This window comes from Argopecten irradians, chromosome 1 (genome assembly GCF_041381155.1).
Source record: "Argopecten irradians isolate NY chromosome 1, Ai_NY, whole genome shotgun sequence".
NCBI classification, from domain to species: domain Eukaryota; kingdom Metazoa; phylum Mollusca; class Bivalvia; order Pectinida; family Pectinidae; genus Argopecten; species Argopecten irradians.
In genome coordinates, this window is record NC_091134.1 from 40246722 (window position 1) to 40500718 (window position 253997).

Sequence of the window (253997 nt, forward strand, 5' to 3'; positions counted from 1 at the left end):
TATACTGCTCCAATGTGTCTTTGATTACAACCCTTACTCACCGTAACAACTATACTGCTCCAATGTGTCTTTGATTTACAACCCTTACTCACCGTAACAACTATACTGCTCAATGTGTCTTTGATTATACAACCCTTACTCACCGTAACAACTATACTGCTCCAATGTGTCTTTGATTACAACCCTTACTCACCGTAACAACTATACTGCTCCAATGTGTCTTTGATTTACAACCCTTACTCACCGTAACAACTATACTGCTCCAATGTGTCTTTGATTACAACCCTTACTCACCGTAACAACTATACTGCTCCAATGTGTCTTTGATTACAACCCTTACTCACCGTAACAACTATACTGCTCCAATGTGTCTTTGATTATACAACCCCTTACTCACCGTAAACAACTATACTGCTCCAATGTGTCTTTGATATTACAACCCTTACTCACCGTAACAACTATACTGCTCCATGTGTCTTTGATTACAACCCTTACTCACCGTAACAACTATACTGCTCCAATGTGTCTTTGATTACAACCCTTACTCACCGTAACAACTATACTGCTCCAATGTGTCTTTGATTTACAACCCTTACTCACCGTAACAACTATACTGCTCCAATGTGTCTTTGATTACAACCCTTACTCACCGTAACAACTATACTGCTCCAATGTGTCTTTGATTACAACCCTTACTCACCGTAACAACTATACTGCTCCAATGTGTCTTTGATTACAACCCTTACTCACCGTAACAACTATACTGCTCCATTGTGTCTTTGATTACAACCCTTACTCACCGTAACAACTATACTGCTCCAATGTGTCTTTGATTACAACCCTTACTCACCGTAACAACTATACTGCTCCATTGTGTCTTTGATTACAACCCTTACTCACCGTAACAACTATACTGCTCCAATGTGTCTTTGACGTTACAACCCTTACTCACCGTAACAACCTATACTGCTCCAATGTGTCTTTGATTACAACCCTTACTCACCGTAACAACTATACTGCTCCAATGTGTCTTTGATTACAACCCTTATTCACCGTAACAACTATACTGCTCCATTACGTCTTTGATTATACAACCCTTACTCACCGTAACAACTATACTGCTCCATTACGTCTTTGATTATACAACCCTTACTCGCCGTAACAACTATACTGCTCCATTACGTCTTTGATTATACAACCCTTACTCGCCGTAACAACTATACTGCTCCAATGTGTCTTTGATTACAACCCTTACTCACCGTAACAACTATACTGCTCCATTACGTCTTTGATTATACAACCCTTACTCACCGTAACAACTATACTGCTCCAATGTGTCTTTGATTACAACCCTTACTCACCGTAACAACTATACTGCTCTCTAATGTGTCTTTGATTATACAACCCTTACTCACCGTAACAACTATACTGCTCCAATGTGTCTTTGATTACAACCCTTACTCACCGTAACAACTATACTGCTCCAATGTGTCTTTGATTTACAACCCTTACTCACCGTAACAACTATACTGCTCCAATGTGTCTTTGATTACAACCCTTACTCACCGTAAACAACTATACCTCTCGAATGTGTCTTTGATTACAACCCTTACTCACCGTAACAACTATACTGCTCCAATGTGTCTTTGATTACAACCCTTACTCACCGTAACAACATATACTGCTCGAATGTGTCTTTGATTACAACCCTTACTCACCGTAACAACTATACTGCTCCAATGTGTCTTTGATTACAACCCTTACCTCACCGTAACAACTATACTGCTCCAATGTGTCTTTGATTACAACCCTTACTCACCGTAACAACTATACTGCTCCAATCGTCTTTGATTACAACCCTTACTCACCGTAACAACTATACTGCTCCAATGTGTCTTTGATTACAACCCTTACTCACCGTAACAACTATACTGCTCCAATGTGTCTTTGATTACAACCCTTACTCACCGTAACAACTATACTGCTCCAATGTGTCTTTGATTACAACCCTTACTCACCGTAACAACTATACTGCTCCAATGTGTCTTTGATTTACAACCCTTTACTCACCGTAACAACTATACTGCTCCATTACGTCTTTGATTATACAACCCTTACTCGCCGTAACAACTATACCTCTCTAATGTGTCTTTGATTACAACCCTTACTCGCCGTAACAACTATACCTCTCTAATGTGTCTTTGATTACAACCCTTACTCACCGTAACAACTATACTGCTCCAATGTGTCTTTGATTATACAACCCTTACTCACCGTAACAACTATACTGCTCCATTACGTCTTTGATTACAACCCTTACTCACCGTAACAACTATACTGCTCCATTGTGTCTTTGATTACAACCCTTACTCATGTAACAACTATACTGCTCCAATGTGTCTTTGATTACAACCCTTACTCACCGTAACAACTATACTGCTCCATTACGTCTTTGATTATACAACCCTTACTCACCGTAACAACTATACTGCTCCATTACGTCTTTGATTATACAACCCTTACTCGCCGTAACAACTATACTGCTCCATTACGTCTTTGATTATACAACCCTTACTCGCCGTAACAACTATACTGCTCCAATGTGTCTTTGATTACAACCCTTACTCACCGTAACAACTATACTGCTCCATTACGTCTTTGATTACAACCCTTACTCGCCGTAACAACTATACCTCTCTAATGTGTCTTTGATTATACAACCCTTACTCGCCGTAACAACTATACCTCTCTAATGTGTCTTTGATTACAACCCTTACTCGCCGTAACAACTATACTGCTCCATTGTGTCTTTGATTACAACCCTTACTCGCCGTAACAACTATACCTCTCTAACGTGTCTTTGATTACAACCCTTACTCGCCGTAACAACTATACCTCTCTAACGTGTCTTTGATTACAACCCTTACTCGCCGTAACAACTATACCTCTCTAATGTGTCTTTGATTATACAACCCTTACTCGCCGTAACAACTATACTGCTCAAATGTGTCTTTGATTACAACCCTTACTCACCGTAACAACTATACTGCTCCAATGTGTCTTTGATTACAACCCTTACTCACCGTAACAACTATACTGCTCCAATGTGTCTTTGATTACAACCCTTACTCACCGTAACAACTATACTGCTCCAATGTGTCTTTGATTACAACCCTTACTCGCCGTAACAACTATACCTCTCTAATGTGTCTTTGATTACAACCCTTACTCGCCGTAACAACTATACTGCTCCAATGTGTCTTTGATTACAACCCTTACTCGCCGTAACAACTATACTGCTCCAATGTGTCTTTGATTACAACCCTTACTCACCGTAACAACTATACTGCTCCATTACGTCTTTGATTATACAACCCTTACTCGCCGTAACAACTATACTGCTCCATTACGTCTTTGATTATACAACCCTTACTCGCCGTAACAACTATACCTCTCTAATGTGTCTTTGATTACAACCCTTACTCGCCGTAACAACTATACTGCTCCATTACGTCTTTGATTATACAACCCTTACTCACCGTAACAACTATACTGCTCCATTACGTCTTTGATATACAACCCTTTACTCACCGTAACAACTATACTGCTCAAATGTGTCTTTGATACTCACAACTATACCTCCAATGTGTCTTTGATTCATTACTCACCGTAACAACTATACTGCTCAAATGTGTCTTTGATTAACAACCCTTTCAATTACTCATCGTAACAACTATACTGCTCCAATGTGTCTTTGATTACAAACCCTTCGTCACCGTAACAACTATACTGCTCGAATGTGTCTTTGGTTACAACCCTTACTTATCGTAACAACTATACTGCTCGAATGTGTCTTTGGTTACAACCCTTCCTCACCGTAACAACTATACTGCTCGAATGTGTCTTTGATTACAACCCTTACTTATCGTAACAACTATACTGCTCGAATGTGTCTTTGATTACAACCCTTACTCGCCGTAACAACTATACCTCTCTAATGTGTCTTTGATTACAACCCTTTACTCGCCGTAACAACTATACTGCTCCAATGTGTCTTTGATTACAAACCCTTACTCACCGTAACAACTATACTGCTCGAATGTGTCTTTGGTTACAACCCTTCCTCACCGTAACAACTATACTGCTCGAATGTGTCTTTGATTACAACCCTTACTTATCGTAACAACTATACTGCTCGAATGTGTCTTTGGTTACAACCCTTCCTCACCGTAACAACTATACTGCTCGAATGTGTCTTTGATTACAACCCTTACTTATCGTAACAACTATACTGCTCCATTACGTCTTTGATTATACAACCCTTACTCGCCGTAACAACTATACCTCTCGAATGTGTCTTTGATTACAACCCTTACTCGCCGTAACAACTATACCTCTCTAATGTGTCTTTGATTACAACCCTTACTCGCCGTAACAACTATACTGCTCCAATGTGTCTTTGATTACAACCCTTACTCATGTAACAACTATACTGCTCCAATGTGTCTTTGGTTACAACCCTTACCTCGCCGTAACAACTATACCTCTCTAATGTGTCTTTGATTACAACCCTTACTCGCCGTAACAACTATACTGCTCCAATGTGTCTTTGATTACAACCCTTACTCACCGTAACAACTATACTGCTCCATTACGTCTTTGATTATACAACCCTTACTCGCCGTAACAACTATACTGCTCCAATGTGTCTTTGATTACAACCCCTTACTCCGTAACAACTACTATACTATACTGCTCCATTGTGTCTTTGATTACAACCCTTACTCATGTAACAACTATACTGCTCCAATGTGTCTTTGATTACAACCCTTACTCACCGTAACAACTATACTGCTCCATTACGTCTTTGATTATACAACCCTTACTCGCCGTAACAACTATACTGCTCCAATGTGTCTTTGATTACAACCCTTACTCACCGTAACAACTATACTGCTCCATTGTGTCTTTGATTACAACCCTTACTCATGTAACAACTATACTGCTCCAATGTGTCTTTGATTACAACCCTTACTCACCGTAACAACTATACTGCTCCAATGTGTCTTTGATTACAACCCTTACTCGCCGTAACAACTATACTGCTCCAATGTGTCTTTGATTACAACCCTTACTCACCGTAACAACTATACTGCTCCATTACGTCTTTGATTATACAACCCTTACTCGCCGTAACAACTATACCTCTCTAATGTGTCTTTGATTACAACCCTTACTCGCCGTAACAACTATACTGCTCCAATGTGTCTTTGATTACAACCCTTACTCACCGTAACAACTATACTGCTCCATTGTGTCTTTGATTACAACCCTTACTCATGTAACAACTATACTGCTCCAATGTGTCTTTGATTACAACCCTTACTCGCCGTAACAACTATACCTCTCTAATGTGTCTTTGATTACAACCCTTACTCGCCGTAACAACTATACTGCTCCATTACGTCTTTGATTATACAACCCTTACTCGCCGTAACAACTATACTGCTCCATTACGTCTTTGATTATACAACCCTTACTCGCCGTAACAACTATACTGCTCCAATGTGTCTTTGATTACAACCCTTACTCACCGTAACAACTATACCTCTCTAACGTGTCTTTGATTACAACCCTTACTCATGTAACAACTATACTGCTCCATTACGTCTTTGATTATACAACCCTTACTCGCCGTAACAACTATACTGCTCCAATGTGTCTTTGATTACAACCCTTACTCGCCGTAACAACTATACTGCTCCAATGTGTCTTTGATTACAACCCTTACTCACCGTAACAACTATACTGCTCCATTACGTCTTTGATTATACAACCCTTACTCGCCGTAACAACTATACTGCTCCATTACGTCTTTGATTATACAACCCTTACTCGCCGTAACAACTATACTGCTCCAATGTGTCTTTGATTACAACCCTTACTCACCGTAACAACTATACTGCTCCAGTCTTTGATTACAATCTTTACTCATGTAACAACTATACAAGCTCCAATGTGTCTTTGATTACAAATGTTACGTTCATAATCATTACTCATTGTAACATCAAGCGCATGCTTCTACTTGTTTACTGCAGGCTTTTTCCCCAGTAAATTCCGTAAAAACATAACTTGTGTTCTGTTTTTCTTCATCTAATTAATTTTGAAAGAGCTTTTGCTAAATTGGCAATACAATTTCCTTTTGCTTTCTTGTTGATTACATCAGAATCCCTTGTGATTTTTGTGGATTTTCTAACAAAAGGCCCAAGGGGCCTTAACAGTCATCTGACAACATAAGCAACAAGTCTTATAGAAAATAAAATAGACATGGTGTCATGGTAGCCATCTTGGATTTTGGAACAATCAAAAAAAGAACAACACTTGGTCAGGGCCATATCTAGATCGTTTCAGGCAATTTTCAGCCAAATCGCAACAGTAAAACTTGAGAGGTTTAAAATGTGTTTTCAAGATGGCAGCTGTGGCAGCCATCTTGGATTTCGGATTGACCCAAAAAATAACAACACTTGGTTGTGACCATGTCAGGATCATTTTAGGCAAGTTTCAGCTAAATAGCACTGTTAAAACTTGAGAAGAAGTTCAAAATGTGGTCAAGATGGCAACTGTGGCGGCCACCTTGGATTTCAGATCATCCCAGAAAATAACAACACTGGGTCGGGACCATATCAGAATAATTTGATGCAAGTTTCAGCTAAATCGCACTGGTAGAACTTGAGAAGTTCAAAATGTGTTTTCAAGATGGTGGCTATGGCGGCCATCCTGGATTTTGGTTTGACCCTAAAAATGACCTGAAAACAAGAGATCCCAGAGGGATCTTGTCACCAACCAAAGAATGATCTAAGTCTGACAATGGAAAAAGGGATCTTAGGAACAGACGGACGACGGACCACAGACGAAAGGTGATTTGAATTACCCACCATTTGATGATTGTGGGCTAAATAACAACACTTTGTTGGGACCATGTCAGGATCATTTCATGCAAGTTTCAGCTAAATTGCATTGGTAACAAGAGGCCCAGAGGGCCTGTATCGCTCACCTGGTTTGTAATGCCAAGTAATGTTCTGAATACAGGTTCATTGTTTCTTTTCTGAAGGAATTTTAATATTAACCTCTAAATCCCCTATTGGGCCCCACCCCTCCCGCCCCCAGGGGGTCAGAGCCAAAATTTATACAAGTTCTGTTCCCCTTCCCCCAAGGATGTTTATGGCCAAATTTGGTCACAATCCAAGCAAAACTCTAGGACAAGAAGCGATTTATAGGATTTACCTCTATTTCCCCTATTGGGCCCCACCCCTCCTGCCCTCGGGGGGCCAGAGTCAAAATTTATACAAGTTCTGTTCCCCTTCCCCCAAAGGATGTTTGTGGCCAAATTTGGTTACAATCCATGCAGAACTCTATGACTAGTAGCAATTTAAAGGATTTACCTCTATTTCCCCTATTGGGCCCCGCCCCTCCTGCCCCCGGGAAACCAGAGTCAAAATTTACACAAGTTCTGTTCCCCTTCCCCCAAGGATGTTTGTGGCCAAATTTGGTTACAATTCATGTAGAGCTCTAGGACAAGTAGAGATTTAAAGGATTTACCTCTATTTCCCCTATTGGGCCCCGCCCCTCCTGCCCCCGGGAAACCAGAGTCAAAATTTACACAAGTTCTGTTCCCCTTCCCCCAAGAATGTTTGTGGCCGAATTTGGTTACAATTCATGTAGAACTCTATTACAAGTAGCGATATAAAGGATTTACCTCTATTTCCCCTATTGGGCCCCGCCCCTCCTGCCCCCGGGGGACCAGAGCCAAAATTTAAACAAGTTCTGTTCCCCTTCCCCCAAGGATGTTTGTGGCAAAATTTGGTTACATTCCATTCAGAACTCTAGGACAAGTAGCGATTTATAGGATTTACCTCTATTTCCCCTATTGGGCCCCGCCCCTCCTGCCCCCGGGGGGTCAGAGCCAAAATTTATACAAGTTCTGTTCCCCTTCCCCCAAGGATGTTTGTGGCCAAATTTAGTTACATTCCATTCAGAACTCTATGACAAGTAGCGATTTAAAGGATTTACCTCTATTTCCCCTATTGGGCCCCGCACCCCTCCTGACCCCGGGGGATCAGAGCCAAAATTTATACAAGTTCTGTTCCCCTTCCCCCAAGGATGTTTGTGGCCAAATTTAGTTACATTCCATTCAGAACTCTATGACTAGTAGCGATTTAAAGGATTTACCTCTATTTCCCCTATTGGCCCCCGCCCCTCCTGCCCCCGGGGGACCAGAGCCAAATTTTATACAAGTTCTGTTCCCCTTCCCCCAAGGATGTTTGTGGCCAAATTTGGTTACAATTCATGTAGAACTCTATGACTAGTAGCGATTTAAAGGATTTACCTCTATTTCCCCTATTGGGCCCCGCCCCTTCTGCCCCCCGGGGGACCAGAGCCAAATTTTATAAAAATTCTGTTCCCCTTCCCCCAAGGATGTTTGTGGCCAAATTTAGTTACATTCCATTCAGAACTCTATGACTAATAGCGATTTAAAGGATTTACCTCTATTTCCCCTATTGGGCCCCGCCCCTCCTGCCCCCGGGGGACCAGAGCCAAATTTTATACAAGTTCTGTTCCCCTTCCCCCAAGGATGTTTGTGGCCAAATTTGGTTACAATTCATGTAGAACTCTATGACTAGTAGCGATTTAAAGGATTTACCTCTATTTCCCCTATTGGGCCCCGCCCCTTCTGCCCCCCGGGGGACCAGAGCCAAATTTTATAAAAATTCTGTTCCCCTTCCCCCAAGGATGTTTCTGGCCAAATTTGGTTACATTCCATTCAGAACTCTATGACTAGTAGCGATTTAAAGGATTTACCTCTGTTTCCCCTATTGGGCCCATCCCCTCCTGCCCCGGGGGATCAGAGCCAAAATTTATACAAGTTCTGTTCCCCTTCCCCCAAGGATGTTTGTGGCTAATTTTGGTTACAATCCATGCAGAACTCCAGGACAAGTAGCGATTTAAAGGATTTACCTCTATTACCCCTATTGGGCCCCGCCCCTCCTGCCCCTGGGGGACCAGAGCCAAAATTTATACAAGTTCTCTTTCCCCTCCCCCAAGGATGTTTGTGGTCAAATTTGGTTACAATCCATGCAGAACTCTAGGACAAGTAGCGATTTATAGGATTTACCTCTATTTCCCCTATTGGGCCCCGCCCCTCCTGCCCCGGGGGGGACAGAGCCAAAATTTATACAAGTTCTGTTCCCCCTCCCCCAAGGATGTTTGTGGCCAAATTTGGTTACAATCCATGCAGAACTCTATGACTAGTAGCGATTTAAAGGAAATGTTGACGGACGGACGGACGGACGGACGGACGGACGGACGGACGGACGGACGACGGACGCCGCACCATGACATAAGCTCACCAGCCCTTCGGGCCAGGTGAGCTAAAAATTGAGAATAAGTTCAAAATGTGAAAAGCTAATGCACGGCGGACAACAACTAATGAAACTTGACAACTAGAGGTCATCCTAACCCTTCATTAGATGACCTAATAAAATTTACCCAGTTTGTGGGCCTATCCTTCATATTACAATGTAAAGGCATGACATTGATTTAATCAACAATATCAAAGACATTATGGTGTTTAATTATATTTTAATTGGTAAATCACAATTATTTCATTTGTATACTTGAGGGGAAAATAAAAGAAATCCATTTCTACTTTATTTCAATATTTATACGTGTAAGTCGGTATTTTAGCAAATGTCAATAAAATCATTGTACCTCAAAAGTAACTTTTCAGTTTGACCACAGTGTAAAAATACCAGGTATTCTCATTTCCATCATCTGGCCAACCTAATTATAAAAGAGATAACATTTAAGGATACTCCACCGCCGACAGACCATAAATGATACTCATCATTTGAACAACAATTGGTGTTTATTAATCGTGTATATGTATGTCTAATTAACACAAAAAAATATAAAATAATTTATTTTACTTTTGGTGTATGCGCAGTCAGAACTTCATTCTATATAGAACATTGTGCCACAGAATTTTTTCGGGATGCAATTAATTATTTCTAATATTTTTATCTCGAAGTAAATTTAGAAGCTTAAACTTTCCAATGGTTGTAATGGTGTAAAGAAAGTAACTTTTGTAACTGAAGAAAAATACCAATTTGTCTTATCCTGTTTTTGATAGTGAACAAAAAACCGTTTGTCAGCGGTGGAGCATCTTTAGGGAAAGATGTTAATTACAAGGAATGCACAATAGTTTTGTCTTATATACAAAACTTAGTCCTAAAATGGTTTAATAGAATCAAAAGAAGAAGCAAGATCGATTTTAACACAATGACAATAAAAATAAATACATATAGTTTTGAAATTTGCTATGAGAAGGAAATATGATTATTACAAATACTTTTATTAAAGAAAATCATACCTGGCCTTTGAGTACATTACGACAAGGGTTTTTGAAAAATCTTGTATCTGCCACTTTCTATGAAATACTTTAATATTTCTTGTACATATTTGCCAGTAACTTATTTGAGAACCAGGCCAACTTATAAATTAACACTCAAATTTAACTGTTTTAACTTTCAGTCAAATTTTCTTACTCTCTCAATGCCCATAACAATGATGAGCACATCATCCATTGAACAATTTATATGGTTTTGTATAACAGCCATCATATTTCACCCTTAGTCCACTCAACACGAACTAACCAGTAATTTGAGCAAGTCTTCTGTTATTCTTTATAAGAATACAGCTATCTGGATAGTTATTGTCACTTGTGTTGGTATTTACATTAACAGCTGCTAGATCATACAGAGAGGATTGTTCACATCATCATCATCATCATCATATCTGAGAAACCCTTTAAAATGAACTTTAATACACAACTTGAATATCTTCACTTGGTTATTTCATACATATTACAGCAGGGCATTGCAGATTATACTAATATGTACCCAAGCACCATACAACTATGATCATAAATGTGTGGTGTCTTGAAATTAAAACAAACAGATCAGTTTAAGTAAATTTCGCAAGTATGAAGGAGTTATCTCCCTTTACAAAACAATATCAATATTCGTTAATGCTCGAAAAATTTTCACACCATTGCATATATTCCTTAATTATTTGTTGTTGCAGTTTGAACACTCAAATTCCATGAATTATTGTGAATACAGAGCCCTATATAGGATATGACCTTTGAACTGTAAATTAGTTTCCATGCCAACAGCACCATTCACTTGGCATAGAGACAGTGATCCACAACAGGGGAGATAATCACTAACAGTAACAACAATTAAAACAAAGGTATAATAAATAAACCATTATTTACATCATCAGCAAATATTGTAAAATAATATCATCAACAAAAATATAAATGAATAGTAATATATTCAATAACAGCACTTTTCATAATACATCTTTGGCGAATAAACTGTCTTCATATTGACTACTTTATACATACATATGGTAGGTAATTTTTGACTGTAATAAAACAAACATTGCTTTCCAGGAAAGAATCTTAGGTATATATGCTGTACATACCAAATTTCATCAGATCCTCTTTAACATCGCAGCAACACTCGTATAATTAAAATCTGCAAAATTTATTAAATCACACATACATTAACATTCTTACACAAAAATAGTAGCAAAATTATTAAAATTAAACTCATCTGTCAGTAAAATTATAGCAGATAGGGCCCCCACAATATCTTTTTTGAAATGTAGGTCAGGTAGGTCAGTATGACCTACTTTTGGAATCGGCCCTGGCAAATATTTCTTTTGATGTAGGTCAAAACTGGGTCACACTAACCTTACATTTGGAGCATACATGAATCTTTCAAAACACTTATCCCCATAACAAACACTTTTCATCAAACACACCAAGCTCCACACACACATAACAAAATCACAGACCTTACATACGTTCCTGATCACATTCAGGAGCCTATACAGGAAGCCAGGTATGTGAACTATCATCCGACATCTCAATTATCTAGTACACTGTACATAAATATGAACACACACTTTGAGCAACTACATACTCTTACCAAATCTATAGGAATAACTAATTCTGAACAATTATTATTGAGATCAAAAATAGTTTCAATACTTAAGCGTTAATTGTTTTGTTTGCATTGTAATAATTAGAAGATATTCGTACATCATTACAAAGAAGATGTGTGATGCAAATGAAATAATAAATGCGAATTCAAATGATGTTAAATATGAACACAATATATCAACTCCTTCACCATTTCAACTATTGGGATTAATTTACCCTTTTACAAAAAAAATTATGTAACAAAACATTTACAAGTTTTTATTTCTATCTTGAATCACTAATTTTGTAATAAATGTGGTATCTAAAAAAACTTTCTGATGTACTGCTATTTGACCCAAATTTAAATTTTGATGATGCAATAGGTCTTGATACATTTTAATTTCGAGCAATGGTTTTGGTTTTTAAATTCATTTGCCAAAGGCATTGTTGCTTCTTGAAAATTGAGCATAACATCAACAAAAATGGCCTTATACAGATACTTTAGGTTGGATTTGGTAGAAAACACATGGCAACTGGGAAGAATTTAAAACTTGCGTCATGACCATGGTGTTTACAAACGACTAGCTGGGAAGAATTTAAAACTTGTGTGGTGACCATGGTTTAGATGACTAGCTGTCCAAACACCTTTAACCACTTGGCCGTTGTAGCCTCTTGTTGCTGTTTCCTTCCTTCTTCAATATCCTGTTAAGATTTTTTCCACAATGGTGTTGCCATCTCCTGTACAACTCTTTCCACAGTAATCTGTGCGTCATAGTTGTCAGCAGCCTTGTAGTGGACCAGGAGTTCCTGTATAGCCTGCTCCTCCATCTGACAACACAAATAAATATGTGTAAGATTGTAATGTATGCCTAATAACTTGTTCTATCGAGTATTAGTTAAGTATTCAATCCAATTATCCTCTATTCATCCTATATCATATCATGCTTTTAACGTAGACAGCTGCCACTGATTTTTGCTATCTAGCTTGCCAAGACTACTTAAAAGCCCATTTCTCTTCATTACTAGTTCTGATGTTGCCAAATCAAAAGTAACTTAGCATAAACCAATATTTGTTTTCAGTAAATTTTAGAGAAAGATGTTTTTCAATGGAATGATCATGCATTCTCACAGTCAGAAAACTTTTTCAAAGAATAAAACTGATGGTCTGGTAGCATCTTTTTGCCTAATTTTCCTTACAATTCATTAATAAATGCAATTTAAGAATGACAAGGACATAGTCATTCAGATCCCCCACCAATGGAGATATCAAAACTGAAGTAAGTTTGATTGTGGAGACTTATGTGTATGAAAAACAAGAGGCCCATGGGCCTTAACGGTCATCTGACTCATGGCACAAAACAACAAAGTCACCGTATAAAGTATTGGTTAACGATTAATAAAAACAATACAAGGAACTCCTTAGTTGAATATGTAAGTTTCTGAAAAAGGTAAATGTCATTTGTTGAACAAACTTGGTAGCCCTTCATCCAAATATGGTCGAAACCCATTCAAGGATTAATATAAGGAGGAGTCAGATTTTAAAGCAAAATTTCAGCAAAGCTCCCATTTTGGACCTCGGTCATACCATCCCCATGGGTCCTACCTCGGTCCTTTATAAAATATGATTGTCCTTACCTAAAGTTCCCCCTTCTGAATCAATTAAAACCACTATAGACCAATTTTCATTGAATCGGAGACTGAAACCTTAAAACAGGAAGTGGGCCAACGGCCATCTTGGAATACCAAAATCTTTACTAAACTGTTTGCATGTTGTTCGGCATCAATTAAAACCCCTATAGACAAATTTTCATTGAGATCAGAGAGTGAAACCTTAAAACAGGAAGTGGGCCATCGGCCATCTTGGAATATCAAAATCTTTACGAAAATGTTTGCATGTTATTCGGCATCAATTAAAACCATTATAGACCAATTTTCAATGTTTGCATAGACTGAAACCTTAAAACAGGAAGTGGGCCAGCGGCCATCTTGGAATACCAAAATCTTTACAAAAATGTTTGCATGTTGTTCGGCATCAATTAAAACCCCTACAGACCAATTTTCATTGAAATTTTTCCTTAAAACAGGAAGTGGGCCAGAAGTGGGCCAGCTAAAATTAAGAAAATTTGCCCTTTTGGGGCCCCACCCCTCAGTTCCTAGGGTTCAGACCTGACTCATTTATAAAAAATATAATTGTGTTTCCCCAATGATGTTTCACACCAAATATGGATAAAATTCATCCAAGGATGGAGGAGGAGTAGGATTTTAAAGCTAAAATTAAGAAAATTTCCCCATTTGGGGCCCCACCCCTCAGCCCCTAGGGGTCGGACCAGGCTCATTTATAATATGATTGTCCTTCCCCAATGATGTTTCACACCAAATATGGATGAAATCCATCCAAGGATGAAGGAAGAGAAGGTTTTAAAGCTAAAATTAAGAAAATTTCCCCATTTGGAGCCCCACCTCCCAGCCCCTAGGGGTCGGACCAGGCTCATTTATATTAAATATGATTGTCCGTCCCCAATGACGTTTCACATCAAATATGGATGAAATCCATCCAAGGATGAAGGAGGAGAAGGATTTTAAAGCTAAAATTAAGAAAATTTCCCCATTTGGAGCCCCACCTCCCAGCCCCTAGGGGTCGGACCAGGCTCATTTATATTAAATATGATTGTTCGTCCCCAATGACGTTTCACATCAAATATGGATGAAATCCATCCAAGGATGAAGGAGGAGTAGGATTTTAAAGCTAAAATTAAGAAAATTTCCCCATTTGGAGCCCCACCTCCCAGCCCCTAGGGGTCGGACCAGGCTCATTTATATTAAATATGATTGTTCGTCCCCAATGACGTTTCACATCAAATATGGATGAAATCCATCCAAGGATGAAGGAGGAGTAGGATTTTAAAGCTAAAATTAAGAAAATTTGCCCTTTGGGGGCCCCACCTCTCAGCCCCTAGGGGTTGGACCACGCTCATTTATAAAAAATATGATTGTCCGTCCCTAATGATGTTTCACACCAAATATGGATGAAATCCATCCAAGGATGAAGGAGGAGTAGGATTTTAAAGCTAAAATTAAGAAAATTTGCCTTTTTGGGGCCCCACCCCTCAGCCCCTAGGGGTCGGACCAGGCTCATTTATATAAAATATTATTGTCCGTCCCAAATGATGTTTCACACCAAATATGGATGAAATCCATCCAAGGATGAAGGAGGAGTAGGTTTTTAAAGCTAAAATTAAGAAAATTTGCCCTTTTGGGGCCCCACCCCTCAGCCCCTAGGGGTTTGACCAGACCAAGCTCATTTATATAAAATGTGATTGTCCTTCTCCAATAATGTTTTACACCACATATGGATGAAATCCATCCAAGGATGAAGGAGGAGTAGGATTTTAAAGCTTAAAATAAGAAAATTCGCCCTTTTGGGGCCCCACCCCTCAGCCCCTAGGGGTCGGACCAAGCTCATTTATATAAAATATGATTGTCCTTCCCCAATAATGTTTCACACCAAATATGGATGACATCCGCTTAGCGGTTAAGGAGGAGTAGCGTTTTAAAGGAACAAGTTTACGCACGACGGACGTTGGACGACGATGGACAAATCATGATGACTATAGGTCATCCTGACCCTTCAGATGACCTAAAAAAAACAGGAAAAGGAAGTTGAGCTAAAGAAAGATGGAGTATAATTCAAGTAGAGCGGGGCTGCAAATGTTGAATCAGGTATACAGCCTTGACATTTATATTAGACTATATATACAAAGATGGGTGGAGTTTTGCAAAGTAACATTTACCATTTACCATGATATTTTCAGCAATGTTTCCATGGTAACGGAAAAAGTGCAAAAAATGAAAACCTAAAAATAGCAAAAGGTACTACTAGACCATAAAAAGAATGTGTCTATGAAGTTTCGTGGAAATATCTTTTGCTGGTTTTAGAGTTATGCTCCGGAAATGAACCTGCTACAAAAATATGATATCTTCAGCAATGTTTCTATGGTTACAGAAAAAACCACAAAAAGTGAAAACCTCAAAATAGCAAAAGGTACAACTAGACCATAAAAAGAATGTGTCTATAAAGTTTCGTGGAAATATCTTTTGCTGGTTTTAGAGTTGTGCTCCGGAAACGATTCTTACAAAAAAATCTGCAATTTTCAGCAATGTTTCCATGGTTACAGAAAAAAGTACAAAAAGTGAAAACCTTAAAATAGCAAAAGGCACTACTAGACCATATGACTAATGTGCCTATGGAGTTCGGTGCACATATCTCAACCAGTTTTCCAGTTATGCTGCGGAAACGAACCTGGTTGGTACAAAAATATGATATTTTCAGCAATGTTTCCATGGTTACAGAAAAAGTGCAAAAAATGAAAAACTAAAAATAGCATAAGGCACTACTAGACCATAAGAACAATGTGTCTTTGAAGTTTTGTGGAAATATCTCTGCTGGTTTTTAGAGTTGTGCTCCGGAAACGGTTCTTACACAAAAATCTGCCATTTTCAGCAATATTTCCATGGTTACAGAAAAAAGTACAAAAAGTGAAAACAATAAAATAGCAAAAGGCACTACTAGACCATAAGACCAATGTGTGTATGAAGTTTCATGGAAACATCTCTACTGGTTTTAGAGTTATGCTCCGGAAACGAACCTGGTACAAAAATATGATATTTTCAGCAATGTTTCCATGGTTACAGAAAAAATGCAAAAAATGAAAACCTTAAAATAGCAAAAGGCACTACTAGACCATAAGACCAATGTGTGTATGAAGTTTCGTGGAAACATCTCTACTGGTTTTAGAGTTATGCTCCGGAAACCATTCGTACGGACGGACGGACGGACGGACCCCATTTGTATATCCCCCGCCAACTTCGTTGGGCGGGGGATAAAAATGAAATATCACCAATACCATACTTATTCTGCTGATCGAAACACTATCATATTTCTAAAGTTTCTTACCTGAATCAAACTGAGGGGCTTCTTGGCTGCCCTTGCCAGAGTCTCTGTTCTCTGTTGTTCATCCCTGACAATATCTGTAAAACTGACAGAATCCTTCGGGGAGGGACTAGGCAGAACCCTTTTTGTCCAGGGGTTTTCCAGACTCTTAGGGCTAGACAGTTCATCACCAGTCGGCTCGTTTAGTGAACCCTCATCTCGAACATGACTGGTAGGTATTCCCCAACTGTAAGATTTAATAATAATTGATGGTTTCACTTTTGATTTCCCCATCATACTTTTATAATCATATTTCATATGATTCACTTTCTCAGTTTTTCTTGGGAATTTTGTTAACAACATCACATAAATAGTTTATCTTGAATAAAATTTCTAGATTCATCAAAATTTTAGTTAATAAGGGGAGATAACTTGATACATTACCCAACCAAAAGAGTTTATTTGACATCAAAAGTGATTTTTGGCTACTATATAAATTACGTTTTAGTGATAGCTTTAGATACAAATTATTCTAGATACATGTATATCATTTCAGATTTCAGATTTTTCCCTTATTATAACTTGAACGAAGGCGAAAGAAATTTCTGTAAGACATAAATGCTCATCCTTTGCTTGAAATGCCATTGCAGAGGCAGAATTATCAAAACAGAAACTAAATACTGTCCCTTGGCCCAGTTTCATGAACATTCCTTAACTTATAGGAATTCCTTGACTTAAAATTCTCCATAGGAAAGCATTACAAAAGTTACAGAAAAATCTTAAGTTAAGGAGCCTTCCTTAAAATACATAATGCTTTCCTATGGAGAATTTGCTTTCCTATGGAGAATTTGAAGTTAAGGCATCCATAAATTTAAGGAATGCTCATGAAACTGGGCCCTGACTGTTTAATCCAGCCTGTCCTTACCTGACTGTGGGTTTGGGTTTGGATCCTTTCTGGGCTGTATGAACATTCTGTTTCGCCCCAGATGGTCGTTTAACAGTATAACTACTGTCCTCTGACATCAACTCTCTAAAGGATTTCACAGTGGTATTTACATCACCCCTACAAATACAAAATGTTCACAGTGGTATTTGCATCACCCCTATAAATACAATTTCACAGTGGTATTTACATCACCCCTACAAATACAAAATGTTCACAGTGGTATTTACATCACCCCTATAAATACAATTTCACAGTGGTATTTACATCACCCCTACAAATACAATTTCACAGTGGTATTTACATCACCCCTATAAATACAATTTCACAGTGGTATTTACATCACCCCTATAAATACAATTTCACAGTGGTATTTACATCACTACAAATACAATTTCACAGTGGTATTTACATCACCCCTACAAATACAATTTTACAGTGGTATTTACATCATCCATACAAATACCATTTCACAGTGGTATTTACAGTGGTATCTACATCACCCATACAAATACATTTTTTAGTACATTTTACACAAGCTTTACAAAAAACAAATGTTCACAATTACTACACTACAAGCCAATATTTAACATAAATATGACAAACATGTATTTAGTTCTTATTCTGTAAAGAAAATAAATAATATTTCACAATTGGATATAAAGCAGGTTTGATATAGGTTTTTTGGGGGAATAAATAGTCGGAAAATCAAACAAATTCTGTTTAATCCATTTAAATAAAGATTTGATCTGAGTGTCACCAATGATAACTTACCAGGGACATGCTGGCTTGTTTGGTGTTGTAGGAGTTATGGGCCCTGTTGAATTACCTCCCTTAGTTGACTGGCTACTACTTCCAGCTGCTGCAGCTTTTTGTTGTTTCTTGGCTTCTTTCCAAGAAAACTTGGAGCTAGTCTTCATTGGACTTTTGATCCTGTTGAATTACATACAAAAGTAACATGTCAAGTAAACATCATTTGGTCATGAATATCTGGAGTATTCAAAGTTGGAGTTAAAGTATATTTCAGAATTGAAAGTCAATTTCAAAGTTATTATATATAAAGTAGTGTTTTGAGTTCATACAATTCAATACAAAAAGGTTTACAGCAAAGAAACATTTACCTAGTATGGTATCTTTTCAATGCAAAATCAAATTCACCAAAACCTTTCATGCATATGCCTGTTACACTATTATGCCATTGTGACCATCTGATAAATACAGGGGTTTTCGAGATCCCAAAACAACGTGGGTAAGTACAATTTACCATTGATTAGTCCCGCCTTTCCGTGATTGTGGCGTCACATTTTGACGTGAATTTTGTAATGTCACAATCACAGGAAGGTGGGATTAGTTGATGATAAATTGTACTTTACACGCGTCCTTTTGTACTCTTGAAACTCCCGTATTGACCTCACAATGCCCCGATCAAATTATGAAATTTTCAGAGTCTGGCATTTTATCTAATCAGCAACATTTACATACAGTTGCTCGTTATTGGCAACATAAACCATAAATTTTTTAAACACACCAACACCATATTAATCTTTCAGCCTTCTCGTTATTCAAGTTTGGAGAATGGACAATACATTTATGCTTTATCTAGAAACAGTTACTATACGTATCCAGAAGGAAAGTGTTTTTCTGACCTTCTGTTTTCTTCCTCCATTATTTCCCGTAAACTGAGAGATGAACTTGAGACCCTAGGGCCTGTTATGTCCATAGTTGATGCGGATGGTACACCAGGGTAGCTTGATTTCTGTGGAACAGCAGATTTCAGTGGTGAAGGAGATTTCTGCCATGCAGCTGTTACTGGATGTTCTACTACTGGGGGAGTCGGAGATTTTGTAGAGGTCAAAGGTGAAGGGTCATGTGACCTTGAGGTCAGACTAATGGTGAGTGGTTTATGGGTAGTTTTCAATTTAGATTTATTCTTCTGTGGCGACACATCATCACTTGGCAATATCTTCTCATACACCTGTTTGTCAGATTGGCACTCCACTATTGGACTCTGAAATATTATGTCCAAAGAAATGTTACTTCCTGAAATAAACCTGTCAATTTCTATTTGTTACGAATATGAAATGTTAAAATGTTAACTTTTTCAGTAAAACTGTCCTAATAATATATATTTATATATAGTAATAAGCGTTCTACCAACAATACAGATCTGTGTTCGACTTCTTGATATTTTTTTTTCTCTCTTCTTCCCCCCCCCCCCCCCCCAACTGTAAGGGTAAAAAAAATCTCTATCCTCCACTTCCCCCCCCCCCCCCCTGTAAAGGGCCACAGTGATCGAGTGGTTAAGATGTCTTGACATATTACCACAAGGCCTTCACCTCTTGGTCGCGAGTTCGAATCCCATGTGGGGTGGGGTAGTTGCCAGGTACTGGCCACTGGTCACCGAACAAACCTGGCACGTCCTTACATGACTCTGACTGTAATAGAACTTTAAACTAACAAACCCAAACCCCTCTGTAATTTTATTTAATTCACAAGAATATCAATGACATGCTTCTGAAGTTTAGTATTAACAACATTAGAGACTTATAACTTTGGACAAAGATGGTTTAATTTGGAGTTAGTTCGATTTTGTTTAGTATTACCTTCACTTTCAAATACAAAACATCGGACATTTTTAATTGAGACATCATCAAGATTATCAAAGGAAGAGAAACCATATTAAAGTAAAAATTTAAACACCTTCCATTATCATAAAATTGTAATGGAGAAGCAGGTAATGACTTGTGTCATGTGTGTAGGACATATTATATAGTTACCTGTTGGGTTTCAGCATTACCAGGACTGGTTGCCAGTAAATCCAGAATACTGTCTAAACTTTCTTCCTCTGACTTTACACTGATGTCTGAACTAACAGAAATCTGTCGGTCTCGTTTCTGTAACCTTATCTGTGCCGACTTTTCAAAATCCTCACTCAAGCTTTTCTGACGACTTCGCCTCTTTTTGGACTTGTTTTTCTTTTGACTGCCCTCACTTGCCAGGGTGGGGCCCTCCCGGTCCATTTCAGCAGCCAAGGATTCCAGAAAATCCTTGCTTGGGCCATCAAAGTATGGTGTGATGATTCGCCGTGACATGGCCTTAGTCTTGTTGTGATAGTAACTGGTTAGATCAGCCAGGACTTCATCACTCAGCACATCCAGATACCTGGTCAGTTCATAAAAATATTTTCCAATTTTACAACTAAAACTTAAGACACATGTTAATGTAGATGGTTATATGTTTAAACTTAAAAGCACCTTCTCAATTTTTTTTTTTCAAATCTAAAAGTGACTTGTAAAATAATATCAGACAGGTAAAATGTTTGATGTCAGATTACACACCTGCCCTCAAACATGGCCGCAAGGTTGATGACGATGAACTCCTGACAGACTGATTTCAGCTGCTGAGCATTGTACACACAGGAAAACTCCAGGATCTTTGCCACATTCTTCAGATTAACTAAGAGAAAGTCAAGATTTCATATCAATAGCTGTCTTGGCATCTCAATATAAATATGCCATTACACTTACATTTACAGATTTGTAGCAATGAAATAATTTAGTTTTACAAACTATAATTAGAAATGATATAAATTTTTTCGATTTCTATTTTTTTCCCTTTTCAAATAATATTTTTCAGTCAGGACTATTTTTCATTGATGAAAATTTTATTTATTCATTTTCATAAATGACATCATATTTTCACACAAAACCAAAGGGAAAGGAATCAAACTTACTGAGAGTAGCAATAGACACTTCACACATCTCCTTCAGCCTAGTTATCAACAGCTGGTCGGCACACACCAGGATATTACACAGGAACTCAGCATTGGTACACTCTGAAAATCAAAAGTAATATCATCTCATCTGATATCAAGTTCTACAATAATGTCAAAACAAGAATAATGGACAAGTTCAACATTACCAAAGACTCGGTAAATATCTGTCAATTCAACTTTGCAAAATTTGGTGATTAAAAATTTGTTAGATGGTGCTGTAAATGTGTAAGTTTGTGTGTGATATTTTTGACCAACCTTCCACTATGGGAGACGAGTCTGTGTACAGGAAGTCTATCAGTATCTCTAATATATCCCCAGGCACAGGCAGAGACAACGGTGAAGTGTTGGACGTCTGTAAGAATAATACCTCAAAGTCTGAACATCATAGCTCAATGATAGAACTACATGCATACAAATGTAACGAAAACATATTAAAAACGTTAGAGGGATGAGGAAACTTGAAAATAGTGGAATTCTAACAAAATTCCATAAAACCAAAAATGTCTGTAAAACTTTATCCTCCATTATAGGATTTTTCAAATATTTAGGTTCATTATTGACCTAAGCCATAATTTAGTTTGAAGGTATGACCAACATAAATGTCATTTAACCTTTTCAAATCAAGGATCTGATAATTCTAAAATAAGCTGACTGACGAGCTTGTTTGTATGGATATAAAACAACTACTTACCTCCACCCAGCCACTGGCGAGCATGCTGTGGAAATACTCGAGGCGGGCCACCAATACACATTTATGACAGCTGACCACGGTGTTGTTGTCTGACTGAATCCTAACATCGTACAGATCACAACTGTAGAGAAATCAACACATTTAATAGGTATGGTTCTAGTAGTCTACAGTGTCATTGCATTTAAGACTATTCTAGTAAGTTTGCATATTACATGTATTTAGGATACACAGCAGCTTGATTTCACCTTTCATGTCCAATAACTTAGTGTTTCATGTGGACAAATCCATACTGTATATGGATTTATGTACACTACTGTACTGAACATAAGTTTTATACTGTAACTGAACTTACAGCTTGTGTCTGTCAAATTTCGTCCTTGGTAAAGTGGAATGTTTCTTGGCTAGCTCGATTCCTCCATTTACATACTTCACTGTCTCCAGTCTAAGTGTGGAAGGTTATCAGTTAGTATTATGGATACATGAATGTCAACAAAATCCTTTATTTTCATTATTTCTTTTTCAGTCTCCAGCCTAAGCCTAAAAGTTTAGAAATATCCATGATTATGCGTGAAATATATAAACATCCAAAAACCAAATTCCAAAATCCTTTTGATAAATAATTTTGAACTCTAATATTTTTTTTCAGCACATTTCTAATTTTTCATTTTGTTTAGTTTTCATATGGTACACATTCTTCACTGAAAATTCTGAGTTTTTTTATTATTATTATTTACCTTTTCCCTAATCCTTTGACTCCAAATTTCTTGGCAGCATCCATCAACATTTTGATTGGGTTTTTAGTTTTGGCTTTGTTGCCATTATCTTTATTCTCCTTGCTGGTACTTTTTCTCTTTTGATGGACTGCAAATGCGGACATCTCCTTCTCTGATTTGGAAAAGAAAATATCCGGACTCTCCCTGTTTTCCATTTCGTTCCTGTCAATGCTATCCCCTTGTCCCTGAAGTGGGGCTGTCCATGGACTCAAGTCAAACTTCGTACCAGGGATAAGCAGGCTGCAAGTGTCCGTATAAAGGAAGTTTAGTAATTGCTCAAATATTTCAGGGTGCACATCATTGATCTGAATAATCTGATGATCCGTCAGCGAATCTTTTTTCTTAGACTCTGCCATTAATTTGTTGAAGTAATCGCTCCGGCTTAGTAGGATGTACTTATGGGCTGGCCAGGTGTGACCACCAGCCTGTAAATAAAAAAGAAACCCAACTTAACACTTATGAAACAATAAACCTTACATATACACCAGATTCTGACACACTTCACTTGGTCCATAACAAAGAATTAGACGTCATAATGGCAGAAATGAAAATTTATCCAGGTGTTTTGCGTCGTGTCAAAATTTTATTTACAAAAATAGATCTGTATATTTCTTGGATGTTTAAGAGTAATTATATGAGGTTCAGTCCATTACCGTATATCTCACATTTAAGACATATAAGAAAGTTAACCATTGATAACTTTTTTTGAAATTTAAGCAATTTAGTTGTCGTTGAAAGAAAGGTGGTTTACAGTACGAAGGTAAAATGAAGGTTTACAATGATTGGGCAACTTTGAGTTTAACAAGTTTTGTTTGTATTATACAATATTTATCATTTTACATGTATGCCAGCTTTGAAATATATGGTGATATACCTGTATAATAATGTCATGAATCACATCATATTCATCTGCTTCCTCCAGGAGCTGAGAGAAATCCTCTGTGAGTGTTGAGGTACTAACACAAGGGACATCAGTGATACTGAAATTCAGGAGTAAAAACTGTTAAATAATGATTGGATTTATTTTGTCTCAGGTCTATTACCACCAGGGTAATTATAACAAGAGGCCCAGAGGGCCTGTATCGCTCACCTGGTTTTTTGTTAGTAATTATCACAAGACTCTGACAATTAGAAAAATAAGCGAAATTGACTCCCAAAGTTTAATTTTGAATCACAACCATACAATGATGCTATTGATACCATACAAATATGCTATCCAATACATAGGTTCAGAGACAAAGTAATTTATATGAAAGTAGTAGCCTAATTGACCTTTTTGACCTCGCATCTATTGCCGTCTAAGGCCACTGGGGTCAGCCCTATCATTTGTACAATTTCATCAGCCCGTCGCCCACATTTGCAATTTGAATCCCACCCTATAAGGATGCTACCATTGCATTATGGGTGCTATACCATGCTTAGTTTCAGAGAAGAAGTCGTTTATATGGAAATAGCCAAATTGGCCCCTTTGGACCCCGCCCCTTAGGCCCCCGGGAGGTCAGCCCCATCATTTGTACAATTTTGAATCCCCACCCTATAAGGATGCTACCATTGCATTATGGGTGCTATCCCATGCTTGGTTTCAGAGAAAAGAAGTCGTTTATATGGATATAGCAAATTGACCCCATTTGAATCCACTATAAGATGCTACCATGCTTAGGTGCTTCCAGCTTTTGACCCAATGACCCCCCCGCCCTCAGGCCCCCCGGGGGTCAGCTCCATCATTTGTACAATTTTGAATCCCCACCCTATAACGATACTACCATTGCATTATGAGTGCTATCTCTTGCTTAGTTTCAGAGAAGAAGTCGTTTTTATGGAAATAGCCAAATTGACCCCATTTGACCCCGCCCCTCAGGCCCCCGGGGGGTCAGCCCCATCATTTGTACAATTTTGAATCCCCACCCTATAAGGATGCTACCATTGCATTATGGGTGCTATCCCATGCTTGGTTTCAGAGAAGAAGTCGTTTATATGGAAATAGCCAAATTGACCCCTTTTGGCCCCGCCCCTCAGGCCCCCGGGGGATCAGCCCCATCATTTGTACAATTTTCAGTTAGTAGCCCATAAGGATGCTACCAGTCAAATTTTGTTGAAATCCGACCAGCGGTTATGGAGAAGAAGTCGATTGTTGACGGACGCCGGACGCCGGATGTCGGATGCCGGACGCTGCGGTATCCCATAAGCTCACCTCGGTCCTTTGGACCAGGTGAGCTAAAAACACTAACGTACAATATGACAGTTTCAGAACTACTTCATTTGGGTTGTGAACTCCCAATTAAATAATTTATTCAAGTAGAATGTTAGAATACCTCATCCCTAACCACTTATATAAACTTTTTATGAGCTGCTGAAAAAGTAATACCATAGATTAACTTGTGCCTGCTGTACTGCGTAGTTACGTCCCTTGGTGTCGCTGTGGATGCTGAGACCACGATGAACATGTGGAATCTGATGGACCTGAACCTCTTCATCTCCATCCTTTAGCATCAGATCCAGCAGGCTCATGCCGAACTCATCAGGTCGATGGTCACCATGGCCACGACCCCTCTCACCTACACATCAAATGTATTATAATAATTATGTTGGATTTTTTGTGTGTGGTAAATATCAATTATTTAATAAGAATCATTTATAATTTCACATAGCACACAGGTACAGATAGCTTACTTTTGGTTTTTGACTGCTGTTGGCTGGAGTCCTTTGAAGTGTTAGGTTTTACCGGTGTGATGTTTCCTAGGTAACCCTCGCCTTTCTCGGTGATAATCCCAACGGTCGACCGACTAAGACTCATGTCCCTGATGATCAACTGACGCCGTATACGCCATTGACATTGTCGCAACTTTGGGAGTGATGCTCTCCAAATCAACACCTTCAAATATAACAAACAAGATTTGTGTTTCCACCATACACGACACAAAACAATCCCAGAAACCCTACCAGATGCTTACCATGAATTTTATGTATCTGCCAGTATCTGGGTTATCAAATGATTGAATTAAGATCATTCCTGTGTGAAATTGTGTATATCATTACCAAATAGCTTAATTCTTCAGATTGATTTTATGATAATTAGAAATCTGTATACATGTATATATCTATTGTAAATGAAGGACTTACAGAGCCAGACTCTATAAGTAGAAGCACCATTAGTTCTGACCCTCCTTTCTCTCGGATAATGTCCAAATCAGTATTGTGGTCAAGGTTTCCTCCCGACACCACTAGCTTTGTGACTTCCTGTAACCTGTCAATACAAACACATTGAATATAGATCTTCAATCTTTCAACATATAGTTGATACCAGCATTAAAGTGTTTCCTATAAATACCAAATTAATGATATTTACAATGGTTCCAAAATATAAAAGCACAATCTTACAACTGTTTTAGCATAAATCTCCATACTAATTCCATGTCAATTTGTATACAGACGTGTGCAATAAATCAATACACAATGATAACATGATGTAATTGTATATGAAGTCCCATTAGACTATTGTATTCAAACATTTTCTCGGTTAGTAGACTTACTTTGATGCTATTTTCCTACACTGGTACTCGTGTAGGACATACAGGTCCCCTTTACCGGTCAGAACAACAATAGCAGCGTCCGAACTAGCTGCCAGATTTATCACCATGTCAGTGTGGTTGAGGGCAGACACTTGTCTGGGCTGGCTTTGCTTCTCTGTACCTTTGGAATGACCTTCAAATGAATGTGTCAAAGGTTATTCTTATTGTTTCATAAGTAGTTTAAGTTAAAGGATTACAATCAAGAGTAAAAATGTGCTCACGTAACTTGAGGAATTATAGAAAGTAGACAAAACACGAGAACAAACAAAACAAACTCACATTTTGATACAGGGTCTATTTTTTTTGAAAGTCATTTTGGAAATTTATTTGCAATACTTGTTATACATACCTAGTTGTCCAGCATTAAGTCCAAATGTGAAGACAGAATCTGAGGTGAACAGCGCGGTGTGGAAACGACCAGCACAAACACTCATAACTCTCTTACCCTTGAGGTTTTTGGTGGTGACCTGTGAAGAAATGATTTACTGAAATACTGTAACTAGTTGGTAAGCTAAAGTATATAGATCTATAAAGATATCTTTCTGTATTATTCTTTCAAGTAGTTCACGATAAAAATATTATCTTAATGAGAATAGAATGATGTGCTGTATCGGAATTTTACTTAAATTGTATATGAAAGAAGTTCTGTTTTAAAAACTAACACGTACCTGCTTTGGAATCAGACTTTTTGCTGAAGGCGGCATTGGGAACTGTCCTAACTGGTGGTTGTCATTCATTCCACAAGTGTACACAACACCACTGTAACATAAAGTGAATCAGATACTCAACATGATGCTCTCATTATTTCCTAAAATTTCTGCCAAATAATCATATACCGGTACATTATTTTCATGCTCTTGATTTATGAAGTCTTTCTATTGGTGGGCCACAGTGGTCGAGTAGCTAAGATGTCGCAACATATTACAACAAGCTCTCCACCTCTGGGTCACGGGTTTGAATCTCATGTGGGGCAGTTACCAGATACCGACTGCTGGTTAGCTTTTTTCTTTTTATACACTGGCTTTCCTCCGCTATCTAAACATGGCATGTCCTTAAATAACTGGCTGTTAATGGGACTTTAAATTAATCAAACCAAACCTTTACTCTTTTGCTAATTGAAAAATAGTTGTAAAGTCTGAACCTTTGCATCAAGAAGACACTGTGGTCTTGGCCTGCAGCTATTTGTTCACAAACTTCATCCTTGATTGTATCCACAAGTTTTGGTACCTGAAACATAAGGGAACAGCTAGTTTATCATATTTCATATAACCTGATATTGAATGTAGTTTAAATGGCAAGATTGGTCTTTGTATTTAGCACTATAATAACTGATATAATTGTCAGATTTATTTGGATGCCACCTATGATATCGAAAGAAATCCACCTACATATGGTCACTTTTTTGAGACAGCTTTTGATAACTGCCCAATATAAACCTTAAAATTGTTGCCCAGAGACAGGTGTCTATTTCTGAAATATCAAACACCATAACCACTCATTCACAGTGGAATTCTTGTACAGATCATATAGACTACTCATTTGAACTCTTACAGTATATAATTATTCACCACAGTAACCATTCCTGAATCTTTGACAAAAATAAGACTTAGTAAAGGTAATAATATAACAGCATATGTTGTCTGCCGTAGAAATCCTTAAACCATGACAAAATACTTGCACTGTATTTTATAATGATAAGGAAAGGACTTACAACACAAGTTTCTTCATCACCATGGCCAAGACGTCCTCCTTGGCCGTGACCACAAGTATACACTAGACCCATCGACGTCAGGAATACAGTGTGGTACTTACAGAGAACCACCTGTAAAATATACAACATCAGCAAATATGAGTTTCTATGATCTTGTATATAACTGGTAAAACTTCAATACAGCTATAACAATTTGCTTTCTCTTGTTTTTTTTCACCACTTTGGAATCCTATTGCACTTGAACTTCCATGTTAAGAATTGGCTGAAATTCATTCTTTGAGAATATGAAAGGAATTTTTGCACTGAGTCATATTGTGTTACATTATATTATGACATAACATATTCATCATAGTCATACAAAAGAGAAAGTATACAATAGTATTACTCACTAATACTCAGTTAAAGTTCAATTTTATACAGAAGCAACAGAGCTCAAGATCTAGTGATTTTTTTTTCAGATGAATTTCAGCGATCATATCATACAATGCATTAAATCTATGGTATTCTATTCTAAATATTACATTTTTAATAGTAATATTTTGCTTCCTGAAAACTTCCACAGCCTCTGGGTAAGATCGACGATTTTCACTAGAATGTCCTAGGGTTATGTTCGAGTTGTCTCCCCATGTAAAAGTTTCAGTTGGATCTGCAAAAGATGATTTTAAGGTATTGATTCATGCATATGGTGCTGTTATATTGATTAACCACAAAATGCAAATTTTAGGATACAGTCACCTTAGAATACCCTAACAAATTTTTAATCACCATTTTTCATTGATGAATATAATGTTAATATAGATACATATACTGAGCAATTTAAAAACTTCAGAGATAAAATCAAACCTGTCTTTAAAGATCTCGGAAAGTTCATAGAATAAAGGATCTTCATATCTATGGCAAAGTGTTCTTTATCCACAGGTCAAATTGTTTAATTTGACCATTTATGACTCCAATAAAGTGGACTTATTAAGGGCTATTGGACGACACTATCGCCATTTTGGAGGTTGTGAAACATAATTTGTCAAACAAGCTATCAACTGCACGGAATGCTCTAATATTTTCCTCACTTCGTTTAAAATACATACAAAAACGTTGAAACTCGACATTTATGAAAAAAAATAACTTTGTAACAATAAAAATCTAACTTTTGTCGTTATTAAGAACTGTTTGAAATTCATCATAATAATGCATATTTGTAAACAAAAACACTTCCATACATGTTCAGTGTTATTGTGGTTACATGTATTTACCGAGTTTTGTTTACATGTTCGTCTGTGCAAGCTACACGCTAGTTCGACTATTGGACACATTTGCCGTACACACAAGCAATGTGGGACGGAACACGTGGCTGGAAGTAAAAACCTAATACAACAGAAACTATGCCAATCTCGAACAAATTCTTTGCCATATCAAAGGATGACATTTTCCCGATAACAAATAACGTAAATACCTTGCAATCAACGCATGACGGCATCCACAATTACGTGTCTGTCGTCGGCATGCTTTTTACTTTCACTTTCTTCTCGCCATCTTGCCGTATATGTCATTAAAAATACTAAGCCACGGCGGAGTCTTCGAAGTACAATATCCAGTGAAACGTCTAATCACAGCAACATGTTTATTTGCCATGTTTAATTTAATCATACTAAACATTATTTTAGCGTCAAATGTCAACCCAATATGAGTTTATCGTTAATACATTATCTTATTTTTGCGATGACATATTGTGCAGCCATTTCCGGTTTATGTACTTTCGGTTTTAATTTTTTTTTTACAAATTGCGTTTTTTGGTCTAACAGATTTAAATGGCAAGACATAATGTAACATGACAATTGACTTATAAGTATATGTTTGCCATGCATATATTAAGCAAACAATCACATGCCATATTTCCCAACATTCAGCAAAAAAATTTAAGCTCATCATCAAATTGACAGAAATGTGACAGGTGCGTTGTTGACATTTCCAAGGGTGTACCACAGGTTATGATCGTGTGTTGAAAATGTAGAGAGCGGTATTATCGTGTTTCACAATATATTAACCCAATAAATATATCAATACCATCACCGCTACTAATTTAGGAAGTAGGATTATTGTTATTTGTTATAATCTCTTCACGCACTTTACCCTAAATGGCCCCATACAAACTATTCTTATGGAAACAACATGTCTGCCTCGTGAAGCCATTTTTGACAGATATTCGGCTCAAGTTTAGGTCTGTTATTTTAGTATATGGTGTTATCATTAAATTCTAAAAGTAAATACGCATAGATTGAAGAGATGACAGGATAGTTATTGACATTTTAGACCATAACATATAGTGGTGTCTTAGAATTTCGTACAATTCTGGAATTTGATTATAATTAAGTTTAAAATTAAATTGGAACATATATTTATTTTTTGACAACACCATTGTGTTCTTTACTTGATTTTAGACACATGGTGTACTAATAATTGGAATTCTGAAGTTAAAAGTCTCATTTCAGGTATTCTGCATACACCTGTATACAAATGACATTGTCAAGTCCAATAGCCCTTAAACGGGCGGGCTTTAAACAGAGGTGTTACTCGGTTACACTTGCTTAGACAGATGAACAGAATTTTTTTCTTTATCATAATAGATACCTGTTGATGAAAAGGAAACATAATCAGGTCGATCTTTGGACAGCAAGTCGAGAGGCCCAAGTCCTTCATTGTCTCTGGTATACAGGTCACTGTTGTACTGTTGCATAAATAAAATATAATCTATAAGACATCATATCAAATCTAAAATACTTCAAAATTATAATTATTTTGTGTTTCAAATGATAATTTACTTTTATTCTAGGTTGAATATTAGATCCTTTTACCTTTCTACCATTCTAAATCAGCTGATGTCTATATTACAAAACAAACTCTTATTTAACTTTAGAAAATTGTATTGGTTATAAATATTTGAAACATACACAACTTTTTAGTGTATTTGTGAAGGATTAGTAATATTTTCACAAGACTTCCCATATGTTTGAATCATTTCATTGAAATTTTTCAACAATCTAAGGTGTTCACCTGAATAAGAAGTCGAATGGTGGCAAGATGACCATAAAACGCAGCTCTATGTAAAGCTGTCCAGCTCGACTCCATATCCTTAGATGTGAGATCTCCATTCTTTTCATTTAATAACCATTCCACAATGTCTATCTTACCACAGGCTGCAGCAACATGAAGAGGCCATCGTCCATAACTGTCGCTGAACTGAGTGGCAGAGTAACACAATTTACTATAGGCCTGTACCTCCTGTAGACTTCCTTTTGTAATAGCACAGAGGAACTCCAGAGCATGCTGGCGCGACCGGCATTTCGGGCCACATTCTGGTTCATATCCAGGCATTCTGTAGTTGTCTTCATAAAATCTTTAAATTTCAAGTAATTTACATAGAACAAATGTCTCAATTAGCATAGGTTGAATAAAAGATGGCAAATTGTCTGGTTATATTTAACGTTGCACTAGATTTTTCACAACTGCCTTTTCCATTCTTCCAAGGTTTTTTCTCCCTTATGCTGACATACCCTGCATGAAGCTGCCCCGATATATGGCTGGATACCAGCCAAACTAATGGATGCCCATTATAGGGCAGCCATCACGATAGGTCTTTTCAAACAGCCATAATTGCATTCATAGCACCTGAAAAAATCAGAAAAACCAAATTAATGTATAATACAATGGTTAGGTTATTTTTCAATCATATACAGAAGTTTAAACATAAATTATTGCATAATTTGACAAACATTCTGATAAGCATATAGCATATCTGATATAACAGGGGGAAAGTAGTGCAACGCCAGCCGGGCTCGAACCCGCAACCCCGGACTTACTGGTCCGCCGCACTACCGAGCTAAACGGAAATTCCCCCTGGCGCAAAGGTAGAAGGCTGTCGTATCACTATAGTAGTACTATGTTCAGTTAAATCCTGCGACACTTACAGTATATTTATAAATTGCATGTACATGTATATTTTGAACTCCCTTTCCAGGTAAAATAATTTTAAAAAGTCCAAAAAATATTATGCAAATAAAAGCAGTAGTTCTTGTAAGCCTATCAGGAGATATTCCCCGATGTTGAACTATGGATTTTTCCGATCAGGTTCGATTGCATAACGTTCAGCAACCGATCACAAATCTGTTAGCACGACTGAATCATGATCAGCTGTTTTATTTGTAAAAAAATGAATACACAACAATCAGAATTACACACGTTTATTTGAATAAAATGTATTTCAATTATTCAAAATAATAAAGAATCTGACATTAGCCTACAAATGATGAAGTTTACATAACTGGTCCTGAGTGGAGAAATCGGACTGGGACACCTGGAAAAAGCTGCATCATCAAAAACCCCTATTTAGTAAACAATAACGAAATGTATCCATTTATCTTGGGAATCTACCTGCATTAACTTTCAAATACGTAGACAATGGAGCAAGCATATTTTCCTATGATTGTAAAAACTTTAGTAGACATCCTAAATCGTCAATAAGAGGCGATATGTCCTATTTTCAGATTTTTCTGCCACACGATTAACTTTGTAGTCTCTAAACAAAAACAAAATGGAAATAATCGTTCGTGCTTGAATTAAAGTTTTACCGATTTAAATACGACTGCAGTTTTCGAATTATTGATTTCGATTACATTGTAACATTTAAGATAATGATATTACATGGAAACGATAAAATTGTAGATATAAAATATTGTTTAGAGAGTCGAAAATAATGAGCGTGAATCAAATTGGAAAGTCGTAAAGACAAATCCGGAAATGGATGTAATCGCTGTACTTAATTTTATAAATCCTGTGAAAACATATTTGATATTTTTTAATTAATTCGTTATAATAAAGAAATGTTATAAAATATAACCATAGGTGACTCCCATGAAAAATTTATGGCAATATTTTTAATATCTGAAACACAATCCGGATGAAATGGTCCTGTTTGGGTTTCTTTATTTTTTTTACATTCTACTTTCATTTTCAATGAATCGCGCGCAATCAAAGCGAAAAGTTGCATTGGAGGGAACAATTTGGTAAAAATGCAGGATTACATCGGCAATAATATTCATTACTGCTATTACAGAAGTTTCAACGGTAGTTACTCACACATTTACTAAACGACGCATGACCATACAATGCCAGTTGCAATTTGTGCTGTATTGTAAATTTGCAATACAGTATGGTAATGTTAGCGTGTAAACACGTGGTGAATATCCCAAAATTGGGGAAAAAAAGTTTGGATTAATTCTGTTTTCAACAGTTCGCATAAAAATAAATTTAAATATAAGTCTGTGATTTGTTTTCTCGTCAGTACTACATATATTTATAAATCGAGATTTGAAGCATGCTTGGTCCAACTGTTTCACTCACAGGCACCTGGCACGATTTTTTAAAGATGCTCCACCGCTGACAAATGGTATGTTTTTCACTATAAAAAACAGGAGCAGAGATTTAGTATTTTTCTCCAGTTACAAAAGTTACTTACTTTACACCATTACCGTCATTGAAAAGTTTGAGCTTCTAATTTTATTTTAAATTGAAAATATAAAAAATAATTAATTGCATCCCGAAAAAATTCCGTGGCACTATATCCTATATGGAATGAAGTACTGATTGCGCATGCACCAAAGGCGAAATAAATTATTTTATATTATTTTTTGTGTTAATTAGGCATATATATACACGATTAAACACCAATTATTGTTCAAATGATTAACATCATTTATGCTCTGTCGGCGGTGGAGCATCTTTAACTAGCAGTATACATATATATATTATAGTATCATATGATATATATATATGTATACTGTTGGTTAATTTTTTTGTGCCAGGTCCCTGTGTTTTCACAGACACTTACGGTAAATAGGTTAAAGTAACCAAAATGGAACACTTCCTAAATGTATCCCAATCATCAATGTTTTGATTTTGTTTTGAGGGTTGTTGCATTATTGTTGTTTCCTTGATTTATATTTACAATTTAATTATTTTCATGTTTGAAAAGAGATAATAAACCATATGGAAAAAAATGAAATAAAATTGTCACAGCTAGTTTACTATTTGGCACCTTACTTTTTGTTGTTCAGAACAGTTATTGTCAACTGAAATTTCTGTATGACATATTTTAAAGTGTTTCATGTTGGATAGCATTCCAATTTAGGTAATGTCATGTTAGGTTTTATTCAAAGAATGATTAACTTTGTTCCACTCATGAGTCATTACATTTGGAACAAATATACAAATAAACATATGTACAGTTGTGAGTCTAGTATGAAGGAGTCTTCTGATTTAGTCTAATGAGATGTTAGCATATATATTCCCCATTAAATATTTATGGCAATATATTTCAAAACCCTTAAAAATATTTTCATTTACTTTTCATGTGAAAATGTGCTTATTATTGAAATAGTTGTATATACCTTTATAAAAGCTAGCCTTAACCATTTTCAAATTTTCTTTTTCCAGGTGTGGTGATGTAAGATAACAATAATAAAAACACGAATATATAATTGATGTGATAAAGGAATTACTATGTTGGAGCTGAGGAGATTAGAGAAGGTAGGGACACAATTATTATGTAATACCAGGATAATATGTCACCAGTTACTTTCTGAGGGCAGGAGTGATTCATAATGTTCAAAATAGAATAGATGATGATTTCTAATTCCTGTTTTGGAGAATTACCTGTTATACATGCATGTCTTAAAGGGTTTGTGCCACAAAAACCTTTTTATCAACTTTCTGACAGTTTGACCCCATCAATGTTGGCTGACATACATTTCACAGCACTCCGCAAAGCCGTTTATCTACTTTAAGGGCAGTAAGGGTAAATTGCTGCGGCTGAGAAAACTTTAATGAGCTAGCCAGTCACGTGGTACCATCCGTTTCACCATGCTCTGCTGTCTGCTGTAGATACTATACATTTATAGAGAAAAACTACAGAGTCTTCCAGTATTTTTTTAAAAAATATCTGCTGTGGAAAACAATGACAGTGATATCCCTGCTTTGGGATTTGTTCTGGACATTATCCCATACCAGTTTGACCCTTTGATACACACTGATAATTATCTTTCTACGGAGAAGGGGGTAACATCCCCAGATGTTTCAGATGCTGATCAAGAAAACCAAGAAGGTAATCAAGAGGATTGGTTGACAAACACAGCATGGTTTGTAATACACCTATTATTATTTTAACTTATTGCCATTAAATATAGATGTGGATGCCTTCATGGGTATTCATCAGATGATATTCATCAGATAATTTCTGTTTAATAAGTGAATATAATCTGTAATATATCTTACATAATAATTTTTTTACATTAAAATCATCCATTGAGAACAATTAATTTCTCCTTTTATTACTTTATACATGCATTAACCTAAATGCATTTGTATGATTGATAACAGTGACTTACGACTTATATAATTATTACACTAATTTTACATACCAAATATACATGTATCTCAAGAAAATCTTTTTTTTTGATTAACATCAATGACAACAATGTGTAATACACTTCATTACTATGTCAATTAACAATTGGAGAATTCAGTAAATGAGGATTGTATTCTTAACGACAGAGGAATGTATAATAATGACATTGGTTACTACTGTGAGACAAAGTTAATTACATGGTTTAATTACCAAAAGCAAATTTTTCCATTTTATGTTGTGGATACATATTTAGTTATGCCGGTGTTTTTAATTCTCAACAGGTGTTCATGTGGTTTCTGTGATCCAATGGTTACGGACTCGGAATATACGTTCTGCTGTCGTGAGATAAATGAAATCAATTCCATAGTTTTCAATAAAAAATCCCATCTCTGTAAATTGTTTATATTGTTATTAATTTTACCTATTGATATATTTATTATTAAAGAAATGTTACTTTTGTTGCAATATTTATATACATTACATCAATCCTCTTATCGATATAATGTATTTATACGACTATACAGCCAAATACTATTACTGATATTATGCAATTACCAATTTAATAATGTGTACTGTAGCAATTCGTATGAGTAATTAAGTAGCAGGCAATGGTGATGATAAATTGTCCTTCAGTTGTTACAAGCAAAAACACATTTGAAAAAACACATTTGAAAAAACACAAACACACATGTATAATGTTTACTAACAAACAGGGCTGAGGAATTATAACATAAATGTACAATAAATACCATTATCAGGTCAGAGATAATAGGTCACCTTTTCAAACATGAATTAAATTGACCCTGAAGTAATTTAATGCCTCAATATAAAACCCCATTCACGCAAATGATGATTTTCTGTCAGCTCAAACTTAAATTTGACACTTATGTAATGCAACCATGTATTTTGAATACCCTTCTTCTTTAGAAAGCGAAATAACTTGTTTTAAAAAACTTATTTTATTTTAACTTATTTTATTTCTGTGATTGTTATAGTAGCCATAAGCAGCACATTGCACCACACTGAATTTATAATGACAGCCTGTAATTATTTCATGTGAAACACAAGATAATATAACTGTAAGTTTAGGTGTTAAGTTCTATTCGTGTCTGTCTCATCAGCAGCGGTGAGCCAGTTGGTGAACCAGTGACGTGTGCTGGCTGACAGCCTCGTTATCGCAATAATTTTTTGCATATCGGTCAGCTGCCCAGATGGCCCTATGTATAGCCTGGTATCTCAGTGTGTGTATTTGCCATCCCCGTGGAGTGGGTTATTTCGGTGAACTTAAAGGAGGACCAATCTATAGACAACTTATCACTTTTTGTGTCACAAACCCTTTAAACATCATGTGAACGATAATTCATGTTTAATCATGTATAGCTATATATGTCTTAATTAACCCAAAAATAGTATAGAATAATTTATTTTACTTTGGTGCATGCACAATCAGTACTTCAATCCATATAGGATATAGTGCCACAGATTTTTTTTGGGATGCAATTAGTTATTTCAATATTTTTATCTTGAAGTAAAATTAGAAGCTCACACTTTCCAATGATGGTAATGCCGGTGTAAAGTAAGTAACTTTTGTAACTGAAGAAAAAAACTAAATTGTCCGCTCCTATTTTTGATACATGTGAGGCCGTCCTTACATGACCATAGCTGTTAATAGAACGTTAATTAATCAAACAAACAAACAAACAAACAAACTAGTTAGTCAAATTAATGCTAAAGACAACTAGAATACCTTGTAAGTTTCGCTATTCAAAAATGTATCGGTGAGTTACCCTATTCACGATGTTGCAGTTACCCTAATCATGGCAAAATTGACATTTTGAGTTACCCTAATCATACACAACTTTACGTGCGTGATTCTGACGTCTGTGGATCTCTGTGCATATGGCTTACGCTTCAAATTTTGCTAATATTGTTAAAAGTAGTGGTGTTCCGATTAATCAAGTTCATCGAGTATCGTTGATTTGAGGTGTTTGATCAATTAATCAAGTAAGAAATCTATTTCGAGTTTCATCGGAATTTTCCAACACAATGATAAACCAAAGTATAACGTTAGCTGATCAGTAAAACATGCAAAAAAGTCATAGCCAACTTGTTAAAATCATTCCCTTGTGCATGGTTGTCACTTAGTATTTCAAATTTCAAGCATCTAGACGAATTGAAGAGTGTGTAAGCAATATGTAGTAATGTAAACGTTCAGATGAGCATGATTTGTGAAGAAAATAAGCGACATGAAAACATGACAGCACAGAGAGGCTTCGCTAGCGCTATCGTAAGCCTTTGAAAGGAATTTTATATGTGACTTGTTTATACATTAAGGAAAAAATAATCGATCACTGATTGTTTAAACAAAACTGATGTCAAATGATCGACCATGAAATTTCCCAACACTATTTAAAAGACACAATTTACCGCGGTTATGCAAGAAAAATACTCGTCTATTCTGTGAAGACAGTATGATTTTCTTGTATTTTTTGTACCATCGCCATGTTGAATATGTGTAACTGCAGTTACCCTAATCTGGTTCCCCCATGTGATCTTTACTAGAAGGGTTCGAAGAGTAGTATTGTTCAGTAATACAAACCAAAATATCTCAACAACAAAAATAGAGTGCAAAAGTCTTAAACATAGCATAATGATATTTATCAAAATTATAAAAAAAAATAATCTTCAGCATTTGTTATTAAAAACAATTATTGCAAACTGATTTTTACACCTTGTTTCTTTCAAAGCTCCATTACCAGTATACAATGCTGATGATAGAGGCATCCCATGTTGTAAAACATTATTAAATCTATGGAATAGGGGTGCTTATACAACTTAACTTTTCTCCAGAAAAGGGGAGTGGCGCTTATATATGGGCCCCGGGGAGGCTCATTAATTACGACAAATATGGTATGTTGATTAATTTTGATATTATTATCTTAAAAATAATATTGTGTAGGTATTATAAACTTTTCTTTTTGATTTGACTGCAGGTTTTTCTCCTGCATGGTAATTGTTATGTCTGTGAGAAGCCATAGGAGTTTGATGCAAGAGAGACAGTGAGAGTTGTCAGTATTGATCCCGCGGAAACAACTGGATGCTGTGATTTAAGTACGACAGAGGAGATAGTGTGATGTGAAGGAACCTTTTATCTTTTTGATGGACCATTCATTTACATGTATAACATAAGGGAAAAGCCATTTCTTGATTGTCAGTTTTGTCAATTTGTCATAAGTGTGTTTGAAGATATGAATTGTCATAGCAACATGGAAAAAAACCGGGCGAGATTAATTGATTCAATTATACTAATCTGAGTATTTTATTCAATGAAAGTATTGATCTTGATTCAGGTCTAAATATAGCTGATAGAAGAACAGCTTCCATCAACAGTAATATTAGTTCTATGGGGCTAGTTTTCCGACCCTGGTTTTGACAGAGGATATGACAATTGTCAGATAAAATTCTATAACTTACAGAATATGCGATTTTATATGAAGTATAATGCCACTATATGTGTGTATTATATGTTGTGCCAAAATCATGACAAAGAATAAAAGCCAGGGAAATTGCATGATATTATTTCATTATCATTTATCTGTGTAACATGAATATCATTATCATGTAAAAAATGATTTAAACCTTATTGAATGTGATGTTAATAAAAAATGTTGTATGGTGCATTTTATTAATTAATAACATGTGGAATATGAAATAACATGTAACTAATAATAAAAAAAAAATACTGTTTAATTTATGTGCAGTTGTAAATTGGATAGATCTAGATTATATAAAAGTGCATTGTGATAAGATAAACTTGATATGGTTGAAATAATGTGTTGAAAACAAGTTATACAATTAGTTTACTGTCGGGTGATTTTTACAGAAAAAACTAGCTTAAATATAAAATGAAATAAATCACAATCTTATGGTGAGGATTGAATGACAGAAAAAAATGAAATAGGACAGAGTGGACCGCATAATTCGGTGTAAATTTCCCTATGGTGATTTGGTGTTAATTAAAGAGCAAATATATAAAGATCAAATACAAAGCATTGAATAATGCATCACTGAGGCCTAGATCACAGGTTTTTTATTATTGAAAATTCAATGTTACCTTAAAGATGCCCCACCTCAAACAGAGCATAAATGATACCCTTTATTTGAACAATGACTGATGTTTAATTGTGTATAAGTGTCTAATTAACACAAAAATACATATAAGATAATTTATTTTGCTTTCGATACATGCACAAGCAATACTTCATTCCATATAGGACGTATACAGTGCTGTGGACTTTTTCGAGACGCAATTAGTTATTTTTAATATTTTCATCTTTAAGTAAAATAATTTGACTCTGATTTAGAACTGATTAGTGCGAAAATTGATATGTAGAGCTATTCAAATATATTTAGTATCATTTGGTTAAAGATGCTCCACCGCCGTCAGAGCATAGATGTTATTCATTATTTGAACAATAATTGGTGTTTAAAAGTATATATATATATACCTAATTAACAAAAAAAAAATAACATAACATAATTTATTTCGCCTTGGGTGCATGCGCAATCATTACTTAATTCCATATAGGATATAGTGCAAAGGATTTTTTTCGGGATGCAATTAATTATTTTTCATATTTTTAACTTGAAGTAAAATTAGAAGCTCAAACTTTTCAATGGTGGTAATGGTGTAAAGTAAGTAACTTTTGTAACTGAAGAAAAAAACTAAATCGTCTGCTCCTGTTTTTTATGGTAAAAAATACCATTTGTCAGCTGTGGAGCATCTTTAATGTTAAATCCTTCAGTGAAAATGTTAAGATCTTAAAATTATACCTTTGACTTGATTTTGTGTTTTACCCATAATGACTTTTTCACAACAATTTAATTTTGCGATCGAGACCTCTTTGATTTTACTTTATCTGTATTTTAAACATTTTTTTCTACCATTTATTTTTGCATATTCTGATTATTATGCAAAGTTGGATTAGCTTATTATGAATATATTTAAATTAATCTTGAAACAAAGCACTAGAAATATATAGATTTTGTGTATTGATCATGAAAATAAAAAACCACGAAAAATTGAAGAAAAAAAAATGAAAGTATTCTTTAATATCTAACATAACTGTTCTATCAGAAATACTATTTAAAGCTCATCCTGTAAGATTTCAAAGATCTTTAGTAAGATACTATCATTAAAAACACCTTGAAATATTATCTAAAGAGAAGAGACACCACTGATTAAGAAGTGACACTTTAGCTGGGGTTGTGTTTTGAGGTTTTAGATTGGAATGGAGCTAATTGCTAGTGTGTTAGTCCTTGTGGAGGACCAGGAGTAGGGAAATCAATAGAGACTGGCGAGATGGATGTCACTGTGTCAACGACTGTTATAGGCACATGGATGCCACAGAGAAACACTGACAGTCTCGCTGTAATTCTAGCCATTTCACAATTCTTTTTTTTTTCGTTATAATATTTTTAACCTTGGGTTTTGAAATTCTGTGTATTGTATGAAGTGCCTGGTGGTTAATTGCAGTTGTGTTTCTGAGGAATGAGATTAGAGATTCACTGATAGTTTGTGTGGTGCTATATGGCTTCAATGGCTGGGATCTTGGTGCAGTAAGAGATGCCAGCTCTGCAATTCTGAAAAGGTAAGCAAGATGGCAGGGTAAGGCAGACCAACAAATTACATTTACAGATGGTTCAGCTTTATTCATATGGCATCTTCAAAGAAGTATTTATAGTCTAATCTTTTATTCATGAAAAAACTGTCAAGATCTGCCATATAAATTACATTTTTAACATTATGAGGCTCGTACATAGAGAGCGTAAAAATCCTATAGGTATGTACCTTTCAAGAGAACTGTCTTGTAGAAATGGCACATACTTGTGTGAGGCAAGAACATCAGAAGGATTGTCATGTGCCTGTGTAAGACTCGAACACCATTAGGACTGTCATGTACCTGTGTAAGACAAGAACACCATTAAGACTGTCATGTACCTGTGTAAGACTAGAACACCATTAGGACTGTCATGTACCTGTGTAAGACTAGAACACCATTAGGACTGTCATGTACCTGTGTAAGACTAGAACACCATTAGGACTGTCATGTACCTGTGTAAGACTAGAACACCATTAGGACTGTCATGTACCTGTGTAAGACTAAGGAACATAATTAGGACTGTCATGTATCTGTGTAAGACTAGAACACCATTAGGACTGTCATGTACCTGTGTAAGACTAGAACACCATTAGGACTGTCATGTACCTGTGTAAGACTAGAACACCATTAGGACTGTCATGTACCTGTGTAAGACTAGAACACCATTAGGACTGTCATGTACTGTGTAAGACTAGAACATACATTAGGACTGTCATGTTCTCTGTGTAAGACTAGAACAGCATTAGGACTGTCATGTACCTGTGTAAGACTAGAACAGCATTAGGACTGTCATGTACTGTGTAAGACTAGAACAGCATTAGGACTGTCATGTACCTGTGTAAGACTAGAACAGCATTAGGACTGTCATGTACCTGTGTAAGACTAGAACACCATTAGGACTGTCATGTACCTGTGTAAGACTAGAACACCATTAGGACTGTCATGTACCTGTGTAAGACTAGAACACCATTAGGACTGTCATGTACCTGTGTAAGACTAGAACAGCATTAGGACTGTCATGTACCTGTGTAAGACTAGAACAGCATTAGGACTGTCATGTACTTGTGTAAGAACACATTAGGACAGCTTGTAGAACTAGAACAGCATTAGGACTGTCATGTACCTGTGTAAGACTAGAACAGCATTAGGACTGTCATGTACCTGTGTAAGACTAGAACACCATTAGGACTGTCATGTACCTGTGTAAGACTAGAACACCATTAGGACTGTCATGTACCTGTGTAAGACTAGAACACCATTAGGACTGTCATGTACTTGTGTAAGACTAGAACAGCATTAGGACTGTCATGTACTGTACCATTGTGTAACACTAGAACATAACCATTAGGACTGTCATGTACCTGTGTAAGACTAGAACACCATTAGGACTGTCATGTACCTGTGTAAGACTAGAACACCATTAGGACTGTCATGTACCTGTGTAAGACTAGAACAGCATTAGGACTGTCATGTACCTGTGTAAGACTAGAACACCATTAGGACTGTCATGTACCTGTGTAAGACTAGAACAGCATTAGGACTGTCATGTACTGTGTAAGACTAGAACAGCATTAGGACTGTCATGTACCTGTGTAAGACTAGAACACATTAGGACTGTCATGTACCTGTGTAAGACTAGAACACATTAGGACTGTCATGTACCTGTGTAAGACTAGAACAGCATTAGGACTGTCATGTACCTGTGTAAGACTAGAACACCATTAGGACTGTCATGTACCTGTGTAAGACTAGAACACATTAGGACTGTCATGTACCTGTGTAAGACTAGAACAGCATTAGGACTGTCATGTACCTGTGTAAGACTAGAACACCATTAGGACTGTCATGTACCTGTGTAAGACTAGAACAGCATTAGGACTGTCATGTACTTGTGTAAGACTAGAACAGCATTAGGACTGTCATGTACTTGTGTAAGACTAGAACACCATTAGGACTGTCATGTACCTGTGTAAGACTAGAACACCATTAGGACTGTCATGTACCTGTGTAAGACTAGAACACCATTAGGACTGTCATGTACCTGTGTAAGACTAGAACAGCATTAGGACTGTCATGTACTTGTGTAAGACTAGAACACATTAGGACTGTCATGTACTGTGTAAGACTAGAACACATTAGGACTGTCATGTACCTGTGTAAGACTAGAACACATTAGGACTGTCATGTACCTGTGTAAGACTAGAACACATAGGACTGTCATGTACCTGTGTAAGACTAGAACTAATTAGGACTGTCATGTACCTGTGTAAGACTAGAACATATTAGGACTGTCATGTACCTGTGTAAGACTAGAACAATTAGGACTGTCATGTACCTGTGTAAGACTAGAACATTAGGACTGTCATGTACCTGTGTAAGACTAGAACATAATTAGGACTCATGTACCTGTGTAAGACTAGAACATAATTAGGACTCATGTACCTGTGTAAGACTAGAACACCATTAGGACTGTCATGTACCTGTGTAAGACTAGAACAGCATTAGGACTGTCATGTACTTGTGTAAGACTAGAACAGCATTAGGACTGTCATGTACCTGTGTAAGACTAGAACAGCATTAGGACTGTCATGTACTTGTGTAAGACTAGAACACCATTAGGACTGTCATGTACCTGTGTAAGACTAGAACACCATTAGGACTGTCATGTACCTGTGTAAGACTAGAACACCATTAGGACTGTCATGTACCTGTGTAAGACTAGAACACCATTAGGACTGTCATGTACCTGTGTAAGACTACACCATTAGGACTTTTATTAAATTTATTAAGGTCAATGACCAAGTTTGTCCAAATGAATGATCTTGACTTCAAGAAAATGATGATTGATACATACTATTTTTTGGTGCAAAGAATATAAGACTCTTTCATATATGGATTTGATGGATAGGGATATTCTACCCTCGGGATCACAAAATGTTGCAAACCCTCGGCCTTTCTTTCATACCTCGACGTTTTATTGCAATTTCACAACTATAATATCCCGCCATTTTGAAATGAATTCGAAGAAATTCACGACTGGAAGTCAATTTTCCATACATGAAAAATTACGTTATATTTTCAATTCAAATTCCGTTACTTGCATCTTTTATAGTAAAACCAGTCAATTTTGTGAAAAAAATGTTCAAATTTTACCGAGGAAATAGAGATTTTGTTGACGCTGTGTTGTCACGAGGCTTTATTGCATGGGTATAGCCATGCAATACTGCCTCAGGTGACATGAGTGTATTGCCCTAGACCAGCCAGTATTACACGTGGAGGTATGACAGAAAGACTGTTATTATTGAAAGGTTAACATAACGTAAAGTTAAAATACTGCTAAAATATTTAAAGACCCGTTTTTAAATATACAAATTGTTTGTAACAAAAAAAAAAAAAAACACACAAAAAAAAACCCCTCAAAACAATAGACATGATTAACAGCTTGTAGAATGCTGGTATTGAAAAGTAGTGTCCGTGTGATCAGGCGTACTATGGTCAGTAGAATGTCAGAGTAGAATGTCAGAGTAGAATGTCAGAGTAGAAGGTCAGAGTAGAAGGTCAGAGTAGAAGGTCAGAGTAGAATGTCAGAGTAGAATGTAAGAGTAGAATGTCAGAGTAGAAGGTCAGAGTAGAAGGTCAGAGTAGAATGTCAGAGTAGAATGTCAGAGTAGAAGGTCAGAGTAGAAGGTCAGAGTAGACGGTCAGAGTAGAATGTCAGAGTAAAATGTCAGAGTAGAATGTCAGAGATCATGTAGATTATGCTTAGAAAATAGATGTAATCTAATCCTTGGAAGCTGAGTGTGTGTGAAACACTAGACCTTTTGGGATCTTATCTGGTAATATTGATACAGTAATCATTCTACAATCATTTATTGACATCAAATTAAAATCTGTTTTATTATATGGTTTGAAATTAGTTTCATTGCTATGTTCAATTATTCACCTATGTCTTAATTAATATTTTCTGTCAATTGACATAAAGGGACTTGTGATTGATGACTTTGTGAACTTGCTTTTACCCAAACCTCCAAGAATTGATTGCCCTTACATAGTATATTTGCTGATAGGCTGCACCAGTTGTTTGTCTATGACGTCAAAAACGGTCCCAGAATAGCACACTACAACTTTGTACCAAAATAGATGACATTTATGAGACTGTTCTCCAGTTCCGTCGTCATTTTAACCTTTAATTGTTTTTTACTTCACATTATCATATGGAGTACTGTTTTCTGCTTGCATAGTCCTGTTTTTTCTAGGCCTCAGTTTTATCATCAATTGATGAACTGATGAGCAGTTCCAAAAATAAAACCTGTCTCGCAGTGTTCTGAGGCGTGAAATGACGCAATATTCATGTGAATTTTTAAGATTCAAGATTTAATGACTTCCAGTGCAAGTTGTTATGATCTGAATTTTAGGCTTTGACAGTGGTTTTTGATTTAATATATTTGTTGGAATTATGTACCGTATGTATTACTGCATGGAATGTTACTTATAAATCTGTGAAAGAAGCAGATTGCTGATGATCGGCCATCTCCATTTTAGTATCCATGACTCCTTCAACCCTATAAAGGAACATTTTAATTCTTCTAAGTCCTTATAAGCCTAAGATTGGACTAGTTCATTGTGAATTTAGGGGTAAATACATGGGAGATTGATTTAAGAAAGCTAAACCACTGAAAGCCAAATGTATTCTATATATTGATGGCATCTACAGACTCAATGGCAGGACTCAGATCTATAGGGATTTATTATCAAGGAGGCTGGAATCTGGAGAAATATTTCTAACTTTGAAAAAACTAACTTTTTTTGTTTTCATTTCATCGTAGATTCTGAACAGGAAGAGCTCTGCCTTGTTATTGGTATTCTCTAGCTCCAAAGTGCTGTTATCTCATTAACGATTTCTGAAACAACAGTCTTGTGTGGTTTTACTGTGATGTCAGCCAGCAGATGTCAAGTTTGTTTCTTTGTCGTAATAGAGGTGACAAAGTAGCAAGAATCACTGTCTCAACAACATTGTGTTTTAATCTAATACATGTGTGTATATCAAATTATCTTCTTTTCCCTTCAAAGTGAAACCTACACGGTTCCTTTTGAGTGTTACTAATTAAATTTTGGCTATAATATCAAGACAGTGGAACAGTATCCTGCAAGGAATTAGATTTGCTTTGCTTGACTTTATTTTTACTCAGATAGAGAGACAAAGGACGATCTGCATTGGTTACAAACATTTTAATGATAATTATTCTGGAGGCAATCCTGGTTACCGACAATTTGGTTTTTCACGAATGCATTTCGCCATTCTTACAAAAAATGCATGGAGCCACAATTGGATGAGTGCAGGTTCAAGGTGTATGACATTTAAGCTGCCAGTCAAACAATATAGTCATGATAAGCTGAGGTTTTTCTCTGGGTACTCTGGCTTTCCCCTACCATCAAAAGCTGCAGCATGACCATACTTTTAAATAGTGCCACTGTCATTAATGTTGTGATGGTTGTATCATTATAACATGAAATGGTCATTATAAGGATATGAACAGCCATTACTTTTCATTAAATAGTTAAGCTAATGAAGAAGTGACAGCTGATTTTCTTTTCAGATCTTTGTTGTAACTGAAATGTTCAGTAGCACTTATCGAGACACATATAGATTTTCTGGTTAGGGCTTCGGGTTGTCACTGCTTCATCAAGGAATAGTTATTTGAAGGCTGATGCTGTTGAGATGTGCTGTAGTGTGTAATTAATGGTGGAGATAATATCGTCAGGTCATTGGTGACCAAAAAGGGTAAAAAGGGAGAGCTCTGAACTGCTTGTATTGTCTATAATATCACTGGTGAACGGAGTAAAACATGTTATTGTAAAAGTCGGTATGGAGAACATGTCGGTGTGAAATGTAACAGGGACTAGACAACAGTGATGATCTATATGTGGTAATAGGGGGCTCTGGTGTCAGGAATGACAAAATGGCCGCTTGAATTGTGTCGGTGAGAAAGAGGCTGGCATGAATGAGAGGCATCCTGGGACGATGTTTTAGGGACGAGGTGTTATTCTGACGCGTTAGTCTCATCATGTGTATTCCCTTTTGTTGGCCAAATCTGTTAATTGATTCAGCCAGAATTGGTTACCGATTCACCGGTCTTAAATATTTAGTACAGTGACGTAGAAATGTGTCCGTCAGACTCATTGACTCACGCTTTAGAATCTGATTAGGCTGTAGATTGATAGGACTGGGATGCATAAATGGAATATATCGGGTTTGTAGTCATCAGGTTGTGTCTTAAATACTGGAAAATTCATGTGGTTTGCACTGTATTGGCTAAAATTGTTGAAAAATCTGTTAGTTGGCATAAACATCAAGAAGATTGCAAAAAATGCAGGGAATATCCACAAATCGATGAATGAAAGTGCACTCTGTCGGCTGTGTTTAATCATGCTTACCATGCAGGCTTTATAACCTGTTTACCCCTGTAATTCCATAATGAGCCACTCCAGCCTTTGACTTAGAAGAGATCCAATCTAGTGTTTAGGGGGGGAACATGTTCTTTAGATGAATACAAATCTTAGTTTACAATTAGAGAGATCTCACAGAGATTTCTAACCATTCTTTTATTAAAGTTCTATTAAATAGTTATAGAACTCTACAATCAAGAGAGGTTTACAGAGAATTTAATCCATCCTTTTAAAGCTTTTTGGAATAGAAAACTCTGAGATTGTAATTAGAGATTTTAACAAATTCCTTTATGTTAGCTTGGTAGAATAATTATAGAAATATGGTATTGTAATCAGAGAGATTTATAGAGATTTTGACCACTCTTTAATGATAGATTATAGAATGACTATGGAAATAAAGGTTACATTCAGAGAGATTTATAGAGAATTTGACCCATCTTATGATCATAGCTTGCAGATCTTCATTGTAGGTTTTATGAAATAATTATAGAGATCTATTCTAGGATTATCATCAGAGATTTATAGAGATTTTGACACCCATCCTTTAATATCTACTGTAGACTCTATAAAATAATTATAGAAATCTATTCTAGGATTATAATCAAAGAGATTTATAGAGATTTTGACCCATTCCATACATTTAGCTTTATATATCTCCCTACTTAATTTCTCTGGGGAAATAAAACAATACATATTTACACTACAGTAGATATGTTTATGACACTGAGAACAAAAATGATTCTATATCCTATTGATTTGTTCCAAATTAATGGAATACACTGGTCTGTTTTGCGATGGTTTTGTTGTAGAATTCTTTAGGAAGTGAGATATTTATGATTACAGTAAGTGTGACAGTTATATGTGAGCTATGGGAAAAATGCTTCTGTATGAAGGTTAATCAGTGCAGCATATCTTTGTTTATACAGTCAAACTTATCTATAGAGACCACCCAGTTTATACAGTCAAACTTGTCTATAGAGACCACCCAGGGGACATAGCGACACCATTTAAATTATGAGACATGCATGAAAATCCCTGACTGCATCAGATGCATTTATGTACAGTGCATGGTAATGTTGCTTGTTATATTATTATTATAGGAGTTGTCTCCCTTTGAACTGTTTATAAGGCCCGACACCTTCAGTATCTCTCTTTATAACTGAGCTGTTTTTCTCACTGTTACACTGTGTGGAAACAATTTGCTTCGAGCAATATTCAAATGATTTTCTATCAATATTTAATCAACATATCAAAAGCGAAAGGTTGTTAATAATGTTGAAAAACATTGGTGGCAGTGAGTCACCTTTTTGTTTGTTTCAGTGCTGTCCAGATTTTTTTTTTTTTTTTTTTTTTGTATAATGATGAGATCATTGGTTTTACAAATTGTCTTTAGACATCCAGTCTCAGTATGCATTCATCATGTCAATAAGTTTTGATTTCTTTAGTGCAGGAAGAGCATTGGATACAGAACCCATTTTTTTTCTTTGTATGTCTAGTTTTGTAACATGTTAAGGTTTTTAACAAAGCACAAATGAGTGACCTTGACCTTATAATTATCCCAAATCAAAAGAATTAAACACACTATTTTTTTTTTTTTTTTTTTTTAAATTAGTCCTTTTCAATAACGAAGATATTCTGCCTTAAACATGTTGAATATGAAAGCCAGTCTGTATATTTGTCTACCAAGTTGAATGACTGACCCTCATTCAGGATGAAAGTATTTGAAAAATCATAACAATTTCTTTTCAGTCATCAAAAGCCCACGTAGACAAGATTCAGGCATATTGGTTACACGTTTTAATAGATCACGTTAAACCTAAGGCAACGTTGACTTTGATGTATTGTAATTCATTGTATTCTACAAAACGCTTTGATAGAAGCTAGTATAAATGAAAAATGTTTTTATAGTGTATAAATTGAATTATACAAAATATTAATGTGTGTATTCATACAGAATTGAGCAATGTAGGTAACTGCAATCATTTCAATGGATTCCTTTAGTTTAATAGAATCTAGTTGTCAAGCATTACTAGGGCAGCGAGAGGACATGTATACCTGCAGATTTTATGAATATTAGAAATGTGTTTTATCGTTTGATGCGTCACGGTATGAATATCTAAATACTGGCTGGCTAGATAGATATCTATAATAATCACCTGTACAGCATAAGGAGATAGGCATTTCATTTCCATATTGTTAAGTTTAAATGATGCATATTAGTCAGAATTTGATCGCTTCTAGAATTAGAGGTGATTGTTATTTCTCAAGGTTGTAGTAATCAAAGGACTGTTTCACGCTTATTGGTTTGAGTAAGGCGTTCTTTCATGATTTCAATTTCTATCAGACAGGAAGGTAAGTTACTCTAAGTTACTCATCAATTGAACTAGACTGGCCACCAATCTTTAGAATATGGGAAAAAAATCACTAAAATTTGGCTTGATTATATTTGTCTCTGCTACATGTCTGATACTAAGTTTCAAACTAGGGGGAGATCATCTCTTGTAAAGAAGTCTACTGAGAAAGTCTTATCAGCAACTTAGGGACTGGTGACCAGTCTACAATTGAACCAAAGTACTACATATATGGAAAACTGTAATATTGTAATTCACTCACAGAAGTAAAAGATTTATGAATGAAGTATTACAAGGCTGTATAACATAACAAAAAAAGGATGTTCAACGGATGAGTTTAGTTCTTGAGGAAGTTCTTGAATAATAATGATCTTAAAGAAGAATGAATGGAATTATAGTTGAGATAAAGATTAAAAGAAGGACATATGTTGTTAAGTTGTACAGAGAAGCAAATTAATTATGCTGGCTTTTACCCCATATCGATTTGTATTATAAATACCAGTTAAAGTTTTACCATGGTGTCAAGATGTTTTTTTTAAATTATTGATTTTCAAGTTTCTTCATTCAACAGTATTGCAAGCTAGAAATGTATTTTTATAATATTCTTGACTGAACATGTTTTGCATTATTGAATGTTCTATAATTTAATTTGAATAATATTCAACAGAAAGTAATTATGCAGTTTCCAATTTATTGCAATTTTATGGTTCACTTGTTCAATGTATGATATTTTTATGATTTTATTGATGGCTGTAATATTGGGCGATATCTCTGTTCATCTCTATGTGATTGCCTTCAAGTTTTTGTGTAATATAACTGTATTGTAACAAAAATTTTGAGCATGCATGACTACATATCCTATAAAATTTAACCAAGTACATGTGCTGTTTAATTTCAACGATACATGTACATAAATTGCTATTTTGTCTATCATTTATATGACAGATATTGTGTAAATTCAGTATTTAAATTGTGGTCCCTCTTGAGTTCTGTAGTTCCTTTGTTAAAAAACCTGTCCCTGTTACCCTGTGAGTTCACTGAGGATGTTTAATATTGATACAACAGAAATATCAAACACCTACTTAATTTTGGTGTTAAGTTGAGCGCTCGCCCAGTGAGGATTTCTGCTCCTCTCAGCCATAGAATAAAGGGAGTGGGACCACTGTTAACCGTTGTCGTCTTATAATGTGGCTAGATGGGGTGTGCTGTTCAATGTCTTTGGCAGCATGCTTCAGCGGTTAGCACTATTAAAAAAAACCAAGAGTTCCACTAGCACAAGACACTACTCAAATAAATTACAGCCAAAACACACTATCACAAGGGGACAAAAATATACTACAGCCTTCCAAAACACACTATCACAAGGGGACACAAATATACTACAGCCTTCCAAAATGCACTATCACAAGGGGACACAACAGCCTTCCAAAACACACTATAACAAGGGGACACAAATATACTACAGCCTTCCAAAACACACTATCACAAGGGGACACAAATATACTACAGCCTTCCAAAACGCACTATCACAAGGGGACACAACAGCCTTCCAAAACACACTATAACAAGGGGACACAAATATACTACAGCCTTCCAAAACACACTATCACAAGGGGACACAACAGCCCTCCAAAACACACTATCACAAAGGGACAAAAATATACTATAGCCTTCCAAATCACACTATCACAAGGGGACACAAATATACTACAGCCTTCCAAAACACACTATCACAAGGGGACACAAACATACTACAGCCTTCCAAATCACACTATCACAAGGGGACACAAATATACTACAGCCTTCCAAAACACACTATCACAAGGGGACACAAATATACTACAGCTTTCCAAAATATACAGACATTCATACCCCCAACACATGCATTGCACTCCCCAAGGGGAGGCCATTAAGAACATCCTGAAATGACCCTAACTATTATTAGGATGTTAATATATAAGCCTATTGCAAACCAATTTTATAATACCTAGTAAAGAGGAAGTTGAATACTGATGCAACAGACATATTCTCTATGTTATGCAGCTATAGGTACAGAGGACAGTGACCGTATTCTTTGTCACTGTTGTTCTTGGCCGTAGGTGTTATGTACGTCACCAGGGACAAGAGTTAAACAGAATTAGATTGTGTTTGAAGGCTTCCTACTGTGTACAGGCTGGTGCAAGAGAGTTGATTCACAAAAATACATTTTATTTTAGTCTCATTGATTGATAAATAAACAGATTTCTGGTGTGGTGTTAACTCAGGCTGTCCACATTTAGACATGTGAAATCAAACACATGCTATTTTTTTTTATTATTGGGTGAAGAATGGTAAATAAATCGGGTCTTATTCAGATTTAGCCTCAAGCAAAACTAGGTTTTAGGACTAAACAATATTTGATAAATGTTTTTTCCTTTAAGATTTAAATTTTGGCCATATAGAGTCAAATTTTGTCAGATAATGCTTCCATCATTAGTCAAAAATGGCCTATATATTTCTATTCCTTGAAGTCTCTGGTTTATAGCTGAAAGTCTCCGACTTGTTCCTGGCAGGATTTTTCTTGGCAAATGTGATAATTGAATTTGTTGTAAGCTGTTACCATGTGTGGGAGCACAGACACATGTGATGCAGGTCTGAGACTGTATGGAGTAAAAAAAAGTCTGATTGTAATGTAGTGAAGGCTTATAAGTAAAAAAAGGTAGATTATGTACATGGTAAAGGCTGCAAATACTGGTACACACTTCGGGGAACAGGATCTCATAATGAATTATAGATAGATTTTTTTATTCCAAATGTAGACAAAGTGCTCAATAGCAGTTAAAACACCCACCTAAATATTTCAGGATCCTTTTCTCAGAAAATGTTATGAATGAAATGTTCAGTGTTTGTAAAATATCTTGAAGTATATTATTTATGTCAAACGTTTATTTTTCTACTGATTTTAACAATGGATGTTTGCTGTCTTTCCTTTCATTTGAACTGGTTTGATTTGATTTTTGATGTCCTATCATCAAATAGATTGGTAATCTATGGTCAGTACCTGGCAACTGCCCCACATGGGATTCAAACTCACAGCCTAGAGTGTTAACATGATGGTACACCTTCACCGGCACCATGACCCCTATTATTTATCCATGGCAACATATACCAAATGTGAAATAAGTATATTTGATTGTTAAGGAGACATTCTTTATAATTTTGCATGTGTCTCTGGGTAATATGACTTTAAACATTGTTGCACATTTGCACTGATTTATTCACTTTTCATGATGGATCCAGCAGTTTTTGATGAGTGGTCATATAAAAACTATTGGAAACTTCATTTCAAAACATTTTTTTTCAATGATGCAGAGCTGTTAGTCATATGTAGCATGAATTTTATATTTCTGAATGCTTTGTTCTGTAGATTCAGGATAGAGTTACAGCAAAGGAAACTTCCATGATATAATATTCCTTGTCCCTGGTGACACAGTGTTCTGTCACTTGTATTTTGATCAGTGATTGATTGTTATTCGCTGGATTGGTTTCTTCTGTCAGACGTTCAACATCATGCAGAAATTTGCACAGCAGTATTTTTTTCCCACCGCATTCCTTTCTAAACTGTGATTTCAGAGGTGTTGGAAGCTCTGTTGTGTACGGATGATCATGAGGGTCTCTCTCGCCGGTGTTGTAGCAGATTACCAAGTCTTGCTGAAATTGATCAATTTTGTAATTGAGTTAGGAGTCCATCGGGATGTGTGTAACGCTATCAACAGCCAATTGGGATTTGTACACCAAATACTACAGACCAAACACCCTGTAAAAAAAATCATTGCTCATTGATGAAAACTCCACAATTGAAACTACAACAGATAACAGATGAAAAACTACAGGATTTTGAAATACATTATAGAATGATAGAATAATTTTTGCTCTCTCTCCAAATTATTGTAATTTAATTTCAATAGCTTAAATTGCTTTATGTTCACCAAGATGATAAGACTGCCGTTTTTTTAGGTGCAGAGCACCTGTTGGTAAAATCATTAATAGAATTTCTGAAAATGAGGTCATGGTCACGTGTCTAGAATGTTGTTTACCTTACCAAAATGACCTTGTCCCCACAGAAGGTTTGGTATATTCCATCATGTGTCTAGAATGTTGTTGTTTACTTTACCAAAGTGACCTTGTCCCCACAGAAGGTTTGGTATATTCCATCATGTGTCTAGAATGTTGTTGTTTACCTTACCAAAGTGACCTTGTCCCCACAGAAGGTTTGGTATATTCCATCATGTGTCTAGAATGTTGTTGTTTACCTTACCAAAGTGACCTTGTCCCCACAGAAGGTTTGGTATATTCCATCATGTGTCTAGAATGTTGTTGTTTACTTTACCAAAGTGACTTTGTCCCCACAGAAGGTTTGGTATATTCCATCATGTGTCTAGAATGTTGTTGTTTACTTTACCAAAGTGACCTTGTCGCCACAGAAGGTTAATTATTGGTATAAACCATCATATGTCTAGAACATTGTTGTTTACTTTACCAAAGTGACCTTGTCCCTACAGAAGGTTTGGTATATTCCATCATGTGTCTAGAATGTTGTTGTTTACCTTACCAAAGTGACCTTGTCCCCACAGAAGGTTTGGTATATTCCATCATGTGTCTAGAATGTTGTTGTTTACCTTACCAAAGTGACCTTGTCCCTACAGAAGGTTTGGTATATTCCATCATGTGTCTAGAATGTTGTTGTTTACCTTACCAAAGTGACCTTGTCCCCACAGAAGGTTTGGTATATTCCATCATGTGTCTAGAACGTTGTTGTTTACTTTACCAAAGTGACCTTGTCCCCACAAAAGACAGAGAAATGATATTGTTTACTTAGACTTTAACTAAAGTGACCACAGTCTCCACAGAAATTAACATACATGACATATGAGGAAAGCACATCCTTGAATGAATATAAGCAACCAGCTGTGCTTTATCATAAACAATTTTCAGTTTACCTTGGCTGTGGATGTTACTTTTGCACCAATGATCATTTGACAATGATACCATATTGTCTCCATGTCACCCCTTCCAAATGATTCAGGTTGATATACTTGACACCCTTCTCCATGTGACCCTAGCCATCACCATCACTTAATATCAATCCCTATGTGACCCTGGCTGTTGCCATCCCTTTACACCCTTCCCAATGTGTCCCTGGTTATTGTCATCCATTGACACCCTTCCACATGTGATATTGGCTGTTGCCATCCTTTGACACCAGTTCCCATGTGACCCTGGTTGTTGCCATCCCTGAACAACCTTCTCCATGTGATCCTGGCTGTTGACATTCCTTGACACCAGTCGCTGGTTGACATTCCTTGACACAAGTCGCTGGTTGTTGCCATTTCTTGACATCCGTTCCCAAATGACCATGGTTGTTGCCATCCCTTGATGTCATTCCCCATTTGACCCTGGATGTTGCCATCCCTTGAAAACAATCCCTGGGCTGTTGCCATCCCTTGACAACAGTCCATGGGCTGTTCATTGGCTGTTGCCTTCCCTTGACAACAGTCCCTGGACTGTTGCCATCCCTTAACAATCTTCCCCATATGACCCTTGTTGCTATCCTTTGACGTTGATCCCCATGTGACCCTGGTTGTTGCCATCCCTTGACAACAGTCCCTGGGCTGTTGCCTTGACACTCTCTCCCATGTGAATCTTGCTGTTGGTGTTGCCTTGACAGTCCCTGCCTGATGTGACCCTGGCTCTTTTGTCTTGTCCCATATCCTCATTTGTCTCAGATTTGGCTTTACTCAATCAAAATAGTTTACAAGCTTAAAGCTGTCAATAACGGCAATAATTTTTGATGGGACACTTCCAAAATTTGGTTAATGGCTGTCGGACAATGGTAAGAAATAAAAGAAAGTACATCCAAAATATGTCTGGAGACTAATGGAAATGATCAAACTGTTGCTTACCTATGTAAATGAAATAGTTACATGTAAATTTTGTGGCCAACAAGAAGTAATATTACCATGCACTTCCTTATCCAATGTAATAAGTCATTTGGAAAGAGAAATCATCTATTTGACAATGTCATTAATATGTTACGAATAAAGAATTATTTGACGTTTTTGGAACTGGATAACACCGATAAAGCTGTCTGGGAACAGTTCGTCATTTTGAACAGAGACAGCATCGCTGTGATGTTACAACTTTTATATAAAAGCATATATTAAGTACAAATTTCAATGATCATATGATCAATAATTTAATACACTGATGTCTTGTATATAGTTCACTTTTCTGTAGCTCTTAATCTGAAATGTTTGTATTGTTTTAAAACAATCTTCATATTTTGGAGGAAATAAAGACTATGTTCCTGAGTCAGATATGGACTAGTATCCGTACCAACCAAGTATCCTACAACTAGACCACTTTTAAAATGTTTCTGTACCTTATATCTGTTATGGGTGTGACCTATTTTCTATGCGGTATTTGATTAAAGTTCATGTATTTTAGCAGTTTTGCATGACCAGGTGTCACAAAGTCCCACACTCTTGCTCATAATATGAAAGTGATTTCAGATTTATTTTATCTAAAATCTTGGGATATATGTACTGCTTTTATTTATGTGGCCATTTGGCTTATGATATCCAAAGCATAGAGATGGTCACGATCATACGGATCGTACAGCGTCTGTGATAGACCAGGGCGAACAGTTCGGTAATAAACACTGGAATAAACCTTGTCTTGCATGGCTTGGCTCAGAGTGAAACGAGGCAGGTCAATCAACTCTATATCCTCAACACTAATGTTTTTAGGCACTTTATGCTGAAGCAAATGGTCATTGTACCCGTACTCAAACAGCCTCATATCTCATATTGTACTTTAATGGCCAGGGATATGTCACCCTTCAAACACTAATTTTGTTCTATCACAGAGAAACATATTGGAAGAGAATGTAGGTCATTCTGTCTCCAGGAATGGACAGACATCAGTATCAGACAGCTATCCATCAGACAGCCAAACACAGACTGTCATTGTGGGGAGGGGTGCAGGCAGGGCAGCAGACAGTCAAACACAGACTGTCATTGTGGGGAGGGGTGCAGGCAGGGCAGCAGACAGCCAAACACAGACTGTCATTGTGGGGAGGGGTGCAGGCAGGGCAGCAGACAGCCAAACACAGACTGTCATGGTGGGGAGGGGGGTAGGCAGGGCAACAGACAGCCAAACACGGACTGTTATTGTGGGAAGGGGTGCAGGCAGGGCAGCAGTCAGCCAAACACAGACTGTCATTGTGGGGAGGGGTGCAGGCAGGGCAGCAGACAGCCAAACACAGACTGTCATTGTGGGGAGGGGACAGGCAGGGCAACAGACAGCCAAACACAGACTGTCATTGTGGGGAGGGGTGCAGGCAGGGCAGCAGACAGCCAAACACAGACTGTCATTGTGGGGAGGGGGGTAGGCAGGGCAACAGACAGCCAAACACGGACTGTCATTGTGGAGAGGGGTGCAGGCAGGGCAGCAGACAGCCAAACACAGACTTTCATTGTGGGGAGGGGTGCAGGCAGGGGCAAGATTTCTCTAATGGGAAAGTGGATTAAAATGGAGTTTCAGAGACAATCTGAACAACCATAGCTTTGGTAGATTGAGGGAACTGTACTTTTGAAACAACAATGTCATCTTATGTTAATTGAGATTCTGGTTTTTCCAACAGACCAAGGTGAGCTTAATTGCGATGCCAGGCTGACAGCTGTGTCCATCCGTCTGTCAACAATCAACTTCTTGTCCTTAACAGTTGGTTGAATTATTTAACAAAGACTGGTTTTTGTATCCTATTAGTTTGGTGACTCGAAAATGCATTGGTAGCATCATTATAGGATGGGGATTCAAAATTGTACAAATGTCACGGCCTGAGAGACAGAGCCTTTAAGGGGTCAATTTAGCCATTTCCATATCCTTGCCTACGAGGTGGAGATTCAAATTATTGGTTCAAAACCTCCTAGGTGCCCCACCTCACCCCAGCTCCACCCAGAATGCACTTCGCACCTTTTGTCACCACCTTCCATGGCAAAAACAATGGTATAATTATATGTGTAATGTATTACATAAAACTGACATAGAGAACTGATAATAGATAAAGAAGGTATTTCAGTTGAGGAGCCATAGCTCTGACAGAGGGGATGCCTCGCGGGCAATGAATGGGCAAATCAATTTGGAAGTTTCGGTCTCCAATGGTAAACCTATTGATTCTGTGTAGTACGGTTGGAAGCTGGTAGATTTAGGACCACAACCGGCCATGCATTCCGCATTGAAACAGACCGGGATACCAGCTGAAGGGACAGCAAAGTTATGACTTAAAGAAGGAATGGTCCATTGATTAAGTCGTCAGCACTTTTAGTTTGTAATTTCAGTCTCTTTCGGTTTTTGAGAAAATTTGCTAATTACACATTTACTTTAACAAAAGCATTTCCTTCAGATTACTATTGTCCTCCATGACATTGTGTTCTCTTTCTGTTTTTACTAATCTTATCTCAAGGTCATTCTTGCTCTTTGTGTGACAGTCTACATGATTCAGCGTGATCAATTGGTTCAGATATACTGACATTCTACTACTAGACATTCACCTTTGGAGTTTCATGGGTTACTTGGATTTGCTAGTCTCATACTGTAGGTTGATGGCTTTTCTTAAGGAACTCCAGCAATTCTCCATGTTCAAAACAAGCTGTTATTAACATCTAATTAAAACAGACAAATTGTTTTTCCTACTATCTAAAGGTCATTTTGATTTACCTTTGCATTCAGAACTCAATTGTATATTTTCTGTTACCACCATAACAATGTTACCAAATGGTTTCCTTGGTTCCCAGTTGTCCATTATTGTGCTTCCTGTCCATGTAATTCTGTTTATACATTACGTTTAGCCTTGAACACTACTATCTGACGAACTGTCATCACGACACAGGCACATTACATCAACAGGAAGAGAAACTAGGAACATTTGTAGAGTTGACGACCATCTAATCTGTTTTACTCCCAGAATTATGTCACCATTGTATCCATTATAAGCTGATGTCTTGCAGGACAGATGGTTATTTGTTCACCTATTTCCCCAACATTTACTGAAAACTATAAAGTAAGCTATCATTTTAGAATTGTTTGGTCAGATACATTCTCTTTTCGATAATGATGTCTGCATACCTATACAGATTATTAAAAGAGATTGAGACTGCAATGCATAAAGGGTTTTGACCTTGAAAAAAAAATCCTTGGCTATGACCATCTGATGCTGGTTATTAAAGACCCAATGACTATGACTGTATCAAATTGAAGGTAATTCAAACGGTTTTTACATTAAATGGTGGAAAGAAAGATATTGTATACAAATGGTGCATTTCAAGGAATAGTATAGCTTATTGCATTTAACATATTACCAAATAACAAACTTCTAGAAAATTGAAGCCTTGAACTCCCCATAATCTAATTTGGGCTTTAGAGAAAACCTTGAATCTAGATCTGCTATCAATGAAAAGTTCACTAGTGTAACATTTAGGCTTCTATATCTAGCTAATGGTAAGAAATAGGAAAGTATCATACGATTGAAATTAGGACAGTCTCCTAGAATAGCATGACTCTATTCCAGGAGGTCTATTTAGCTGTAGTAAAAGTTCAAATGTACATTTGTATTTGGTGCTTAGCAGGTAAAGGAAAATTGTAAACATGTGTACTGAAATCAGAAAAAAAATGAAATTATGGTGCAGTTAGAGTGTCCCAAATACTGCTAATGTAAGACAAATTTTATCCTGTCTGAAAAGGTCTGCAGTAATTGAAGGTCAGTCTGATATTCTCTCGCTTGTCCTTGACCTCTGAGGCACAAGGTCAAGACTGACAGACAGCTAGTTTATGTAGGTTGATTAGTTTTCTCTGGAATCTCCAGCTTTCTGAGAACATGTACTCTCTAATAATCCAAGCTTTTAGAGAATGATAAAGACAAAATTAAACAATGTAAAACTTACGTAACTTTGATATTAGCATAAAAAAGTCTGCTTTAAATTCAAAGAGATCTTTTAAATCTAAAAAAGAGCTTTAAATGTTAGAAAATGTATGGACATTTCAGCAATCTCTGAGGAGTATGTAATAATAGCAGCTGGGTATGTTGCTTCGGGATACTGGTATGTATGATATATAGAAACCAATGTCTGTAGTGTAACTTGTCCATACTGAGTAGGCTGTATATGATCTGTGTTATGTCATTTGTAAGTGAAACCTTTAATGTGTTACCGTCAATACTTCAGCCTGGTGTCTCGTTAGCCCCTTGTCTCCAACAGAATGGACTTCATGCATTATCAATAGAAGCATTTATCTTTCAATAACTGGTTTTAACACAATAGTGGACATCATGGCTACGACAAATTGTGTGGCATTTTCTGGCCGCTCTTTGGCTCGGTCAACAAGACTACTTCAACGATTACTAGTAAAAGCCCTAATAATTCTCTAATGTAATAACAGAGAGGATTTACTAGACAAGATAAACTTAATGGTTTCTTGGTAATCATAGAATTTAATTAAAGGGTCATCATTGGTCAGATCAGTCTCATTCTGGTTTAGTGTATGTAGGATTGATTACTTATACATCATTTGTATATCTGTCTATAATATCTTCATGGAAAACGATGTCATGATTTTGTTAGCGAAATTCACATCGTTTTCTCTGCAAAGTATGATATTATGCTCGCAAACACATGACGTCACAATCAATACCTACCTGCAAGGGCAGATAACTCTGTTATATGCAAATACGGAATACTTGGTACCTTAACCACTTGACAACCGCGGGGAATAAGCTGACTGTCCTATTCAAAATACTGGTACCAGTGGTGCGGAAATATACTATAATTTTGAATTATTAACTGAATGTCTAGTTGATGGTCTTAGACAAGCATTGAAATAATTTTTGTGTACTTTGTCTTATAGTGATATAAGAGTAATTGTCCTCTGTTGGCCCTATTGGATCATACACAAGCCAATAATTATGTTACAAATGGATAGTTTGTCTACACGGATCGTGTGCAGCCGCGTCTCAGAATATCTGTAATGATATAATGACAGAGCATGTCTAGGCTTGCCATTAGCTGTGGATGTATTGGCATAAACAGGTGACCTTGAGAATTTCTCATTTTGACCTTTGGTTCAGTCGCACTATGATTAGTTGACCCTCCTTACTTATGTATTGTCTGTATAAGATGTGTTGTCTTATTGACAGGCAAGAATATTATGTTATCTATATTAGTACTTTTACTTTCCTCTTAAAACCTCAACTCCATTTAAAGCCTGTATTTGAGTAATAATGATTGTAAAATATAAAGCTCAATATCTGAATTATTATCTGAGAATTAAAATGACTTTGTACTCTTAACTACAAGTTATTTTATACCTACGTGTTGTACTAAAATATGCAGCTTTATTTCCTATTAGAAATGATGTCATGATGACGTTATAATATGTCATGTGATTGACATTTTAATTCTTAAATTTGAACATGTGTAGTAGAATTGGACTGGGTGATCACCTGAGTGACCAGGTAAGCTCAGTCGGTAGAGCATTCAGCTAGTGTTTGGAGGTCCCTATGGCAAAATTGGTGAGCTTGCCAGCCTCTGATGCAAGCATTAGGAGTATGTTTAGCTGGGGAAATGCAAACTTGTGAGCTGATGTATCATCGGGGGCAAAGACTTAGAGAAAGGAGGGAGGAATGTAGCAGAATTGGACTGGGTCGATCATCAGTGACCAGGTAGCTCGTTTGGAAGAACGTTTGGCTTGTGTTCGGAGGTCCTGGGTTCGAACCCTGGTCTGGTCGCTACATTTTTTCTGTAGATATTTGAACTATGCATGCATTATGGGTAGCAAATTAATAAGGCATTCTATATGTGACCATTACAATTCTAAGCTTGAACCAATTCAAGTTTAACTAGTTAGCTACGATAAAGTTTATTTAAGCTAAAACAGTATACAAGTAAAAATTATTTTTAATACAAGCTTTCAAGTTTAAGCCAATCAGAATATAGCAGGAATGCATATTGTATCAAAAGAGTCAGTTTTCAATTGGATGAATTTTTGATAGCATCTTCAGTGCTCAAAGACCATGAACAATCTTAAATGATAACCTTTGGCAATCAAAACTGAAATCATTAGGATCAACTGCAAACAAATATGTAACTAAAACAGCCTCCATTTGCACTCAATTCAGAAAATTCACAAAAAAACTTTCACAAAACATTGCAATTCGGGTTGTATGCTACACTTGATGCAAATTGAAATGAAAAAAAACCCCAACCAAAATGAAGTTAAAGATAATTTTATCCGATCTGAAGCGAGACAACATGGTGTGATGCATGTATTTTTCATTCATTTCAGGCAGGATTTTCGTTGAATCTCTGCTGGAATCATGTGACTTGTCAATACCCCATATGAGCAGACGGACGCTGATGGGAAGATCCTCAGCCTAATTGATCAGCAGCTCAATGGTAAGTTTTTAAATTAGGATATTTATCTCCGATCTATTGCCTCTGGAAGTGTCTTCAGCAGAGGACTACACCCAGGATAGCAATCAGAGTGGCAGCTACTACAATGCATTGTTAAAATTTACAATTCAGCATGTTTAGTTGTTCTAAATATACATATGTATGGGCGTGGATGACATCACGATCTGCGCCCCGGCCGGTGTGATTAGCGCTAGTCTACGACAATCAGATATTGACTGCTATGTCAGACATCGACCCACGTAAAGGTAGATCTGCAGGGTGTTATAAAATAGGCAAAATGGTACTTGTAACGGTAAAATGTCTGCTAGCCATTCATAAACTCAGAAAACTGATGCACAGAACATCCACTGGATAAGTATTTCTTAGACCCATAAGTGCCCAGGGCGTTTAAAAAATTGTGAAAAGGTGCTAATAAGACAAAATTATTTCAAATCTATACAGTTTTGTGTAGTTTTGGTCTTTATTTCTATGCCTGGGAAATTGAAATTGAGGTCTCACAAAAGGGGGAGGGGCACTTATTGGTTTGAAAACCGTACATGAACACTTTGTTGTTAAACATGGACATGTGATAGACATAGATAAGGTTACAAATGATACTTCATAGGCAAGTGCAATAGGTGTAGACATTTGAATATGGGGGAGATTACTCTGTAATCTAGGGATATCTTGATCTAGAGGAGTTTTACATCCAAGGAGTTCCATTTGGTTCCCTAAGAGATACTGGTACTTGGATCCAGGGAAGAATACTCTGTGGTTAATTTGAGATACTCCTGACTTGAGGCATACAGTGATACAATTAAAAATGCATTTGATTAAAAGACTCATGAAGAAGATATTCTCAACTCTTGTTTAATCTATTTCTTCTATAGACAGTGTATAGATATGTTGCTGAAGTGGTTATGTTCATACTGAAAAGATATATCATGAGTCAAAATTTGTTAACTTCCTAATGGAAGTCTGTAGAAAGTAAAAAAAAATGCCTGGGCATAATTCAAACATTTATCTAAATATTTCATATGTTGATAGAGATGGTATTCAACCAGTTATCTCAAACAGTCATTGTTATATCGAGGTAACCTTGGAAACCAAGTGGTTAATATTCACAGCAAGCAAACCAATCATGGCAAATAATGACTGAGGAGGTCGTGATCGCAATTATAAAGTTGTACTGGAGAGATTGTAACAGACCTTTGTGGCAATAATCCTTAGACTGCATATAGATGTGTGTAATGTATATATTGGAACAATTAAGATACATTCATGTTTTTCAGAGTTATGAGTTATGCCCCTTATTTACAAAATGTAGTGAGGGTTGGATGTAAAAATTGACCTGGAAAACAGTTCTAGCAGTTATACCTAGTAAAATATTTGTTTGCTTGTTTTAATAATATTTTTGATGATTTTTGCTGCAAGACTATCATTTATTACATATATCAGTTTGGTTAATGAACTTACATTTGAACTGTATTCTCTTTAGACAAATAAACTTATTGTCAGCTTTAAAATTAGATGGGTGTCCTTGGCATGATTTTGGGCCCCTAAATTCCTGCCAAGGGCCTCATTTTCATTCGTACAGAGACTGGTGTTTTTTTCCCCAAAAAGTTAATGTCTGAGGTTGAAGATGACAACATGTTCTGTCTGACAGAGAGATTGTAGTGGTGAAGTGATTAGGTGTCAAACAGATTATCACTTATCTTCTACGTCTGGATAATTATAATCAAATTCAAAATCTAGTTGGGTTCTGACCATAGGTTGGTGGTTTTTCTCTGAGTACTCCGCTTTACTTTTTAAACCTGACACATTATTATAAGTGAGTCTAGCTGTTAAAAAGACATCAAACAACAATCAAACCATCTGTGTGTTGGGAGAAATAAGATAAAATGTTCTGGTCTTGTAATTTGGATTGTAGACAGGAGAGAGACTATTTCCTGGAGAATCACAAGGTAACTGTAACACTATATACAAGGTAGGACTCCAAGTGAAATTCAGTAACAAATATTGATTACGGTGCGACAGATCTTGGACAGAAAAATATTAAAAGGATAAACCTTGCCATTAACTACAGCGACGAAATGTGTTTTTTGTGATAGTACCAATTTGTTTTCATAACAGTAATCTGATTATTGGTATTTAAACTGTATTGTCAAGTTGTCATAGGCTATTTTTGCTAATATCTTTATTACTGCATGAGGGTCACACTGGATAAAATGTTCTGGTCTTGTAATTTGGATTGTAGACAGGAGAGGGACTATTTCCTGGAGAATCACAAGGTAACTGTAACACTATATGCAAGGTAGGACTCCAAGTGAAATTCAGTAACAAATATTGATTACGGTGCGACAGATCTTGGACAGAAAAATATTAAAAGGATAAACCTTGCCATTAACTGCAGCGACGAAATGTGTTTTTTGTGATAGTACCAATTTGTTTTCATAACAGTAATCTGATTATTGGTATTTAAACTGTATTGTCAAGTTGTCATAGGCTATTTTTGCTAATATCTTTATTACTGCATGAGGGTCACACTGGAAAATATTCTCACTTTCTGAAAGACCTAATGAAAAATAAATTAGATTAAAGTATAATTTTGATAATTACAGAAATTACTCTCAAATTGATTATTAAAAGCATTATAGTAATAATGAATACTGTTAAACCTGTCTATAAAGCCATCAAAGGAACCAAGAGATTATATGACTCTTTCATATGTACATATGTAGGATAGAGCTATTCCACCCGAGGGTACAGAATTTTGGGGTCAGAACCGAGGCTTGCCGAGGTTTCTGACCCAAAATTCTGTACCCTCGGGTGGAATAGTTCTATCCTACATATGTACATATGAAAGAGTTATTTTCTCACATTGCTTGTCGAGTTACTTGCACGAAAGGTGAGGCAGCCATTTTGATTGATCGATTTTAAAAATAAGAACGCCATTCGAAAGAGCTCATCAAAGTTTAGTTTATATTAATAAATATAAACAAGAAATCTTAGGTAAAACGGTTTGAAATGCAAATTAAACAAATGAAATGGTAAATAAATCCGGCAAATCAATCGAAATAGAAGAAAAATGACGTCAACTTTGGCTGATATGACGTCATCTGATTGTTTGGCAATTGTGACGTCACAGCTATGTAAGATAGATTTATCTTACATAGCTGTCTTTCATGGGACAACTCTATCTTACATGGCTAGCTATGTGAGAAAAATCAGTCTTAATGGCCAGGTGGTCTATATACACAGGTAAAATAGTGTTGAAATTGACCTTTAAGGACCCTGAGAAAATGGTCTTATTAAGCAGGTCGTCTTAATGCAGAGGTGGTCGCTAATGCAGGTTTGACTGAACACCTGAATTAAGCTGTTTGTCAATGTTATAAATGGTTCTCCACTTTACCTGCAAATATACCCATAGAATGTCTTAATAGAAAAATGTTTTGCTTGAGTGATATAACTCCAGCATCAACATGCATAGGTGTATATTTAGAAACTTAAATATATTAGGGAGTTTTAAAAATCTATAGAAGACCTGCACCCTGTAACTGAATTTCAAACAAAGTCAATATTCAAATTCACCAACAAATGGAAGTGAAAATTCAAAATAAGCAAAAAAATTTCTCATTACCCCTAGCTGAATAAGTGAGGGCCGTGTGCATGTGCTCGGGTTTATATAGTACTAGTAATCAATATGGAACGGCAAACTGGTCTGTGTCGGCTCACTAGTACGCAGTGTTTAACGAAAATGACATAAAACCAAATACACACTTTGTTGGGTTTTTTATACGCTGGATGTTTTGCTGCAAAATTTTACCTTCAGACCTGAGAAACTTCTGCTGTGACATGCGAGAGTCTAAAACTGGCAAATATCAAGTTGAGGAAACAGCTCATGGTACTCAATGGCTCTAATAGCTTCAGCCAACAGAACGTACCAGTGCTCCGTATGATATCAAGCTGCATGGTCTGTAGACAAGGATATTGTCACTTTCTGATTATAGAGAGATTCTGTGGAAGCCAAGATGAAGATGTGATTTGTTATGTGTGGCGAGTGTTTGTTAGTTTGATCGTCATTACAGATCAGTGGACCCTGTTACATGTGTTGCGGCAGCTTCGGAGTGCTGCTCTCCTTCACTGCGAACAGATCTTCACAGGTAAGCTTAGTACGCTGTCGTTGTTGCTGACACTCAAGCATTCTCACACATTGCACCGGTATCAATATTGGCATTGTCAAGTACCGTTGGGTAGTTTACTACATAATCAGGCATTTTCTGAGTGTTTAACGGTGATCGTTATTGACAGTTTGATCCTCTGTACGTGTGCACTTGTTGTTGCTGAAGTAGGTACTTATTGTTGTCTTTGTTTACGTTAATTAAGAATTGTAAAAAGGTATGTCCTAATTCAAAAAAGACTATCAGAGATATCTTATACTATTTGAAATACCTCATGTTGCTTCTGTATGTATTTTCATGCTGCATAGCTGATTCATTAAAATTCAGAATTTGATGTTCTGAATAATATTTAGGTTAAAGCTTCAATGTGGTCTTTCAACTCTATATGACGTAGTTGAGTGTGTTGTCGCAATGGAGTGTAAAAGGTCAAGGTAACTGTCGTGCCCTCACTATTATAGAAATCTGACCTTTGTAGAGAAAGTTTGATTTTGGTAACCTTTAAATATCAGGTAGACTGTTTCAATAGTTCAGATTGCTGTCAGGGTCAGTCACTTTGTCTTAGGTCTGAGAAACTCTTCCTCTGTTTATTTAAAGGCATCGGTAAGTGCATTTCTATTTGAAGTATGATTTATTTGTTTGTTTTTGTTTAAGTCCTATAAACAGAAGGATATGTGCCAGGTTGAGGTCAGATGGAGGAAAGTCAAAGTAACTGTTGAAAAGCCAGCAACCTACATCAGTCAGTACTTGGCTACTGCAGCCTAGCTTGGGACACTTGAACTCAAAACCCAAAGGTGAAAGGCTAGATACATGTATGATAATTATATTGGAGCACCTTAAACCATGGTGGAGATTTACTCTGTAATTCTGTCAAGTTATTGTTGGTAATTGGATTTTCCATTGTGGAATTTGCTGGGGAAAAAATTAATAAGTCTAAACTCATATTAGATTATATCACATTAACATCATTTGCCAAAACCTCACATTTGAATTTATTTTGATACCTGTTATAAAAGATTCAGTCAATTCAAGTGGAATATCTGTCTGTATTTGTTTTGAAATCTTGGTCAGTTTAGGATCAGTTCAAGGTCAAGATTTATGATATAGAAGCTGGAGCAGGCGATAACTGATACAGATATATTGTACTTCTGTTGACCTTGGAGGGAAATGTGATCAGTCTCATGATAAAAACACAAGCCTGTTTATTTTAAATGTAGATCCTGATCTACCCCACTTCATGTTTGTGTATCTACAATAGTATAATGGAGTTGCACCAGTCATTAATGCAGTGCCGTGCGTGCTTTTACTATAAACATGACTTATGATATAACATTGTGCATAAGCTTTTTATAAATTGTTGCATCCAAAAACTGCCTATCTGTATTATTGGTTTTCCAGTATAAGGAGCTCTATAGCCTGTCAAATTTAATTTCTGTACTCTTCCAAAAACCTGGGGCCCTGTCTATCATTCTGTCGAACACCACAATACATCCAACAAGCATCCTTGCTACTGGTTACAGAGATTTACGATAGGCTAAAGATCAACTTCTGATAATGTAATGTACATTGTGGTTACTTACAGTTTTACTGTAGGCCAAAGATCAACATGTATTATATTTACTATATTGTAGGAACTTTCTGCATTGTTGTCAAGTTTTACTACCGGCCAAAAACCAACTTGTGGTATCTTTATACTGTAGGCCAAAGACCAACTTGTGGTATCTTTATACTGTAGGCCAAAGACCAGCTTGTGGTACCTTTACTGTATTGTAGCACCTTTCTGTATTGTTATATAGTTTTAATTAAGGCCAAAGACCAACTGGTGGGATCTTTACTATATTGTAGCACTTTTCTGTATTGTTATATAGTTTTAATTAAGGCCAAAGACCAACTGATGGGATCTTTACTGTATTGTTAAACCTTTCATAATAGAGAAAATTATAAAAGCAAGAGTTCATCAATGAAAAGCATCACCCTACAGCTAGCCCTGCAGCCATGGGCACTAGTGGGGGTATGACAGTTTCCAATGATGGAGGAAAGTCAACTTCCTAGGGATAAAATTACTGCTATACAGCCAGTGTTGACCGCGATGGACATGCCACGTGCTCGCAAACGCATGTGTACCTATGCAATGTTGGAACAAATGCTGTAGCAATACACAATACAAAATGTAATGTGCAGTTCCTGGACAGTTTGATAAACAACTGGCAATCTGTCAATTTGGCAAAACCTAAAGTTCCAATTTAGAGCTTTAGGATTATAGTATAATGTCAGAAACCTTCGCCATAAATCTCTCGTGATATCATTGAAGGCCGAAATTTTCATTCAGAATGACCAAATCTATACAGCTTACTGAATGGCACACTTATTGTACAATATAGGAGTGCCCCTTCATCTCATTGCCAAATGAGCCAGTAAAATGTTGGATCGGTCTTGTACCTTGTAGTCCCTTAGTGAATATTACATACTGGACATATGGCCTGACATAAAGTCCAGTTATGGCTACTGTTACTGAAATCCAATAGTACTCTTATAACAGGGGTCATACCCAAATAATACAGACAATGTTATACAACTGGGATAAGTTGGTGTTAGGCATCTGATTCTTCTTAATTCAACGCATTTAAATCTTTTTTGAAAAATAATGATACCTAACACACTTGATTGCTACAATTTGAACTTGGTTCTTCTGTTGTTAATGAACTTATGTTATGAATCATTGTCATTATTAAAGCAAAAGTTTTAACTGATAGCTGATTATTAATATACCTAGCTGTCACATCAGGCTGACTCCATTTGAAGTATGGCGTAAGTTTGCAAACAATTTTTTTTTATATTATAGATAGAATTAATCATAAACAATATCATATATGGTATTTATTAGGTCATCTGACTTGAAGGGACATCATGTTTCGTCCGTCGTTGTCAATGTGCACCTTGCACCATCTGTCGTTGAGCTTCTTATCAAGTTCTACCAATACGAATTATAGCTGAGACTTGAATGAAATGTCCCAACAAACTGTTGTTATTTCTTCAATTTGATCCTTAATTAAAGATGTCTGCCACAGCCGCCATCTTGAAAACACATTTTGAACTTCTTCTCTTGTTCTGGCGGTGCGATTTGGGTGAAACTTGCATGAAATGATCCTTGCATGGTCCCAACAAAGTGTTGTTAATTTTCGGGTTGAACCGAAATCTAAGATTGCCACCACAGCTGCCATCTTGAAAACACATTTTGAACTTCTTTTTAAGTTCTACCATTGCGATTTGGCGGAAACTTGCATGAAATGATCCTGACATGGTCCAGTCCAAGTGTTATTATTTTTCGGGTTGATCCATAATCCAAGATGGCAGCCAGAGCCGCCATCTTGAAAACAGATTTTGAACTTCTGAAGTTCTAGCAGTGCAATTATGCTGAGACTTGCCTGAAATGATCCTGATATGGTCTTGACCAAGTGTTGTTATTTTTTGGGTTGTTCCCTATTCCAATGTCCACAATATCTAATGAATTTTCTACTGTTACTTAGGTTGTCAGATGACTGTTAAGGCCCTTTCGTTGGGCCTCTTGTTTTTAGCTCATCAGGCCCAGAGGGCCGGTGAGCTTATGTCATGGCACGGCGTCCATCGTCTGTCCGTCCTTTCGTCAACATTTCCTTTAAAACGCTACTAGTCATAGAGTTCCGCATGGATTCTTACCAAATTTGGCCCGAAACATCCTTTGGGGAAGAGGAACAGAGTTTGTATAAATTTTGGCTCTTACCCCCCGGGGGCAGGAGGGGCGTGGCCCAATAGGAGAAACAGAGGTAAATTCTTTAAATCGCTACTAGTCATAGATTTCTGCATTGATTCTAACCAAATTTGGCCAGATACATCCTTGGGGGAAGGGAAACAGATTTTGTAGAAATTTTGCCTCTGACCCCCAGGGGACAGGAGGGGCGGGGCCCAATAGGGGAAACAGAGGTAAATCCTTTAAATCGCTATTAGTCATAGAGTTCAACATGGATTGTAACCAAATTTGGCCACAAATATCCTTGGGGGAAGGGGAACAGAGGATGTATAACCTTTCGCTCCGACCCCCTAGGGGCAGGAGGGGCGGGGCCCAATAGGGGAAATAGAGGTAAATCCTTTAAATCGCTACTAGTCAGAGAGTTCTACATGGATTATAACCAAATTCGGCCAGATACATCCATAGGGGAAGGAACAAAGTTTGTATAAATTTTGGCTCTGACCCCCTGGAGGCAGGAGGGGCGGGGTCCAATAGGGAAAATAGAGGTAAATCCTTTAAATTGGTACTGGTCATAGAGTTTTGCATGGATTACAACCAAATTTGGCCACAAACATCCTTGGGGGAAGGGGAATAGAGGATGTATAACTTTTGGCTCTGACCCCCTGGAGACAGGAGGGGTGGGGCCCAATAGGGAAAATAGAGGTAAATCCTTTAAATTGGTACTGGTCATAGAGTTTTGCATGGATTACAACCAAATTTGGCCACAAACATCTTTGGGGGAAGGGGTGTATAACTTTTTGCTCCAACCCCCTGGGGGCAGGAGGGGCGGGGCCCAATAGGGGAAATAGAGGTAAATTCTTCAAATCGCTACTAGTCATAGATTTCTGCATTGATTCTAACCAAATTTGGCCAGATACATCCTTGGGGGAAGGGGAACAGATTTTGTAGAAATTTTGCCTCTGACCCCCAGGGGACAGGAGGGGCGGGGCCCAATAGGGGAAACAGAGGTAAATCCTTTAAATCGCTATTAGTCATAGAGTTCAACATGGATTTTAACCAAATTTGGCCACAAATATCCTTGGGGGAAGGGGAACAGAGGATGTATAACCTTTTGCTCCGACCCCCTAGGGGCAGGAGGGGCGGGGCCCAATAGGGGAAATAGAGGTAAATCCTTTAAATCGCTACTAGTCAGAGAGTTCTACATGGATTATAACCAAATTCGGCCAGATACATCCATAGGGGAAGGAACAAAGTTTGTATAAATTTTGGCTCTGACCCCCTGGAGGCAGGAGGGGCGGGGTCCAATAGGGAAAATAGAGGTAAATCCTTTAAATTGGTACTGGTCATAGAGTTTTGCATGGATTACAACCAAATTTGGCCACAAACATCCTTGGGGGAAGGGGAACAGAGGATGTATAACTTTTGGCTCTGACCCCCTGGAGACAGGAGGGGTGGGGCCCAATAGGGGAAATAGAGGTAAATCCTTTAAATTGGTACTGGTCATAGAGTTTTGCATGGATTACAACCAAATTTGGCCACAAACATCTTTGGGGGAAGGGGTGTATAACTTTTTGCTCCAACCCCCTGGGGGCAGGAGGGGCGGGGCCTAATAGGGGAAATAGAGGTAAATCCTTTAAATCGCTACTAGTCAGAGAGTTCTACATAGATTATAACCAAATTTGGCCAAATACATCCATGGGGGAAGGAACAAAGTTTGTATAAATTTTGGCTCTGACCCCCTGGATGCAGGAGGGGGCGGGGTCCAATAGGGAAAATAGAAGTAAATCCTTTAAATTGGTAACGGTCATAGAGTTTTGCATAGGTTACAACCAAATTTGGCCACAAACATCCTCTGGGGAAGGGGAACAGATTTTGTATTTAATTAGCATTACAAACCAGGTGAGCGATATAGGCCCTATGGGCCTCTTGTTTGTACAAAGTTGTGATAAAATTAAAGAATAAATAAATTACAAGGCACTTTAATGTAACTTATTCTGTAATTTTATTACATTGCCTTATCATATCATTGCATTGAATCAGTAAAATGGTTGATGTGTCTTCAATGTACCATAAACAACCAATTTTACTGGCTTGGCCTTCTATATCGATCTATGCAATAGAAAACAAATGAAAACAATGTTCCCTGAAGATTGACTACATCATATGAACCACTTGATAATATGGCTTGGCCTCGTCTGTCACTGACAGAAATCCAACACGGTATCGATGGTGAACAACAATGCAAAACCCAGGAGTATATCCAAGACTTTCAGAAAGTTTGTCCAAAATGAGAGCTGATAGCTTTTCAATTAACTGTTTCATCACGCCAACTGTTTCTGTTACGGTAGGTCTAGTAGACAGAGAACAACTCATTTACCACAATAATAGATATCGACTCTGCCCTCTCATTTCTCAACAATGAGATGCTCCTTCATTTGATATGGGTTGTTCTATTAGGAATATAAGGGGTGACAGCTCTGATTCTATTATGGAAAGTTCTGTAACCAGAAGATATATCGAGAAACCTATATATTGTTAAGATGTGCAATGTAGATATTGAATTATTCTGGTGACATATATATATCTTTTACCATTCAGAACATTTAAAACAAGGTTGGGGGTAGGTCAAGGTTGATAACTAATTGATAGAGTCTTTGAATTATTATCTATGATTGCCACTTGTTGTAACTTATCATTAATATTATAATATTTTGAAATTTTACTGTCACCTTGCTCTTAAAGATGGCGAAATGTTAATTGTTGAAAGAGAAATGAATTTGGATACATTGTTGTTACATCTGGATCAAAAATTAACTTTGGACATATTTTGTTTATAGTTACTTTAAAGATGCTCCACCGCTGACAGAGCAAAAATGATATTCATCATTTGAACAATAATTGGCGTTTAATTGTGTGTAGATATGCCTAATTAGCACAAAAAATAACATAAAATAATTTAGTTCGCCTTTGGTGCATGCGCAATCATTACTTCATTTCATATAGGATATAGTGCCACAGAATTTTTTCGGGATGCAATTAATTATTTTTCATATTTTTAAGTTAAAGTAAAATAAGAAGCTCAAATTTTGGTCCTTAGAAAGATAGCCTCACGTAAATTCTTCAACAATATGATGATGTTGATGATGATGATGATCAATGAAAATCTGAAAAAGAGCAAGGTTTAAGTTTCCAAATGTTAATCTTTACATGGAAAGGTTTAACTATCATAATCAATAATTCAATATTAGCCCGCTCATGTTGTAATGTGAATTGTTTGTCTGATTCGGTTGTAGCTATAACCTTTGAAAATCCTGGTGGAGGAAATTAGATTATAATTAGGGCAATTTAGTAAAATTTTATTGTCTCTTATAGAGTTTCAAACATTAGAGGATTGATCACAGCTTATTGACCATACCATGTAAAATTGGCAATATTTGTGAGACAATTTGCTGCGCATAGTTATGAAGATCCCCTATTAGTTATCTCCAATAAAAGTTGTCAATAAAAACAATAGCCGATACCACAATGATCAGGGAAGATTATAAGGAAAGACCTTCAGTTTCTAGATGTGATGCGCCATGTTACTAACTTATTACCAGTAATAAAATGTTTATCAACTGATATAAATATATTATCTATTTTGAATTGTTAAAGTATTTTTACAATAATATGTGTTATTGGAATTACAGTAGAAATACATGGTAACCAGTGAAAACTGGATCGTGTCTAATTTGGATCCTTGTCTATTCTGAATTCATTGATTGTTTGTCATTTTCTTTCTGGATTTAATAGTACGGTAATTGAAATCTCTATAATCCAGAAACCTACCTATATCAGCCAGAGATGTACAGCAATGGTTTGAAAAAAAAAATCCTGAAAAAGATGGTCTCTGTGCATCCAGAAGGTGTCAAAATTCAATAATTGTCTGATTTCAATGACATTGGTATATACCAGGGTTCTTGATGACAATAGATGCCATAGTTATTGTTATATGAAATAGAGTTGGATATACATCATCCGGTCACATCTTGCCCTGTCTAAAGTCAAACTTTCTCACTCCCCACCCCCCCTCCCCCACACACACTTTGTGAGTCCTATCCCATCTTATCTTGATCTTGATTTCATCTGCAGATTTATTGATGTTGTCTCACAGACATTTCTTTATTGAATTAACTGATTCTATTGGTTGACATAATTATATTTGATAATAATTTGAAATATTAACAGACATTAAAGTTGCAAATGAATTACTCATGGTGCATGGCCTAGTTGCAGTGGAAACCTTGCACCAGCGTTGTTTCTTGAACAACATATTTTGCTGCATTTGTGGAAGTTAATTCAGTTTCATAATTGAATATATACGAAAGGTCAATAGATGAAATGTTTTATGTCACTAAGAGTACTAAACGGCAGCTCCAACTGTATGCTACACAGTGAGTTGATATAGACAATGGTTATATATAATGTGGTGTAAGATCCACTGAAATTACCATGGATAATAAGTTGCTTTTCACTGTCATTGAGAACTACTATGAGATAATACCATATGTTAAGTTGGTAATACAGTCTATGATGCCCAAATTATTATTCATAATCAATTGCCATAAAAGTGAATCTGCCATCACTTTAGACTATTCATTGTAGATCGTCTACACAGGAAGTGCAGACATTGTACAAGCATGTATCCTGGGATATTTGGTTGCCATGGTGACCAGACATTTCATGGAGAAAAGGATTACGGCAGAACAATAGAATAATGTATATATATCTAGGAGCTCCAATGTTTATAGTAAATTGTATTCTGGAGTGAACTCAGATTGATCACCAATCTTGAGTAATAATCTGTATGAGATGTGATTTAGCACCCGATCTTGAAATTTTCTTTATTTCTTAAGTTGTTGTAGATTGTTTTTGGACTATGGCTGCCATTCTTTTAGTAACATTCTACTACTGAGTGCAACACCTGAGTCTCCACGAGGGATATAATGACTGTAGGTTTGAACATCTTTTTTCTCCAGAAGTTTGATTTTCAATTGTCGCCAAATAAAGAGTTCGAAAAGGACAAAGCAATATTGTACAGATGTTCAGCAGGAAAAACCATTATTTTAAACCAAAGAAAATTAAAGCTTTAAACTCATTTTACTCCTTACTCTCAAATTCCATTCACAATGATTTTAATATGATCATTATTGGTGATTGGAAGACTCTGTAACTGTTATGTTTATGTAAGTTGTAACATTAAAACTGTGACAGATACACCTGTTTATAAAAATAGCATTAAGAAATTTTAAACAACCACTTTCTTATAAACTTCGAATTCCCTCAGTTTAATAATATCCAAAGTCAGGTGTGACTTCAAATTACAATATGATATTGATTCTGTGTGTATTACTGTGTTATACTTTTCTCTGTCTCAGTCCATCCGCCAAACATTGTCTTGGTCTAGTTTCTTCCTTTCACTTTGTGCCCTTTGAACTTCATACTGAATCCAAAAGTTCATCTAGGCTAAAATTGGAGTCAAATATACCACCCTGACACATTAGCGTATTTAACACTTAATGACCATTGCAGGACAATTGTTGTCCAACAGTCAAACTTAAAAAAATCGCTCATTCATCCCTGAAAATTCATAATGGATTGTTCCAGCCTTTGGAGCAGAAGGGCTCAAATGTGTCTTCAGGCTAGAGGTGAATGAATAATTTGAAGGAAGCATCTTAAAACAGCTAGATCATGATGTGTAATTTGTCCTATTAACAGAAAATCTTCAGTGGTATCTTCAGTGTTATCTTCAATGTTATCTTCAGTGTTATCTTCAGTGGTATCTTCAGTGGTATCATCAGTGGTATCTTCAGTGGTATCGTCAGTGGTATCTTCAGTGTTATCTTCAATGTTATCGTCAGTGGTATCTTCAGTGGTATCTTCAGTGGTATTTCCAGTGGTATCTTCAGTGGTATCTTCAGTGGTATTTCCAGTGGTATCGTCAGTGGTATCTTCAGTGGTATCTTCAGTGTTATCGTCAGTGTTATCGTCAGTGGTATCTTCAGTGGTATCTTCAGTGGTATCTTCAGTGGTATTTCCAGTGGTATCTTCAGTGGTATCTTCAGTGGTATTTCCAGTGGTATCGTCAGTGGTATCTTCAATGGTATCTTCAGTGGTATATTCAGTGGTATCGTTAGTGTTATCTTCAGTGGTATCTTCAGTGGTATCATCAGTGCTATCGTCAGTGTTATCTTCAGTGGTATCTTCAGTGTTATCTTCAGTGGTATCTTCAGTGTTATCTTCAGTGGTATCTTTAGTGATATCGTCAGTGGTATCTTCAGTGGTTTCTTCATTGGTATCTTCAGTGTTATCTTCAGTGTTATCTTAAGTGTTATCTTCAGTGGTATCTTCAGTGGTATCTTCAGTGGTATCTTCAGCGGTATCTTCAGAGGTATCTTCAGTGGTATCTTCAGTGGTATCTTCAGTGGTATCTTCAGTGTTATCTTCAGTGGTATCTTCAGTGGTATCTTCAGCGGTATCTTCAGCGGTATCTTCAGAGGTATCTTCAGTGGTATCTTCAGTGGTATCTTCAGTGTTATCTTTAGTGGTATCTACAGTGGTATCTTTAGTGGTATCTTTAGTGGTATCTTCAGTGGTATCTTCAGTGGTATCTTCAGTGTTATCTTCAGTGGTATCTTCAGTGGTATCTTCAGTGTTTTCTTCAGTGGTATCTATCTTCAGTGGTATCTTCAATGGTATCGTCAGTGTTATCGTCAGTGGTATCTTCAGTGGTATCTTCAGTGGTATCTTCAGTGTTATCTTCAGTGGTATCTTCAGTGGTATCTTCAGTGGTATCTTCAGTGGTATCTTCAGTGGTATCTTCAGTGGTATCTTCAGTGTTATCTTTAGTGGTATCTTCAGTGGTATATTCAGTGGTATTTTCAGTGGTATCTTCAGTGGTATCTTCAGTGGTATCTTCAGTGTTATCTTCAGCGGTATCTTCAGCGGTATCTTCAGAGGTATCTTCAGTGGTATCTTCAGTGTTATCTTCAGCGGTATCTTCAGCGGTATCTTCAGCGGTATCTTCAGAGGTATCTTCAGTGGTATCTTCAGTGGTATCTTCAGTGTTATCTTCAGTGTTATCTTCAGTGGTATCTTCAGTGGTATCTTCAGTGTTATCTTCAGTGGTATCTTTAGTGGTACTTCAGTGTTATCTTCAGTGTTATCTTCAGTGGTATCTTCAGTGGTATCTTCAGTGGTATCTTCAGTGGTATCTTCAGTGGGATCTTCAGTGTTATCTTCAGTGTTATCTTCAGTGTTATCTTCAGTGTTATCTTCAGTGGTATCTTCAGTGTTATCTTCAGTGGTATCTTCAGTGGGATTGTCAGTGGGATCTTCATTGGGATCTTCAGTGGTATTGTCAGTGGTATTTTCAGTGGTATCTTCAGTGGTATCTTCAGTGTAAAATAGTTTGATTATGAAAATAAGTTAATTGCCTGTCTTAGATTAGTTTTCATTTTGCAAAATGGATTTTGCCATAATAAAGGAAAAGTTTGATGAATTCCATCAATATTACTTCACACTGTCCTTCATAGTGATTGGACTGAACCATGCACTTGGATGTGATTCAGGCCTAATTGTCTTGTAGAAGATTACTTGGCTATTGTATGAATGTTTTATTGGCTTAGCAATGACTCAATTATGTCTTTTTACAAATTCTAATCATGACGTACCTAAGGAATGAATCTCAAACTGCGAATTTGGGTTCAATTTCTACATATGAATGTATTAGATATGCTAGCTTAGTTTAAATGATGCAGTTTGATGGTAATTACACCTATGGCCCCCTTTGGGGATGATTATGATGGAATAGCATTTAATCAAAAGTAAACGATTTGTCTGCCCCTGTTATGAATATGAGGGAATGGGGTTAGGCTTTGCTCTTATCTTTTGTTTTTTCCATTACTATATTTTTTTATCATGCGTCGTCTGTTGTCTTGCACTGTGTGCCATGCGCCGTACGTAAACTTTTCATTCAAACTACAATCGAAAGGCCCAGGGTACTGACATATTGGGCCTACAGCATGCTGGTATGAAGGGCTACCAAGTTGTTCAAATGAATGACCTTGATCTTCATTCAAGGTCAAAGGGGTCGTAAAGGCTAAAACCTTTAAACAATTTCTTGTGAATAACTAAGAGGCCTAGAGACCTGATATTGGGCCTGAGACATGCTGGGATGAATTTGGGCTACAAAGGTTGTTCAAATGAATGACCTTTACTTTCATTCAAGGTCAAAGGGGTCAAAAAGGCTAAAATATCTAAACAAATTCTTCTCAAGAACCAAAAGGCCCTAGTGTACTCATATTGGGCCTATACACCATGCTGGGATAAAGGGCTACCAAGTTTGTTCAAATGAATGACTTGATCTTCTTTCAAGGTGAAAGGGGTCAAATAGGCAAAAACGTTTTAACTAGTTTTTGCAAATAACTAAGAGGCTCAGAGACCTGATATTTAGCCTGTGATATGGTGGGATGAAGGGCTACTAAGTTTGTTAAAAAATGACCTTGATCTTCATTCAAGGTCACAGGAGTCAAAAAGGCTAAAAATTTTAAACAACTTTTTGTAAATAACTAAGAAGCCTAGAGACTGGATATTGAACTTGTAGCAACAGTAGTGACCTAGGGACCTTCATTCATTGTCTAATTCATCAAATATATCAGAACCTGAACTTCTTCTATTAAAAGAGTTCTTTTGTGTTGCCTTAATTGTTTGCCACTACTATATTCTTTGAGGTGTTGTATTGTGCCAATAGTCAGATGACCATTAAAGCCCATGGGCCTCTTGTTTTCTCACTGATGACTGGTTGATGAAATTCATGTAATATGATGGGCATTGATGGCATTGTCCAGGAAGAACAATAGAGATAATGATGTCCTTCCTGATGGTATAATATGATGCAGTGAAAGTCAGTATTATGTTATATTTGTGACATAGAAAAGTCAGGCTTTTTGTGAAAGATGGAAAGGTTGTACGTGGTGGCCAAGTGATTTATTAAAGATGTCTCAACATATTACCACAAGTCCTCCACCTCTGGGTCGCAAGATCAAATCCTGTGTAAGGGCAGTTGCCAGGCTATAAGCGTTGGTCAATGTTTTTTCTCCAGGTATTCCCGCTTTCCTCCACCTGGCACATCCTTTAATTACCCTGATTGTTTAATAGGATGCTAAACCAATCAAACCAACCGAAAGAAGGAAATGACATTTAATATAAACCTGACTATATAACAAAGATGTCGGGGTCTCAGTAATGCACCAAGCTTCAGGGTTATCAGATTAAATGTGTGCCCTGAGTGCAGTGTATTGTATAATGTAGGTCTGTAAAACTCATGTCTGGAACTGTGGGAGATTCTATAAACATGAAATGTCACTGTTATCCTTGAACTGGGAGGGAAACTGTGTGTTAACCCTCAATTGATCTGATACATAAGCTTGGCTAGACAATGTCCAGTCTTCCATGTTAGGGTGTGTGTCTGTCTCACGTGGAACCAAGGAACATATTTTATTTCTTATGTTCTTTCATCTGGTTTAAAGAAACTGGGTTAAGCATAACATGTCCACATTGGATTTTAAATTTTTGAGCTTTGTCAAATACAAATGAATTCTGAAGTCTGTAAATTATTGTGACAAAATTGGATGGAAATATAAAGGCACTTAAGCAAATATGAACAATTGTGACAAAACCTAAATGAACTTAAGACAGGTTTACTCTAATAAGCGAGTCAATTGGAGGAAGGTTTAAAAAGCAAACTCTGAGTGAACATAGTTGAGATGATACAACTCTGAGTGAACATAGTTGAGATGATACAACTCTGAGTGAACATAGTTGGTATGATACAAACTTAGCAGGGACAAAATCTTAATGAACTTAACACAAACTATAACAAAATGTAAATACACTGTATAATATATATATTATATGTAGATGTGTAAAGTGTATAATATATCTAATATATGTAGATGTGTAAAGGAACCTGGAAGTCCTGAAGCAGGCCAATGACATTACAAAATTAAATATGGCTAACCTTGCTACCCCTACTTTTAGTGTACTCCCAATGCTTGAAACAGGGGTTGTCAAGCTGTTTTGAAATAGGAGTAGAGAAAATGTAACGGCCAGATCAGGGGTCGAACCTGGGTCTTTCAGACATTAGCCTAATGCTCTACTTTGTGAGCTACCTGGTCACTGATGATAGACTGTCAGTCTACTACATAGCTGAACTAGGTCTAGCTATCGTTGATGAAATGAGCAATGACAAAACAAGGTTAATACATGAAGGGACCTAGAACACATAAAATAGGTCAATTACTAATAAAATCAGGTCAGAATATTTAGTAATTATACCATACATTATAAAATATACCAGGTGAAACCTTTGACTTGGATAAAAAGTGTTGACAGGTGTCAGTGTAGGATTTCGTATAGTACACGTGTGTCTGACACGATGGAAAACTGGACAGATAGCTACAGGTGGCTCCGAGTCAAGTAGACGTTTGGACAGTGTATGTTAAACAGCTGTATGTGGGTACTTCTATTGGCGAGACAGACTTACGACCCAGGTAACGAACATCTCAACCCAGCAACATGTGGTCGCACAATGATAAGTGGCCTCATCTGTTTACTAAATTGTTTCTGCATGCTTTAACCAATATATTTCCGAAAATGCTTGCCATGTGTAAGTCAACTGTTTGGGTGTGAAAGATAAAAGGAACACATCATTACAAAGTCGAGGAATTCCTCGGAATTGTTTAAGGTATTCCTCTTAAGAAAATAGAGTTAATTGGTACTTTTTATCAGATAATTAGGAAAAACAATGTCTATTTGTTGTTTTCTTAACCTTACAAACAATGTCTATTGAAATTGGTGTTCTTGCTCAATAAACAATGATCGAGTTCAATTAACGCTGATATCCCAATTTTTGTTCTTTTCCTAATTCCAAGCTATAATCTAAATTTGTCATATTGACTTCATATATATCGTGCTCAAGGACAATCAAGGTTAGTTTTATAAGGGCAAACAAGGTCAGGCTGCGGTCATCTTGCTCAAGGCCACAACAAGGTCAAGTAATGTTCATTTGATCAAGACAATGGAAAGCAAGGTCAAATTAAGTTTATTCAAACCAAAGAAACTCCATGTCAAACTTTAAATATTCATTTTGATTAAGAACAATTATGATAGTGGATTTGGTCTGTATGTCATTTTATGAAATATGATGTTCAGTTGTGGTTAGATCCAATCTTATAAAAAAAAGATTGGCATTGAACAACATCATGATAAAACCAAGTGTGTTCATTAGAGGAGTCACCACATTCCTATTGTATTGCACACAGTGCCATTATTCTGCTAACCCTTCAAGGGTATTGATAAACGAATAAGATTTACTATGGATTGAGCTGTATGTTGAGAAGGTCCCAGCCAGGCAGATGTCTCCAGGCTTATCACAGAGCAGACGATGTTCATACAGGCAGAGATGTGGTGATAAGTCTGCTTTAACCAAGGTCATTAACGAAATGTCAAGGTCAACATATCTTGATTCTGCACCTAATGAAAACAAATGTATTCCATTATATTTTGCAGAGATTTAAAATCAATAATGTAATCTTGTTAGAAGTAATCTTTTGACGGGGCCCGGAATTTCCTGAAATTTAAATAAAAAATGTTGACAAAGATTATACATACTCAAGATATCAATATGGCATTTTGATATCAATGAAGCGACACGCAGTAATGCATATGTCAAACTGCATATGTCAAACTTTAAATTCATCTGACAGTATGAACAATCAAATATGAGTCTGATCTCGGATTATATTCCAACTTGGCGACTCTAAGCAGTGTTTGCCTTACAGAAACATAAATTTAACCTTTATTTACATATCCGTAAAAAAAAAGTTGAATTTGAATAGCAATTGATTTGATTAGTGTTATAGTAGGGAGTTGACGGGAGAAGGGATTGATTTCTTGGATTTAGTGCTGTGATTCGTTACTCTGGGGATTCGATAGTTGTTGGAGAAAACCCTAATGGAGCTTATTGATTTTTTATTTCCATGACAACGCAGTTTTAGTTTGACAGTTTTTTGTATATTTTCAAAGCAGCGTTACCATAAATCTTGGCATTCCTGTATCCAGGTTTACAGTGTAGAAATTCCAAAAGATGCAAAATAGCTACATAAAATGGAATTGTCTTTAAAACATGGAACATGTTCTTTCTGTTAGGATGTTTCTATTTTTAAATCGATAGCTTTAGACCTGAAGTGAGGTAAGCCAGATCGAAAGTTAGATTTGAAATATGCTTCCTGTGCAGATCGTGTTACACTGTGAATTTATAAGAATTAGTACATCTATATAGTACTATCCACACAGAGTAGAAATACTACAGCTAAATTTAAAAGACAAAAGTTACAAGACCAATTTTAATAATAACATGCAATTATGAGCATTTGGCTTAGAGGTCAATACTTGCAAGATTTAGCATTACCTCAGACAAAAATATTAACTAAGGATGTGTTCAAAGTCAATATTCCGAATTTGCATATTACAGAGTTATCTGCACTTGCGGGTACAGGGCTCGAATTTTACATTTTTTGCCACTTGGTAAAAATAGCAAGTGCCATAAATTTGTACTTGCTAAAATATATTTTTTACTTATAATTTATATCCGTTTTCAAATTACAGTTATGTTATATATAAAATCCTTTATTTTTGCATGATGATGTGAGGTGTATAAGTACATTTTGTACATAATAAATATCAACAAAATTACTGTAAGAACTGGGCCCCCATATTTTCCATTACAACAATTTTTCACAATCATTATGCCATTTTTACAGTTGTCCCTGATAAAAACCACTTGCTAAAATAAGCAAGTGCATATTTTTTTCACTTGCTATTCTGGTATATCTACTTGCAAAAAGCAAGTAAAACAGCCTGAAATTCAAGCCCTGGGTTAGGTATTGATTGTGACGTCATGTGTTTGCGAGCGTAACATCATACGTTTCGGAGAAAACAGTGTGAATTGCGCTCACAAAATAATGACGTAACAATTGATACCTACCCGCAAGGGAACTAACTCTGTGATATGCAAAGACGGAATACCAGCATGTGACCCATTTCTTACCAATCAGAAAGAGATATATACCTCCATTTTAAATGATAATATTCTTTATCAGATTCTAATAATAAATTATATTTCACAATAGAAGAGTTATAGTGAAAAGCCTGAAGTCTTGGATAAGTTGAAATTTGCAAGCAATTACTGAAACTTTTGTGATAAGTAAAATCATGAGATTGTTTCAGACTTTAACTTGTTAACTTACCCCTGAAATTTCATAATGGACTGGTCTTGTCTTTGATTTATAAAAAAATAAATGTGGCTTTAGGGGTGAATGAGTTGCTATTCTAGGTGATGACAACAGAAGGTTAAAGGTTAAGAAATGACATGATGCTCCTGAATGGCCATGTGCTTTTTAGGAAAATGAATTTGTCGTTAATTCCAGAGATTGTCTGTACTTTCACTCCATTTAGCAGTGGCAGGGCTAGCGAAGGACATGAATAAATTGACAAGATTATTTAATCATAACTCCGTAAGTTACATTTCAACTGTCACCTTGTCAGTTAATTGTTCCTGTTTTCTTTCTCATCAAAGGTCACTTGAACCTCATGAAGTGTTATCAGATTACAATATCAATAGCTCACCCGATAGCTTAAAACAAATCACAGAGAGCACATTACAATACTGGCAAGACATTTTAAATGTTCTTGTGTGCAAGCTTTTAAGGTCTGGAACTTCAAATTATTTTCTATGGTACAAACTTAACTGAGTATATTAAAACCTGTCTTTAAAGACCACAAACGGCATAGAAACAAGTTTGATAGCAACAAGAGGTCTTTATATAGGTCAAATTGTATTGAAATTGGCTTTATTAATTAGCAAATGGTTGTTATACAAAGGTGGTTGCTAAGGAAGGTTTTTAAACTGTAACTGCATACAGGAAAAGCAGATATGATTCGATCTACCTTGACAGTAACCATGGAAAGTTAGTTTGTTGCACTCAGATTTCTTTGCACCCTGACCAAGGTCAACATGTGATCTTGAATGACTTCAATGGATTTATAAGTATCCTGGGGTGAAGGATTAGAGAGTTCTTTCTAATAGTTTGTATACCTTTGCCTTCATTAATGACACAGCTGAATATTCCTCATTCGTAAAACAATTCATCTGTTGCCAAGAATTCAGACTATAGAAAAGCATTCTAGCAATTAATTAAGTAACCTGGTCTCTTTTCTTTTGTAAAGCTTTATTTATGAAGAAGGAAAAAGAAACTAATTAAGACATTTTGTAAGCATCCAGAGATATTTGATCTTTTTTTCCAAATGCAATTAGTATGGTAGACCAATAATTATAAGACTGTGTGGTACCAGCAATTATTTTTTATCAGTAAAGCTATAGCTACTGCTCTTTAGTGTGTTCAGTCAGAAAAACTACACCTCTTGTGCTTGTAATTTCAGCTCGGCTATTCATAGCCAAAGTGTAATTCAACAATCATGTACACTGCATTCTTTAACTACTATTTCATTTCAATGGAGTTCCATTCTCCTTTGTCCACCAGGGCGTATGAACCTTTATCATGTGATCAGAAGGGAAGTCCCCACAGATCCTGGGACACAAACAACATCCTGTTGCTATGGATCCTTGGTTACCATGGTTACCACGGAGACCAGTCTCTGTCTGCTGTGACCTTTCATGTCACTGCCAAGCTTGTTTATCTTCACCCTTCACTTCCTGTATCACAAAAACAAACTTATATCCAAAGGTAAATAGTTCTGGCAAATTCTCCCCAATTTTCTCCTTCCTCAGACATCAAAAACTGAAATGTTTTCAGAAAGATGGTTAGGCTCTCTAACAAGTACACTAGACATTATATCCGTGGTGCAGTTTATCTCAGAACTCATTCATGTCTTGACGAGCGCCACTAAGACTTATGTACAACCCGTGTTCACTGCTAATTGAACTAATTGCTGTTGCTATATATATGACAAGTTCAGAAGCTGTCAGTGTGCCTCACAATATATGGTGAGATATTAAAGGTCCTGGAATCTAGGGCATCTGATGGTGATATAATCTGGACACAAGGCGGTAGACTGATACATACCTTTCTATCACACAACTTGACATTATCAAAGCCTTATGTACTCAACTCTGCCTCCTGATCTATATCACTAGTCTAGATTTAGATAATGCTACTCCACTATCAATAAATCTTTTTCTTTAAATCGCTATTTGAAATCAGAAGACAATTTATTTTTGGAAATAAAGGACGGAGATCAATTATAAAGTTTAGATTTAAGGACTGCATTGAGAAGTGTGAACACTGAATAAGAGCAACAGTTAATAACAAAACAAGCTGAAACATTTTCAACAGTTTATGAATTTCTGTACTTAATTAATTGAGCAGGAGAATGCTTTATGATTTTTGATGGAGACAAATTAAGGCATTGTCAGATCATCAGTTGCTTCTAGTTCTTTATGAAGTGAATTATATTTGACCCAAGTGGGCTGTAGCTTGAGTGAGATGTTTGTTTGATAAATGGAATCATTGATTATAAATCAGCGGAGATGAGACTAGATGGTCTCTGGGGGTAGAGCTGTAAACTGCTGTTTACCAGTTCTTAGATTGTCCTTATATAGGCTTGGTCGCTGTAGGCCACAGTGGCAGATGTTGTTGGGGGGGAAGGGATTGGCCTCCATGAGAACCAGGTTTAGAACACATAATGCTTCACTGTTGTATTTGATGCTGCATTTGAAAATATATCTGAAATAAATAGCTTTATATCATAGTAAGAAATATGTATATAAACTTTTGTAATTGAAATCAGTTGAAAATTGCTTGGTTTTGAGCAAACAATGCTTCAAAATTGCATATGAAGCTACAGTTGAAACATATCTGTTTGAAAAAGATTTATACCATAGAAATGGGAAATAAATATGTTATCTTTTGTATTTGAAATCAGTTGAAAATAGCTTATAAGAACTTTCAATTTATTGCATAGGCTTAAATGCATGATTAGGAATTTTTCCAAACAAAGGTATAATAATAGATGAATGAGAACTTTCTGACCTTTTAATCTTTGTTACGGTATGTGTTAATTGAGAAATGTTTTTGGGGGTAACTTTTCTTTCCATTGGCCTCAAAACATGTATACATATGTTTGGTAAAGGTCAAATACGGGCTATAGAACATGTCCAATCTAATACTGAGTAGAGACAGTATGTATTAGGGAAGAAATAGAGGTCCAGAATGAATAAGATAAGTGTTTATCAAATTAGTCGGTGAAATGAAGCCATCATTGAATATAATTCAGGCCAACTTCGGGTTGCCATGGAAACCATAGCCCTTATGATAGGTTGCTAGGTACCATGTTGTCATGGTAGCTAATTTAGAGAGATTTTGTGAAGACATAAAACATAATTATATAAGCCATGAAGTTGATGGTTAGTTTTCCCCCTAATTTGGTCCATTGGTCGTTGTGATAGTGCCGAATGTGATTGGCGGGACATTTTATAAACAGAGGAAGGATTTGGATATAATCGAAACCTGGTCCCTATATAGTTGTGGCAGGTCTATATATGTCACATTGCTATCAGTCAGTATGACTCTCTCGGGACATCTCAGATCTCTTCCCTCTGAAATCTTGGGTATTTATTGACAAGGGACATCCCTATTGACTTTTGGAATAAATGGTAACCCAGATCTATTGAAATTGTGGTATTCATTGGGAATTTAGACATCACTGTATTGAATTTTGAAACATCTCATACCCTGCTCTAGAAAAACTGATATTTATTGAGGGACATCCCTATTGACTTTGAAAGTTTGGATATATATTGGTGAGGGGTATCTCTTCGACTTTAGTAACATCTCATATGCTGCTCTATGAAACCTTGTGTATTTGTTGATGATGAACATATTTGGTATTGACTTTTGGGACACCTCATACGCCTGTCCTATAAGAGCTTTAGTATTTATAGGTGAAGAGCATTGGTATTGACTCTTGGGATACTGTGAAGTACTGTGAATGGTGTAGGAAAAGCTTGTGTTGAGAAATATTACATCCAATGGAGAAATCTCTGATGTTATTTTGATTGAACCTAAAATCAAAATATCTCGGGCTAATTCGAGCTTCAGGGAAATAAAGTCAAGGTCATTTATTTATTGTTACATGTTTCACTATGATTTTTAGGTATTGAATATAATAATATTTAACTGCCATATACATTATATTAATTAATTCTTTAGAAAACTATAATTGGTAACATTTTATTAACTATATTCTGTTGACATATCAGATATTCATGTCACAATTTTCATTAATTCATAAATTCCTGAGATTGCACTGAAGATTCAGATGTCAGTAAAAATCAATAGCAAATGCTGTTCTGAGAGTTATAAATTGTATTTACATAATAGACATTTTGCATGACCATAATTTTTGTCATGTGATGTAAAGGCCATATCAGCAGTACTTGTCTTATTTGATGGCTATATACCTGCAGTGGTATATGGTCATTGACCTTTGTGTATATGTATACATATACAATTGAATATGGATTGTTGTAGAGAGAAAGAATAGAGTACTTAGGTCGTGATAGATTGGAAGTCTCTTACAGCTACAATAAAACAGAACTATATAGTGTTTTGGCTGTAATGTACATGCATATCTGCACTCTCCAATTGATTTGGGAACCCTCCCAAACACATTGAAGTAAATACCATACTTTATTCATTAACCTTTGTCAGAGACTATAGGATGTTGATGGAAAGGCTGGATCTGTCTTTTCTGGAGTAGCACATTTAAACATATTTCTAGGAAATTATCCTGGTAAAACTGAATGGATGATGGTATTGATTTTTCTGATATCTAATTTTACAGGAAGACAATTGTCTACGGTACACACATCTATTTAATGTAACCTCCAGCTGTATACCAGCTAAAATATAATGATTTTTTAAATGTTTCATTTCTTGTTGGGGGAAAAAAAAAAATCAGAAAAGCAAATATTCCAGTCTACAGACAAAAATCGTAATAGTATTAGTTCTGCTGATAATTTTGATGGGAATTATCTTAGAGTGCCAGCTCAGTCAAATAATTTTGGGTAATCAAATACCAAGCTGCCATCTCTGTGACAAAATAGAAAATATCCTGTCTATTGACAATTGTCTAGGAAGGCAGGTGATCAAATCTAGTGACGCCATGATATCGCTGTCACATCACCATGACAATTTACGTGTCTGTATTTACACAATCGTGGAGGGTTGATGTTTATTGGAGCTGAGTTGGTGGTTTATGATGTGTGTGGTGCAATCGTACCACTGACCTATATCTACACCTGTTAGCTCCCTGTCCTATATCTATAATCCATTCATAAAACAAAACCCTGACCTACATTTACATCAACCGGTGACATCATTGGCCTATATTTATAATAACCAGTCACTTCTCCAACTTATATTTACACTCACCATCTCCCTCACCTGTATTTACACCCACCTTCTCCCTGACCTATATTTACACCTACCATCCACCTGACCGTTATTTACATTCACCATTTTCTTGACCTATATTTATACCCACTATCTCCCTGACCTATATTTACACCCACCATTCCCAGACCTATATTTACCTCTACTATGACACCCATCATCTCCCTGACCTATTTTTAAACTCACCATCTCCCTGACCTATACTTACACTCACCATCTCCTTGACCTATATTTACACCCACTATCTCCCTGACCTCTATTTACACCCACTATCTCCCTGACCTCTATTTACACCCACTATCTCCCTGACCTATACTTACACTCACCATCTCCCTGACCTATATTTACACTCACCACTCACCCTGACCTCTATTTATACCCACCATCTCTCTGACCTATATTCATACTCACAATTTCCTTGACCTATATTTATACCCACTATCTCCCTGACCTCTATTTACACCCACTATCTCCCTGACCTATATTTACACTCACCATCTTCCTGACCTATATTTACACTCACCTTTTCCCTGAGCTATATTTTACACCTATCATCACCCTAACCTATATTTACACCCACCATCTCCCTGACCTATACTTACACTCACCATCTCCTTGACCTATACTTACACTCACCATCTCCCTGACCTATATTTACACTCACCACTCACCCTGACCTCTATTTATACCCACCATCTCTCTGACCTATATTCATACTCACAATTTCCTTGACCTATATTTATACCCACTATCTCCCTGACCTCTATTTACACCCACTATCTCCCTGACCTCTATTTACACCCACTATCTCCCTGACCTCTATTTACACCCACTATCTCCCTGACCTCTATTTACACCCACTATCTCCCTGACCTCTATTTACAACCACTATTTCCCTGACCTCTATTTACAACCACTATCTCCCTTACCTATATTTACACTCACCATCTTCTTGACCTCTATTTACACTCACCATCTTCCTGACCTATATTTACACTCACCTTTTCCCTGAGCTATATTTTACACCTATCATCACCCTAACCTATATTTACACCCACCATCTCCCTGACCTATATTTACACTCACCATCTTCCTGACCTATATTTACACTCACTAACTCCCTGACCTAATTTTGCACCCACAATCTTCCTGACCTATATTAATAACCACAATTTCCCTTACCTATATTTACAACCACCATTTCCCTGAAATATATTTACACCAATCACTCATTTGACCTATATTTCCATTCTTCCTTTCAATCCTTTGACACATATTTCAACCAATCTAATTTTTCACCTGTCACCATTCACCCAGACCTATTTAAACCAATTAGTTCTCTGACCTACATTATCACCTGCTGTCTCATACACTTACCAGATATATTCTTTATGTCCACCTTTTGTTCTGGTATATATCCATACATTGTGATTTTCTAAATGGTTAAATTTTTGGTTGCACAATGTAAATTTTATTTCAAAAATAAAAAATTTCAATTTTTTTTTATTTTTGTGAGACAAAATTTGCCTGATGTAGAATCGTTTTGGATCCTCTGTGATATTTATATGCAACACTTGAGTTGTTATCATTAAGTGTGTAACATCAATCTCTTTATGTGAAGGTATTTAAGTCGAAGATTGCCCAACTTGAATGATGGTTGTCTGTTCTCGCTGTTGTTGTGCTTTTCTCCTTGATTGCCACTTAAGTTCGGAACTTTTGTCTTTGTTGGATCTAAAGGAACTGTGTGTTTGTAACTGAAGGTTTTGTGTAGTTTTTATGGTGTTTTTGTTAATCTTATAAAACAAATGCCAAGACTATTTTCTTTAGTAATGTGGAGGTTTAGTGTGGGTGAAATAGATCCTCCCACTTATTTTGGTACAAAACACTAGATGATCTACCATTACATAGTCTGGACTTAGGGGGGATTACAAAGGTCATTCACAGCTGATGTAAGGCACGGGGAGTTTGAAACTTGACACACAAGTCAGTATAAATCTAAAATAAATATTTTGGTTGTTAATTAGACCCAGATGTGTATTGTGTATTGAATGTGTGATTTGTGAAGTCTGAGTAGGTTTGTCTGGAGGTCTTGTAGAGGTGTGGGCTGGCTGCCACTCCATCCTAAAAGTACTGCTGTGTTTGGGATTGGAACAGCTTTGTAACAAATATACACATTTATTGTTGTACCACTCAATATGTAGGGTCTGGTCGTGTTTGATGGAATTCTTACCATTACAAGGAGTGCCAAGATGATCTTTGATTCCCCAATCAGTGTTTCACAAAACATCCAACAACAACAAAATTTATGGTAAGTGAATGCATGAGTGTGTACACGTGTTAAAATAGCCGTAAGGAAATGGTGTTTTTAGAATCATAAACTTTGCCAACAGATTCTTTGACAAGCTGCACCTTACTTTCATCTAATTATCTGCAGACTGCTAACAAATTACTTCCAGTTGGAATGCACATTAGAACATTGAAGCAAGAGATCTCTATTAAATTGAAACTTATTATTTTATTAAATGTTTGATGATACAGTTCCCACCTGCTCATTTCAATTTTTTTCCTTATGCCTCCAGCATCCCCCCTCCCCCCCCCCCCATGTAATAAAGGGGAGTGGATAAATTATTATAATGTTGTGTCATTTGTAATATATTCCTTCAAACATACCAATTCCTGTAGAATATATAATGTTTTTTTTCATATTTTTTTCCGTTAACTATATATAGATTTAAAAGTTATTATTATTTGATTATTTGCCACATGTTTTGCTGAAGGTGAAATTGCGTTTTATGGACATTTCAAGATCAGATTGTAAACATTGTCGTTACTCAAATAGCTAGATCATTGTTTTTATTTGCTTAATAGCATATTGAACAACATAGGAGTTGAACATTGGTTTCTTTGACACATCAAGTTAAGAAACTATAAGGTAAACCTGTCAAAAAGACCACATATTAGGGACAAAGAATGAATGGTCTTTATAGCCATATGGCTTTATACACACTGGGTTGGATTTTGAAACAAACTTAAGTGAAAAAAATGACTTAAGTCACAATTGTTCATATACATTATATAAGGAGAAAAACTGAAGTTTTGACTTAAATCTTCTCTTTTGAGAAATCTGAGCCAGGTCAATTTGTGTTGAAATTAGCCTTTAAAAAACTAGATAAATTAAGACAAGTTATTTACAATGTCTTCAGCTAGTACTAGAGGTAATAGTTTAAAACTCTTTAAGAAACAGAGCAGGACTAAAGTCACACAAAGTATATTTAGTCGGCGAGTGGTAGATTCGTAGAACTGGACCCTTTCAAACTTTGTAGTAGAAGCCCCTACTATACTCTAAACTAATTTAAAAACCAACTGAACACTCACTGGAAATCAGTACCATGCAAGTTTTATACCAGTTTTTATATGGCACAACCGGACAACAACAACCTAGTAATTGAACAAAACGCGCCACAACTAGCTGGAACAAGCTAACTACGGTGTCTAAGAAGAGATAACAGGTAACAGGTTTTAGGACATTTTGTTTTCAGACAGCATTCAAATGACTCTTTAAGAACTGTGAAACATGTTTATATATTTAATTTAGTATCAGTAGAATTTTAAAAGTGAGAATAATAAGTTTGAGCAATCTTTATGCTTGTAACCTTTAAAGTCAAATGTAATGCAACACGATAAGAAACAAGATGGTTATTCAAGTGTTTCATACAGACGAAGCACAATCTGCAGCATATAACCTGTTTTTATTTAGATCTATATAGCCTTGACATAGACCAAACCAACATTGTACAGAGACATTCGAGTGGAAAATCTGGTAATCTTTTTTATTTGGACATGCATGTGTGGTATTGATTCAATCAAATTAAAAAAAAAAAAGAAAAAGAGATGCCGCATTTTTATGCCCTCAACATGGATGAGAATGAGGGAGAGGAGTGTTGACCATGTCTATATCCCTTTCCATGTATTATGATGTCCAGTTCCATTTATCCTAACCCTGTTCAGATTTCTCATGAAAACGTGGATATTAATAAGTCTTTAGTATTAATTACATCATAAAGGCATATTGGATTTTCTACAGACCCCTAGCTTCCTGTTGGAGCGATCGCCCTGAGTATTTCTCTGAGTGACAGTCTTTTCCTCTTCCCTGTCTGCCACCTTGACAGACAAGATTTCCTCATCACCAGTATTAATCCTTGTGAGAAATGCTATCTTGCATGTTAATTACTATAAACCCCTTAAGGTCAATGTTAAACTGTTTTAGGCTTTGATCCAGATGATTCTAATGTCACTGGCTGGAATGTTAAAGAGGATCCTTCTGTGACAAATGATTTTTAAACCACCTTCAGTTTCAAATTAAACTGTTCTGATCTTTGATCCTGATCATTCTAATGTCACTTTAGGGAATGATAGGAGTAAATTTTTCTGTGATTAATTCTTGACACAATCCTGGTTAATTACTGATCCAAATCTCCAAATAAGATATTTCAAAAGTTTTAATTCTACACAAAATCCTTGTTAATTACTGATCCAAATCTCAAAATTAGATATATCAAAAATTTTATTTGTACTAATGTATATGTGGAATGCACTCAGACATTGAAATCGTTCAAAAAGTGGAGAGTAGTGTTTTTAATTTGACATTTTTTGTAAATGTCTGAATCAGATTAAAGTGAACAGTTGGGCAAGGATGACTTAAGTCGGTAAAAATGGTGTGAATGTATCCAGTAAAATTTCTTATAAAATGGAAAAATAAAATCTCTCGTCAAAATCTGTCTGCGTACGAAGAAATTAATTTAAAGTATGAGAATTCTAAAACGTCCTCCCGGCTCACTATGTCCGTGGTTACATTTCCACGCAGCCTCGCTTTCAATGCTTTCAACTTTTCTTTACTTTAATGGTCAGAACTGGGAAACTAAGCAGAACTTGACCATCGTATTAATATGTGAGAACTTTTGGAAGGCCAATGAACGCATTAAGACTGGTTTTCTTTGCCCGACTATTCACTTTAAGATCAGATCAGATTAAACCAGATCAAGATGCGACATAGTCATTACAACTGATTACAAATGTGACCTTTTTAATGCTAAAAGATGTTTTACACTACAGAAATTATTTTGATGACCAAATTTCAGTACTTGAAGGACCATTTTACCCCGACTCATTACCCTCTAGTTTTAAATCGTGTAGGAGAGATATTTTTTGACCTCTATTATCACTCATGAACTTATATGGACATGTAACAAATTTTCATTTTCACCAAGTATGGAGTACAGATTTATAGATAATCGCCTGGTGAACTTCCTTAAATCCCAAACTGTGAGCTCTGTCAGCTGAGTGACATGGAGACATTCTCCAGTGTAGTACTAGGCTTGGCTATAGACATGGCTGTTAATTAGTTTGACACTCAAGATCTTTACAAAGCATTTACAAATGACATAAGGATTCAAATGTCTTACACTTCTCTGATATCAAGTAGACATCCAATGCTAATCCACGGTGTCTGCTGATTACCGTTGTCATGGCGATTTCCCGAGAACTCTGAAGCCAATAGTCTAGGTTTGGTTGCTAAGGACAACTGATGAGAAATCTCTGTTACAATTATTGGCGGTGGTGTAACATTGCAGTTTATGTTAGTTATTTGTCCTGGAATCTCAAATTTCAATAAAGCTGAATTAGTTTCAGTTTCTGTCAAAATTGTGAAACATCATGGCCAAAACTTCCGGTAAAACAACTGACACATTGATGTGATTTGTATCATGTCCTGGTAGAAATTGAATTGGAAATCACATGATACATTGCTGATACCTCTCAGAAAAGCAATCCATCTCTCATGGACCAGACATATAACAATTAAATCAGACTGTTATTACCAGCCTTTACAGTATGTGCCTTAAACATTGATGGACTAACACAATGTTGAAATTTTAGATTTATTTGTCATGTCAACCTAGAGGTGAAGGACTTGAGGTAGAATATCAGACTCTTTTATAGAACCACCTGCCACTATGGCCCTTTGTCATGCCAATCTAACCAACTGCTACTCTGCTCTCTTGTCATGGCAACCTAACCACCTGCCACTCTGGCCCCTAGTCATGGCAACCCAGAGGTAGAATATTAGACTCTTTTATAGAACCCCCTGCCACTTAGGCCCCTTGTCATGGCAACCTAGAGGTGAAGGGCTAGAGGTAGAATGTTTAACTAACTCTTTTATAGAGCCCCCTGCCACTCTGGCCCCTTGTCATGGCAACCTAGAGGTGAAGGGCTAGAGATAGAATGTTCGACTCTTTTATAGAACCCCCTGCCACTCTGGCCCCTTGTCATGGCAACCTAGAGGTGAATTAAGGGCTAGAAGTAGAATGTTTAACTCTTTTATAGAGCCCCCTGCCACTCTGGCCTCTTGTCATGGCAACCCAGAGGTTAAGGGCTAGAGCTAGAATGTTTGGTTTAACTCTTTTATAGAACCCCCTGCCACTCTGGCCCCTTGTCATGGCAACCTAGAGGTGAAGGGCTAGAGGTAGAATGTTTAACTCTTTTATAGAACCCCCTGCCACTCTGGCCCCTTGTCATGGCAACCTAGAGGTGAAGGGCTAGAGGTAGAATGTTTAACTCTTTTATAGAACCCCCTGCCACTCTGGCCCCTTGTCATGGCAACCTAGAGGTGAAGGGCTAGAGGTAGAATGTTTAACTCTTTTATAGAACTACCTGTCACTCTAACCCCTTATCATGGCAACCTTACTAACAAACCACTTGCCTCAATCTCTGGCCCCTTGTCATTGTGGCAACCTAGAGGTGTAATGACTAAAGGTGGAATGTTAGACTCTTTAAGAACTTTGCCAATCTACCCCCTAGAGGTGGGGAGCTAGTATTAGAGAATTGTTATATATAGAACCTTTAACAACTTCAGGGTCACCCTGCATGGGTCTTCATTTAAAAATTCATTTAAATGGAATATCAAAGACCTTTTTTCATTTCAGTAATATGTTACCATAACTTTAGTATGCATATCTTCCACAATTGGCCCAAACCTAAAAACAAAAATGAGCTCAATATTATGCCACATTAAGCTTACTGCTGGGTGTGGCTAACTGGAGATAATTAACTCTAATGACTTCTCACAAGAATTTTATGTAATATGTTCCAAGAGTCTCACATTTCACATCACATCTGATAAAACAGACAATAAAGGATGAGCAAACCTTGTTAGCGGTGCAGCACCATTAGAAAGAATGGCACATATTCAACACAATAGATCAGTTTTTATAAAAGCATTTATAGCGTTCTAGGCAAACATCATTCCATGTGTATCAGTATTGGCATGCTGTGTTTTTGATCTATATAGAGCTTACAGAAACTTATACTGGTTTATCCAAGTACATCCAGATTTATTGAGACCTGTTGCTGTGACTGTCCTCTGTAGCTGGATCTGATTGGCTGCTGTAGCTGATCTTTCTGCCGTGGGAATCCAGGTCAGTCATTAGGGACACTTTAGAGTCCAGGGAACTTTCTAACTTTATCTGTTTGGCACTGCCACCCTGCACCTCTCCATCTTATTTGGCTCGAAGTGCTCTAGATGGCTGGCCGTTCCCACACCACGACATGTAACATGGTTCCTATTGCCAGCGGTGCTTCCTCTTTTATTCAATTTCTTTGGCAATGTTGCATATTTCGTTCAGTTCCGTTGCACAGGGCCACATTTGGTAGTCTGTCAGAGACAATGATGCCTCATTTTGTTTCTTTTGATTTACTTTAAAGCTATTGCATTCACTATTTTCATGTTTTATTGAGAGAAGTTCAGGTGGATTGACTTCTAGACATTGGCTTTTGAAGAGAGCATGCAATTGGATTGTTATTGGTGAACAAGATTAATTATTGAACTGTTATTGAGTTTGTCTAAGTCTGTTTTAAAGAGACAGTCAACATCTAGTATCCTTTAAGGTAAGTAAAGTACAATGATATATGTAATAATTAAACTTCAATTGTGAATGAAAACATGAAAACTGAATTCTGAGTTTTGGTTGGTGCTAAAAGATAATATTATAAAATCAGTGAATACAACAGCTGAATTTTCATTGGCATAATGGTAATTTATCCCAGAGATTAACCACCAAGCTCCAGCAGACACCAATGACTACAATTGGGCCTTGAAGTCTGGCACCCTAGGTGGTTGGGAAGTCTTATAGTTGTCCTACACATTAATATATGTTATTGGCCACTATTTTACATGCTTTTCCATATATTTTAGACTAAGAGCTAGCTGGTGGTAGGTTATCTGAACTTTATCATACGGTATTTGCCTTCTGTCAAATGTCGTTTATGACATCTGTAAATATTTTACATCATTTGATGAAAGAGTTTAGATTAAGATTTCCATGGTTATGATTCTTCAAACTAAAAGCTGACGTGGAGACACAAAATCTTATTGTTTGATATCATGCCATCTTTAATTTCCCCTTGTTGCCCTTTGGTAGATTCTACTTTTTTGGCAATTTTTTACAAAGTTTATGACTTACATCAATATGTATCCATGCATGTATTAAAATTCTTATTATCTTGTATCAAAAGTAGCCTGAGTCGTGATCAGATTGAATAAAAACTCAGTAATAGATATTAAAATGTAATCTTAATTTAAATCTAAATCTTGCCATATATTATTACCTCTATACTGGTGCAATTTTATGTTTATATATCCCAATGAAATTTTTATTTTAACTCCTTTACTGCATTCCTGGAATATTTTACTGAACATCTTAACAGATACTTGATTGAGCTAATTAAAGTTTTATTAACATTTACCTCCCTCCCCATGTAAGTTTTACTCATTGGTTATGTAATTTTGGCAAAATGACAGAAAATATGATACGATCCATGTCAGAAATAGATTTTCTAACATTGAATTCAGAAGTTTCTTTATGTTGAAATAATAATGGTAGGAAAATTTAATAAGTGATTCTTAGGATACTTCCAATGCAATATCTTATAATTAAGTGTTAACTAAATTTAGAAGAAAAAAAAATGTTTTCGAAAATTTTTAAATCCTGTTTTGAAAAATAAAAAACATGTTTCCTAAACACAGGATATTAAGATAATTTCAATTACAAGGAAATTAAGTTCTTGTGTATAGAGTCAAAATAATAGTTTTGTCATAGTTTGTATATATTTAAGCTATAGTGCCATAATTATGATGTCAAATTAAACTTGTACAAATGTGTTAGTTAAGTCTATATGGCACTCACCATTTCAACATCTTGTTGAATTTACCGATAAGTGAAGAAATTGGTTTTTCCCATATCCATAGGCACAGGAAAGACAGAAAAAGTCAGCCAGTAAAAGTTATTTGAATGTGAAACACAGACTACATGCAGGCATGTTGTGGGCTTATTAAATGTCAGAACGACCGGAACATTTCGTAATTACTTGGCCACTCGCGACTAAGGGAAGTGAAAAGCACCAAAGATGAAACAAATATGGAGAGAAAAAAACTTAGTGCGTCTACTCGAGAGAAGCTATTTGTGTAATGCTTGGAATTTGCATAGCAAAATAATCTTTATATCAATTTGACATAATCTATCGCACATTAAATTACATGTAAAATTTGGCCTTGCCTCATATTAAGATGGTATTTCTCACATGTTTAAAGTTTGTTGGACAGATGTTTTCTGAGGCGGACATGGCCTATCTATTGGCACATGTTGTATGCTCACCACACCAGTGAGAGATGTAATAGAGCGTGGCTGTTCTATCAGGAAAACGCTCAGCATTGCTGTCAATATTCCAGTCCTTTACTTTGTAATGGTTGGACATGATAGGATGTGTATTCCTGGAAGTGACCTCTGATTTATTTAAGTAATTAACTAAGGTACACATTTTAATTTTCTGGTATCCTTTGGATGTAGACAATTTGGTCTGGATCAGTTCAGGTGAGAATTTGTTCTTTTGAGGGGATATTGTGTATCTGTTTTGAAGAATTTGTGATGATAAGGAACTTGAATCTATACCATTGTTGAACTTTTGTATTTCTACCAGTTAATTTGTCTTGTGATTGACCAATTGTCATTTCATTGCACTTAAGATGGAATAACTTTAAGGAAATTATTTTAATGAATCAATATGTTCATAAAGTAGTTACCTTCTGTTCCAAGAATGGATTTATGTAAATTCAATTTATTTTGAAATAAGAAATACATTTATAATCATATCTTTGAACATTTCTTATTTAAGTTTATTAACATGTAAATAGTGACTGATCATTACTAAAATATCAAGGCTGCATTGGCAAACAATGGATATTCTATATAGGACATTTTAGAACTCTTGAGTTATAGCCATTATGGGTATATAAGCATATCTATGAATGATACATTTTAGGGTGTGTATGACATAATAGACTTCATCTTTTTACAAAGGGAGATAACTCAGCACCAAAAGTCACTGACTATAAGTTAATTGAAATTGTGATTTTATTTTCTTTTTTTTTTCTTTATTTATTTATTTTTTTTCAATATATATATATTCCTAATTACTTTACTATTGTACAGAAGTTCATTAGTTAAAACAAAATCAAAAGAATTCGGAGAAGAATATTTTATTTCATAATCTTCTTATTCAATCACTTAATTATACAAATATTTTGTCATTACAGGTAACTGGTAATTCAAATGGAATGAAGCTGTATTATAAAGGATTAATTATTCTGTGAGGATTTATATTAATTTATATTGGATTAATTCTTAAACGATTAATACAATGTTGAGGAGAAGGACAACATGTTTCTGGTAAGTCTTTTTACCTTAATTTTAAATTTCTAAAATTGTGTGTTTCTATGAAAACCAACTTTACATACCATTCATATTACCCCCCACCCCACCACTGTCCCTTCCCTTCCCCATCTAAAACAATTGGCCAACATAATCATAGATTGGCTTTGGTTCTTATGCAATATCTTCCTTCCCAAATAGTCTTGAAAACATTTAGCATTGTGGAAGACAATGCTATATATCACAGAATGTCTGAAGATTACATGATGCAATGACTTGTTTTAGATGTTAGTTAACTTTAGAAGCTCCTGTAATGTCATAGCACTGCACATAGTGGAAGTGTGTTATTTATAGAAACAATTACAGCAATAAGTTTTCTTCAAAGATCCTAATGACAACATTGTACTAGAACGCACCTTCTGACAACGGATATGATATGGTTGTTCGCTGACATTTGAAGGTTTTTCATGTGATTGAGAAGCTCAGAAAACTACATAATATTATTCCTGCGGTGTGTAAGTTATGAAAGCAGGGAGTCCATTGAGTTACATTGTGTGTATCCTGTGTAATTATGATAGCGAGATCTATATTGAGTTACATTGTGTGTATCGTGTGTAATTATGATAGCGAGATATCTATTGAGTTACATTGTGTGTATCATGTGTAATTATGATAGCGAGATATCTATTGAGTTACATTGTGTGTATAGTGTGTAATTATGATAGCGAGATATCTATTGAGTTACATTGTGTGTATCGTGTGTAATTATGATAGCGAGATATCTATTGAGTTACATTGTGTGTATCATGTGTAATTATGATAGCGAGATATCTATTGAGTTACATTGTGTGTATAGTGTGTAATTTATGATAGCGAGATATCTATTGAGTTACATTGTGTGTATCGTGTGTAATTATGATAGCGAGATATCTATTGAGTTACATTGTGTGTATCGTGTGTAATTATGATAGCGAGATATCTATTGAGTTACATTGTGTGTATCATGTGTAATTATGATAGCGAGATATCTATTGAGTTACATTGTGTGTATCATGTGTAATTATGATAGCGTGATATCTATTGAGTTACATTGTGTGTATAGTGTGTAATTATGATAGCGAGATATCTATTGAGTTACATTGTGTGTATCGTGTGTAATTATGATAGCGAGATATCTATTGAGTTACATTGTGTGTATCGTGTGTAATTATGATAGCGAGATATCTATTGAGTTACATTGTGTGTATCATGTGTAATTATGATAGCGAGATATCTATTGAGTTACATTGTGTGTATCGTGTGTAATTATGATAGCGAGATATCTATTGAGTTACATTGTGTGTATCGTGTGTAATTATGATAGCGAGATATCTATTGAGTTACATTGTGTGTATCGTGTGTAATTATGATAGCGAGATATCTATTGAGTTACATTGTGTGTATCGTGTGTAATTATGATAGCGAGATATCTATTGAGTTACATTGTGTGTATCATGTGTAATTATGATAGCGAGATATCTATTGAGTTACATTGTGTGTATCATGTGTATTATGATAGCGATATCTATTGAGTTACATGTGTGTATTGTGTAATTATGATAGCGAGATATCTATTGAGTTACATTGTGTGTATCGTGTGTAATTATGATAGCGAGATATCTATTGAGTTACATTGTGTGTATCGTGTGTAATTATGATAGCGAGATATCTATTGAGTTACATTGTGTGTATCGTGTGTAATTATGATAGCGAGATATCTATTGAGTTACATTGTGTGTATCGTGTGTAATTATGATAGCGAGATATCTATTGAGTTACATTGTGTGTATCGTGTGTAATTATGATAGCGAGATATCTATTGAGTTACATTTGTGTGTATCGTGTGTAATTATGATAGCGAGATATCTATTGAGTTACATTGTGTGTATCATGTGTAATTATGATAGCGAGATATCTATTGAGTTACATTGTGTGTATGTGTGTAATTATGATAGCGAGATATCTATTGAGTTACATTGTGTGTATCATGTGTAATTATGATAGCGAGATATCTATTGGAGTTACATTTGTGTGTATCATGTGTAATTATGATAGCGAGATATCTATTGAGTTACATTGTGTGTATCATGTGTGTAATTATGATAGCGAGATATCTATTGAGTTACATTGTGTGTATCGTGTGTAATTATGATAGCGAGATATCTATTGAGTTACATTGTGTGTATAGTGTGTAATTATGATAGCGAGATATCTATTGAGTTACATTGTGTGTATAGTGTGTAATTATGATAGCGAGATATCTATTGAGTTACATTGTGTGTATAGTGTGTAATTATGATAGCGAGATATCTATTGAGTTACATTGTGTGTATAGTGTGTAATTATGATAGCGAGATATCTATTGAGTTACATTGTGTGTATCGTGTGTAATTATGATAGCGTGATATCTATTGAGTTACATTGTGTGTATCGTGTGTAATTATGATAGCGAGATATCTATTGAGTTACATTGTGTGTATCGTGTGTAATTATGATAGCGAGATATCTATTGAGTTACATTGTGTGTATCATGTGTAATTATGATAGCGAGATATCTATTGAGTTACATTGTGTGTATCATGTGTAATTATGATAGCGAGATATCTATTGAGTTACATTGTGTGTATCGTGTGTAATTATGATAGCGAGATATCTATTGAGTTACATTGTGTGTATCGTGTGTAATTATGATAGCGAGATATCTATTGAGTTACATTGTGTGTATCGTGTGTAATTATGATAGCGAGATATCTATTGAGTTACATTGTGTGTATCATGTGTAATTATGATAGCGAGATATCTATTGAGTTACATTGTGTGTATCGTGTGTAATTATGATAGCGAGATATCTATTGAGTTACATTGTGTGTATCGTGTGTAATTATGATAGCGAGATATCTATTGAGTTACATTGTGTGTATCGTGTGTAATTATGATAGCGAGATATCTATTGAGTTACATTGTGTGTATCGTGTGTAATTATGATAGCGAGATATCTATTGAGTTACATTGTGTGTATCTGTGTAATTATGATAGCGAGATATCTATTGAGTTACATTGTGTGTATCATGTGTAATTATGATAGCGAGATATCTATTGAGTTACATTGTGTGTATCGTGTGTAATTATGATAGCGAGATATCTATTGAGTTACATTGTGTGTATCGTGTGTGTAATTATGATAGCGAGATATCTATTGAGTTACATTGTGTGTATCATGTGTAATTATGATAGCGATGATATCTATTGAGTTACATTGTGTGTATCGTGTGTAATTATGATAGCGAGATATCTATTGAGTTACATTGTGTGTATCGTGTGTAATTATGATAGCGAGATATCTATTGAGTTACATTGTGTGTATCGTGTGTAATTATGATAGCGAGATATCTATTGAGTTACATTGTGTGTATCGTGTGTAATTATGATAGCGAGATATCTATTGAGTTACATTGTGTGTATCGTGTGTAATTATGATAGCGAGATATCTATTGAGTTACATTGTGTGTTATAGTGTGTAATTATGATAGCGAGATATCTATTGAGTTACATTGTGTGTATCATGTGTAATTATGATAGCGAGATATCTATTGAGTTACATTGTGTGTATCGTGTGTAATTATGATAGCGAGATATCTATTGAGTTACATTGTGTGTATCTGTGTAATTATGATAGCGAGATATCTATTGAGTTACATTGTGTGTATCATGTGTAATTATGATAGCGTGATATCTATTGAGTTACATTGTGTGTATCGTGTGTAATTATGATAGCGAGATATCTATTGAGTTACATTGTGTGTATCGTGTGTAATTATGATAGCGAGATATCTATTGAGTTACATTGTGTGTAAGTGTGTAATTATGATAGCGAGATATCTATTGAGTTACATTGTGTGTATCGTGTGTAATTATGATAGCGAGATATCTATTGAGTTACATTGTGTGTATCATGTGTAATTATGATAGCGAGATATCTATTGAGTTACATTGTGTGTATAGTGTGTAATTATGATAGCGAGATATCTATTGAGTTACATTGTGTGTATATGTGTAATTATGATAGCGAGATATCTATTGAGTTACATTGTGTGTATCATGTGTATTTATGATAGCGAGATATCTATTGAGTTACATTGTGTGTATCATGTGTAATTATGATAGCGAGAATCTATTGAGTTACATTGTGTGTATGTGTGTAATTATGATAGCGAGTATCTATGAGTTACATTGTGTGTATAGTGTGTAATTATGATAGCGAGATATCTATTGAGTTACATTGTGTGTATAGTGTGTAATTATGATAGCGAGATATCTATTGAGTTACATTGTGTGTATAGTGTGTAATTATGATAGCGAGATATCTATTGAGTTACATTGTGTGTATAGTGTGTAATTATGATAGCGAGATATCTATTGAGTTACATTGTGTGTATAGTGTGTAATTATGATAGCGAGATATCTATTGAGTTACATTGTGTGTATCATGTGTAATTATGATAGCGAGATATCTATTGAGTTACATTGTGTGTATCGTGTGTAATTATGATAGCGAGATATCTATTGAGTTACATTGTGTGTACGTGTATATGATAGCGAGATATCTATTGAGTTACATTGTGTGTATCGTGTGTAATTATGATAGCGAGATATCTATTGAGTTACATTGTGTGTATCGTGTGTAATTATGATAGCGAGATATCTATTGAGTTACATTGTGTGTATCGTGTGTAATTATGATAGCGAGATATCTATTGAGTTACATTGTGTGTATCGTGTGTAATTATGATAGCGAGATATCTATTGAGTTACATTGTGTGTATCGTGTGTAATTATGATAGCGAGATATCTATTGAGTTACATTGTGTGTATCGTGTGTAATTATGATAGCGAGATATCTATTGAGTTACATTGTGTGTATCGTGTGTAATTATGATAGCGAGATATCTATTGAGTTACATTGTGTGTATCGTGTGTAATTATGATAGCGAGATATCTATTGAGTTACATTGTGTGTATAGTGTGTAATTATGATAGCGAGATATCTATTGAGTTACATTGTGTGTATCATGTGTAATTATGATAGCGATGATATCTATTGAGTGAGTTACATTGTGATGTATACATGTGTAATTATGATAGCGAGATATCTATTGAGTTACATTGTGTGTATTGTGTGATATACATTGTGTGTGTGTAATTATGATAGCAAGATATCTATTGAGTTACATTGTGTGTATATTCTATTTTTTTTTGCCAGGCTTGATTTTGTTATTGTAACATATGTCACAATTTTTTTTAGATCATAATCAAGCCAAGAGAATCAGTGTTGATAATAAAAATAAACAAAGAAAAGAGAATTTTCATGGTAACAAAATGGTCCTGTTCTGATGGGAATCTCAACAGCCTGATTTAGACATTGTTCTGTTCTGAAGGGAATCCCAACTGTTTGGTCTAGATATTGTCTTGTTTTGAAGGGAATCCCAACAATTTGGTTTAGACATTTTTTGTTCTGAAGGGAATCCCAACAGTTTGGTCTAGACATTGTCTATTCTCTAGGGAATCCCAACAGTTTGGTCTAGACATTGCACTGTTCTGTAGGGAATCCCAACCGGTTTGATCTAGACATTGCACTGTTCTGTAGGGAATCCCAACAGTTTGATTTAGACATTGTTCTGTTCTGAAGGGAATCCCAACTGTTTGGTCTAGATATTGTCTTGTTTTGAAGGGAATCCCAACAATTTGGTTTAGACATTTTTTGTTCTGAAGGAAATCCCAACAGTTTGGTCTAGACATTGTCCTATTCTCTAGGGAATCCCAACAGTTTGGTCTAGACATTGCACTGTTCTGTAGGGAATCCCAACAGTTTGATCTAGACATTGCACTGTTCTGTAGGGAATCCCAACAGTTTGATATAGACATTGCACTATTCTGAAAAAAATCCCAACAGTTTGGTCTAGACATTATCCTATTCTTTAGGGAATCCCAACAGTTTGGTCTAGACATTGCACTGTTCTGTAGGGAATCCCAACAGTTTGATCTAGACATTGCACTGTTCTGTAGGGAATCCCAACAGTTTGATCTCGACATATGCACTATTCTGTTAGGGAATCCCAACAGTTTGATCTAGACATTGCACTGTTCTCTAGGGAATCCCAACAGTTTGATCTAGACATTGCACTATTCTGAAAGAAATCCCAACACTTCGGTCTAGACATTGTCCTATTCTCTAGGGAATCCCAACAGTTTGGTCTAGACATTGCACTGTTCTGTAGGGAATCCCAACAGTTTGATCTAGACATTGCACTGTTCTGTAGGGAATCCCAACAGTTTGATCTAGACATTGCACTATTCTGAAAGAAATCCCAACAGTTTGGTCTAGACATTGTCCTATTCTCTAGGGAATCCCAACAGTTTGGTCTAGACATTGCACTGTTCTGTAGGGAATCCCAACAGTTTGGTCTAGACATTGCACTGTTCTGTAGGGAATCCCAACAGTTTGATCTAGACATTGCACCATTCTGAAAGAAATCCCAACAGTTTGGTCTAGACATTGTCTTGCTCTGAGGGAATCCCAACAGCCTGATCTAAACATTGTTCTGCTCTGAAGGGAATCCCAACAGTTTGATCTAGACATTGCACTGTTCTGTAGGGAATCCCAACAGATTGATCTAGACATTGCACTATTCTGAAAGAAATCCCAACAGTTTTGTCTAGACATTGTCCTATTCTCTAGGGAATCCCAGAACAGTTTGGTCTAGACATTGCACTGTTCTGTAGGGAATCCCAACAGTTTGATCTAGACATTGCACTGTTCTGTAGGGAATCCCAACAGTTTGATCTAGACATTGCACTATTCTGAAAGAAATCCCAACAGTTTGGTCTAAACATTGTCCTATTCTCTAGGGGATCCCAACAGTTTGGTCTAGACATTGCACTATTATGTAGGGAATCCCAACAGTTTGATCTAGACATTGCACTGTTCTGTAGGGAATCCCAACAGATTGATCTAGACATTGCACTATTCTGAAAGAAATCCCAACAGTTTTGTCTAGACATTGTCCTATTCTCTAGGGAATCCCAACAGTTTGGTCTAGACATTGCACTGTTCTGTAGGGAATCCCAACAGTTTGATCTAGACATTGCACTGTTCTGTAGGGAATCCCAACAGTTTGATCTAGACATTGCACTATTCTGAAAGAAATCCCAACATTGGTCTAGACATTGTCCTATTCTCTAGGGAATCCCAACAGTTTGGTCTAGACATTGCACTTTCTCTAGGAATCCCAACAGTTTGGTCTAGACATTGCACTGTTCTGTAGGGAATCCCAACAGTTTGGTCTAGACATTGCACTGTTCTGTAGGGAATCCCAACAGTTTGATCTAGACACTGCACTATTCTGAAAGAAATCCCAACAGTTTGGTCTAGACATTGTCTTGCTCTGAAGGGAATCCCAACAGCCTGATCTAAACATTGTTCTGCTCTGAAGGGAATCCCAACACTTCGGTCTAGACATTGTCTTGTTCTGTAGGGAATCCCAACAGTTTGGTCTAGACATTGTCCTGTTCTGTAGGGAATCCCAACAGTTTGGTCTAGACATTGTCCTGTTCTAAAGGGAATCCCAACAGTTTGGTCTAGACATTGTCCTGTTCTGAAGGGAATCCCAACAGTTTGGTCTAGACATTGTCTTGTTCGGAAGGGAATCCTAACATTTTGATCTAGACATTGTTTTGTTCTGAAGGGAATCCCAACAGTTTGGTCTAGACATTGTCCTGTTCTGAAGAAAATCCCTAACAGTTTGGTCTAGACATTGTCTCTGTTCTGAAGGGAATCCCAACAGTTTGGTCTGGACATTGTCCTGTTCTGAAGGGAATCCCAACAGTTTGGTCTGGACATTGTACTGTTCTGAAGGGAATCCCAACAGTTTGGTCTGGACTTTGTACTGTTCTGAAGGGAATCCCAACAGCCTGATCTAAACATTGTTCTGTTCTGAAGGGAATCCCAACAGTTTGGTCTAGACATTGTCCTATTCTGAAGGGAATCCCAACAGTTTGGTCTAGACATTGTTCTGTTCTGAAGGGAATCCCAACAGTTTGGTCTAGACATTGTCCTGTTCTGATGGGAATCCCAACAGTTTGGTCTAGACATTGTCTTGTTCGGAAGGGAATCCTAACATTTTGATCTAGACATTGTTTTTGTTCTGAAGGGAATCCCAACAGTTTGGTCTAGACATTGTCCTGTTCTGAAGAAAATCCTAACAGTTTGGTCTAGATATTGTTCTGATCTGAAGGGAATCCCAACAGTTTGGTCTGGACATTGTCTTGCTCTGAAGGTAATCCTTAAAGTTTGGTCTAGACATTGTACTGTTTTGAAGGGAATCCCAACAGCCTGATCTAAACATTGTTCTGCTCTGAAGGGAATCCCAACAGTTTGGTCTAGACATTGTCTTGTTCTGTAGGGAATCCCAACAGTTTGGTCTAGACATTGTCTTGTTCTGTAGGGAATCCCAACAGTTTGGTCTAGACATTGTCTTGTTCTGAAAGGAATCCCAACAGTTTGGTCTAGACATTGTCCTGTGTTCTGAAGGAAATCCCAACAGTTTGGTCTAGACATTGTCCTGTGTTCTGAAGGAAATCCCAACAGTTTGGTCTAGACATTGTCTTGTTCTGAAGGGAATCCCAACAGTTTGGTCTAGACATTGTCCTGTGTTCTGAAGGAAATCCCAACAGTTTGGTCTAGACATTGCATTGTTCTGTAGGGAATCCTAATAGTTTGGTCTAGATATTGTTCTGTTCTGAAGGGAATCCCAACAGTTTGGTCTGGACATTGTCCTGTTCTGAAGGGAATCCTAATAGTTTGATCTAGACATTGTCTTGTTCTGAAGGGAATCCCAACAGTTTGGTCTGGACATTGTCTTGTTCTGAAGGGAATCCTAATAGTTTTGTCTGTACATTGTTCTTTTATGATTGGAATCCCAACAGCTTTATCTAGACATTGCACTGTTCTGAAGGGAATCCCAACAGTTTGGTTTAGACGTTGTCCTGTTCTGTAGGGAATCCCAGCAGTTTTGTCTAGATATTGTCCTGTTCTCCAAGGAATCCCAACAGTTTGGTCTAGATATTGTTCTGTTCTGAAGGGAATCCCAACATTTTGGTCTGGACTTTGTAATGTTCTGAAGGGAATCCCAACAGTTTGGTCTAGACATTGTTTTGTTCTGAAGAGAATCCCAACAGTTTGGTCTAGACATTGTCCTATTCTGAAAGCAATCCCAATAGTTTGATATAGACATTGTCTTGCTCAGAAGGGAATCCCTAAAGTTTTGTCTAGATATTGTCCTGTTCTGAAGGGAATCCTAACAGTTTTGTTTGGACATTGTCTTGTTCTGACGGGAACCCTTATAGTTTTGTTTTGACATTGTCTTGTTCTGACGGGAACCCTTATAGTTTTGTTTAGACATTGTCTTGTTCTGACGGGAATCCTTATAGTTTTGTTTTGACATTGTCATAGAAGGAATCCCTATAATATGATCTGTTAGTTAGCATGGTTACTAAATTCTGCTCTGTGTGAATAATTTGGACCAGGTTTAGTGTAGGTATCATGAATGTCCATTCAAGATTGTGCCAGAAACATGCCAGCTGGTCATCAATATTGAGAATGTTTTATTTACATTCTTGGGTGTAACTATATGTTAACAGAAATGTGGAAATATTAATCCAAACTTGATAACTAGAGATGGAAGTTTATATCTGTAGACTTGATATAGAAAATGTGTTCAGAATAATCATGCTAGTAAATTCAAAGGAGATTAATTCTGCTATGGCCATTAAAACAACATCTCAAAACCTCACACAGATTCCATGGGCCAATCTGAATTTTAAAAGAAGAGGAAGCTGTGATTTGTTGAAAAAATCAATGTTCTTTGTTGTCAAGTTAATAAATGTTCATGGAGATATGTGGGAGGATTAAGGGAGAATTATAGCAGCCCTCTCAGACTATTACAGATGTTCTGACTGGAACTCTAGATCACTGTAAGTGTACACCATGATATTAATACCATCATCGATTTTCTCTCCGGAACACCAAATTTGATTGGAAGGAACTTTTCAATAACTATTAAAGAGAAATTATTTTTCAATTTTATATAGTATATGAAATATGAGAAAGTTAAGCAAAAAACTTAAGCCAAATTATATGTTGTACTTTAGATCACTATATATAAGATAGTATTTTGACATTGGAAATGAAATGTTTCGAACAGTGGATGGTTAGAGTAATTACGGGATAGTGTTGATGTGCAGAGGAATCGCTGGCTCATGTAACTTATTGATCGCTGTCTGTCTGGCCTCAGTTACACTACCAGACTCTACTAAACTATTTGTGGTACCTGGATATATGGGACTATGACCGTTTTCTGCTACCAATTTCTTAAATTATATAGTTGTGGTTGTTCTCTTGTGGCTTTCAAGCACATCATACTATAGATGTTTATCATTTTCATATTAAATTCAAACCAATGAATTCATAGATTCAATCATGTCATTTGCTCTGTTTTACAATAATTTTCTTTCATTAGATCATGTATCATGAAAACATCAACTATGAGAACAAAGATGTTGCTTTTAAGAAATGGAAAAATGTATAAAAAAACCCTCACAAAAACAAAGTTGAATTTGAATTACTAAAATGACAGCTGACAGGTTTTGAGTGTTAATAGTATAGATATTTAAATAAAATAGTGTCCATCTAACATTGCAATGGCAGAATTTCAGTCATTTGTTAGAACATTGGACAAGATACTCAAAGACTGGCTGATGACACATACTCTTTCTCTGGCTAAGCATGTTCTATACTGAGTTATAATGTAAGCAATTGCTGTTTGTTTTGCTTAGTAAAGGCTTAATTATGTGTTAAACCTCTACTTGTAAAAAAAAGTTTTCATGGGGTGTGAAAACCTGTGTCAGGTGTATCTAAGACCTTCAAATGATAGCCCTATGCTTCACCAAATTGAGCTACTTGGTCACTGGCATACAATAGGCCCCATGCATATCCAGATAGGCCCCATGACCAGAACCGTAACCAGAAAATCATTGACAGAACACGATGAAGCAATAGCATCAATTTACAATTAATACCAACCCAAGCACTGCTCAGAGCTGTAGGAATTATTATTAAGATTCTTGTAGAATGTGACTTGTCAGTCTGGCGTTATGAATAGCACTAAGTCCTTACCATCACTTGACAATGTCCAGCTGAAGGTATAATGTTGTGGCTGGACAGCTCTGACCACTCTCTGACCACTCACTGACCAGTCCTACCCTCATTTTGTTTGTAATGAGCCTAATCAGATGTCTAGGTTTGTGTTACACAAGGTCTGTGTGGGTTATACATATAGTGGGTATAGGTTGGTTAGATTATGTAGTAGCCTTTAGTGCAGAGACTTAGGCCAGGGACTCACTTTTGCCATATACTCCATGTAACAGATAGAAACCTGGCCTTGGGGTAAGTTATCTGATGTTATTGATTTTATGCCACTTTGTTAAAGAGGTTGAGGGGTATCCTGTTCAATTTCATAAGGAGTCAGTTGGTATTTCTCTTTATTGACAATATTACCCCTCCATCTGCTACCAAAATCCTTGGGTTAAAGGGTGGTGAGGGCAATACTAAAAGGGAGGGATAGGGTAGGATGGAGAGTATGTGTGGGATAGGAGGGGGTGGGGAGTGTGTGTGAGATGGGATGGAGTGGGAGGGGGTGGTGAGTATGTGAAGGTGGGAGGGGGTGGTGAGTATGTGGGAGGGGGTGGTGAATAGGTTGGGATGGGGGGGGGGGGGGTGGCTGTCGTTTGTGGGGTGGGAGGGGTTAGCTAGCATATGTGTGGTGGGAGGGGGCAGGAAAAATAAATCTTTGTGTCCTGCATCTGTCCTGCCTAGTTTTATCACAGGAACTACAAATATTGAATACTTGTTCTTGGATAAAATTCTGAGATCAAAGATGTAAGTTGACCCATGGTATATGATTACCTGATGAACTAGAAGTCATACTCAATAATATATATAAATTACTCTTTTCTAATAGGATTACTTTTAACACCACGACTTCCTTGCAATATTAACGTTTTTGTTATGTTGACATTTTCTTAGCGTTGATTTTCTCCAATAAATTCATATGTGCTTCACTGATAACAGTTAATGCATTGCTGTTTTTTTCTGCAAACAGTTGAATTATAATGATCCTCACTATTTTCTCTGTATGTGGTTTTATGATAATTCCATGTATGCACTTTCATGTATTGGACATTTGTATCTAAATGAAGTTTAGAGATTGAGTGAAGCTTTCAGACACTGTGTAAAGACTTATTAGATATATTAGAACCTAAATTTAGTTTCTTTCCAGTTTCCTGAAATTGCTGTATCAAATTGGCTTCATAGGTCTTGATCTTGTTCTTCAAATATTTGTCTTATTTGAATTCTAGACTGTTTCCTGACTTCTGCTGTGAACACAGGAGAATTGATTAGGAATGGTATACCCTAAAAAAAGATGCACTTTTCCATTTGTAATCGAAATAAACTTGATACCTATTTATCTGATACTGGCATTTCTTTAAATAAAATTCCTTGTTCAATTGCCAAGTTAATTTAAAATAACCTACAAGGGGATTTGATACCATCAAAATGCAACTGTATATATATGAGTTTCTCTTAGGTTTCTATGTGCTTTTGGATCGATCATGTTTCTTGATTATATACAATCGGTAATATCATTTTGGGGAGAATTTATGGTCTAAGATTCTGCATTCTAATACTATACTGAATTCAGTGAATAGTATCTTTTACTTTGATGACGACACGAAGCCTAGACCGCATTGTGCTCTAAACTTAGATTTGTGTTTCCATTTTAATACCTCACCATGAAGCAGGAAAGAATCAGCTATACATCGATACCAAGGTAGCGAATGTCTGACCTGTGGTCAGGCCCCATTCATATTTTATATGCAGACAACTGAGGCAATTTATGTTTTACAAATAGTTTTACCTGTACTTGCAAAGTTCATAAATCAAATTTGGAATATTTCAAAAATATTTTTAAAATGAGGTCATGAGGAGGGGGGGGGGAGGATGTTGATGTCTGATATTAGAATACAAACCAACCAAGACCTATTACTCCTATTACTTCAGACCACAACTTCAATCTCTTAAGTCTCATATTTTATCTCATATTCCTCCCTATCTTTAGTACTCCTCCCCATCCAGGTGGGGGCTAACTCGACTAACTTAAACATCTTTCAATCTCCCCCCCCCCACCAACATCTATCTACCTCACCCCCATTTTCTCCCATCTGTAATACCCTCCCCCATTATATCCAAGCTTTGTGAACTCTCCATCCTCTTTGACTTTGAGACTTTACTAATTATCAGAATTATCCTCCGCTCTTGCCAACCAAACGAAGGCTATGGTATGTCCTAGATCAGATCCCTAAATGATGGTATGCAACCTTTGATACATTTATGATAAAATTAGGCAATACTCTTTGTCTGCTCCTCGACCAGAATCTAATTGTATATGATTAATTAAGAGCTAAACTTTCGACTGATCTATGGCTATCAAACCACAATAGTTATCTTCCTTAGCTCTTAATGACATAGTTGGTGGCAAAAACTACTAATTATCTCCCTTTATTCTTCATTGACCGTGTGTTTTATTAATGTTTTTAAAATGTAACTGCTTTAGCTTTTACTGTAGAAACAATCATTGGTGTAACCAGTACTCACTCTATAGCCATGTAATCATGTTGTTACATTATTTGCTGTAATTGTTTAGGCACAGTGATTACAGCAAATACTGAAACAACAGCACTTAGAGGTACAGGGGCACTGATTACAGCAAAAACTGTAACAACAATACTTACAGGTACAGGGGGCACATTACAGGGGCACACAATTACAACAAATATTGTTACAACAGTGCAATTACACAATTACAGACAGGGGATGATTACAGTCTTAGTACTATATCACATTACAACAATATGACAATACACGGTACAGGGCGCCTGTAAGGTTACACAGCTAGTACTATAACAACAGCACTTACAGGTATAGGGGCACTAATTACTAGTCAGCAAGTACTGTAACAACAGTACTTAAAGGTATACAGGGGCACTTATTACAGCAAATACTGTAACAACAGCATTTACAGGTACAGGGGCACTAATTACAGCAAACACTGTAACAACAGCACTTACAGGTACAGGGGCACTGATCATTAGGGCACTTTTGATATTTTTTAAATAGAATAACTGAAGTACCTAATATCAAGCTTAATTCTATACTTCTACTTTTTATGCAATATATATATATTCCTCAATCAGCTAGGCTGGTGAATTAAGATACAGTGATTTGGCACCTTTGACTTGAGCTTAGATGAGGTTGAGTGGGTGAAGATACGGCCTTCATCAGACAAGGCTGTGCCACACAGAGTGAGGTCTTCTAGTGGTGATGAGGGATGTCTGTACTCTTTTGTCTTACAGCAGGCAGTATAGTGTGTGATAAACACAGAACCTGTTCATGTTCAGAAAAACAAAATGTTTATTCTTCTTCTTCACTTGTCAGATGCTAATCAAATAAAAAAATCTTGGTATTGGTTTATTTATTTTTACGTTGTTTACTCAGCTGTCAAGAGTTGCTTGGACAAGACGTGGATTGGATACAATTTCTGTTTTGATAGATATCTTGATTTCTCTGCCTTATAATGTAACATATATAGCTAGCTTCAGAGTAAAAGTCTATGATATGTGAGTATATTTAATCGTATCTATTTTTCATCCTTGTCTTTCATTTGGTGTCACCATAATTAAGGAAGAATATTTGAAAGTACATATATGCACTATATCAGCTATTTGTAATTGATACACACTTACCTCTATATATATATACTTCACAGGAAAATGTGGATATATGAAACATAAAGTGATAGCATAGGAAATGGTTTTATGAATGAACAAGATGTTATATTGACATTTAGATTTGGTAGTATGTCAACATTGTCAATGTTTTCCTTTAAAAATAATTGCATTGGCGGGGGGGGGGGGACCGGTTCATTATTTTGTTGAGTTTATGGGAAAATTAATTACGATATATCTTGAGAAGCATTCTATTATGATTCAAAAATGCATTTTGGTATGAAAGGGACTTAAATGAATAGTTTTTAGCTTTATGAGAAATACATTGTGTCATGACCCTGTGCTAGCTATTAGTCAGAGTGTGCATGTTGTCCATGTGTACTCCTAAATTGTATCAAGTACCTGTGTATGGGATAATACAACTTGGGATTTAATTTGGGGTCAAAAGGTCAACTACAAAGGTCACTGTTACTATAAATAGTTTGTAAAATAAAAATTAGTTTCCAGGTGATAATTTGAAAACACAACAATGGAATTTGGTCAAACTTCACACAATCGTAGCATATGGCATAATACATAGATTAGTAAATGTAATAGACGACAGGGGACGTGTGTTGCTTGCAACACTGTTGTTTTAAGTGTGTTAGTTATAATTGTGCTTTACTGTATGTTGAGACTACTGCATTACAACCAGTTATTTGTTTTAAGTGTGTTAGTTATAAATGTGCTTTACTGTATGTTGAGACTACTGCATTACAAGCAGTTATTTGTTTTAAGTGTGTTAGTTATAAATGTGCTTTACTGTATGTTGAGACTACTGCATTACAACCAGTTATTTGTTTTACATTACAACCAGTTATTTGTTTTACATTACAACCAGTTATTTGTTTTACATTACAACCAGTTATTTGTTTTACATTACAACCAGTTATTTGTTTTAAGTGTGTTAGTTATAATTGTGCTTTACTGTATGTTGAGACTACTGCATTACAACCAGTTATTTGTTTTAAGTGTGTTAGTTATAAATGTGCTTTACTGTATGTTGAGACTACTGCATTACAAGCAGTTATTTGTTTTAAGTGTGTTAGTTATAAATGTGCTTTACTGTATGTTGAGACTACTGCATTACAACCAGTTATTTGTTTTACATTACAACCAGTTATTTGTTTTACATTACAACCAGTTATTTGTTTTACATTACAACCAGTTATTTGTTTTACATTACAACCAGTTATTTGTTTTAAGTGTGTTAGTTATAATTGTGCTTTACTGTATGTTGAGACTACTGCATTACAACCAGTTATTTGTTTTAAGTGTGTTAGTTATAAATGTGCTTTACTGTATGTTGAGACTACTGCATTACAAGCAGTTATTTGTTTTAAGTGTGTTAGTTATAAATGTGCTTTACTGTATGTTGAGACTACTGCATTACAACCAGTTATTTGTTTTACATTACAACCAGTTATTTGTTTTACATTACAACCAGTTATTTGATTTACATTACAACCAGTTATTTGTTTTACATTACAACCAGTTATTTGTTTTAAGTGTGTTAGTTATAATTGTGCTTTACTGTATGTTGAGACTACTGCATTACAACCAGTTATTTGTTTTAAGTGTGTTAGTTATAAATGTGCTTTACTGTATGTTGAGACTACTGCATTACAAGCAGTTATTTGTTTTAAGTGTGTTAGTTATAAATGTGCTTTACTGTATGTTGAGACTACTGCATTACAACCAGTTATTTGTTTTAAGTGTGTTAGTTATAATTGTGCTTTACTGTATGTTGAGACTACTGCATTACAACCAGTTATTTGTTTTAAGTGTGTTTGTTATAAATGTGTGTTTGCTGTTTATACAAATAAGTGTTAGAAAAATGTGTCAAGACCATTATAAATTACAGTAAAATGTGTCAGGCATTTTCTTGTACAGATATTACAGTACGAAATGTTTGTGCTGACACTCTTCATTCCAAGAGTATTAAAGTGATTATTTCCTCTCTCCTCCACTCGATTACTTCTGATTACATTTTAATTGGTAACACCATATCTCAGTGGTTTTGGGATGATTTCCTTCATGTATCGTCCCTTCAGGTAAACTCTTGATTATTCCTGTCAGAACTCGGCTGTCTGTGGTACGGGACCTCTGTGGATCAAAGATTTGATTGGTCCCAGCATGATACTTCTCCCTTCATTAACCATACAACGTCAAATTATCCAAACGTTCAAAACGAGGCTCATGTCATGTTCTCTAGGGTACATTAAGTGCCGAGTTTTAACAGGTAGTTGTAACATTTCTGTTAAGAAGCTGTACATTTTTGTAGATTTGTAGTGAGGGTGATGACCTCTGTATGTCTGCTGATGCTGTAGCTCTATATAGCTCCTGCCATATCTAATGTTTATTCAGAAGCTAGGTCAAAAACACCATTCCCTTTAGAATCGATGGAAACAGAAAACTGACATTAAAAACACTTGACTTGCAAAGACTTTTGGCACAACCAATTTTCTGCTTAAAACTTAAGGAGAAGATGTTGCCTGCGTTTTTCACATTTGTAATAAGTTGAATAATTTTGGCAAAGACCTATGCAACCGCTGTTTTCATTTCAACCATTTCATGTAGAGCTATTTGTGAAGACTCATTTTCTCACCTTGCCTGCAGAATTGTTACCTCATTACAACTCCCAACCCATGGACTGGTTAACTCTAAAACTGTGCCGATGTAATAATCCACCAGCATGCTTCCTTAGGCATAGAGTGAATGTGAATGGCATTTTTGTGGCGAGAATTGTCAGCATACTGCTGTAGTTGTACATTAGTTAGCTTCTCATTGACTTGCACCAACAAAGAAACACTGCGCTTGTGTTTTATTGCTGTTTTACGCCAGCAAACATCCCGGTAACAATTCGGTGTAACTGTCAGTACCAGTACTAAAGAACTAACAGTGTAGTAGTCGAGGTGTCACTTCCTGTTTCCTCTCCGTCTGTAAAACACATTCCTGTCAGTTCCTGTCGCCATGGAGGCGACCACAGGTGTGTTAGGTAGCGGAGACTGGACACTGACATCACTTCCTGTGTAGTGTCTCTCCTGACTCAACAGTTGTGTATTGGAACTACGGTATCGGTATCGTAGACGGGACTATGACATCACTTCCTATACGTTGTAGCTTGATCACCCACTCAATTCAAGTATTGGAATTATCCTTTCTGAGACTAGAAGATGACCCAAGTTCCTGTATAGTAATGTTCCCACTCAGATTTTCACACAATTCTTCATTTGAATCTGTGAATGGTAAATAGAGTGCTAATGAGTGATATGGATGCTTTACTGCAATGCTTATAGAGCATGGGCTGTCAACCCACAGGAGATAAATGGGTAATGTTTTTAACTAATATTAATTTATATAAATGTATATGTATATATCCTGCACAACATATTTTAAATGTCTAGATCTAAAGTTACACAAACAGGTTTTATATTGTCACCATAAGTTATAACTGTTGGACTGTATAGCATGTAACTTATCATTGTTTTTAAGGTGACTATGAAACCAATCACAAATACGAAAAAAATAGTTTCTTGTGTATTATATAATATTGTAATCCTTGGATATACCCATTTTTGCCTATGAAAGGAATTGAAAGCATGAAACCAAGAAAGTAGAATCAAGATGATATTTAATGACAAACTCTTAAATTTTGTCTTATACACTAAAAATTGTGTTGCGCTATATAGATCTATACAATATTAAATAATTCTTTTCTTATCTTTCTGGAATATTCACAATATTATGCTGTCATGATACTCACATAGCCACTTACTATCAATGTTTTAAACTTAATTTATGTCATTGATGCACTTAAATGGTGTCAAGGTCATTTTAGCAATCACCTGCTGTCAATGTAATATTCATAAGGTCATGCACATATGCTGCCAATATTATTCACATAGTCTCATGGTTTTAAGGTCATTCACATAGCTAGTCTCATGGTGTCAAGGTCATTCACATATATAGTATAATGGTGTCCAAGTCAAACACATAGTCTCATGGTGTTAAGGTCATTTACATTGTCACATGCTTCCAAGGTCATTTACATAGCTAGTCTCATGGTGTCAAGGTCATTCACATATATAGTACAATGGTGTCCAAGTCAAACACATAGTCTCATGGTGTTAAGGTCATTTACACAGTCACATGCTTCCAAGGTCATTCACATAGCTAGTCTCATGGTATCAAGGTCATTCACATATATAGTCCAATGGTGTCAAGGTCAATCACATAACCACATGGTGTTAAGGTCATTTACATGGTCACATGCTGCTAAGGTCATTTACATAGTCTAATGGTGTCAAAAGTCATTCACATAGTCAAATGGTGTTAAGGTCAATCACATAGCCTCATCAAGTGTCAAGGTCAATTCTGTGTGTAATTCAAGGTTTATATTTACTAATTGTGTTTCCAATGACTGCCAACATATTACAAATTAATACATGTGCACAGAGAAAGATAAAAATAATTCTTATTTTTCAATCAAGAACTATTTTGTCGAGATTTAATATTCCAAATGGGGAAATAATGACTGTAATGTGACCGTCTGCCACTGGAGACGACAATTACACCACATTGACGTCTGCTCGTTTTCTGCCCACACCTGACGGTTTCCAGTGATTGGTTGACTTTGTCACTGAGATCTCTGGTTGTCATGGTTTTGGCTATTGCAGTGACATTACTTGGGCATTGTTTTAACTGCTGTACAGCTGAACGTGTAGTTTTGCACTCCCACGTAGAAGTTAAATTGATTGTAATGAAGCAGTTGGCAGTGTTGTTACGTAGGTTTATTTGTACTTTTGCTGTGATTTTATGGTGATTTCATGCCAGTTAACAGTTTGGTAGTGGAATACATTTCAATATTTTATATTTCATTTGATTTCAATTTTATACATTTCATTTCATTTCAATATTTTTTATTTCGTTACATTTTAGCATTTACTTTTTTTATTCCTTTTCAATATTTTTTGTTTCATTCAAATATATATATTAGCTAATTAATTTTAGATTGGTATTCGGAAATCAATTTTTTCTATTGAAAAAGGAATTAATAGAGGTGCAATAAATTTTGTCATAGTTATCGTTATCTTAGATTTTTTAAGAAATCTTCTTAAAGGTAGGTTTCTCCCAACCAAATAAATATTTTTTTGTGAAATGCGATAAGCGGAAGAAAAGATGAAAAATACATATAAAATATCTCAATTTAATTTCTTTATGTGTTTGAGATTGAACAAATGTGTCTTGAATACAAAATTGAAGGAAATCCTTGATTTATTACGGTGTCCGTCAGACAAAATAATATGCAAATGAAGCTGCGATGGATTGTGTTGTCGAAGTTTGGCGCATGCGCTTGTCACGCACTAAAAGTAAACAAAATGGCTGAACAAAAGTGTGTGCGATGAAAAAAATATATCTGAATCGGCAACAAAGTGGAGGAAATTATAATGGATTAGGTAGCACCCTAGGATATCTATAGGGAATTAAATTCAGAGATGGCATGTAGCAATAGAAGAAACAGAAGCCACATCTCAAGCGGAACTTGCCGGGATCTGTTGGGACTCGTGTAACGGCACTTGTGTAACGGCATTGCACGTGGTGAGTTAAATTTCAACACATATGCCAGCGCACAAACAGCCGCAGACTAACTACGTGTATATTTGGTGTACAAAGTTAGCGAGCGTATGATATATGTATAACAGTCCCTCGCACTTCGATTTGTTGTTGTTGTTTTTTAACTAAACATGCCGTGGCGAGACTGTCACTTCTATCTGACATTTTGTTGCACGCTTCCGTTTGTTGCTGCGGCCTCGTTTTGGAAAAAAATACGTCATGTTCTATGTAAAGCTTGACTTCGCTCTATTTTTAGAGAAGTATTTTCCTGGTCAAGCTAGGCAACTGACCACCCATATTGTTCGCTGTATGCATTGAAAATGAACTGAAGATTATATCTATGTATAGGATAAATTTCAATTTCGTAGTCTTTATATTTCATTGGGCGAAACCTACCTTTAATCAATGTAAAATGTTCTTAAAGCAGAAGTGAATGTTGACTATGAAATTTAACATAAAAGTTACACATTTTCAAAGCTAATGTAATACAAAAAAGACCTTGATGACCTGACCTTAATTAACACTTAAAATGTTGCAGTACTTAGTCAATTTTTTACAGAACACTTTTTACCATTAGGTTTTCTCATGTATACTTGAAATATTTTCTGAAAAGCAGCTAGTCAATATTATGGTGTAGAGAAATTACACATCCTTATGACCTAAAGGTGAAGACGTTTTGCTATGGTGTTGGAGGTTTCCCAGCGCCTCTTCAGGCATCAAGATCTGCACTCAATGTTTTAACTCGGAGAATGTTATAATAAGGCTACAAGAAAAACAAGTGGCACCAGTATATATACAACACTTCTGAGATGTTTTGCCATCATAATGTTGTGTGGGTGCAGGGCTGATAATCAAAGTCTAACAGAAAAATCTGACAGACCAATTGTATGTTTCTTTGGCCAGACATTTTGTTATGTCATATGTACAGTGAAACTTGAGCCTAACTGACCACCTTTGTATGCAGAACACCTGCTAATTAAGACCAATTTCTCAGGGTCCCAAATGGTCCATTCATAATAACACAATTTGACCTGTCTATAACGACCACCTGACTACTAGAGATCACTTTTCCCTTGTCCCTTGGGGGATCTTTTAGACAGGTTTAACATTTAACAGAGGCTTTCTGTGCCATTGTAACTGTCTAAATTTCATATGTTTTTTTAACACTAAAACAATTGATAGTTGGGGGGGGGGATATAAAGTGTTATATATCATATTGTCATGTATAGTCCAATCAAATGTTCGATATTGGAGACTTTAATGTTATAGGTTAAATTTTCATGTTTTCCCCATTATTCCATGAAACTAGTAAACAGATGTACAGTATGTTTATATTTCGTATTCCATAAAATGGCAATGATTTAAAATGTATGATATATATTGAACAATTCAAATTATTTTGAGAAGCACTGCAGTGATTTTCTTGTCAAAACTTAGATCTTTAATTTTAAAACAAACTTTTTAATTGTAGTATTTCACACCAGATTATCATTTACAGAACAATCAAATAACTTTCAATTATTGGTGCAATCTTGCTTCACATTATTCTATTGATTTGCCATTTTTTGTAAAAACAAAACTTTCACAACATGAAATGGATGCTGGCTGCAGTCATCACATGCACAAGTGAATTTCCAGCAGCCTGCTATCAAGGGAATGCTATGAGCGTGTTTGATTAGTGATACACATAGTGAGCTGTATGTTTTATCTCATTATTAATGGAATTATAGTGAGAAAATGATCCAGGAATCTGAGAAAACTATCATGTAGATCACTTAGCACATATGGTGCATGTCCTAAAGGTCTTCAGTTTTATCAGGTTGATAATAAATCCAGAAATGTCAACTTCACAGAGTGATCATCATCAGCAGTACATGTAATAGGAAATTATGGCATGTGGTGTTGGGTGTAGATCAATTTGACCTTGCAGAAGATTTGACCTTGAGATTGACCTTTGTCTATGACCTCTTTTTCTTTTAACCTTGAGATTGACCTTTGTTTGTGACCTCTTTTTTTCTTCTTCTTCTGTTGAATTGTCAGAGCTCTAAGGAAAGAGTTCATATGAAAAATAGTAAAAATCAGTAAAAATATGTATGATGAAAACAATGACCTTGATGTGACCTTGATTTTAACCTTATTTAACTGGGTTACCATTATGTCTTTATGTAAATTGTAGATAACACTTATATAAAAACACCTAAAAAATATAAGGACTTGTAATTGTCTTTTCAGAGTTATGTCCTCTGCTCCAGGCATGATCTCAAAGTGATAGAATTGACTACGGCTCACAACAGCTTTACAAACATCCAATATAGATAAGAGTGTTATATCGGGATTCATATGTCTATTAAATACAGCTAAAACCATCAATTTAGATAACCATGACTGATGCTACACTGCACCCTCTTACTTTTAACTCTACATCTCTGTCTGCCACAGACCGGGTCTGTTACACACTTGTTATATAGTAATTAGGGTGACCGGCCTCAGCGTTTAGATATACAACATCTGTGGAATTGGATTCAGTTTAACATTTTTCTTCAAATTAAAATTCAATTAATTTTATATGGATATATTATGCTGATTTATGAATTATTATACAGCATGTTCCAATTTGTATTTGTCGTTAAATTATGTGTTAAATCTAGTTCATTTGTACAATTACCAGACTATACTACTGTATATAAATGATCATCTCCTATATTCAAAATGAAAGAGAGTTTTTATCATCTCAAAATGTCATATAGATAGCTGGCAGTCATTTGTGTGTATCAAAAACTTCATTAAATTGAAAAATTAGATTCAACTATCAATTTGCTCAAAATTTTTATTTCATGTGTTTAAATTTGCTCCATGAGGAAGAATTATAAATTCATTTATCTGGTTGACACATTTTGATAAGGATTTTAGCTCACCTGGCCCGAAGGGCCGATTAGCTTATGTCATGGCCCAGCGTCCGTCGTCCGTCTGTCCGTCGTCCGTCAACATTTAATTTAAATCGATACTAGTCATAGAGTTCCGCATGGATTGTGACCAAATTTGGCCACAAACATACTTGGGGGAAGGGGAACAGAACTTGTATAAATTTTGGCTCTGACCCCCCCACGGGCAGGAGGGGCCGGGGCCCAATAGGGGTAATAGAAGTAAATCCTATAAATCGCTACTTGTCCTAGAGTTCCACATGGATTGTAACCAAATTTGGCCACAAACATCCTTGGGGGTAGGGGAACAGAACTTGTATAAATTTTGGCTCTGACCCCCCCGGGGCTGGAGAGGTGGGGCCCAATAGGGGAAATAGAGGTAAATCCTATAAACCGCTACTTGTCCTAGAGTTCTGCATGGATTGTAACCAAATTTGGCCACAAACATCCCTTGGGGAAGGGGAACAGAACTTGTATACATTTTGGCTCTGACCCCCCAGGGGCAGGAGGGGCGGGGTCCAATAGGGGTAATAGAGGTAAATCCTATAAATCGCTACTTGTCCTAGAGTTCTGCATGGATTGTAACCAAATTTGGCCACAAACATCCTTTGGGGAAGGAGAACAGAACTTGTATAAATTTTGGCTCTGAACCCCCAGGGGCAGGAGGGGCAGGGTCCAATAGGGGAAATAGAGGTAAATCCTATAAATCGCTACTTGTCCTAGAGTTCTGCATGGATTGTAACCAAATTTGGCCACAAACATCCTTGGGGGAAGGGGAACAGAACTTGTATAAATTTTGGCTCTGACCCCCCAGGGGCAGGAGGGGCAGGGTCCAATAGGGGAAATAGAGGTAAATCCTATAAATCGCTACTTGTCCTAGAGTTCTGCATGGATTGTAACCAAATGTAGCCACCAAAATCCTTGGGGGAAGGGGAACAGAACTTGTATAAATTTTGGCTCTGATGCCCCGGGGGCAGCAGATGCGGGGCCTAATAGGGGTAATAGAGGTAAATCCTATAAATCGCTACTTGTCCTAGAGTTCTACATGGATTGTAACCAAATTTGGCCACAAATATCCTTTGGGGAAGGGGAACAGAACTTGTATAAATTTTGGCTCTGAACCCCCAGGGGCAGGAGGGGCAGGGTCCAATAGGGGAAATAGAGGTAAATCCTATAAATCGCTACTTGTCCTAGAGTTCTGCATGGATTGTAACCAAATTTAGCCACCAAAATCCTTGGGGGAAGGGGAAAAGAACTTGTATAAATTTTGGCTCTGATGCCCCGGGGGCAGCAGATGTGGGGCCTAATAGGGGTAATAGAGGTAAATCCTATAAATCGCTACTTGTCCTAGAGTTCTACATGGATTGTAACCAAATTTGGCCACAAATATCCTTTGGGGAAGGGGAACAGAACTTGTATAAATTTTGGCTCTGACCTCCAGGGGCAGGGCCCAATAGGGAAATGAGAGGTAAATATTCAAATTCCTTCAGAAAAGAAACAATGAACCTGTATTCAGAACATGACTTGACATTACAAACCAGGTGAGCGATACAGGCCCTCTGGGCCTCTTGTTTTAACCTGCTGAAATAAAACGAAACTTAACTCCTCATAACTCTGGGTACGCAGCCATGTTGACTAGAAAATAAAGAGATGACAGACTTGATGACAGTATACACACAGCTGTTCTGTTCTGTCAATAATCCATAATTCAAATTGTACAACTGTCGATATGGCTGTGAGAACACTTGTGAATCTGTTTTATCATCTGGTAAGATCGGGTAGGGTGTATAGTTACAGCCCCCCCCCCCCCCCCCCCCCCCAAACACACCAGATGTGATAGTAATGGAGGGAGTGACCTTTTACTTATGCAAAAATTATCCTACACCATAGCATATTTTATTTAATTATTTCAAAAGTTGTATATCACCAAGGAGTTTATGTCTAATGTGTAAATTGTTTTTAAGCAGTGGAGTGGCTATATGTAACACACTTGGATGTTATTGATATTCTAACGTTGTCTCTGGAGTTTATTGGATGTTATTTATGTTCTTTGGAAGTTTCTGGATGTATAGTTAATCTTACAGGGGTAAGTAAAATTGATATTTATTGGGTGTATGTGATATAATTGTTCTGCTAACAGCTACAGGATCATGTAAGAATGTGCTAAGTTTATAGGTAGAGAGCCTGAGGCAAATCAACTACCTACAGTGAGCATCTCAGGAAACTGTCCCAATATGGGTTTCAAACTCATATCCCAGAGTAGGAGGGCTGATTATAAAGGAAATGTACACTTTTGAGCCCACATTTGACATTGAAGGAGCTAGAGGACAAATGCAAGCAAACCACATCAGTGATCAGGCCTGATGCTCGATCTACAGTTTTGGTCAGCTACAATGTACACAAATAGAAAAGAAAGCAGCTACCTGTCTGGTCACCATTCCAGCAGTGCTGCAGATACATATCCTATGTGGAATACTTATTTTATATGACACTGGTATCTGTGTGTATTTTATGAAACTTTGTAATATGCAAAGCATAATATTAGGAAAGGTGATTTATTGAAAAAATGGAAGCATTCAGGCCCCGACAACATAGACGTCTAATTTGAACTTCTAGAACCATTTTCATCTCTTAGCATTATTTGATCTATACAGTTTCACTCAGTATATATAGGGTATAATGCATTGTTTTGAAGTTTATACCTACATGTAAATCATAATTAATGCAATGAAAGGATATAGTAAGTATGTAAATCACATTCACAACTACATATTATTCAAAACTCCTAGTTATTATGGTGTAGCAGAACTTGAAAAGGCTTTTCATGTTCAACTGGTAAATCATCCAACTAATGAACGGAAGTCCTGGGTTCGAACCCTGGTCAGACTGCTACATTTTCTCCTCTCTTCTTACAATGCTACAATAAGGCAGCTAGCCTAGTGAAATACTTGTGGTTTGGGGACATTTAGTAGCTAGGATGAATTTAGGATGTGCAAATAATTGCATTGGTAATGTGGGGAAAGCAAAGTTCCTGAAGTAAAACCCACACACCATGCCTGTGGTCAACAATAGTCTGAAGTACATGATTGGCGGGCGGACATGTCAACCACATGGATGTATAAAGCATGTCATTCAGTACACAGTTAAGACAATGGTCAGACTGTTTTCAAATTTTCTTATTTCAAGTATCTAATACAGTAGCAGTATCTTCTGTCATGGACACTTCATTTTTACATTAATTAAGTCTAGCTTTGATCATTGCCAAGCAGTAAGTGAAATCTTTCATTTTTTGTTATCATTTATGCTGGAACATAAAACGGAAATTTTGTTGTTTATTAAGGATGATGAATGTTGTCAAATATTTGATGATCTAAAGGGGATGTTATACTTATCAACAATTGATATAAAAGCTACTGACTTAGAAAACTAGTAGCAGGAATAATATATAAACCTTATAACCTATAGTTATGTAAATATGTACATTTGCGTAAATTGAATACTTTAAATTACATCAAATCTGTAAAGGTAGCATGTAAATAGGTTTATAAAGTTTCGTTAACCTCTGTAATTTTATTTGAATAAATATTTGTCTAGATGTTCGATATATGAAGCTTTGTTTGTTGTACCAGGTCAGCTACAAGTAAATGTAGGAAGGTTGCAAGAGTTATTTCCCTTTAATCCTCATTAACTCGCAATGTATCGTAAATGTTGTCATGCAAAATAGAACCAAATCAATATTTAAGTTTTTGTAATTGTTTCTGAAATAGAATCTAGCAAAAATTTCAAATATGACAATTATAAATGAATTTGGTATGTTCTAAAATGAAAATAGCAAAATTCTTTGATTTAGTAGAAAACTTAAACAAAAATAAAAATATAATCTGGTATAATTTTTGTAATTTTGATTTTGGTAGTGAGGAATTTCATCTTTATATAATATTTTGGGATGCTGAGAAAGTGGTTCTTTAAAGCAGGTGATCTAGTAATTAAGCTTACACAGAGGTCCCGTTGCTATGGCAGGTTTGACTGTATTCTATAGTTCGCAATATAATTACAATAATAATTCTGATGTGATTTTCCTCTGTGTTTACAGTTATGGGTGTAAGTGCTAAGCCATGAGCCATGGGAAACAAGCTTTGTGGACCCCTTCTGAAGAAGGCATACAGACATGAGGATTATCCTTGGCACATACGCAAAGACTCTCACCTGCTCAGGTAAGTAATTACAAAGTTTCTTCATATCATCAATAGACACAGGTGTATCTAAGATATACACAATTTCATCTAAACCCTTTACCTTCCAGGTACACTGAATCTATAACCCTTAAATCATATACATTTAAGTGTAATAAACTCTAAATCCTGTATATTTCAGGTACACCAAATCTATAACTCTTAAATCCTATACATTTAAGGTTAATAAACTCTAAATCCTATACATTTCAGGTACACAAAATCTATAGTTACAAACATATATTTTTCAAGTGTGTTGAATGCTCAGATTCCCATACATTTAAGGTACCAAGCTATTTCTATAGCTATATATGTAAACCTTTATACATCTGATACCTTTCAGGTACACTTTGATGTGAATACTGAATCGTAAACTTTTGAGATACACACACAAAAAAAGATTTTATATACTGCTGTATGAGTACTATGAATTTTAAGGATCTGAATCCTAACTGCATCATCCTGGCGACAGCTAGATCATCATATATCATACTGATTCTGAGATTTTGATGTATTTGTATTTAGACATATCTGTCAGACAAGATGATCCAACAACAGAATTATAACAGTGACAATCTTGTGATGATTTGAGTGAGACATAAGAGTTCAATTCTCTGGCCAGATGACCACATGCATTATCCACGTCTCCAGCTAAGATTGGCTCTGACATAAGCCACCCCCTTAGGGACACGGCTAACTGACCCTCCCGTGAAGGTGCTCAGAATATTTTCTTATTTCATTACTGAAGTTGTCAGTATAAAATTTGGCATCACTTTGACCTTGACATCACTTTGACCTTAAGACATATCAGCAACAGTCACCTGATCATCCAATATACAGATTATTATGATACTAACTTGTATGGGGCCATGTTTGTTTCATATGAGTTGCATAAAATAATTTTTTTTAAATTTGTTTTTATTTTTGCATACGCTGAGCACTTTACCATGAAAACAACACCAATGCAAAAAGTTATACACATGCAAATTGCAAAAATAAACATTTGCAAAAGTATCTATGTTTACTATAATCAAAATGAAGAATTTTTGATTGCAGCATAATTAGATACCAAATGACATATGATGTTTAGGATAAGACCTCATGATAATGCAGAGTTTATTTTATCATGAAACAAGAACAACAGATATTTTTACATGTTCCATTAAATCGTATCACAATTAAGTATCATATTTTAAATATCAAACAATCAACAAAGGATATCTTAGGTCAAGGATGATGTAGAATAATGATATGAGCTGTAGGAATGATGGAAGTGAACTTCCTCTGTAAAATATAGCTAGCTTCTAGTCCCTATAGAGTGATTATGCCCCTATCCCACACACACAAATTTTATCGCCAATCTTTAAAACATTAAACATGCCACATTGTAATCGGCTGGAAGATTTTTACTTGATTAGTTAGAAACACTTGTTCTGTTAGTCCCTGATCAGATTATTTTTAAAGGATTATCAAAGTTACGGGGTGTGAATTTTCATATTCTATGTTTTGTTTTGGTGAGCGGTTAAAAACTATATATATTGATAAGCTATTCCCTGAGTTTATTTATCTTTTATTGAAGTTTAAAAAAAAATGTGTGTGGAAATACATTGTGATGGTAATCATCAGCTAACAGCCTGGAATGATTGAGTTTGTATGGAGCGATTTTAAAGGATATTTCCTATATTGTGGTGATCTAATCTACATTGTAGGTGTTATTGAATCGGAGCCATACCCTGTTAACACGGCTGTACTGTAGATTTATGTTGGTGTATTGTGTAAACCTAGATGCTATCAGAGGTGTCAATTTTACATTAACTGCTCCGTTAGAGGGTTAATTCAATACTAAAACATGTCTTACCAATTACTGCCACCTTTTCGTGGAGTAAAATAAAATCAGCTGAAAATAAAGATTTAAAAACAATATACAGAATCTGGTGGCTAGGGTAGCAGCTGTGTGTAAAGGGAGACTACTCCTATACAGAAATCAATCTTGCTGTAATCTGGACTATGGTGATAGCTGGAGTCGACTTTCAGTATAAACTACAATGTGCACCTGCATCCTGATAATGAAAAATGGGGTGTAGGCCAAACGTTGATCGTAACATATTGCACTTAAAGTTCTATATATAAGTACTTATAAGCTTCCATGAAGCTTAATATCTGTTAAAGATTTTAACTATCAAAAACAGGAGCAGACGATTTAGTATTTTTCTTCAGTTACAAAAGTTACTTACTTTACACCATTACCACCATTGAACAGTTTGTGAGCTTCTAATTTGATTTCAAGTTAAAAACATGAAATATAATTAATTGCATCCCGAAAAAAATCCGTGTTACTATATCACTGATTGTGCATGCACCAAAGGCGAAATGAATTATTCTATATTATTGTTTGTGTTAATTAGACATATATATACACGATTAAACACCAATTATTGTACGAATGGTGAATATCATTTATGCTCTGTCGGCGGTGGAGCATCTTTAATTTTCAATATGTCTGCTTTTAAAATCTTTTAGAATTGTAAAAATATTTGTTTAAGTGTAATGTTTCATCAAAAATAATTTCTTTACTAAAGATAAAGAGATTCTGAGCTTTGATTGGAGATATTTCTCATCATGAGATATTTATCAGTGCATTTTACCTTTGAATTTTATGAAAATATTACGTAAATGAACTTTTGATCAAACATGATACCCATGGCTGTGTCAGACTGGCTTGTAACATGTTACAGTAACCTGGCTCGTTTACAGACTGGCCTGTAACATGTTACAGTAACCTGGCTCGTTTACATCACAGTCATTTCACCACTATACCCATTAGTAACCCTAAAATAAACTCAACATCAAGCCTCTGACTTCTCTAGATATACTAATCCTGGGGGGATCAAAATATTGTTAACACTTCAGTTTTGTCTAAATTTTAACCTCCTGTAAAATCTGCTTTGCAACATTTTATGTAGATGCATGATTCTGATTTTAATCAGAATTCCATAATTTTCAACTTGAAGCTTGGTTTATCAATTTATGTTAAACTGGACATTAGTTTCTAGAATGTGTTTTATATTTATTTAATTCAACTTTATAGTGTAGATCTTGATCAATCAACAATATCACTTAATCAGTTCAATTTTAATGCAGGCGGAGATAATGTTGATTTCAGTTTTAATGCAGGCAGAAATAATCCGATTTCAGTTTTAAAGCAGGGGCAGATTAACTTTATCTAGAATTCAGCTAAATGATGAACAAAACTTAGGGCCTGATAACAGGTGTTAATTAATCCAAATAAGATGAGCAGGTACGTTTCTGACAGCAAGAAGATAATCTGACGACAGGTGTTCATCTATAAAAGATAAACAGGTTTCTAAAAGCTTAAAGACAGTCTAGCTGATAAAGCATAAAACTTTAGGTCAATAGATTTCTAGGAGGCTACAGAATACTCGTCTGTAGTCTTTAAAATATTAAAACAATCACTAGAACTTCTTGGCAATATGTCTGTTTCAAGAGTATTTTGAAGTTTTAAACTAGGGGAGATAATCTAGAATTAGAACTATATAATGCTGAGAAATTCTTATCAACATCTGCACCAAGAGATCTATGTTTGAGGTGTGTATCCACAGACTTATGTTAAAATGCTCTCTCAGATATCTTCTGCTCTCCTATGGTCAGTTATGTTTATAAGGATGAAACATAATGCCTTTAAGTGTATATCTAATTATAATTCGCACAGTTCTATTGATATCAAGTATTGATTCATCTTTTATCAAACTAAATTGTGTTTCAACATGGGATCAATATTCCTTTTGACAGCCTCAAATCCACAAAAACGCCTTATACAAAGGATATTCGGGCTGCAGTCAATATATACCATACATATAATCAAGGTCGTGGAAACCAGATGGTACTCTGTATGAATAATATTGAAGTTTGTTGACTCTGATGTTATGATACTTAAGAGTCTACAACATAGATAAAGCCCTTACATATGGCTATTGCATGGACTGATGGTGTGTATTTAGTTAGGTCGAGAAAACAGTTACAGTCAGCAGAGGGTTTGGGGGATTAGCTCTTATTATCAAATGTTCAAAATGTTTGCTAGGGCTTTGTGAAATAATAACATCATGTTGGTATAACTGGAGATCATACATTCGTTTGTACATGTTTATTACAGATATATAAACGAGGAAGTTGTAGGGTTATATATAAACTTAAGTGTAAGGCTTCCAGCAGCTGAAGCAAAAATGAATTATCTCATCAGAAAAAAATGAAGTCAGCTATGAAAAAACAATTTACTTTAGATTTAGGTATTTTTATTCAGTAAATGAAGAAAATAGGACATTCTAATTTGTCACTTTATCTTGTTTCTACTACATGATATATGTTATCACAGTGATCATTCATTCTTGATTATTTGATATGCGGGTCCTTATAGTGTTTATCTAGTTACACCACATGTTTTCTGACCTTTTTTCTTATTAATTGTTCTTATTACTTTGCTTTATCCACCAGAATCGGCTCAAGATCCATTGGTAATTGTCATGTGGAAAGTAATTTTCTGTTTAATGAAAGCATGAAGTGCTCGGATGAGAATGTCCCGATTGAAATGGTAGAACATTATCAGCAGATATTGTGATGAAGCCTAAGAGCTGAAGATGTGATAAGATAGGCCACTGGTGTTACTAATTTCTAGCCAATCATCAGATGATAAGGTTTTCTTTTAGGTAGTGGTTTACCATTTGCTTTCTACCATATCAAGTCACTATAACAAGGGATGTATTTTGTCTGTACATGTCCATGTTCTCAGAAATTCACGATTTTGTCTGTACATGTCCATGTTCTCAGAAATTCACCAAAGTATCATTCACACAAAAATTAGCCCTTGTATGTACAACAGAAGCCTTTATGATCAATTGATACTTTTATTTGTGGTTAAAGTAATAGACTAAAATCCCTGATAATGTGATGGATGTAGTGAGAGAACTATCACTGACAGGGATGTTTGTGATACATCACTCGACTTATTGATAAACAATAACAATGTCCTGACACATACACACCAGCTTTTATCAGTCAGGGCACAACCCTGGCCTTCATCTGACAGCTGGAATGTCCAGTCTGCACTGGACAGTGGTCAGAGTCTCACAGAGATAAGGAGCAAGCTGACATGTTTATTTTGTCTGGTCAAAGTTATCAAAACTTCCTGCTTCTTGTTACATATAACAGCTGGGCTAGAGTATCTCATGTTCTTCTTTCTTTGTGTTTTTAAATGACCCATCAAAATTTCAAAAGTTCATTAATTTATTTTCTCTGTTAGAATGCTAAATATTTCTATTGATGGTATTGCAATGTTCTAAGGTTGTAGAGTTTCAGCATTTTAAAGTAATGTTTCAATTAATCTACACCCATCTGAAGTCATGATTAGTTTTAGTAGAGACCATATAGGGTTATAGTTAGGTGTAATACATTAATTATCTTGCATCAATTTCTGCCTTTCGCCATGGCTCCAAGACCTAAACAATATGAAAATGCTAAGTTAACTGGTCATTTGTTCCAGCATTTCTGATTTTTTTCCATTTTAAGAGACCAGAGTTTTAATTGTTTTTTTAAGAACATGGAGATAGTATTGTGATGATCATAATGATGTGATGCTATCGCAATATCCCACAAAGGAGTGCTTAGGCCTTCTTCATATATTGAATTAAGTATCAAAATTCCAAACCTTTTAAAATGATTAATCAGTAAGGATATGTACCAACTTTGTAGAATTTTAAATACTAACCTGAACTAAAGGTCATTTTTTTAATCTACCAGGTTCATATTATGCCATTTTAACCTGAAGAAAGGTTTATAATTGATAATATCCTTACATGTTCAGTTTTTGTATAGAAATAATCATGTATTTTGTTAGGGACATGTCCACACTTTGATGTTAGAATGGTATCTAACATTTAGACACCTCTGTTGGACTGTTTCCAGTGGTTCCATACACATCCTTAATGCATATTTTAATTGTGTAAAAACCTTATCCTGCATGTGCTGAAATCCAGATTCCCAACATATGTGTCTATAAACCTGTAAAATGTGAAAAACAGACATGTTTTTGAATGATTTTAAAGTTGGTTTCAAGACAGATTTTCTTTGTGGTTTTTGGTTTCAACAGAGTCTAGTACTACAGTTGTTCTCATAACATTACCCTTAAATCGGATGTGATAAATTACTTTCGGATTGTCTGGTTGATCCAAATATCTTATTTTTATTCCAGACAGGATTTAGACTTCTGAAAACAAAACAACATTATGGAGTGTAGTATACTTACTGTGTAGGCCTATTGTTATTGACTGAAAGCGGTAAAACTTCTCGACACCTGACCCAGACACTTATGTTTTATCAAGATGACGAGGGACTCTCAAGTTTTTATCAATGTGATGAGGGGCCCAATGTCAGTCACTGTATACCAGTACAAATATTCACCGTGACTACTGTTTGGATAAGCTTTCATCTTATTTCAAAATGGCATGTTGCATTTGCCAGATGGCCATGTTTTACTATGCAGAAACAATGAATTCATACATCGAAATACTTTAATTGGGCCTTCTGTGCGGTAAATCGAATGTCTTCCTTAACTTTCTCTCAATCAAGTTTTATTCACACAAACTTTCCTTTCAGACTGTTATCAATTTGGTTACTGAATTACAAAACAAAAAATAACAAGAAAAGACAGTTCTGTATGCTCTTGGGTTTTAACGTTTTGGTTCTCATCCAAGTCATCAGTTTTACCGTCTCCCCCTTCTCCCCCACCCTTCCCCTCCGTTGCCCCCTCCACATAGATGTTCAGGGAGGAGTCCCCAGTTCTAACCACAGACACTTACCCTGTAAAGCTATCAGTGAAACTGTTCTAAAGTGTTGTATAGGTGTGCAGTTTGCATCAGATGCTTCAGGAATGTAACACATATTAGACATTTCTTCAGATGTTGACCTGTGATTGCGACCTTTGACCTTGGGGTTGACCTTTCAATCCCATGATTGGAATAACAACATATGTTTTACTGATCCTAGCCTTACTTATGATGGTTTTAGATTTAAACTTGAAATGACTAAAAGACTTTGAAGTGTCACGAAACCGCCAGTGTGCATATTAATTCTGGCCAGTCCAAATTAGCTGTAAGCAGGTTTGTGGTTTTTATTGTGTAATTTACAGAGAGAGAAAAACTGACAATACATTTGGGAGTCTCTAACAAGTTTATGAGGTGCAAATAAAGATTTGAATTAAGACTAATTCTGAAACTGCCTCTTTGAAATATGATATGTGTATAATCTGTGTATTTACCATGGTGTTGAAGACTGATACATACACTGAGTGATATAGTGTGATGGACAGTCCATAAACAGTCCAAGTGTGCTAAGACCTTAAAACTGACCAAGGAATCATTACAACACTCAACTTTTGTCTACAGAGAAGTAAGTTGTCAGAAGAGCCATAAACACCACATTGGTCTCTATCTACTAGGTCCTGCTGTCAGGGATTGGCTGTCAGGAATATGGCCACTGGCTAACCAGAGGTCATCTGCTCTAACTTTTTTACCTTGTGTAAGATTGTGTATCTGTATATCTACATACCTGTGTGATTGAGACATACCTGAGAGCTGTAGACATACCTGCAGGATGTTCTAGGCCCCCATGGTGCTGAGTTAGGTATGCGACCCCCAGATGCTGAGGGGGAGGTCTAGGATGGGGAGAGATGATGAGGAGATCTTCACCCAGATAAATACCTACACTGTACACTTTTATCATATTTTCTTGCCTTTGGATTACTGACAGACATACTATCTCTGTGAAATTCTCCTGTGTGGATCATATATACAACTGGACAAATACATTTCTTGAAAGCTTTCCAACATGATAGACATGAAAAGTGCTATTCCTAGAAGGAAAAAAGGCAGACAAAAATTGTAAGTATATAAATGCAACTATACTTTTTATAAGTTACCTGATGAAAAACAACAGATTTGAAACATGCCATGGTTATATATATCTACAGAAGGTCAAAGGCTACCAGAAACTGGAGGAGAATCGGAACAGCAAACCAATGCAATATATAAATTTTCTCACTGATTTATTTGATTTTCCAATGAATGAAAAGCCTGAAAGTGTACCCCCATGGCATCAATGGAAATATGTGTTCTCAAAAAAGTGAATTCAGAATTATGTAACCACTTGTGTAAATATTGTCATAAGAAGACATTAATGCTGTCAGTAGATACTGGTGAATGAAAAGCATAATGGCCTTCTTCAGATGTGAATAAGGTTCATAATAGACAGGTGTCTTTTTATGTAGGGGAATGACTTTGGCAGCATTTAGATGGTATGTTCTTTATGTACAGGTGACATTCACCTGTGACAATGTTTGTCACAATAAACAGGTAACTTTCTATACTATACAGGTACAATGTATAAGTTGGTAGCTAGGCCACAATAGATAGAATTGCTTTTCTTTGCATCCCAAGCAAATTTAACTATGATCAGGTGTACAGTATTAATTTCCTTATTCCACATTTACCATATAAGTAAAAATTGTTAATTAATTATAATAATAACTTATTTTATATAGATAGGTATGAATTTTGTTAGTTAAATTGTAAGAAATATATACTGTATTAACCTATATCAGTTTGGAGGTTAGAGAGTGTTGAGGACAGTGGTACTACAGAGATTCCATGGACAAGATAACAGTTATGTTTCTACCCTGAGGTGTCTAGTTAGCCAGGAAATCACATAATAACTAGGCGATGACGGGCACACGTTTATTGTGATTTAATGATCGACTCCGTCTGCCCTGTATAGGTATGTCAGAAAAATGCCCCTGGTGGCTGTTCTGGACCACAGCCTTATTTTACAGAGATAAAACAAACAGTAGTGATACTACCACATAATCCTCGCATATTTTAAGGTGTGACGATAGACACGTATCGTCTGTAGAGTCGCACAGTTTACGAGAGTTACATATCATATTTATATTCTAGTGTGCCAATAGCGCTGTTGTTTTACACGTGGAGTGATTAATTTCTATGCCATTAATATAAGAGGGGAGTGGGGGCATACATTGAACCAAATTATTCTTGCAATGACTTAATTTCGCTTTTTTATGTTTACTGAAACTTTTTCACAGTGATTTTATTTTGCGATTTATGCCTATATATGGTTCTACTTTATCTTTACTTGTTGCGGCTACTCATTTTCGCAATTTCGTAATGCTAACAATGCAAAATTTGATTGCACACTAAAATAAATGATAACTAAGAGAATTGTGTAGAAGCTACAATTTTGGAATATCTCAACCATTTACTTAAGGGGATTGTTAATGTTAGCTTGTAAAACAATTTGAAAAATGTCAAGATGTAACTTGATGTTTTCATTCAAAATGTCAGATCCAGAGAGAAAATAGTATGATAGCAAGAAATGATATTAAGCATTATACCATGTATACTTAGTGGTACAATTGTGTACATAAAATAGTCAGATTGCTATTGTTCATTCTTTAATGAGTTTGAAAACATTTAATAGAGAGAGATTCACATCCAAATATCCAATTCTACGCAAACAAATAAAGGTCTTGGCTTCAGATGTAAGGTGGGTGTTGATTTATTTGTTAGATTCATATGCAGGTAGTAAATGTTTTTATTCTTTATGAATATTAATGATTCTGATCATAGTTTTCAGTAAAACATGTTAAAAGTACACCTTTAAGTTGTTCTCAACATCATAATAAGTAACCCTGATGATGGTGACAAAAGGGCGATTCAAAGTAAAGAAATGGACGTATATATTTGTCTTCCTATTTTCAGTACTTTCTGTCTTTATCAAACATATAAGAATATTTTGCAAACTCAGGAGTTTTAGAAGTCTCATGACTAATATAATAAGATATGATGTCATATGATGTTATGAGTTCAAATCCTACATGGGGCATTTACCAGGTACAGAAAGCATGAGGTCGGTGATATTTCTACAGGTACTCTGGTTTTCCAGCACTTCCTAAACATGGCATGTCTTTAATGACCCTGGATGTTAGTAGGATGTTTAACCAAACAAAACAAACCAAAATCAGAGTTTCAGAGTGTAATCTGTTCCTCATTGGTTATAGGGATTGTACATTACCTGTCCTATATGGTCTACACCCCTCAATCACCCTCCACTATATTTAGATATCATATACATCATCTGTTGATTTTTTTTCTTGCCAAACTCAATAACAGCATTATGTCTTTTACCTGGGATGTTTTTATCCTGGATTCCTTTTGTTTCTTGTGTTTGATTGATTATGTCACTGACCTTACCTTGTGTCCAGAGAAAACTCATAAATAACAACTGGACATCAAGGTCAAGGTTAAAACTTTCGGATGACTATCATGTTTAATATATATATGACCAGAAAGGACATATTTTGTTGATCTGTATACCAAGCAATACTCTTGAGGATGTTGCTATATTTTTATGTAACATTTTAGTATTAAGTTTAAGTAATTTCTGGATTCTAGAACTGTTGTTTTTTTTATTTTACATCCCATCATCTGCTTAAATTTATGGTCATCTAAGAGCATGCCAGCTTAATTAAAGACTTCATTGGTGCATGGAGAAAAATTGAGAACTCCAAGAGAATAATCCAAATGCAGATCAGTCGATGTCACACAAGTATAATGTACCTCTCGATTTAAACTTCAATCCAAAGGTGGAAAGCCTGAGTAAAAGGAAACAACACTTCCACTTTACCTATACCGTATTTGTCTATTTAGTGCTCATCCTATAAGCACCCCCCCCCCCCCCAGTCCCCACTTCTGCTAATTACAGTGAATATTGTATTTATCGTCAGATCCTGCAGGCTCCCTTTCTTTGCAGTTCTTAATGTAAATCAAACCAAAATATTTTTGAAACGTATGTTCCTTAAAACAAATAAAACACATCTATAACGTTGACCCTAAAATTTACTTTAGATCAGGGGAGGTAATCTAATAATCTAATGAGTTATCAGTAAAAATTATCTACCAGTAAATTATATTTGAAAACTTTGGTACCTTTAAATGAATTATATATTAAAATTCTGTATTATACCCTGCTAGGAATTAACCTGTTTTTACACTGATGGTATGCTAAGTATTTTCTTTTGAAATCTGAAGATGTTTATTAAATACTTATCACCTGTCAGAAAAAGAAGCAGCTAGCTTAATGTAGACTCACTTTATCAGATAATCAGTACCAGTTACCAAGTACTTGTAGTAGTATGGTCAGGTTGATCGCAAAATGGCTGCTACACAAACAGTCGTAAAAATATGAGTTTGAATGTTCACAGAAAAAAATACTATCAAATCAACTGACTATGCAAGTGTTTTTTATTTGTATTAACAGGTATGTGTTGATTGACAATAAATGAATGTTTGTAGTACATAAATTGTTCAGGACAAGCTAACAAGGCTCGACCAGTGGATGCTGGAATGGACATTAATTGCCTTGGTGTACTGGACATGGTCAACTTAAAAGCTGACTGATGGCTATGTAAACATTTTACTGGAAAAGTTTTTATTGATGACTTGTTTGACTCCTGAGAGAGGATGTCCAGATCTCTATTTATCTCTCTAGAACTCCTGAAGAATCTCTGTAACTATATCTCTGAATCTCTCTATGGGTTCATGCCACATCTGATCCCAAAGTGTTGCCGATTTTAAAGTGTTCCTTAATGCTGTTTTTATCATGTAAGATTAATGTTGTAATTCTCCAGGCTCCAGAGTAGTACCAGAGTTTTAAAAAAAGGTTCCTTATGTACTAAGAGAAGTGTACTTGAATGTTTCAGCAAAAATATTTATTTCAATTAAGATCTACGTTTTTGTCCTATGGCTGGTACTTCTGTAAGGTACATTTGATCACGAGTTCATGCAATACCTCTAATGATTTTACACCGAAGCTTTTTATAGAAAAAACAAAAATAAAGATAAAATCAGAAAATGTTCTGTGATTACAAGTTGTTGTTTTGCAATGAGTTGATAATGTTTTGAATCTTAGAGATATTCCACAAAGGTATTTAAAGCATGAAAAGTGTAATATAATGATAAAGACATTTGTATATTATGTTTCAGAATTCTGTTGTTGAGTTATACAGGTATCTTGGTTTGGTTCATTTGTAATACCAGTTACCGTCATTTAAGAATGTGATTGGTTAATTTTGATAAAAATGATTGGTTATTTTTGATAAAAATAACTTAAAACAGTAAGTACCCAGACAAAAGCCACCAACCAACCAGTTGCACCAACACATGAAGTACTTTTGATCATGAGAGTCTCAAACTCTTATCTTGAGATGGAGTTTTAGAATATGTCAAACACCCGAAACCAATTTGCCACCATACAATCTAGAGGTAGAGAGCTAGTTGTAGAATGTCAGACACCTTAACCACTTAGCCACCTTGACCTAGAAATGGAGACCTAGTTGTAGACTGTCAGACACCTTAACCACTTAGCCACCATGACCTAGAGGTAGAGAGCTAGTTGTAGAATGTCAGACACCTTAACCACTTAGCCACCTTGACCTAGAAATGGAGAGCTAGTTGTAGAATGTCAGACACCTTAACCACTTAGCCACAATGACCTAGAGGTAGAGAGCTAGTTGTAGAATGTCAGACACCTTAACCACTTAGCCACCTTGACCTAGGAATGGTGAGCTAGTTGTAGAATGTCAGATACCTTAACCACTTAGCCACCTTGACCTAGAGATGGAGAACCATTAGTAGAATACCATTTTGACCATTAACACACTGTGACCCCATGCATAGTGGAGACTTAATTCGCACTCCCAAATAATTAAAGGCATCTTTGATATTAGGTGTCCATAATTCTCAAAATAGCAGGGTCATAAGAGCTATCTATGAAAGAATTTGATGTCAATTGTCTGAACTGATTAAGTTGAAGTTGGTACCAGCTGACAGTTAAGTTATTACCTTGTTTTATCATATCTATAGCCTACCTATAATTCTCGTTTCTCTTTAGAATGCTGACAGGATGGCCGAGATCTTCAAAAGAAAGCACAGTGACACTAATTAGAATAGATTGGACTTCCAGAAAAGAATAAAAAAAAAGCAAGGCTGAGATATTTATACTCCATCATTCTACCCCCACATAAGCGTTTATTTTTAGCTAACATTTGATAATCCATGGAGATGCCGATCCCAGAACATGGTCACATTCACTGTTGATCAAACCTCTCCATCTCAATCGCTCAGCCATTGATTTCTGTGCATGTCACATGATAACTAGATTTTTCATCCCCAGTGCAGATATTGCGATGAATGCAGGTCCCTTTCTGAAATTGTATTTGTTTCCTTGCCGTAGGCATTTTGGTTTTACAATTGCACAAAGTGCATTGTTCTTTTCCATGGTTAAATTGCATGTTTTGTAGCGTTCTACATGCCTAGGACTTCTACTTGGTGAAAGACCAATCTGATTTATGAATGAATGCTAGGTTATATGTGATATTCATTTCACTGATCTACTAGATCTCAATTGAGACAAAGTCTTAGTTAACATATTGCAAATACCTTTTGTCTGGCATATTGTCCATGGTCCTTTAGCTGTGCTATGTATAACAATGCTGGAATGAAATTTAAGTATTCCCTGTTCGGTCAAATGAATGACCTTGAATTAACTGTAATCAAAGTCAAAGATGATATGAACAATTCTGATTCCAGTAAGTCTTTACAGAGATTTGAAATCAGATGTGTACTGATTGATCTAAAATTTCTTTATGTATAAATATATGTTCAGTAAATAGTCGATTTGGAATCGAATTATCTTCCAATTCCAACATTTAGAACAGAATATTCCTATATGTCACCTGGTTAGGCTATTAAGAACTAATTTGAGGGGAGATTTTACACCTCTTGTGACATTACCTATTTACTTATGATAAACTTTAACAAGTAACCTTATCATAATTCAAGTTTATCATTCCATTGTTAAAGGATCATTGTCCCAGGTAAAAATTAGCATTGAACCTGTAGGGCTAGCTGTTATTGCCAATGGTCGACCTATGACCTGTAGAGGAACATTATTGTTGATATCCTGACCTGTAAATAGAGGGGCGGGCCCTGTTGATTACAGAGCACATGTATAACAGGAGTAGACCTAAGTGGGATAAAGTTGTCACTGTCAGCCATGAGGAGATCTGACATGGATCACACTTACAGTAAGGGCTGTTAACCCTCCTATAGATAAGGTGTATTCCCACTGCTCCAATAATAGACTTCCTACATCGGGATTGGCACAGAGAGGACAATGTTTTCATTCATTATTTCCTTCATATGGGCTATTTCGGCATGGGTGGGGTGCATTAGCATGTATATAAACATCCATAAGCATTAATAGATTACCCCTTTTTATCTTATTTTTAATACCATATCTTTTAATTGGTATAAAAAGTTTCACTGATAACACCTTCAACAGTTCTAAAAGCCTGGTAGCCTAATGCTTGACTTCTTGCTGATAAAAAAGAGACTCAGCATGCCTTTTATTAACTTGATGTATTTCTAGCAAAACACTAGGAATGAAACAGCATTTGGATTTCCTGTTGATTAACTTTTTTTTTTATTTTCCAACTGATCACATGTAAACCTAATGTTTCCATGTAAAAAGAAATATTTTTTATAACTTTCTGTCTGTACTTGCCATGGTGATCAGAAGACAACATCTATGTATTATATAGTCTGGACTGACTGATGTGGATCACCATCAATGTAGATTAGACGATATCACAGAATAAAGTGTCACTGAATCAAAGAATGAATTGTTCTGAATCAGACATAATTAAAATCAGCTTTCATCTTCCTTTTCCCCTTGGGTACTTTAGGATGATATATGTGGTGCTTTGGACTGATAACCTCTTTGAGATCTATCAATTCTGTGTACAGTGTATTGTCTATAGGCCTACTGAGGTAAGTTGCTGCAGACTTTAATGGTGGACATTTTCTACCATTGAAAGTGTTTCACTTGATCGAAGGGATGGATTTAAATCTAAATCAGGTTATCTTTTTTTGCCTTAAGACTTAAGTGATTATCTACATATATATATATGTATATAGTCTGGGGTAGAGCACATGTGATTGACTTGATCTAGAACACATGTACTTGGTCACATATATGTATGTATATAGTCTGGGGTAGAGCACATGTGACTGACTTGATCTAGAACACATGTACTTGGTCACATATATATATGTATATAGTCTGGGGTAGAGCACATGTGACTGACTTGATCTAGAACACATGTACTTGGTCACATATATGTATGTATATAGTCTGGGGTAGAGCACATGTGACGTGACTGACTTGATCTAGAACACATGTACTTGGTCAATTGTTTTGGTTAGTGTCCTAGCAGACAATTACAACTATTCTGGTACAACATGTCAATGAATCAAGGGAAGACAATGTATTTAAGAGATACAAGTATAGTATGTCAGTGTTCCTATACTTACTTCCTCTTCAAGATGACAACCTTCAGCAAAGAATTAAGTTTTTTTTGGAAAATGGCTGACTCAAATGTACTGCAAATATAGATTATTAGTGTGTGATCATAATCAAAGTGATAATTACTATTTCTTTGGGATTTACAGTCTACTAGCAATGTTTTAGTATCATGCATATGTTTATTGTCTAGCTAAGAGAATTTATTTCAACTTCACTCAAACAAATAAGTATTTTGGCTTACCCGTATTTTTAAGAAGATTACACATCGTTCACAATCTCCACATCACTACACAGAGATCTTTTTTATTTAGTTAGGATTTTGTAATCAAATGGTCAGAGACCAGAAAAATTACATAAAACTGCCATTAATGATACCAGAGAGACTTAACTAACCCAGAATTGTTACCGGGGATAATGTTAGGCTTCGAATTCTAGGATTATCAAAAATGACAAAGGTTGGCGAAACTTCAGGTCTGCAATAATCTTCCCTATAAATAAATTCTTCTAAAGGCTTGAACTATATAATTACCTGGAAAAATTGCTTAATAATCTAAAAATTAAAATTGGTGTTCAACTTTAAAGGTTTCTCAATTTTGAGAGGATTTTATGATGAAAATCTTGTCCTGTTTTTACTTGAAAGGATTTCTCTAATTTTAACAGGAGTCTTGATCAAAAACAATTTTATCAATTTTACAGTTAACAGAAAAGTTCATGTGAGATTATAGTTTGATTACGTCCAAAGTCAAACTAATACTTTATGAGTATGAATTAAGCCATATATCTTCATTGGATGAAGGCTTTGACCTTCCCTAAGGGACAAAATGGCATTGATCGTTTCCTAAAAATTGCAAATAAGTGCAGAAATATACATGTCTTCATGCACAAATGTCAAGGTTCTCCCTATGGAGATGATACATTGACTTTGAACACCTTAAAAGGTTTCGCCTAATGCTGATGGAGTATTTCATCCTATAAAAGGATCGCGGCAAATGTCACCAAATCAAAAAAACAGAATTGGCAAAAATAGAAATTACAGAACTATTTGTAGGATCTAATGGAATCTTATAGATTATTTAACCGTTTTGGGTGTCACTGATTGGGGGATATTGGATAGGTGATTGGAATATATGTTTTTCAGCATGGCATCAGGGTGTGGTAACAATTTATAACTGGTGATCTGTACACATGGAGTGATTGCTGTGTAGACATGTTTATTGACTATCACCAGCTGTCAATCAAATTATCCTGGTACACTGCAAGTGATTTGAGCATTTTGCATTGTATGCAATGACATTTGCAACAACATTAAATAGGTACATGTGTGTTCTCAAGCACGATGATGCATGTACAATTGTCACATGGTTGTTTAAAACTGAAGACTATAAATCTCCAGAAGCTATGACTGACATATAGTTCTGGTACTGATCATGTGATGGATTCCATCAAGTCTATCCAGAGTTCATTCAGAGGTCCGAACTTTGAGTACAGCGCCTTCTCCATGTCTTTTGCTCTCAAATTGCATATTAATGATCACTGTAAGCCCTAGGAGGCTGTATGACAAGGTGTAGATCACCTAATTACACTGACTCTACTTACCTTTTTTCTGTAAAACAGCTAAAGAACTGTTTGAGTGACATGTCTATATATGTACTTCCTGTGCTCCGGGTACAGTTATGGAGTGGTAATGTGTCTGACATTCTGCTTTTATCATCTCCTCAACTTAGTATTAAAACTTCAAATCTCAAATTAGTACTTGCTTTTTTGGTTGGTGGAATTTTTTATCCCAGGTATTCAGGCTATTCCACTGCCATAAACCCTGACAAGTCCTTATGGAGAATAATAGGATGCAGTGAAGTCTTCAAATCCTAATGTATTGTAGAAAGTTAAAAGTTATAGATAGGAATGGAGCCATTCTACCAGATCATAAAATGTTTGGTAATGTTTTGTTGATGAATGGACACCTACAATACGGGTAATACTGAATGCCTTCAGAGATATTGTATTTTTATTTGATATGTATAGATACTTACCCACATTGGCTGAATGTTTCATTGTTTCAGTTTGTGTTCATAACCAGCTGCACCTAAATTACCCAGGGTTTTATAGATATTATAGTCTATATTGTTTATGTGACAGACGGACAGGGCAAACAGTACAATTGTCCCTCGATCTGTCGACACATTTGATATCGCATGGAATGAATGCTTATAAAAATGCTACATCGACCGATAGCTTGATGCCTGCTTACACCTGTAAAAAGCATAAACCAAAACAGAAGTTAGACAGAAATTTGTAAAGGTGGCTGTGCATGTTTTTTACTTGACTTGGCTATGTAGATGATGGTATTGAATTGTGAAACCTGCTGCAGTTTTAATCAGCCCAGAACAACGGCCAATATTGATTTGTGAATTCATGTTTGTAATGCAATGTCAAATCTATAAGATTTATTGTGACAATTCTATGGTATCATTCATATTGGTGCATACATGCATGCATACTGAAATAAAGGACAAAAAACCGAACATTGACATCCAGTTTGAGTGCAGAACATAGCTGCAAAAAACTGTACATTTATAGCTGAAGTGAAAATATACGAAAACTTAGACTGAATATAAAAGTACACTTTATACGTACATATTCAGTAACAGTTCTGGCTGCTGGGTTGATTGCCAGCAACCAGATAGCTCAGTCAGTGCATAGTGTTGGGAGGTTCCAAGTTCAAACTCAGTCTGCATAGTTCCTGTAGATTAAAGGCAAAATGAAGGTAAACTCATCTTGAATGGCATTTTGTGAAGTTAATTCTCCTGGGACTCCATCTCTCTTTTTCTTTCCTAATCTCTATAAGCACCTCTTCAATCGACAGTATTCATTGTTTACATTGGATGGCAGACACAACACAGTTGCTTCAAATATTGAGACCACCACAAATGCTGTTAAGTACATCATCACCAAATGATATCCTGATAAGAAACCCTCCAATTGTTACTGTTTTCTGTGCTATATTGGACCTAATACGGTATTTCTATTTGAAGGCAATGGAGAACTTTTTATTTGAGAATAAAGACATGAATATCCTGCTCCGGCTATCCAATATGTATTGACTCCCTAGACTTGTATAGTACACAAAATCTTTAGTATTGATCAGGTTACATGTGTATTTTGCAGGCTCTGGGCGGAGATATTCCGGGTACACGGAGATGGGGAAGGCATGCGATGGAAGCGGGTATCCGAGGACGTGGTGCCGATTAATATCTCCTGTGTAGAGGACAATCCGGACACTGTGTTCCAGGTGACTGCCTACAACCGACACGTGGAGAAGATCTTTGATGTCAAGATTGTACAGCCAGGTAAGTGTTACCTGCGACAGGTGAATGGTTTACCTGTAATTTATACTGATTAGAGTTACGTATGTGTAGGTAATGATGCCTGGCATTGTCCAGGGAAATCACCTGTGCTTAGTATTTATTTTACCTGTAACTGCTTATCCGGTCCACCTGCCTGTTGACAAAGTCTTAAAATTGCATGTAACACAATACCACAGTTCGCATGTTACACACATTTCCACTTAACTCTACGAAATGATTACCTATAAGTTTCTTTTTAATTTAACCAAACAAAGCCTACAGCTATTTAAACTGCATGCAAGCATAATTTTCTCATTTCAATCCTCACTTCCTATATTACTAATTATGACAGTATTGTCCTAGAGAAATAGTTTGCTTTTGAAAAAAAAATTTTGCCTCATGTTCTCTGGAGCGTTGAGACATGAGATTGCCTTGTGTATAGTTAAATAGATTATACAAATCAAGGTTATTTTAACATTGAGGTGATGAATAGTGGTAATCCAAGCTGGCCGAAAACTCTTCCCGGTGTAATAAAACACATTTCCGAACTGGTATTATTTAAACAGACTTTTCATACAACCAGTCAGTTTTAACGATTTTATTTCAAATTTTTAAATTATCCCTCAGAGAGTGTTGAAGTGTTTGTTACCGTTATCAGCAAATAAGTGCTACGACTATCGGACACAATTTACGGAGGGAAATACCGATCAATACAGATATATACAGGTATTCGCTGATCATGGTTAATGAAGATGTTGACCAGTTTTACGTCTGCTAGTTGTTACCTGTGCGGAGGAGAACTATGCCAAGGACGGACCATTGCGTGTAAGGTAGTTATTATATGTGGACCATCAATATTATTACCACACGTTAGTCGATTTAGTCAGCTGTATTTAAATGTGTGACATTTCTGTTAAAACTGATGAAAGTTTTGGTGGTAACTGAACGGCTCGAGCAGCCATGTTACATCATGGGTTATAACCTTACAATTGTATCTCAATATTTTGAGTGTTATAGATAAATCTACTTCATATCACTTACTTCTATGATATTTCTTTCAATAATTCTATATCGTCAGTACTGCATGAAGTACTCTTCAATGAGTTTTAAAAGTTAATTAATACATTTTTTCAATCAATCCTTTTTGCCGATTTGCTTTATAAAGTTGTTCAAATAGCCTATATAAAGCAGCTAGACCCTGGTTTTCGCTACGACGATGTAAATGTTTAATACATAGCAGTTTGTTACGATGACGATGTATGTCGTCATTTGTCCTTGGTAAAGGTGATAATGGTCCATATTTCTTTGACCTTCAAATGGATGTTCCTGTCGGCCGCCACCGAGGACGGGGTAGCCTGGGTATACATCTCAATTCTATCTCTACGATCTCACCTCTAACACTGACGCTGTGTCAGGTTTTCATGTTTTTATGATGATAATTTAAATAGCTGCATAGAAAATTTGTTGCTATGTGAGAATTGGAGACCCGAGATGGAGGTTTATGGTTCCATAGGTACATGGTCCTCCTAATGGGTCACCGTGTTCAGGCTAGATGTTTCTGATAGTTCAAAGGATTCCATGGAAAATTAGGTGAGTTCTTATGTTTTTTCAGTGTTAATGAACACAATTTACTTTTTAAAAGATTATATATATAACTCAAGTTGAAAAATGTGGCTCATTTGTTAGGAGGGGTCGCAGTGGCTGAGTGTTTGTTCAAAATCCATATAGGACAGTTTTCAAGTAGGTACAGCATGGGCTATAGTAGTCAATTTTTAGTTCACCATCATCAGATGCTGGGCTATTCAAATCTGTCCTTCTGACCATCCTTGGAATTGTAGGTTGTATCAATAGCTCTGATATAAATATTGACATGTAATCTTCAAGGGAAATTAGCTACAGTAAACAAACTTTCTCTGCTGCTTAATTTCACGATTTCCATTTCAAAACAAGTTCGCGAAGATCAACATTTGCAGATTTTAAAAAATGACCTGAAATTCCTATCAGTATCATATACAATGATGTAGACATTAGTTCGCAGAGATAAACTTTCGCGAATTTATTTTGATCTTAAAATTCATGAAAGTAAATCTCACACGAAAGTGGATAGCACCTTTAGGTCAGTGAGTCTTGTTTTCTGTGTCAAGCCTTCGATATAATTCATGGCCGAGAATTAAGTCATCTCTATAGCTTTAATCATCAGAACATATAAGCATGCAGATATATTCTGTATGAATAACAAAATCTTTATGTGTAGATTTTGGATGAATGATAATGAAGTTGATAGCCTGATACATTCAATATCATGCCCAACCTCATCAATATTTCTGGAAACTTCTAATTATTCTCTATCATGTAAATCCAATGCATGCCAAATGTTCTTCACTATCTAAAATGGTCTGTCTAGTACTTTATATCTGAAGATAATCTTCTCTTATCCTTTTTTCCATATCTGCCTCAGATTTCTCAAAGACGCTCCTTATTTTTGATATTGGTTTACATTAATGTAATGTTTTGTCTGTATCAGATCAATTATTATCAAATTTATACCATTTGTGGATTGCTTTTGATTTGTATTTTGATTTTTTTCCATCCTCTTTTTCAATTTTTTAGCAAATGTATTTTATTTACTCTTTGGCTATATCTCCAAACGCATTTGCATGTTTTCTTATCTTGAATACAACCAAGAATTCTATGTGATGGGTCTGGTCTGGGTTTTTGTACAGATATGTGAGGTATATAGACATAGGATTTATGATGGTTGTAGAGCTATAGAGATATGGACAATGATAAGGTAGATGTCTAGATAGAGGACTCTGGGCTTTCTCATCTCTCTACAGTAATATAGGCTCCATTGAGACATTTTCTGAGTTCGGATATTATGTGAGGCAAGAAATAACCAGGAATACATAAAAATTGTCAGATATTCTTGTGTTTTTGGATGTCGTTTTATGAGGTAAGATTTATTTCAGCAATTGGTAGACTTTTTTAATTTCTAAGTTCAATTTAAGTTGTAAGTATCCTATTGAAATGATTTTATTTGGTGATTTCATTTCCAACCTAACCGAGGGAGATATTAATTTTGGTTTGTATGTCTCTCCATGTTCAGCTCTATTTGCCAGAAGGACCACTCGGGGAACTTTTATATATGGCATTTCCAACTCTTTGTCCAGTCAGTCTAGTGTCTGACTTTCCGTCAATAACTTTTCCAATTCCAAAGCAACTAAGAGCTTTTCAAGAATCAAAAAGCTTGATATTACACCTGTAGCATGCAGGGATAAAGGACAATAAATTTTCTTCAAATGATTGACTGACTTTGACCTTCGTTCAAGGTCACAGTAGTCAGATATTGAATTATCTTTAAATAACTACTTGTAATGATTTTAATGGTATATGTGTATGAAGTTTTGCAATACAAAGACATGAAAAACAAAAAGGCAGACATTTCATGTCTCAGCTTGCAAAGGCTTGATTTTAAAATTTATCCCAGTTTTATGATAATTGGCAGAACTTTCAAATGGAAGGAGTAGCAGAGGGTATTTATGTTTTCCAAACATTTCTATTTTTCTGAATTGATGGATATTATCAGGAATTTTGAAGTTCCTGGCCAATTTAATCTAGATAAAATAGACAATCAAGTAAAAACGATTTATTCAATTACTGTTAGAAATGTCATATCTGTACTACCGTCATAACATTAATGATGGCATTTATGGTTTAATGGAATTAACTAACCTGCTGTCTGAAATATTGAAAGTGACATGTATATCATTAATTTTCCTTGGAATCTTAGATTTCAGTCATTGTCATACATTTCGTTTCTTGGAACAAGTGACTGCAGATTTAGGTTATCATTACATTATACTCTGTGATACCTGAAAAATCTTGTAATCTACATGTATATGATAATTATTAACAATTATATTCCATTTTCGCATATCACAGAGTTAGCTCCCTTGCGGGTAGGTATCAATGGTTACGTCATTATTTTGTGAGCGCAATTTACGTCATTTTCTCCAAAAAGTATGACGTTACGCTCGCAAACACATGACTTCACAATCAAAACCTACCTGCAAGGACAGATAACTTTGTAACAAGCAAATACAGAATAATCTATAGGGGTATACAAATTGGATACAAGTTCCGTTACAGGTACAAATTACAGGTGAATACCTAAATTATTAACAAAAATTTTTATCTATGAGGAATTATGCTTGCATGGTGTCCCACACTATCCGTACTGAATTAATTAGACTAATCTCTAATTACTAAAGAGTTCAATATCAAAAAATCAATCATGTTTCATTATATTGAAGAAAAAAATGCTAAAAATAGTATTTTTCTTTTCCCTTGTGCAATGTTTATGATAAAAATGTGTTTGGGGCTGTAAGTTGTGGCAGATTAGTTTTATGAGATATATTGACATGTTACCACAAGCCCTCCAACTTTGCAAGTTCAAATCCCAATGTTGGGCAGTTAGTACTGACCATAGAGACATGTGTTTTTTCTTCAGGTACTCTGGTTTCCTCTTCCTCCTAAACCTGGAATGCCCTCAAATGACGGTGTGGCTGTTAATAGGATGTTAAATCAATCCAATTCAGTTTCTGTATGCATGTACACCAGTATGTAGCCATGGAAACCCTAGGATAGTAAAGGTTTGAGAACAAACAAGTGTACTAAACCTCTAACCACCTAATTTACGGAGAAATCATTTCTCTGATGAAAAACTTGCTTTTTATGATGAAATGAATGGATACTTGAGGGACTGGGTACAATTGCTGGAAATGTCTTCATTGAAATGCTACTTGCTAGTTAAAGTACCTCGAGTGTAGCTGCATGCCCTCATCTGTTCTCTGTCAATAAATAACTATGGAGGAATTTTTAATTCTCTTTAATTGTGCAATGAAAACGGAATGCAGATCAACAAAGCAAAATTGTCTGAACTCAAGAAGACACCAGGGACTGTTGTCATATCTTACAGCCATGTTCAGATAAAATTTTGAACAGGAATGCTTCAAGCTTCCACAAAATTAGCTGTAAAGTTTAACAGCTGAGGTGATTGTGAAAATCATCTCACAAGAGGTATTAAAACATAATAAAATTAACTGCATTGCCATGGCAACATCCTCATGTTGATTAATTAAATTTGAGTGAGCAGGATTAAAAATAGTTTGGATAACTGGGCTGTTAAGTAGAGGAGGGAGACTTGGTGCATTATAGTACTTTTGGTTCTGCAATGGATTTTTATCAAACCTTACTATGGTTACTATGACCTTGACATAAAGGTCAAAGGTGAAATAGGTGCAATTGCCTTGTTACCTCAATTTGCATTTTGATGACAGTTTTGTTTTTCATTTGAATTGCACATTGCAAAGTTAGATATTGATTTTAAGATTTTAGCATTGGTTATAACTGAATGGAAGGTTTTATTACTTCACAAAAGCAACTGAAAATCTAAAAGTTTTAGTATTAAATAATGCACCAAAAAGTTCAACATGTTAAACTAAAACAGAAACAAGCCTAAACTGTCAAAGTCGAATCAGTCTAAAAGACATATGGACTTCTTTGAAATTTAAATGTGAAAAGATTTCTATTCGGGCAACATTCAGAAATGCTAAGCTGGTGTTTAAACTCATTTGCTGATAAAAATAATGTGAATAAATGGTTACAATTTGTAATTCACTGAATATTCATTAGGTTGATTTGTAGATGTAATAACCCGTTCAGAGAATAAAGGATGGGATTGATAGACATTCAGGTTTCTATGGGAGTTGTATGTGTCAAGAAATCTAACGTCTTCATCCTGCTGTAGTCATTTATCTCTTAGACTTCTGACTTTAAATATCACAACTAATTTCTTAGGTTAGTGCCATATATGTATAATATTCCAACTTGATCTTTTAGTTTTAATTCATTAGCTAATATTTTTAATAAACCAATTTAAAAATTGCAGTAATTTGTTCATTGAACCAATAAAAAAATTATTCCTGTCATTTAAGACATAGTAGAAATGTGATCACCGTGCCTATCTAAGCCTCTTATAAGATAATTAGACAAATTTAAGTTACAGTTGCTAATTAACAATCCAATGATATAATTCCAGGTTATGTTTGGGTTATATAACAGCTGGACTTTGACACCACTTTTGATGCCAAAGTGTAGGAAACTTATACTCCTTTATTTTTTCTGTATGGAATTTCTTTACAGATAATTAGTAGATAGATGTTCATTTCAAATTGCTTCATTTGATCACATATTTGATTTTGAATGAGGGAGCTCCTGGGCTATTGGCATAGAAACCCTTAGCACTCCCGATAGATAGATACCAAATTAGGTTTTACTTGCATGATCATAAATCAACCTCCCTGTAAAATATATAAGTTTGAGTGGTTTACAATTCCATATATATTGAAAAATCTTGATAAAAAAGCATCATTATTCACACAGGAGATTGACTTTGGGGCCTTAGACTGCCCTCCTCATAAAAGATGAATACTCTATTGTTGAGTGACTTTGGACAATGACACTTGGTTTTTACATAGTCTACAATAATGTTTGATCTTCACTTGAAAGAAAATATACCTTAACTATAAATCACAAATAAGAAATTCAGCTTAATGCAGTTTCTTATGTTACATTTTAATAAATAGTGGCCTTGTATGTTTGAGGCAGCTGTTCACGGGGAATTAAGTCGCATACCAAAGCGGATTTATCAGGTTCGGCATATCTTGACTTGTTCATTTCAATAAAAACAGGATTTTTTACATTGCTGTTATCTAAAGGAATGACAAAGGTTTTATAATTTATATCGGATTATACAGAAGACAAAGTGTTAAGTCAGATAGTTGATATTTTCCAAGGAGGCCTTGAGACACCCAACAAACATAATCCAAAATAAATTTTAATTTGACAAAAAACAAGATGGTGAGTTAATTAGGATCTGACTTAAGTCTATACAATGTACATCTTTTGTTTTGTGAAATTAGGGTTAGATCTGATCAATATCATGTCTGTAAGTAAAATTTTCCTTTATATAATAGACAATACTAGATGAAATGTCTTCGATGGTGGTGCAGATTACAAAAGTAATTATGGCGTCAGACATTTACTTATAACCTTCTACCTCAGTCCAAACTTTGAGACTCGAATCAGGGTTGATGCTTTTATTTCTGAAACTCTGCTTTTGAAACCTCGGGCATATGTCCTTCTATGACCTTAGTTGTAAAAAAAACATTAAAAAGAATAAAAAAAAATGTGAGGATTTTAACATAATCTCCACTACACATACAGTGCACAGGTCCCTGTGATACAGTGTGTATATTTGATTTCCCTGTACTGGAAATTTAAAATGACAAGATAGTATGTATTCGTTAGATGTTCATAGTGTTTTGATGTATTTCTGAAAGACACTTGAAAACAAGGGTAGGTCAGTGATCATGTCAATTAAATAGCTCATTTAACTAAATTTGAATAATTCAAAACATTTAAATGCATGGTGACGATTAACTGTAGAATTTCCAAGTGTTTGTTGTTTATCCAGCTTTAAGGTTAAAGGGATCTTACTTTGATTTCCATACAAAGCATACAGTAAATTACATCATGTTTTCATTGACTGATCTTGATCCCAGTTAAACTTAATTTATTACAGATCAGGGAATATATTGAAAGCACTGTCAGCTTGATGAGATGTAAATCAATTTTATCTTTTAAACTATATTCCCTTAGATTCTTCCAGTCAAATATGCAAGGTTTTTAACTGATTACTAGAACTCTTCAAAATATATTTTCAAATTTTTTTGGTAAGCAAACATTGTTTTTTCTTTAAAAGCAAAGTTAATTGCATGCCATAGACTCTTTGGCCTCTTTTTATCTCATCTTGTTTTCATTTTTTTTTTAATTAAACATTTGCTTGCATGTAAAACAGATAGAAATCTCATTAAATATAAACACGATAGGATTTGCATGGCATGAATTATTCATCACTCCATACAAAAGCATGCACAGTCTTTGTTCCTTTCTTTGCTTCATAGAATTATCCCAACAACATTCAATTATATAAAAGGGAGGGATAATATATTTTATCCCGAGGGGTTTATATGAAGGCGTTCGGTGCCGGTGTGCTGGTATGAAGGCTAGGTATTCGTCTCGGAACGTGGAGGGAATTTTCGAATGCATTGAGTTAAAAATACTTTTAATGAAATTTGAATTCAAATATGATTACGTTTAAAGTCTCTTGTAACTGAAGGTTATATCAGGTATGAATGGGACACTACTTCTCGACTTTGTGAGAGACCGTAGTAACTCAGGTAGTTTATGACGTTGACCCTTTAACTCTTACATGAGCTATGAACGGTGACACTAGTAAGATATGATTATGACAAATGCCCTATTCGGACAGGTAACTCGTAAATTCTAGTGTACACAACGTTATTTAAACTTCCTGTGAGTGAACGGATGACTCCAGTTTTAAGTTCGTTAAAGTGCTGTCGGACACAGGTATGTGTGACATTTATGATGGAATGTGCATTAGACATGGTATTTACAAGACGTTTTTGTTCCAAACTGAGCCTCGGCCTATAGTGTGTGGGCCTAACAATGACATGTGCTCTGACTGTTGTCACAATGGATTCCAATACTAAAGCTAGCAATTTTACACCCCAACTCCTGTTTTAGAGGGAAATGTTTGTCGGAAACAGCTGGCTAAAATCAATAGGCCACAGTGGATTGTGTACGGTTGGCTGACCGGGGATCGATCTAACGTGTACACACATTCAAGACGAATGGTAACATATATTACACAACTCATATAGAGCAACTTGAGTCAAAATCAAACAACAGATAATTTTGTTGTGCGTTATCCGTCTGTGTGTGTTAAAGGGATAAGGTCCTTTGTGTAGTGGTCAGTCCTCATTGATCTGCACTATCTTTACAGGAACTATCATATGTCCAGCCACCGAAAGCTTTGTCCACTGGCGTGACTCTGCGGCCAAAGTCGAGTGGGGCCTCAATTTCACCACCCCGTCTGATGCCAAGCGTTTCAGGGACTGCTGCACAGTAAGTTCTATATTATGTCATTTCTGTAATAGATTCAAAATACCTGCATAATGTCTTTCTAGCTATTTAATCTTGTTATAGAAATGCAGAGGAAATTTCATTATCGAAAATTCCATTTTAGTAAAAGAAAATTTTAAGCCATGCAAACCATGTTAAACTTATTAAATCAGCAAGATCATCATGTAATATTTTGAATAATCAAAGCATTCAAGTAAAGTTTAGCCAGACAAACAAAACTCTTGGAGTCCAAAAAGATCTTTGAGTTAGGTGAGTAAATGAGTTTACTAGGTTTGAATGTTATTTTTAAGATCTTATTCTTAGATATTTTAAAATCACTTCTTATTAGTATAGTTATCCTGTAAAAAGTAGATGACCATTATTTATCATTTCAAAGAGCCATATCACTATAAAAGATCAGATGACATTGCTTACAATATAATGATAATCCTAATATCCTAGCTGTCTGCTGGAATGCAAAATGATAACTGGAATAAAGACACTAAATCAGGCTTGGTATGTCCCACGGGAGACAACACAGCTCCCATTGTGTAATGGAGTAACGACTCTAGCTCTAGTACAGAAGAGTAACATTCCCATAAGAGGACTATAGGCACCATATTTAACCTGTCTAACACAGACAGGGCTACTGTTTACCATCCAAATAGTCCCCCATATCAATTAATAATGTAACGTTAGCTGTAATTGTCACAACAAATTATCATGATCTTGCATATTTACATAGCTAATCCGCTGAATAATGCTTTAAATATAGGCAGGGGATTGTAACGGTATATTAAACTGTTATGATACATTTATATATATAGAAAGGGCACATGTCAAGTTTAGATGTCTACAGGGCTGTATGTGTATTGGCTAAAGTTATAGGCTTTGGAATTCTGGAGTATAGGGTGGGTTCTACTGATCTCTCTGATAGGTTCGATCTTATTGACATACTTACCTGTGACGATGTTTAAGATTTATATTTACAACACCTGTTAGGTGTCGAGTCCCACACACCAGTTCTCACCTGTAGAATGGTGGGTTGTAGGTTACGAGGTACGAAACCCCTACAGGTATGTGCGGATTACATCTTCTCTTCCTGTGTCTGTTCCTCCCCCTCCTTCCTCTCGTTTTCATACCTGTAATTCTCACGACATGTACCTGTACATGCACTTTACATAATCAAAAGTCAGCCCCAGGGTTATTCCCAGTGGATGAAAGATGTCACGGCTGTAGTATTTAGGAGTATACTATACGTCAGTGGTAAATCTTAAGTTTTATTGAAAGTCCTAAGTTAGATGTGTACATTTGATTATGGATCTATATAGATTTATCATTTTCAGAAGAAAGGTGAGTAAGTTTAAAGAGTTTGGTCTTGCTTTAATTATAATTTAATTACATTCAAACATGGATATAGACGTAAACTTTTTGGTCAGTTAGACGCTGTACTAAAGTACAGGTGGTTAAGATTAATTTGGTCAGTTACATTTTGTGTGGTGTAAATCAACGCGGTCAGTTACATGTTGTTTGAGTGCGGGTAGTCAGAGATTGGGCAGGTGTCCCGTTATTGTACAGCGGCCTTAAGTCAGCTGTTCACTCGTCTTAACACACCTGTCCATTGTTTTGCGTCTGTCTATACACCCTACCTGTCATTTAGGTACTAATGTTATCATGGCACCCTGACCCACACACATTTTGTCTGTAGATATATACCTCTACACTCTGAGGTCAGGAGTATTATCATAATGGCTACCTATTCAGTTAACTACATTCGTAATTGGTTTAACGGTGAAATTTTGTGAAATTCTTTTTAACGGATATACAAACCATTCTGGCATGAATTTAAATCACTTGATTTCACCATTTAAAATCCATCAGATTTTGTATAATGTCAGAATAATATTAATCTCCTCTCAATTAATGATCACATTTCACTGAAATTATCTTCTGATGCAAATATGCTGTACTCATTCAATTATGACATACAAGGTCATATCTTTTTTCTAATTCAAAACATAATATTTCCTGCTATGAGATTTAGCAGTTTCTTATTCCCAAATGGATATGAAGGGCCACATATGAAAGGTCATCATGGTGATGGAATGTTTAGAGTGTCCCGCTATAAAAGAATGTTGTCCATCAATGAAATGTCATGGTGACCCTGTGTTTAGGGAATTTTTATTGGTCTTTTACAAAAGAAGGGATCCTTCCTGTGTTTTAAGGTGTCTGTGTATGAAAGTTCATGCATACATAAAAAAATATTTCAAAGTCCTTTTGCAATTATGATAGACCAGTGTTTTGAAATGCTATAGTAATTAAGTCTAGCTATAAAAGGTCAAAATGACTTAAAATTAATATCTTGGGTACTTTTAGATATCTGTGAAGTGTCAAAGAGTGTTTTTGGTCCTCTGTTTATCTATGAAAGGCCAGAGTTAGGCCTTCATTACCAACCCTGGTACTTTGCATTATAAAGTGCTCTTGTACTAGTCCAGAGGCTGCTGTACAAGTGGCCTGTAGTTGGTTTGACTGAGATAGCTGTATACTTGGAACATTTTAGAGCTCTGAGGATGAGAGCGTTCTAATGATGGAGCCTAAAACAACACTTGTTTGTTGGGTTTAACTCTGAAGGAACCACTATCTGCAGCACTTGATTGAGAAGGGGGGATTTGATATATGGGTGAAATTTATCTTGGCTACTGTTTTTTTTGTCTGTTTCCATCTTTAAATAAATTGGCACCCACACTAAACATGTGTAGGAGGTTTCTGAGTGTAAGACTTTGTAAGTCATTTCAAGGTCGCAGTGTCCTCTGCCACACTGATAACTGCTGAACTGGAATCAAATTGCACTTCTGAAATTTATTCTGTCGTTTAAGAAACACTCTGAAATTAGATTTCAAAACTAGACTAGGAAATGGGGCACCTGGTGAAATCGTGTCAGTTTACTGATAAGCATGTCAGAATAAAACTTCAATTAAAAATAATTAGTTCACAGCCTGTTGGTAAACAACAACTTGACCCAACGTCTGCTGATGGCTCTCTAGATCTTGCCCTACTTTCCGGGATCTGTCTCCCAGTTTGTAGCTAATTTGTCTAAATTGATAAAGGAATCGTGCCATTTCGAGCTCTTCATTGCCGTCTTGGCCAGAGCCCCTCGGCTAGCTGATTGATTAGGGGCTTATTCTGCTGCCCCAATGTTTGCCTAAATTGATACCAACTCTCTGAAAATTAAATAACATTTAATCAAGTCGTCAGAACCAAGTAGGATGATATAACAGCTGTTGGCAGTGTCCTGGCAGATGAAGAAATAAAGTTGAATTACTTATAGATTTTTCTTCTCTGTCACCCAATGTGAATAACATATAGATTGTTCTTCTATGTTGCATAACTTAAATGGCTTATAGATTTTCCTTCTGTGATGCTGCATCCCGATGGTATACCAACAAAACTTTCTGCAATATAAGGTTGCGTCTGCTTATTTGACACAGTAGACATTAGTATATTGGAAAATAATACTTCAGGACTCAAGTACAGCTGGGAACACCACCGACTCTAAGACGACTTTCCCTCTCCTATGTATATTTGTATGCCTATCATTTGCCTGAAGATTTGTCGAGCAATAGACATTTTTCATCATTTCACTAACTGCATTGTCTGGCAAATTCCATGTTCCAGTTGAAATGGTGTTGACTACGGATGTTTCTGTCAATATTTACTCCTGTTTGTTCATTAGATCACTAAATACAGCGGGTTACAGATGGCCATGGGTTTTCCAACAATGGCCATCACAAATACACCCAGGGGTGTACTAGGTACAGAACAGATGCAAATTCTCCACATACACCCAAAACCTCTATTCTCTCTAACTATTCTGACTTATTGTTTTACTAGATCTGATCACAATTGGTCATGTGAACGTAAAAATATACTTATAGTGTGTAGGTTTTGTGTAGCTGTACATTGTCTACACAGGGTTCAAAGGAAACGGATCATGTAACCTGTCATTATGGCTCAAATTGTAAGATCTTTTAAAGATAATACCTTCTTAAGATACGTAGGCCTTTCATTGCAGGTTTATGTTAGTAAATAATATACTAGCATAAGTGATTTAAGAGAGAGAACTTTAAAATGATACATTTTTAATGAATTTACATGTAAACTGCTATCAAATCTCATCGTATGGTATCAAAGTAATTTCGTTATAGGTAATGTCAAAGATCTCTTCTCATTAGTTTTTTAAAACAAAAAAATCACTTGTTATTACAGAAATTAGATATTATGAAACAAATCATACGATATATGCTATATGGATTCCATGCTGACTTCATCTGGACTAGAAGTGGTCATCATGATCAAATCTGTTTAGTATAGGCCGATATGTATCTGGATCAACCTATGTTGTTTTTATTTTGTTGTAGAATCCTGCTCAGAAATTTTCTAGAAAAGCATCATCAGCGAGTTCTTTGCGACTGAGCCCTCCAAAGGTAAGAAATGTAAGAAAAAAATTCTGACATTTATACTGGTATCGTAAATCTGTTGTAGTTTTGTTGCATATTATAGAATGTTGTCTGTATGTTTTGTATATTATATGTGGTATATTGTACATTTTGTGAAACTTCATGTGTTCACCCCTCTTTATTTTCTAGCCGTGCTGCAGTATTTTAAATCTGTAGTTAATCTACTTGTCTACAAGTAGCTTCCCTCTGAAACGTTTTTGTTTGTAGAACTCTAAGCTATAAACATATACCAAGTATATATTACATGACAGTAAGCATATTGGGTAAATTAGTTTTCTCTAACTTAATCTCAAAAACAAATAGAGATGATTATTTTCAATTCAAACAACCAGTATTGTAGACTGTAGATTTAAATCTACCCTGATGGCTATCCTAGTCACAAACTCCGTAATATATACCCAGTATACCAAACTCTTGTCATTATTCTATACAAATAAAAATGTTGAGTAATTAGTTTGTGTACAACGTTCTAAAGATTTCTTATAAATGAGAAAAGTGTACTTTTCAAATGTGCTTATGCAGATTTTTCTGTCGTTTCTATGGGTATTGTTATTGACGAGCTTTCAGAAATATAAATCTCTCTAATTTTCCTGCTATTTAAATAATGGCTCTCTGCTTCCATTAATTTGCATACATTGCATTTTTTTCGGTTGGAAAGTTTCCCTGATGAATTTCCATGCTGGTTTTATGTTGTATCCAAGGTTAACAGGTTCTTATTGATCAGTATTGTATTTGTAAAATTGTCTCTTTATTAGTAAAATCACATCATGTGAGTTCACAGCGTACTGGTTAATCTCATGCAAAACGCCAACATGGAACGTACAAAATGCTCGGAGGCACTTCAGTATGGCAGGAAATCCATTTTCATGATAACTTCATTTTGATGTGTGAAAACTGTAATGCATTAGTTTTTTTTTAATTCTTTCTCTACAAATAAACCACCTATGTTTCAATGAAGTCTGAAGCTACTCAGAATGATTATAAATGTATTGTAAGTTCGTGGCAGGAAATTGTTGAATGAAATTTCGTCCCCGTAGCCATCATTTGGTCATAAATCAAACAGTTAGAATATTTCTCAAATGGTTTTACAATTTTCCTCATTTATTATATCATATAACAATTGTTCCTTTGAAATAGATTAATTATCATCTTCAGGAAAAAAGAAATTTCTCAGTGGGTGCATCTTAACAAAATCCATAATTGAGATTTCTAGCTACGAAATACAATTGTATTTCTTTTTGCAGTAATTACATGATAAGATACAGCTAGAACTTCTGTTCTCTTTACTGTAACTGATATCATTGTTAACGCTAATTTTCAATGCTAAGGTCCAAAACATGGTCAGGTACATGTGCTATTAGAGAAACAATAGACTCTTTAGTAGTTTATGTTTAGTTGGAGATGCCAAATAATAATTTTAAAGGTGCTACTCTGCCAACAAAGCTTATTTTTAATCTGTTTAAAGAAATCATTTAATGATGTAATTTTCTACTGCATCAAAACTTTTATTTAAATGAAAAAGAATTAATTCATCGCATTCCAAAGAAATTTCTTGGCGTTCCACCCCCATATGCAATGATGTAATGGATGTGCCAAAAGTATTACAAACTTAAGCATCCTTTTTGTAGGTGTTCATTACACATACATATGCATACATGTATATAATTACCAATTTTAAATTGTCCTAATAAAATTGTTTTATCACACTCTGTCAATGTACATTATCTTTAAGGATACATGCTGTGTGCAGAAAAAAAATCAGTAAGATTTAGCTTTGTTTGTATGCCAATTAAATTTGAATTGGTAAATTTGAAACTATCTGAAGCTCTGGGGTTTGTTAGACATTGAAAATCTGCAGTAAATTCTAATGATACAAAAACCTCCGGCATCTAAACAGAATCATGTATCGTAAATGTCTATCAGAACCGAAAAAAGGTTGGTTTAATAGGATCTCTCAAAAGGATCATCTTCGTGATTAAGTTTCATGGTTTATTTTTCAACTGTGCATCATTAGTGAAGGAAATGAAAGACAGATTTTACTGGTCCCAGGGCAGGATTTTTTATATTTTTTTTTTATTTTTTTTTTCTGAACCTATCTAGACATTTACAGAACAGACTGTGGAGGCGTACCGACTATAGAAGTGAAACTTGGAGATATAGATTGGGGGGCAGACGGTGAACTACAATCTTGACATCAGTAGAGTTCATACTGTCACCCATAAACACTTACATCTATATCCAACTTGGATATGAACGTGCAACTTAAATGGTCGCTAAAATCAATGGAAAACAGGAAAAACCGCTACCCACCGATTTATTTCTCGGCTTAAAGAAACCATTGTGTGATTTATGTGACAGAACCCTGCAGACATAGGAATTAGAAATCCCAAATAGAGAACAAAAGTTCTATTATCTCTTTAGCCTGTTGTGATTGCTGTGTTGGCTTGACGTTTCAACTTTTTCATAGTCCAATACAGGATTTCCTCACACGCAGAAAACGGCAGGAAAGTTGTTGGGCTTTAGGATAAAATCCAACTTTGTTCCTTTGAAAAGCAGTTTTGTATACTTTTTTTTAGAAATAGAATTTTATCTTAATTTGAAACAAGAAAGTAAATTTATTGTATGCAGTGTTTTAATGAAAACATTTTCTAATTCAAAATTGTTTTATGCACAGAGTTGTTTCCCCTTGCTAATTGGTATTCAATGTCGTATCACAAAAGAGTATATTTCAAGTCTTACAGACATTTTCACCAATGCAGGATGTTTTAACTGTAAAACAAACAGAAATAATTATAAATTTCTGTCGACAACGAAGGGAAGGTAATTAACTCTTTTTTAGGGAAAACAAAATACAATGGACTGGGAAAACAATACGGAGAATTAATTAACAGTGCAAAACATCAACAACATTACGTACATCTGTCCCATCATCCTGGACATCCATCATACAAATTTATGTTATTGTGCAGGATTTATCTTTTTTTTTTATACAATGTGAAACAATTATTTCATGTTGATCATATTCATGAATGTGTTATAAATATAATTTGATGGATATTGCATTTTCGATATGATACATTACTTGACCAAAGCAGTTTCCAATTCCCCCAACCAACCCCCCCCCCCCTCCTTTTTTGTTTTTTAGAGGAGAAAAAAAAAACCAAATAAATCCCTAAAAACTAAAAGTAACAACTATAGAAAATTACAAACAAACATTTAGGCTTGTTTACATTGTCAAAACTGAAAATGAAAACATTATATTTCCATCAATTGGTCGCTGTGTGGGCCCAGTTATAATGTTGCATGCAAACAGCGTTGTGAAAATTGGAAACAGTTCCTGCAAGCTCGACATGATTTTCATTTATTTTCTGTCAATATTATGGCAGGTAATTTGACGGACTGTTCCTAGTCATGTTTGTGAAATGAAGTCATGTAAGGATTCAGAACTTGAAAATATTTTTTTCAACAACAAAGGCGAAGAAAGCGTCATTACAAAAATTAGACAAAACCAATGTGATTGTTTCCCGGCTCCAGTAAGGTAATGATGACAGTTATGTCAGTGGAACCGCCTTGTAATCATTCTACAAATTTAAATGCAAATCTATTCAGCTTTTATCGTGTTGGTTGTCACATTATATTTCCTAGTTTTATTGAAATTTTCTATTGTTATTGTTAAACTTTTTTTTTTTTTTTTTTTTTCAAAATTTGTAAATAAATGCAACTTTTGTAATAATTAAGAATCCTTTTTGATCCTCATTGCGAAGAAACTATTCTGAGCAGCCATTGCCAAAAAGTATCATATCTTTTAAAACAAAAAACAAAAGCCAAAAACTATATGTAACAGTTTCTAGGTTTACATCAGTAGATACTGATCTAGTTCCCTGATAGTTTTATCTTTCTCCATTTCTCACTGTCTGTTACCTGATAACATCCTTTTTGGATTTAAAAGTTGTGAGCAATGTCTATCAAAACTACAGAAGAATGGACAACTTCCAGAAAACGTTGAATCCGGAATGGCAAGAATTTGGAAATTTCTCAATAAGGTTTCAAGTGATACGCCTTTAGCAAACAATAAGGACATGTTACTAGAAACATATGTGTAGCAGGTGCTCTCATTAAACTGCTCAAGATCATCCACAATAATAAAAATTCTTCTATTTAAAAATATACACTATTTGTTTTTAGCATAGATAATGTATTGTTAGCTCATATATCCATTAATGCCATAAGAATAGCATATTATTAACTTGCTAGCTTACAGAACTGAAAAGTTAATGTTTATTTCATAATGGAACTCTTTGACAGTAAATTCCAGTGAGGTAGCACTATAATATGACTTGGTGAGGTTTCTTGGTGGAAGTCTTTGACAGTAATTTATTATTCCAGTGAGGTTAAGCATCCAGACGTCTAAGGCTTTCCTCGACTGTGATACAACACTATTATAACGACAGTCTCTCTTAACACACAGTCACAATTCACATACATGAATATTACATACCAGAGACATTATCCTTAAATGATCTTACAAATTAGAACCATTCCAAACCAATCCCAGATAATTGAATTCTTTAACCAAATTAATCCCCTGTTAGACATATAAGACAAGAATGTCAGACAACAGTGCATTCCTTTTTGGCTGATACAGCAAATTTCTTTTTACATCTCTAACATGGCAAGCTTTAGCTTCCTAGAAAATGAAATGGTAGATTAATGTCGTTCTTAATTACGCTACAGAGATTATATATCTGCTTTATTTTTCAGAGGATAAAGGGCAAAGACACATCAATTTCCTCTCCCAACTCACCAGTCCATCACAACAAGAGAGCTGTATCCACTCCGTTTGAGCTGGGCTACCCTGATGCATGCGATCACCTGACGGCTGACATCGACCTCAGCCAGCCAGACAAAAAGGAAAAATCGGCAACAATTCCTCGAACAGCTGCTGACTCGGAACAAGATGCCCAGTTATTCAAACCGACGGGAATCTTAAAACCGCCATCAAGTTCGTCTGTGTACGATAATGTTACCAATGCTCCTACAAGGAAACCCAATGAAAATGAAACAAATGCTAACAATCGGAAATCCATGCCCGCAGTGGGTACAACCCACGTCTCATTTGTAGTGGACAACCTTTTACACAACACACGACCTGCATCGGCCATACAATTTACAGAACAGTATTATCAGACCCAGTATGACAATGAATTTTCTTCCCCTTGTCAGAAAGGAGCTGGACGGTGTTCGTCTGCTACCTTACCCGCGGGAGCCTCTAAAACATGTGAAAATGTGCGTATGGAAACAGCGTTTGTCGGCGACTCCTCAAAGTCGTGTCAAGGTCTAAGTTATTGTGGTACCCAAGGTGATAGTGTGACAGTTCTGTCTCCTCAGGCGGTAAAGCCTGGTACATTGTCTCAGAAAACCTCTTCTTCCGAATCTCCAGAATGGCCCTCTCCCCCAGAGCCCTTGACCCCTATGACCCCTGTCAACCCCTATAGTAATGTAGACTTTGATAGTTCAGTGTTAAAGCGTATGCTACAGTCCCTCCCTGTTTCCCCAGACGAAGTAGACCTTAACAAAGACCAAGGATTCCATGAAGATCCTGTTTTGCGTGATAACCAAAAGACAGACGACCCAGAAATGTTGAAGCGTGCCAAAAGTTTTACCTCACGTGATAGGTCAGAGGTCAGGGCAGCATTTGCAGCCCAGCATAGTGTGAGTATACAACCTAGTCAGGATCGACCTCAAGGTCACTCAAAACATGGGTCAACCAAATCTAAACAAACAAAACTTCTCATAGAGAATGAACTACGGCTGAGGAACAAATGTGCTCGGGAAAGTTATGGCCGTGACAGCTATCCTGATAGTGGTATTGGTGGGATGACAGGCGACACTGCAGGTTCAGTGTGGTCCAGTGACAGTGTCAAGGCTTCTTCCAACATCACAGGTACGTAGTCATAGCAACACATGTGTCTCATAGCAACATACATCAGCCATAGCAACATATAGGTCATGTGCATAGCAACACATGTGTCTCATAGCAACATACATCAGCCATAGCAACATATAGGTCATGTCCATAGCATCACATGTGTCTCATAGCAACATACATCAGCCATAGCAGCATAAAGGTCATGTCCATAGCAACACATGTGTCTCATATAGCAACATTCATGTCATGTCCATAGCAACATACATGTGGTGTCCATAGATATGTCTTAAAGCAACAAAAATGTATTTTGATGGTAACATGTATAAATGTTTGATAACTGATTTTTCTATCCTCTCTATGAGCTGTGAGACACAAATGAGGATTATAATATGGAGAAAATATTGAAATATGAGCTACCAACACATTTCTTCTATAATGAAGGTACAAAATGTCCTTATTTCAACTGAAAAGGTACTAAAATTGTTATTACTGTTACCATCACCAATGAATTTCTCAAGATAACAATGAAATGATAAACAACCTTTGGCAAAATATCAGTATATTCCATTTATACATACAGATTAACTTTGCTAAATGATTTAGTGTTTCTACAGCAGCTGAATGTAGATATAGAGATGAAGGTGTTTTAATATATATGGTCCACACTTGCCAGTTTATGTTACTAGTATCAGTTAGCTGTCAGCTGGTATCAGACATTAAATCCACAGTTGGTACTCTGGCTTTGACCTTGATATTCTGACGTTGACCTTGTTCCACAACCTATGACCTTGGATTGGTCAAGAAGTCTGCTGGCCAACTAGAATCTGATCAATTGCGTCTGTCATGCTCGGGTCATCTATTGGTTAATAAGCTTGCTGACACTTCAGATAGGAATGTCAATCAGTAATGGTCAGTGCTGGTCAGCAAAGCATCAGAAGGTCTAGATGACCGTCTAGTGATGATTGGATTTGTTTAATTGTCTTCAGTAATGAGGCCCACTGTGTTGAAGCAGCTGTGTGCTTTCCTGTTAATCTTTGGTGCCAGTCAACACTCCAGAATTAATACAACAGACGGTATAGGGCTCAGAGGATCTGGCTCAGAACATTCCAATATCAGATTGTTCATATCTGAGGAATTCCAATCACAAATTGTTACTGTTTCTCAATTTGGTTATTAATCAAGCTGGAATGAAGTGGAATAAATTAGTTTGGTTTCAGATCTGTGTTCAATATAATGCATCCGATATTTTTGCTCTCTAGATGGCAATACCTTCCTTGGCAAGGGTCTCTGTATCAAAAAAACATAGATTACAATTGTACAAAGATTTTATTCTCCATTGTTCTAAATTTGAAGGGATTTCGCAGGAAGAATTGGCTTCCAATGGGAAAGAGACTTTATCAGAAATTCATGAAGCATTAATTAATAAGTTGAGATCGGTATACATAATTGATACACCTATTATGTAATATAGTACTATTAAATGGGAAGCACACATATTTGTATAGCCTTGTTCCAAATACGTTATTTTCTGTTGGTAATTTTGAAATACTGAGCTGATTTCCCAATATAAGAATAAATATTGTAGATAGACTAATATCCTGAAGCTCGGCTGAAATGTTGTAATTATTCGTCTGTGACCGACTTTTCCGTGCAGTACCAGCTTTGGTAGTGATGTAGCTGTTTCATCTCCATCCCCAATACACAGTAATTATAGGCATAGAAAACACATGCTCATGAATAATCCATGTCCTTTGCCTATTTTACCGTCTGGTGCCACTACGTAGGTCAATTTATTTTTTATTCAAGTTGCCATATACCGCACGTGAGTAAATTGATTGAGAAACACAAGTTGTGTCAAAGCCATACATTAAAATGCTCATCGCCTAAGGAATGTATTTATAATTGTTGCATCATGGAATAATTATATTGGCTGTCACAGTGGCAGACTATTTCTTAACATTCTACCAATAGACTCCTATATTTGGATTGCAAGTTTAAGGGTTAATTAGTACAAGAAATTCCATGATGGTCATACCATTAATTAACATGGTTATCCTTGGTGAACAAATAGAAAATCTCCAGAAGAAGAACTTCTAAAGAACCAAAGTTCATATGTGTTCATTATAATTTAAATCTTCTAGGTCTACTGAAGGATCGTTAAACGTGGGTACAGACATCTTAAAACATAGTAAAACAGCAGAATAAGATGAGCCAGCCTAAGGTCCTAAAGAACTAGAATAGTTGGAACCTAACTCAGGATCGAGTATTGCTTCTCCTCTTATTTTGCTGATTTAATATGTAGAACATTGGTTCAAGAAGGTTGGGTATCAGACAAGGATCTTTGTTGGGACAGTTGTTCTTGTGACCAAATAGATGACTTTTGAAGGTCTGACAGAATGTCATATATTTTAACCCTTGAGCTTCTGTATATGTGTCTCACAAGTGGAGGGCTACAGATATTTAAGATATTTCTTCATCACAAAAATATTTAAAGTCCAGAATATCATGATTATTGATATTCCCTGTAAACAGTTGAGTGTTAAAACGCCAGCACCACAGAGAATCTTTGGATGAGGTGAGATGATGTCATGCCTGACAATGGTGGGTAATCTTCAGTCCTTCGATCCCTGTCTGTGACCAGCCAGTCAGTTCCTATAAATCATCATCTCCTGCTTTTTAATCTCCAACCATGTGTCCCAAGTGAGTTAATGACATTTTCTAATTCCCTAAGTTTATAACCTCTGAATTTTTTTGAAAATATTTTCAGAAATATTCAATTCTGAAGAAATTGCTTCATTTATTTAATTACAGTGTTGACATTTGATGACATTTAATTTGAAAGAGTCCTTAGTAAAACATATAGAAATTATAAGCAATTACTTTCGTTTGGGCCCTAATATACAAAGCGATTGCAGCATATTCATTCCAAAACTCCATAAACTAAATGAAAATAAAATTCCTTTAATGCCAATATTTTTAAGCTGTTTAATTCTAAGAAAGAATTAGTCTTGGAACGTCTCTGTATTCTATATTGGTTGTAGAACTTTATAATTGAATGAAAATCTGATAACCAGAGGACAGTCAAACTGGTTAAGGCAATTCACCTCTGATTTTATAATGGACTGTTCCAATCTTAGAATCAGAAGAATTCAAATGTGTCTACAGGGGAGAATGAGTTCAGAATTTTTCAAAGTTGGTGTGATTTGAATTTTGCATGTCTGCTTGGTGGATCTTAATTGGTGTATTTTCTGTCAATTTTATGTGTGTAGGGGGGTTTATTTAAATCATATTCACCCCTGAACATTTAAAATGAAGTCTTCCAGTCTTTGAATAAGATGAGTTCAAGATGTCTTCAGGTGTGACTTAGAGTTCATTAATACCTTCATTTACAGTAGCGTCACTCAACAATTTAAGATATATCTTACATTTCTGACATAATTTTGTTTTAAGCTCATAGCATCACTTATATTGATCCTGTGATGTTTAGCATCTGGTCAAGTTCTAGGAAAATTGAATTTGGGATGAATTATGTGTGTGAATCTCTTCTATCAAGTGTTAGGAGTTAGATTGATATCTAAGAGGTATGGTATTAAACGGAAATAAAATATACAGTGATATATAGACAGTTACATCCCAGACAAAGGTAGAATATATTGGAGCTTCATTATTGTCTTTAAGTGGTGGCTTATTGCAACTGACTTATTTACTTTGCATGCAATAGTCACATGTTATCAAACTCTAAACACAAATAACTAGTGCCATAACTGTCGGTTAATGTCAGACCACCGGATTGTTTCACACATAAACTGCAATAATTAGCATGCAAAAGACATATTTCTTTACCATCCCAGACAAATGAATAACGCTTCAAGTCCAAATTGTCACATCGATGGAAACTGCTGTTGAATGTTCAGATCTCCTCATTATCTACATTTAGAGTGGTATATGTAATATGATAATGGGTACGGATAAATCGTGTGTGGAAAAATTCATAACCCGTTATTGGACGTTCTATCGCCTTGTTCTGCTATTTATTGATTACTGCCGAGTTTTTGATACAGAGCGCGATGAAAAGATATGATTTGGCCATTGTTGACTCCTTTTATCGCCCAGCATCAAGAAAGCGTATGATATTAGCTCTTTAACTGTAAGTCGGGGAAGCATGCAGAGCCTGATTGTGTTGATTATATTACAGTTTCCATCAGCTTGCCTTGATACGCTAGATTGTCCCTTTCCGCTGCCTGAATTGGCTGATGTGTTTTCCCTTCGGCAGTTTTCTCCCGCTCATGTTTAGGACTATAACTTGTGTGTGATGGTGGTGTATTAGTGGACAAGTTAGGTTTAGAATGGCTGGATTCCGTTTCTTTATTGTTCTGTGTAGAGCTATTGAAAGCCAGCCATCAAGCCTTTCAATAATCGTTAGTTAAATGAAAAGTCTAGCTTTGAATCATTATATTGTCACTGACTAGTTTATGGGTTGCTATGGCAATATTTGCATGCTACCTAAATCGCCTTCCTGGTTAACACTTAAAGCCTCACGATGCACTAAATGTGTATTAATTTTCCCATCGTTATTTTTCTGTTACTATTTTTGTAAATGAATTAAAACAGTGTGAGAAGCAATATATTCTAGTTTGCATTGGAATTAAGAACGCTAAAGTGCCATGTAAAAGTACGTTGGCATTTTCCTGTCTTCGTCTTTCGGTTAATGATTAGAATGTTTTGCTCAAGGATACATGTGATTTGGCTCCTAAGATGCCAAGTTGCATCATTATAAAAACCATTTATCAGAAACTACCAAACCTTTTTTTTTTTTTTTTGTAAAGTTTAACTATTTTAAAAGTCACTTGTTCTCTTGCATCCCCGATCATACACTAAAGGTTTTTTTATTGTGCCAGTTTTATAAAGCCATTGATCAGTAGCTGTAGTTAAATGTTTACTGACACATTTTGCATCTATAGATTTGTCCAGCAACATTTCTGGATATTTTTATTTGAGGCAATCGCCATTTGTCCCGATGTTGAAGTGCTGTATGGGACATTAAATGGAGAGATTGGCTGATGGATAATCTATACGGATGAGTTGGGTCCTAATTCTAGAGTCTATTAATCCTAAATTTTCCCTTTCACATTTCTTATACTTGAATGCAAAATACCAACTTATTTTACCTAAAACATAACACTTCTATATATTTGCATCAGTGGACCAGCACATACCATACTTACTTCCAGCAAATTAGCATATAAACAGCACTGGTTACTGTAAACCAACTTTCTAACGCGGCAATTAAATTCACAATTTTTATATCAAAAGTTCGCAAAGATAATTGCTCATGGATTTGATAATTGAATGATAATTCCTATCAATGTAGATGATGTTGATATTAATTCATGGAAATAAAATTTCACAAATTTACTTGGAATGTGAAATTCGTGAGAGAAAAACGCACTTGAATGAAAGTTGGTTAACAGTAATTATCTTGAAGAATTAATACATAATTGATATAATAGATTTTGTCTCAATGAACACATGGATTATCTGCCTTTGAGTTATAACATGCTGATTATCTCCCCATGGAATGAACACATGGATTATCTGCCCTTTTGTATAACATGTTTATTATCTGCCCCTGATGTATACATGGAATATCTGCCCTTGTGTATAACATGTTGATTATCTGCCCCTGATGTATACATTGAATATCTGCCCTTGTGTATAACATGTTGATTATCTGCCCCTGATGTAATACATGGATTATCTGCCCTCTGCCCCTAGAGTCAATAGATTCCTTGACAGTGTTTTGATAGGACTCTAGGATCATTTCCCCTGGTATATTGTTACTTTTACTGTGCAGTCCACTGAGGTCATTGTTATTTCATTGCATAAAGGAAAATGAACTTCAGCCCAAATTATTTATTTGATTAAAATAGAGCTATGTATACCTGCATTTCACCATAGAGACTTAGTATAAAACCAAGTAGAGTGGCACTTTGTTACCCTGGCTGACAACACAGGACCTTATCCACTCTAATACAAATCAACATTTTCTTATTGAGTCAGCTTCTTTCGTGTGAAGATCTGAGCTCCTCATATGTTAATTATGCTTATCTTATATTTTGATCATTGCTACATAATATTGTAAAATAATTGATATAAAAGTGATTTGACAAAAACATAAAGCTTACATTAGATGGTATCTGTTGAATTATTTTTTTGTGTGTCGTGCAAATGAATTTTTTTTTACAAATTACGTGATATTACATTCTAATTTCAAACACAATTTCCATGGTAAGATCAAGTTTTTGTCAAGTTGAGGAAATTATTATACTTGATAACTAATGAAAAAGATAAGTTTTAATGATTTTTTTCATGTAGGAAACTTATCTATAATCTGTATGAACACGTGGCTAAGAAGTGTGGGAAACAAGGTCGAGACATGAATTCTTTATAATTTCTTTCTATGGCAAAATGTTAAATGATATTTCTTAATAATTTGTCATCATTTCATAAACTTATACCTTACAAGGCTTATGCCCCTTTTTGCTTCGGAACCAAGATTAATTAAGTCAATTTTTATGTGCCAATTTGAAGTTAATTCCTGAATTTCTACCTCCCAGTATTCTTCAGTAACTTGTCTCACCACTTACCAATTAACCAACCCCATCCTATCCTTATAACTCTCCTTGCCTTCCCCCACACCCTAAAGCTCTTTTTCCTAAACTGAATCAAAGTACCAGCTATAGTGAAGACCCCTGTCCCAACCCCCAAGAAAACAAAAGGTATTCTGTGGTAAAGTAAAATCTTCCATTTAAATCTTCTCTTCCTAAAGTAACAAGTCCCTTGGAAATAGTAGAGAGATTATAGACCTTTACACCCTGTCACTCAACCCACCCCTCTACCATGTTACTACTTATAAGTGTACATTCTGATATCTGTTATTATAGAGAGATCCATATCATCCACACAGCTAATTATCTCCCTTGTCAGACAGCTGACAAATATCAAGATTCTAATGTAATTTGAGAAGTAATACTGGTCCATGCTTTGATGTTTCAGACAAGATTTGATGATTTTATCATGAACTGCTTCATTTTATGTTTGATAGTCTCCAGAGCTATAGTAAAAGAGGCTATTTTTAGTAGTTTTATTTTCCAAGACGCTCTGTTTATTTTCTTGATTTAATTTGCAAGAAGTAATGATCTCGTTTGATTTGGTTTCTGCTGTTTAGCTACTTTGAGTTTGATTACATTAAAAGGTCAAGAGCATGAACAGCTGTTAACAGAAAGGTCAAGGCTGTGGGATACTGTAAACAGAATAATTTTTGAGGATTAAATTTTTGTGGTTATTACTTGGAAGTTGCATTTTCTCGGGGACATGAATTCATTTCATCAAATTTAGGAGAGAGAACTTGTTGCAACACACAATAGCGGATAATTGAATTTATCGATCAGAATTGTTTGTCTGATAAACGAGCAGGGAAGAAAAAAGGCTTTTAATTAATGAAACTCCCAAGATATTATGTTTAAAGTCAAGTCAAGGAGCATGGATTAATTGTATAAATGTCTGCACATTGCTACAGTGTAAAAAGTTGGTACAAATGTCATCTGTTTGTTCTTGGTGGTTTCAATCTATTGTATATATTTCTAATGAGATACACAATCAAGCATCATTATCCCAAAGTTATTTGGTACAGTTTGTAAGACTTCAAGTTGTCATAGTCTTCCAATCAAGTGCACATGTACTTGAGTGTTAAATATCTATTGTAAAGATGAACTTATATTTTAAAACACTTGTCAATAATCAAGGTCTTTGAGTAATACAAATTTGAGTTAAATAGGCTTAACAGTATGTCATGTTTTGTTTTAGAAGTCTTCAAAAGTATTATATAAATTGTTCAGATAATTTATAAATTCAGATGTATCAAGATTTGTCAATTGTTGACACAGGTTTCAGAAGAGTCAAAGTTTAAATTCTGGGAAGCCTTATTATAGTTGTAATGGAATCAACTGTCAATTTGAACACAATACAATTAGAAATCCTAATGATCATGTGTTAATACTGAATCTTGACAAATCAGATTACCCCATTGTTTCAGTGGGGACAGAAATGTTTCACTAAAGACGTGTACCATATTTCATCATTACAAGTCATTCATTGACCTTGGATTTCTGTTAAATGGCACACCGGCAATAATTTAACAGATATCAGAGCATGCATTTATCTTCTTTTTCTTTATTTCACTTCAAATTTTCAACAAGTCAGTTGAAGAATGTTGAAATCTGAGAATCAACAGCATCTCATGCAAGTAACTAGCTTTGGCACACAATCGAAAGGTTGGAATCAGTTGGCAGACATTTTGGACACCTTAACCAGTCATCCAACTGTGGAGCTGTAGGTGACATACCTTTACTATTCAGACACAGTTATGGTCCAGATATCTAGTGGGATAATGTGACACCTTAACCACTAAGCCTCTTCAGAACCCTGATATTGTAGTTACACCATCTATTGTTTGCTTGCAGACATTATCATTAAGTGGTTTCCCTGATCATCACTGTTTCACCTCTATATTGTCATTTTGTCACCTGTAATAGGTGGGAATACCCATGTCTGACACATTATTGTTGAAATGCTAATTGGAATGTTTCATTATATGTGTGTTTATACCTTCCAACACTGTTGATTAATGTCTCGGTCATCCTATCAGTATAAGGACCACAGACAGGCTGTTTAACACCTGAGTTATTGCCATGGTAACATATATATATATGATTTGTACAGGTATCATTAAAATAGACTGCAGTAACACTACAGTTGTGTATGATACCATTGTGGAACCCCAGGCTATACAGAGTTCAGGAACACTGGTTTGTTGAAATAATGACACATAAGTAGTTTTATGTATAAATGAAGGGTTATGTAAGATTGCAGTGCTGACATTGACACAGCTGGACCTTCCTGTTGTAGACAGGAGGAAGGAGGAGATTCTATATCCAGATTATCCACAGATTTTTGTATATGTCAATACTTAGAGAGGCTAATTGACTAATGTTGATGCTCATTCCCATCATGACAATGATAGGAACTTGGACATGCCAGCTCTTTGGAATATTAGATATATCATGAAAATGAAGTTTCAGATTTGAATGTCGATCCCCCTCCCCTAACCCCATTCCCTTACATGCGTATATACACACATTTGTAATTTTATTTAGTATGCATTAATCTATTAAAGTATGCTTGAATATATATATTTTAATTCAGGGGGAGATAATCTAGTATTAGAATTTAAGCCATTACCAAATCCATCTTTGGATTACCAATCTTCATTATGTACCAATTATCTCTGATTATATCTCACAGCCATACTAGAAATTTAGTTAGAAAATACTTCCTCATGGATTACTTACCTATCACACTCTATGGTGTATAATTGATAAACAAACACATGATACTTGACCAAATGTTATGATAGGAAATCCTGTCACATATTAAAATTATCAGTTGTAATCAGAGATCATTTAGTTGTTACACTTCTCAGAAAATTATATCCATATGTGAAATATCCTAAGCCCTGTATTTCCTGATTAATTACCATAGATAGGGCATGTGATTGGAGAGAGGGACATCATATCTGTAAATAGATCTGAAGATGAAGTGGTTTTAGATTTGGGGTAAATTAGGGTACATAAGGGACATGTTAAGTACATATAGATGTCTTTGTGTGGAATCTGGCCCCTTTATAGGCCCCCTGTGGTGCCCATGAACTCTTTCTCAGCCCCACTGGGAAACCTTTATCAAACCCATTTCACATGTGTATATTTACTGTTGTGATACCATCCGAATGTAATTGGAAGTTGGAATCGGCCAACTTAATGTTCTGCTTGAGTGACATCTTACAGCTCTGAACAGTAGCAGGGCTCGGAGATCACACCAAGAGTAGACAACTGTAGGAAGGGGCCGGAGGTCAGAAGGTCGACACATGTAAAAAAAGGACTTATACAATGTTTATCTTATCTTAAAAAGTTAAGTTAGCTGGGATCATGTTGTGTTTATAACTTTAAACAGCTGATTCGTACACACTTGGTGTAAGGGGACCGTTGTTTCTAGTATTTACGAATATTTTCAAGGCACAGTGATGTGTTTACTCAACCTTTCCATTGCGTGACCGACTGCACAGAATTTGATTCCTTCAACTTTTAAACATTTCATGCACTGTTTCTTCTCAATACAAATCTAACTGTATAAAGTGATACAGGTGTTTTTAGGGAGCAGTATAAAACTGCTGGGTACCTGAGGACTTAAGGACGGTGAGAACCTGTCACCCCGGGCGGGTGTTCACTCAGATCACCTGGTATTGTTGTGAAAGGCCTGAGGTACAGGATTTGGTGAGCTGCAGTTGACCCTTCACATTGATACAGGTGTTTAATCTTTGTATGGACTAGCCAACTCCTTACTTATACCTATACCTCTGACTTTTACCTACCTCGGGATCGTACAGCATTCTCCTACACTAATTTCTACTTTGTTAAGTGGTGATTGACATGGTGCATTAATTGTTTCATCGCTTGGGAGTGATATGTGACTTCTCTTGTGCATTAGTAGGGTCTCAAACGTGTATAGTACACTAGTATACCCACACGGTACAACAGTGTTGACCTGTGGTGTGTATACCTGATTATATAGGTTTTATACTTATATATATCCTTTGGAGCTAGTGATATGTATGTTTGGTAATGTCAGGGGATTGCGGTGTAATCAAAAACCGCTGATATATTGGATAAAAATTAATCAGAAGATGGATGATGCCTCGCTGGATGTGTGGTTACTGTGTTGAATTGAAGGATACGGTTTTTGTCAGCGATGTGTGTGATTCCAACTCAATATCTCTAATGGAAATATATTGTATATCATATTCACAAAAGTGATTCCAAGGAAAAATACATTTAGGCCAAAGCTTGATTGTGTCCATCATGGATCTATTTGGAATGATTTTTCGGAGAAACTCCAGTGTGGATATAAGTGCTCGGACTGACAAAGGTATGGAAATCTATAATTGTAAAACCTTATACCCCTTGCCTCTCACCCTTCCCCACCCCCCCTCTCTCTCTCTATAACCCACCACTACTCAGAAAAAAAGAATGGCATATATCTCTACATCTCTGTCTTGGGTTCAAAATAGCATAAAAAGGCATTCTTGCTTCAAAATAAACTCCAGTTCCTCCAGAAATCATTAGCCATATGCATTTGAAAAATGAACCATTTGTAAAACAATAAAACAAGTGGATATATGTTTTGAACAGAGCAACACAGTGTTATATACAGTGGTATCTGTTGGTAAGATTGATGAAGATGAGGATGATGTGCCCTGTCAGAGCTTCCCCAGCCTCTGTAGCAGGTGGTTAATTTAATGTTATACATTATATAAATCACTTCAATACATACAGGCTACTGACACTTTCACTTCAACAAATTATATAACTACAGGTTAGCAATTAACAGAGATTTGGGGGGGTTGCATTATTTTCATTATGGGGAATTTAGGGCACATATTACTAAAGGCTAGAAATCTACTACAAGTGGCTGCAATATCCCATTTTAATTACATTTTACTGTCTTAATCACACAAATCAAATACAAACTATTTGAATGCACAAGTATAAAGATACATGTATGTATGGAATTTAAACCATTACAAATATGTTTTAATTACATTTTATGTATGTATATGTAACAAGCTATATATATAATTATGACTTTGGGCACTGGTCCAAAACAATGGCACACAATGGTATGTATTGAACTATAGATTTCCAGATTAAAAACTGGCATGTCATAGTGTTATTTGATAGAATGAAAACATTGTGGAGGACATGTACTTGAGAAATAAAACATATAATATAGATGTATGCCACAGAAACAGGACACATTGGATGGGGCTTTAATCTGTGAGAGACATCGGATCATTTTGGCGCAAGCAGAATTTCACTGTTTTAGCATTTAATTGTTCTTTACAAGACGACCTAAAAATATGAGAAATTAATTATAATGATGTAACGTAGACATGAGGTAAATAATTGCGTTTGTATGTATAGGCCCGTGTAGATGGTAATTGTTTATTGTGTGTCTAGCTGTAATGAGGTTCCAGCTCGACATGCATATGAATTATTGTGGCTGCTCCGGTGACCTCCACTTTCTGTGGTCAGGCATAAAATGTGTCTGGTATACTATGATAAGTGATCAGACAGGATTGATGTGTATTTAGGACCCGTATGAGGTATTAGGGGGGTCAAGGAAAGGATCCGAATCAGGGAGGTACTATGAGGGTCCAGGAAAGGATCCGAATCAGGGAGGTACTAGGAGGGTCCAGGAAAGGATCTGAATCAGGGAGGTACTAGGAGGGTCCAGGAAAGGATCTGAATCAGGGAGGTACTAGGAGGGTCCAGGAAAGGATCTGAATCAGGGAGGTACTAGGAGGGTCCAGGAAAGGATCAGAATCAGGGAGGTACTAGGAGGGTCCAGGAAAGGATCTGAATCAGGGAGGTACTAGGAGGGTCCAGGAAAGGATCTGAATCAGGGAGGTACTATGAGGGTCCAGGAAAGGATCCAAATCAGGGAGGTACTAGGAGGGTCCAGGAAAGGATCTGAATCAGGGAGGTACTAGGAGGGTCCAGGAAAGGATCTGAATCAGGGAGGTACTAGGAGGGTCCAGGAAAGGATCTGAATCAGGGAGGTACTAGGAGGGTCCAGGAAAGGATCTGAATCAGGGAGGTACTAGGAGGGTCCAGGAAAGGATCTGAATCAGGGAGGTACTATGAGGGTCCAGAAAAGGATCTGAATCAGGGAGGTACTATGAGGGTCCAGGAGAGGATCAGAAACAGGGAGGTACTATGAGGGACCAGGAAAGGATCTGAATCAGGGAGGGGATCAGGGTGTTTTATTTAACGTCCTATTAACAGCTAAGGTTATTTAAGGATGTGCCAGGTATGTTGGTAAAGGAAAGCCGGAGTATTTGGAGGAAAATCACTTACCAAAGAATATTTAGTACCTGACCATTGCCCCACATGGTATATTCAAACTGAAAAGCCAGAGGATGAGGGCTTGTGTTGATATGTCTGCAATGGACATCTAAACTACTTGATGGGGCCTAATTGTGGGATCAAGGAGAACATGGTACACATAGACAGGCTGTTAATTACTGATAAATCATATCAGTCGTCATTATATGTATGGTTAATAACTTGATAATTCCTTAAAATCATCACCCTGCTCACAGGGAAAAGTTTCATAGTCATTGTGTTTAAACACCAGATATAATAGAAAGGTGGTCTCTTATACAGGTTCCATGGTTATAACTCTTAGTAAATGTGGTCTTCTTAGACAGGTTGTATTTACTCTGAGTAATTGGCAATGAATGTTTTATTAGACAAGTTGAACTGTGTTTAAACAGGAGTGACAATAGAAAGATTTTAGTCTTTATAGACAAGATTCTAAGTGTTTTAAAGTGAGAGTTAATAGATAGGTGGTCTTTATGCAGGTTCTTTATAAGGCAGCTTGTTTAGGTTCCCAAGATAGGCGGTCTGTTTTTACAAGTTCCCAAAATATGTAATCTTTATTACACAGGTCCCAAAGAGAGGTGGTCACTATACAGAGGTTTTCCACATGTATGGTCACATACAAGTTTCCCAAGTTATGTGGTTTTGTTACAGGTTCTAAACATAGATGGTCACTTTACTGAATGTCTAGATATTTGGTCCCTTACACAGGTTACAGAGATAATATGGGTTGTTTATATATGGTTTCTCCATACAGGACCATCTCTGATAAATATAGATAGGTACAGCTTGATATCCTAATACTTTAGGAGGCTTATTGGCTCATGAAATTAAACAAACTAACAAGGTTCATTCAGGGTTGGGATTAGGATAACCTGTTAGACCTGCTCATTCTGTAGCTATGGACGTTTAGAACAAAGCTGGCCTGGGGTTAGAAGTAAATCAGATTATCTAACCTAAACAAACCTAATGGCTAAGGTCAAAATGTTACAACATACCTATGTACAGACAGAAAAACATTGCATTTATTGCTAAAATATTAGTATTGTTTTGTTTTATGTTAAGTTGGCAAAGGTCATAACCTAGCTCATAAATATAACAGATTTATGAAGTATAATCTTAAAATATATTTAAAATGTAATTTCTTGGCTCAAAAACACATTTCTGTAGAGAACATCAAACTTTTTAAATAGAGAACATTTTAACAGGTTTTCTAAGCAAAAGGCTGTAAAATAATTGTATAGCTTCAATTTGCTATAGCATTTATACCATTTGTAAAAAAAAAATATTAGATATCAGAATGATGTTTTGGAATCGAGTTAATATTTTTGAGTTGAGCTCGCCGTAAAGTATTCAAATGGAATTTCACAACTTTACCTGGCCTGGTTATATATTGACAATAACTGTTAATTACGTGTCATGGAAATGTTCCATGTTATTTGTTTTCCAAGTTTATTTGTGAAAAACAGTTGTTTTGGTAGCCACTCTCGCAGAAGAACCAACATGGAAGCAGAAAAGCTATGCAGAATCTTCGCAGTAATTAGTGAAAATGTTATTATGAAGCAGGGTAATTAAATCGGGTAATTAAATCGGGTCACTTGTTGAGGCTGCTGGTAATGCATGGGGACACACCTGTAATTAAGTCTTGTGTAGCGTGAAGATTTAAAACTTTAATTAACAGTCTTGTTTTCTCAGAGTTTGAATGTTAAAGGAACAGATTGAGTGAACATGAAGAGGAGTGATTTTTTATTCCATGTCACTTTCCCTTTTTTTATGGCATTATGTATGAAATATCATTTCACATTGGTAATTATCTTTAATTCAGCATATTGCCAGTTCTGTTTAAGGTAATAAAAATTCAATGGTTTACCTTTGGTAATATTGTTAAGTTGTAAATAAGACGTATTGACTCATTCCCCCCTTAAGATACATTTAGGATTTTCTGAATCAAAGACTTAAACAGTTCATTATGAAATTTTGGGGTTAATGAGTTAAAAACTGTTTTTGTGCTATTCATAATTGATATAATTGCTTCATTGTCTTCAAAAATTCTCATGATTTATCATTGGCGTTGGAACCTGATTTGATTAACGTTTGACACCAACAACCTCTTTAGTAATTAAACTTTGACCTTTTGTTTGACACAAGCATCAAGTAACATTCAAGAAGATAGACTTTACTGATATTCGAGGGTCATGTTTGACCTTTGGCATTCAAACATTTTGTTTAACCTTTGACCTTCATAGCACTGCATTTTCTAAAAGACTGTGTAGTTTTCAAGAAAATGTCTATACACCTTTCTTTTCAAGTGTAGTTATTGTTACTTTTAATGCTGATACCAACATTTATTTGTCACTTCCTTTTAAGATCATGATCAATAGTCAATCCATCTTATTTTACATTTTATTTGTGTAACCACAGACTGGATGCCATGATCAATAACCTTAGGGTTACCAATACTTAATGTTATATGATGCACATCAACAGCCTAGAGGGGGCCGGCAAGTGTTTCTATATTTATGAATGAAGTAATGATAACTATATAGATATAAGTTTGATAATCACACAACTGGGTATATACTAATGTTTTTGTTGTTTTTCAATTAAAATACTATTTAACTTTGACTTTTAAATCTCTAGCAAGCACCTGCTACCGACACTACAAAAGGACTTCCCACCCAAACATATTGATTGTTATAGCTGCCACGTAAGAGTCTATCCCCCCCTACTATAAATGTTTAATTATCTATCGGATGATGAGTAAGTGTTCGTAACATATCAGATTATTCCTTTCTCAAGTAGACAGCCTGTCATTGACAGAGTCACATAACAGTAAACCTAAAGTTTATCTTAACACCCAAACAAAACACAGCCGAGAACTTTTGTCAGACTATCAAGTACCTGTGTGTTCTGACACCTAGAATTAGCTAAAGAAGCCAGCCACTTCATGCTTTGAAGAACCACTTAGATTTGGCAACAGCTAAAGCCTTATTTATTTTCCCTCAACAATCTAGAGCACTTTATTGTCCAAAGTGAGCAAAACAAAGTTTTGACGACTGATTGACAGAAGATATTTATCTTGTAATCTTATTTTCTACTTTAAACTTTAATACCAGTAAGCTTATGTATTATCATAGAGTTTGACAGATCGAGAAGGCTATGTTTTTATCTTACTAGTCTGATAAAGCGTTATAATGTTGTGTCAACTCTCCACGAGTAGATCTATTTTTGCTAATCACCTGTTTATTTAACAGATCAAGATCTAGCCCCGAATTTCCTGTGCATTAACTCGAAGCTAAAGCTTTTGTACATTGAAATAAAAGAGAGAAAAAAACCTCTGTACACAAAATGTCTAGATCAGTACTGGCAGCAGAATAGAAACAATTTTCTTTCCTTTTTTATTTGTTTAAAGAACTCTGTCTTAGTATTTAAATGTCTGAATATTTTTTAATTTCTTTTAGCCAACCTGTTGTGCATATAGATTGAACAGGTGCTTTTCTTAGTGGTATCTGAAGCTATAGGGGGCCAATTTGTCATTAAAGTTTCATGTGGCAGCTTCTGTGGGAATCAAGATCAACAGGAAGTAACAAATTATGCCATTTGTTGAAAAAAAACTATCAACATAAACCCGAGATAATTATCTATAATTTTAAGACAGCTAGTATTTCATGAAATACAGCTGTCAGACTATATTTACAAGTATAAACTCAAAGTGTGTGCAGTCATCAGTTTGTATACAGCCAAAGATATGAACAGGCAAAATATATCATACAGACAGTCATATGTATCAGTATCTGCATGCAGCTTGAATTTGGTTAAAAAAGAAGTTTTGTGAAACAATATGTTTTTTAGCATTTTATTTTTAAAAAAAGATGTGATTTATCTGAAGGTACATATTGAATTTTGATGAATAAACCTGTTTTCATGTCTAGTGGTGCTTTCAGTGCCGTTGTTTGAATGTTTCACACAAAATAAATCAATTTCCATTCCTCTGAAATCTACACTCAATCAGAATCCCATCCTCCCATAAAAAGTTTACAAGATTTGATATTTTTTAAAGCTTTTAAATACTTTGAATATATCTATTTCTCTTGTGCATTCTGCTCCAGTATACTGCGAGTAGATGTTCTTAAAAACCAAGTCATGAGTAAAATACAGCTATCTTTATTACGGCTGTGATAGATGTAAGCTATCTCCCTACAGAGGCCCAGACTATATCCTTTCCTTACTACATCTATTTATCATGTTACTGGTTCACTTTCCCTTGGGTGACATCCCAATATTTGTTTGTCTGATCTACTGGGTTTAGTGAGCAATATTCCCAAAGGAAAAATATAAAATATTTTCTAACCCAGATTTAAGGACGTTCCGAACAGTGATCGAATGCGCCATTCGTTCGGACCTCCTCGGGTCAATGCGTGCATTCGGAACTGCACATGAAAACTCTTTTGTGACTAAGATTATGAAGAATAGCGATCTATATATTATCCGTCTAACGATATCTTACCTTTTAACGTTAAAATCAGGATAGTATAGTCGATAAACGAAGTACTTGTCGTTATTGTACTTAGTTCGGTTTGCCGAAAGCTTGATACCGGGTGAAAATCAAAGTTTGTACGGTAGGTATAGGACCTAGTTTCGACATAGGCCTACTAGAAAAAATAATATTGTCAGATATTTTAATTTTCTAATATAACATAAAGCTACGTGTATCTTTTGAGATGCAAATTACATAACTCATACAAACGGACTGATATATGCCGATAAGGTCTTGATCTTGTACTGAATAAAATGAGATTTCATAACAATCAAGTGATAAAAATATTTTCAGTTCAACTCCGTTAAACTGTGAATATTTGACACTTAAATTAATATACATGTGTTTCAAGGACATGCATAATTATCCCCCGCCCAACGAAGTTGGCGGGGGATATACAAATGGGTTCCGTCCGTCTGTCCGTCCGTCCATACGAATGGTTTCCGGAGCATAACTCTAAAACCAGTAGAGATATTTCCACGAAACTTCATACACACATTGGTCTTATGGTCTAGTAGTGCCTTTTGCTATTTTTAGGTTTTCATTTTTTGCATTTTTTCCGTAACCATGGAAACATTGCTGAAAATATCATATTTTTGTACCAGGTTCGTTTCCGGAGCATAACTCTAAAACCAGCAGAGATATTTCCATGAAACTTCATGGACACATTGGTCTTATGGTCTAGTAGTGCCTTTTGCTATTTTAAGGTTTTCACTTTTTGTACTTTTTTCTGTAACCATGGAAACATTGCTGAAAATGGCAGATTTTTGTGTAAGAATCGTTTCCGGAGTACAACTCTAAAACCAGCAGAGATATTTCCATGAAACTTCATACACACATTGGTCTTATGGTCGTTTCTGGAGCATAACTCTAAAACCAGCAGAGATATTTCTACGAAACTTCATAGACACATTCTTTTTATGGTCTAGAAGTACCTTTTGCTATTTTTAGGTTTTCATTTTTTGCACTTTTTCAGTAACCATGGAAACATTGCTGAAAATATCATGGTAAATGGTAAATGTTACTTTGCAAAACTCCACCCATCTTTGTGTATATAGTCTAATATAAATGTCAAGGCTGTATACCTGATTCAACAATTGCAGCCCCGCTCTACTTGAATTATACTCCATCTTTCTTTAGCTCAACTTCCTTTTTCCTGTTTTTTTTTCATACACATAAGTCTCCACAATCAAACTTACTTCAGCTTTGATATCTCTATTGGCGGGGGATCTGAATGACTATGTCCTTGTTAAATCAAGATATTCCAATTTTGCCGAATACTCTAGTATAAAACTACAGATAAAGAAATATTTTCATCTCTCCATCACCCCACCCCTACTTCTCGTTCAATTTGTACATGTACAAGCTAGTATATTTCATGAATATTGCGTACATGTATGTAGATGTCTACGTGTATCATGTTTAGCTAATATGATCCTCAATAAGCACTAACACGTCCGGGAAACAAGATTTTATTTACTGTATACATGTGCGATAAGACATAGGCCTAACTACTGTAATTAGATGATGCCTGTATTTCCCGTTTTGAGAAAATGCATGGAAGTACTCTCATTCAGTTGATCAAATACTATAATCTTACGAAAAAGCACATGAAGGCTAGTGTCAACATCAGTATTATATCTGTGATATAGAAACTAAACATGTACATGTAGGCATAGACTAATTATTTTCCTGTCTACAGTAATGAGCTGAATGTAAATCGAGGATTCAGATTAAGAGATTTTTTTCTTAGGCGTATACTTGCGGTATAGGTTATATTGAGGATCCAAAAATCTGTTTTAGTTTACTTCGGATAATAAATATATATCTACATGTATTAGATATGCAGATATTTCCTCAAAAAACATACAAAGACATACAGTTGTGTATGATGACATCGATTTTATCGACATTGTTGTGATCAAGTTGAAGTTATCAACTTCGATCGTTGTCACGTAGACGCTTTTCATCGTTACAATTTTGGCGCCAAATTCAAATTTATGCTTGAATATGTGCCTCAAACGACTATTGAAGCTAAGATATCTTGACGATGGAAAGATAGATTTTGATAAAATATTTTTCAGCTTAAACAATATAAAATCATGGATTGTCTAAAGGGTAATTGAAGTAGAATCTTTACACGGAATTTTCCATATTCATTTTTCAGATATTATATCCAGGCAAAATAATGGCTTATTTGTGCCATTTCTTAGCTTTGTATAGCATCAAATCGGTGACATCGTGACATAAAATTAACAGGTATAACAATTTATATTATCAGACTATTACACTTTATGATATTCAATATATAAGATGTTCTTTATAAAAATATTACCGCGCGATTTCGGTCTAATAATATAATTGTGAAAAAAGTCATTTTTTAGGAGGTAGGGGTATAGAAAGGCTAATTACTCAAAAATTCCGCTGTCAATTTTTTTTATATTCTTTCACCATAGCCCAAACAACTGTTTTATTATGTGGACAAAAAATAAAGAAAATTAAACGACACGATTTTTTGAAATTAGGTATTTAAGTTGAAATTCAAATGCAAAAATTGGCCCTTTGTAGGCCTAATTTACAAGCATTCGCGTGAAAAATTCACAATTATTGTATTTTTAAGAGTGGAAACGACATTGAGGTCATGGATAGCCATATAAACTTACATATTAAAGATAAAAAAATTTGTTGTTTGTAATATTTCAGTCAATTATCAAGCTTTGAATATATGTGTGTAAAATTGTATTTTGAGAAAAACAGACGGTAAAGTAGGGTTATTGAGAGTACAATTTTTCCAAAACCGCACGGTCAAATTTCAAATAAAAGCCTTAATAAACAGTTTATCAACCAATCTTTCAGTGAGCAAATTTTAAAGAAAATTAAACGAGAGGAAATTTTTAGGCCTAACTGTATCGAACCACCTTTAAAAAAAAAAAAAAAAAATTAAAAACATTTTTCCAGTTCTGATCATTTTGGTTCATTTTCAAAATAGAAATACAATGCCTGCAATAAATCACATCTGTCTATTGAGGCCATCCACGTGACCATTTAAAATGGTTTTTTTATTGTGAATCTGTCTTTATATATACACAGCATACATTGAAATCAACCAATTTTGGAACTCCAAAATGTGGTCTTAATAAGAAGGTGGATGTTAGACTGAGTTGGTCACTAATGCAAAGATAGGAGGGGGGGGGGGGGTCTTATAATCAGAAAATTGGGAAATTTGTTAAAACAGGCGGAGGTCTTATTTATGGGAGGGGTCTCTTTTATAAGAGAAATACATTATACAGTCTGTGTGACATGGATATACATTTCTCTTTTTTTTTTAATGCCATAAGAGGATGATTCATACTTATATATCTGTCATTACGGAATTCAGGGAATTAATTGTTTCCTTTAATTAGCAAAGTTTTATAGCTGTACTGTATGACATCTGTTGTATGCAACTCTTCTTATGTGACAATTCACTAAGGTTCTCTTTAAACACAGAATGGCTTCCATGTGAACATTGAGTGAAAAAACATAGCCGTTATTGTATTTATTAGTAAATCTTCAGTATTGTTTTTGTTGATAGTTAAGATGTGGGTATGTATTCATATTAAAAAGTGTATGATGAAAATAGACTGAATAACCTCCCCTGTTCCGAGCCTCGTTTATCTTCACTAACCAGGATTCTGTCCTATCGTGCTGAGCCTGATGAGGCCGAGATCAAAATAAAAGTGTAAAACAGGATCGGTTTGTCTGCTTTCTAACCGTTTATTACATGGCTGCGGAGGCCTCTGTGGACAAACCTTACGATGTTAATGCATTGCTCTGTATAAAGTTTTTCTTCGGAGATAACCTGAGTAATTTTGTCATGCAATTTTAGTCGTCTCATGTGGTGTTGGAATAAATGACAAGGCTTTATAATATGAGTACTCTGGTCGTGATAAGACTGTGAGAAACTTTGACAATATATGTCCTAAACCGTTATTATATATCAAGATGACATTATATACAGTATACGTCCAGACGATCATCAGCATCCTCCTGCTGGTTTGTCTGGGGCTGGAGTAATCTGGATAATCCTGAGTTACGGCCCCTACTTATAGTGTTGTAGATTTATGTGTTTGCTAACAAGGTGCTAATGATCCTACCAAAACTCCAACAAGACACACCGTTGTCTAAACAAAATGGTAGTTGCTGTTTATTGCTTAGTGCTTATATAGGTGTCTTTGCAAATTAAAAGCTGGTTGTTTCTGCTCCTGCTTAAAGCTTGAACCAAGTTGGGCAAAAATTTGTTCAAATTGCCGTTTTTCAGTAGCGTGATTAGATGAAAGGTGCAGCTCAGTGTCTGAGTTTGACTGTTTACTTTAATGAGATGGCATTGTAAAGTAGGGTAAGGTTTCCACTATCACAAGAAGACACAACACAAACATACTTCAGGCTCCAAAAACAATGCTGGATAGCATCAAGATGAAATAATTTTATAGTCTGTTTGGTCCTCGTCAGATGTTGAATTTAATGCCACAGAAATTGTTGATGGAACTTACTGATAACTAAAAGTTATAGGAGATTTTAATGGTTTGGACATGGCCATAAAGTAACAGACAAATTGTGTGATAATTGGACCAAACTTCTTCCAATTTCATACCAGTCATTTAAATACCATTTCACTATTGACCCTACAAAGAGTTTATGGTTAGGGACATTTCACACCTCTTTTGAGCTATTCATCATTTTGTGGTGTTGGGGTCTGCTGAATTTTTCTGACAGAGACTCAGCTATTCCAGTGAGCCGTTTGATGTCTTCTTGTTTAACACTACAAAGCTACTGATACATAACTGATTGTCTGACTGAATGGACACACATAGGATGTGTGGTCAGTGACACCTGACTTGACCCTTGAGGGTCATTTCGTGGCCCATTAATTCTTATTAGGGCCATGTTATACAGCTATCTGATAGCTTTCAGTTGTTTGTGAAACACCTGATGGGAGGTATCAGTAGTCCTAAGAAGGAACAATAAACCTTTGCCTTAGAGGGCAGATTGACAAGATAGATTTAGTGAATCTCATTGCAAGTCCAAATGAGTTACACTTTATGACCTTTGACCTTTAATGACCTTGACCTCAGCAAGGCATATAGTGGTATAGTTCTAAAGAGGCCTTCACCTTGGTTGCAATGCCTATTAGAATGTGACTTTTACCTTAACTTTAGTTGGTAGCTAGCTTTTGTGACCTTCACCCGTGTGCAGGAGAAATCAGTTAAAGCCAAATTACCCAATTAAGCATTAGCACAAATGAAGTCTTGATCAAAAGCTTGATGTCTTTTTTTCTTAAGCTAATTAAAAAAGATCCAAAGACACATTGACACCGCCTTACAGTTCAGATCTTTATTTGTTTGTGTATGAACCTGATATCACGTACAGTACTATTCATCATTGTTTTTAAGTGAAATGTAGTTAAACCAATTATTTACATAGTTTAAAGTTTAGCAATATAAATTTTCTGACTAGATTTGTTTTGTATTTTGACACCAACGTTCATTAAAAAAAACCTGATAAGGTAATTACAGAAGCCCACATGTACACTAAATTTAGATGATTTAATTAAACATTTAATTGGTGATACCGAATGGTTTGTTATGATATTAGCTAGTTCTCATAGTGGTGGGACAGCTGTCATCTGGAGATGCTGTGACCCTTATAGTTCAAAGGTCATTAATACAAGGAGGGTCATGGGAAAATGGTCCAGGGGAGGGCTCGCAGATACAGATGCTGAAAGGGATACAGCTCAAAGTCTGCAGGTCCATCATTCTGTTACAAACAAATTCACATGGATGTTAAGTTTTTTTGTAAATTGATAAGATTGTGCAATGGGCATACAGCCAAGTTCTGCTAGTTCAAAATACAGGTAAACTTATCCGAGATTTCTGCATGTCTTGTAGGGATTAGATATTTCCAAACATATAAATACTGGGTTATGACATATGTTAGAGTGATGTTGAAGGAATGGAAAGATAGGTAATGTGTACCATTTGTAGCTCATTAAAGACCGGCTAGAATCTCTACAAAGCTGCCGGGGGAATTACAGTTCAGGAAATATATGTTACATTTATCGTGCTTATACAGGATAATATCTGAAATGTTCCAATGTTTCTTTAGTATTTTGGAAAAGTGTTTTCGATCAAGGCATCATGACTCGTTCTGTTTCTGAATTACCTTCATTTTTAACATTTCATCGCCATACACATTGCTTTGAATTGTACCCCGAAGTTCATATGTCTATGAGATGTTAGCAAATGGAATTTCCCAAAGGATTTTCTCCTCAAAGAAATGAATAGATACTTTGGTTTGATTTGGAGGATCTGTTTCAAGTCTAGAATACTGAGGAAAGTAAACGTTCATGTAACTTACAGTTATGACCCTGTTTATCTGGATTAATGGAAAGGAAATTGTCACTTAGGGATTTTTCCAGGGATTTCATTGTGTCACCAAAATCTGTGAGAGGTTAATTCAGAAACAGTATCTCCACTGTCTATACTACACTACAGTTTGCTATTCGGCTACATTATATGTACATTTCAGACTTTTTTTCTGCGTCGATCACAATTTTTTTATTTAAACCATTTTTTATGTGGATAGTACATCATGTCGTTGAAAAAACAAGGTAGGCATCAATCATATTTATGTTTACATGTTGTCTGTGCAAATATTCATGATCATGAAATTTTCTGATACCGTTGCATCTGTATGAATTCTTAAACACCCTAAATATGTAAACAAAACTTAAAGTGAACAGTCGGGCAAGGATGGCTAAAGTAGGTAAAAATGGTGTGAATGTATCCAGTATAATTTCTTATGAAATAGAAAAAATAAAATCTCTCGTCAGAATCTATCTGCGTACGAAGAAATTGATTAAAAGTTTGTGAATTCTAAAACGTCCTCCCGGCTCACTATGTCCGTGGTTACATTTCCACGCAGCCTCGCTTTCAATGCTTTCAACTTTTCTTTTCTTTAATGGTCAGAACTGGGAAACTAAGCAGAACTTGACAGTCGTATTAATATGTGAGAACTTTTGGAAGGCCAATGAACGCATTTAGACTGGTTTTCTTTGCCCAACTATTCACTTTAAGAGGAAAAGTCCATAAATACCTTAACACCATAGGAGATTTTTTGTTGTTCCATGATTGCAATGGTAGATTTTAATATTTCTGGTTCATGACTTGTTTTGCAATTTTGAACACATTAACACAATATGACATCATTTCAGAGAAAAAGGCATCAAATAACAGAAGATTGTGATCAAGTAACAAACTTTCCATTGGATGGTTTTACCTGCATGGAAAGTTAAGGCTTTCTCTTCTAGAGCGCCTTTTAAGTTCATTGGCTTGCTGTAAAAAAAAAAGGCAAAGCTTTCTCTTTTGGAGCGCCTTTTAAGTTCATTGGCTTGCAGAAAAAGAAACTGCAAAGGCTTTCTCTTCTAGAGCGCCTTTAAGTTCATTGGCTTGCTGAAAAGAAAAGGCAAGATCGACTTTCTCTTCTAGAGCGCCTTTTAAGTTCATTGGCTTGCTGTAAAAGAAAAGGCAAACCTTTCTCTTCTGGAGTGCCTTTTAAGTTCATTGGCTTGCAGAAATAGAAATGGCAAAGGCTTTCTCTTCTAGAGCGCCTTTTAAGTTCATTGGCTTGCTGAAAAGAAAAGGCAAGATTGACTTTCTCTTCTAGAGCGCCTTTTAAGTTCATTGGCTTGCTGAAAAGAAAAGGCAAGATTGACTTTCACTTCTAGAGCGCCTTTTAAGTTCATTGGCTTGCTGGAAAGAAAAGGCAAGATTGACTTTCTCTTCTAGAGCGCCTTTTAAGTTCATTGGCTTGCTGAAAAGAAAAGGCAAGATTGACTTTCTCTTCTAGAGCGCCTTTTAAGTTCATTGGCTTGCTGAAAAGAAAAGGCAAGATCGACTTTCTCTTCTAGAACGCCTTTAAGTTCATTGGCTTGCTGAAAAGAAAAGGCAAGATTGACTTTCTCTTCTAGAGCGCCTTTTAAGTTCATTGGCTTGCTGAAAAGAAAAGGCAAGATTGACTTTCTCTTCTAGAGCGCCTTTAAGTTCATTGGCTTGCTGAAAAGAAAAGGCAAGATTGACTTTCTCTTCTAGAGCGCCTTTTAAGTTCATTGGCTTGCTGTAAAAGAAAAGGCAAACCTTTCTCTTCTGGAGTGCCTTTTAAGTTCATTGGCTTGCAGAAATAGAAACGGCAAAGGCTTTCTCTTCTAGAGCGCCTTTAAGTTCATTGGCTTGCTGAAAAGAAAAGGCAAGATCGACTTTCTCTTCTAGAGCGCCTTTTAAGTTCATTGGCTTGCTGTAAAAGAAAAGGCAAACCTTTCTCTTCTGGAGTGCCTTTTAAGTTCATTGGCTTGCAGAAATAGAAATGGCAAAGGCTTTCTCTTCTAGAGCGCCTTTAAGTTCATTGGCTTGCTGAAAAGAAAAGGCAAGATCGACTTTCTCTTCTAGAGCGCCTTTTAAGTTCATTGGCTTGCTGTAAAAGAAAAGGCAAACCTTTCTCTTCTGGAGTGCCTTTTAAGTTCATTGGCTTGCAGAAATAGAAATGGCAAAGGCTTTCTCTTCTAGAGCGCCTTTAAGTTCATTGGCTTGCTGAAAAGAAAAGACAAGATCGACTTTCTCTTCTAGAGCGCCTTTTAAGTTCATGGCTTGCTTTAAAAGAAAAAGGAAAGACTTTCTCTTCTGGAGCGCCTTTCATTGGTTTTCATTCTGACAGGTAGATTTCCCATATTGCCATAAGATCAAGCAAATTGTTGAATTATCATCATAGTTTTGAGGATCAATTAAGTATTAAAATTGATTAATACTAAACTTCAGTTGAAGCTATTAACACCTGACTTGACAGATTAAGCTGTTATTGAAGGGCTCAGAGATGCCAAAAGATGTTCAGAATTATTCAGAATTGAGATTATTGGCAGATATTAATGATAAGTAAATGTCAGTTCAATTATAGAGGATATCAAACTACGTGTCCATTTGGAATTTAAGTCTCCTGTGACGGCAATTACCACTAAATATTACAACAAACAAGATTAATTGTCAATGGAAAGTGCCATTAAGACAGATAACACCAAGTATTTTATAGTGGTTTTGACAGTCTATAAAATGATCCGTCAGGTATGGCAACGGGTGTTGATATTTGGATGTTGGGTGTATTAGCACACACCTGAGCTCTGTCTGGTAGATAGCACAGAGGGAACACTTGTTACATATATATTTATGTAAACCAAACGGCAATGATGGAAATTGTTCAGTTCTCTCGCACCAAGAAGACATTCATAGGACAATTAGTCTGTCATGAAACAGGAGGCTTAATATTTCCAAGCACCCATCAGAGAATCAAAGCAGTCAAGTTTATATGATTGATGATAAGTTTTATCATAAATATAAAAATGATTAACCAGTTATTGGTGTCAAAAATGATTTCACTATGGTCTCAGCTTTACTCTCGAACATAAGCGTTGTTTAACTGGTATGGATTTATAAATTGTGTTGATGTAATTGGTACCAAGAGATTTGATACCTATAAAGTATATGTACATTATGTTGTATGGTCTATAACTTTTGCTCTTTTTGTCATAGTGAAAACTGTTTAAGTGTTAAACATATTTTTCTCCGTCTGTCTGAGGTTTAAACTTTCTAATTTTACCACTTTTTATAAAGTTGCAGCACTGGAAGTATCTTTAATTATAAAAGTAAAAAATCTTTTTAACGTGTACACGTGAAAAATAGGCTCGAAAGATGCCTAATCATTCCGAACTCTTCCGAACATCGTCGCGACAATCTTGAAGTAAAACGAGAGTTGTGAAACCAAGAGAAAATATCAACAATTTTTCATAAACAAAATATGTGGTCGACCTTATCAGACTCTATCTACAAAGAAAATAATGCTCGCACATTACAATATTTGATACACACAACATTTTACGGTAATGTGTAAATTGGATGTTTCAAATACTCAATCTGTGGACATATACTAGCATGATTTGCTCATATAGGCCAGAAGGAAAACGTAAACAAACACATGTGTGCTTACGCTAGTTACCTGGCTCACCACGTGCAGGTCGTGTCGAACGTCTGTCACGTAATACGATTAGGAATCCGATAAAACCCGAAGTCACTGAACATGGCGGTGATTGAAGGCGCTTTATTCAAAACCAGGAATATATGATTCCTAGATTTCTGCTCTCTTATAGGCTTACATATGCTTTTGGGGAGCTAAATCATCAAGTTACATGTCAATGTTTAAATATCAAATGTTTAAGTTACATATCGTTACAGTGAAATTAGCAGCAATACAACTTTAATGAGAGCTGCTGTAGAAAACATACCAAATATTCAGGTAGGAAAAACCAGAGATTGCATGAAGAGATACTTTTTTCAATGATTCATGTATTGATTTCACAGCTCATGCCATCACAACAATTGAGACAACAAAACATGAATATATTGCATTTATAAATACATATCTTTTTTTTTTAAATATATGTCTTTTTTCTTTTTAAAAAGGTTTTAGGTCACAAACATTTTTGAAAAGCATGTGACTGCTTTTGTTGTTAAATTTGTGAGAAGTTTTGCTTGATTTCTCTGAAGTTTTGATTTCAGATCAACTTTAACCTCCTAATATGTATATAATTCCTATCTTCTGATTGTAAAGAACTTTTTTTATACTTTTTGCCATGGAAATGTTGAGAGGAGGAATAGTGTCCGTCCTGTCTTGTATTTACTTTTATGTTGCATCCCCTTAATTCTCATTCAGACCTTTAACTGTATGTCTTACAGACATTACTAGTCCATAAGTTTGACCTTATATATTTTCAGGTCTAGAAGTGGGATCAACAAAAGCTGGTGGATCATCAGGAGGAAGTAGTCATGGCAGCAGTAGTAGTGGTCGTCATAGCGACATCATCAATCAACTCAGCGAAGGTTCGGACATTAAACAGTACATGTCACCGGAGGTAGGTATCTCAAAATAGCAACATTTTGATTCTATAGAGGTAACGAAACTGAGGTTTTTCAGGTTTTGTTTTGGTCAACAACTGATCAAAGCCAGTTTTTCTTCAATTTGATTTCAAAACAAAGTAATAATTTACTTCCTTGGACCTCTAAAATCATGGCCATATATGAACTTGGAATCAATATAACTTCTTGTAGAGAAGATTCTTTGTTGATGGTGTGCACTTGATGCAACATTTCTCTAATTAGGATTCTGTATTTCTAAACACTTCCCTATCTTAACATCTCAAAACATTAATAACTTTTGATACACATAATATGGTAGAATTTTAATTATTAACCTCATGTTATTTTGATAATTGATTCAGGATTGTAAGATACCATATTGACCTAACCAATCATGCCAGTTTCAATTTTGTTTGCCATTCAGATCTTTTCCTGGCTGGATATATATTGATTGTTGACTTCCCTAGTTCCCACAAGGCTTTGTTCTTTTTTATATAATGAAAACCTGTTACTGTACAAAATGGTTTTCCCGTTTTCTTCAGATGAATTTTTCTGACACAGGAATGTTTTAGCATCTTGAGATATGCCATGTTGGCTGTGAAAATAGAGTGTAAAATATTTCTGGTTGAGTCTCTGATCCCTTTTATTAATATTTCCTCCTTCCTGGCTCCCTTGATCTACTACCAAATGTTCATTAACTTCCAAGCATTATTTTCCTTCCTGATGTTAATATTATCTCAAAGTTAATGTGTTAAGATAATTAATTCATGGAGTAAAAACAATCCATTGTATAATGGCCCCGTTTCTCTTCCACCGCCTGCCAACCTGAAATAAAGAGACTAGTCTTAGAAGAAGCCGTATAATGGTCCATCATAGATCAATCCAATAATTAAAGATTTTTCATTAAGGCTCCACGATAAAGCTACTAGGCCCCTGATCACCGTCCTGTGTTTTTAGTTCTTAGATGATGATGGAGCGGAGAGTGACGACAGCATCCATACAATGACTGAAGCAGAGTCCCATATATCTCACAAGAAATTTGGTGCTATCAGGAAGGCTGGGTAAGGGAAAAAACACTTTCTTATAGATGATAAGTTCGTACAACTATACATGTATATAGCTTTGGGATAATCAGAGTGTTCTAGAAGTATTTGTCAGATAAGAATTATAGATATCAGAGACAACAACATATTATTGTGTCACCTTCAAAAAACAGCAAGCAAGATAAACATATCCTATGTTGTTGGTAGTGATGTTCACTTCTGGGTGATCACCATGTCAACACATGTGACTTCTGGGTGATCACCTTCGTTAATGATGCAATAATTACAGGCTTCTTCAGCATCACTGATATGAATTATTAAAAATTACTTGATTTGAATTTCTTTAATTTCAAGGTATTTCAAAGTTCATGGTTCTGTATGATGCCTTTAAAGGTAGCAGAAGACACACACCAAAATCAATTATGTTCCTTGAATAATTATGAGATTTTCTCTAAGAATATATTGCATTGAACTTCCATTCATACCAAACATCTGTCTTAAATAATCACCAATAAGAAATACATTTCCTTCCATGTATTTAAATCTGATATATTTATTATGTTGATTATAAGAGGACAGGGGAGATAACTCGAAAAACAATTGAGAACTGTGACATTAAAAAAATAAGGTAGACAACTCTAGGAGGATTGGGCAATCGTCAAGTTGATTTTGGAAAAAACAATATATATCTACTGCATGACCTTGTAAGATTAGATTAGACAAATTACATGTACGCAGTGTATGCTTTTTAAAACAACAGTTGTTTGACCGTAACAGTCATTTGATATAGATACAGCGTTCTGGGATATAAATATAAATGTTTTCATTTCTTTTATGAAACTTCACTTATTTATAATATACTGTTTATGATGTATACATATGAGAGTTTCATAAATACCACAATCTGATTTAATTCAGATGTATTATTTCACTCCAGTCCAATATGTTTTTGATAGATAGAGTACCAGATAATCATTGTGTAGTGATTGGTGATCTGGCTTTTATCAGATTGTACAGTTTGAGAATTAATTATTGTGTTTATGCTTCCAATAGATGGCTAGTAGTGAAGAACTGGCTGATACAGAGAAAGAAGAAGTTAGAGCTGGCACCAAAGAGGAAGTGGAAGCGTTACTGGGTCTGTCTCAAGGGCACCGTTTTACTCTTCTTCGACTGTGATGAAGAAACACTTATCGACGAGAGCACCATCCCTCGGCATATTCTAGGTAATTATTCACCTTCCTGTGATGTATATGAGTAACAGTTGTTTACATATAATTAAAATACAACAGTTATCTTATCTATTCCAATGATTATTTGTAGCCTTAATTATTCCCCCCTGTAACAAAGTTAAGGAGGGGTATTCTGGAATCAGGTTGTTCGTCTATCCATCTGTCTGTCTGTCTGTCTGTAGACACAATTTTGTCCGGTGTACTCCTCCCAAACTACTTGACAGATTTTGATAAAATTTGGTATACAGAACCCTGACACATAGGGAAATTAAGTAAACCATATAGGGTTCTGCAATGTCCCCTGTTAATGGAGTTATTACTAAATTTGTACAGAGGGGGTGTAAGCCGTACACTCTGGTGACAGTTTTAGTTAATACAAAATCACACACTCATCAACATAGCAGTATCTCTCAACATTGGTTGTCAAGAACATCACTCTACCTAATAACTTTGGTATTGGTAAGGTTTGTAGCTTCACATGTATTATAATTAGGGAATATTTCACGGGGGGGGGGGGGGGGGAACAATACTGAGCAAATATGAGCTTAAGATTTACAAGAAAATTATCACTTTTCAAATATGGAAAATAAAAAGATGAACTGCTGTATCATTAAATGGTTTGGAATCTACCATACTGATGTAAAATGTTCTTCCTCTGAAGTGCAATCACTTTCAAAAAAGATGATGTAAGAGTTGACAGAATTGAATGTGGAGTATTTCTTGGAACAAAATAAAAACAGTATTGAAAGACTATCATTAAAAACAAAGAAAGACAGATGTCAGTGTTAAAGTCCCGAGTGCACTGTACAAATGTTGAAGACTTGTTACTGAGGCTTATACAATCAATATCACAATTTCTCATACTACGCTAAAGTACATCTTCTATCTCAGGGAAAAAAACAAATGGTTTGAAAGAAATTTTTGACAGCTGAAATGAATTTGATGTTTATATGAGATATAATTCAAAAAGAAAAAATGCATAAATATCATTTTTAAAGTAAATCTGTAAAAAAAAAAAAAAAACATACTGTGGATTTGAGCTATAAACAATCTTATACATTTATCACAAAAAACAAAAAAGGCATTCCCCAGGGAAGTGATTTTCTACTTGTATTATTTTCCAGTCATTGAAGGGGGGATAACTCAAGCGGTCCCAGAGCACCCAAAGAGAGATAACATTTTCTCTCTCAGTACGGCCTTCGGTGATGCCTACCTGTTCCAGGTAAGACCAAATTTGATACGGAATATTGATAATAAAGCTTAAAATGTTTCCTAAGGATGTAAAACATTAAAGCCTTGATGAAATTCATTTGTACCAGTAATTATACAGTAAAATAGCCCTAGTGATCACCTGTTTTTAATGACCAACTGCTTAATAAGACCACTTTGTTTGGGTCACCTGTGTATAAAGACCACCTGTGTATAAAGACCACCTGGCTATAATGACCCTTTTACTTTATCCTTTAGGTGTTTTTAAGATGTTGTACTATTCTCAAATACACCTAGGTGACTAAGGGACTCTATTTTTTTTCAGGCTCTCTCTCCCACTGAAGTTGATAGCTGGATCTGTGCAGTACATTCTGCATGTGCGTCTGCTTTCGCTCGGCAACACGGCAAAGACAACACCCTACGTCTGATGAAGAGCGAACTTCACAAACTGGAGACAAACATTGATGTGGTCAGTATAATAATGTTGTTTTAAAAAATTGAAGTGTTTCAAGAATCAAGAATAAAATTGAAAAACTTTCAATTCCTTTGTATAAATCATAAATGAATATCATATTGCAACACTTTGATATATGTTTTGACAGGATGTCAAGATGAAGAAAATGGCGGAACTCCAATTAACTGTGGTTAAAGATCCTCGTAGTCGCCAAGCCATCATCAAACAGATCGGCCAATGGGAGGAGAACCTAGAGAAGCTATTTATAGAACAGTATCGCCTGCGATGTTACATATCATCTCTCCAGGGAACAGAACTCCCCAACCCCAAGGTAAGATTTAATCACTAAAACAGTGTATCATTTTCTTTAGATTCAAGTAATCTGCCTGATATCCATTGACTTCATCCATTTAATGGTTTTGCATCTATGCATGATCACTAGTGTAACCAAGATTATTGAAATGTGCTGACAGAAAGACTTTGTAATGGTATCATATGGACAATGACTTTAATTGATTGTTGTCTGCAGTAGGGAAAAAAACAGTTGTTTATGATTAAAAGTTTGTAACATGATATATGGTTCAATTATAATATCTATCAAAATGTATGATTTGGTCAGAAATAATATTTCTGAACTCCCAATGGTACAAGAGTAAGAGGGACAAAGTTTTAAATGTGTGTAATCAAGGGAAGTTCTGTAAAAATTGCTATTAAAATTATCATAAACTGCACAAATATTGGATTTAGACTAAATTTTATCAAAAACCTTTCTGATGATTGCCAATAGGTTTTGTTTAAAAGGTGGCTAGGTCGTACCAAAAGTGACTTACTTTGGAATCCTTCTTTAGAAATCTAGTGTTTTGTCATAATAATGAAGTGCAATATGGACCAGGTGAGTGATACAGACCAACTGGGCCTCTTGTTTTGCTAATAAATAGTAGTATCTGTGTAAAGGTGTTAAGTCACACACGGTCCTCTTTTAAATTTATTCTCCAAACAGTCGCACACGGTCCTCCTTTAAGTTTACTCTCCAAAATGCATCTCAAGTTTTGCATTCAACATCAATTAACTTGTCCATTGTTTAAGGTTACGAGCTAACAAAGAAAAATGACTAAATGAAACCCTCACAGAAAATACCAATAAACACAAATTCACCTTTAGCATTTGGAATTCTTCTGTCCATTAACAGATTCAGGAAAGAAATCATTTTTTATCAAGTTTTTATCCAGATTGAGAATTGCTGATAGCTTTCCAGTTCCAGCATTTACTTTGTAGATTGTATTTATTCAGCCAACGTACTGTTTTACTATATAGCACTTACCCTTTTTAGAAGGTTTGGGTTTTCAATTAGGTTTTATATGTTACATGTACATGCCTTATAGTCACTATTGTATAACCAAATAGTCTTTTTTGGCAGTATTTTCTGAATTAAGAAAAATACACCAGAACATATATTTACTTGTACATAATAAGATACAATAAATACCAATGTCTATTGCATCAATAATTCTGAGTATACAATATACAAATAAATGCATTATATAACAAATGTCGAAAGAACAGCAAGTTCAAAATCAAAATAGGTACGTACGTACTACTTCTGTCCAAGGCAGATAACTCTGAATAGTGTTGTTAAAATTGTCAGTAACCCCCTTAAGCTGTAGTGTTATGAATTTCTCTGCATCACTGTATATTTCCAACAAAATAAACCTGCTAGATATTTATCAAAAATAGCTATAGCTTTCTGTATATTGGGTAAACTTGATTTTGTTATTTTCAAATTCAATAATCATGCATCAGTGATTCTTTACAATACGTGATTGTTTTGTCAAATTTTACAAGTTCTTTTTTAAACAGATAATTAAGATTATTGTGCCTGCCTCTGTGTGTTAACAATGCAGCCAATCAATTACCTCTAATTGATGAAGTGGCAGCATGCGGTGGTTATTGATATTTTTGAAGTGCTGTTGATTTCTTCAATTTTTGTACAAGAGTGCATAAATAAGTAAGACAAATGATTTTTCATGTAAAGTACAAAAATCAAACGTGTAAGATTGGTTTTTATATCTGGATATGCATTAGTTTGTGACATGTCTTTCTAAGGATGTTAGCAGCCAGAAGGATGACATCAGTTTCCATAAGGCAGAACGGTTTTGGCTCTGCTTCATGTCAAGTGAAAACAACAGAACAAATAATGATAGTTGCCAAAACACAAACTCATCTACTCCAAGTCCTTAATAAAGGTAAATTAGAAAAAAGTAATAGATGGAAAGAGGGAAAATATCAACGCTGAGAGAAAAAAAAAAGTGGAAAACTTGTTGGAAGATTATAGACAAAAACAGAAAAAAAATTGTTTCACAAGAAATACAGAGATGAAAAGTAACAATGGTCATAGGGTAAAGAGGAAATGTTGTTGGCAAAAGAACGGAAAAGTTTAGAAAAAAAACCAAAACAATAGTTTTCAAGAGATGAAAACAAGTGAAGAAAAAACTGGTAAACAAAAGATGGCCATATTTGTATTTGATAGCAAATGAAGCCACTGGAAAAGAAAAGGGAATACAGACATTTGCAAAAATGAATACTTATTAATATTCTATTTTCCTTGGTCATTGTTTGATTATACAAGGTTGGCAAAACACCTTATTAACTTCAACAAATAAGGTAATAGTAGCCAGTATTAGCTGGACTGGTGTTCATACCATGGTTACATGGGTGATTGTCATTTACATGGATGAAATACTACAGAATTGTGTCCTTGCTGGTCAGTATTGCAGTGCCATATGTCCAAGTGTCCTTGTTGGTCAGTATTGCAGTACCATATGTCCAAGTGTCCTTGTTGGTCAGTTTTGCAGTACCATATGTCCAAGTGTCCTTGTTGGTCAGTATTGCAGTACCATATGTCCAAGTGTCCTTGTTGGTCAGTATTGCAGTACCATATGTCCAAGTGTCCTTGTTGGTCAGTATTGCAGTACCATATGTCCAAGTGTCCTTGTTGGTCAGTATTGCAGTACCATATGTCCAAGTGTCCTTGTTGGTCAGTATTGCAGTACCATATGACCAAGTGTCCTTGTTGGTCAGTATTGCAGTACCATATGTCCAAGTGTCCTTGTTGGTCAGTATTGCAGTACCATATGTCCAAGTGTCCTTGTTGGTCAGTATTGCAGTACCATATGTCCAAGTGTCCTTGTTGGTCAGTATTGCAGTACCATATGTCCAAGTGTCCTTGTTGGTCAGTATTGCAGTACCATATGTCCAAGTGTCGGGGGCCTTGTTGGTCAGTATTGCAGTACCATATGTCCAAGTGTCCTTGTTGGTCAGTATTGCAGTACCATATGTCCAAGTGTCCTTGTTGGTCAGTATTGCAGTACCATATGTCCAAGTGTCCTTGTTGGTCAGTATTATAGAAGGAAATGTCCAAGCGTCCATGCTGGACATAATTGCCCTAGTACTTACTCTATAATGCTGACTGGTCAGTACCACTATAATGACAGCAGGTCACCATGTTAGATGGGTGAGATTGGCGTGGTGACTTTCTAGATTGATGTTATGACTAGGTATCAGGGGAGTAATCAGGCATGGGCTGTATAATAACTGGACCAGCTATAAACCGCCACCCAGTGATTCTGTGATGGATCCATAACGGGACAAACAGGGGACAAACCACGGGCTGTCCTTTGTCTTCTCTCCCTTGTCATAGACACCAGGCATGTGACATAGTTGTCTGCTGGATTAATAACAATAAAAGTAAACTGGGTGAAATGTCCTTTAATATGAATGGACTAAGATGAATGATCCGGGAGACATTGATCAGTGTGTATGAAGTAGGAGCAGATCAGCCATCGATTCACACTGGCTACGGCTGCTGGCGAACATACAGGCTACCACTACACTGTGCTGACTTAGCCATCGCTGGGATACTACTTAGTTGCGGAAAATCCTGTTTGGTATGGGACTAGTCTTTAGTTCTCTAGTAGGATTATATGTTTTGTATTTCACTTAAAGGAAACATCCATGTGTCTTTGGAATACTGAGAGAAGGTGATGCAAAACAACTGGATTATTTGTTTTGTCCATTTTTGTGTCACCTCATCTGAGGTTTTCCTAGTGTTTTGTTTCAATTTTGTGTACTGCTATTGGAGGGTGTAAATTTGTCATCATAAGACTTTGGATTATTGTTGTGTCACAGAAATGTTATAGTGGTTAAATACACTCGGCTCCTGGATTTAAATTATATTCCGAAATTTCATTTACTGTACCAAAGTTGATATTGTTTTCTTATTTCATCTTACTATTTCAGACAGATTATATTCATGACCTTGTTTGTTTTTGACTGTTTTTGTTTTGATGTTTATTGACATTTAAATTTTTTCAGATTTTTACAGGAGTTGATACCTTACTTCATAGTACAATTCTTTTATGTCAAGTTAATAATTGTGTTGATAATTAATGAATAGTTATAAATTCATCTGTTAATTAACAGTATGACTTTTGAGATGATACCTAAAGTTTATGTCAATTTAATGGTTAAAAAATTTACTTCATAAACAACTATCTCGAGTTCACATCTTCAAAAATATTTTTACTTTAAGCGAGCCTTGACAAGTAATTATTATCGTTTAGAACATTGCCTTTGAAATTAACACAAATTTTTTATTATATGTTACATAACTCAAAAATTAAATCTTAATCATACTGTGTAATTGGTAAAACTTGCTGTATTCATTTTCCATCTTAATTAAGTGATGATGTCACAATAGTCTAATTGCACTTAGTCATAGTAATATACACACAATCTACATAAGCGCTAGACAACTGAGGAATTAATTGATGTAGAAGGATATTTCGATCTGGCTAAAATTTTGTTGCAGAACAAAAATTGACAATTGTGAAACAAGTCCATAATAGCTTTGGTGACAGAATGTTACTAAACATCAATGATAATAGAGTATACATCATCCTCATGGTGATTGAATCACTTTAACAGCTAGATCAAGTTATTGACCTCTGTTTTTGCCCATAGACTGTGGAAAAGCGTATGAGGTATAATATGATCTTTCATGCACATATATATAATTGAATATCAGTTGGACGATGATATTTGGAACGGACACCATAACTAGGTGCTGTGTTATAGGTAAAGACATCACACCGTACATGCTGGCAGTGAGGTTATAGGCCAGAATTAGGTTAGGTGGTGCCAAGAGGGTTGTGGAATCTCATAGGAAGGAATTGATATATAAGTCTGTGTCAAACCTGTATTATATTTATATAATTTCTTTTTCATGTCATTATTTAGGTACTTCTGGCCAGTGCCTCGAAGTCCACAAAGACGACCCTAGGCAGACTTGGAATATTCACTGTGACGTCATTCCATGCTCTGGTGTGTGCAAGGAAGCCGCTTGTGGTACCCAATATCTATGGCAAAGGTCACCACAAGGGGGGCATGCTGTCCCCACGGGGGGACGGCACCTTTAAATACAACATAAAGACTAGTCCCACCAAGAGCACCACCAATACAGAGTAAGTTTGGGAATGTAGACCGGTCTTTATCGACAATAACACATCTATGATTGCTTGTTCATAAAATGGTTTCCATTTCAAGAAATGAAATAAACACTGCATACGTACCTCATGGGAGCGATACATGTTTGCTTTAATTGACAAAGATCGCTATACACCGCCTGCATGTGTAGACATCAACTGCCAGCAGCTCAATACTGTATCAATTTATATCAATTTCTCGTGTTTAAATAATTGAGGACGTCTGATATCACACAACTGTGTAGTTTCTAGAGGATCCCATTTAGATAACAACTGCTTTCGTTCTTAACAAAACTATCACTTTTTTTTAAAAAAATCAATGCCTTAAGCTTTGGTGTGAAGAAATTGTGAGATTAATCTTAAATACCTCGCATCTTGAGAAGGACACTAACATGCAACCTCCCATGTAAGACATAGATCGTGAGGTGGGAAGGGAGATTTATATAATGATAGAAATTTCTGAGAGGCAGTCATCTTGGATTTGACAATTCTCGTTTGTTATAGAGTTATATCTTGAAGTACAGTCATACCTGTCTATAAAGACCACCCAATGGACCATGGCCGAGTGACTTGGATATCTATATACCACTACTAGTCACCTATATTTAGGTCTAGTTTTAGCAATTAAGGTTACATAATAGTTGCAGGTCTGTGGTTGTTTGCTAAAGAACTCCAGTTTTCCACCTTAACCAAACAAATATATTACATGTTGTATCGTTAGTGTTATGATATAAAACAATATTAAGCCAAATTAAGTTGATGAATCAGCCTTTTCTTGACAACTGAACAATATATACGACTGCTATTTTTATTTTTTGTACCGTTTTAGTGGTGTGTACAAGGCGACAGACTTTGACGAGGTTGTAGCGGACCTCTATAAGGATGCACCTGATGGAATCTCCGACAAATCCGAGGAAAGTGCTATAATGGAAACTTTGTCTCGCATAGCTTTACCTAATAACCAGGTATGTTAATTACCTACTAAACAGGTAGATCTTATTGTACATACAAAATTTATTAACTTTACCTGAACAGGTAAGTCATAATTCGATGGACAATTTATCATGTACACAAAATAACTTTACTTTTTATCAAGGCAATTGAGTCAATACATATTCATATTTATGACTTACAGTTATATTACTTTTTAATGGAACAAATTACAGTACAATAAGCATTCAAGTTCCAATGATTTCAAATATTTTCCGTCTCTCACAATCTGCTAGCAATACATCTTTCATTGCTACAAAAGATTGATAGTATAATAGTTACATTAACCACCATTAGGACAAGATTTTATTGCCCCATTTTTCCACACCTATGAGATAACATTTTTGTATGGTGGGATGGAGGAGATAGATGACCTTGATGTGGTATTTGTGACCTTCAAAGCTTTTTCCCTCTGCATCAGTGATTTTTGAAACAGAATCAAAATGACTTTGAGATGTGATAAGAAAAGAATCTCTGTTCTCGTAGCCTCCTATTCATCAGATATTGTATCATTTTGTACCCTCTATATTTAATGTAATGGATGTTTTATCTCCATAGAAAAGTCATTTTGATGAGTCCACATGTCACACAGTAAACATTTTCTAATGCTATACTGTCATTTGTTAAGTGATGAAATGATTTATAAGTAATACATTACATTATTTAGTCACAGGAATAACCAGACAATGTGACTTTGTATATCAGTGTATGTACCTGTGTATGGCTATCTGTGAATGGTCAGGTGTATGTACCTGTGTATGGCTATCTGTGAATGGTCAGGTGTATGTACCTGTGTATGGCTATCTGTGAATGGTCAGGTGTATGTACCTGTGTATGGTCAGGTGTATGTACCTGTGTATGGTCAGGTGTATGTACCTGTGTATGGTCAGGTGTATGTACCTGTGTATGGCCAGGTGTATGTACCTGTGTATGGTCAGGTGTATGTACCTGTGTATGGCCAGGAATATGTACCTGTGTATGGCCAGGTATATGTACCTGTGTATGGTCAGGTGTATGTACCTGTGTATGGCCAGGTATATGTACCTGTGTATGACAAGGTGTATGTACCTGTGTATGGCAAGGTGTATGTATCTGTGAATGGTCAGGTGTATGTACCTGTGTATGGTCAGGTGTATGTACCTGTGTATGGTCAGGTGTATGTACCTGTGTATGGCCAGGGTATGTACCTGTGTATGACAAGGTGTATGTACCTGTGTGTGGCAAGGTGTATGTATCTGTGTATGGCTAGTTGTATGTACCTGTGTATGGTCAGGTGTATGTACCTGTGTATGGCCAGGAGTATGTACCTGTGTATGACAAGGTGTATGTACCTGTGTATGGCCATGTGTATGTATCTGTGTATGGCTAGTTGTATGTACCTGTGTATGGCAAAGTGTATGTATCTGTGTATGGCCAGGTGTATGTACCTGTGTATGGCCAGGTGTATGTACCTGTGTATGGCCAGGTGTATGTAGCTGTGTATGGCCAGGTGTATGTAGCTGTGTATGGCAAGGTGTATGTACATGTGTATGGCCAGATGTATGTACCTGTGTTTGGCCAGGTGTATGTATCTGTGTATGGCCAGGTGTGTGTGTACCTGTGTATGGTCAGGTGTATGAACCTGTGTATGGCCAGGTGTGTGTACCTGTGTATGGTCAGGTGTATGTACCTGTTTATGGCCATGTGTATGTACCTGTGTATGGTCAGGTGTATGTACCTGTGTATGGTCAGGTTTATGTACCTGTGTATGGCCAGGAGTATGTACCTATGTATGGTCAGGTGTGTGTACCTGTGTATTGCCATGAGTATGTACATGTGTATGGTCAGGTGTATGTACCTGTGTATGGTCAGAAGTATGTACCTGTGTATGGTCAGGTGTATGTACCTGGCCAGGTGTATGTACCTGTGTATGGCCAGGTGTATGTACCTGATCATGGTCAGATGTATGTACCTGTGTATGGTCAGGTGTATGTATCTGTGTATGGCCAGGTGTATATACCTGTGTATGGCCAGGTGTATGTACCTGTGTATAGCCAGGTGTATGTACCTGTGTATGGCCAGGTGTATGTACCTGTGTATGGTCAGGTGTATGAACCTGTGTATGGTCAGGTGTATGTACCTGTGTATGGCCAGGTGTATGTACCTGTGTATGGCCAGGTGTATGTATCTGTGTATGGCCAGTTGTATGTACCTGTATGTATAAGGTTAGATATATGTAACTTTGTTAGCTAGTTTCTGTAAGATATTTAACTTTATGACCATCAATACCAATAGAATTATTTGACATGTTCACACATTTGTAAGTATATAAGTCAGAAGATAATGATTATTAGTGTGCTGGATCACAGGTAAAACTCATTGATGACCCGGAGGTATGTAGTAATTACCTGTACAGGTAAATAGAGTCGTAGTTTAGGGTTGTTTGTGAGTAATGATAGAACTTGCCAGACACTGTCATTATGGGGCACACTAGTCAGACAAACTGGACAGGCAAACCTTCATCTGACTCCGACAATTACAGTCATTTCCCAGCAACAAACAGAAATACCTTCACACGGATAACCCCTTAATGGTGTAATTACGGCATTTATTTCTTTCATTTTCCTTATTTTGCGATAATGATTGATGGCGTTATGCCTGAGTGAGTTTGTGGCCGTTAGTGTATAGTTTCTCAGGGCCCAGGTTTTAAGTGTCCAGAGCTAGGTGTGTGAGCGTCCGAGGGGCCAGATAGACTGACAGACAGTGATAAACATCATAATCTGCTGAATGTTGTTACCTCACATAGTGTTTTTGTTAATATTCCTACGTAATTTCTCAGGAAGTTTTACATTGTCACACAGAGGTAAGCTAGTGCTCTCAATATTCTTCTGACATTTAGACAAATTATTCTGTAAAATTTTTCATGAGTCTGCACATATACATGACCATGAATATCATTTCAATAATTACTGAAAGAGAACATATGAATCATATAAGTTCAGAGATGTCTTGATTCTACATACAAAATGACCCGTAACATTGGTGAGATTTAGATTAATTCATTTTTGAACTGACAATTTTATAGTGTTCATGTTTAATGTTTTTTAATTTTCACTGAAAATCTTTACAGACAGTTGTTGCACATTTTTGCACTTATCACTCCAATGATATTCTGTCATGTACATAATTGTTTAAAATTTCTGAAAACTGATTTCTTTCCAATTAGTTTAAATTATATGTTGCTGCAGAGTATTAGCTATATATATAATTATAAAAACATTGTGTTATTTCCTTTCAATGGATTTCATTGGTGTTTTACAAAGCTGAAATATTATAAGGATTAGAACACACAGACAAGAAGCCTGTGTAAGCCTTCTTCGTAACAATGCCACAAGTCAGATATAGTCCGTCTGCTTCTAAAATTGCTAACATCTGACACAGATGAAGTATCCAAATGACTCTTGCTTATGTAGAATCTGAAATTGCTGGTCTGAGAACCGGGTTTCCAGCAAAGACATAGAGTGTGATGTATGGACGCTTAATGCTATAGTTAGAACATTGTTTAATCCTTGCTGTAACATTTGGGACACGATGGGTTAAAAGTTAGGATTCTTCTCCATCAATCAGATTGGAGATTCTAGGTTTGCTCTAGATTATCCATGGATACTGGAGGTTCCTAGGGATGTTTAGTGTGGTTGGTTCGACCATCCATGCAATAATGTCCGATACAGAAATGATGGAGTACTATCTAGACTACTATCTACCTCTTTTAATGCTTCGTCTATATTATTTGTTGGCAGGAATCGGATAACCAGGATCAAGCGGTATTGCTTTAACCTTGAATTGCAAATTAGAATGATATGACATTGAAGTAGAGCTATTTAACCTTGATCTGGAAATAATCTACTGGTTTTCATGTGCTGCTTCTTGGAAAAAAATCATTTTATTTGTTTACTTTTTTCTTGAAATTCAAAAATTTCATTTCCAAGATTCATCACAGAATATCATAAGTGTAACACAACCCCTTGTCAAGAGTGACCTAAACAATCCTCCCAATGATCGAAGCACAACAGAGCTGTGCATGTCAAGTGTGGGCTGTGATGACATTTCAGGAAAATCTCTTCAATCATTTAGAAATTCTTACTTGTGTGATAATGACCCTTACCAAATAACCTGAATTATATATGTGACTGTCCGACTGCCATGTTTGTGGGGATATGAGTACCAAATGTCCTTGATTTGGTATTAGATGGATGATCTAGCTGTTGTCAAACTGTTGTTAGATTTGGATGTATAACAATCATTCCCCCACCCTAAGTTCCCCACCAACTTATGATAATGCTAGTAGACTGTTTTGTACACTGTAAGTGCTGGATGTTATTGGTTGTGTTTGTGTTGATGTCCCCGTTTTCTGGTTGTTTTTGCGATGATGTCCCCATTTTCTGATTGAACCATTAAATTATGGCTGTTTTGTAACCAACAACTCATTCTTTAAATGAACTTGCTCATGTCTCTTGGCTGTATTTGTGGTTTGACTTCTTAATTTCATATCTGTTGTTTAACAGCATATTAGTGGACTATTTTAAACCCAATAACTTGGTTTAAAACCCCACCCACCCACTCCCCCTTCTGGTTAGTGGACTTTTCCATTGACACAGTTATTAGTAAATGAACAATTCCATTACCTCTGTTGTTGGGTGGAGAGCCCCTCCCCTTTAATTATCCTGATGTTTTACGAGTGGACAATTGAGCAATTTTGCTCTTGTTTGTTGTTTAAGTGGATTTTGAAATCCCAATGTACTTGATTTTGTGGAAAGATGAACAAACCCTGTCATTTGTGAATGGGTTATTCCATTATATCCATGTTGTTTGTGAATGAACTTTTCTATTACCCCTGTTGTTTGTGAATGAACTTTTCCGCTACACTTGTTGTTTGTGAATGTACAGTTCCATTACCCCTGTTGTTTCAATTTGTTTGTGAATGGACTGTTCCATTACATACAATGTAGGTATGTTGTTTGTCGTTTGACTGTTCCATATTACCCCTATTGTTAAGTTGAAAGTCTGATTACCCCCAGTTGTCGGTGAGGTTGATGTGGATTTCTAACCTACATATTGTAAGGCTTGTCTTCCTCCTGTGTCCTTTACCTAGGATTCTAAGTACACCTTTGTTTTGCCCTCAAGCAAATGTATGGATTTATTAAATTTTTAAATATAATTCTGAACAGAATATTCATGTCTGTCAATATGAACATTTAAACCTGATAATACCTGCTTTTGTGCCCAGTGTACTTAAACCAGCATGTTGCCTAGCTAATACATGTACTCACATCTGGGACGACTTCACAGGTAAAATCTGGGAGACCTGTGCTTGGTCTAAATCCGCTGGGAGTTATAGAGACTTTACTACAGGTATTCCATGTTCAAAATTTGGCATAGATGAAAAAATCATTTTAAATTAACTAGTGTATTACAAAGCTTTTAATTCGAAAAATAAGGGGAATCATAAACAGAATACAATCTGATTTTATTTTAGTATATATAATCTTTTAATTCTAATCTTAATTATTCTCTGTTATTATTCAATGATTTTAATGAAGTGTCATTTTATCTTGATAGTTAATTAATAAAGCTTAATTAGCTATGAAATCTTTCGTGACACACTGTCCTTTCAGCTTCAAGGTTACGGAGTAACTCTAAATGTGTAACTATAATTTGTAATCATGTACCTGTATAAAATCTTAATGTTAATGATGAAAACTTATCGTATTTTTGTGTCCAGTTCTGACACACTTAGAGTGTTCAGTTCCAATATGAGTGTATGTGTATTGCCTGAATATACACCTGTACATGTATGTATCGCTGACATCAGGTAGACATGTTTACTACTGGGTCAATATTAAATAAATCTTCTAATCATTATACATATATACCTAGTTCACCAAATGTTAGTAAGTGTATAAACATAAAATATATCAACAAGGGTTTACATCTCCACTCACACCACTGGTCAGTGCATGATTCATGGTCTTGCTGATCATCCCCAACTGGATGTAAAATGGACATAAAAACACTACCTATGAATGACCATTGACGAGTGTTTATTGTTTTCCAGAACATTTTGGTCGGTGTGGACAAGAAGACGTCAGTACAGCACCTACTAGAATCTGTATGCAGCAAGCGACAACTCAATCCTTCAGATCATTATGTACGAATAAAAATGCCAAACACACCACAAGGAAATTACTATATACCAGATATGCAAGATAATATTAAGAAATTGGTAAGTTATATCTATAGTAATCAACTTCTTGTTTATTTCCTTGACCATTGGTCAGTTGTGTTTGGTTTTGTCGACGTGTGTCTGTTCAAGTTGAGATCTATATTGTTACTTGGTTGTAACAGAAGCAGGAAACTGCATGGTTCTACATACATTGTACCAGCTCTTTGGACCGAGATTCGCCTATAGATGTGTAGTATATTGAAGCTTCTGGTTCGTTCAATACAGCGAGGTCTCCTGGTATTCTCTTAGTCAAATGGATTATGTGATGATCGGTCAAGATTTGAATTTGTAATTCAGTGTGTGAATCCCCCTAAGTGCGGTGCTAAACCCTGATTTCCATATCTGAAGAAGAAGTTCTGCGGGTCTGCAGAATTACCCCTGACAGCTATCAGACAATATAGCATTGAATCAATTCGCAGAGGAATGTCTATTTCTTTGGGGAGAGCAGAGCATGTGATGAAGGGCCATGCAACCTCCCTGTAAGTTTTGTTGGGTCATGAAGGATCCGTCACTTTCAGCTCCAATTTATATAAAATTGTGGTAAGTGTCACACGTACCATACAGACTAAGAGATTAAGTCTACACAAAATGATCAAATTATCTCCGGGCTTTCATTATCTATAGAACAAGCCCTTAGAGATTTATACACCATAAAAATTTCATTTCAGGTGTTCAAGCATTATTGAAAATAACTCGTGTTTCTTAAAGTAAATTTTTTTTTTTCTTTGAATAATCAAACGTGATTTATTGAGGTTGACTAGGAATTTCTACGCAACCTTTACCATTAGTAGAATCTGAGAACAATCTATACCATAATGAAAACTATGAAGCATTAATACATCTAGTGGTATCATGATAATGATGGTTTCATACAGTGATAACCAGTCATTGTCATTCCAAATAATTCAATACCTAATCTGGCACTCCATTCCAAGAGGATTACATTCTTTATCGTGTGGAGTTTGCATAGATACAATGCCATTAGTATAGTTGTTCTCTCTAGTATATAACGGGACAGTAGTCGCTCATTACGTATTCCACAACAATAGGCATATATATATAGATTAATGGTTCTGTCAAAATCCATTATCAGTCCTTGTATATAGAACCCAAGTTATGTTACCATGGAAATCATTGAAGCGTTCATCAGTTATTTATATCAGAAAATTATAATTAATTTTAAAGCCATGGTTTTAGAAGACAATTGTTATTATTGTGATCAGTGAGGTTTATATTTTTGTTTCCCTTTGTTCTCTGTTTTATTAAAGCAAATTGAAATGCTGATTTAACATGGTTTTGGTTTATAGCTGAAAAGTACAGCAAAGTTCAAATTGGACATATGACATGGTTTGTAGGACATATGATATAGTTTGTAGGACATATGACATAATTTGTAGGACATATGATATAGTTTGTAAGACATATGACATAGTTTATAGGACATATGACATAATTTGTAGGACATATGATATAGTTTGTAGGACATATGACATGGTTTGTAGGACATATGACATAGTTTGTAGGACATATGACATAGTTTGTAGGACATATGACATGGTTTGTAGGACATATGACATAGTTTATAGGACATATGACATAGTTTGTAGACATATGACATAGTTTGTAGGACATATGACATGGTTTGTAGGACATATGACATAGTTTATAGGACATATGATATAGTTTGTAGGACATATGACATAATTTGTAGGACATATGATATAGTTTGTATGACATATGACATGGTTTGTAGGACATATGACATGGTTTGTAGGACATATGACATGGTTTGTAGGACATATGACATGGTTTGTAGGACATATGACATGGTTTGTAGGACATATGACATGGTTTGTAGGACATATGACATAGTTTGTAGGACATATGACATGGTTTGTAGGACATATGACATAGTTTGTAGGACATATGACATAGTTTGTAGGACATATGACATAGTTTGTAGGACATATGACATAGTTTGTAGGACATATGACATAGTTTGTAGGACATATGACATGGTTTGTAGGACAGGGAAGTACATGATAATCAAAATGTAGAGAATTAAGGTATTGATTAGGAGGTACAGCAACAAATGTTTGCAGGTTTTTGAAGTGACATACATCAAGATCATATTTTGTATGACCTGACTGTTTATAAATATGGGATATTCAAGTTGTGTATATAGCAAACTGTTATGGTTCTTATCAAAGTCTGGCTAACACTCACCAGCATGTATTTATGGAGCTTTCAGAACGATAACTAGTGCCCTAAACATTTTATTTACCTTTTGGTTACCTGAGCATACACCTGTCGAAACCAGGTAAGATGGCCATCAAGGTAAGAAGTTCAAGGCTGCAGGTGATTTTGTCTTACTGAGTTCAGGTGTGTATTGGTGAATATTTCTTATTACAGGTAGATATATAGGTATAGATACATAAACATATACTAGTTAGTATTCTTAATAGGTTGTTCCTTTACAGGTAAGTTTGTTCTAATGCCTACCTGTAATTAAAACTTGTTACGTAACTCATGTTTACGTCATCAACTACAATTCGGATATTCTGTATTTTGAATTATTACTCTAGCGTGATTCTTAGTCTTCAGTAAGAATTTTGTCTAAAATTAGTTCCTGCAGGAATCCACATAAACATGAAATGAAGATAATGATGTGTTACTAAAATTAACCAGTTGATGACGTTCATTTGAGAATTTTTATTGATATGCTGGAATGATGTATGGTTTTGTTGTAAGCTGAGGTAATTAAGTCGTTATTGATGTGCCTTTATGTTTCATGTATCAATGCATTTCGTACAAAAGTGGAAAATTATAAGAGTTTATCGTGACCCTAATCCCACATACTAAATAGGTTCTAATATTTCCTCTCCTTATAGCTGTAGGAGTATACTTTTATATTATGAAGGTTTATCCTGGCTCTTTTAACAGTTACGAAAATACTTTATTCAAGCAATATTGCAGAAATTTGAAGCAGAATTTTAGAATATTTTCATTACTTGTAATATGGTATGAATTTTTTTTAAACGAAAACTCGGTCATATCTACTGTTCACTATAGCTGTAACGTTACCAACATGTTTTTATCACTTTTGAATGGAAACGGATGTTGTTTACTTGTTGTTATATTGGCTATATTCATGTCCAAAAAAAAAGTTACAGAAGCTGTTACGGAGTTTTGCACCGAGACAAACTCCCTTCCATAATGATGTAAAAAACATTACTAGTAGACCAAAAGTTTGATGTAGGAGCGTTATTGTGCCTTTTCAAAGAGATAGTAGGATGAGATCCACTGTGATAAGATTTATAGACTTGGAAAACCTTGGCATTAGATGTAGGATTTCGTTATCAGACACCAATTTCAGGTTAAGTAACCTGTACATCTGTACCTTCTATATTCACAGAAATACGAGTCTATAGAAGTTTGCCAGAAGAGTGTGTTCCAGCTAGACCTACAGAAGAACGAATGTGATACAGAGTTTGGGTTCGCTGTGGAGGCCGAGTTAGCGGAAGACATAGAGCGTGACGACGAGCTCCGATTATACGTCAGCAACATCCTGCAGGCAGGCATCGCTCATCGTACAGGTAGGCTGCTTTTCTTCTATAAATTTCATTTTACCTGCATGTGCATACAAAGTTTCTCTCATTGATTGAACAGGCTGTGTATGTGGCAAAGTGGTTAAAGTGTCTAGTATTTTACTTCTGTCCAGCCTCCACCTATTGGTCACAAATTTCATGAAGCTGTTGGCAAGCACTGCAGATCAACTGCAAGTCTTACATGAGAAAGAGACATACCGTTTTCAACACAATAAGCACCCAGGGCAGTTTAAAAAATGAAGGGGTGCTTAAGTACTGAAGGTCCAGATTTGGGCTAATCTTTCCCAAATAATTGTCATTAGAAAAACCTACAAAGTTGTCATAATGTTGTTCTGTATTTAAGTCAAGGTACGTGAAATTGAAGCCTAAAAAAGTGGAGGGATGCTTATTGGGTCAAACATGGTAGTATAGTTTTAGACTGTTTTCTATTGCAATATGAATGGTTTGATCAAACAATTGTACCACAAACACATATTCTAACTTTTTCAATTTTATCGTTAAAGCCAGTCACATCCTTATTAAGCAAGGTAATATCAAAGTGTTGGTCTTTAAATCTTACAGGAATTATCAATTTAGCTGCTTTAGTTAATTAGTCTTCATTAGAACAAGGGTCTGTACTTGTGTAAACAGCTCTTACAGCACTATGCCAAGGTCCTATACATCCCTTTAATCTGCATGACCTTTTATCTAAAAATGAACTTTAAAAGGCTTTCAAATTCATTTAGTATACAGATGAGAATTTTGGGAATCGGCCTTTCAGATATCTAATCACATTACTGAGAACTGTTTTCACTCGGACAGAAAAAATCTTGCTTTGTCTTGAAATGTTTGAATTTGACATGATTTAATTTGTGGCAGACTTCTTTGGAATAATACACTTATCTCGACCGCTTGTATGCTCCTCAGTTTGACTTTGATAGTGTATGAGCTTTATTTGACATGTTCTTTCATGTTGGATGTCCATTAGACAATCACCATGACTACTACAGGGACAGCTGAGTTCAGAAAAGTTTCTCTGTCTCATCTTTATGTAAACTCATGTCATTTGATAGAGAGCTACTGTTTCATCTGTAAACACACACATTTTCCATCAGATAGATTAAGATGAATTGAAATTTTAATACTATATAAAGCATAAATTTCTCTTATGCAAAAAATTAATTATGGATAATACAATTACAAAAACAACACAAAATGAGTTGATTTTCAGCATTAATGAAAACACTACTTCTAAATATCTTCAACAGAATTATTTTTTTTATACATTGAATAAGGTGTTCTGACATATTATCGCTATCATTCCACATCTGGGTCCGGTGACTGAGTGGTTAAGGTGTTCTGACATATATTACCATTAGCTCTCCACCTCTGAGTTTTGACTTTAAATTCCACTCAGGGTAGATTTCAGGTATTGACTACAGGTTGATGGTTTTTCTCTGATTACTCCTTACATTATGTAATAAACCTATACTGTGTACAGAGCATTGACACCCTAACCATTATTTTTACAGGTCTCGTAATTGGTGATGAAATACTGGTCATCAATGGCAAAATTGTGTCGGAGCTGGACATGGTATATATAGAGGCCATGTTACACGAGTCTATGTCCCTGTGTCTGACCGTGCGGTCACTCCGTACTCAGCCACCCCCTACCTCCATCGCCGTGGACCCTGCGGACATCAACCAGATGGTATGTCCCCCACCACCCAGTCAGTCACGCATCAGCGAGAAAAGTCTGGGAAAACTAACCGTACCAGCTCCCGTAGGTAAGGAAATGATTAGTAAAAGTAAGGTTTGTGAGTGAATTAAATTGTGCTCAAGGTACTCCAATGAGATGGAGTGCCAATTTATCACTGGGAAAATGATTTAAATTCAGAGCAGCTAGAAATTTGAGTTCATCGTTGCAAGAGTAACTACATTTAGTACGTTCTCTAGAATTACATAATCAGATAGAATTCTTTGTATGTGCCTTTGTGTTTTTATACTTTAGTTGTAAATCAACTCAAGGAATATAAAGGAAAAATATGAAAACAGACTCCGAGAATATGTAGTCATTGGAAAGTATTACTAATGTTTCGATGCATTGTTTCAGCCAACGGTGATCACAAAAATACAACATCACCAAAGCACGAATCAATGCCAAACTTGTCACCTACCCAGATTGATGCACTTTTAGAGGTGAGTTTATTTTCAGGTTTTGATCTTCATGGTTGACGAATCATTATACTTCTCAAGAAAGCCATGGTTGAAACATATATGAATGAATCATGGATTGATTTTATTATTCGAGGGGAATGTCAAAAGAAAATTTGAAAACCAATCAAAAAGGATATCTATGTAAATAGCTTTCAAATGTCCAAGTTCATAGCAGATGTAACAAATTTTTTGTTGTGTTCACTCCAGAGTGCCGACCAGGTGACCGCCATCTGTCGGACGGGAAGTGATAGCACTATGGCTAACAATATGGACGGCTCCCAAAACTACAAACCTTTGTCTGAGTCCCAAAAACTCCGTAAGGTCATTATGGAGCTTATAGAGACAGAGCGAGCGTATGTCAAGGTAAGCTGTACAGGAGACAAACATGATAATAATAAATGATGGAGTCAGAAAGCCATAGGACAAATCTCTATTTCCTGTCTGGGAAGAGAAATCTAAAACTACTGGATATCATTTCCTTTTCTTGTCAAACTTCTGTGTGTAGAATGTATTGAAGATAAAAATAGACGTTCTATCTTAATGAAAAACGATAATTGGCATATGGAATATACAATACCTGTAATATCCAGGAAACAAGAAGTGTACTCTAATGTCAATGAAGAAAATCTGACGTCTATCAAAATGTGTTTTGAGGGAGGTAACTCTTGTTAAAATTGTCAGTCCTTGAGAAGACTTTACAAATTAATCATTTAATGAAGAAACCCATACATGATGTCCCTTACAACATCTAACCCTTTCCAAATCGATCTAGGGTAGTTCAAATGTAAAATAACATTGCCTTCCAAAGTATTTCAAGGGAGGTAATCTTTGTTCAAACCCTAATTATAACCCACAGGACCTGAATTTCCTGACGGAGCGATATCTGGAGCCACTCAAACAGGAAACATGCCTGACCTCTAACGAAATTGACCAGCTGTTCGGGAACATCCAGGAGATTGTGATCTTCCAGCGACAGTTTCTCAAAAGTCTTGAAGAAGCTATGCAGCTAGAAGATGAGTTCTTCACCACAGAGGATCCAAAGAATTATCGGGTAATTGTCTCCCTTGGTCTATTTTAAAACTAAATACCAGGGTACTGATCATTTTACAACTATTTCATATTGATTTTGGTCATTATTCAACAAAGATATATAAATTCAAATAGATGGACATAGTGAAAATCATCAAACCATTATTTCAGGTTTCATCACAATCAAATCCTGGTTTTGAGGTTATCATTATGTTGCAATATTTCTTAAATAAAACTAGACATATTTGATAAATGCTTACATATGAATCAGTAACATGTTCATACATAATAAAAACAAAAAAAGATTATTGGCTTTTGAACTGCAATTGGTTTGAAGTAAAAGAATATAACTAAAGAGCTAGAACATCATCAAAAGCTTTAAAATTTTACTTTTCTTTCAACAATATTCTTGATTTCTTTGCATTGGCCTTGATATCTGGCCTTGACCTATAGTATAATCTATATATAACTGACCTTGACCTTGCTCCCTATTCCCTTTGCCATACAAGGACCTTGAACTACGGGTAGGTGGTGGTCACAATCACTTGTTGTAATGGTAGAGCTCTTCTCTTTACCTCCCTAGTAGGTAGATTGGTGTTCTGTTCTCCTCCCCCTGCTGTTCTTTGTATGTTTATACCCAAAAGTGTCTTCTATATGTAACCTTGATATTTCATTTTTCAATTCTTTATTTTAGATGTGTATTTGTGTATATTTCTATCGTATATCAATTTCATTCCATATTCTTCTGTGTGCTTTCCTTCCATCCTCTCTAGCCACTTTATATTTTCATATATATATATTGATGTTATATCTTTCTCAATATTATATTTTGAAATATTTTATCATATTTATGCAATTTTCCTATTCTGCAACACAATATAACAAGTAAGATTAATAAGAATTTTCCAGTATTCATTGATGCACACTGGCTTTATTTTTGGATAACACATGTATATCCATGCATCCTTAGAGATATATTAAACATGCACTGTTTACTGTATATCCCACTTTCCACAGTTCGTAGTAGTTTATCTGTTAATGCTGACCTTGGTTTTATGAACTTTATTTATGTTGTTTGACAGAGAGTTTTATTCTCCCTCGGAGGATCTTTCCTGTTCTACGCCAATCACTTCAAAGTCTATAGTTCATTTTGTGCAAGTCACACCAGATCTCAAAAAATTCTTAATCCAGGTATGTAGAGTAAACCCTTCCTCAACAAACACCTTTATATAATGACCACCTGCTTATTAAGATCACTGTCTTTGGATCCCAAATGACTTATTATAATTTGGCCTGAGTATGAAAACCACTTGGCGAGATCATTTTATCCTTTGTTTGTGGCTGGTCTTTATAGTATATGAAAATTACACTTAATTATTAGGCAAACAAAATTGTAAACAAAGTATCCACGCTGCTGTAGTATCTTCACATAAGACATGTACTTCTTGCTTGATTTGAAAATAAAAAAAGAGTATGTTTCTCCTGAAGAGTTCAGATTAATTGCTATATCCCATAATACATTTTACATCAGTTTTGGTTCTTCTTACACTCATCTAATTATATAATAATAAACTACCAGTAGATACATTTTCTAGTTTCGTAAACATACCCATATTGGTCCTGCAATGTAGAGTCATGATTGGAATATCTATACTTACCTACAGATGCCAATGATGCGCTGAGAAAGTTCCTCCACGTACGGAATCCTCAACAGCAACATGCGTCGACACTGGAGTCGTACCTGATCAAACCCATACAGCGAATTCTACGGTATCCTCTACTCCTACAGCAACTCTGTCACCTCACAGATGCTGACACGGACGAACATTATCATCTGTCGGGTAGGTCACTGCCTCTTTGGGGTAGGAATTAGCCTAGTCAAAATTATTGTTAAAAGTCAAAGACCTAGAGACATTGCATTATTGCTGGTTTGTCTTGTTCGAGTTTAACAGCATGGTTGTATCACCTACATCCAATGTACAGTGGACTGTTTTTCAGTTACAGTAGTGTTGATCTAAAAGGTCAAATAAATACAATATTATTTCAATGCTACATTTTTGTCTGTGCCTGTTTTGAACCCTGTTGTGAGATATACTGATGGAACATACACTATAATATCCAAATCATCCAAAGATAATTATAGTGCTATACAAACCGTTGTGTTTTGTAGAGGCCCTGAAGGGGATGGAGGCTGTAGCAGAACATATCAATGAAATGCAGAAAATTTACGAGGAATATGGTGCTGTGTTCGATGAGCTGTCCCGCATGTTCAGAGATCTATACCCTCATAAAAAGGTACACAAAACAAGGTCTTTTTCATTTTATTTTCTGATATAAACTTGCTTAGATATAATCAGCACCCATTACATGGTCACCCATATATGATGAGCAGTGCAAAAAAAACAAGTCCTTTTGATCTTAAACCATTGCATAGAGGTAATAAATGTGATTTCATTTGATTTTGAATTTTTTATTCAAATATACCAAATATATATGTTTACTCTAGAACAATAAATTTTCTGTTTTCTGATCTATAATGTCCAGATATTCTTAACACAGTGATTAAATCAAATTTTGAGAAATTTCGAATTGAGCAAAACTTAAATAAAATATCTTTAATGATTAAAATATGTTCCATCAATATGGATGAATTTATTTTTAATTATGGTTGATCTGGATCAATATTTAGGTACATGAAACACAACAATTTATATTAACATAAAAGGTTATTCAAGAAATGGTGCCATATATTGGATTCATTTTTCTCTTAAGGATATGGACTGTTTCTAGAAGGTAATAATCAAGGGCAATTATTCTAACGTTTCAGGCCGTAGAACTTAGTGTCGGGGAGCTGCAGATGTATGGGACGGTGGAATGGTGCAATATCTGTGATAGTCTGGGCAAGATTAAGAAAGGCCTCGATCTGGAAAATATCATCTTTGTCTTCAAATCTGCTGTTGTGTTCCTGTGTCGAGAGAAAGTCAAGAAAAAGAAGGCAAAGGTAATTGTAAATGTTAAATTATCCTAAAGGTTTGATTAAAGACAGGTTGGGCAGGTGCCAGGTGATTTTTCTCGGGGTACTCTGGCTTTCCTCCACCCCCTTAACCTCTCATGACCATGTCTGTTAATAGAATGTAAAACAAAACTATCAAAGATTGGCTTTTTTTCATCAATCAACAAAGAGGAAAGGTAGAGATTGAGTTTTACAAACACTTTTGATGTAAACATGTTCTGCCTTTCCAACAAGTCGTGAATCTATCTTTCTTCAAATATGATATTTATTTAACCATGCATGTTACTACCACTGACAAATTATCTGATGACTCATCTCTGTATGTTATCTCTTCCTTAAAATAAACAAAATCATCTGCACATAAATAGATCCCATAAATGGATACTGTACAGTGTGGTATCAATACATCAAGTATTCTTTTCTCTGCCTCACTGGTCTTTATAACATCTTTCTATATCAGAGTAACTTCCCTTGAGGATAGGTATCCATTGTGACGTCATTATTTTGTGAGTGAAATTCACATTGTTTTCTCTGAAAAGTATGGAGTTACACTTGCAAACGAATCAATACTTATCTGCAAGGGCAGATAACTCTGTTATATATAAATTTAGTAGATAAGAGCAAAATTTCACTTTTTTCTCCTAGAACCAGGCCAACAAAGGAACGCCTGAGACACACGAGTGTGTGGAGAGATTCCGGACACTCATCCCCGTAACAGAGGTCCAAGTACAGGGTGGAAAGGTCAGCGATATGGACAAGCACTATTGGTGGGAGCTTGTCCACTCGCGGTCAGACAAAGAGGGGCGGCCTGAGAGAGTGTACCAGTTCTGTAACAGGTTTGTTCCTAACATATACTAACTTCCCCTTCAGTAGTGGATAGAAATTTTGCCTGTAATACTTTATCTTGATATTGAAAATGAAGCACATATATTGAGGGTTGGTTGTTTTGTATTATTATGATTTTTCTTTTTAGGACATTTACTCAAAATAAATATTTCAAATTTCCTTAAAATCGAAGCATAATTCTATAGATTTACTAGAATGATGACAATGAACTTGTATTAATTGAAATTTTCAAAGAAAATATCTAAATGATGCCTATGATATCTATTATAAGTCTCAAAACTGCTCAAATCTCTTCACTTAATTATGTGAAAATCCATTTTTCCTGATTTTTCACCCTAATATCATAGACAAAAATGTAGTAGATTAAGTCTTAAAATGTTTCTTACTACATTAGTGCATGTTTAGATATAATCATATTCAATGTCCAGCTTAACATGGAGTACGTTTCTTCCTCCCCAGTTCGACGGAGGCTAAATCTGATTTTATGAAGATAATTCGTCAAACAATACGGGAGAGTGTACGGAAGATGACACTGCCACAAGGAGGCAATGGAAAGACCAGCAAGAATTACATTCCATATGGGGGCAAACGTCTAGAGGGGCTGGTCGGGACCAATGTCCGCACACTACGCAAAAAACAGTCCAACAAGATCTTGGATGGTGAGAGACATTCTATGGAGTTGGATGGGAAAGTGAATTTACTAGAAGGTGATTCTTTTAGGACTCGCAGTAAGACAGTAGGCGATTTAAATGTTGACGATTTGGACGATGAATCTCAGACTGAGACTTACGTAGCCTGTTCTGAACCACAAATCTCGGCTGACTCCAAGAGTTCTTGTTCGTCTAATTCTAATCTCAGCACATCTAGTCGTAACAGTGGCTCAGCCAAACTGACCTTCGCCAGTGCTAACCCAGTCACTCACTCGTCCAGCAGTATCAACTGTGACGATGGTGGTTCCCCCGTGTGGAAACCAAGGCATGAAACTATTTATGGATCTAAATTGTCTCCCCCTAGTTCGTCTGTTAGCAGTAAGGTGAAAAGTAACAGCAAGCATATACAAAGTGACAAAGCTTCATCAGATATTGTATTTAAAAGTGAAACAAACACTGTGGTCCTCAAACAGACATCTTTCAGTGGGTTCAAAGACACTGAGTGCTGACACGAATTGTCAGTGTAACTCTTCTAAGAGCTCAAAGAGAGTTAAATTCTTTAATTGTTAGTTCAGATACCCTACCACAAATATTAGTATCTTTTAATAAACGTTTGTATGTTTTAAGTGTAATACCAGTGAAATCATCTTATATACAAGGATTCAGATGTGCATTTATAGTTAGTGTGCAATGCTCAAGATGCTGTATTTATACAAGATGTCAGATTTTATTCTTTAGATGCGCTGAATCTGTAATTATATCAATTATTCTGTAAAATGGATACATATAAGGTGACTGCTGTTGTCATATCACATGTATCCATATAAGCCTTCAAGTGATAGACTAAGTGTGTTGTTAGACTAAGTCTAATCATAAGTCTTGCCATGATTGGCTGAGCTTAATGTTAGCCTAGTCTTGATTGGCTAAGCCTGTTGTAAGTCTTTCAATAAAATTGAAAGACCTAGAGCGCTAATCTTGTCATGATTGGCAACTCTTGCCATATTTGCTTGGCTAAACATAAGAAATGTAGTGAACTTATTGCAAGCTTTGCCATGATTGGCTAAGCCTGTTTTAAGCTAGAACTCCTTAATATTAACCAGTATTAAAACTATATCCTTTATCATTAATTATCATTTATGATCATTACATTTTTTATACGCGGATTGATACAATATTTTAGATGAAGCCAAGTAAGGTTATAGATTTTTTAAACTGAGTAGTATACTAGAAAGCTGAGAAGAAAGATATTTCAAAACAAACTGAAAGCTGAATTATGTTCACTTAATGTCTATTTCTAGTGCTATACTACATACACCTCCATGTGCTGGATAGAGTCACTCATATTTAAGCCTCGCCTTTTAATAATAAAACCCCATCACACGATACAGTTTGCCATTAACTGTGGTAGATATTCACTTAAATGAAGCGAGAAAAGGAATACTCTAAAACTTTGATATTGTAATATATTGTTCTTCTGTTTGGTCAACCCACCAAAATAACTTCATATCAAAATCATCTTCTCATAAATATTGTGCTACCTTCTGCTCCAAATTCTACCGCTGTTGACCACAACAGAGTTGTCTGCCCTTCGTGATTTTGATTTTATGCTATCAAATGAATATGCTGCAAGTAAAGTCGGCTGTAGTTTGCAAACTTTAAATCTTGAACAAAGCTGATATCATTGATCAGTTTGATTGTTGCTGAGATTGGTAAATTTCTCATATTTGTTTGATAGATCCTCCAAGGGGACGCAATCATTTTATCAAATTTAAGAAAGAAAAAAAAATTGCATATTCCCTATGTACGTTATTGTGTAAATCTGCTGTATCTCCCTCTGTAACTTTTCCTTTGTAAGACTTAAGTAATGATACTAGTCAGACCAGGAATATATCGTGTGTGTATATATATATGTTGTGTTGATTTGTCATTACATGTACTTGACTGTTCTGATTACCCATTTCAGTGTCTAATGAGGAAAACCAAGAGGTAATTTAGCACTTATATCCAACTTAGCTTCTCATAAAACTTCCTAGCGAATCGTGGTAGATATTGTACATATAAACAATACTTGCATCTTGCGTTTTGATTGTGGCTGTACATGTAATGCCACACCTATCCAGGTGTGAGGTCCCTGTCCCCGGGGTCGCTGTACATGTCCTACCCTCATGTTTTTGGTTTATTTGGATCCTGTAGATACATTGATGGTGCTGGATATCTCTGATGAGACAGGTGTCTTGCATGATAGTGCTATTTCACTGGTTTGAGTTCTCACTATGATATGTTTTAAGTCAATTATATTTGTAATGATGTCAATATTTTGCCAATATTATTTGAATCTCTATATTTGTTTAAACTTTTCAGCTTTCATAAAGAAATTGTCTGAAGAAAAAACTTATTATTGATAAAGACATTCAACAGAAATTTATTTGTAACCATTTCATCAAGTGTTTATTTCATAATATTATAATTTTTAAATATTTGAAATGACTTTTAACTACCAGTAATATCATTTAATATATCATAATATTATAAAAAACAATCTTTAAAAATTATATTTTAGATTTAAAAAAAAAAGTAATTTTCACTTGAATGTCTTTTTCAGTTTTAAGGCTACATTAAAAAATTTATTATGGTATATATACATGGTATGAAGTACAATTTTTTGTGCATTCCTATGTCTTATTTGCTAATTTAATTTTCAGCGTTGCATGCCTAGGACTATAGGGGCGATGGGAGAGTATGTTGTAGATTTTAGTGTGGTATTTATTGGGATTAAAGCATGGCTAATTGGAAAATATCAAATGGAGTTATTCCTTAATCTGTTAAATATGCTGTGAATGAAGTTTGTTTACCTTCTATTATTTAATTATGAAAATCTAAGGTAGGAATGGAAATTAGAAGAAAAAAAATAACAACATTATAATTTCTAATTTTTTAGAAATCTATTTGACACTATTTTATCCATTGTATTGTAAAAACATCAAAGATACTCACTTATAAGAGACTCACACTTGGATGACTTTCAGAAATTTTGAATTATCTCCCCTTAAATAGCAAAAACTATCTCCCCTGAACTGAAGATCAAAATTATCTTCCTTGAATTTTTACTTTTATACTTGATTATTGGGTCTTTTAAAGCATAACATGATATTGTAGCTCCATTTACTTCAGTGAAAAACATTTGCTCACTTATTTTGAATTAAAAACTTAGATTCTAGATAAGTAAAACATATTTTTGTCCCAAATATAACTTACCAGAAAGTGTGTTTGTTGTGAGATGAGATGTACTATGGGAGTGGAGTCGATGAGACAAACATGAGAGTGAGTACTGATGAGAATGGTTGTGAGTCTCTATGGTCAGATATTTGTAGATGTATTAGTATGTACATGCTTCACCTTGTATTTTTGTGTCAGTGCTGTCCAAGATTGTATTTTTCTTTCTCGCATGTTCATGTGTTATAAATACAGCTATGCTGATGTACTGATATTCATGGGATACTGTGCAATCATGATTTTTTTTATACCTGTATGTGAATTTGCAATTATATAACTTGATATGCTAGCCAGTTCTGTATTAAAAATGATTTTATGTAAATAATAATTTTAGCATAACAGATTTTAGAAAATATTGCATAATCCATCGAAACAGATTTAGATATTCATATTTCTGAAAAAAAAAAAAAAACATATCATTGTTTATGAATGTAATTTGAAATCATTAACAAAGAGCTGGTTATTGTACAATTTTATTCTACCCTACATTTATGTTAGTTTGTCATATATTAACATATGACCAATAATGAATAAAAAATCAACAGAAAATGATCATTGTTTTAGTATTACTGACCAGATATACAGAGGTTCATATGGTTATTGTTAAATTTAGGGTCCATTACGTTACTGTTGACAAATGAAGTTTCTTGAAGATGCCAAGAACATTTGGTGTCAATGATGTTAACATGTGCATTTTAGATAATTGGTGATGTAGAAAAGGAGATTTTACCATTAAGAAATAGATTTGAGGTCCAAAAAGTTACCTGATATATAATAGATCTTTGATATTACCAAGTATATAGTTGAGGTCTGTTATGTTAACAAATAGATCTAGAGGTCCATGATGTTTACAGATAGATTAGATGTCCATGATGTTGCCAAAATGATTTGAGGTCCACAATGTAACCCAAGTACAGACATTATGTAGATGGGGGCTTACAATGATACCAAGAAGATTTAATTCTATAAATGTTCTCCAAGTCATAAATATATGTAAATAATACTGCTCAAGAGGATGATGATAACTAGAACTATAAAACTATGTCAGGTTTCCAAAGACAATGCAAATAGCCATAGTGTTCTCCATTTTATAAGGGTTCTCTCCGTGCATCAACAACAATGTTCTTTGATATTAATTACTGAAATCTGCTATACATCTGAAAATGATTTAGGATAGTTGTTTAACATTCTTGGTGATCTTAAAACCAACATATCACTCAAAGCTATGTATTCCATATCAAGAAAGATGGTAACAAACCTAGATATGTTGTGTATTCAATTACATCTAGGTACAACTACACAAATCTTACACTCTTAATTACTTACATTCAAGAAGTTAGCAAAGCTACGTTAAACTTATACTCAAGTTATAATATGTATCTGTGAGGAAAAACAGCTGTCATCAATCTTATTATCAAGGTGAGTTTACATTATTTACAAAGTTAACCAACCTACATATATGTTACACTCTGTGGCATTTGATTTAGGATACTTTCATCAATTTAACACTTGGGTGATTTTATGTTAATATTACAAGGTTAACTAACCTTCATATAACGCCTGTATGTATATCGCTCCTCGTTAAAGGTACACGTGATGCATGGAGGTATTATCAGCATGGACACGCTATATCAGCCGGACTTCTGCACGCAGTGATGATGAAAACAGCGTCCTCGCCAATTTTAATTCCACAGCGGTTGTCTCCTTGGACACATTTAAGCATATTATCCTGACAAACTGTACAAACCTCACACGATACAACAAGATAAGTCTTCGTGGTGTGCACAGATATTTTCTACAACAAGCTACATGTATATTGGAATAAGATATTTAACTGACTTTTATATGTCAATTTTGTTTTTAATATTCCTGCCAAAACATCTGTTGCTTTTGTTTTTATTTTCCTCCATAATACTGCATATTGTACATGAAGTATGACACCAGGCCTGACTCTGTATAGTTGTATAAGTAACACAGAGACATATTTTCTGGGCAGAAAATTGTTGAATATGGTTTATCACACTGTAAAACATTTTTCGGAGAATCAATGTTAATTTTTAGTTATACTAAACCAAGCTACTCTTAATTCGCTGCACTTTGTCAGTACACATTTGTACTCGGCCAATTATCGTCTTTCAGAAGAATACACTCCTATATGGGTAAACTGTTTACAGAACAAATGTCAAGGGAGGTAACTTCTACCGTATCTATGAAAGCAGCTACATTTTTTGTATGTGTGAAAGTCCAATATAGAAAATGAATACAGTTTAAATATACTCTGTGTGGAATTTTGCAACTATACAGCATATACATTAAGTAGTAGTACCCCTCCAATGGATGGTTCTTTTGATCTATATATGCACGTGGACATGAGGTAGAGGTTATGTGGCGATGGCAACTAACATTTAATTACGTGAAATCACATAATTATGCTTACCAATGCTGTAAACCGACTTATTTTCAGGTGCAATTAAACTACATGTAGTTCATGACAGATAGTTTAAATGAACAAAAATTAATGATCATTCATAAGTTTCAATTACATGTATAGTAGAACTTTTATAATAGTAAATAGCGAAATTCAATTATTACTGTGTATGGCCTGAAAGTTCAAAAACTATGACACCACGCAAATAAGTAGTTTGACAGCATGTCTTGTTAGGATTGAAAGTAATATTTTGGTTTATTCTGATTTTTTGTACACTATCAGATTCTGATAGACTTGTGCTATGAGGAACTGGCAGCGTAAATCTTTATGTAAGAAACAATTCATAATTAAATATTTTCTACACAGTCAAATACCAGATTTAGTGTCAACTTTGAAGCATTATTTGGTTCTCATTAAGTTTAGTCAATGGATATCAGATAACTGCAACTGTTACTATGTAACTCCAGGTGTTACTGTGTAACTCATTGTTACTGTGTAACTCTGAGTGTTACTGTGTAACTCATTGTTACTGTGTAACTCTGAGTGTTACTGTGTAACTCTGAGTGTTACTGTGTAACTCTGAGTGTTACTGTGTAACTCTGAGTGTTACTGTGTAACTCATTGTTACTGTGTAACTCTGAGTGTTACTGTGTAACTCATTGTTACTGTGTAACTCTGAGTGTTACTGTGTAACTCATTGTTACTGTGTAACTCTGAGTGTTACTGTGTAACTCTGAGTGTTACTGTGTGTTACTGTGTAACTCTGAGTGTTACTGTGTAACTGAGTGTTACTGTGTAACTCATTGTTACTGTGTAACTCTGAGTGTTACTGTGTAACTCTGAGTGTTACTGTGTAACTCATTGTTACTGTGTAACTCTGAGTGTTACTGTGTAACTCATTGTTACTGTGTAACTCTGAGTGTTACTGTGTAACTCTGAGTGTTACTGTGTAACTCATTGTTACTGTGTAACTCTGAGTGTTACTGTGTAACTCATTGTTACTGTGTAACTCTGAGTGTTACTGTGTAACTCATTGTTACTGTGTAACTCATTGTTACTGTGTAACTCTGAGTGTTACTGTGTAACTCATTGTTACTGTGTAACTCTGAGTGTTACTGTGTAACTCATTGTTACTGTGTAACTCATTGTTACTGTGTAACTCTGAGTGTTACTGTGTAACTCTGAGTGTTACTGTGTAACTCTGAGTGTTACTGTGTAACTCATTGTTACTGTGTAACTCTGAGTGTTACTGTGTAACTCATTGTTACTGTGTAACTCATTGTTACTGTGTAACTCTGAGTGTTACTGTGTAACTCATTGTTACTGTGTAACTCATTGTTACTGTGTAACTCTGAGTGTTACTGTGTAACTCATTGTTACTGTGTAACTCATTGTTACTGTGTAACTCTGAGTGTTACTGTGTAACTCTGAGTGTTACTGTGTAACTCATTGTTACTGTGTAACTCTGAGTGTTATTAACTCGTACTGTGTAACTGAGTGTTACTGTTAACTCATGTTACTGTGTAACTCTGAGTGTTAACTCATTGTTACTGTGTAACTCTGAGTGTTACTGTGTAACTCTGAGTGTTACTGTGTAACTTTGTTACTGTGTAACTTGAGTGTTACTGTGTAACTCTGAGTGTTACTGTGTAACTCTGAGTGTTACTGTGTAACTCATTGTTACTGTGTAACTCATTGTTACTGTGTAACTTTGAGTGTTACTGTGTAACTCTGAGTGTTACTGTGTAACTTTGAGTGTTACTGTGTAACTCTGAGTGTTACTGTGTAACTCTGAGTGTTACTGTGTAACTCTGAGTGTTACTGTGTAACTCATTGTTACTGTGTAACTTTGAGTGTTACTGTGTAACTCTGAGTGTTACTGTATAACTCATTGTTACTGTGTAACTCTGAGTGTTACTGTGTAACTCTGAGTGTTACTGTGTAACTCATTGTTACTGTGTAACTTTGAGTGTTACTGTGTAACTTTGAGTGTTACTGTGTAACTTTGAGTGTTACTGTGTAACTCTGAGTGTTACTGTGTAACTCTGAGTGTTACTGTGTAACTGAGTGTTACTGTGTAACTCTGAGTGTTACTGTGTAACTCTGAGTGTTACTGTGTAACTCATTGTTACTGTGTAACTCTGAGTGTTACTGTGTAACTCTAAGTGTTACTGAAGTTCCCTCAACTTCCAGTTTATATATACTGCTATTGTTAACTTTCTGCACATCAAAACATTAATTATCCTAACAGTTTTTAAAATATCTATATCATTGGTGTTCAGTTGAGATGGGTACTTACAGCTTCACTTTGTACTTTCCAGACGTTTGCAGTAGGTATTTCGGAGGATGTGACACCAGTAACGGCTGATTATGATGACCCAACGTTAGAGGAAACTTACCTATAAGCCCTGTTTACTACAGCAACACAAAGTGACAATTCCAAAGCTAAAGAGCTTACTTTTTACAAAGAATTGTTTTCTTCTTTTTAAGTGCTAAATTTTCTATTTCAGTATTTGCAGATGTGTACATATTGGTGTGTAGTTTTGCATATAGTAGTAAAACCCCGTCCTGAGATCTCAATTCAGTTTTGTTAATGATATTTGTACCATTTTCATTTTATTTTAGTTTCACCAAAGAAATATTTATCATAATGTTAATACAATGGAATGTGAGAAATAGAATCTCATATTCTTTCTGTGTGATTTTGGTTGTAATATTTGTTACTGAAGAGTAGACTCCTACGGCTTCCTGCTGGCCAGGGGTATATTGTCATGTTTCTGATGCAATTTTGTCTGTCTCACTTTCACGAAATTTCTTAATGAAATATGGGATATATCTTAATGTTTAAATAAAACAATTAGCATACATAAGATTACTTCTTTACTTAATGGACTAAATTAACAACATGGTGAGTCTAATAACGATATGAAAAGTAAATATGGAATATATTAATCAACAATCCTGGTTTTGTTGTCGGTGTTTAGACTATATTTTTTCTGTCCAAAATCAGGTCACTAAGACACAAACTCGGGCTATAATTTTCAATTTTTCCTTACGGTTTTCAATCTTGTTAAATGTTAGTGACAATTTGATTGAATAGTAGAAATAATTGTTTGGTTTTGATTTTCTCTAAACCCATGCATAATTTGATAAAATAATACTTTTAAAGCAGTGAGTTATATACAGGAAGTCAAAATAATTACCTATAATTCAGATTCCAATTTCAAAACTCTGTTTCATCAATCTATACTTACTTTACATCATGTTCAAATGTGTTTGTATTGGAACTTTCTTGACAGTTGTATATTTCATTATTAAACCTGTATTATGGAGATCATATAGATATTTTTTACATTTGTTTTAATTATTTAACAATTATAGTACCTATTTTGAATCGTCCTTTATCAAAAATATCTATTTAATCAATTAATATCAGTTACTTAAAATGTACAGTCCATTTGTCTTTTTTTTGTTTTGTTTTTTTTGTCTCCTGTTCTATTTTATAAAAACTGGTCTTTTTGCTAAAGTATATACACATCAAGTCATTTCAGTTATGTTCCCCACCAGTGCCCCTTCAACCTCTTCATTGATGTTTCCCCATCAGGGCCCATCATATGTATCAGTGGTATTCACCAACAGGGTCTATCAGCTACTTAAATTGTGTTTAGGTTCCTTCAACTACATGTTCCCTATCAGGGTCACTCTGTCTACTTCATTGATACCTCTATCAGGATCCTCTGGACTCCTAAAATAATTCAGCTTTGTTCCCCATCTGGACCTCTCAGCTTCTTCAGTGGTGTTCCTTTCAGGTTTCTAAGCTTCTTTAGTAAAGTTTCCTATCAGGACATCTAAACTATTTCAGTAGTGTTCCCCATCAGGACCCCTCAGCTATTTCAGTGATGTTCCCCATCAGGACCCCTCAGCTATTTCAGTAATGTTACCGATCAGGACCCCTCAGCTATTTCAGTAATGTTCCCGATCAGGACCCCTCAGCTATTTCAGTAATGTTCCCGATCAGGACCCTTCAGCTATTTCAGTAATGCTCCCCATCTGGGCTTCTAAGTTATTTTAGTAATGTTCCGCATCAGGGCTACAGAACTATTTCAGTGACATTCCCCATCAGGACCTCTAAGCTATTTCAGTGATGTTCCCCATCAGGGCTACAGAACTATTTCAGTGATGTTCCCCATTAGGACCTCTAAGCTATTTCAGTGATGTTCCCCATCAGGGCTTCTAAGCTATTTCAGTAATGTTCCTATCAGGGCTTCAAAACTATTTCAGTGACGTTCCCCATCAGGACCTCTAAGCTATTTCAGTAATGTTCCCCATCAGGGCTTCTAAGCTATTTCAGTAATGTTCCCCATCAGGGCTTCTAAGCTATTTCAATGACGTTCCCCATCAGGACCTCTAAGCTATTTCAGTGATGTTCCCCATCAGGGCTTCTAAGCTATTTCATTAATGTTCCCCATCAGGACTTCTAAGCTATTTCAGTAATGTTCCCATCAGGGCTTCAAAACTATTTCAGTGACGTTCCCCATCAGGACCTCTAAGCTATTTCAGTAATGTTCCCCATCAGGGCTTCTAAGCTATTTCAGTGACGTTCCCCATCAGGACCTTTAAGCTATTTCAGTGATGTTCCCCATTAGGACTTCTAAGCTATTTCAGTAATGTTCCCCATCAGGACCTCTCAGCTATTTCAGTAATGTTCCCCATCAGGGTTTCTAAGCTATTTCATTAATGTTCCCCATCAGGGCTTCTAAGCTATTTCAGTAATGTTCCCATCAGGGCTTCAAAACTATTTCAGTGACGTTCCCCAACAGGAACTCTAAACCATTTCAGTTATGTTCCACATCAGGACCTCTAAGCTATTTCAGTAATGTTTCCCATAAGGACCCTCAGCTATTTCAGTAATGTTCCCCATCAGGACCCTTCAGCTATTTCAGTAATGTTCTCCATCAGGACCCCTCAGCTATTTCTGTCATGTTCCCCATCAGGACTTCAAAGCTATTTCAGTAATGTTCCCCATCAGGGCTTCAAAACTATTTCAGTGATGTTCCCCATCAGGACCTCTAAGCTATTTCAGTAATGTTTCCCAGCAGGGTTTCTTAGCTATTTCAGTGATTTTCCCCATCAGGACCTCTAAGCTATTTCAGTAATGTTCCCCATAAGGACCCTCAGCTGTTTCAGTAATGTTCCCCATCAGGACGCTTCAGCTATTTCAGTAATGTTCTCCATCAAGACCCCTCAGTTTTTTCAGTCATGTTCCCAATCAGGACCCCTCAGCTATTTCAGTGATGTTCCCCATCAGGGCGTCTAAGCTATTTCAGTGATGTCACCCATTAGGACCCCTAAACTATTTCAGTAGTGTTCCCCATCAGGACCTCTTTGTGATCTAAGTGATGTTCTCCATCAGGACCTCTTTGTCATCTAAGTGATGTTCTCCATCAGGACCTCTTTGTCATCTAAGTGATGTTCTCCATCGGGACCTCTTTGTCATCTAAGTGATGTTCTCCATCAGGACCTCTTTGTCATCTAAGTGATGTTCTCCATCAGGACCTCTTTGTCATCTACTAGTAAGTGATGTTCTCCATCGGGACCTCTTTGTCATCTAAGTGATGCTCTCCATCAGGACCTCTTTGTCATCTACTAGTAAGTGATATTCTCCATCAGGACCTCTTTGTCATCTAAGTGATGTTCTACATCAGGACCTCTTTGTCATCTAAGTGATGTTCTACATCAGGACCTCTTTGTGATCTAAGTGATGTTCTCCATCAGGACCTCTTTGTCATCTACTAGTAAGTGATGTTCTCCATCGGGACCTCTTTGTCATCTAAGTGATGTTCTCCATCGGGACCTCTTTGTCATCTAAGTGATGTTCTACATCAGGACCTCTTTGTGATCTAAGTGATGTTCTCCATCAGGACCTCTTTGTCATCTACTAGTAAGTGATGTTCTCCATCGGGACCTCTTTGTCATCTAAGTGATGTTCTCCATCAGGACCTCTTTGTCATCTAAGTAATGTTCTCCATCAGGACCTCTTTGTCATCTACTAGTAAGTGATGTTCTCCATCGGGACCTCTTTGTCATCTAAGTGATGTTCTCCATCAGGACCTCTTTGTCATCTAAGTAATGTTCTCCATCAGGACCTCTTTGTCATCTACTAGTAAGTGATGTTCTCCATCGGGACCTCTTTGTCATCTAAGTGATGTTCTCCATCGGGACCTCTTTGTCATCTAAGTGATGTTCTCCATCGGGACCTCTTTGTCATCTAAGTGATGTTCTCCATCAGGACCTCTTTGTCATCTACTAGTAAGTGATGTTCTCCATCGGGACCTCTTTGTCATCTAAGTGATGCTCTCCATCAGGACCTCTTTGTTATCTAAGTGATGTTCTACATCAGGACCTCTTTGTCATCTACTAGTAAGTGATGTTCTACATCAGGACCTCTTTGTCATCTAAGTGATGTTCTCCATCGGGACCTCTTTGTCATCTACTAGTAAGTGATGTTCTACATCAGGACCTCTTTGTTATCTAAGTGATGTTCTACATCAGGACCTCTTTGTCATCTAAGTGATGTTCTACATCAGGAACTCTTTGTCATCTAAGTGATGTTCCCCATCAGGACCTCTTTGTTATCTAAGTGATGTTCTCCATCAGGACCTCTTTGTCATCTAAGTGATGTTCTCCATCGGGACCTCTTTGTCATCTAAGTGATGTTCTACATCAGGACCTCTTTGTGATCTAAGTGATGTTCTCCATCGGGACCTCTTTGTCATCTAAGTCATGTTCTCCATCGGGACCTCTTTGTCATCTAAGTCATGTTCTCCATCGGGACCTCTTTGTCATCTAAGTGATGTTCTCCATCGGGACCTCTTTGTCATCTAAGTGATGTTCTCCATCGGGACCTCTTTGTCATCTAAGTGATGTTCTCCATCAGGACCTCTTTGTCATCTAAGTGATGTTCTCCATCAGGACCTCTTTGTCATCTAAGTGATGTTCTACATCAGGACCTCTTTGTCATCTAAGTGATGTTCTCCATCGGGACCTCTTTGTCATCTAAGTGATGTTCTACATCAGGACCTCTTTGTCATCTACTAGTAAGTGATATTCTCCATCGGGACCTCTTTGTCATCTAAGTCATGTTCTCCATCAGGACCTCTTTGTCATCTAAGTGATGTTCTACATCAGGACCTCTTTGTCATCTACTAGTAAGTGATATTCTACATCAGGCCCTCTTTGTCATCTACTAGTAAGTGATGTTCTTCATCAGGACCTCTTTGTCATCTACTAGTAAGTGACATTCTACATCAGGACCTCTTTGTCATCTACTAGTAAATGATGTTCTACATCGGGACCTCTTTGTCATTTTAGTGATGTTCTCCATCAGGACTTCTAAGCTGTTTAAGTGATTTCCCCCATCAGGACTTCTAAGCTGTTTAAGTGATTTCCCCCATCAGGACTTCTAAGCTGTTTAAGTGATTTCCCCCATCAGGACTTCTAAGCTGTTTAAGTGATTTCCCCCATCAGGACTTCTAAGCTGTTTAAGTGATTTCCCCCATCAGGACTTCTAAGCTGTTTAAGTGATTTCCCCCATCAGGACTTCTAAGCTGTTTAAGTTATTTCCCCCATCAGGACTTCTAAGCTGTTTAAGTGATTTCCCCCATCAGGACTTCTAAGCTGTTTAAGTGATTTCCCCCATCAGGACTTCTAAGCTGTTTAAGTGATTTCCCCCATCAGGACCCCTTTGTCATCTTAGTAATGTTCTCCATCAGGATTTCTAAGCTGTTTAAGTGATTTCCCCCATCAGGACCCCTTTGCCATCTTAGTAATGTTCTCCATCAGGATTTCTAAGCTGTTTAAGTGATTTCCCCCATCAGGACCCCTTTGCCATCTAAGTAATGTTCTCCATCAGGATTTCTAAGCTGTTTAAGTGATTTCCCCCATCAGGACCCCTTTGCCATCTTAGTGATGTTCTCCATCAGGACTTCTAAGCTGTTTAAGTGATTTCCCCCATCAGGACCCCTTTGTCATCTTAGTAATGTTCTCCATCAGGATTTCTAAGCTGTTTAAGTGATTTCCCCCATCAGGACCCCTTTGCCATCTTAGTAATGTTCTCCATCAGGATTTCTAAGCTGTTTAAGTGATTTCCCCCATCAGGACCCCTTTGCCATCTTAGTAATGTTCTCCATCAGGATTTCTAAGCTGTTTAAGTGATTTCCCCCATCAGGACCCCTTTGCCATCTAAGTAATGTTCTCCATCAGGATTTCTAAGCCGTTTAAGCGATTTCCCCCATCAGGACCCCTTTGTCATTTTAGTGATGTTCTCCATCAGGACTTCTAAGCTGTTTAAGTGATTTCCCCCATCAGGACCCCTTTGCCATCTAAGTAATTTTCCCTATCAGGATCCCTCACCTTTTTCAGTAATGTTCCTTATCAAGGTCTAACGATCGACTTCTTACGTTTTGTCCCTTTCTTCTTTCTGCAACTTTTCCATGTGTATATGACTAAGTTGTTATTACAGATGGCCTTCAGACTGTTTTAGAGCACCATACTACCACGTTTCACTTTCCTAGTGTTACCATCAGTTTGTCAGGACATTTCAAACAAATTATTTTCAAAAAGCCAGGTATATAATCGTACAACATAAACAAATGATTTTGATTTGTATACAACGGCAAACTTAACGTACAACTTGAATTAATTTAATTACATAGAACAATAGTTATAATTGGTATTCCTATACCTTCTGCAACAGGTATGAGTAGTGACCTTATGTTTGTGTTAGATACTGATTAGACCCTGTGATCCAGTAATACAGACTGACTGGTAGGTGGCAGTGTGGTGCTCCTCACCTCATCACTTTAGCATCAATAGTTTGTATTTTTGTACCATTAAGTGTCTCGTATTTGAGTTTTGTTGACAATCACATTGTTACTTCCCATGACCAATGTGACTTTACGTATCATTAAATGATAACTTAAAATGAAATTAGTGTCTTCGTTTCATTTTCGTGTTGTTCTATATTGCACTTCCAACAGAAATATGTGTATCAATACACAATCGACAAAATAGTTAGATAGGTCCATGGTAATCGACAAAATAGTTAGATAGACTAGGTCCATGGTAATCGACAAAATAGTTAGATAGGTCCATGGTAATCGACAAAATAGTTAGATAGACTAGGTCCATGGTAATCGACAAAATAGTAAGATAGACTAGGTCCATGGTAATCGACAAAATAGTTAGATAGGTCCATGGTAATTGACAAAATAGTTAGATAGACTAGTTCCATGGTAATCAACAAAATAGTTAGATAGACTAGGTCCATGGTAATCGACAAAATAGTTAGATAGACTAGGTCCATGGTAATCGACAAAATAGTTAGATAGGTCCATGGTAATCAACAAAATAGTTAGATAGACTAGGTCCATGGTAATCGACAAAATAGTTAGATAGACTAGGTCCATGGTAATCGACAAAATAGTTAGATAGGTCCATGGTAATCGACAAAATAGTTCGATAGACTAGGTCCATGGTAATCGACAAAATAGTTAGATAGACTAGGTCCATGGTAATCGACAAAATAGTTTGATAGGTCCATGGTAATCGATAAAATAGTTAGATAGACTAGGTCCATGGTAATCGACAAAATAGTTAGATAGACTAGGTCCATGGTAATCGACAAAATAGTTAGATAGACTAGGTTCATGGTAATCGACAAAATAGTTAGATAGACTAGGTCCATGGTAATCGACAAAATAGTTAGATAGGTCCATGGTAATCGACAAAATAGTTAGATAGGTCCATGGTAATCGACAAAACAGTTAGATAGGTCCATGGTAATCGACAAAATAGTTAGATAGGTCCATGGTAATCGACAAAATATTTAGATAGGTCCATGGTAATCGACAAAATAGTTAGATAGGTCAATGGTAATCGACAAAATAGTTAGATACATTGTGTAGGTCCATGGTAATCGACAAAATAGTTAGATACATTGTGTAGGTCCATGATAATCGACAAAATAGTTAGATAGGTCCATGGTAATCGACAAAATATTTAGATAGACTAGGTCCATGGTAATCGACAAAATAGTTAGATACATTGTGTAGGTCCATGGTAATCGACAAAATAGTTAGATACATTGTGTAGGTCCATGATAATCGACAAAATAGTTAGATACATTGTGTAGGTCCATGATAATCGACAAAATAGTTTTATAGGTCTATGGTAATCGACAAAATAGTTAGACCGATGCGATATTTTTCAGACGAGTTCTAATAAAAGTGGGGTACGATAAAAAAGTAAGTTTTTAACCCAATCAAATAAAAATAAAATAAAACCTTAAACATTTTTACCGTTTAATTCAATACAAAAATAATTTAAATTCATTCAAAATCAGTTTCTTCTATCTATACAGCAATTTGTAGGCAGGAGACGCTCAATTACACCAGTTTGTATTGTTTGAATAGACATTGGCTTTATACCTTACTTTTCGTATGTAAATGAAGTAAGTTTGAAATATTATTTGTGTGTATAATAAGTCTATATTAATGAACAAGGTTTTAGTCTAAGGAAGCCGTTGGTTTTGGAAATATCCTAGGAGAGAAAAGAAAAGCATGATAATAGTTAGATATGTGTAGTTTCAACCTGTGATATAGATCATGCCACAGTAAACAGGTTTAATTGTTATCCTCCTGTATTGCTCAGCGAATGCATCTGTTCATAATGTTCACTTCAATTGTCTACGTATTCCTTCCGAGCGCATATAGTCCCCTATGCCATGGTTCAATCACAAGTATATTCGTTCTATCCAAGGCACGAATACATTGTAGGTTCCTATTGCTCAGATCCATTGATTGTTATATTGATCAGGCCACAAATCTGTTCCTTCTGTATTGGGTACGAATACCTTCCTACTTGTCGAGAGAAAACACATATTTACAAGATTCAAAGCGAATATCTTTTACCAGTACACACACAGCCATGAGTGCGTTCCTACTGTTTTAGTAGCAAATAAGACAAATATCTGTATATCCCTGGTTCATGGTAAATATATACTCTTTTCTTATGGTGCAGGACACAAATGTGTTATTGTTCACTGGTCGTAAAGATGTACGCACTGTTCATGGTATGCTCCTTATTGCTTTTATAAAGGTTTATTTTGGAGTACTCGTGGTGTTCAATGTCATGCTATACATAGCCATCCAAAAGCTCTTTGTAGACAGTTAAACCCACTGTGTCCCTATTGACGTTACCAATGAGCTTTTACTATCAATTAAATAGTCTACCTTATGTACATTCACGAATGCATACCTAGAAATATCCTCAGATTTTAAAACCACGACATGGCCACAAAGCTAACTGGGTCGACATTGTACATAACTTTAGTGTAAGTAAAAACAGTGTCATTTTCGTCTTTGTCGCCGTCTTCCTCGCGTACAGAGCTTTGACAACGGCTTCTAACATTACAGTAGTCCAGTTCGTCGATTGCAAATTGATCAAAGAGGTTTTCACAAAGATTTTCACGAATATCCGAAATCCTCTTGGAAGCAGCCATGTTCTCCGGAAATCGTCTGTATGATTCCTCGAAAGCCTTTAGTGCCAGTGTTGTATCGCCCAGAAGTTGGTGACAAATCCCGATCAGATTGTGTATTAATGGAAAGCTAGTCTCTCCGTAATTGTCATCTGTTCGTAATTCCAGTAGTTCGGCAAAGTAAGATCGCGAAATATGAACTTTACCGATCCTGTAACTAGATAGCACCAGCAAAAATAAAGCATACGGAAGTGGTTGGAGGATAATTCGTGACTTGCTATGAATTACTTCGAGCTTCAGCTCTTGTGGATAGAGATCTTTTCCCGAAGACTCTATACAATAAACACACAAATATTGCGCTGACTTCTGTAATTGTGTATATCCTTTGCCTATGATATCTTCGTGACTTTGAGAGCACAACGATGTTACGCGCAGTGCCGCCTCGTAAACGTGGTTGTAACAGCCAGCACTGTAGTAAAACGAACCCAGTGTTAAATGCCCCCGACAGACAGATACGGTTGATGATATTTGTACCCTGTGTATTTGTTTTCTAATTTGGAAATATTGAGCTTTATTAGGGCTTAAGGGCGTATGTGTTAAGTCGGCCATAACCTTCCTCGATTCAACTGTAATAGAATTCATGAGGAAGAGCAATTCTACATCATGACTTGTATCGTACAAAGGATCTAAAAGGACTGTTGCTACGTTTTTGATGGCGTTATTAATATCATTTATTTTAAAAATGGCATTCAACATTTTTTCAACATATGTATCTAGATTGTGCTCAACAACAAGGGCATGATTGTCATCTGTCGCCCAATATAATGTGCCCACAAGACTTGGACACAGATTCAGACACGTCAGTCCCATACGTTGGTATCTACTTAACACAAGAAGCAGCTTTCGCCTACTTCTACCAAAAACATTTGCATGGAACATATTGTTTGTGAGGATGAAATAATTAGGAAAATATCCAGTATTTACAAATTCAAGGAGCATGGTGAAGCAAAAACGAAAACAATTTAGTAAATTTTCATCCACCCACATAAAACTTTCGGAATGTTCTATTGCATGGAATACGATTGTTTTCATGAAGTAAGAACAGAGCAAGTCTTTAACTCTTCGGTCTCGTTCAATTACCTCTTTGAGGAAAATTTTCAGTAAAGCATACGTTTTCAACTGCACGTGATTGAATGACATCACAAGACACTTTTCAGCTTTCGCGAACGAAATCCGCCACTGCATTCCAAACAGATCTGAATGTTTGTCACCTATCGCTACAAAGTGGCAACCGCCTTGAACGATACGATTGACCAGATTATCTGGGGGCCATATACAATACTTGGTGCGAGATCTGAAGTCACTCAGCCCATCCGGCCACGATCGGCAATGGAAAGAAAACGCAAAATCCGTCTCATGACGTTTTGAACACGAACAAATGTGCATTGAACAGGGCCCATGTAGGCGTGCTGTAGAATGCATCATGTTGCTAAGTAATACAACACTTGAAAGATAACACAAATTTCGGAAATGTACAAGTGCATTTGTAATGTAGCCTTGTTCATTCAGTCGAAGATGCAGAAGTTTTAGTAATGTATACCCGGCTCTACAGTCGGTATTGTCCATAGCAAAAACTGTGTCATCTCCGTCAGGAATACCTTCGTGTTTTTGAATTACGATTGAATTTTGGAATGCTACAATTATATCATTATCGGAATTATCAAAGTCGAATCCTTCTGCTTTTGAACCGGCTGGTATCTTTAAAAAGCCCTGCACGTTTGTCCTTAACAGTAAAAAGTTCAGTAAACGACGAATATTTACTGTTTCTGCTGGACCTACTGCTTTCATATGATCTAGATGTCGAGACATTCGCTTCGAATATTCCCTTTGGTCTGTAAATACCATTTTATCCATTTTGATAAATCAATAGTCCGGGTGTAACTCCAACTTAGTTCAGTTGATGGTCTGAAATATAATTATACAAATTTTGACATAAAGTTGTCAAACTGTGTATAGTTTAAATTTCTACACCGACACAGTTCACACATTACCATTTTTCAAGCAAAATATTTTACACACAACTTTTTTGTAAAAGAAATTGTACAGTCACGGTATACTACAATATATGATAAAACACGTTTAAGGTACGAAAGAGATGTTCATAAAATCTAAATACCAAAAAAGGTTTGAATTGAGTAAGGTTTTCAAAAAAGGTTGCAGAATCATGTAGCTTTATTACTCCATCTGACTTTGACGATGAGTAATTATCTCTGCATTGGCCACCATTTTCTCTGTTATTGGCTGACACCAGTAACAGGTAACAGGCGGTGAGTAGTTATCTCTGTATTGGCCACCATTAATCGGCGGTGAGTAGTTATCTCTGTATTGGCCACCATTAATCGGCGCTCTTACGTTTTACATGCTATAGAATAACAACATCTTAACAGATAAATATTTCAACATCCTACCTTAGCAAAGACTTCTGATATTGTCAAAGTATAAGGCTGTGACTTCAGAATGAGTTGAGTTAGATTGGCTAAAATTGATGTCGTCCCTGTCTCCTTTTGGAGGCCGTCTCTTTCAACATGACAATAACACGCTAGTGTCACTTAATATAAACATACTGCTCTGAAGTATTCGAGGAAATCGAAAACTGTATATCCGGAATTTAAGTACAAGCACTTAAAGAGTAATTAAATAAATGAAAGGTCTTCATGTGATGACGTGTACATTATAAACTGCGTAGAAAACTCCCTGTATGGGTAAATTTGTTGTACTTTGTCTTTATTCTTTCGGATGGTTAATATTTCTAGTATGACTTACAATTATAAAGTTTTTTATAAGATATAAAAAAATTATCTTTCATGTCAAATAAGGCCATGTCGCTCACTAACTGTGTATTGGACATATCAATATTTAGTGACAGAGTTGAAAACCCACTTCCAATGCATTAAAGATAAGCATAAGATAATGGCTATCCATTTTGGTGTTACCAATCATGTTGACTACATCATAGCCGGTAATATCCGGGGGGGGGGTATTTTCACATTATTGTGGGCCATTACCTTGCGTTAAAATCTAATTTGCTAAGTTTTGGTCCAAATCGCGAAAAGTGTGGTCCACGAAAATAACGGGCTATACGGTATATAACATTGGTAGTTTTTTAAGGAGTTTTGTTTGTCAATGTAGTTACTCAACAAAGTAATATCGGGTCATTGGATAATTAAATAGTATTTATTTAGTATAGCATTGCATGGTGATAGCTATGGCGAACATCGGTTTGAATGTATGAAGGTTTTGACTAAAATACTCACCAGCATAAATAGGTAGATAACATAAAACATATTTGTAGATAACATTAGATTGTCCCGTCGTCTGTCTATAAACAACGACTCGGTGTTCCGAGCACGTATTATTCAGCAGTAGATCATTACAATTATCACATTTTGTCTTGGTGACAGGACCAAAACAACTGTGGAACAGGGCCCATACAGGCAGTCACCGGGTTGCAGTGTGTTGCTTATGAGTATAATACTTGACCATGGATTTTCCTATGTATAAATGTGGGTGGATTTCTAGTTTTCCCGTGCTCCTCCAGACTGAGTCTGAGTAATGTAAACTCGGGTTTTGTCAATTGGCGTGTTCTATACCAAAAACCGTCTTGTTCCTGTCTGGAATAAATCCACGACCTTGATATACAATAACAGTAAAATATGACATCATTATATGTATATCAGAAGAATTAAAGTCTAACCTTTTGCTAGTGAGCCGGTTGTTATCTTTGATAGTTTCTGATGAGTAGATCTAGATGTCGGGACACTAATTTATTATTATTATTTTCTTTCGTCTAACTCCGTTTTGACCATTTGGTTCAAAGTTGTCCATATTCTTATTCCAATTTTAGCTCACCAGTTGATGAGTGGAAACAGTACTATATGTCATACACAAAACTCTTTATCATTTAAATCCGAACCACCTTATGTAGACGTCTTTCAAGCGCTACAAGATGGACAAGAAAATATCGAAAAAATTCAACCCCTTTTTTCCGTTTTTAACATTAGAAAATATGAGATAGTAAAGGGTCATTGTAATATCCATTACACCATTGAAGTGTTTATCCGGAATACAGTTGTTGATGAGGAAGTTTAGCTATTGTTATACCATTTGATATTAAACAATGTACTTTCAAATCATGGCGTGTGTAAGCGTACATTCAAAACCGAAATTAGTTCTAACCTACGTAGTTAGAATAAAAACAAAACTTCCGTGTGACCTACGTTTTATATACGAACCAGTCGACTAGATATTAGATACAGTTACTGTTAACTATACTGTAAAACCGTCCTAAGCTGACATCATGGGGAGTCATACTTCTGGCCGTATTAGACAAGGTGTCGAGCAAGTCGGTTGTTGTTGACTACAGTTGTTCATGGGAATACGGCACAATGTCGGATTTGAATTATGGCTCGGAAACGTCATATGTATAATTAGGGAGGTTTCACTGCATATAATGATAATAAAATTCTTATTTTTTTTTTCTTTGGGTGTAGACCATAAATACGTCCTTACTGGTGTAACAAAACCCTTAATTTGAATTATTGTGAACCTTTTGTAAATGTCCATCTGCAATTAATATATTAAGTTACCATGCCATCGCGCTGATGCCTTAAATGCAAAACAAAAGAGAGAGATGGTATAATTAGCTTTAAAACATAATGGATCCCTTCTTAAAGACAATCGGTAGAGTACTTGTATTGCATACAGTCATCAAATAGCGAATTGCTATATTCTTCGTTATTAGTTTTCAACGAAAATTCAAAGAAGTAAACTCGTAAAAACAAAGCAAAGTCAACGGATTATTTGTGCCACGAAAGGAGCTCGCTTTATTTAACAAAATAAAGACGATTCAAACGGAACACAAAAACAAAAAATAACCAACAAAATTTAGCTATTAACTTTTCTACAGTCTTGCCTATGATCTCCCATGCATCATTCTGACGTATGTTTGGCAGACTGGCCACTGGAACCTTAGTTATTGGTAAGGTTTTCTTAAGTCACTAAAAACATTAAATGTATAGACACGGCTACCGTTTATACCAATCATTTTGGAAGTGTTCATGTCTTTCAGAACAACCTGTTTTTATATTTCACACACATTAATTGGTTTATTAATCACAGAATGATATATAAATTGTCCCATGAATGACACTGAAATCAAAGAAATACATTATCCAGGTATGATTGTTTGATTATACCTAAATGTCTCTTCGGGAAAATATTATCATGTTCATGCGCCGGTGTCAATGCCGTTGTAGGTGTGGGTTAGGATTAGGGTTGATTTCAATCCTTAGAACCAAGATATAGCCACGAAGCAATCTGGGTCGACATTGTACATTATTTTAGTGAAGTTGAATTCACTGTCATCGTCATCTTCGTAGTTGTCTATCACAGACCCATCCTATAGATTTTTACTTGGTTCCAATGAATTTACTGTCTGACATTCACGAATGCAAGCCTAAGAGCCGCTGCCACGTTCTCCGGGAATAGCCGACACGATTCCTGGAAGGCCTGTATTGCCAGTTTTTTATCGCCTAAAACCAGGTGACAAATACCGATCATGTTGTGTATTATATAATCATCAGGCTCTCTAATCGTGTCGTCGGTTTGTAAGTCCAATAAATCGGCCATATAAGCTCGAGAGACGTCAACTTTCCCGAGCCTGTTACTACTAAGTATCCGCAGGAATAGAGCATACGGGTGTGGTGGGAGGCAGATATCCTTCTTACTATATCTTACCTCCAGATCCAAGACATGTGGATAAAGATCCCTTTCGGAAGCAATGAAATGATCACAATGATATAATTCCTGTGCCTTTTCTAGTATAGAATAACCTTTATCTAACGTGTCCTCGTAGCTTTGGCAACATTAATAAGCCACCTGATCTGCAGCATCACAAGCTTTGTTGTAACAGCCAGTATTGTAGTAAAACGTGGCCAGTGCTAACTGTCCTCGACAGACAGATATGGTTGACAATATTTGGAGCCTCCGTCGGTGCTTTTTGATCTGGCTATATCGAACTTTGTTAGAGCGCACTAATGTGTGTTCCAGATTTCCAATAGCCCTTTTAGATGTTTCAATCAAAGCATTTACCAAATACAACCGTGCTAAATCATGAAAAGTTTCATTTGTAGATGCTGAAAACACCATATTTATTATCTTTGCTACGACATAAATATTACGGCAAGGGCTTACTCTATTTAAATCAAATATGATACCGTCCTGGTGCAGTCGATCAAGATGGGTATTTTCATCATATGCCGGACAATCAAATATCCGTGCAAGGCTAGGACAATGATTCAAGCACATCAGACCCATACTCTCGTGCCTACCTAACACAAGAAGAAGCTTTTCTCTGTTTCTCCCGAAAACCTTTGAAAGGAACATATTTTGCGCAGATATGAAATAATTAGGGCAATATCCTGTTTGCACGAATTCCAATAGCATCGAAAAGCATAATTGAAAGCAATGAAGTAAATTTTCATCCACCCATAGAGAACTTTCAGAATGTCCAATTGCATGAAATACAATTGTTTTCATGAAGTAAGAACAGAGCAAGTCTTTAACGATTGTGTCTCGTTCAATTACCTCTTTGAGGAAAATTTTCAGTAAAGCATACGTTTTCAACTGCACGTGACTGAATGAGGTCACAAGACACTTTTCAGCTTTCGCGAACGAAATCCGCCACTGCATTCCAAACAGATCTGAATGTTTGTCACCTATCGCTACAAAGTGGCAACCGCCTTGAACTATATGATTGACGAGATGTTGTGAGGGCCATATACAATACTTGGTGCGAGATCTGAAGTCACTCAGCCCATCCGGCCACGATCGGCAATGGAAAGAAAACGCACGATCTGTCTCATGATGTTTTGAACATTGGCACGTCAACCTTGAACATGGCCCATGTAGATCGTCGCCAGGTTGCAACATGTGTCTCAAAATTTTTTTACTTGAAATATACAGGGCATTTTTTATGGATTGCAGAGCATGTGTTATACTCGTACTGGCATATTGATAGAGATGACGTAGTTTGAGTAGTGTAAACCCGGGTCTACAGTCGGTATTGTCCATGGAAAAAACTGTTTTATTTCCGTCTGGAATATCTTGATATTCTTGAATTACAATAACCATATTTAATACCCACATTATATCTGTATCAGAAGTATCAAAGTCGAATCCCTCAGCTTTGGAACCGGTCGGTATGAATGAAATGCATTTGCATGTAGGCATATTGTTAATGAAGCTTAACAATCGACGAATGTTTACAGTTTCTGCAGAACCTACTGCTTTTAAACGATCCATATGTCGAGATAGCTGTTTAGATGCTTTATGTTGGTCCGTGAAGTCCATATTTCCCGGATATCTTTTGTAACATCTGACTGAATCACGGATTCCGGAGGTATTCTAAAACAAGAATAATTTGTTAATTACAGACAATCCTGTCTATAAAGACCATCCAAGGAACTAGGAAAAGTGAACGTATCCTACGTTAGATCCCAAATACATGTTAGATGGCAGATTTAGCCTTTTGAGATAGGGAGGAAATCATTAATCATAACATAAGGGGGATAGAATCAGTTATACCATTTTCTCACATAGCTAGCCATGTAAGATAGAGTTGTCCCATGAAAGACAGCTATGTAAGATAAATGTATCTTACATAGCTGTGACGTCACAATTGCCGAACAATCAGATGACGTCATATCAGCCAAAGTTGACGTCATTTTTCTTCTATTTCGATTGATTTGCCGGATTTATTTACCATTTCATTTGTTTAATTTGCATTTCAAACCGTTTTACCTAAGATTTCTTGTTTATATTTATTAATATAAACCAAACTTTGATGAGCTCTTTCGAATGGCGTTCTTATTTTTAAAATCGATCAATTATTTAAGAAGTTAAGATTTTGTCACAAAATGGCTGATTCACCTTTCGTGCAAGTAACTCGACAAGCAATGTGAGAAAATAACTCTTTCATATGTAAATTATGTAGGATAGAACTATTCCACCCTCGGGTACAGAATTTTGGGTCAGAAACCTCGGCAAGCCTCGGTTCTGACCCAAAATTCTGTACCCTCGGGTGGAATAGTTCTATCCTACATATGTACATATGAAAGAGTCATATATTCTTTGCTGTGTGTTAGAAATAAGGTTAGTAATATTACCTGGCTCTCTGATAATATCGTAATCTTTACCATCACCCTTTCGGTCACTGGACACATATCAGAAGTAATGTGTATTAATATAATCTCACATGGGTCTGTCGATATGGCCGGCATGTCTCCACCCGAGTGTATCATTTTGATCGGTCAATACGAGGCGTGCTGAGTGTTGGCCCACCAAAATTTCACATTCAGGTTGGGATTCATAGAACCATAACACTCTTTAGGGTGAATGTAACATTTCATCCTCTTCAGGGCGAGACAGTGAAATCCGAGGGATAAGATTCTTTGAAAAGCTGTCAAACAAGGCCTATTGAGCCAACCGATTAAGAATAAGTTTTTCCCTCTTAACTGCCGGATGAACCTGTGCTTTATCCGTCAATACGATTCGTGTGAATTTGTTCCAAATTTGTCGAATATTATTCTAACGTGACCCCGAACTTTCACTTTTCGGTGATAGTAACGTCATTCAGTTCCGTCAGAACGTAATGTCACATACACAGGAACGACGTCATTTTTAAGATAATGAAACCTCCGTTTTCCTATTTCGTCTTTTCCTTGTCTCATTACTAAAATATATATTTTTAGGAAAGTGATTGTTTTTTTGTTATATCCATGTTGAATTCAGTTATATTCCACTTTGAATTTTAAAAATAACTGTTTACGAAGGTGCTTATATATTTCCCACAACAATAAAAAGGGAATGTACTCTCATTCCAATCGAATTTCAATGGCAATCTTCATTATTTTTTCAAGACGCATGGCGATATATCTGTGATGGTAAAACTAATTCTAAATAACTGTTTTTTTACAATATGGTGAAGCACGCCTCGGTTTGACCATCCAAAATCTTTCAATCGGGTCGATGTATCACTGTCCACATGACAGACCCATGAAAAAACCTGGGAAACATAGGATATTGGCCGTCAACCCTCGGCAAGCCTCGAGTTATCCGGAAGCCGAGGGTTGACGATCAAAATCTTTCACAGGGGTTGCGATATCCCTGTCCACATGACAGACTCATGTAAGAAGCTTTTTATCCTGTCCTCTTGATCATTGAACACATTAGATATAAATGCAATGAATGCAATATTATTATCCGATTACCTGATTCAACTATAGCATTGATATTGTGTTTTCATTCTCTAGATTTTAAGGCATTTAAAAGAGCATTGAATATGTTTATGATACTAACAGATTAAGCTAGAACTTCTGAAAGTCTACAATTTCCTGAAAATTTCTTACATATAAGATTTGATTCAGATTTTCATTTTTATTAAGTTAGGATTTACGACACTACATGAATATGTTGTGCCAAATATATATTGCACAGTTTTAAATAATTGCCTTTGTCAATAAAGATCTTACCTGTACATCAAAGAAATCAGATATATTGCATCTGTGACTTCCGATCAAGTTGATGTGCCTGTGACTACAGATCCAGTTGTTGTGCCTGTGACTTCAGACCGAGTTGATATGCCTGTGACTTCGGATCTAGTTGATATGCCTGTGACTTCTGACTCAGTTGTTATGTTTGTGACTTCAGTCCCATCCATTTGATGTGCCTGTGACTTCAGACCCAGTTGATGTGCTTGTGACTGATATGCTTGTGATTCCAGATACAGTTAGTGTGCCTGTGACTTTAGATCTAGTTGATGTGACTGTGACTTCAGACCAAGTTGATGTGCCTGTGAAGTCTTTTCTTCAGATGATCTCAGATCTGTACTTGGTATTGCTTTAAAGTCTTGTCTTGATATTGCTTTTACTTTTAATGAAGGATACCTTTGATCCATTTTATACTCGTGCTTAGTCTTTGCTTTAGCTGAGTCCAGTTTATTCACTTCAACGCATCAAATAAGAACTTTCCAAATCCGTGAACCATAAAGTGGACACAGCTCAGTAGCTATGGTTTACTCTCCTCCCACGGAACTCGTTAACTACCGCGGAGACACAATACACAATCCCACTTTATATGAAAATAAGTTCATTGAGATTTTACTTAGAGAAAAAGTTAATTTCCGCTGCCTTGTCGTAAAAGGAAAACTTTAACATGTGTTTTCATTCGTTCATCGTAATATCTTCCTCCAAATGTCAGTGTTTATCCGGACATGGTAGTTTAGTTGAAGATGAAGTTTCTAGAGTCGTCATATTATGTGCAGGGGCGTAGCTAGGGCTGAAACAATATGGACGGAAATCTTATTTCCTCCTGAACCGGTTACCCTCCCTCTCCGAAGTAAATTATGAATACGTAATAAACCTTTCTTTAGCGATTTACTGATATTAAGAGTTCTGTTTCTTACTTCTGTATTAAAAATGTGATCCGCTTAAAATTGGATAACGGGAGTACCTGAGTCTATGCTAGCTACGCGCCTGAATTGTAAAACATCAGACATTCGGACGTGGACATTCAATAAATGACATACATAAAGGGATGGTGAAATTGATATGCATCATCATAATATATAGAAAAAAAAGAAGATATTTTCGGACAGGCGTATCAAAATGGGTTGTTTATTAATAAAACGTATTAAACAGTGCCGTATCGGTCAGAGATCATTCTATTTTATATACTATATATAACAATAATAGGTTTAGTGAGGTTGATACCATTAGCGGATTCAAGCTGTCGGCGATACCCGTACATATCGGAATAGATCGGAATAGTTCGATAAAAAGTAATGTGACAAATGGGTCGATATAGCTGACAATGTTACTTGTTAGTGTATAGTGGTAGCGCTGAAGACCGTTCTCAATTTTAAAATAAAATAATTCATTTTTGACGATAATTACCGACCCCCAAATAATACACCAAAATTTGACTACGTATTTTGTTTATTAAGGTCAATACGTCTTAAAGTTATTGATCACTAATGTGAACATACACTCCCGCGTAAGTGACATATTCACATTATATAAACATACATTTAAGATATGTTCTGCCAACCGAAAAAAATAATACCTGTACAACTTATTTTTTCTTTTGCGAAAATTATTATAGAAATATGTGATTCTATTGAAGACCAACAGTTGAAAGGGTTATCTAAGTATCGATATGGCTTAAAATCAAAACACATTAGTTTTTCATTGTTAGGGGATCTTCAGTGTATGCAACAAAAGGATATATGAAACAACTAATTGATAGTTCAGATTAGTGTTATGGGTCAATTACAGAACACAGGAAATGGCCAAATTTAAACACGCCAAATTTTATCCCCCTATCTAGATAAAAAAAACGCAAAAATATCCCAATGTAAGGTATGCGCAAACCCTGTGGACTTACGAAACAAAAATGTACATTTTTGCATATTTTGCCAAAATTTACTAACAACACAAAAATCTACGAGTCAACACCAATACCGATGCATACACACTTTTTATCAACTAAACTATGTTCAAATACACCTAAGACGTGACACCTCAGAACCAAATGTGCGGGTGTCATCTTGTATTGAATTCTTCACCAGATATTGGCCAAAATTTTCATAAAATTCCAATATTGATTACCTCCCCCTGTCAGAAACAGATTTGAAAGAATCTTAAAATGTCTCTACATATTTTACATCTACTGCCCAACCCACACATCAAACATTTGAAACTGATGCGTCCTGAATACCCAATCAGCAGGCTCCGAAACATTCACCTCTCTTACAAAATGGTGTTTCCAGAAATCTATTTTTGGTTTGATCCTGCGGTCCCTGTAGGCATACAAAATATCACTAATTTTAACTTGTAAGTAGTTCGATTCTTACATACTTCACCCAAGTAAAAGATAAAACACACACATTGTAAAATCCCGTCTTTAATTTACTTTACAAATTGGACTGACAATGGGAGGAGGCGATATTAATTAAGTACACCGCATGCTGCTGAAACAACTTGCTGCTGTGCGTACCTGAACCCCAATAAATTACAGCGGACACCGAAACAGACATACGATAATCGAGAGATAAATTCCATATCTCTTTATCAATATTGAAAACGAAAATGTGTGTAGATTGAAGTGTCATGAAAGATTTTTGTCTCAAAATAATGTGTCAAACTCTTTTTAACTGAAAGGTGTCATAGCGATTTCCGTTTTATCAAAAATATATTTGTTTAGTACTATTTTAATCAGAACTCGAAATTTTTATATAAATAATAATGGCAGGCAGCTATCGACCATCGTACCAAATAGTGACTTTTGGCTGTCCTAGTCAAATGTGTGGCTAGATTCACGTTGACACATTATTTCAACCTAAACACAATCATGTATTGTAATTAGTTTAAAAATATAATAATTCCTCTTAAGAAACATGTCATTTTGTTTCCTCATTAATATCCAAACATGTGGCTTTCATTGACCCTTTGTTAAATATTTAGTCTGTCGTAGATGTGCTCTGGAACTAAAAATAAATTTAGTATTGGTTTTCGGTGTCCAACATTAAAATTAATAATCTTTTGTTTTTTTCTTTTGTGCTCAACCATTCTGAAATATAAAGAGGTTATTACATTTTTTATTGATCCAATCAATTACCATACGGAATTGTGATTTTCTCTTTAAAATAAAAAAGACATATTTAGCACATGAAAGTAAATAATCATTGGAATTAAATGATCTTTGATGATTGATATATTTCTATTTGATATCAAAAATTGCAATGATGGAATGAAATATTAACTTTTTAATGAGGCGTCATCGTCTACGGATATTAAGTGTATTGGTTTTTTTTATTATTAAATTTCCTTCTCTCTGAAATTCTCTATAAAGTGTACTTTATCCAAACAATGCAATGCAACTACACTTGTGTATTCGGGCGCATTGGATTACTTAAGTCTACATAAAAAAAATAATCTTTTGATTCATGAAAGTGTGGCTTATTAACCAGGCACGAAACACGGCTCTAGGTGCACTACTAACAAGGGTGTATTACAGAGGACATTACTTGTTAGGTATCGTAAAAACAGGGATATAGTATTCCGTCAGTAAAACCGATAGGATGCCATGTTTCACTTGATGGGGTCATTCAAACCTATGGTTCATATTAAACCGATAGGATGCCATATTTCACTTGATGGGGTTGTTCAAACCCATGGTCCATATTAAACAAATAGGATGCCATGTTTCAATTGATGGAGTCATTCAAACCCATGGTCCATATTAAACCGATAGCATGCCATGGTTCACTTGATGGGGTCATTCAAACCAATGGTCCTTATTAAACCGATAGGATGCCATGTTTCACTTGATGGGATCATTCAAACCTATTGTCCATATTAAACCGATAGGATGCCATGTTTCAATTGATGGAGTCATTCAAACCCATGGTCCATATTAAACCGATAGGATGCCATGTTTCAATTGATGGGGTCATTCAAACCCATGGTCCATATTAAACTGATAGGATGCCATGTTTTACTTGATGGAGTCATTCAAACCCATGGTCCATATTAAACCGATAGGATGCCATGTTTCAATTGATGGAGTCATTCAAACCTATTGTCCATATTAAACCGATAGGATGCCATGTTTCAATCGATGGAGTCATTCAAACCCATGGTCCATATTAAACCGATAGGATGCCATGTTTCAATTGATGGAGTCATTCAAACCCATTGTCCATATTAAACCGATAGGATGCCATGTTTCAATCGATGGAGTCATTCAAACCCATGGTCCATATTAAACCGATAGGATGCCATGTTTCAATTGATGGAGTCATTCAAACCCATT

General features: G+C 35.8%; 6 protein-coding genes across 6 annotated transcripts; 1 reads left to right on the top strand and 5 right to left on the bottom strand.

Moving 5' to 3' along the window:
• Positions 1-9625: 9625 nt before the first annotated feature.
• On the bottom strand, positions 9626-33025 carry LOC138327727 (inhibitor of Bruton tyrosine kinase-like). Its single transcript, XM_069274049.1, has 25 exons — positions 32867-33025; positions 31490-32104; positions 31067-31163; positions 28963-29087; positions 28442-28552; positions 27872-27957; positions 27399-27489; positions 27080-27197; positions 26692-26863; positions 26282-26405; positions 25832-26033; positions 25527-25716; positions 24036-24141; positions 23123-23586; positions 22741-22830; positions 22389-22509; positions 21953-22049; positions 21656-21757; positions 21261-21378; positions 20700-21084; positions 19569-19930; positions 18697-18855; positions 17905-18042; positions 17004-17226; positions 9626-12877 (listed from the first exon to the last, which is right to left on the bottom strand). The coding sequence occupies exons 2-25, from the start codon at positions 31808-31810 to the stop codon at positions 12755-12757; spliced, it is 4125 nt and encodes a 1374-aa protein (XP_069130150.1). The 5' UTR covers positions 31811-32104; positions 32867-33025; the 3' UTR covers positions 9626-12754.
• Positions 33026-33452: 427 nt separating this feature from the next.
• On the top strand, positions 33453-226653 carry LOC138327732 (protein still life, isoform SIF type 1-like). Its single transcript, XM_069274064.1, is given in 31 exon segments — positions 33453-33559; positions 34928-35020; positions 62737-62846; positions 99969-100101; positions 127690-127810; positions 146501-146682; positions 155609-155730; positions 160146-160211; positions 165006-166188; positions 194619-194755; positions 195717-195820; positions 196856-197025; positions 198156-198253; positions 198566-198709; positions 198843-199025; positions 203990-204213; positions 205064-205199; positions 211319-211486; positions 214902-215082; positions 216606-216860; positions 217187-217272; positions 217498-217653; positions 218147-218341; positions 218829-218843; positions 219402-219510; positions 219984-220160; positions 220490-220614; positions 221147-221320; positions 221978-222168; positions 222638-223268; positions 223270-226653. Coding segments are annotated over 27 exon segments (5433 nt in total). The 5' UTR covers positions 33453-33559; positions 34928-35020; positions 62737-62846; positions 99969-100101; positions 127690-127718; the 3' UTR covers positions 223399-226653.
• Positions 76499-77080, bottom strand: LOC138325737 (uncharacterized). The gene has a single exon (XM_069271634.1). It carries the CDS (start codon positions 77078-77080, stop codon positions 76499-76501), a length of 582 nt encoding a protein of 193 aa, XP_069127735.1.
• On the bottom strand, positions 77112-90749 carry LOC138325805 (uncharacterized). Its single transcript, XM_069271761.1, has 2 exons — positions 90701-90749; positions 77112-78181 (listed from the first exon to the last, which is right to left on the bottom strand). The coding sequence occupies exons 1-2, from the start codon at positions 90747-90749 to the stop codon at positions 77112-77114; spliced, it is 1119 nt and encodes a 372-aa protein (XP_069127862.1).
• A 12203-nt stretch (positions 226654-238856) lies between the features above and the next one.
• LOC138327736 (uncharacterized) lies at positions 238857-242735 on the bottom strand. Its single transcript, XM_069274077.1, has 2 exons — positions 242534-242735; positions 238857-242030 (listed from the first exon to the last, which is right to left on the bottom strand). The coding sequence occupies exon 2, from the start codon at positions 241977-241979 to the stop codon at positions 239865-239867; it is 2115 nt and encodes a 704-aa protein (XP_069130178.1). The 5' UTR covers positions 241980-242030; positions 242534-242735; the 3' UTR covers positions 238857-239864.
• A 2207-nt stretch (positions 242736-244942) lies between these two features.
• LOC138327746 (uncharacterized) lies at positions 244943-250206 on the bottom strand. Its single transcript, XM_069274089.1, has 2 exons — positions 249656-250206; positions 244943-247529 (listed from the first exon to the last, which is right to left on the bottom strand). The coding sequence occupies exon 2, from the start codon at positions 247473-247475 to the stop codon at positions 245991-245993; it is 1485 nt and encodes a 494-aa protein (XP_069130190.1). The 5' UTR covers positions 247476-247529; positions 249656-250206; the 3' UTR covers positions 244943-245990.
• Positions 250207-253997: the final 3791 nt, after the last annotated feature.

Excerpts from the sequence above, each read along its gene's own strand:
- LOC138327727 (XM_069274049.1), bottom strand. The coding sequence starts at position 31,810 with ATGCCTGGATATGAACCAGAATGTGGCCCGAAATGCCGGTCGCGCCAG. Across the intron at positions 25,717-25,831 it reads ACAGCAGTCAAAAACCAAAA|GTGAGAGGGGTCGTGGCCAT; the intron begins GTAAGCTATCTG and ends TTTGATGTGTAG. Across the intron at positions 21,085-21,260 it reads GCGGCCATGTTTGAGGGCAG|GTATCTGGATGTGCTGAGTG; the intron begins GTGTGTAATCTG and ends TGAACTGACCAG.
- LOC138325737 (XM_069271634.1), bottom strand. The coding sequence starts at position 77,080 with ATGAAGAAACCACTGAAGATACCACTGACGATATCACTAAAGATACCA.
- LOC138325805 (XM_069271761.1), bottom strand. The coding sequence starts at position 90,749 with ATGTATGGATATATACCAGAACAAAAGGTGGACATAAAGAATATATCT. Across the intron at positions 78,182-90,700 it reads GGACATAAAGAATATATCTG|ATACCACTGAAGATACCACT; the intron begins GTAAGTGTATGA and ends TTTACACTGAAG.
- LOC138327736 (XM_069274077.1), bottom strand. The coding sequence starts at position 241,979 with ATGGATAAAATGGTATTTACAGACCAAAGGGAATATTCGAAGCGAATG.
- LOC138327746 (XM_069274089.1), bottom strand. The coding sequence starts at position 247,475 with ATGGACTTCACGGACCAACATAAAGCATCTAAACAGCTATCTCGACAT.